General features: G+C 39.2%; 1 protein-coding gene across 4 annotated transcripts; it reads right to left on the bottom strand.

The window, feature by feature from the left end:
• Positions 1-72,848: 72,848 nt before the first annotated feature.
• On the bottom strand, positions 72,849-180,718 carry LOC149254282 (uncharacterized). 4 transcript variants are annotated; one of them, XM_089460118.1, is made up of 4 exons: positions 180,132-180,718; positions 177,573-179,987; positions 73,218-73,296; positions 72,849-73,058 (listed from the first exon to the last, which is right to left on the bottom strand). In XM_089460118.1, exons 1-4 carry the CDS (start codon positions 180,566-180,568, stop codon positions 72,975-72,977), a joined length of 3,015 nt encoding a protein of 1,004 aa, XP_089316244.1. In that variant the 5' UTR covers positions 180,569-180,718; the 3' UTR covers positions 72,849-72,974. The 4 variants fall into 4 exon arrangements, 2 of the variants coding, with proteins under 2 accessions (XP_089316244.1, XP_089316243.1); XR_016267134.1 differs by adding an exon at positions 177,157-177,338 and having other exon boundaries at positions 72,946-73,058; positions 177,573-180,718; XR_016267135.1 differs by adding an exon at positions 177,157-177,230 and having other exon boundaries at positions 72,946-73,058; positions 177,573-180,718.
• Positions 180,719-288,358: the final 107,640 nt, after the last annotated feature.

Below are 288,358 nucleotides of genomic sequence, written 5' to 3'. Positions count from 1 at the left end.
GGGGTTCAATAAATTAGATCCTATACCACGGGCCAAAACCATAGGATCGTAAAAGACGGGCTAAAAACCAAGGGCCAAACATAGGATACCCCATGTGAGCGCGCTTCTCTGCATTGGAGTGAGTGAACTGGGGGACCGCACCTTATGAACGGTGAACCTGCGGGTATGTCCGCACTCCCTGGACGGTGAACCTGCGGGTCCGCACCTTTTGAACGATGCACCTGCGAACCTCTTATTTTCCATTATTTTAAGAGCCTGAATAGAGTTTTGCCACTTGAGTGAGTTGCCATCAAGTACAACACCTGTACCATAGAGCCAAACCAGAATCATAATGCCAACAATCTCCCCCTTTGGACTTGATGGCAACCTCAAGATCCTCATCGTCATTCTCCCCCTTTGACATCAAGGGCAAAGGGTTATGCTCCCCCTGAGACCATGCTTAAATCTTTAATCATGCTCCCCCTGACGGTAAACCAGATCTACAAACCATAATCCACCATACACCATAAGAGAAAGAGATAGAGACATATTGCAGCAATATTTAGATCAGCATCCATGATCTCCTTCTGTGCTACCATAATGCCAACAATGCATTATATGTGCTCCCCCTGAACCTGTGCCATTCAATCTTCGACCAATCCATAAGCCAGCAAATGTACGCGTATACCCCATATGAACCTCGCGTACAACCAACAATCTCTGAAACAGATGATTAACAACAAGATGATACATCAACAACCCCCAGCTTTTTCCTGAGGTATTCAAAGGTTTCCCTGGGCAATGGTTTGGTGAGTATATCAGCAACTTGTTCCTTAGAAGGAACATACTCCAACTTGACCTTTTGTTCAAGCACTTGTTCCCTAAGAAAGTGATACTTGATCGGTATGTGCTTGGTATTTGAATGCATGACTGGGTTCTTTGAAATGCTGATTGCACTTGTATTATCACATAAGATGGAGATAGGTGGAGTACAAGTGATTTGAAAATCCTACAAGGTCTGCATCATCCAAAGGAGTTGAGTGCAACAAGATGCAGCAACCACATATTCCGCTTCAGCTGTAGATAAAGCAATCGAACTCTGTTTCTTGCTAAACCAAGATACTAATCTGAAACCCATAAAGAATGCACCACCACTTGTGCTCTTCCTGTCATCCACGCTTCCGGCCCAATCTGCATCAGTATAAGCATGAAGTGTGAGATCTGTATCTCTAGGATACCATAAGCCATAGTTTTGAGTTCCTTGAAGGTACTTAAAAATTCTCTTCACTGCCTGAAGATGAGTTTCTTTTGGATTTTCCTGAAATCTTCCAACTATTCCCACTGCATGCATGATGTCTGGTCGGGTACCTGTTAAATAAAGTAGACTTCCAATCATAGATCTGTAGGTTGGTTGGTGCATTACTGCTGATTCATCATTTGCACTGAGGCTACATCCTGTGACCATGGGGGTACATACTGGTTTTGCATCTTCCATGCCATATTTCTTCAAAATCTGCTTGAGATACTTGGTTTGAGACAAGAAAATCCCGCCTTCATTTTGTTGGATTTGCAATCCAAGAAAATATGTCAGTTCTCCAAGCAAAGACATTTCGAATTCTTTCTGCATCACCAAGGCAAAGCTTTGACTCATAGCTTCTTCATTGCTGCCAAAGATAATATCATCTACATACACAACAAGTATTAGTAATTTGTCATTTTCAATTTTTATGTAAAGATTGCTATCTGCTGATCCCTTTGAAAAACCTTGTTGATGAAGATATTTGTCCAAATGGTAGTACCAAGCCCTTGGAGCTTGTTTAAGACCATAGAGAGCCTTCTTTAGTCTGCATACGAGATTTGGATCATTCCCAAGGATGAACCCATCTGGTTGCTCAATGTACACTTCTTCTTCTAAGTCCCCATTCAGAAAGGTTGATTTCACGTCCATTTGAAAAACTTTGAACTTCTGAAAGCTTGAGAGAGCAAGGAACATTCGGATGGCCTCAAGTCTAGCAACGGGAGCAAAATTTTCTTCGAAGTCTATTCCTTCTTGTTGAGCATACCCTTTACACACAAGTCTGGCCTTGTTTCTAATTACTTCTCCATTTTCATTCAACTTATTTTTGAAGATCCATTTTGTCCCTATGACATTCTTATCTTTTGGTCTAGGAACCAATTCCCAAGTGTTGTTCTTTTCGATCTGCTCAAGTTCTTCATCCATCGCCTTGACCCAGCATTCATCTTTGCATGCCTCTCTTACATTTTGTGGTTCAGTGGAGGAGAGCAATGCCAAATAGCTTGAGGCTTCTGCAATTGTTCTTCTTGTTTGTACACCTGCTTCTTTCTGCCCCAAAATCTGAGATTCTGGATGATTCTTTTGAACGTACCTGGATGGAGTCTTCTCTTCTATCCTTATTTGCTCCTCAGGTGCCTCTTGAGGTTCTTCTTCATCATTTGTCTGATTTGGAGAGTAGTCTTCATCCTCTTCGATATTTTCATGATTTACTTGCCTAGGGATGTATCCTTTTTCATCAACCACTACATCAATGTTGTCAACAATTCTTCCAAGTCTTTTATTGTAACACTTATATGCTTTGCTGTGGGGAGAATAACCAAGGAGAATGCCTTCATCTGCTCTAGGTTCAAGTTTGCCAAGCTGTTCATCAGTGTTCTTGATATAGCATTTGCTCCCAAAAATTTTGAAATGCTTTACCGAAGGAGTCTCACCATACCAGAGCTCATGAGGAGTTTGAGTGTTGTTCACTCGGACATTTGTTTTGTTGAGGATAACAACCGCAACAAATGCCGCTTCACCCAGAAGGTTGCGAGAGTCCCAGACTCATCAAGCATAGCACGAGCCATTTGTTGGACCGTTCTGTTCATCCTTTCTACCACTCCATTTTGCTGAGGAGTCCTAGCTGTAGAGAATTCCCTTCTTATTCCATGTTCTTCACAGAAATCGAAAAATTCATTTGAGGTAAACTCCCCACCTCTATCAGACCTGAGGCACTTAATTTTGTGATCTGATTCGTTTTCAACCAATGCTTTGAAAGATTTGAATTTTTCGAATGCTTCGTCCTTGTGTTTCATAAGTCCCAACCAAACCATCCTGGAGAAGTCGTCAATGAATAATATAAAGTATTCTTCTCCTCGAGGTGACCTTGTCCTAAATGGACCACATACATCTGTATGGACTAGTTCAAGAGGCCTGCTGGCTGATCCTTCCTTCTCAGGGAAGTTAGTTCTGGTTTGCTTACCAAACTGACATGATTTACATATGGTGTTGTCTGGAATTTTGATATCTGGAAGACCACGAACAACCTGGTATTTGCATGCTTTCCTTATTTGTGAAAAGCTTAGATACCCCAACCTCCGGTGCCATAACCAATGTTCATCATCCTTACTCAAATAGCATTGTTGTTGTCCTTCTTCAAATATGTATAGATTATTTGGAGTTCTTCTGCCTTTGATCACTGTTTTTCCTGTATCAAGATCATGAACGCTACATCCATTTGATCGAAATATTACCTCGGTTCCTTGATCGCACATCTGACTGACACTCAGTAGATTATGCTTCAAGCCATCAACATACAAAACATTTCCAGCTTTGACCTTTTCTTTCAAATGAGCAGTGCCTTTTCCTTTTATGGCTGCAGGGGTATCATTTCCAAAAGAAACTTTCTTACCCTTTTTTAAAGCAGTATATGATTCAAGTTTTTCTTTATCACTTGTCATATGCTTCGAATATCCACTGTCGATGTACCATAGATTTTCTTTTCCTTTTGCATAAAAGGCTATCCCACATCTTTCTGATTGTGGTTCCTTTATTCTCCATGTTCGGGTGCTTGAGGCTTGTTCCTTTGTCTGCCAAAACCTGCTCCTGCATTCAGAATCTTCATGACCGAAGTTATTGCAAATAGAACATTCAATTTCATTTTCAAGGGCCGAAAAGTTGTTATAGGTCCTTTTCGTAATCCCGGTCATACTTCTTTGTTTTTGAGCTTCTCTAGTCATGATTGTCTTATAGGCAACACATTGAGCTGCTTTGTGACCAAAGTTATGGCAAAAGAAACATTGACCATTGAAGAAACTTCTGCGATTATCAAATCTATTAGCCAAATGATTGTAATTTCTATTGTCATCCATTCTTGAAGCAAATTGAGAAGTTTTTACCTGTGGCTGGTTGTAGCTTTTGTTCACCCTTAAGATGGATTGCCCCTGGTTTACCTGGTAGTCTTTGTTTGTTCTTGATGTAATTCGTCCCTGCTTTACCTGATGATCTCCATTGGGCTTTTGCTCATTCCTCCTTGCTGCATCAAGATAACTCTTTGAGGTGGATGCTTGAGATGTTTCTCCATTATAACCCAGACCTGTCTTAATTAGTGGAGAACGTTGTACATTGATAATCTCATCCAGAGTTTCAGATCCTTTAACAAACTTAAGATTAAGAACCTTTGTTTTCTCAATTTCTTTTCTAAGGCCAACAATTTCACATTCTAACTTCTCAAGAGATTTTTCTTTTTCATCAAGTTGAAATTGCAGAGTATCAATGATCACATTCTTTTCTTCTAAACATGTCTTGAGTCTAGAAATCTCTTCATAAAAGTCATCCACATCTATAGCATCCATGTAATCATCATCTTCAAAAGCCATTAAAAGTTTATAATCATTACCTCGTTCATCTTCGTCACTATTTGATAGGCCATCACTGTCTTCATGAGTGTAGTAACTTTTCTTAGTTGCATTCTGTTTCTTGTTCCATCTAACAGGTTCCTTCCCTTTGTCAATCTTATCCTTGTGAGGACGTTTGGCAGCATAGTGACCGACTCTTCCACAAGCAAAGCATTTGAAAGGTAACTTACCTCAGAACCGTCCAGTACCCCGTTGAAGATTTCTGACAAAATTTGATTCTTCTTCTTCTTCTGACACGTGTCCTGACTCGTAGTACTCGCCTTTCCTGAAGCCTTGAAGGCAGCTTCTCTCCTGTCTGATGGACCTCCTTTCCTCATTTCATAAGCAGTTAGAATTCTGTGCAGCTGTGACATTTTAAGGCTTTGTAGATTCTCCTTTTCTTCTATAGCAGAAACTTTAGATTCAAACCTAGGGGACAAAGATCTTAGAACTTTTTCAACCACAACAGCCTCTTTTATTTCTTCACCCAAATTTTTCATACAATTAACAATCTCATCTACACGAAGAAAATAGTTAGCTACACTTTCATCATTATACATCCTGAGATTTTCATACTGAATCCTGAGGGTTTGAAGTTTTGCTCGTTTTACCTGATCAACCCCTTCATAGCTCAGAACAATCTTGTCCCATATCTCTTTTGCAGATTTAAACTGCATTACCTTGACAAATTCTGATTGAGATAGACATCCTAATAGAGTATTGACTGCCTTTGCATTTGTTTCATATTTCTTCTTCTCAGCCGGATCTATAGGAGTTGCTGATGGAAACGTATACCCTGTATCTATGATATCCCAGACTTCTGTACCAAGAGATTGAAGATAGGCAATAACTCTTACCTTCCAATAAACGAAGTTTGTCCCATCAAAAATTGGTGGCTTGATTGATGCTTCCCTCGCGTAGTTGCTCATGATGCAAGATCTTTCTTCAAGCGATCAAGCTTCTTCTGAAGAACTTGGCTCTGATACCAATTGTTGAAAATAATACTGAGAGGGGGGGTGAATCAGTATTATCTAATTCTTTTCAATATGCCTTCTAGATTTATACTTTAATTTATTCTTCAGATATTGATCATTAATTTGTATGTCAGTGCCATATAATAATGAACAAGAGCAAGAAAAATAGATAAGCACACCAAAAAACACCAGATATAAGGTGGAAACCCAATGTGGGTGAAAACCACCTACTGCAATATGTCTCTATCTTCTTTCAATTAAAAACTTCTTTTACAAGGATTTTATACTGGTGCAGTCCTTTACTAGTACACATGCTACAACCTGTAGAGAGCTACAACTCTCTCTCGTTTTCCAGTCTCTCCTGGAAGGGAGCTACAACCCCCTTTTCTCTTCTACTTCTTTAAGGACCACGTTTCATTAATTTTCAGACTGGATCCAAGAAGATCAAATAATCATCAAGTACATGCAAATCACCCAATATCCTTATACAACCAATGAATCACCCAACTACTCAGAATGCTGTAAATAGAAAAGTAATACCAGAAATCTAAACCCAAAACTCTGCAACAATAGATAAAAGACAGCCAATAAATGTTTCAAGACAAGTCCGCAACTTCACCAATATAAACCTGCGGGTATCCGCGGCCTTTTTGTGCCTGAACTGCGCAGATCCGCACTGTATCCTTCTACTGCTCTGCGTACCACCGCAACTTCCCTTTCTGCTGAACTGCGTACCTCAACTCAGATATGCACTGCACTGTGTGTCAGACCGCGTACCTCCACACTGTTCCTTCTGTGCCTCTGCGTATCTCCGCACTTTGCTTTCTTCTGCACTGCGTACCTCGCACTGCGCCTTCCGATGCGCTGCGTACCCCCACACTGCTTCTTCTCCTGCACTGCGTACCCCCGCACCTACGCCGTGGATCGCTTGCGAACCTCTGATTAGGGCCAAATTAACAGTCCTCCAATGTGCCACTGTCAGTCAGATCCACAGATTTGATCATGCGCCCGAGAGTTCACGACTTATCAATAAATTCGCCATAAGCTTTCTCCTTGATTTAGATCTTAGCTTTGTAAAACCAAACACCCAAAATTTCAGATCTTAAGATATTCAATTTTTCACAAGTGACCAGCCAAGTGATCTCCTTCCCCTTTTTATAGTCAAACCCTTATCCACACCATGGGACAAAACCATCAAAAACCAATACAAGGGATCCAAACGGGGTTCAATAAATTAGATCCTATACCATGGGCCAAAACCATAGGATCGTAAAATACGGGCTAAAAACCAAGGGCCAAACATAGGATACCCCACGTGAGCGCGCTTCTTTGCATTGGAGTGAGTGAATTGGGGGACCGCACCTTATGAACAGTGAACCTGCGGGTATGTCCGCACTCCCTGGACGGCGAACCTGCGGGTCCGCACCTTTTGAACGATGCACCTGCGAACCTCTTATTTTCCATTATTTTAAGAGCCTGAATAGAGTTTTGCCACTTGAGTGAGTTGCCATCAAGTACAACACCTGTATCATAGAGCCAAACCAGAATCATAATGCCAACACTTACTTCTGGGTAACTGAGTTGCAGTGCAATAGTTAGCAGTGGCAGTGCTATGGGCAGCATGGGTAGCATTTTGAGAGGGAGCTGCAATACAGGTGTAGCAGTCGCAGTGGCAATGTCATGGGCAACAATATAGGAAGCAACAGTGCAGTGGATGTGGGGCATCAGGCTAAGCATCAGCACAGAGGACCGATGCAGAGGATCAATGTGATGCTTCTATGGTGAAGCATTGCTAGAGCACATTCCTCGCTAAGAGGGAGTGTTGATTTTGGGTAGCATCGGATGTGCTTCAGTCTTGAAAATTGGTGGAGAGGCTAAGGCTCATGAGATCTCCAAGGCCCAGAAATCATTTGGAGAAATTCCACCCGAATGAAGAGTTATTAAAATAATTAATATTTTTAATGGGTCCCTAAGTCTAAACTTAGGAAAATAAAAATATTAATGTGTATTAATAAAATATGGGTGAGAAAGTTCTAAGTGACAAGGATCAAGCTAGTTCTAATCTTAGTCATTGATTAGGGACTTAATCTCGGTCGTTGATTTGTCAACAAGAAAAGTATAAGAGGAGGCTTGAGGGTTAGTTGGAAACACACCAAGTGATCAAAGAATTCGATTTTATGGGGCGAGGTTTGCTGAGGAAATCGAGTTAGTGATCAGAGTTACAGTGAGGGGCAGTTCAGCAAGGGATTTTCATCTGAGGCTGAAGAATACATAGCAGAGAGGCAACGCAGTGCCGGGAGAGACAGCGCAGGCCCTAGAAGGGCTAACGCAAAGGCCGAAGAGATTACGCAGGTGACGCAGAAGCCGTAGAGGCTGACGCTGGGCCTCAGAGGCAGCGCTGGGGAGATTTTGTGGGGTAGACTGGGAGAAGATCAGCAGATTCTGAACTCGAAAAGGGTGACACAACTCCTGGAGGAGTGACGCAATTCCATAGCAGTGCTTGGAGCAGCTTTCACAGTCCAGCATAGGGAACAACCGGAGTCGTTGTGGGGTTTGATCATCTGTTTGCTGATTTGCCAGAATATCTGTCTCCGGATAGAGGTACTATTGCCGAGGATATTCTTTGTTGGGTGAGCCATTTCTGGCACCCTAGTTGTATTCACGAAATCCTCTTAATAATACAAACCCGTTATATGCTGCACTAGTTTTCCCGAATTGGGTTTTTCCGAGGACGATTGTCCAAAAATAACAGTGTCCCTTGTGTTATTGTCTCTGGTTATTTCAATGTATGATCTGTATATTTTTGAAGGTTGCAATAGTGTTTACTTTGATATTTATGCAATTAAATAACTTGTTAATGTAAATAACAAGTAAGAGATTGTAAACCAGTGATTTCAGTAGGGGTTTCTGATGTGTCAAATTCAGGAATTTTCACATTCCCAAGCACATGTTGCTCCATTATATCGAAAGCAGGAACCCTTGCATGTTCGAACCCCGATTACCGATGAACTGACTCATCATTAAGGGGTAATACAATTGCAATACCATTCAAAGCGAGCTCTAACCCTTGAGCTATGAGCAATAATACAAGAAAAAACAAGAAGTAAAAGGCGCACAAGAGGGGTGGAAAAAATAAGGTTGAGTTAGTAACTCATGCATCCATGAATGCTCCCTCCTCACATCTATACACAGAATGTGGACACCCCCATTAACTAGTTCCTTTGACCATGTCACTTGGCCATGAAGTCTTATCCCCTCTGATACCATCATAATATTCACTAACACCTATCAATTGAAGGGTGGACCAGGGAAATGATACTTCCCCTTAGGGTTTGGAAACACCTAATAGGGTTGACCTTTAGCCACCCCTACCTAGGGAGAAAACACCATTGCAATTTTAGGGTCCTATTGAGAAATGTAACTAGTTTCGGCCTTCATAATTTTTGTACTCATTTCAATATGTATCCTATGTAACAAACAAGAAAAGAAAAGAAAAAGTTATTATTATTCAAGCATGGGTTTCATGCTCATTATTGATGGTCTTCTAGGTAAAAGCATGCTTTTTGTGCTTCTAGGGTTTGTTAGGTCTTAGGATTTATTGTCTCGAGTCAAAGGAATCAACATCATGTTTATAACACCCTTTCAAGCAAAATGTAATTGTAAAAAGAATTATTTTTGAGTCTAGAAAGTTCGGGAAACTCCAAAAGTACAAGTCAGCCTTGGAGACATCAAGTCGGCCTAAAGGAGGTAATTCGACCCCTTGAGAAGGCTATATAAAGAGGCAATTCGACATCATTTGGGATGCACTCACTCCACAAGTTTAATCTATCAAAAAAGAGTTTGATCTATAGCTGGGAAGCTAGAAGAAGGAGAGTGAAGGTCTAAGAGAAGAAAGAAGGACGAAATATCTTGGTTTTGGGCTCTATCTCTCTCATACGTGTGAAGTTTTAGGTTTTCTGGTGCTCTAGAAGGAGGTTGAAGTTGCAGGTCCGAATTATAGGAGGACAAAGTGCAAAATCTTGTAGCTAGAAGGGAGGAAACCCTATATTAACCTCACTGACCTTGGAAGAGAATTCTTGATCTAGGTAGGTCTCAGAAGGAGGCTAGATTAGGGTTCCCAAAGAAGCTACAAGACCGAAATTGCATAATCGATTTGCAGTGTTGAAGATGGTAGGTCAAAGTTGTAGTATTGAAGTTGGTTGATGCAAAATCAAGGAAGGATTTGAGAAAGGCCCGACTTGGTAATAGGAGAAGGACTTGGTCTAGGGTTTGGGTCTTGGTATCTCATTTGAAGCAAATTCTAAGAAGAGAAGAGTTTTTGGGTTTTCCCCTTGGAGGGGTTTTGCCTTAGCTGAGAGCCTAATATCAGTGTCCTCTATTTTTGTTATTATTATTCTTGATATTGTTTGATGAAAAGATCTAACTAAAGAACAAAAAGACGATAAATAAGATTCACAAGCAAATATCAAGGTTAAGGAAAATAAGTATAATAACTGCCACTATTGATTATCCAACATGGTATCAAAGCTAAGATGAACTAGGAAAGGGTAGCTAGAAGGAAACTGGAAGGATTTTCTTATCAAGGGAGAGGGAAAAGGAAGCTCTCATGAAAAGACTAAAGAAATAATACATTAAGAAGGATTAAGGAATCATTGGTAGAAGACCTAGTAGGAGGGTTTCTACAAGGAGATCAAGTCTACATCAAGCTCGCATCTAAGGAAAATATGAAAGGAACACTTCAAGAAGATTGTCGATCTCTCTCTGTGGAAGAAGATCTATTTGGAAGGCATCTTTGAAGAAGGCATCAAGGATCTTGGAAGTTGTTGTTGGAAGAATCCTAGGAGACATCTTTTAAAAACATTGTTGAAGACTTTTCAAGAATCTTGAAGGCATCAAAGAAGGTTGAAGACATCACCAAGGAGAATATTGATTTCAAGTAAGTAACATATTATTACATCATGCCTAAATCTTCAATTCATATTGGTTCTTTCTGGAAGGAGAGAAATAAGCTCTTTGGGGCATCAAACTATTTAGCATGGAAGAAAAGAATTGACTTGATACTCACAAAACAAGAAGTAATGGAATATGTTGCTGGGGAAATTATTGAACCCAAGAAAGATAAGACATAATAACTAGAAAAGTACAAGAAAGGGAAAGTAAGGGATCAAAGGATCATAGTTGAATCAATTAAGGATTCTCTTGTTCCATTTGTTGCAAATTTGAAAACTTCCAAGGCCATGTATGACAAGCTAGTGAATTTGTACTCAGTAAGTAAAACATGACAAAAGATGTCTTTGAGGAACAAGTTGTATAGAATAAAGAAATCAAAGGATGAGGACATGGCATCCTTTCTCACAAGAGTCTCTCAACTAAGAGACCACCTGCAAGGACTTGGGGAACCAATTATTGATTTGCAAGTAACCATCTATGTACTGAATGCATTGCTACCAAAATGGAGCAACTTTACAACAAGCATATACTCCAAGAAGGATTCAACTCCCTTTGATGAGTTGTGCGTGCAGTGCATATTGGAAGAATCAAGGATCATGGTCAAGGATGACATTGGATCATATGAGCAATCTGAAGCCTTTCTAGCCCAAGTCAAGAAGTTGAAGAAGGGGAGATTTGGTAAGTCCAAGAAGAAAGACATGTCCAAGGTTCAGTGCTTCAAGTGCAAGGAGTTTGGACACTTTAAGAGGGATTGTCCAAGCCTACAGAACAACAAAAGAAAGAAAAGGAGTGAAGCTCATATAGCCGAAGTAGTGGGAGAACCTGAAAAGAAGGCAAAGAAGGAAGAAGTGAAGGATCTTCACTACTAAAGAAGTTTCACTAACTGTTAGGTTCTTTGTAAAGATTAATCTTTCTTTTAGTATAATATGTTTTTCATACAATCATAGAAAGAAGCATATGATAGTAGCATGTCTAAAATTTACAAGATTGAGTTTCTTTGTAGAGATCATCTAGATAGATGGATAGATAGACCATTTTGTATAATGTTCATCTATTGTCTAACATTATGTTAGAAGTTGTCATCCTTCTTAGTTGAATCATCATGATTCAGGAAAGATCATCATTTTGGAAGGTATTTGGGAAAAGCATCATGACAAGGTTAGTAGACATTCCATGTAATGTGGAATCAATATTGGTAAAGGGATGAAAAAATGCAATGGGTCAAGATACAGGGTCTTTCTAAGATATATGAATAGTTGGATGATCAGATGAAAGCGTAGGAATGCATGTTGGATATAAAACCATGGATAAGATTCATATGTATAGAAACTTGTGGAGAGAAAGTTGGTCATAAAATATGCTTAGGTATATGGATATATTATGCTTGAGAAGAATAAGATTTGACTTACTTAAGAATGTATAAATTAACATCCAGTATAGTCTTCGAAAGAAAAATTGTAACTTGGTAATCAAGTTCGATCCTTGGGCACTCTGATGCATGAAGGAAGATTCATATGGAGATGGACCATAAGGATGTTGATGAACAAGTCTATTTTTTTATCATTTGGTTATTTGGTTAACATATTATTTTGGTACGTAGAAGAATGTTGCAGGAATATATGATGGCAGTTAAGGCAAGTTCAATTGTATGAATGTAGGATATTGAGAGAAGCTCGATATCTGGTACCTGGCAACTATAAAGTCAAGATATGGACATATTGGGATTAAAAGGTAGCAGTGCAAGAAGATAACCCAAAGGTCAAAGGAAGATCACTTTCAAGAAGAAGTTATGATTAGCTTGAGGTTTTGGAAGGCCCCATGCAATGCCTTCATGTCGAAGAAGAAAGTGACAAGCATGAAGATTGGCCTTGAACCTGTCACAAGATTGAAAAGAGAATGTGGCTCCATGATACCTTGAAAGAAAAAAATCTCGATGATGTAGAGGAAAGAGGGAGTCGAGCAACTATGAAGAATTGGTAGTTGATACTCTTATGAAGACAAGTTGTAAGGCTTGTGATGATGACTTCCCAAATAGAAACGAAGTCTAGATCTCCTCTGTTTTGAGAGGAAGTAAAGGAGTCTCCTTGTACAGGAGCAAGGTTCTATTCTCAAAACTAAAGGAGAGTAGGAATGTCCTCTTTGGCTGAGAGGGAATGATGTTGGACATCACATGTGTGTTCTCCTCTTCAGGTGATGAAGAGAGAATGGCAGAGGATTGAATAAGCATCTGTAGTTTCCTTGAGGATATAGCATCCAAGAAAGGAAAGGTGCTGACACCCTTTGAGGATGGGACATGTATCCAAGAGAAGAGTAGTCGAAGAGGATTGATATTCTTTGAGGACTCAGGATTGGAGATCCAAGATAAGAATAGTCTTAAAAGGGCATACCTTGTAGACATTCAGATGGGGTATATACCTTGTAGAGGTGGTGCAGTATCACATGTAAAGCCTCCCAGCATAATGCTCTTGATTAAAGAAGAGCTTGTCTAGTTAGGCCTCAGGGACAATGTTGGCCATAATAATGATGCTTACAATATGGCTTATCAATCCGACTCTTCTTGTGAGAACTCTTTAGTTTGAGATATGATGTTGTACTGGTTGTACAATTACGAATACCTCCCTAGTTAAGAGGGAGTGTTGAGAAATGTAATTAGTTTCGGTCTTCATAATTATTGTACTCATTTCAATACGTAACAAACAAAAAAAGAAAATAAAAAGTTATTATTATTCAAGCATGGGTTTCATGCTCATTATTGATGGTCTTCTAGGTAAAAGCATGTTCTTCATGTTTCTATGGTTTGTTAGGTCTTGGGATTTATTGTCTCGAGTCAAAGGAGTCAACATCATGTTTATAAGAACCTTCTAAGCAAAATGTAATTGTAAAAAGAATTATGTTTGAGTCCAGAAAGTTGGGGAAACTCCAAAAGTACAAGTCATCCTGAAGACATTCGACCCAAAGGAGGAAATTCAACCCTTTGATAAGGCTATATAAAGAAGCAGTTCGACCTCATTTGGGACACACTCACTCCACAAGTTCGATCTATCAAGAAAGAGTTTGATATGTAGCTGGGAAGATGGAAGAAGAAGAGAAAAAGTATAAGAGAAGAAAGAAGGACAAAATATCTTGGTTTTGGGCTCTATCTCTCTTATCCGTGCAAAGTTCTAGGGCTTTTGGTGTTGTAGAAGGAGGTCGAAGTTGCAAGTCTAAATAACAGGAGAAAAAAGTGCAAAATCTTGTAGCTAGAAGGGAGGAAACCTTATATTGACCTTGTGGACCTTGCAATAGCAGTGTTGCTCTAGGTAGGTCTCAGAAGGAGGTTGGATTAGGGTTCCCAAAAAAGCTACAAGATCGAAATTGCAGAATCGAGTTGCAGTATTGAAACTGGAAGGTTGAAGTTGTATTTTTGAAGCTAGTTGATGTAGAATCAAGGAAGGACTTGAGGAAGGGCTGACTTGGTATTAGGAGGACTTGACCTAGGGTTTGGGTCTTTGTATCTCATTTGAAGCAAATACTAAGAAGAGAAGAGTTTCTGAGTTTTCCCCTTGGAGGGTTTGCCCTCGCTGAGAGCCTAATATGTATGTCCTCTATTATAGCTGTTACTATTCTTGATATTGTTTGATGAAACGATCTAACTAAATAACACAAAGAAGATAAATATGTGAAAATTACATCTATCACAACAACTGGAAATTATTTTCCTAATTGTTAATTTATTTAACAATTTAATTGTAGTTTGCTACGGCAAATACCAAATAATTCACATTGTGATTTTCACGAACAAATACAGCAGAAGAAAAATACCGCTGGAATTTGAGAAAATCTAGCACACACATAATTTACATAGTTATTTTTGGACAAGTGTCCCCGATAAAACCCAACTTGGGAAAAACAATGTAGTAGTTGAGGGTCTTTATTATTAAGCAACAATGAAATTCTGAGTACAATTTGGATGCTTGAAACTGGCAATCCACAACAAGAAAATCTAGCCGAAATTATCTAAGGGAATTTCCCTTCCTCCACAAGCAACCCCGACACTCGCGCTACCTGCACTCGCGCGACTGCTTGTACTCATGCTTCTGCATGTACTTGCGTTGCTGCCCATACTTGGGCTTCTGCCTGTACTTGCATCGTTGCCCGTCGTCGGGCTTCTACTTGTACTCGCGTTGCCCGCACTCGAGTTGCTTGCACTGGGAATAACTAGGCCTCTTCCTGTTGCCTCTCCGGATCTAGAAATCTTCCTCCGGATCACTATCCCTGCCTCTCTGACACCTGCGACCCTTCTGGCTTGAACTCTTCTTCCCTTCTCGAACTCTGTAGCTCGATAACTCGATCTGCCAATGAACTTTCACTACTGGTGTCTCTTGTGTATTCTCCAAGTTCCCATTGACTTCTTATAATCCTCTGTTGGAGCACCAACGACCAATATTAAAACTTAATCAAGGACTAGGATCATCTTGAAGTTGATCCGTGTGAGTTTCTAGATTATTCTCACCTTGACTTAATTAATTATGATTAATTAACCAATTTTCCTAATTTTAGACTTAGGAAACATTAAAAAATCGGTTAATAATCTAATTAAGTCATCTCTCGGTGGAATTTCCAGAAACGATTCTGGGTTTTTGAGACCTCATGCATTCTAGCCTCCCTGCCAAATTTTGTGGCTAGAACACATATGATGCTACAAAACCTAACACTCCCTCTTAGCTAGGATTGTGTTCTAGTGCTGCACACCTTGTCACAACAGTATCTCTGTGTCATCTCCTGTTACGCTGCTGATGTCTGGATACTGCTTCCCACCAACCATTGCGCAACTTTGATGGTGCATTTGTGTTGTAACTCCCTCTCATATGTTGCTACCACAATTGCAACTACTGTAACTGAGAAGCATCTGAAACACTAAACCAATTGTGTTCAGTGTGATGCATCTGTCTCCCAAGTCCTGGCTGCTACTAGCATCTGCACTGTCTCTGAAGAATCTGTGATGCTGCCAACTCTGCACTAAGCCACCTGCTCTACTGTCAACACTGCTTTGCGCTCCTCAACATCTAACTACTACTAGTCTGTAACTGTCACTCTGGATCTCACAGCATCTCTGACATAATCCATCCTGCTACTAAATACTGTGGGCCCCAGTAGCAAGGTGATGATCCATGAGGAGGACACCTCAAGGATCCTACCCAAACTTCTGCAGCTCTCGACTCTAATCTACTCATATTGTTGTTGCTACCTCTGCACTGCTGGTGCAACTATTGCAATAATGAGTATGATCTCTCAGATCCTAAAGCACTAGCTTCCATAGGGCTACTCCTTTTGAAGCTAGACTCTCTCTAAGTCTCGATCTCCCTTTGGGAAATCTCTCTGCTCCCTCTTGGCAACTTGCACTGTCCTCCTGTACTAGAAACTGGACTGCGTAGCTCTACACTGGGAATATTCTAGCCGGAACTGCACCTGCATATTGCAATTAGGCAATTCACACTTCTTGTGTCATTGCATCTAACTCTGCAACTATCTCATGTGTACTAACTGCAACTAGATTTGCAGTTGTCATCTGAATGACTGGTTACATCTGCTAACACTAAACCTGCTACTATGATATTGTGGGCAACTATAGCAAAGGTGATGGACCCGTTGCAACAATCTGGAACTAATCTGATTGATCTCCTTGTTTCCACTGCACTGGACCCTACCCATTCGGAACGCTAGAGTTTCACACTCCTCCTGGATCTGGTGCCTCACTATCTCCTTTAGAGCCTAGTCCCTGGCTGAGACCCTTCTTCATTCTGCAACTCACACTAGACAACTCATACTTCCTCTGGCACCTATATCTGATAACTGGAAGTCAATCTGCCACCTATATCTATAATCTAGTTAACTCGTACGACCATCTCAAATCTAGTTGAAAATTCCCTATTCCCTCTACTTGAATATTCGATCTTCTACTCGCACTCTCTTCTGGAGTGAGAGAATCTACCCACAACTACTGCCAATCTACAACTGGAAAAAAATAGATCTTTAAAACTCGAGGTCCCTTGAGAGAAATCTTACCTTTGTTGTGTGTGCCTTTTCTCTTCCTCTTATGCTCAAATCTGCTCAACGATTTTGCTGCGTTTCTTTCTGGAATTACTTCCCAGCTTTACCTCTACCTGCTGGAGACCTGCTCAGAGCAATTCAAGCTTTTTCACGCTTGCTGCAATTAGAAATCAAATTTTTGCTTTGCCACTCATACTGTCTGGCTAGGCTTTGCATAGACCCTGGAGAAATTGTGCCGCTACTCCCTCAAAACAACAAATTTCTCCCTCTTCATCTTTGAGTTACTGATCCGAAGCTCCCTCTGATACCATGTGAAAATTACATCTATCACAGCGACTGGAAATTATTTTCCTAATTGTTAATTTATTTAACAATTTACTTGCAGTTTTCTATGGCAAATACCCAATAATTCACACTGTCATTTTCACAAATAAATATTGCAGAAGAAAAATAGCGTTGGAATCTGAGAAAATCTAGCACACACACATAAAATTTACACAATTATTTTTTGGACAAATGTCCCTGGAAAAACCCAACTTGGGAAAACTGATGCAGCAACTTAGGGTTTTTATTATTAACCAGCAGTGAAGTTTTGAATACAAACTGGATGCCTGAAGCTGGCAATCCATAGCAAGAAAATCTGGCTGAAATTATCTAAGGGAATTTCCCTTCCTCCACAAGCAACCCCGACATTCACGTTGCCTGCACTCGTGCGACTGCCTGTACTCGCACTGCTGCCCTGATCCAGGTGTATATTGGTGGCCACCCTCCTATTCCACTTGGACCTCTGCCATTGTTTCTTTTAGTTTTCCAGTTTCCTTAATTGTAGCACAATTTACTATTTTTGGCAGTTTTCGAGTCTTGAACTTTCAGAGTCGTTTTGAGGCCCTAAACGATGTTTTTTGGAAAACAGGAAAACATAAATATTTAAATATCATTTGTAATCGAAAGTTATAGTCCTTGGATATATCTTTCCAACAAGGTATAGTGCGCGTCAAACGAAGATCGTATGCCAAAGTTACAACCCCGAGAAGTTGATATACCAATTTACCCCAGCGAGGCCCATAGTTTTGGCACTTCATCTCCTAGGGTTAGGTTTTTGGATGTTTACTGTTTTCCATTGTTTCTCAATGATAAATAAGCCTTTGAGCCTCATTGTAACACAGTTCAGAGGTATGTAGGCGCCACATCTCTTCTCAGAGATAAGCTACCATCGCCCGAGCTAGTTTATTTCAATTCTGTATGTAAGCATATTTCAGCTCTTTGATATTAATGAAATGAATTTTTATTTCTATTGCATCTTTGTGTTTATATTTATATTTGTATTCTGTTGCATTCTTGCATAAGTTTGGATCAATGGTATCAGAGCGGTTTGCTCTTTCTCTATTTTTATTTGCATGTCCCCAACGAGGTTAGGGTATAATGAGTTAGGGCTCAAACTGGTTGAAACATTTCAAGACCAACCTTGCAAACCCCAACAACCTCCTATGGCGAAAGAAAAGAAACATGAGGGATTAGGAGATCCCTTCAAAATATTGCTCGAAGAAGCCCTCGAGCGACAGAGGAATGCGATGATGGACAAATTTGCCCAGATCCTTTGGCAGATGCCCACGAGCCACGCATCTTCATCCGGTAGCCACTCTGGAGGCACCACTCCCTTCAAGGTACAAGTCAAATTTGATATTCTCATATTTGAAGGCCAGATAAATGTAGATGTCGTAGATAGATGGTTAAATCTGTTGGAAGGGTATTTTTCGATTCATGATTTTTCCAATAGGGAAAATATTACTTTTGCACTCCTTAAAGCCGCCCCCCACGTCAAGGACTGGTGGGAAACCTGTTGTGGGCAGAAGGACGAGAGGGAACCCTCACTGTTTTCAACCACACCCACTTGGAACTCTTTTTGAGATGCCATCAAGGAGCAATATTACCCTATCGAGAGATATGAAGATAAGTACATAAAGTGGACAACACAATGGCAGGGATGGGACCAAGACATGCCTAAGTTCAAAAATATTTTTCATACCGTTTCGCACAAAGTTGGGTATCAAGGATTCTGAGCAGCAACTAGTATTAAAGTACCATGGTTGTCTGCACAAATACATCTAGGATGAGATGAAGTTCCTAGACATATCCTTGCTTGGTGACGCCTACCGATACGCTGTCAAGGTTGAGCAGAAGTTTAAAAAGGAGAAGTGAGACTTCAGATCTGCGAATCTGAAGCAAGGGAAAGACGCTCCCAAACCACAGAACAAAGGACAAAGGCAAGGTGGGGTGATCCAGGACAACATATCGAAGCTGCAAGCAAAGAACAACACCACGAAGACAAAGAAGGACATAAGAAAGTGATGTGAGTTCCATAAGAGCCCCACCCACAACACAAGTGAGTGTCGAGCCAAGAAGTCATTGGTGGCTGAGCTTAAGGTTTCAAAATCAGATGCATTTTTTTACTCTGAGTCAAAACCCGACAAGGGGAATGAAAAAGGGAAGTAGATGATTGATAAGGAACTTAGCGCCACTGTTGCCACCACCAAGATCCAAAAGAATGAGCTCGAAGATCCAAAGGAGGGGGAACATCTTTTCCACCCACAGATGTGGGTGAAGGGTTTGTCGCTGCAAATAATTGTCAACAATGGGAGCCAAAAGAACCTCATTTCAGTAGAGGTCGTGAAGCGGTTGGGCCTACCGACCACACCACACCTGCAATCGTACACCGTTGGGTGGCTTCACCAAGGACAAGATCTCTGCGTTAGCCAACAATGTCGCCTTCTCTACAACATCAAGCCCTTCATGGATGAGGTATTGTGTGATGTTGCTCCTCTTGAAGTTTGTGATGTATTATTATGCCAACCATAGTTGTGGAAGTGTCATCATGTATATGATTCGAGGCCTCGAACAGTTATTATTTCTTTGGGTAATAAGTTATACAAGATACCAGAGATAGCCGCGCCTACCGCCATCTCCTTGATCTCTGCTAGGCAGTGCAGTAAGATCATCTCCCAGACTAGGAATTTTTTTTTCTTTTTGATTCGCTCTCAAAGTAAGGGGAAGGTCGTGACCACATCAATGGCCCCCAAGAAAGGTTCCTCCACGCAGAAGAAGTAGGTGGATAAGATCGTGGAATAATACAGGGACATCTTCTCCTCACCCACAGGGATACCCTTTCACTGTCAGGTCAAGCATTCGATTGATCCGTCTCCCGGAGCACCTCTACCCAACGGGTTGATATATCACTGCTCCATTCTGGAAAATGAAGAGATCAAGTGACAAATCTAGGAGTTGCTACAAAAAGGGCACATCTAACCAAGTTCCTCGCCTTGTGGGAGACTGATTGTACTTGTACAAAAGAAGGATGGGACCTCGAGGCTTTGCATTGATTATCGGACACTAAACAAAATCACTGTCTGGAATAGGTATCTAATCCCACAAATTGATGACCTTCTGGACCAACTCAAGGGGGCCAACTATTTCAGCGAGATCGATTTGAAGTCTAGCTATCACAAGGTTCCAATAGAGCCCACAAATGTATGGAAGACTGCCTTCAAATCCAAGGAAAGCCTTTTTGAATGGTTGGTTATGCCCTTTGGGTTGACAAATGCCCCTGCTACTTTTATGAGGGTAATGGATGACATCTTGCGACACTTCACCAACTCATTCGTGGTTTTTTATCTAGACGACATCCTCATCTTCAACAAGAGTTGGGAAGAACACTTGCAACACATTCGACAGGTCCTTCAAACCCTACGACAACACAAACTGTGTGCCAACTTGGAGAAATGCACCTTTGGCATGAGCCAGGTCCAATATCTGGGTTACATCATAGATGAGCGAGGCGTGCATGTGGATTCAACTAAGATCCAATTCATTTGGGATTGGTCAACCCTAACCACTTTAACAGAGCTTCGCAGCTTTTTGGGCCTTGCAAATTTTTATCGGAGGTTCGTGTTGGGATTCTCCCATGTCACTTGGCTTTTGAGTCAAATTACCAAGGGCGGAGCAAAAGCAAAGTTATCCTGGACCGAGTTCCAACAAAAGGCGTTCGTTGAGTTGAATCGTCGCCTCTACTCTGCACCAGTGCTCACATTGCCAGACCTGCAGCAGCCATTTGAAATTGAGACAGACGCCTCTAACTATGTTATTGGTGCAGTCCTTACCCAGCACGGGCATCCAATGGCCTATCATAGTGAGACACTTTCTGACACAATTCAGAAGTAGCCGATATAAAGATATGTATCCATCGTGCAGGCTTTTCGGCAATAGAAACATCACATTTTGGGGAAGGAAATGGTCATCCACACTGATCACCAACCTCTTAAGTTTATATAAACGTGGTCTACATATCTACAACAATTCCACTTGAACATTAAATACAAAAAGCGAAACACCAATCATGTTGTAGACTGCCTCAGCCAGCCCCCAGTTGCAACACTGAGTCTGTTCTCAACTATTGTAGCCACGAGACCTCTAGATGGCCGCAACTATACAAAATTGATTCAGAGTTCGCCTCCACATACCGGATGCTAGTGGATGGCAAGAAAGTTCATGATTTCCACCTCCAGGATGCATTATTATGCTACCTAGGCCACCTTTGTGTTCCTTCAAGCGAACGTGTCAAGTTGATTTGGGAGGCACACTACAGTAAGGTTGCAGGACACTTTAGTGTGGAGAAAACTGTGGTCGTACTACAAAATTACTTTTATTGGCCAAAACTCTAACATGATGTTGGGAAATATATTAGATCATGCACTGCCTGCACCATTGCCAAGCCAACCATCAAGAAACAAAGCATGTACACTCCTTTGCCTACTCCCATCCAACCTTGGGAATCCATCTCCATGGACTATATGTTTGGCCTCCCTTCTACCAAGCATGGTAATGACTGTGTATTTGTGGTCGTGGATAAATTTTCTAAGATGGCTATATTAGCGGCCTGCAAGAAGAGTATCACAACAGAGGACACTGCCAAACTCTTCTTTGAACGAGTGTGGGTACATTTTTGGATCCCGCAGACCATTATATTAGATCGGGATAGAAGGTTCCTGAGCACATTTTGGTCAAGCCTTTGGACACTATTGGACACCAAGCTCACCAAGTCAATTGCATTCCATCCCCAGACTGATGGCTAGACAGAGGTCATCAACAAGATGATAGTGCACATACTCTGCATGTACAACTCAAAGCATCCACGAACCTGGGATGAAAGCCTTCCCTATGTGCAACACAATTATAACAGAGCTCTCCATAGCTCGATTGGTCGCAGTCCCTTTCAAGTGGGTCTAGGATTTCAACCATTGTGTCTGATTGATGTTGTCATGCCTCATGCGACTACACAGACATAATCCACACATGTATTGTCTCATGCTGATATAGCAACCAGATTTATTGAATTCGTCTAGCACATCTGCTACTAGGTTCACGACATCTTGGAGAATTCCAATGCCAAGTACAAGAAGCGACATGATCAACATTGCGGGCCACACAAGTTTCAGGTGGGCGACAAAGTTTGGTTGCATTTGCAAAAAGTATGCTTTACTGGAGCCCATCGAAAGCTCATACCACTTCAATATGGGCCTTACACCATTACCAAGGTTGTGTGAGACAATGATTTTGAGTTGAGCATTCCCCCATTGTTGGGCAATTTATTGGACTTAAATTGCTGCATAAATTATCGACCAGGGAAACTCGTGAGCTTGTGATGGTGCCAGCAAAATATATGCAGGAGTAGGCAACTAACTCTATGTCTAACTAAATTATTTAAGATTCAATACAATATGCAAGGGAAGAGGCTCCTAACTAAGGAGGTCCTGGTTGTCCTTCCCTACAGTATCATAGAGAAATCATTGATTATATAAAACTAGAAACTTGAAATGAAAACAAAAGAATGAATTTCAATTACCATATAAATCATTGGAGAGAGAGCCTAACTTAGACTCTTGGTATCTCCTCATATGATACTTGAAACATAAAAAGCAAAAGAATGAATTTTAATTATCATGCAAATCAAATAGAGAGAGGGTCTAACTTAGACCCTTGGTTGTTCTCTCACATGCTGATAAGATTTTAATTCAAAACTCATTCACCAATCAAATCCTTGAACATCTAAACAATGAAATGAAACAAGATCTAATATGAAATAAAATGTTTCTCTCATCCTTTTAGAGTGAGCTCAATTCTCTTAAGAACAAGACAAATTATTCCATATACTACATTAAGAAAACTTATATCTAAAACTACATAAATTCATATCCTACATTCACACAATTTATATCTAAAACTACATAATGGAAATATATGAAAAATGAAGCTTTATTCTATGCCATCATAAGTTGGATACAATGCTCTAAGAGTCCTCCTCTTTGGAATGGAGGAGGTACTCCTATTTATACAAAAACTTATGATAACAACCTCATAAATGTAGACCCACTATTCTCTCCTTTGACCCACATATTTCTCAACCAATGATGACACATAACCCTATCCTCCATGATCTCCTCCATGAGGTCCATGATCTTCTCCATGAAGCTTATCTTATCAAATTCGAATTTGATCATTCAAGGCCACATAAAGATGCCCTGGAAGCTTCCTTTGTGCCTACACATGTCAACAAACTCATTCTAATTGTTAGGTATAAGTATAAGCATTTTATTTTCTAAAGTTTAGCCATAAATTCACTTAAAAATGTTAAGAATTAATAAACTTTGGAAAAGCATAGTTATAATCCAATAATGAGGTAAATGGAATGATGTGGAGGTGGAATGGAGGTGACATGAAGGTAAAATGTGAAAATATTGGTGAATAATGGAGTGAAAATAGGGACTATTTTGAGGCCCAACACCCATTCCTTGCCCTGCACCCAATATTCAATGTGGACTGCCTTCGACCATACTTTCCACCGTTATTGGACACATTAGATATTGCAGAACAACTCACACCAACATAGTTAAACCTAGACTGCATGGAACAGGCCACAACTGATCAGATAATGGACACACAGATCAAGAACACTTGCCAACAGAAGATCCAACTGTATGAGGTTGTCAAAGCAGCCAACTCCTGCACCAAGGCAAGTGGCTCACCAAGGACCAAGTTCATGAGAAGTTTCCCCATCTCATGGAGACACTCAATGCAATGGGAACCATTACTTCCTAAGGGGGGAGGACTAATCCAGGTGGATATTGGTGGCCACCCTCCTATTCCACTTGGACCCCCACCATTGTTTCTTTCAATTTTTCAGTTTCCTTAATTGTAGAACAATTTAATATTTCTAGCAGTTTTTTGGGTCATGAACTTTCAGAGCCCGTGTTAAGGCCCTAAACAATGATTTTTTGGAAAACAGGAAAATGTGAGTCTTTGACTACCATTTGCAGTCGAAAGTTAAGTCATCGGACAGATCTTTCTAATGAGGTATCGTGTACGTCAAACGAAGATCATATGCCAAAATTACGACCCCGGGAAGTTGATGTACCAATTTACCCCAACAGGGCCCATAGTTTTGGCGCTTCATCTCCTAGGGTTAGGTTTTTGGATGTTTAGTGTTTTCCATTGTTTCTCAATGATAAATAGGCGTTCAAGCCTCATTGTAACACAGTTCAGAGGCATGTAGCTGTCACATCTCTTCTTAGAGATATGCTACCATTGCTTGAGCTAGTTTATTTCCATTTTATATGTAAGCATATTTCAGCTCTTTGATATTAATGAAATGAAGTTTTATTTATGTTGCATCTATGTGTTTACGTTTATATCTGTATTTTTTTGCGTTCCTGCATAAGTCTGGATCATGCCCATACTCGGGCTTCTACTTGTACTCGCATGGCTTCTCGTACTCAGGCTTCTACCTGTACTCGCGTTGCCCTCACTAGAGTTACCTACACTGGGAATAACTCAGCCTCTTGCTGCTGCCTCTCCGGATCTGGAAATCTTCCTCAGGATCACTGTCCCTGCCCCTCTGACACCTGTGACCCTTTTGGCTCGAACTCTTTTTCCCTCCTCGACCTTTGCAACTAGATAACTCGATTTGCCAAGGAACTCGCATTACTGGTGTCTCTCGTGTATTCTCCGGGTGCCCATTGACTCTTCTTATAATCCTTTGTTGGAGCATCAACGACCAAGATTAAAACTTAATCAAAGGATAACATCATCTTGAAGTCGATCCTTGTGAGTTTCTAGCTTATTCTCACCTTGACTTAATTAATTAACTACTTTTCCTAAGTTTAGACTTAGGAAACATTAAAAAATAGGTTAATAATCTAATTAAGTCATCTCTAAGTGAAATTTCCAGAAACGGTTTCTGGGTTTTGGAGATTTCATGCATTCTCGCCTCTCCACCAAATTTAGTGGCTAGAACATATTTGATGATACAAAAACTAACAAAATAATATTCACAAGCAAATATCAAGGTTAAAGAAAATAAGTATAATAATTGCCACTATTGATTTTCCAATAGGTCCTTATTTCGGAAGGGGATCCTTATTTGGAGTATTAAATATCCCATGACGTTGAAGTTTTGTTCACTTAGATGCAATAATGATCTATGTTCCTAATGATTAGTTGCTTTCACTAGAATCTCTGTTATGATTGTCAGGTGGTCAAGTAGCCTAGGTGTTGGGCACCTTCTCCACAAGTACCCAGGCCCTTAGAGAAGTATATTGGCACAAACAGGTGAAGCACTAAGACTCTTGGACCTCCTAGCATCAACTTCATATCACACATGTTCCCAGGAACTTCCTGCACCTAGGACGTTGTATCACTTTGTACCATATTTGATGATTCTTTAAAATGACACACCTGGACCCAGCATGCCCCTAGGTTGGCCTTGACACCAATTGATGGATGGTGATTGATTCAGAGCCTAGATGAGGATGGTATCACCTTCAGGGACCAGGGAGGGCTAAACATTGGCGCAAAGGAAGGCTACTATAAGCAATTAGAGACCAATGGAGACCTCGTTGTCATTTCCCAGCTAGATCTTGGGTCCCTACAAGAGGCAATGAGGTGGATTTGAGGGCCAACCCTCAAATCTTGATTTTGACTTGCTTCTACACCATCTTACACACCTCATTTCATTTTGACATGTCATTTGGAGCACATTTATTGCATGACATCAACCCTAGAGAACTAGCGGCTCACATGTGTGTGCTAATTATGGCATATTATGTTAAAGCTAGTGGGTTATCTTGTAACCCAAGCATATTTTGTAATCAAACTTGTTTTAGGGGTGTCGTTAGGATAATTTTAGGTCATACTCATATAAATAGAGAGGCCCATTGTAAGAAATCATAATCACTTATGACTTGAATTCGACCTCTTAGAGATTTTGACCTGCTTGATTCTTGAGGAAATGTGATTCTATGGAGTATTTTTGCATATTGGAGCTATTTCTTGGCATTGGAGATGTTATCTTGAATCAATAAAGGATTGTTCATGCATTTTGTCTTTCAAGTAAGCCTTGTATTTAATAGATTCTTGATCTTATTTCTATTATATGGAATAAATTGATTATCTAGGGTTTTTCTATTATGCCATTCATTACTAAACATTAATTTTATAGAAACTAGATAACATCATTGTATGCATTACTCATGTATGAAATGTGAATGGCAATCTCCTTGGTGAACCTTTGTAACTCTCCCAAGTTCCCTTGATCCCTCACAAAGATAATAGCTAGGTTTTTGAGCTAGGGCATCAAAATTTCCTTACTCCTTAGAAAAATTTAGCAAAATTTTCACCTCCATAGACTTCATCATCCCAAGGACTAGGTATTGGCCTTGTCAATTGGTGATCACCTGTAAATTCATCCCCAAACTCATTTTCTCTCTCTTATTTTTGATTTCGACCCTCTCAATGTCAAACCACTAGCTAGGGCTAGGGTGCGGGTTGACCTAGAGGTTGAGTATTGGCTTGTGGAAGGATTCAACATCAAGGGGAGTCTTGATTGCCTCAAAATCAATTCCCTTTGGCTGCCAACCTATCCATTTTAAGGTTGATTTCTCTTGCCCTAGGTAGATTTTTCCCTAGGAAACCCTAGTTAGCCATATGTTTTAGCTTGAGGGCTTATTGAAGGTTTCTTATTCCATTTGATTGTTGATATTCACTATTGGAAACCTTTTCTTAGCCTCTTGACTCTAGGCCAGTCCATTTTGCTTGCTATATCTCAAGCCTTAGATCAATTGTGCCCTAATAAGGTCTTACTAAAGGATGTGAGTTGCCTTTTATTCGCTTGATTGAGCCTTGTACTTAAGAAGAGCCATCCTCTATAAGCCTCTCTTGTCAACTTAATCCTTTAACCTAACATATCTCTCATAGGTGACCTATCTAAAGGGAAGCCTCCCATTGGTGAAATTCCATTAAGAGCAGGTGGTAGTGGTTGTGGTGATAACGGGCCACACCTCATTGTTGTCCCTTAGTATAGTTTTTGTCTTGAAGGTTACCCCCTCACAAAGCCTACTAGATTTTGAGGCAACAAGGTTTTGGGGTCAAAAAGTGAACAAGGGCTCATACTACTTGGCATAATATTTATTTGACACACCACATGCGAATTTTGTCGAAAAATGGAAGCATCTAGCAAATAGTCCCAATCAAATGTGTTTGTTCCCTCTTTTGTGGTGTGTGTGATAAAATGGGAAAATCAAGGTCCATTCTTAGCATGAATGGGAAAATCTTATGCCAAATATCATGTAAAAAGTTCTCCAAACAAAACCCATATGTCTAATTCCTCAAATCATGCAAGGTGTTGAAGATCTAGCATTTGGCTTATCTAAAAACTGTCACCCCACATGTGTGAGCTTTATTAGGGTATTTGGGAGGTCAAATCTAGCCGTCGGGGCTAAGTGAATGTTGAAAAATGCCAATCACTCAAAGAAAATCAAGTCTCCAAGCAAAAAGTTGAAAGGGTGTTGAAATTCAAGTCTAATGGACCAAGTAGACTTTCTCAAGCTAGTTGTTTGATTTCTCCAAGTGAACATTGAGGGTTTAAAGGTCAAGCAAGTGAATGTTGGACCTCATTTCAAAAGATATCTAGCCGTTGGAAGGTTGATCGAGTCTCTCTTCAAGCAAATCAAGTCAAGTCAAGCCAAATCAAGCTTCCAAGCAAATTCAATCCTCATAGGCTAGTTGTTTTCTCCATGGAAGCAAGATGACCCCTTTTTATGGGCATTCTCTCATGTAAAAAAATATTTTCAATGTAATGCTTAGTTCCCAGGTTGTGGATGACAAGTCAAATTATTATTTTTGGGAGAGGGTTTTAAACTAGTTGTTAGAAAGAAAATTTGTAAGGATAGTCTTGTTGCACTCAAATTGTCAAAGTTCCATGGAAGTGGAAGTACCAATTTTTTCAACAAAGATTGGATCACATATCAGCATTCCATGTGTCATGGTTATCCCATTCTGCAAGTTATGCAATGTAAATGATCTTAGTAAAACCTTGAGTCTATGTAACATCCTAAGTAAGCCTATAATCTGATGATGAATTCCATTCTAGGAGGTTTTTTAACCTCGTTGATTACCTGTGTATCTAGACACGGTTAATCAAAAGAGTTTTTTTCTTCCAGTTTAAACCCCAAAGCTAGGGTGAAATTTATTGTCGAATTATCAGGCGAGTCCTAGCGTTTTTAGTTGAGTCTGATGTAAAAGTGGTTTGGAAATAATTTAAGCTAGTTGGCCTAACTATTTTATTACAAATCGCTTGGTTTACTATAATGTGTATCTTGAGGGTCTAAGCTAAATGTGTATTCCCTCTTTGAGTTTTATAAATGAAAAATCTTATGTATTGGAGGGTTGGAAAAATAATTAAATCCCCTAATGTGTAAATTAATTAATTTTTTTAGAAAAATAAAATTAGATCATAAGCCAAAAATTAATTAATTAGAGTCAAATTTAAATTGTCTTAAGAAAATAAATTCTCCAAATGGAAAAATTCGTGGGTCTTAAAAGAGTCAATTTTAAAAAGTCCTTTACCTATGAAATATTGTATATTTCAAGAAAATTTGGACCCTTAGACCTTGGTTGTTAAGTCAAAGTTAAAGTTTTGAAAAAATTAACTCAAAATAATTAATTTTGAGCTAATTAAAATAGAATTAAATGATAAAATCGAAAATTCCTCAAAAATAAAAAATCAAGGACGAAGATTAAAAGATCTTGAAGTGTTTATTAACGGCCAAGATTATTTTAACAAGGTTCAAAGAAACTAACCATTATTTTTCCATTTGGAGGATTTATCTATACATTAGAGAATCAATGGAGTCTCTAATCATCTTAACCTCTGGCTAGAAAATTTCTGCTGAAGCAACTTTGTAACTATTGTCCCACTTGGAACTATTTTTTCAATCATAATAAAGACTTTGAGGTGCAATTCAAGGTGTTCTTGCTTATTGATTTGTGATATGTGCTAACTACGAGCATCTCTATGTTGTGTTGAATATTGGTAAGATTTGTTTTTTCATTAGATGGAGATAGAATCATACTATTGATAGTTTTGGGTTAATCTTAGGTGGTTTGATTTGTCATGTGATCTAACAAATTATTTTGAGATAAATTCATAGTGCTTGCAGGTACTTTAGTCCTTGGCCTCCAAGTTCATAAACTTGGGCAGGAATCATTATTGCTTGGATTCCAAATATTAATATAGTGGATTAAATCTCGTTAAAGCTATAATAAACATTGGAGTTTCTAAAGTATTTTTAGTCATTCTTCAAAGGAAAAACTCCATAAATTATTTTTCTCAAAAATTTAAATTGTTTTAAAACTCTTGTATATTTGTAGATCTTGTGAATAATTTTGTAGATCTAATTTGTAAATTATTTTTTCTAGCTTGGGTTTTGGGGATTTTTAGTATTTTTGTATATATTCGGGGTTTTGAATTTTTTACAGTATTTGGGGTTTTGAGGTTTTGAAATTTAAATTTTTTATATTGGTTATTTTGGGTTTCTATTCTAAATTTGTTTCAAGATTGAAGAAGAAATTGACATGGTTGTTTATTTTCATATTGAGGAAAAAACCATTTTTTGAAGGCCCTAGCCCTTACGCAACCTAAAAGGCTAGTGTTTGGGATCTATTTTGCAAGCATTAAGAAGGCCATAAAGCCTACAAGGGCTAGATCTCATTGCAAACAAGAGTTTCTTCAAAGGATTGGCATTTTATCTCTAACAATTTGTTTTGCAGCAATTTTGGCTCAAATCTTGTGTTTTCAGGTGTCAAGTACATTGGATAAATTTTGGAAAATTTGAGCAAGTAATTATCAAGGCCTTGGGCTTGACCTCTAAACCCTAGTTTTGTCTCTAATTTATTACAACAGTGAAATCAATAACAATTAAGCTATAAAATCACATGCTTCATAGTCAAAATTGTTTAAATGGGTATCTCAGGTCTAGCCTATATCTAATTTTTATGCTTGCTGGAATTTACTGCATAACTGAAGTTTTCAGATCTGAAATTTCTTAAGAATACACTTAATAAGGGTCTAAAACTTGAAATTTTCAGTTTCTAGTAAATTTCTCTATTTCTAGGCAATTTTGACATTGATTGTAATTGCATTAGCTTGCCGATCTGTCAATTATTCACTCCTGTAGTAAATAGATCAAATCTGAAATTTTCTGAATCACACTCTAAAAACCCTAAATTTTGATTTTTTTTTTTCAAGTTGGGTGAATTTTACTATTTTTGGGTATATTTGGCATTGTTTCTGACATCTCTAGCTTGTTGATCTGTGGGTCAATTTACTGTTGTAATAACTTATCTCAAATATTACTAAATACATCATAAAATATGTTAGAGCCATAAATTTACTTTTGCTGGTCATTGGAAAGTTTTGTACTTCATATGTTGAGCAAATTTTGTAATTTGCAGTAATTTTTCTACTGTTGTCATAACATTAATAAGCGCTGAAATTTTCTGAAATACTACTGCTGATTTAATTGTTAAGATCTAACATTTGTGTGGTTTACTCTAAGTTTGTAAAATTTCTGGAATTTGGCACCTAAAGCACTCCTACATTTAAGCTCTAGATCTAATCTTGTGATAATTGGAATCTAATTGGCATCTTTGTCTTTCGTAATCACTCTAAATCTTGACATCTAAGTTTTCATTTGGCTATCTTGAATGGTAATTAGTTTATCTTAAAGTGGTATCGAACATTGTTGAAAAATTGACATTTTACATCTTGTGAGAATTTGTTGAAGTTTTTCACTTGTGTCTCTAAAGCAATTTATTTTGTTCAAGATTGTCATCTCATCATTGTTAAGTACTCTCGCTATAAGCTAATTCACACTTAGTACTTAAGTAACATAAACAATCTTAATTCAAGATAATCTCACTCATAATCTTTTGCATAAGCATCTTAGATCTAGCTTACATTAAAACTTACCTGCTAGCATAAGCTAGGTCGATAGAAATTTAGGGCAACCCTTTTCATCTAGCTTGAGGGGCTAGGCAACTCTTCGGTGGTTAACACGGTGACCTTGTAGTTGTCAAAGCCACAGTTTCTGCAGCGCCGGAGACATTGGGTGATAGGAAAACAACAGAAGGTGTCGTTAATCAAGGCCTAGCCTAGTCCCTGTTGGTCTCCTTGTCACAACCTACCTTGGAGCTCAGCTTCAAAATAGTTAAGGGAAAGTCATACTTAGACTACGCATATAATTAAAATAACCCAAGATCATTGCATCTTACATAGATCTTAGGACTTCCACATCATATAGGATAGTTAATCATTCAAGCAGCGGGTGTCCATCTCGTCACTTGGTTTCAAATTACCATAAGCAAGAATTGTGACTCCATGAAGGCACTGGTCTAATACTTAAAATCTAATCTAATAATTAATCTTGCTAAATTTAATCAAGTAACTAGGCCATTGATCCATGTCTCCCGTTTCCAACTTTCCTTCACCTCATCCATAGGGACTACCCCCTATACTCTGTCGTTGGGAGACAGCTAGAAAGGAGTGGGCGAGGATCAGAGTGACAACCCCTGCCCTGAGCAGTGGTCGCGGTGCCTATACAATCTGGGCGACAACAAGTCTCTCATCCCATTTGTGTTGTTGTGAATTGTGAGATCATCATACTATAACAAGAAAATTTTGGTGCAAACACTTGTTTTATGGAAAGATTCTTCTATTCTTCTTCTTCTAAGCCATAAATTTTGCGTGTATAAGATTTTTGTAAGTATACTCAATTACACAAATCTTTTGGATTGATCCACTGAGGGGCTACTTCCTCCATGTGAACCAATCCTAACTTTCTCTTTGTTGGATTGGGGTTGTTGCACTCAATTTGTCAAAGTTCCAAGGAAGTGGAAGTGCCAATTTTTTCCAACAGGATCGGGTCATTTATCAACAGTCTACATGTCATTGTAAACACATTCTGCAAGTTATGTAATGTAAATGATACTAGTAAGACCTTGAATATAAGTAATAGCCTATGTAATCCTATTATTTTGGCGAAAAGTTTCATCCTATAAGGTTTTTCGTCTCACCGACTCGTGTGTTTCTAAACATAGATGGTCAGTAGAGTTTTTCCCTCCAGCCTCACCCCAAAGCTAGGGTGTAATTCTTTGTCAAAGTATTAGGTAAATCTTAATGTTTTATTCGATTCTAATGTAAAAGTGATTTGAGAATAATTTAAGCTAGTTGGCTAAATTATTTTATTACAAATCACTTGGTCTACTATTGTGTCGCGGATAGGGTATGTGTCTTGAGGGTCTAAGCCAAATGTGCATTCCCCCTTTCAAGGTTGTAAATGTAAAAACCTTGTATTAGTGGGTGAAAAAAATATTAAATCCCCTCATGTGTAAATTAATTAATTTTTCTGGTAAAATAAAATAAAATCTTAAGCTAAAAAATTAATTAATTAGAGTCAAATTAAGTTGTCTTAGGAAAATTAATTCTCTAAGCGGAAAAATTCGTAGGTATTAAAAGAATCAAATTTTAAAGGTCCTCCACCAAGATAATATTATATTTTTCAAGAAAATTTGGAACCTTGGACCTTGGTGGTTAAGTCAAAGTAACATTTTTTAGCAAATCAATTCAAAATAATTAATTTTGAGCTAACAAAAATGGAATTAAATGATAAATTTGAAAATTCCTCAAAAATAAAAAATCACGGGCCAATATTAAAAAATAATCAAATATTTTTCAACATTCAAAATTATTTTAATAAAGATTAAATAAACTAGCCGTTATTTTTCTAGTTGGAGGATTAATCTATAACTTATAGAGTCATTTGAGTCTCTAAGACGATGATCCCTAGCTAGAAAATTGTTGTTGAAGCATCTTTGTAATGCTATTGTCCCGCTAAGAACTATTTATTCTATCATAATAAAGACTTTGGGGTGTAATTCAAGGTGTTTTTGCTTATTGATTTGTGGTATGTACTGACTACGGGCATCTCTATGTTGTGTTGAATATTAGTAAGATATGTTTTTTCGTTAGATGGAGATAAAATCATACTATTGATAGTTTTGGGTTAATCTTAGGTGGTTTGATTCCCCATGTGATTTAACAGATTATTTTTGAGATAAATACTAGTGTTTACAAGTACTTCAGCCATTGGCCTCCAAGTTCACAAACTTTGGCAGGAATTATTGTTGCTTGGATCCCAAATATTTATATGGTGGATTAAATCTTCACTAACACTTAGTATACATTCGGGTTTCTAAAGTATCTTTAGCCATTCATCAAAGAAAAACCCATAACAATATTTTTCTCAAAATTTAAAATTTTTCAGAGCACTTGTATATTTGTAAGTCTTCTAAATAATTTTGTAAATCTAATTTGTAAATTATTTTTTCTAACTTGGGTTTTGGGGTTTTAAGTATTTTGTATATATTTGGGGTTTAGGTGTTGTATTTTCAATTTTTGCAGGTTGGATCAAGGGATCAAGTTGAAGAAGAGCTAGATCTAAGCCCTTGTGGGTAAGATCTAGTCTCTAAAATTTTTTGAAAGGCTATTCACTGAAGATTTTGCAGCAAAATTCAGATTCGGAGAAGAAATAATTTTTCGAGACAAGGGTTTTTAATTTTCGGCCTCCTAGGCCCGGATCTAGCTTCCTCTAGTCCTACGTCGGCCTCTAAGGCCCTTGCATCAGCCTTTTGGCCCCTGTGTCATCCCTTTTCGGCCCTTTTAGGGCAAGCTGTGACCCATAAAGGCCTCAACCTCCTCTCCTAGCCGTTGCGCTGAGGGTTAAAGGCCTAATTTGGCCTAGTTGTCGCCAAAAAAAGGCCTGAGCCTCCCTCTAAAACCTTCGGCGGCTGCCTTAAGGCAGAACATGGGCTTTTTAGCCCCTAAACCTTAGCCTTTCAGCTTTCAGCCCCTTTTTGCCAACATCTAGCCTTTCAGCCCTCTCTCCCCTCAGTGTTGCCTCTTTTCGGCCTTTTCTCGCCTCTTTGACCCCCGATCACCCTCCTAAGCTCTTCTTCCCTCAACGCTGGCCTTCCTTGGCCTAGCGTTGGCTATTCTTGGCCTTTTTATGCCCTAAGTTGCCCTAAACCCTCCTCTAAATTTTTGGGACTAATTCCTTGGTGGTTTTGCAAGTGTTTGGTCTCCAAAATCTTGATTTCCAGGTGGCATCTCCATTCTAAAATTTTGGGCAAACACATCTACAAGGTATTGGGCCTAAGGTTTGACCTACAAACCCTTACTTTCTCTCTGTTTTATTACAGCAGTGGAAACAGTGATAATTAAGCCCTAAAATCACATGCAAATTGGTAAAATGTGGTCAAAATTGCAAAAAAATCATTTTCCTAAGATTTGGCCACTTGGGCACCTTGGATCTAGCCTAGATCTATTTTTGATTGCTGGAATTTACTGCATAACTGAAAATATCAGATCGGCAATTTTTGAATCATCCACTTAAAGAGTGTCAAAAAACTTAATTTTTTCAGTTTCAGTGAACTTTTCCTATTTTTTGGCATATTGGGCATTGTTTCTAACATCATTAGTTTGTTGATCTATGATTTGTTTACTATTGTGATAATAGATCAGATTTGAAATTTTTCTGAATATTATATCTTAAAGAGGCTAATACATCTAATTTTTGAGTTAGTGTTAGGCCCCTATACTACTAGTGTAACCCTTATTGTTATTAGTAAAACCCACTTATTATATTGATGTACCCATGTAGTGCCCATATTGTTACTATTGTGCCCCATAGAAGCCCACTATTGTTATTATTGTGCCCTTACATTATTATTGTTATGTCGGCTCTGATTATGTTATGACCCCTTGGACTCCTATATATAGAAAGGACGTCTTTTCATTTGTATCATCCAATAATTGTTCATTTATGTAATGTAAAGGAGGTTGCCCCCTCAAAGAGGCTGAATTCTAAGGTGTTGATCTATCTTTACCATCTTTTTCTTGAGTTGGTTTCATAACATTTGGTATCATAGCTTTGGATTCTAGGGTTTCGCTGCTCCAAACAGGTCATCGTGGAATTTTCACTATAACTTTTTTTCTGCGACGTTTCAGAAGTTGCAAAAAAAACCCATTTGAGAAGACATCACGCTGAAGCTCGGGTCCAAATTTCAGAGCTTTTCGCGCTATATTTGCGGAGATATGATCTAAGGAAGTTGGTCTCTTTGCAGACTCCTGAATTACATTCCAAACAGGTGACCTGGGAAAAATCATCATAACTTTCTCTCTGAGCATCAGATTGAAATTTTGTAAGAAGGTAGAGAAAGAGGACGGACTGTAGTTTCTTGTATATATTTTTCAGAGCCAAAGGTTGAAACAGTGACTCGTGGAACTTCATACAAGTTCGCTCTTCTGGAAAGGTCTATAATCAGGTCATCTTGGGAGATTGTGCATAACTCTTTCTTGGAGAATCCAATTTGGATGAGACTGGTGGCATTGGAAAGAGAACAAAGAGGGCTACCATAGGTCGCAATTTCAAAACTTAAAGATCCGAAAGTACAGAGTTACAGTCATTTCAAGATCGAGCTCCTAAAATCAAGAAAAATCAAGATGAGAAAGTTTGATGGCAAGGATCCGGTAAATTGGATACTTCAGATGGAGCAATATTTTGATCTACATGGTGTACCACTGTTACAAAAGGTATGTATTGCATCTTCATATTTAGAACCAGATCAATTTTTATGGTATGAAGGGCTTTGTTCTCGTAAACAACTTGTTACATGGTCAATTTTCACGGAGGAAATGATAGCACATTATGAAGATACAAAGAGCAACACCTTCTTTAGAGCAACACCACAACAATTGGAAAGAGTAAAAGGGATTTGTGACATATTGGAAAGAAAAATTATGGAAACCAGGAAGCATACCCCTCACAACTATAAAGATGGAAGTGTTGTTTCTCCAAGCCTTCCACAACCTACAAGGGTTACACCACAACAATTGGAAGAAAAAGGAGAAAAATGGCTTTGTTACAATTGTGATAGAAAATGCACTAAAAGTCATAAGTGTGCTGAGAAAAAATTATTTTACATAGAATATGAATAGGAGGAAGAAAAGGATCAAGAAACATCAAAAGAAGAAGATATACGCCAGGACCCCACCCCAGAGAAAGAAGAAATGAATCAGACCATATCTTGTAAAGCATTGGCAAGAATTACCACTCCTCAAACTCTCAAGATAGAAGGACATATCAAGAAGAAAAAGGTGAAAGAAGTGAAAGATCACATCGAGAAAGAAGAAATGAATCCAACCATATCTTGTAATTCATTGGTCGAAATTACCACTCCTCAAACTATCAATATAGAAGGACATATCAAGAAGAAAAATGTTCAAGAAGTGAAAGATCACATCGAGCATCAAGAAATGAATCCGACCATATCTTGTAAAGGATTGGAAGAAATTACCACTCCTCAAACTCCAGAGATAGAAGGACATATCAAGAAGAAAAAGGTTCAAGCAGTGAAAGATCACATTGAGCATCAACAACAAGTTCTCCAAATTTTAAAGGATAACGCCACTTTGGTGCAAAATCAAACGAAACAACAGGTAGATCAACATCGTAGTGAAAAATGTTTTGATGTAGGTTATTGGGTATTTTTACTGCTACATCTCAAGCAAGCTATTTATGAGAAGGAAATGTTGGCAATACTACATGCACTTAAAAAATGGCGACCTTACCGAATGGGAAGACTCTTCAAGGATGAGGATGTGGAAGCATTGTTTTGTGCTATTTCTATTATCCAACCAGATTGGATAAACGAATCAAGGGATGAATGGAAGAAGGACAAAGAAGTATGGCCACTTATTCAAAAGTTGCAAAAGATCCCAATTCAAACAATATTGCCAGAAATTGAAGAGGAAGGAAAAATCATATTGGAACCTGGAGCAGTCACAGAAACAAGAACCCGACAGCTACGAAATCGATCAATTTCAGAGTATCTCATCAAGTGGAAGAACTTACCCACTGAAGATTCCACATGGGAGGACAAGAATTTTATACAGAAGCATCAAGAACTACTCAAGCGTTGAGGACAACGCTTTTTGAAGGAGAGGGGCATGTTAGGCCCCTATACTACTAGTGTAACCCTTATTGTTATTAGTACAACCCACTTATTATATTGATGTACCCATGTAGTTCCCATATTGTTACTATTGTGCCCCATAGAAGCCCACTATTGTTATTATTGTGCCCTTACATTATTATTGTTATGTCGGCTCTGACTATGTTATGACCCCTTGGACTCCTATATATAGAAAGGACGGATTTTCATTTGTATCATCTAAGAATTGTTCATTTATGTAATGTAAAGGAGGTTGTCCTCTCGAAGAGGCTGAATTCTAAGGCGTTGATCTATCTTTACCATCTTTTTCTTGAGATGGTTTCATAACAGTGAGCTAAATTTACTTGGTATTTGGGTTATTCTTTGTGACATTGGGAAATGATATGCACTGTGGTATTGGCATTTACTTATTGCTGTCATAAATTTCTTACTGTTGTCATATGAGTCACTATTTGCTCATAAAAGGGTCATTGGAACATAAAGTGTATAAGTGTTTTCATAACTCTATATCTTGTTCTTAGTATTGACATTGTGGACATTGTTAACATTGTGTCTTTATTGTGAGTATATGTGCTATAAAGTTTGAAATTCACATCTAATAAGCTCACTTTCTAAGCACATTCAAATCTTTGGTTTAAGTTACATAAATTGTCCTTGAGTCTCCCTATTCCAATTGGTGGTAATCTAATTAAGTGTTCTTAACTTGAAAATTTGTAAATCGCATTGTGTTGAAGAGTATTGGCCAGGGATATTTTGTCTTTTGTGGATAATAGGCATTGGCTTATCATATTGAATCACTGGTGAACTATTTCTCTATCGTTTATCTATTGTGGATCTATATTTTTTGAGCATCACATCTTGTGGATATCTTTATCTTTTGTTGTTGAAATCTAACACTTATCTTTTTGTTGAGATTATCTTTTCTAAACATTGTGAAGTACTTAACATCATAACTGGGGTAAAATACAACTAAGTACTTAAAAGAACATTTAAGTAATCTCACCTAAAAGTATCACTCGTAATCTTTGCACAAGCATCCTAGTTCTAGCTTACATTAAAATTTACATCCTAGCATAAGCTAGGTCGATAATGATCTAGGGTAACCCTTTTCCGATTAGCTTGAGGAAATCAACTTTTCTTAGTGGTTAACACAATGACCTTGCAGTTGTTAGAGCCATAGTCTCTGTCGCGCCAGAGGCACTGGGTGGGTGGAACACAGGGGGAGGTATCGTTAATCAAGCCACTGCCTACTTCCCATTGGCTTCCATTTCACAACCTACTATGAGGACTGTTTCTCAAAACAATTAAGGGAGAGGTTCTATTTAGATCAAGCATATAATTAAAAATAACCAAGATCATTGCATCACACATAGATTCTAGGATTTGCATATCATATAGGTTAGTCGATCATTCAAGCAGCGGGTGTCCATCTGGTTACTTGGCATTAATTTACATTAAGCAAGAATTGTGACTCCATAAGGCATTGGTCTCATATTTGAAAATATAATCTAATCATTAGTCTTGCTAAAATTTTACCATGTAGCTAGGCCACTCATCCATGTCTCCCAAGCAAGTTGGTTCCCAACTTGTTTTCCTTCATCTCATTCCATAGGGACTACCCCCCATAGCCTGTTATTGGGAGACAGCTAGAATGGATTGGGTGGGGATCAGAGTGACATCCCCCACCCTGAGCGGTTGTTGCAGTGCCTGTACAATCCAAGCGAAAACATTTTTTGGCGTCGTTGCCAGGGATAGAATTTGTTTGTTCTTGGTCCTCACGACATCCTTTCTTATCATATCATTTTGTGATATTTCATCCTTTATTCATTGTCATGCTAACTCCATAACATTTTTTGGCGCCGTTATTGGGGACCATTTTGTTGGACCTTGGTTTTACGACAATTTTTCATAATCTTCTAATCACCTTCCATCTCTCATCATTCTTCATCTTCTCGTCACCTTATCCTTTTTCCTCTCACTAATCCTCTCATCTTGTTCATTTTCACATTTAGCACCTAGACATTTAGGTTGGTTCCCTGTTTGGGTGGCGACTCCAATTATTCATCCATTCAAAAGAACATACTCTAGAAGGAACCTTGGTAGCCTGGTTAACCCTGCTTCTGATCCTGAGAAGGTTCTAAGAGTCCGGTTAAACAAGTTACACTCCAGAGATCATTTAAATTTTCTCGGACAAGAAGCTCTCCTTGATATTCATTTCTTTTTCATTAACTATCCTATAAATCCAGATATTATGGGTGACTTTTATAGGCCTTGCAACTTCACAAACATTCAGGGGTATCTGCATGACTTGCCAAATGAATCTACCATGAGCAAGCTACCGCTCTTCCAGGGGAATAATGCCATCAACGTTGAAGCACATATTAATAAATTCAACTGCTTCATCTAGAGTTTTGCTCATACTACAACTTACAATCATGAGGATGTCAAAATGAAGCTTCTTATCCTTTCTTTAGAAGATGATGCTTTTGATTGGTTTCAGAATAACGCCGATAATGCCTTTGATTCTTTGAGGAGTCTCCTTGATGCTTTCAAAAATAAATATGGGGACAAGATAGAAGGGAAATATTTGGTTAAAGAATTCAACACTATCAAGAAAAGGGAAAATGAAATGGTGGAAGAATTCAACCAAATATTCAACAAACTTCTAAGAGATATAACTCAAGACTACAAGCCTCCTGACAAGACTATTCTAGAACAATATCTTGAGGCTTATCTCGTGGAGACCCAGTATGAGATCATACGTGCTCATCCCAATACTCTAACAATTTCCCAAAGCACAACTAAGGAATTGGAGAAAGATAAGAAAGCCTCGGGGAAGTCAGAAATCCCTAGTTTTGAAAGAGTCCAAGTTAGGTCTAAAGGGAAAGAAATCAAAGAAGAAGAGTCAGAAATTGTTAAGGAATTGACTAGATTAATGAAAGAAATGAAAGTTGAACATGACAGACAGATAAGTCAAATGCATAATCAATTGATACAAATGGAAAGGTTCCAGATGCAAAATGTGCCACCTACGAACAACAATGATAACAAGGGTAACAACAACAATCCATGGCCAAGAAGGAATCCCCTGAGTGATCAAAGACCTCCTACACCGCTTGAGTCTACCAACATGATTGATGAGCTTATTCCTTTCTGCAGACCCTGTGAAAGTTTCCATGAAGAAAGGACATGTGCATTTGCTAGAAGGATCTTGGAAGATAGTAGGAATCAACAGGATAACTAAACAAATCAAGATAACTCTAAGGAAAGTCGATGTGCACACATTATTTCTTCAGCCTTCGCCATTAATACCTTCAATGAATAAAAGGATCCCATTACTCAAGCATATGGCAAAAAACCATCGCAGGAACAAATTCTAGAACTCGCCAAAAGTAAAGGTTACACTTATCAGAGAGAAAGTAAAGGTCAAAGTCAAGGTAAGAAAGTTCCTTCTAAAGGTATAAATCTTCTTTAAAGGTGGATTGGGCAACATGGATAAATAACATCAAGATGTTTGTTCCAGTACTTGAATTGTTAAAAATTCCTTCTTAAAGGGCATCTTTCTTCAGGGCTATAGGTATGCTTCAAAAAAGTGATGACGGAAATAATCATAAGGACGAAGAAATTAAGTTAAACGATATTAACTACTATATGACTAATGAAGATCATCAACAATTTTTTATTACTTTGGACATAAATGATAGATTACTTCACAATTGCATGCTAGATTTTGGTGCATCCACGAATGTTATGACCAAGAAAGTCATGGAGCAGTTAAACTTTAGGATTTCTATACCATACCATAATATCTGCTCAATGGACTCTAGAAAGGTTGAAGTTCTTGGTGTGGTTTGTGAAAATTCGAGAATCCCACCCGAATCTACTATTGCAACAATTGATTAAACTTTTCCTATTTGTTAATTACTGAAACAAATTATTTACTACTTCCTACAACAAATATCGAAGCTAATACAACTGCAACCTACACTTAATTAATTAAATTGCCCAAAACAAGAACAAAACAATAAATAAAGATACACACAAGTGACATAGTATTTTTTGGACAAATGTCCCCAAGAAAACCCAATGCGGGAAAATCAGTGCAGTAGATTTGAGGGTTTTTATTATTAAGCAGAAGTATTCTGAATACAAATTTGGATGCCCTCTCGACAATCCAGTTACAGAGAAAATCACTTGGTAAGATGACTGGTAAGATTACCTCACTCAACATTGTTGAAACCAGCTGATCCGACATCTGAACTGCGAGTTCCCGACTACTTTTGTGCTGCCCTTGCGTTAGCCTCTAAGTCATTGTGTCAGCGCAACTAAGAATCGATCTACCTTCAAGATCCTTTTCCAGCCCTCCCAACTCAGAAACGTTAGCTCCTTTAGCAAATTTGGACCTCTGCACTGAAAGTTGTTGCGCTGCTCTACGTGGGCCCTGCCTGAGCCCTTCCTGGCTCTGCATCACTCTCTATGCCCTCTGTGGTGCCTCCTCTGTGTGTCTTTCGGCCTCTCTATTGAGTATTCTTGGTTGCAGAAAAGATACTCCAACCAAATTCTTGTTGCCCTTCTCTGCAATAGCTCACTATCGAAATTCTCTCGGTAGTTATTCTGCATCAGAAAATCGAACTTCTGAACTCTCAATGTCTTTCCAAATGACCCTCAAGCCTCTTTAAATAATCTCCTCGTTGAAATTCAACGGCCTAGATTAGAATCTAATCAATGGCTAAGATCATTTCTGCTTGATCCTCATCTTCTTCTAGAAGTTACACCCATAGTTAAATTAATACCCATTAATTATTTTATTTTCCCAAGTTTAGAGTTAGGGTCCATTAATAATAATTAATTATTTTAATAAAACTGTTTCTGGGTGGAATTTCCCAAAACACTTTCTAGGTTCTTTTGAATACATGTGCCCAAGCCTCCCTGCAAAATTTGAGACCAAGAGAACATCCAATTCTACCAGAAATCATCACTCCCTCTTAGTGAGGAATGTGCTCTAGCAATGCAACCTACTGAAGCATCACTCTGTTCTGTAACATCTCCCTCTGCAATGTTGATGTCTGGCATGCTTTCCACCAACCACTGCACAAATGTTGCATTTGTACTACTACTAACCCTACCACTGCCAACATTGCATCCGTACTGCAACTCCCTCTGAAATTATGCATCTGTGTTGCTGCTGGCACTGCCACTGCGCAAACTGCTACTACTACTGCATCAGCAACAGAAAAATGTCCCAAATGACTAAAGTAATTGTGTTTAGTATGATGCCATGTGAATGTTGGAGCCTGACTGCTGCTAGTCTTTGCGCTGACCCTTTGAATCTTTTGTGCTGCTATTGACCTCTGCTTTGTGCCATTTGCACTACTGCCAACTTTTCTCTACGTTATTCAGTCACCGACGCTCCTAGCCACTACAACTGTCTCTCCAACACTCCTCGGCACCATCCGACACTAGTCCATCCTGCTACCACAAAACTGGGCTCTAGTAGCAAGGTATTCATCCAAGAGATGGGCTCCTCAAGGATCCTGCCCATCTGTAGCCCTTTCTAACTACAGCTCCAAATCAGCCCACCTCCCTCCTTGAGGTATCTGTTAGTTTTTAGTAGCATCGAAAGTGCTCTAGCCTTGAAAATTGGTGGAAAGGCTAAGACACATGAGTTCTAAAGAACCCATAAACCGTTTGGTGAAATTCCACCCGGATTATATTTTATTAAAATAATTATTATTTTTAATGGGGTTCCTAAGCCTAAACTTAGGGAAATTAACATATTAATAGGTATTAATCAAAATATAGGTGAGAATGATCTAAAAGGCGGATCAAGTCATGTTTTAATCTTAGCCATTGATTAGAGTCTTAATCTCGACCGTTGAAGATTCAACAAGAAAGGTATAAAATGGAGGCTTGGGGTTTATTTGAAAACAGAGAGAGAGAGAGAGAGAATTGATCTGGAGTTCAATTTCTGGGGCTAGGAAGCTGAGAAATTTGAACTAAGTGATCATTCAACAGCAGAGGGGCAGTGAGAATCCAGGAGAAGGAATTTCCGGAGAACACTGATAGAGAGGCGGAGAGAGCTTGCAGAGAGGCAGCACAGTAGCTGGGAGAGCTAACGTTGGGCCAGTCTGGGCCCACACAGTCTTGACACAGAGCCAAAAAGCACTGTGCAGAGGGGAAAAGTTGCCTATCACGTAGAAGTCAAAACTATCAGGAACAACCACAACTGTCGGAACAGCCATGATAACTGACGCAAAGGGCATAAGAGCTGACGCAAAGCCTAAAATGCTGACATAGGGCCAACACAAAACTAGACGGGGTTAGCCAGTCTTGTGTCGGATCAGCGAGAATTTTTCCGAGTGAAGTGAGGTAAAACTCACTCAGATTTTCCGTCAATATTTTCTCTATAAAGGATTACTAGATGAACATCCTAGATTTGTATTCAGATATTTCTCTTGCATATAATAAACCCTCAAAACTACTACAGCGGTTTTCCTGCATTGGGTTTTCCCGAGGCCTATTGTGTCCAAAAATAAGTGTCCTATGTATCTTTTTCTTTGCTCTGTTTTTTGTTTTATGAGATCAAATATTAAATTAGTGTAAGCTGCAGAAGTAATTTGCTTCAGTATTCAAAAGAATAACTTAATGAATGTAATTTAAAAATCAAGTAGGTGAAGTAGATTCAGATTTGCTGCAGTAAGGGTTCCTTCCAGTCTAAGAATTTTCACATGGCATCAAAGCATTGATTTTGAAATAGGAAGAGCAGATCTAGTGCTGAGTAGTGAGGGCAAAAGCTACACTTGGCAGTAATTCGAATCCCCTTGAAGGGATTGCACAGTCCTTTCCAGGAAGCAGATCCGAAGAAATCTCTCTCTAAGTGAGATGACAAAGAGGTACGATTTCCAGTTCGTGAGTTTCTAGAGGCAGAGGGAGTGACGTAGAGCCTCAGCGCAGTGCTAGAAGGGCGCGGTTTCTGCCGAAGCAGAAATCGGCTGGAAAAGAACGAAGACATGTAGAAGGCGAATTTTCTCCTCATCGAACTTTCTGCCAGAAAGTTCGAATTTCTCACTTGCTAAGCAGCTGAACAATGCTAAGCAGTGACTAGAGGAGTCAATTCGACAGTTGGGTGAAATGGCATCGCATGGGCTCAGAGATCAGGACATGTTGGAAGGTGTTTCCAACTATCATATGGAAGAGCAGAATCTTACTTGTCCTGGAGGAATATGATCTCGAGGCCTACGTCGATAGTGTTGTAGTTGTTCCTGCTGACAACGATCAAAAGAAGTACAAGGCTCATTCTCGATGGATTTCGAGATCATGTGGTCTCACACTTGCAAGGCAAGGATACAACCCGAGTGATGTGGGAAGCCTTGTCTTCTCTGTATGAAGGCTCTTCCGAACATCGGAAGTTGTATTTGGAGTAGAAGTTGCAGCGAACTTTGATGCAAAAAGGATAAGGGGTGAACCTCTATCTTCAACGTCTTTAGGAAACTATAGACCAGCTTGCTGCAGTGGGGTCCACTCCTCGACCAACCGCGATGGTGAGGATAGCCCTGAATGGAGTCTTGGATGAATGACAAATTTTCGTCCAAAGCATATTGGGCAGAGAAAAGCTACCTTCATGGGAGGAGATGTGGACGGCTCTTCAACAGGAGGAGTTAAGGAGGGACCTAGTGAAGGTCAACCTTAGTGGCAACAGTGGAAGTGGCACAAAGACGAAGGAGGAGGAGAACGCAACTCTAGCATCGAAGGGACAGCAGAAGCCGAAACGAAAGGACATTTCGAAGGTGAAATGTTTCAGTTGTGGTGAGATGGGCCATTATGCATCCCAGTGTCCTTTGAAGAAAAAGGATAAGGATGAGAAACATGATCCTAAGGCTACTTCAGCAAAGATCGATGAGGATGAGTTTGCCATGAGTACCCACGCATCTCCAAGAGGGAGATGGGGTGATATTGAGCTATAGTCGGGAGGACTACATGTGGGCAGGATCTTTGAGGTGTCCACCTCTTGGATCAATTCCTTGCTACGGGAGCCCAAGATTCAACAGTAGCGAGACGGACTAAGTGTCATATGATGCAGTGGAGTGTTTGGAGGACAAATGTAGTAGCTTGGGACCAAAGACTGATCAACACAGAGCAAGGTTGGCAACAGTGCAGTTGGCAAAATGCAAGATTCAGCAGCAGCGCAGAAGATTCAGAGGGTCAGAATCAACAATAGTCAGATTCCAACATTCATTGTATTATGTTGAACACAGTTAAGTTCAACTAATTTTGGATGTTTTTTAGTTGCTTCTCTCAGAAACTGAGTTGCAGTATGAATGCAGTGTTAGTAATGGCAGTGCTAGTAGCATAGCAAATGCAGCGTTTGAGAGGGATTTGTAGTACAGATGCAGCAGTGACAGTGTCACGGGCAGGAGTACAGTAACAGTAGCAACACAGTGTTGGTGGCAGCAATAGTGCAGAAAGGAAGTGCTTCAGAAATAGAGCAGCATGCAGGTGGACATTGTTGCTAGAGCACTTTCCTTGCTAAGAGGGAGTGTTAGTTGTTGGTAGCATCTAAAGTGATATAGCCTTGAAAATTGGTGGAGAGGCTGAGGCACATGAGTTCTAAAGAACCCAAAAACCGTTTGGTGAAATTCCACCTGGATTGTATTTTATTAAAATAATTAATATTTTTAATGGGGTTCCTAAATCTAAACTTAAGGAAATTAAAATATTAATGGGTATTAATCAAATTATAGGTGAGAATGATCTAAAAGGCAGATCAAGTCATGTTTCAATCTTAGCCATTGATTAGAAACTTAATCTTGGTCATTGAAGACTCAACAGGAAAAGTATAAAATGGAGGCTTGGGGTTCATTTGAAAACAAAGAGAGAGAGAGTTGATCTGAAGTTCAATCTCTGGGGCTAGGAAGCTAAGAAATTCGAACTAAGTGATCATTCAACAGCAGAGGGGTAGTGAGAATCCGGGAGAAGCACTTTCTGGAGAAAACTGACAGAGAGGCGGAGAGAGCTTCCAGAGAGGTAGCGCAGTAGCTGGGAGAGCTAACGATGGGCCAGTCTGGGCCCACACAGTTTTGATGCAGAGCCAGAAAGGACTGCACAGAGGGGAAAAGTTGCCTGCCACGTAGAAGCCGGAACTGCCCGGAACAGCCAAAATTGTCAGGAACTGTCGAAACAGCCGGAACTGTTGAGAACTACCGGAATAGCTGACGCAAAGGGCAGAAGAGTTGATGCAAGGCTGACGCAGATCCTGAAAGGACCTACACAGGGCCAGTGCAAAAGTAGTCGGGGTTAGCCAGTTTTGTGCCGAATCAACCGGAATTTTGCTGGGTGAAGTGAGGTAAAACTCACTCAGATTTTCTGCTAGTATTTTCTCTGTAAAGGATTGCTAGATGAGCATCCTAGATTTGTATTCAGATATTTCTCTTGCATAATAATAAACCCTCAGAACTATTACATCGGTTTTCTCGCATTGGGTTTTTCCAGGGACTATTGTGTCGAAAAATAAGTGTCTCCTATGTATCTTGTTCTTTGCACTGTTCTCTGTTTCATGAGATCAAATATTAAATTAGTGTAGGCTACAGAAGTAATTTGCTTCAATATTCAGAAGAATAACATGATGAATGTAATTTAAAAATCAAGTAGGTGAAGTAGGTTCATATTTACTACAATACGAGTTCCTTCGAGTCTAGGAATTTTCATAGTATCACGGCTGGCATGGCGAACTCCTCGATCTTTGCAGGCGCAGCCTTCGGATTGTGCTTCCCATCTTTGTCCTTTATGAGAGGACACTGAGTTGTGTAGTGACCCATCTCACCACACCTGAAGCACTTTATCTTCGAGACATGCTCCTGCTGCCCTTAGATGCAAGGGTTGCATTTTCATCCTCCTCCTTGGGCTTCAACCCACTGTTGCTGCTTCCATCAAGCTTACACTTGAACAAGTCTCTCCTCAACTCCTCTTGCTTGAGAGCTGCCCACATCTCATCCCCATTCGGCAAAGCCGCCCTGCCCAGGATACTCTGGACAAAGACTTGCCACTCATCTAAGACAAAATTGAGGGCCACTCTAACCAACTTTGAGTCTTGAGGTGTAGAGCCCACAACTGATAACTCATCTTGGGTCTCCTGAAGCTTCGTGAGGAATGGATCCACACGCTCCCCCTTCTGCATCTGAGCAAATCTCAGTTTCTGCTCAAGGGACATCTTCCGCTGCTCGGAAGATTCTTGATACAGTGTAAAAAACGCATCCCACATCTCCTTAGCAGTCCCTCTACTAGAAATTTGACAGATAACATGATCCTTCACTCTGTCAAGGATCATTCACTTTGCCTTTGCCATTTCTGCCTTGTATTTCTTCAATGGATCTGCATCTGCAGGCACAACCACCACGATGTTGACATATGTCTTGAGAGCATGCTCATCTATAAGGAATGACATTCTAGCTGTCCAGATGACATAGTTGAATGCTCCGTCCAACCTATCATGATCTCTCAAGCCACTGGTCACCATTTCTGTCACAAGAACTATCGAATGACCTCCTCTCTCCTCTATGCAGCTCTAGACTGGCGTGCGCACTCCCTGCTAGAGCTTGTAGATCTGCCCCTCTCCGCTACTGCTCAGCAAGTGAGAATTCAGACTCCTTGATTGGAAGTCCTCTGAGGAAGAAATTCCCTCAACCATGCTTCTTCCTTCTCTTATGTCGTCTTTTTGCCCAGAAAAATGGTCTGCAAAAAAATTGTGTCCCACTAGCTCTTCCTCACGCTGAGGCTTCAACGCTGCTCCCTCTGCCACAACAAGTTTTTCGATCTGGTAGCCCTTCTTTCTATCAACTCACTTAGAGAGAGATTGCCTCAAAACTCAGCCCTTTGGGTAGGACTACGCAAACCCTCTGGGGTTTCTAACCGCTACGTCCTACAGTTATTTCGATCTCCCTCTTCTGCTCAGCACTAGGTTCTCTAGCACTGTTCTTCTTGCTTCACCTGCACTTGCTCTGATACCATGTGAAAATTCGAGAATCCCAACCGAATATACTACTGCAGCAACTGATTAAAATTCTCCTATTTGTTAATTACTTAAACAAATTATTTATTGCTTCCTACAGCAAATATTGAAGATAATACAACTTTAGCCTTCACTTAATTAATTAATTTGCCCAAAACAAGAAAAATACAATAGAGAAAGATACACACAAGTGACACAGTGTTTTTTGTACAAATGTCCCTGTAAAAACCTAATGCGGGAAAACCGGTACAACAGATCTGAGGGTTTTTATTATTATGCAGAAGTATTCTGAATACAACTCTAGATACCCTCCCAACAATCCAGTTACAGAGAAAATCACTTGGCAAGAAACACTAGTGAGATTACCTCACTCAACACTATTGATCCGACAGCTGAACTACGAGTTCCCCGACTATTGCGATGCCCTTGCGTCAACCCATCTAAGAATCGATCTGCCTTCAGGAGCCTTTTCCAACCCTCGGGGCTCAGAAACGTCAGCTCCTTCAGCAAATTTGGACCTTTGAGCTGCTCTGCGTGGGCCCTTCCTGCCTCTACGTCACCCTCTCTTCCCTCCGCACTGCCTTCTCTGTGTGTCTTTCTGCCTCTCTATTGAGTATTCTTAGCTCCGGAGAAGATCCTCTAGCCAAAACTCTCTATGCCCCTCTCTATAACAGCTCACAATCGAAATTCTCCTCGCAGTTGCTCTACTTCAAAAAATTGAACTTCTTAATTATTTGTATCTTTCCAAATGAACCTCAAGCCTCCTTAAATAATCTCCTTGTTGACATTCAACGGCTCAGATTAGAAGCTAATCAATGGCTAAGATCATTTATGCTTGATCCTCATCATCTTCTAGAAGTTACACCCACAATTAGATTAATACCCATTAATTATTTTATTTTCTTAAGTTTAGGCTTAGCGTTTTATTAAAAATAATTAATTATTTTAATAAAACTATTTCTGGGTGGAATTTCCCAAAATACTTTTTGGGTTTTTTGGAATACATGTGCCCAAGCCTTCCTACAAAATTTGAGACTTAGAGCACATTCGATGCTACCATAAATCAACATAGTTAAAGATTTACAAGTTTCCTTACCCGATTATTCGTACAAAATCATTACCATGGATATAGTAGTCATTGATGTTGATTTTTGGTAGCATCGGATGTGCTCCAAGTCTCAAATTTTGCAGGGAGGCTTAGGGACATGTATTCTAAAAAACCCAAAAATCGTTTTGGAAATTCCACCCAGAAATAGTTGTATTAAAATAATTAACTATTTTTAATGGGACCCTAAGTCTAAACTTAGGAAAATAAAATAATTAAAGGGTATTAATATAAATTGTGGGTGTAACTTCTAAAAGAAGACTAGGATCAAGAAAAAATGATCTTAACCATTGATTAAATTTTAATCTGGGACATTGGATGTCAACGAGGAGATTATTTAAGGAGGCTTAAGGGTCACTTGAAAGACACACAGAGAGAGTTCAGAGAATCAATTTTCTGAAGTAGAGCAACTGCTGGGAGATTTTTGATAGTGAGCTTTTCTAGTGAGGAGTGAGGATAGTTAGGTTGGAGTATCTTCTCTAGGACCCAGGATCGACAAGAGAGAGGCAGAGAGACACCAAGAGGAGGCAGCACAGACCCACGAGGGGTTGACACTGGGCTAGAAGGGCCCATGCAGCGCTGACGCAGAGCCAAAAGGGCTCACGCAAAGGCAACTCAGTCTTCCAGTGGAGAAATCCGAAATCTGTCGGGGAGCTAAGATTTTTGAGCCGGGAGGGCTAGAAACTGCTCTAGAGGGCAGAAGTTTCCCAATTGGGTTGACGTAGAGCCTGTTGAGGTTGATGCAGGGCCAACACAGAGATAGTCGGGGATAGTTGGTTCAGCTACCGGAACAGCCGGAATCGCCGGGTAGAGTGAGGTAATCTCACTAAGGTTTTTCTGCCAGTTTATTTTCTCTGTAACTGGAATGTCGGAAGGGCATCCAGAGTTGTATTCAGAGACCACTGCTTAATAATATAAAACCCTCAGAGTTGCTGCACTGTTTTCCCGCATTGCGTTTTTCAAGGGACATTTGTCCAAAAAATACTGTCACTTGTGCATCTTTCTATATTTGTTCTATTCTTGTTTTGGGCAAATTAATTAATTAAGTGAAGGCTACAGTGTGTTAGCTTCGATATTTGTTGTAGGAAACAATAAATAATTTGTTTCAGTACTTAATAGATAAGAGACATTTAATTAGTTGTTGCAGTAGGTGATTCAGGTGGGATTCTCGAATTTTCACATGGTATCAAAGCAGTGCAGGTGAAGCAAGAAGAACATTGCCAGAGAACCCAGCGTTGAGCATAAGAGTGAGTTTGAAAAAGTTGCAAGAGGCAGCAGTTTGAAACCCCAGAGGGTTTGTGCAATTCTAGCCAAAGGGCTAAAATTTTGAGGTAGTCTCTCTTCGAGTGAGTCGACGGAGAGAAGGGCTTCCAGATCGAGTTTTTGCCGGGGCAAAGGGAGCAACATAAAAGCCTCAGCGTGAGGAGAGTTGGTGGGACGTACTCTTTTCTGCAGGCCATTTTGTTGGGCAGAAAGACGTCAAAGGAGAAGGAAGGAACACGGTTGAGGGAATTTCTCCTCAGAGTACTTCCAGCCAAGGAGTCTGAATTCTCACTTGCTGAGCAACAGCGGATATAGGCACATCTACAAGCTCCAGTAGGGAGTGCGTAGCTAGTCTATTGCTGCGCAGAGGAGAGAGGAGGTCATTCAACACTTCCTGTGGCAGAAATGGCAACCAGTGGCTTAAGGGATTAGGACAGGTTGGATGGGGCATCCAACTACGTCATCTAGAAGGCAAGAATGTCGTTCCTTCTAGATGAGCATGCCTTCAAGATATACGTTGACAACGTTGTCGCTGTCCCTGCAGATGCAGATCCGTTGAAGAAATACAACGCTGAGATGGCGAAGGTGAAAAGAATGATCCTTAATGGAGTGAAGGATCATGTGGTCTGTCACATAGCTAGTAGAGGGACAACTAAGAAGATGTGGGACGCATTTTCTACGTTATATTAGGGATCTTCAGAGCAGCGAAAGACGTACCTTGAACATAAGCTGAGATTTGCTCAGATGCAGAAGGGGGAGCATGTGGATCCATTCCTCACGAAGCTTCAGGAGACTCGTGATGAATTGTCTGATGCAGGGCCTACACCTCAAGATTCAGAGTTGGTTAGACTGGCCCTCAATTCTTTCCCAGATGAGTGGCAAGTCTTTGTCGAGAGTATCCTGGGCAGAGCAACTTTGTCGAATTGGGATGAAATGTGGGCAGCTCTAAAACAAGAGGAGCTTAGGAGAGACTTAGTCAACATTAAACTCGACGGAATCAACAACAGTGGGTCAAAGCCCAAGGAGGAGGAGGAGAATGCAACCCTTGCATCGAAGGGACAACAGGAGTAGCGGAGACGTAAGAAGGACGTCTCGAAGATCAAGTGTTTCAGGTGTGGTGAGATGGGTCACTATGCTACACAATGTCATCTCAGGAAGAAGGACAAAGATGAGAAACATGATCCGAAGGTTGTGCCCACGAAGATCGAAGAGGAGTTCACCATGATAGTCGAGCTACCTCCAGGAGGGAGGTGGACTGATTTGGAGTTGTAGTTCGAAAGAGCTACAGATGGGCAAGATCTTTGAGGAGCCCACCTCTTGGATCAATTCCTTGCTACGGGAGCCCAAATCAGAGGTAGCAAGATGGACTAGTTTTGGATGATGCCGAGGAGTGTCAAAGAGACGGTTGCAATGGCTAGGAGCGCCAGAGTCTAAGCAGCGCAGCGCAGAGCAGAGTTGGCAGCAATGCAGATGGCACATAGCAGAGATCAGCAGCAGTGCAATAGATTTAGGGGTCAGTGCAGAGACTAGCAGTAGTCAGGCTCCAGCATTCACGTGGTATCATATTGAACACAATTAGCTCAATAATTTGGGATGTTTTTCCATTGCTGATGCAGTGGCAGTAGAAGTTTGCAGTGCAGTAGCAGTTGGCAGTGGCAGTGCCAGCAGCAGCACGGATGCAAAAATTCAGAGGGAGTTGCAGTACGGATGCAGTGTTGACAGTGGCAGGGTCAGCAGCAGTACAGATGCAGCATTTGCGCAGAGGTTGGTGGACAGCATGTCAGACATTAGTAGCGCAAAGGACAATGTTACGAAGTCAGGTTGATGCTTCAGTGGGAAGCATTGCTAGAGCACATTCTTCGTTAAAAGGGAGTGTTGATTTCTAGTAGCATCTGATGTGCTCTAAGTCTCAAAATTTGCAGGGAGGCTTAGATACATGCATTCTCCAATACCTAGAAATCGTTTTGGGAAATTCCACCGGGAGACATTTTTATTAAAATAATTAATTATTTTTAATGGGACCCTAAGTTTAAACTTAGGAAATAAAAATTAATTAAAGGGTATTAATATAAACTATGGGTGAAACTTCTAGAAGAAAGTGGAGATCAAGTCAATATGATCCTAGCCATTGATTAGAATCTAATCTGGGTCGTTGATTGATCAACGAGAGGATTATAAGAGAAGGCTTGATGGGCACTTGGAGAACACACCGAGAGAGTTTAGAAGATCAAATTTTTGAAGCAGAGAAGCTAACAAAGAGAGATTCGAAGTGAGCTTTTGCAATGAGGGGCAGGGATAATATTTGAAAGGAAATCTTTCTTAGTCGGAGGATACTCAGCAGAGAAGGCAAAGAGAGATCTAGTGATGGCAATGCTGGGCCAAAGGGGTTGACACAGCCATGTAGAAGCAGCGCAGAAGCCAAGAGGGAGTCCGAAATTTGCAGAGGAAACTCGAGTTTCAGAAGCCGGGAGCCGAGGTGTGAGACCGGGAGGCAAAAATTGAATCCCCTAGGCAGCAAATCGACGAACCAGAGGATTGACGCTAACCCTAGTGAGCTTGACACTGGGCTGACGCAAACACTGCGCAGAGACAGCCAAAAAAGCCAGGGAAAATCATTCTAGGGCTAGATCAGCTAGGATTTCCAGTGATAGTGTGAGGTAATCTCACAAATCTCTATGTCAAGTTTATTCTCTGTAACTAGAATGTTGGGAAGGCTTCCAAAGATGTATTCAGATTTTACTACTGCATAATAATAAAACCCTCGAATCTGCTACACCGGTTCTTCCACATTGGGTTTTTCCAGGGACATTTGTCCAAAAATAACGATGTTATTGTGTTGTATTTTCTTTCTTGCTCAATCTCTTGTTTTCGCATATAAATTAATTAAGTGAAGGTTGCAGTGTATGTATTTCAATATTTGTTGTATGAAACTGCAAATAACTTGTTCATGTTAATCTAACAAGTAGGAGAAATATCATCAGTTGTTGCAGTAGGGATTTCGGGTTTAGGAATTTTCACAATTTGTCCAAAAAATATTGTGTCACTTGTGCATCTTTCTCTATTTGTTATGTTCTTGTTCTTGTTAGCTTCAATATTTGTTGTAGGAAACAGTAAATAATTTGTTTCAATACTTAACAGATAGGAGAAGTTTAATCAGTTGCCGCAGTAGGTGATTCGGGTGGGATTCTCGATTTTTCATAATGATGCACCAGATGTATGGGGAATGCTTCTCTCCAAGAAGTTTGCAGCTGATTTAGGTGGGTACATTTAGATGGATTTATCTTATGCCACTATTCCCGTAACAATAGGTGGAATGGTCAGATTATACAGAGAGGTGGAAAGAAGGTACTAGGTGGAAGTTCCAAAGAAGTTGGAAAATGGTGAACAAGTTGTGCCACAGGAGCATCCGCCTCATTTTGAATCAGAGTTCGTCCAGCCAGTATGTCATTTTTTCCACCGCCCATCCCCTCCACCAAGCAAAAAAAGAGGAAGATTTTAGATGGACAAAAATATGCAGCACAGTGATGAGCAGTTGCACCGACCTAAGAGGGTCAAATTTCAGCATGGGACATCTGAGAAGCAACCCATTGATCTACCAGTCAGCGGACAGATGCCCAAGATTGTGCCTCGTTGATGACATCTGATGCCATAGGGCATCGTTTTGTATAGTATCTCTAACCCTACTCCTTTTTATTTCATGTCATTAGATAGTTTTATTTCACGCATTTTATTATGGCTTTTATATTTCAGTTTGTTAGAGTAGATATTTTTGTTCCAACGATATTTTATATATATGTATGATGATTTCGATGTTGAATGGATATATATTTGATGGACTTCTATTTTCTTGGACGCATGATTATGGGATTCTCACGTTAGTTCATGGAAGCAATGTGACCCCATATGGAGCCAGATGTTGCACTCAATTTGTCAAAGTTCAAAGGAAGCAAAAGTGTGAAATTTTTTCAACAAGATCAGGTCATCTATCAATAGTCTACATGGCATTGTAAACCCATTCTAGAAGTTATGTAATGTAAATGATGCTAGTAAGACTTTGAATATATGTAACGAACTAGGTAAGCCTATTATTTTGGCGAAAAGTTTCATCCTATGAAGGTTTTCATTTCACTGACTCGTGTGTTTCTAAACACAGATAGTTGCAGAGTTTTTCCCTCCAACCTCACCCCAAAGCTAGGGTGTAATTCTTCATAAAAGTCTTAGGTAAATCCTAGTGTTTTAGTCGAGTCTAATGTAAAAGTGATTTGGAAATAATTTAAGCTATTTGGCTAAATTATTTTATTACAAATCACTTGGTCTACTAGCTCATATTGTGTCGCAGATAGGGTATGTGTCTTGAGGGTCTAAGCCAAATGTGTATTCCCCCTTTGAGGGTTGTAAATGTAAAAATCTTATGTATTAGAGGGTGGAAAAAATATTAAATCCCCTCATGTAAATTAATAAATTTTTCTGGCAAAGTAAATTAAATCCTAAGCCAAAAAACTAATTAATTAGTCATTAAGTTGTCTTAGGAAGTCCGTTTCAGGGAGCTCAATTGGCAATGGTTGTGGAAATGAAGTCTCACCGAACTGGAATTTCTTGGGTTCAAATCCTGTGCTATCCCCCCGATTGGGGTGAGAAGTTGGACATGATGAAGATGTAGTCCTACCAAGCTTACAAAAAATAAAGTTGTCTTAGGAAAATTAATTCTCCAAGTGAAAAAATTCGTGGGTCTTAAAAGAATCAATTTTTAAATGTCCTCCACCAAGGGAATAATGTATATTTCAAGAAAATTTGGACCCTTGGACCTTGATGGTTAAGTCAAAGTCAATTTTTTGAGGAAATTAGCTCAAAATAATTAATTTTGAGCTAATAAAAATGGAATTAAATGATAAATTTGAAAATTCCTCAAAAATAAAAAAATCAAGGGACAAGATTAAAAGATAATCAAATATTTTCCAACGACCAATATTATTTTGACAAGAATCAAAGAAATTAGCCATTATTTTTCTACTTGGAAGATTAATCTATAAACTAGAGTCATTTGAGTCTCTAAGACGATGATCCCTCGCTTGAAAATTGTTGTTGAAGCATCTTTGTAACATTATTGTCCTGCTGGGAACTATTTCTTCTATCATAATAAAGACTTTGGAATGCAATTTAAGGTGTTCTTGCTTATTGATTTGTGGTATTCACTGACTATGGGCATCTCTAAGTTGTGTTGAATATTGATAAGATCTGCTTTTTCATTAGATGGAAATAAAATCATACTATTGATAGTTTTGGGCTAATCTTAGGTGGTTTTGTTCCCCATGTGATTTAACAGATCATTTTTTAGATAAATACAAAGTGTTTGCAAGTACTTTAGTCCTTGGCTTCCAAGTTCACAAATTTGGGTATGAATCATTATTGCTTGGATCTCAAATATTTGTATGGTGGATTAAATCTTCGCTAAGGCTATAGTATACATTGGGTTTCTAAAGTATTTTTAGCCATTCATCAAAAAAAAAAACATAAAGATATTTTTCTCAAAATTAAAAAAAATTCAAAACCCTTGTATATTTGTAGATCTTGTAAATAATTTTGTAAATCTAATTTGTAAATTATTTTTTCTAAGTCGGGTTTTGGGGTTTTAAGTATTTTATATATATTTGGGGTTTGGGTGTGTATTTTCATTTTTTGCGGGTTGGATCAAGAAATCAAGTTGAATAAGGCCTAGATCTAAGCCCTTGAGGGTAAGATCTCGTCTCTAGATAATTTTGTAGAGCTATTCATTGAAAATTTTGTAGCAAAATTCAGATCAGGTAGAGAAACAATTTTTCGAGACAAGGGTTTTTACTTTTCAGGCTTCCCGGGTCCAGAACCGACTTCCTCTAGCCCTGCGTCAGCCTCTAAGGCCCCTGCATCAGCCTTTTCGCCCCTGCGTCATCCCTTTTCGGCCCTTTACAGGTCGTGAGCCCTACGGGCCTCGGCCTCCTCTCCTAGCCCCTACGCTGAGGGTTAAAGCCCTAATTTGGCCTAATCGTGGCCCAAAAGACCTCAGTGTCCCTCTGGAATCTTAGACGACTGCCTTAGGGCAAGTCGTGGGATTTTAGCCCCTAAACCCCAGCCTTTCAACCCCTTTTGGCCAACGTCCAACCTTTGAGCCCTCTCTCTCCTCAATGTTGCCTCTTTCTAGCCTTCTCTCACCTCTTTGGCCCTCAATCTACCCTCCTAAGCTCCTCTTCCCTCAATGATGGCCTTCATTGGCCTAGCATTGGCTCTTCTTGGCCTTTTTCTGCCCTAAGTTGCCCTAAACCCTCCTCTAAATTTTCATGACTAATTCTTTGGAGGTTTTGCATGTGTTTGGTCTCCAAAATCTTGATTTTCAAGTGCCATCTTCATTCTAAAATTTTGGGCCAATTGGGCAAGTGCATTTGTAAGGCCTTGGGCCTAAGGTTTGACCTCTAAACCCTTACTTTCTCTCTGTTTTATTATAACAATCAAAACAATGATAATAAAGCCCTAAAATCACATGCAAATTGGTAAAATTTGGTCAAAATTGCAAAATTTTCATTTTCCTAAGTTTTGGCCACTTGGGCACCTTTGATCTAGCCTAGATCTAATTTTTTAATTGCTGGAATTTACTGCATAACTAAAAATATCAGATCTGCAATTTTTAAATCATCCACTTAAAGAGTGTCAAAAAACTTGATTTTTTTAGTTTCAATGAAATTTTCCTATTTTTGGGCATATTGGACATTGTTTCTAACATCATTAGCCTGCTAATCTGTGGTTTGTTTATTGCTGTAATAAATAGATCAGATCTAAATTTTTCTGAATATGCATATGGGGCTAATACATCTAATTTTTTAGTTAGCTAAGTTTACTTGGTAGTTGGGCTATTCTTTGTGACATTGGGAAATAATATGCATTGTGGTATTGCCATTTACTTACTGTTGTCATATATTTATTATTGTTGTCATATAAGTCACTATTTTCTCATAAAAGGGTCATTGTAACATAAAGTGTATAAGTGTTTTCATAATTCTATATCTTGTTCCTACTATTGACATTGTGGAAGTTGCTAACTTTGTGTCTTCATTTTGAGTTTATGTGCTATAAAGTTTGAAATTCACATCTAATAAGCTCACTCTCTAAGCACATTCCAAATCTTTGGTTTAAGTTAGATAAATTGTCCTTGAGTCTCTCTAATCCAATTGGTTGTAATCTAATGTGTTCTTAACTTGAAAATTGGTAAATCACATTGTGTTGAAGAGATAGGCTAAGGACACTCATTGTCTTTTGTGGATAATGGTCATTGGCTTATCATACTGAATCATTGGTTAATTGTTGCTCTATCGTTTATCTATTGTGGATCTATATTTTTTGGGCAATCGCATCTTGTGGATATATTTATCTTTTGTTGGCACTGTTGAAATCTAACACTTGTCTTTTGGTTGAGATTATCTTTTTTAAACATTGTGAAGTACTTAACATCATAACTGGGGTAAAAGACAACTAAGTACTTAAAAGAACATTTAAGTAATCTCATCTAAAAGTATCACTCATAATCTTTGCACAGGCATCCTAGTTCTAGCTTGCATTTGTTGATTTGGGGTAGCATCGGATGTGCTCTAACCACGCAATTTGGTGGAGAGGTTGGCGCACATGAGATCTCCAATACCCAGAAAGGATTTGGGCAGATTCTAAACAGATCAGGAGATATTAAAATAATTAATATTTTTAATGAAGTCCCTAAATCTAAACTTAGGGAAAATAAAATATTAATGTGTATTAATATGAATCTGTGTTAGAATGGTCCAAAAGACATGGATCAAGCCAGATCTAATCTTAGTTGTTGACTAGGGACTTAATCTCGGTCGTTGATATGTCAACAGGAAAAGTATAAGAGGAGGCTTGAGGGTCACTTGGAGAATACACCAGAGTGATCAGTCATTCTATTCTCTAGAGCGAGGTTCGCTAAGAGAGATAGAATTAGTGATCGGGAGAGAAGCTGAGAGTCATTGAATACAGAGAGACAGAGAGGCAGAGATAGTGTCGGGAGAGCAGCAGAGCAGCCAGAGAGAGTGACGCAAGAGCAGCCAGTGCTCACGCAGGACCATGCAGACGCAGCTAAGCGCTGCGCAGAGCACCAGAGAGGCCAGCATAGCTAACGCAAAGGCTCAGAGAGCTGACGCAGGGCCTCCTGGGGCTGACGCAGGGCCTCCTGGGGCTGACACAGGGCCTCCTAGGGTTGGGCTAGGAGAGGCTGACGCAATCCAGATTGGGCAGACGTTGGGGTTTCTGGGGCAGATTGGTGTTGAGTAGCTGCTGGAAGGATTATCCAGGGTTTCAGCCAGTGGATTTGTCAGAAACTGAGAGATATCACTGCCAAGGAAATTCTTTGTTGGGTAGGCCAGTGTCAGCACCCAGATTGTACTATGATATTGCTTAATAAGAAAACCCTCAGATAGCTGCACCAGTTTTCCCACATTGGGTTTTTCCAGGGACATTAGCCCAAAAATAATGGTGTCATATGGTGTGTTTGTTTATGTTTCTTTTTAGTTGTTGATCTGTAATATGTTGAGCATGCATTAGTGTTTATTTTCAGTATTTACATTGTAAATAACTTGTTAAGGATTATAACAAGTAGGAATAAATGAGATAAAATGCATGGAGGGTTTCTAACTAAGTAAACTTAGAAACTTCAACATGGTATTAGAACGTGATTGCAAATCACAGGAGGACTAAAAGACATCCGTTGAGCAGAGCAATAGTAGCAGAAAACAGCTGTCCCGAGGTGACAGAAGTTGTTTCTAGCAACACAGAAGCCAGGAGTGTGACGCAGAGCCAGCCAGGGCCACGCAGAGGAAGTCTGGCGCTGCGGAGAGCCTCAGAGAGGCCAGCGTTGCTGACGCAGAGGGTCAGAGGGCTGACGCAGGGCATCCCAGGGCTGACGCAGACCCATCTGGGGTGACGCAGGGCCAGCATGAGGTAGAGATGGGTTGACGCAGTTCACAGAGAGGTAGTTGTTGGGGTCTAGAAGGTTGCAGGAATATTGCAGGGTGGAGCTGGTGAGGTACTATAGTACCTAACAGCGCAGGGCCAGAGAAGTTGTTACCAAGGGTTTCCTAGCCGAGGAACCCGAATCAGAAGTGCAGTTGCACAAGATGATCAAAGTAGGGGGCATCTCGACAAGAGGTAGAAGGATTTCCAGGAGGGAAATCAGGACTCAGAGGGAGTCCAAAGGAGAACTTCCAAACAGGAAGTAGAGACTTAGAGGAGTCTAACAGAGAACTTCCAGGAGGGAAGTAGAGGAGCATCATAGCACTACACGGGGTAAGAGACCAAGATAGACTGGACGGAGCATCGAACTTCGCAGTCTAGAAGGCCAGAATCTTATCCGTGCTTGACAGAAATTGTGTCAAGAACTTCGCCTTGAAGGTAATAGCTGTCCCAGTCGACCCCAGTGATAATGACAGGTACAAGGAGGCGATGGCGAGGGCCAAGTGCATTATCCTTGACAGGGTCAAGGATCATGTGGTACCACATATAGCCGAGAAGGAAACGGCATTTGAGATGTGGGAGGCTCTCAAGAAGCTATACCAGCATACTTCTGTGCAGAGAAGAATGCTGCTTGAGAATCAGATGAGGTCGTATCAGATGAAGAAGGGACAATCGATTGACACCTTCCTCGGAGGACTGAATGAGATCCGAGACCAGTTGACTGCTATAGGAGCGACACCGGATCAGGAGCTAATGGTGAGGATAGCCCTAAATGTTGTCTCAAAAGACTGGGAAGTATTTGTCCAGAGTATACTGGGCAGAGGGACACTTCCACCTTGGGATGAGATGTGGGCAGCTCTTCGCCAGGAAGAGATCAGACGGCAGTCGAAGACAGGTAGTAGCAGCAAGGGGATCAAAGTCAAGCAGGAGGAGGAAGATGTGGCCCTAGCATCTGAGGGAAAGCAGGAAAAGTGGAAGAAGAAAGATCTCTCCAAGATCAAGTGCTTCCACTGTGGGGAGCTGGGTCATTATGCGACCCAGTGTCCAAGGAAGAAGAGTAAGGGAGAGTTTTCCGAGACTAAGGTAGCGCTAGCACAGGCAGAGAAGGAAGTTTTGACAGATGATGACTGTGCCATGAGTGCACACACGCCACTTGAGCGGAAGTGGGGAGACATCGAGCTGTAGTCAGATGGACTATAGGCGATGAGGGGCAAGATCCTCGAGGTACCCAGCCTCTTGGATTAGACCTTGCTACGGGAGCCCCGACAAGGAGCAACAGGACTGGCTGAGTGGGTAGACACAGATGCGGATGGAGCGGCAGAGAGAGCTACAGTGCAGGAGTCCCGAGACAGCATGAGGCTAGTAGGTTGCAGGAATGCGAGAGGCACAGGAGTGTTGCACCAATGCAGGATGGCACAGAGAGGTGTGCAACGGTGCGAGATGCAGGGAGTTGTTGCAGCAGCGCAGAGGTCAGAGAGGGAGCAACTGTCAGCAGCAGAGGGAGCTTCCGCATCAGTGGATGCCTCTAGCCCAACAGGGAGGTCAGATTGGGAGATCAGTTACTGACTTGTCAGTAACTGAGTTGCAATGCAGCAGTGGGCAGCACGATTCAACATGATGAGAGGAGGTGTAGTGCTGGGAGAAAGGACCAGCAGCAGCACAGATGCAGAGGGAGCTATCGTACAGATGCAGCAATGGCAGTGGCAGAACCATGGGCAGCAGTACAGGATGCAGCAGTGCAGAGGATGTTGGGCAGGAAGGCCTAGCATCAACACAGGTACCGATGCCAGATGATCAGAGTAATACACAGTGAGGAGTATTGTTAGAGTATAGTAAGGCCGGGAGGAATATTTTCTGTTGATTTGGGGTAGCATCGGATGTGCTCCAGCCACGAAATTTGGCGTAGGGTTGGGGCACATGAGATCTCCAATACCTAGAAAGGGTTTGGTGAGATTCTAAACAGATCAGGAGATATTAAAATAATTAATATTTTTAATGGAGCCCCTAAATCTAAACTTAGGAAAAATAAAATATTAATGTGTATTAATATGAATCTGTGTTAGAATGGTCCAAAAGACATGGATCAAGCCAGATCTAATCTTAGCCGTTGATTAGAGACTTAATCTCGACCGTTGATATGTCAACAGGAAAAGTATAAGAGGAGGCTTGAGGGTCACTTGGAGAATACACCAGAGTGATCAGTGATTATATTCTATAGAGCGTGGTTTGCTAAGAGAGAGAGAATTAGTGATCGGGAGAGAAGCTGAGGGGCATTGAGTACAGAGAGATAGAGAGGCAGAGATAGTGTCAGGAGAGCAGTAGAGTAGCTAGAGAGAGTGACGCAGGAGCAGCCAGTGCTCACGCAAGGCCACGTAGAGGCAACTAAGTGTTGCGTAGAGCACCAGAGAGGCCAGCGTAGCTGACACAGAGGCTCAGAGAGCTGACACAGGGCCTCCTGGGGCTGACGCAGGGCCAGCGCTAGGCTAGGAGAGGCTGACACAGTCCAGATTGGGCAAACGTTGGGGTTTCTAGGGAAGATTGGTGCTAAGTAGCTGCCGGATGGATTATCCGCAGTTTCAGCTAGTAGATTTGTCAGAAACTGGGAGGTATCACTGCCAAGGAAATTCTCTGTTGGGTAGGCCAGTTTCGGCACCCAGATTGTACTCTAATATTGCTTAATAAGAAAACCCTCAGCTAGTTGCACCGATTTTCCCACATTAGATTTTTCCGATGACATTAGTCCAAAAATAATGGTGTCATATGGTGTGTTTGTTTCTGTTTCTTTTAGTTGTTGATCTGTAATATGTTGAGCATGCACTAGTGTTTATTTTCAGTATTTACATTGTAAATAACTTGTTAAGGAAAATAACAAGTAGGTAGGAATAAATCGGATAAAGTGCATAGAGGGTTTCTAACTAAGTAAACTTAGAAACTTCAACAGCATTAAAATTTACCTCCTAGCATAATCTAAGTTGATAGAGATCTAGGGTGACCATTTTCCAATTAGCTTGAGGGATTCAACTCTTCCTAGTGGTTAACACACTGACCTTGTAGTCGTCAGAGCCACGGTCTCTGCAGCGCCGAAAGTACTGAGTGGGTGGAACACAGGGGGAGGTATTGTTAATCAGGCCGTTGTCTGCTTCCCGTTGGCTTCCATTTCACAACCTACTCCAAGGACTATTTCTCAAAACAGTTAAGGGAGAGGTTCTATTTAGATCAAGCATATAATTAAAAATAACCAAGATCATTGCATCACACGTAGATTCTAGGATTTGCATATCATATAGGTTAGTTGATCATTCAAGCAGTGGATGTCCATCTGGTTACTTGGCATTAATTTACATTAAGCAAGAATTGTGACTCCATAATGCACTGGTCTCATATTTGAAAATCTAATCTAATCATTAGTCTTGCTAAAATTTTACCAAGTAGCTAGGCCACTCATCCGTGTCTCCCAAGCAAGTTGGTTCCCAACTTGTTTTCCTTCATCTCATTCCATAGGGACTACCCCCCATAGCCTGTTGTTGGGTGACAGCTATAACGGAGTGGGTGGGGATCAGCATGACAGCCCCCACCCTGAGCGGTTGTTGCAGTGCCTATACAATCTGGGCAACAATAGGTGTTATCAAAATTTGATTGTTAGACTGGCCCTTATTCAGGGTTTCTTCATCAAGGCCAAGATCTATCCAAACACCATAGTTGCTCCACAGGTCGGAGGCATTCCAAGAGGAAATTGCTCCTAGTTGGATTTGGGCACCAATACATTATCTTACACTAGAGTGAGGGTGATTAGTCTTTCGACTCCAAACTCACGTCTTACTCCAAAAAACACAAGGCTGATCGAGAAGTGGTTGTGATTGCACTCTGGGATGAGGAAAGGTAATTTGTAAAGCCAAGGTAAGTCTCATTGCTTCTACCACTTATTTTAAACACCCATTCATTTTCAAATTTCTACTTTATAAAATACAAAAATACCAATGTCTACAGCAAGGTATTCAGATCCAATTGTCTACACTCAACTTTGTGCTATTTCAAGGCTTATTTTTCATAGTTGGAGTGTTATTTTTCTTGCTAGTCTCCTTTTTCTACAGTTAATTCTTTATTTCCAAATCTCCATCACCCAAGAGGTATTATTAAGCAGGATTACTAACCTATTTTTAAGAGTATTTAGCATAGGGAATCCTCCCTTGCCCTTATAGGATTTGGCTTTAAAAGTGGAAACTTGTGCCAAGGTGATAGTGGACACCTGTCTTGTGTGGTGCCACCTTAGCATTTTGTGAGTACCTTAATAAGACTTGCTAATTTGGGTGGTAACAGGGACTTTCAATTGGAGTCTAGAAGATCCAAAACCTTATCACTAATGGATGGTTGAGGAAGCCAAAACCCATATCCTAAATGACTATAGTGCTAAACAAAACCTAGAGTCAAACATGGTTCAAAACTTCAACTGCATAACAGAGATTCAAGGGCCTGGACCGATTACGTCTTAGGTATCCCTGGCCCCAAGAGATTGAGAATGGACCCCCGCCTTAGTAGTTCCTTCATGTTGGGGGGAAAAGTATCTAATGCAGAATGCCTCTATCCCACTCTGAAGGTGATAGTACTTCAGCAACAACTGAATGCAAAGCTATTCAAAGTTTCTTCTTTATGAGATGAGAGAGGGAAGAAAAGGATGATCTACTAACCGTTATCTTGCGCTAATAGTCGATCCAGTCTTCACTCCTTGCTGCTTGCTCCTAGCTCCTTGCCCTTTCACCGGCCCAGCTACACACAGATCCTGTAAAAGCACAAGAAGAGGAAACTACAAGAAGCATACATCCATAATCGATTATAGGATTAGCATAAATCAAATATACAAGCATCTATTCATCATAAAGACACATGCATATAGAAGAACTTCAAATACTTTATTGATAGTAGAAGTAAAGTTCTGAGAGAGTTACAACCACAATGGGCCCAATCCAGCAACACCTCCCAGCTGAAAGAAATCTCCTCTTCACCTCCTTCAAGCAAAACACCCAATAGCTCTATACACAAACCAACAGCACTTCCTTACTTGCACAAAATTCCAGCCTCCCTAGACCTCATGAGAGAGCTCTATATATAGGAGATTTGGAGAAAGGATGAGTCAGCTTGAGGCTGGCATAAAGCTGACAAGTGTCCTCTCCCACTTTAGTTAATCTTCAGTTCTTGAGTCCACTTGGAGAATCTTGCTTCCACTTGGAGATCAAGACCCTCTTACTCATCATAGGGCGAATTCCTTGAACCAAGTGTCAGTTTGGAAGCTTCCTAGGCAGTTGACACCTTGCAGAATGACTGTGCCAGTTGGCCAATCTCGCCCAGCGCAGGTAGCCTTCATTGATTTTGACCTTCAGCGCAGGTACAAGGAGGAGCAGTTGACATTCAGCGCAGATGCTTAGTGGAGCAGCTGACATGATCCAGAAATAGCCTGTTTTTGAGTGTTTTTCAGGTGGAGAACTGATTTTCAGTGCTGTGGTTTGCAGACCTTGTTCCTCTAAGGGTGAGAACAACATGTTTAGGGACTTTGGATCCCTCAGATTATCGACATTTCATGCTCCATGCTGTTAGGCACAAAAATGTCTATAACAGTTGCCCCCTAAAGTATGAGGTCGTTTACCGGGTGAAATGCTTTATTAGGAGGATCCGAAGTTCATTCAATCGCTGAGAGGTGCCCTGCAATAAAATACAATACAATACATTATTTTTCATTCTGCTTTCATGATCTAGCTGAGGCAGGCATTCCCATGCTCAGCTTTATAAATCCATTTTGGTACACATAACAGACGACCGTCTGATGATAGACTGATAATTCTCTGCTGAAATTATCATCCTTTGAGTAGGATGATCATCTGCTGCAATAGTGCACATATCCAATGTCTTTATATTTCCTGAATATATATCGCAGCCCGGATGGATGAAACTAGATCCGGGGTCTTCAATCTCGTTCGATCTTCACTCTAAGTACAAGTCGATCCATGTGAGAATTGCGCTGAAGTCGAACATGGAAAGACCTCGCTTGATTACCGGTCAATAATGTAAACCGTTAACAAGCGCGAGAGGAATCACCAATAATGACAATGACCCTCAAGGTACTACAGTACAATTCACGTGGTGTGAATAAAGGACTTGGCGTCGAACACCACGCAAAATCTTCTGGTCGAAGGTCATTGATGTATACCTGTCGCCGGAAGTGAGAAACTTGCCATTGAGGCATGCAAGCTTCAAAGTACTAGGGGGGTGTTCCTAGATCAACTTCTTGGATAATGAGCTGAAGTTGACAAGAAGTGATCCGTCAAAGGAGGGCCTTAATGAATCCCACATCAGTGACACGGAACGGAGCTAATGACTTTAGTGGAGGTGAAAACAATCTGTGAAATATGATTCAGGGTGGCGATCATGGGTGGATGAAGGATAATGTATGGCAGTGGATGGGACACGGTTGACTCTTTCTGAACACATCTCTTGAACATATAACGACACTGATGTGATGGATCGGTAGCATTACCCCAAATACGGATGGTTTGGCGAAGACCATGGTGATGAGACTGGTGAATGAAACAACCCAACCCGATGTGATACGGAGGACAAAGTGTCATGTTCAAGAGCGACTTGCTACCATCAAAGCTTTGAGGTTCTCCCAATTTTTCCCCAGTCATTTCTAACCAGTACCTCTTTATTTTTGTCAAGCTTGAGGAGGATAACATATGCTTGTTCTATAACCTGCCCTTCGGGCAAGCCCATCGCTATGTTTTAACGAGCCTAGCGATAGGGAAACTCGTTCTCGTCTAAAGACAAGTTTGTCGCTATTTAATCATTTTAACGAGTCTAGCGACAAAGACAACTCGGTCCTTTTCATTTTTAGAGAGTCTGAAAAGGTACAGAAAGTTAACTCCAAAATTCCTTTTTCGTCATCTAATCCCTTAAGTCCGAAAAAGAATAAAACAATACAAAAGGGATGAATTTTCGATAACTTTAACGAGTCGAATAAAACAAGCGCTCGACCTTTTTGTGCAATAATCCCTCAGGTCCAAAAAGATTAAAATCTAGAGGCGGGATAGCTCTTCCGGTCTTTTTAACGAGCTGGAAGGCCAAAACTCGGCAAACTTTTCATATTTTACGAGTCAATTGAAAAGAGCTCAAAGAAGACTCGTCTTTTGAGGAACGAGTGATAAACGGGTATAGCAGCAGATTCCAGGTACAGGTTGGAATTTTCCAATCACGACAGTGTCACAAGGATGGCTAAGTGAAATCACTCTTCGCAGATGTTCCTCAAAATGGGTAAACAATCATATGGGGGTGAATGATCGGCCAAACGGAATGGAGGTGGCAGGTGTAAACACGACCAAGGCTTTTATGGCTAATAAATTTACGATCACAATGGTTATTTACCGGGATAGGTTCATTTTTTAATGAGCTTGAACTCTGGTGGAACCCTTGCTCACGCTTTTCTATTTTTTAACGAGCATAAATTCCGCGGTAAAACTACTCGAACTTGCGTTTATTTTTTAACGAGCATGAACTTTATGCTAAAACTGCTCGATATACCAGTCATAAGATAAGAATGTCTCCTGAAAGATCCCATTTTTTATAGAGCTTGTGCCTTACCAAAGCTATGCTCCCTCTCATCCTTTCTTTATGTAAGTTAGGAAACGATCAACGACCGCTCTTTGCTTACACTCAAAAAGGTTTGCATGCCCCCGGGTATAAGGTACAATTTCAAGGCTGCCCCTACTTATCCTTCAAAACTTTCGTTTTGATGGGTGAGGCTTGCCTCTTTCAGGTTATCCAAAAAATGGTTTTATTTGCTGCCGCAAATGAAACTCTTTCTTCGGCGATGTCTATCATTAGGTTACTCAAAGATGGTTACTACTTGTTGCAGCAAAGGAATCCCTTTCTTTGGAGGCTGCCCCTACTTATCCTCTAAAACATTAGTTTTAATGGGTGAGGCTTGCCTTTTACCCAAAGATGGTTACCATTTGCTGCCGCAATAGAATCTCTTTCCTTGGTAGCCTACTTGTTTAGGCAAAGGTGAATGACTAGAAATCATCAAACACATAACTTTGACAAAAGAATCTTGTTCTAGAACAACCCCTTTTCCTTCCATGGACGGGGTACGGACTAGTCATATTCTTTCGCGGAAATTCTACTTTATACCCAAGGTTTCCTCTGCCCGAAGCAGACCAGGATGCATGCCCCCTGGGTTCCAGTTCTATCTTTCTGAATCACTCGCATTCATCGGGAAGGAGGACTGGGGGTGGAGACATTTCTTGGGTGAATAGACCATTGAGGATTGGTATTTGACTATTTGCGATGCGTGATCCCGGAAATGAAAGTTGGTCTACGAGCTTGACCACCCTTCCTTCGTGTGGAAAACACATTACTCTAAAGAGTGAGGAGACTATAGCTCCCATGCAATATATATAGTCTCATCCAAGGAGTAGGTTATAATCCAAGGGTCCTTGAACGACCATCACGTTCAAATTAACGGTCTTCCCTTTTAATGTAACAGGCACGTTGGGGAGGATCCCTAATGGTCGACTGGTTCCTTTATCAAAGCCCGAGAGATTTCTTATCTCAGGCAAAAGCGCCGGAGAACCCAGTGCTTTCCAAGCAACAGAGAAAAGGATACTCACAGATGCCCCTTCATCAATGATAGTTCCAGCCATCACCATTCTATAAATTTGGACTATGATTCTGAATGGTATACTGACTGGTAACCGAGGTCTGCCTAGTTGGTTCCAATCAAAGGACACAACCAGGTTGCTTGGTGGTGGGACCGAATATACGGCCGGATACGACCCTGACGATGTTCCTTCCTGCGATAAAGGAATGGGCGCATTGCCCTGATGCTCATCAGAATCTGTGTTGATGAAAAGAATCTGGATGGTGTCATCCTTATTCTCTTCCGTGAGGGTGTCATTTGAAGATGAATCTTCAGTGACGGTGTCATTTGAGGATGAAACCTCTGAAGGAGGAACCGGGTCAACTGCCGTATCGACCTTTAGACTTTCGCCTGGTCTGGATTCAGTAGGTTCATTTTCAATGACTGACGTTTCAGCTGACCACTTGAGCGGGCCAGCTGTATTCTCAACCAACGAAGGACTTGGCACGAGTTTTTTGTATCCAGGAGGAAGTACTACCGGAGAAACCGGACGATCTTCCAAAACTCTCTTCGCTTCGTCTAAGAAGGGACAACGGTGGATGGCGTGACCGCCTTCACACAGTCTGCAGGGGGATTTTGCTCCCCCTCTTTGTCTTGAACCTTCACTTTCGCTGGTTGACGGTAAACAATCAACATGGTTATCAGAGGTTGATGCTCCCGAATTGTGCAAACGAGGGGACCAGTCCCTTAGTATCCGGGGAATACAGGGACAATCTCTATGGAAGTGGTCTCCTCTACATATGACACATGGCGATTTAGGCCCGGTCTGTGCTGTGTGTGGGTTTTTGTCAGATGTCTTTTGCTTGCCCCCAGTCGCCTTAGGCTCCTTCTTCTTCTTCTCTTTCTTCTTCTTTTCCTTCTTTTCCATAGGAGCTTGGCTTTTGCCAGCTTTACCTTTTGAAGATGAAGGATTGGAGGAAGGGTTAGACGAAGTAGAAGGCTGGTGGGAGGCTCTAGACTCATCTAACTGTTGACTCGACTGCTCAGGAACCATGGTGTTCTGAACTACACTAGTTGAGAATAGCCAAACAGGCAAGCCAATTGTCAGTCCTAGAAGCGACAATGTGGCCATGTGGGGCGCACCAACTTCTCCCCAAGAGGAGAAAGGACCAGGATTTCCATCATGTGGAGTTCCTTGGTTGGGGCGTTCCATGTTCTCAACTCAAAGATCAACGCGGGAATAGGAGGTGATTATGTTCCGTTTAAAATAAATTTTATAACGACGCTTAGACACAACTTGCTTTTTCACTTTTTAAGAGTCGAGAAAAAGCTAAAGATGACTCTAGTCTCCTTCGATGTTTTAACGAGCCCGAAGTGACAAATGCTCGGATGGACTTTTTCAGTTATAGAGTTTGAAAAAGGCCAAAAGAAACTGCTCTGGAGTTCTAGGCAGAGGGTGTGCCAAACCTTTCGCAAAACCACAGAATACGTTTTACGGTACGAGTGGTCGATCTTCGTGAATGCTGTGTTCACTGCATTGCGATCAGTAGGGCGGCCGACACGGTTTCCTATGGATAAAGGCTTTGATCCTATAGGGGTCTCCCAATATATACGCGACGGTACGTGGGAGCACAAGTCCGTATTGATACTTATCGCTTCACCGTGGAGGAATCACCCAACCACTCAACGCTAAGATATCACGTTTAACGACGCCGGAACACGTCTCTAGCTTAGACCTCTAGATGTTTGCGTTATGTTTCAATGCGTTGTTATGTAAATTCAATTTATTTTAAGGTTGATCTTGTTTAGCAGTTTGCCTTTATGGATCACCACGAGATGTATAGAAACACTCCTGAATGCAATCTAAGATGATAAGCAAGCTTTTCAATCTTTCAACTTTGAAAACCTTAACTGCTGAGGGAGAAGGAAGATAACACCTTTTCACACAGATCATAGAGCACACACTAATGCACTTTTTCTAAATCAACATGCAAACTGTCATAATGCACATGCACAATGCAAGTATTTCTTTTCTCTTTCTTAATGTTGATGAAATGCAAAAAGAAAGCTGTTGTATAACTTTGAATTCAATTTCAAGCGGAAGCAAACAAGTTTGTCCAAAATCGAAAGACACCTTACGATTCACTTGTTTCGACACTTAGAAATATATAAATTCAAACCATATAACGAAAGCGACAAACTCAATCAGCTATGAACAGCAAATAAACTAACTCTTAAGATCAGAACGACACTTAATCACAGGTCTAGATCTAAGAGGTCAATGCAAGACTGGTTCACTTTCGTTATGGGAAACTGTAAATCACACAAGAAATACAAAAGAACAAATACAGTTTCTTTATACAACTGAGGCGGAATAATGACAAAGGAAGATGGTTTCAGATAGGCCCACTGACTGGCAACAAACAGCAAAAACAATAGTGAAAGCAAGGCAAGACACAGCAGGAAACCCCAGTAGCTCAAGCCAAGACTGGTCCAGCGCAGGTGTAACACTGCCTGTTTGACCTTCAGCGCAGGTAGCCCCTTCGGGAACTGCGCTGAAATGCAGACTGCCTTTGTACAGTCTGCAATGAAGAATGAGACTTTCGTCCGTCTTGGTTTCCGGGTCACAGATTGCTCAAAAATTCACAGTTTTTGCTCAAATCAGAAGCTATCAGTCAAGGACACACTAAGGGATGTAAAGGAGGATGAAAAGCTATCACTAAGAGCTTATTAGAGTCCTTGTGGATCAGCTCTTCAAATCATAAACTTGCCCAGAAACTGAGCTAGAGTAGCTGCCTTCTACTTTGTGTTTGATGGATTCAAACACAGTTCGATTCGGTACTCCCTTTGTTTATGAAATGAATAGCAAAAAACCACAAACAACCAACAAGATACGCTCCCCAGCGGAGTCGCCAATTTGTTGGGGGGAAAAGTATCTAATGCAGAATGCCTCTATCCCACTCTGAAGGTGATAGTACTTCAGCAACAACTGAATGCAAAGCTATTCAAAGTTTCTTCTTTATGAGATGAGAGAGGGAAGAAAAGGATGATCTACTAACCGTTATCTTGCGCTAATAGTCGATCCAGTGTTCACTCCTTGCTGCTTGCTCCTACCTGTAAAAGCACAAGAAGAGGAAACTACAAGAAGCATACATCCATAATCGATTATAGGATTAGCATAAATCAAATATACAAGCATCTATTCATCATAAAGACACATGCATATAGAAAAACTTCAAATACTTTATTGATAGTAGAAGTAAAGTTCTGAGAGAGTTACAACCACAATGGGCCCAATCCAGCAACACCTCCCAGTTGAAAGAAATCTCCTCTTCACCTCCTTCAAGCAAAACACCCAATAGCTCTATACACAAACCAACAACACTTCCTTACTTGCACAAAATTCCAGCCTCCCTAGACCTCATGAGAGAGCTCTATATATAGGAGATTTGGAGAAAGGATGAGTCAGCTTGAGGCTGGCATAAAGCTGACTAGTGTCCTCTCCCACTTTAGTTAATCTTCAGTTCTTGAGTCCACTTGGAGAATCTTGCTTCCACTTGGAGATCAAGACCCTCTTACTCATCATAGGGCGAATTCCTTGAACCAAATGTCAGTTTGGAAGCTTCCTGGGCAGTTGACACCTTGCAGAATGACTGTGCCACTTGGCCAATCTCGCCCAGCGCAGGTAGCCTTCATTGATTTTGACCTTCAGCGCAGGTACAAGGAGGAGCAGTTGACATTCAGCGCAGATGCTCAGTGGAGCAGCTGACATGATCCAGAAATAGCCTGTTTTTGAGTGTTTTCAGGTGGAGAACTGATTTTCAGTGTTGTGGTTTGCAGACCTTGTTCCTCTAAGGGTGAGAACAACATGTTTAGGGACTTTGGATCCCTCAGATTATCGACATTTCATGCTCCATGTTGTTAGGCACAAAAATGTCTATAACACTTCATACTTCAAGCATAATATCATTATTAATAGAAGGGTGTGCTTGCTTACCAATCTTTCGGGACAGACCATTCTATTCAAACTCTTGTTTGAAGCTTTCACTACTAAAATTTATTGCTTGAACATTCCCCACTTGAGAATTGATCCTATTTTTTATGGTAAATTAAAGATTAAAACAACTTTCAGTCATTCGTAGATCACTGATGTATTGATTTAATTTTTCTCTAATATTTCCCCCAGAGGGTGGGGAGAAAACTTATTTTTCTCTAATATTTCTCCCCAACCCTACCCTCATATGCAACAAACGACCAACTATTATAGGAAATGTAAGACTAGTAAACAAACATTATCGTGCTAAACAAAAATTAGTGTCAAATATGATTCAGCTGCATAACAGAGATTCAAGAGCCTGTAACAAACAGCCAACTATTACTATTGTAGATTTGGCTGATCTCCCCAACAATCCTGTTAGAATTTACAATGGTTGGATAACTATGGTACTAACAACAATTGTCCATCCAAAACTTATCATTTCTGATTCACAATACAGCATTGATAAACAAAAATTGTCTTGTTGAATACAAAATTCAGAAGCAAAAATGATTCAGGTGCATCAGAAAAATTAAAAGAGCTTGCAATAAGATCTTTAACATTTTGTAAGTTTTTCTGTGTATCATCTTCAGAGTTTGATCTTTGAACCACTATATTTTTCCAAACATATATTTACAGAACCCATGGATGGAGTGGCCTTCTAATTAACTCTGAAAAGGCTCTCTTCTGCGATTTTAGAAATTATTCCTTGTTGCTCACAACAGTTAGTCAAACTGGCCCAGTGTTTACATGTTTAAGGGCTGCTAATATCACTTGGAAACTGTTTTCTATGATTTCAGTCACAATAGATCAATCATCCACTGATTGATGTTTGCAGAATGAAGCTCGAAGGACGATAGAAAACTGTAGATGTTATAACAAAGAAAACTCTGTCACTATTCTAGACCAGCAACAGCTATAACTGGCACGTAAAGAATTCTGATGTCACTCAGCTCGGCCTTGTCATTGCATTGTGGACACTACACATTTTTACAGAAATGCAAAATTAAAATCTCCAAGACTTACTCACAACCAAAATAATACAAATTTAATTATCTTCTTCAAGAACTTTAACATTCTTACCAACATTAAACATCACTCTATGGAAACAAACAATTTGCAAACTTGAACATTCTTACCTTGCCAATATTGTTCTCATGTAGCTGAAGCCATTTTTTAATACAGGACATGCCAAACAGATGTCCGCAGGCAAGGGAGCTGCGTTTCCAAATTTCCAAAATTAGCCTTTGAATATTGATATCTCTCATAAATTAACAAAAAAAAAAAAAAAAATCTTTAAGGAGGAAAAGTCACTAAGTTTCTGATAGCATGATGTAGAGGACTTAGAAACTGCAAATTATGAGAACACTATGAACTGAAGTAGGGCTATGTAGCATGCACACTCTTCGAAAAAATCACCAAGGAAAAGGAAAACATTAATCTGGGCTATATGGATCTGTGCTAATGTCCATATTCAATGCACCCGATTAGCCCTCAAGATTCAATGTACTATTACAGATATGGATACACATGAAGAAGTAATGCATCCCCCCAACCTCACTTGGACCTGTATCTGTCCACCTGTCAGACAAATTTGTGTAACCGATTCTGTCTAAGATTTGCAAACAGACTTCCATAACTTAATCACATCATGAACAGACTCAGCGAACAAAATAGTCCTACTGAGTGAAAAAATGACAACGGCATCAATCATCACCTGCCAATAGGGGGTACTAGCAACATTGATGGGAATATCGAAATAATATTAAAATTTGGCTATGAATTTCCTGACTTGTTCATGGAGACTTTTCCTCCAATCCATGCTGCCCAATATAGGTTGGAACTAGGTCTAGTATGAGGAACAAAGAAAAACAAGCAGATTACTACCACCAGTGTTTGGTTGAGTGGGGATAAAAGGAGTCACTGAACTAGAAATGACAGTTTCAGTTGCACTTACATAAGATTCTTGAGATCCTTCTGTATTTGAAGAAGACCCGATTTTAAATATTAATCTTTGCTTCTTAGCTTTAGGCTCTTCAAAGGCCAATTGCACTCAATGTTAAACATTTATAGGGGCTGTTGGGAAAGGTCCCGCATTGTGACCAGAAATTTGTCCAATGTGATAAGTAAACCAGTTTATTTCCCCAGTCAACTCTTTGTCACAAAATTTACCTTTTACTTTTCTCGAACTGACCTTTTGGAGATTGGTCCATGCAAAGTTATTTTCCCTTTGCCATGGTGAGGTTTCATGATTTAAAGAAGAAAAAGAAGCAAGTTATTACTCAAAATAGGCAAATTCTACCATCAAAATCATTTACATGTGGCCAAACTGGAGTGGGAATTGTGGGTGGCCTGAGAACTTGACAAAGACACCGTGTGACAGTTAAAAATGGGAGAAATCAGCTTCTAGGACAGGCTAGATATGTTTGGACTCTCTTACAGTTGCTGCTACTGTGTTTGTTGGTTGTTAAAGATTTGACTGGATCATGAAAATGTCATTGAAATGACCCATTGGAATGTGTTGGAAACCACAATCTGTGATAGAAGTGTTCAGCTGTGTAAACTATCTCAAATGACCCTTTTTTTGTTTCTTGAAAAGGTGACACTCAACGAGTTTTTGCCTCATACTTGTAGACTCAAATTTATTGGGCACAGAAAACTCACAACTTGATCATAAATCAAAATTTTAACTTGAGTACTCATGAAACTCATCGTACTCAAGCTCAACTCACATGCAGTGTGTTTACTAGGTCATGTAGATTCAGCCCAGTTTAGGCACTGAGTCAGATACGACTTGCAAGTTTAAGTCTGACCCGAGAAGTCATGCTACTTTGCGTTGATGCAAAATTTTAGACTAACACGATGATTTTCCCAATTAAAGGTTCTTTTGTCCAAGATTATCACAAATACTAAAACTAGTTTCTTCCCTAACATGATGAATGCAAGGTATCAAAACATATTTTTCATATTTCAAATAGAAGGGTATTCCCATCCTCCCTCCAATCCAGAAAAATGCAAAAATATTATGTTATGCTTTCATAGCAGGTAATGAAATAAGCAAAATATTAACATGACCAATCCCAGTGATTTGCCAACATACTAACAAAAATGAACAGGGATGTTATTATGGAAGGAGGCATGCACATACAATATTTAGAATTCTAACCAAAATTACACAACCAATTAATTATCGATGGTTGGAATATTGTATAAAAGTGCTAGGAAGGATGGTCTAGGAAAACCCTTCTTGAGATTTGAATGAAAAAAATAAATTAGAGAATCTACACGCTGGTGAATTTTCCCCATATTTTGGTAACCCATGTTTTCCTCTATAGGTAGGTGTTCATACTCCAACCTTAGCATCATTTTCCAAAAATCCTTGAAAGCGAAGCATCTCAGAAGCATGCATCCATAGTTCATTAATGATTAATTATTCTAGCAACAACCATCTAGAATCTAGATTCTATCAATTACAAACAAACATGCAAATTTTTAAGTCACATTATAGGAAGTAGACCCGTAACTTATGGAATGAAATAGCTTATCTAGCAATTGTCAACAATAACGTGACCAAATAGTTATGTTTACGAAATAGGACATCTACACATCAAAATATGAAGACCCAAAGTTCCAAAAGAATAAACTGAGCTAGTTGCTAAACAACTTCATTACTAGTTTCTCTATTAATTTCAGGTGTTGGACATGATCCCTCATCATGCAAATACTAGAATTTCCTACACCATCGAAAATGCTCTTCATTGACCATATTAGGAGGATTTAGAGGAACAGGAAGTCTCTAATCTTGATGTGACCTATTCCTATCCCATCCTAAATTCCTTCTTTAATATTGATTCTAGGCACTTATTTCTAACCAAAGGAACCTATTGTTTGTTATTGTTTGCTACTAGTTAAAGGATGTGGTTAAGTTCCTTCAAGATTTCTGTCAAACTTGTCATGGCATTTTACCTAAATCTGTCAAATTCTCTTTTATCTGACCAACCATGTCTTGGGTTGATTCAAAGTGCTTGAAGCTGTATCTCTCAGACAGAAACCAAAAGGGCCTTCAAATCCATTGATATAATACAATAGGGCAACTTTATTCTTATCTTTGATATCTTATGGGATTTTATCCAATAACTTTTGAAGTCTATTTCAGTTCCCTTGAGATCTCATTCTCATCCTTCTTGATTTCTTTGAGTTTAAAATCCTTCCATGTTTCTTCACATTCCTTTGTTCTAAAAAGGCATCTATAAATGCATCCCAAGTTTTAAGGCTAGAATCAAGACTATTGAACCAGATTCTCGTGTCTTCTTCAAAAAGAAAGTCCAGAGAGCTTTACTACCACATCCTTGTGATCATCTTCCATTTCATGTTCTACCATTCCATATGAAACTTCTAGATATTTGTTCTTTAGCTGTTACAACATTGTTTCCTAAGAACTTAGGAAAGCCATTTACAATACTTTTCAGGCATGTCATGTGTGGCACCTTTGATAGATGAAATGTCAAATGCCTCTACAAATTTCTCTTCCATGAAGCATGATTACTTTGGGGGTTTGAAAAAAAGAGTCAAGGAATAAACCTCTTATGTTCATTAAGGGAATATTGAGGTCAAAAATGGGTCTCAAAACAAAACAAAACAAAAAGTACTAACAAAATCAATTTTAAAAGAACCAATAAGATTCAAGATGATGATGTCATCCCCAGGGATAAATATTTTTAGAGTAAAAAGAAGAAAATTACATTTTTTTATTGTATTTTTGGCTTATCTCCTTATCAGTTTACTCAAATGTCAAGTGTACGCACATGTTGGATGGAGTTATGCATCCAACAAGTACATGTTGCTGCACAAACTAGCAGGCCTAGTAAAGAAGCTAAAGCTAGAGGACACAACAACACCTTGGGACAAAGACCCACTATCACCACATCCTATGTCCCCTTCTCTTCTCATATTTTCACCGACGAGAGGACTCCCAATATCCCTCACTTGTGGTTAATGTATCTATGATGGGTCCAGAGTGAGGTAAGGATGGATCATTCATTGAAAAGGTTCAATTGAAGTGTGAACTTTGGGAGAAGCTAGTGAAACTTTCCATGGAAAACCCCTTGAGAGAAATACTATACAAGACCTAGGGTTAAGATATATGACAAGGTAAAAGTTCATCCAAGGTCAAGATAGTCAAGAGAAAAGGTTTTGAATGATATACTACTAAAGTACAAACCTTCAAGAAATCCCTAAGTTGAAGGGAAGCTTCAAGGGTTCCCACTTGGTGTGTGTTATCCACCAACTGTGGGTAGTGTATATAGGAGAATTTTTTCTCCTAGATGGTCCTCAACCGATAGCCAGTAGCCCCTTGCAACCATTAGATAGCTCGATGTGCCATTATCTCTGCCACCTGAGCTAACCATGTGGTCCCTTGCCCACTTGTTATGATTGTATGTTTGAAGGTGGGCCTCCCGACCCCGAAGGTATGGCTTTTCATTAGTATAGTTGACCTTACTTGTTATGGGCACTTTTGGGCATGGATTGGTGGGGGGATTCGGCAAAAAGAGTGGGCTAGGTTTGTACTCTTGTCTCCACTGCCCGATTTCGTGGTTAGCCTTGTATCCTAGTCCTGTGGGATCTCCTTTACTGGCCATTAGCTTTAGGGTTGGCACTACATGGGAAATCCCAATTTTGGTTGTGTGGTCCCGCTTCCCGACACCATATACATCACTCCCTTCCACTCATTTTAGCCCCATTCATCTCTTTTCCCATCCGGGTCCACGTGGGTCCACTGGGTCCACATAGGGTTAGCCTCCCCCTCCCCTTGTCCACACCTTGGGTCGGGCCTGGAATGACACCCTGGAGGTTGATGCAGCTAAAAAGAAAAGAAAAAGCATAATTTGGCCACTCTCAACAGGAAATGTACCACAAAATGCAAAAGATGGCTAAGACAAACAAATTTAGCACCAGGGCAAAAGTCAAACACCATGAGCTTACTCCTTATCCATGGTCATCACCCTGGTTCCTATGGGCCTTAGGTGAGCCCCCTCCATCATTAAGGAACCCATGATTGTCCCAACCCCTGGTGGGCGATAAAATCCCCCACCTTAAGGGGGTATCCACTGCTATATATTACACATCATGCTCTCATCCCCTGGGAACCTCGAGCAATTATGAAGAAAAATCAATCAAAAGCAAAAGGCATATGGAGAACGGTTTAAAAACAAAGGCCCGGGTAACTCATGTACCATGATTTTCTCCCTCCTACAGTCATATACCCAGGTGTGGGATTCCCTTATTATAGCTACCCTTGCACCACAACATGTGGTCTGGATGATTCCCCTTATCCCCACTTCGTTCCATTACTATATCATTTGCCACCTATCACTTGAGAGATGTACCATGGAGAGGGTCCTTGATTAACCCCCTATTGAGCTTGGAGACACTTGTACATGCCAAAGCCCACTATGGAAGGGCATGCCACCTTGAAGTGCCCCATTTATTCCATGACTTGTAAGCTCTTTTAATTGATTATTCTAATGATTTTTTGTACTGGAGGGCAAGGGAATGCATTGGATCTTATGCAAGATTGTAGCTAGGTGTCCACTTGGGGCTTGGTCTCCCTATACGGGGTCCTAGCCCTCTAGAGGGCCACAGTGGCACTTATAGGGTGAGCGTTGAGAGCCATGGGCCTCCACCATAGCAGAGAGTATTGCATGGATCCCTAGCACCACTCATTGATTGCTTTTGTTCCACCTTTTGAATGAGGACGATGCCCTTGGTTCACCATACCCATGAGGATGTCCTTGTGCCCCTCATAGCCACTTGGGGTCACAACAGGGATTTTGCTTGGAAACAAGAGGCCAACCCCCTTGTCCACTATGTTTGAGGTCCATTCTCACATCAGGACACATTCTGGACTTCATTAGGCCTCCTTAAAGGACCAACGATTCACTTCATTGATCATTCAACCCTCTTGAGAGGCCTACTATTATGTTATTGAGCTACCTTGGTGGGCTTGTCACCAAGGAATGTTGTTATTGCACATTATTTTATTATTTGGGGCTCAATTAGTCCAAATTAGGCCATTTGGATCCCTTAGAGGATTGAATAAATAGAAGAGAGGCATTCTCTCTCATTCATCATCACTTGGATTGGGTTATTTGCTCTTGTGATATTTTCGCTATCCCTTCTGGAAGACGAGTTTGGATGTTATGGATGAATTTTGATGTTTGGATATCTCTCTCATCTTGGAGTTTCATTATTGGCATAATTTGATGGTTGGATATACGCTTTTGTACATGTAAGTGCTCTTTTCATGCTTATTCTGTTATTTACTTTGTCACATGAATGTTGTTGCGATTTTCGCTATACAAGTCTGAAATTTACTGCTTTTCTCTACGAATTAGTGGAAATTGTGATCGTTTATAGTGCTGCATAATGTCATGGGCCATGTATGAATGGGTGAATGTTCCTAGAGATAATTTGTGATAAATACATCTCAATAAGTCATCAATTATTGCAAATTGAAGTATAAATACCTTAAAGCAGCTGCTCTCATGCCCTAATGCCATGTGACGTTGTTTGAAGGCCTCCTTGATTGGGTGAACTCTTTCTAAACCATAAATTCTCCTTGAATCCATCTCTCCCAAAGGACAAGGCACTAATCCTCCATAGGTGATCACTTTCAAAGCTTATTTTTCTCACCTTCTGCTCTTTCCTAGGCCTAACCTCCATAGGTCAACTAGGGCATCACTTTTCTCACGATTTAGCTATAAAAAGAATTTGCTCTCTTTCCCACAACTGCGTTGGTGAGTCCTCTAGAGGCCCTCCAAATTTCACAAAATTCCGACAGTGGGATCTTGAGATATTCCAAGCCCTAGCTCAAATATCAATTCGTCCTTGGTTTCCCATTGGCTAGTGACCTCATTAGGACCATAACATAAAATCATCAAACGAAAATTCTTTCTTTGATCCTCTTACCTTCCATAATTAGGTCAAGTACATCCTTGGTTGATCAACTCTGTATCCTTGACCTAATTTTGGGTCCACTTGGCCTTTTGTGGTCCCGCAACTAGTTGATTTCAATTTCACAAAGATCACATAAAAGCCAAGTCTCCATAAAGATCTCCAGGTCTAAAAAACAATCTTGACAAAGCATACTCTCAAAACCTAGACCTAAGGATCCTCTTGGCCCTTCTTAGAGAGCCCATCACCTTGCTTCTAAAGCAAGCAACCCATATAATTGAGTCTCTCTTGTGAATATGCCTAGGAATCACTCACCATCCTCTTATTGACATATTCATTTAGTGATTCCCTTTTATAGGGAGTCTCCTCCCATCGATGAAAGTCCGTAAAGAGCAGGGAGCTTTAGCTGAGGTGACAATGGGCTATCGCTCCATTGTTTCCCTTAACCTAGTAATTGCCCTTTAGGATCCCCCCCTAGGGCCCATGCTAGTTTGAGCATCAATTTTCTTGAGATTCCACCGTTGAAATTTGTTCAAAACTTGCAAATGCCTAGAGGAGACATTGTAGAAGAGGTCTATCAAATCAGAATCTAAAACACACCCCTTTAAAGAATTTCGCACTGAGCCCCTGACAAGCGCCCTTAACCTTAAAGGGACAAGGAAAAGAGAGAGAAAGCGGTGAAGAAAGAGTGATTTTTCAATTAGAGTGTGATTACCACGGATCCTAGAACCAGTGCCTGCCTATTGGGAGAAAATGGAGTCAATATAAACCATGAAATAGCAACTCGCTCTTCAAGGAGACCTAAAAGGGATTTTGCTACCTTAGATGGAGGCAACAACAAAAGGACTTCTAGAATTTTATACTTCAATGACGCTTGTTGTGGAATTTCAAGGATGCAACTTAAATTCATCCTCTAGGAACATTCATTCATTCTTTGTCTACTGAGTAACACATGCAAAAAATTCCAATAGTTTTCAATGCTTCAAACAAATTCGCATTAATTAGGGCACGTTTAATCACCATAAGAAAATTATTCCCTGCATTAGACATTCATCAAAATAGAAATATAACATCATATAGCACTTACAAGATTGAAGAGTATATCCATCCACAAGATTGCCAAAAAGAAGCTCCAAGAATGCTAGCGAAAATATCCAAACATCATAATTCATCAAAAACCATCCAATTTCGTCCTCTACTATAGGTCCAAATGCTTTTCTAGAGAAGTCGAAGATCCAAAAGTGTGATGGTCCAAGTGAGAGTTACTCAATTATTTATACATGTTCTAGAATGTCAAAATAGCCCCTCGTATGCCTAAATGCTAAGTAACCCACCCACGGTTACAAGCCAACCATGATAGCTCAATAAACAAGTTGAATTATCCTTTCTAGGGCCACATTAGGTTGACGTGGAGGCCTAGAAGGGTAGCGTTGAGGCCTCATGTGCCAAAAATGAGAGTGAGGGCCTAAAAAATAGTGGATAAGAGGGGGATGCCCTCCAAGTGTTGCAAAACATCTCTAAACCCCAATTTGAGCCCTGTGGGCTCCAAATTGGTCTCATGGGTCTCCAAATGGCTCAAGATCAAGTCGATGCTCCATTCGTGAGGTCTAGAAGATGACACATGGCCTCCCATATCTCCCAGGAAGAGACAAAACCTCCTCTAGGCCTTGGATCAATAGCCAAGTGTCGGGTGCAATGTGTGGCCGGTTGGGCAACATAGTCTAGGTGCATCATCATCTTTGTATAACTGGGGTACAAACAATAAATGTGGTGGTGATGAAGAATCCCATGGTGTGACAATTAATTTTCTGCAATGTTGAAGGCCCATAGCTCTCTACGCTCACCCTATAAGTGCCATTATGACCATCTGGAGGGATTGGATCCCATATAGGAAGGCCAAGTCCAAGATGAAGACCCACGTGTAATCCTATATAAGATCCAATGTGTCTCTTCACCTTCTAGTACAACAATTCATTAGTATAATTGAGTAGAGAAGCTTGCTAATCAAGGGCAGAGATGGACAATTCATAGTGGCATGCCCTTCCAAATGGGTTTTGGACATGTACTAATGTTACCTTTCTCAACAAGGGAGTTAATGAAGGACCCTATTAGGTGGTTTCAACCTCTAAGGGAGTGGCAGGTCCATGGTACATCCATCAAATGGCAGGGGTCATGCAAAATGATTGTAGAACGAAGTGGGGCAAAAGGTAAGGCTCCAAGCCACATGCCATGGTACAAGGGTAGCTATGATAAAGGAGACTCACACCTTGGGTGTATGAATGAAGGAGGGAGCAATCATGGTACATGAGTTCCCCGACCTTTGTTTTTTCACCCTTCTCCATATGCCTTTTGTTAATTTTTCTTTTTTTCACTGCTCAGGGTTCAAGGTGATGAGAGCATGATGTGTAAGATGTAGCAGTGGATACCCCCTTAAGGTGAGGCATTTCATTGCCCACCAGGGGTTGGGACAATCATGGGTTCCTTAATGATGTAGGGGGCACTCATAGGGGCCCTAGGAACCAGGGTGATGGCCATAAGGATAGGGGGTAGAGCTCATGTTTGGTTTTTTCCCACGTGCTAAATTCTTTTGTCCTTACCATCTTTTGCATTTTGTAGTACATTTCCTGTTGATTGTGGCCATATTATGCTTTTAACTTTCTTTTTAGCTACATCAACCTCGGGGGCATCATTCCAAGCTTGACCCAGGGCATGGACAAGGGGAAGGAGAGACTAACACCTTGTGGACAGCGAAAATTTTCAAGGGATCCATATAGCCTTTTCTAGTGGCTGCAAGGGTTTGGAGGTCTATTTCCCTCCAGATCGAATTTTTCTCCAAGGGTTTCCTCCATATAATATTTTTGCAAATTTTTTTGAATGGTTTTGCATGGAGTTCTAACCATTTTTGTTTTATAGATCTCATTCTTGGGTAGCCACTAGCCTTAAGGTTTATTTTGGTACCTTGTGAGGGTTTATTTGTGGCTCATATAATTTTTGGAGGCCTTTTCTTGAGGTCTGCAGACATTCTAGCCCTTTTTCTCGAGGCCGCAAGCCCTCTAGGGCTTTAATTTCTTGCCATTAATATATCTGCTAACCTTGTGATTTTACAAGAGATTCAACAAATTTTTTGGAGGGTTTCACCATACATTCTTGGCATAAATTTCAATTTTCAAAGGGTTGACATCACTTGCAATTTTTTTTGGAAGCCACATATTTTTAGGCCTTTTTCCTCAAGGTTGAGAGCTCCTAGAGGAGCCTCTTCTTTGACTGGTGCGAAGGGTTGATTGGTATAAGGAAGTCATAATTTTTTTTTGAAGTAAATTGAGCCTTGATCTTAAATAAAATCACCATAAAATTTTTGAAAAATTTTAATTAAAAATTAAATCTTTTTTTCTGAGTAGGCTATGGGTTTTGTTGACTGGTATAATCTCTTGTTGGAGGCTGAGGTAATTTGGAGGGTTGGATCAACTTGTTGGAATTGTTTGGACTCATAATTGACAGTTGATCTGGTTTTGTTTTGTATCTTAAGGAGGTTGTGTTGTGAAGTTCTATCATTGTAATTCTCCTTAAGAGGGTCCTTTTGTTGGAAAATGTAACTAGCTTCGGTCTTCATAATTGTCATTTGACTCATGGCATAATGTAATTCTTATGTATCTATCAAAAGAAGAAAGAAAATGATTTTTGTAAAGCATGGGTTTCATGGTTAAGTCATTTGTCATTAGGTCAAGCATCCATTGAATGTTCCTAGGGTTTGTCATGAATCAAGAGTCCTTGTCATATTGTAAAAGACCCTTTCGGGCACTTGTATCAAAAAAAAAATTATTTTTGAATTTAGAACTGTCTAGAAGGCTCCCAAGACCAAGTTGGCCAGCCAAGGAAAATGTAACTAGCTTCGGTCTTCATAATTGTCATTTGACTCATGGCATAATGTAATTCTTATGTATCTATCAAAAGAAGAAAGAAAATGATTTTTGTAAAGCATGGGTTTCATGGTTAAGTCATTTGTCATTAGGTCAAGCATCCATTGAATGTTCCTAGGGTTTGTCATGAGTCAAGAGTCCTTGTCATATTGTAAAAGACCCTTTCGAGCACTTGTATCAAAAAAAAAAATATTTTTGAATTTAGAACTGTCTAGAAGGCTCCCAAGACAGTTCTAAATTATTTTTGAATTTAGAACTGTCTAGAAGGCTCCCAAGACCAAGTTGGCGCCTCTTGAAAACCTATAAAAAGAGGCACCTCAATCTATTTTACATACACTCAAGCATACATCTCTCGGATTCAATTTGAAGTTGGAAGAAGGGTGTGAAGGCCTTGAAAAGCAAGGGGAAGGATAGCGAAGCAAGGAAGAAGCCCCAAAAATGTTCATAAGTTTGAAATCTGCCTTCTTCTGGTCACACGTGCAAGTACCCTAGGGGTTTCTAGGGTTCCCTCAGGTCCGAAATTGCAGGAGGTATTGCAAGTTGTTTTGGCAAGGCTAGAAGAGCCCTCTTCTTGAAGAGATCTTGTTTCGCTATCCTTGGAGATTGGCTAGTTGACTTGGTACTTGGTGGGAGGCCTCCTCTAGGTTTTTGGTCTTGAAAGTCTCCTTTGAAAGTGATTCTATAAGAAGAGAAGTTCTTTCTGGGTTTTCCTTTTGGAGGTGTTTTGTCGTGACTTGGAGCCTATATCTTGTGTTCATCTTTGTATGGTTTTAATCTTTATGGTTTTCGCATTTATATGATGATAAGAACATAAAATTAATAATGAAGAAGAACATAATATCACAAATAATTGTCAACAAAGGAAATCTTAAATTAAACTGCTGCCATAATTGATTTTCCAACATGGTATTAGACCTAAGGTCAAGAATATAGGCAATTGAAAGATCACTGGAAGGGTTTTGCATTGCTCCGAAAGGCCAAAAAGAATGGACTGTCTATAAGGCCGAATTATTCTAGTCAAGACCGAGGAAGAGTAGAAGGATGAACGTGGGATCAAAAGCAAGACTAGACACTTAAATTTCACTAATCAAAGGTTTCAGAACTAACTCATGACTCCAAGGGTTGTATGAAGAGCTAGTGTATACAACGCAGAAGGCTTGAAAAGTGTTTTTGGGTTGTCTTTGTAAGATCTAGTGGCAAGATCAGGTCACATTTATTATGAAGATTATAGAAGTATCGTGGGTCCTGTTACCTACCATTTTGTAGGTGATATCCCTAGGAGAAAAATTTTCTCCAAGATGATCCTCAGCCAACAGCGAGTAGCCCCTTGCAGCCACCAACTAGCTCGTTGTGCAATTTCTCTGCCACCTGAGCCATCCATGTGGTCCCTCACCCATCTATCATGATCGTATGTTTGAAAGTGGGCCTCCCATACCTAAAGGTATGCCTTGTCATTTGGTAATTGAATTGTAGTTTGCTTATCATGGACACTTTTGGGCATGGATTAATGGGGGGATTATGTGGAAAGAGTGGGCTAGGTTTGTGATCTTGTCTGCTAGACCTCTTTTGGATGTTAACCTTTGACCCTAGTCTCATGGAATCTCTTTTACTGACCCTTGGGCTTTAGGCATGGTACTACATGGAAACCTTGATTTTGGTCGCGTGGTCCTGCTCCCTCATCCATATATATTACTCCCCTTCTACTCATTATAACCCCATTCATCATTTATCCCACCTGTTCCCACATTCCTCCACTGGGTCCGCACAGGGTCGGGCCTAGAATGATGCCCTGGAGGTTGATGTAGTTGAAAAGAAAAGTAAAAGCATAACTGGCCACATTCAATAGGAAAATGCACCACAAAATGCAAAAGATGGTCGAGACAAACACATTTAGCACATGAGAAAAAGCCAATACATGAGCTCTACCCCATCATCATGGCCATCACCCTAGTTCCTTCAGGCCCTAGATGACCCTCCTTTATCATTCAGGAACCCATGATTGTCCCAACCCCTAGTGGGCAATGAACCGCCCTACCTTAAAGGGGGTACCCACTATTATATCTCACGCATCATGCTCTTATCCCTTGAGCCCTAAGCTGTCAATTAAAGAAAAATCATAAAAGGAAAAAAGCATATAAAGAAGGTGGAAAAATCAAGGTTGGGGCACCTCTTGTACCACGATTGCTCCCTCCTATACATTATATACCCAAGTGTGGGCTTCCCTTTTATTAGCTACATTAGTACCAAACCCTGTGGCCTAGAGTTGCCCCTTTTTATCCCCTACTCCTTTCATCTCTTTATCATGTGCCACCACCCTTCAAAGGATGTACCTTGGACATACTATCCCCTTTAGAAGTAGAAACCGCCTAATAGGATGCTTGGTTAACCCCATTTGGAGCTTGGAGGCATTAGCACATGCCAAAGCCCACTATGGAAGGGCATGCCCTTATGAAGTCCCCACCTGTTGTCCATGGTTTGTAACCTCTTTTAATTGATTTCCTTGATGACCTATTGTATCGGAAGGCTAGGGGACACATTGGATCTTATGCAGGATTGCAGGTGGTCTTCATTTTGGGTTTGGTCTCCCTATACGGGGTTCTAACCCTCCAGAGGGCTACATTGGCACATGTAGGGTGTGTGTTAAAAGCCATGGGCCTCCACAGTAGTAGAAAACACTCTATGGATCCCCATAGATGTTCAGAGATTGCTTGAGATTCACTTATTGGACAAGGAAGATGCACGTGATTCACCTTTTCCCAGCCAGTCCCACAGTTGTACCATACACTTGGTAGATAACCCAGGACTTGTATGCCTATGTGGCATCACTTACACCATTATTTGAGCCCTTACAGATGGTCTACATGCATCTTCGACTTACTTTTAAACCATGAGGTCACTTGTGTGCCATCACACCCATTGGGAGCACCACAGGTTTATTATGTGGAGAACAAGGGGCCAACCCCTTGTCCATTACTTTTAGGAGTCCTATTCATCATTATGGCACTTATGGACTTCATCAGGCTTCCTAGAGAGCCCAACAACATGTATTATTGATCATTCGACCTCTTGAGAGGCTTGTTATTTTGTTTATGAGCTAGTTTGGTGGGCTTGTCACCAAAAGTTAGTTATTTGCACATTATTTTTATTTTAGGGGCTAATGTAGGCTCACGTAGCTAAATCGAAGTATAAATACAAATGATGAGAGTTCATTTCTCATCATCACTTGGTAGGGACTTGTATCTCTCTTGAGATTTTCGCTATTCCTTCTTGGTGGACGAAATTTTGGAGCATGGATGAATTTTGATGTATGGATTGTCTTTTCTTATCTTGGAGCTTCATGATTGGCAAGTCTATTGGTGGTTGGATATATTCTCTTACATGTAAGTGCAAATTTAATGCTACTATTCTTTTACTTTGTCACATGCATTGATAATGAGATTTTCGATATACTAGGGCTAGTTGTTGCATGCATTTACTATGAAATTGTGGAATTATGTTTCTATATAGCATATCTCTATGTATGGGCCATGTATGTTGAACGAATTCTCCTAGGGATAATTATATGGTTGAATTTATCTTGATAAGCCACTTCACCTTGCAAAACGAAGTATAAAGTTTTTAAGGTCACCCTCTTTTGCCCTAGTGACAAGCGAAGTTGATCTTAAGGCCTCCTTGACCTAGAAACGAAGTCTATCTTCATATTCTTCTTGACTCCAATCTCTTCAAAGGATTACGCACTGGTTTACCATAAGGTGATCACTCAAAGAAACATTTTTCTTCACCTCTCCTCTTTATTCTAGGTCTAGCCACATTAGGGCTCCTAGGGTATCATTTTCCCGACAAACCACCCATAAGAAAAATTCGATCTCTTGGCCTCTACTGTGCTAGTGTGTCTCCTAGGCCTCCTCCAAATTTGAGGAAATTCCAATGGTGGGGTTGTGAGATATCCCAAGCCCTATCCTCGAGATTAATTTTGCCCTAAGTTTCCCTAGGCGCATAATGATCATTTTTCACCTTTGACTGAAAATCACTTCTTTGATCCCCTTCTCCTTGTTTAGGTCAAATCTATCATTGGTTGCTAAACTCTTTCCTCTTGACCTAACCTGGGTCCACTTGGTCCCATGTGGTCCCATACCTTGTCAAAGTCAACTCTTCAAAAACCACTTGGGAAACCAAGTTCAACAAGGATTTTAGGGTTTTGGAAGCTCCTTTACAATTCACACTCCTTAAACCTAGTCCTTAAATCCTCATCCCCTTCTCCTAGAAAGCCTTGTACCTTGCTTAAGAAGCAAGCAAGTCCCATTCTTGAGCCTCCCCTAGGAAAGGGTCCCCGAGATCACTTCACATCATCTTAGTTGATCTATCCTTCATAAGTGATTCTCTATATATCGGGTCTCCTCCCATTGGTGAAAGTCTGTAAAGAGTAGGAAGAGTAGGAAACTTTAGTTGTGGTGACAGTGGGCTTTAGCTTGATTGTCGCTCTTGACCTAGCAAGTGCCCATTTAGGCCCCCCTGCTAGTTTGAGCGGTAACATTTTGGCGTCATTGCGTGGGGCACAAAACGTGTGTTTTGTTCCCCACATGACATATTGACATATAATTATTGGTGACTCCATTGGAAGAACGAAGCCCTAGTTTTTCATTAAGCTTCAAAGTTAATGCTTGAAGGGTGAAGCAAGCATCTATCAAGGCACTTTAATTCACCCTGGCGACTCCATTTTAATCCTAATATGCAAAATTATAGAAAATGGATTATCGTAAAAGAGAGATTAATCTTGGTCCCACATTTACAAAACTCACTGACCAAGACATTCAAGAACTGCAAAGGAATGGGGATAAATATGCAGAATCTTATCAAAATGTATTGGAAGGTGTGGTATGGAACTCATGCTCAGGTTTTATAGATCACAACAAGTACAACTCGACATGATGAAGGACTTCTATGAGAGGGATCCTAGTCGCCTCTTTGACCTGGCTCACCTAACCTATGCTTTGAATATTCTAACTGACCTAATCAATAACAAATGTTATAGTCAACCAAAGGGTAATCAATTGGATGACATTGAAGAGAGCTCAAGTGCAGGTGAGGATGATGAGCAAGCATCGGTTATAGAATTGGAAGACAATGACAATGAGAAAGGGAATATCTCCTCTGATGATTGCGAAGAGTTGGATCCTGTAAGCCTTCAAATCACGCAAGAGAGAATGGATGAATATAGGTCATGCAGGGGGTTAGTAGGGGAATGTAATTCTAGTGAAGTATTCTTCCATTTCCATGAAGAAGAGTTAAAGCTTCATAAGATGAAATGTGAATATAAAGAGAACCCCACTAGCGCTCTCCTCCTAGAAACATATTACCAAAATCATGTAACAAATACCTTAGCCATTGTTCTTCAAGAGAAAAGGGAAGAAGAAAGGTCCTGCTTGTCAACCAACCAAGATGAAGATAACCTTGAGGATCTCAGTGATGAGCAGGAAGATGAGCCCTTGTTGGGTCCGGAAGATGAGCAGGATGATTTTGAGAGCACATGTGTTGAGGAGGATGAGGCTATGGAAAGTAAAGTTGAGACTGACCTTACCTTTCTCGAGGGTATCACTCATGATAACTCTCCTTTTGAAAACCTTGAGGAAGGTGATCCCATGAGCTCCTTGGAAGATGACATTGGAGATTATTTCCGCATTGAAAAGGAGAAATGGGAAATTGTTGGGCCTCAATTTGATTGTGCTCCCATTTATGATATCGACAAAGAGGATGAGGCTAAGATTGGTTTTCCCTTTATCCCAGGCATTACTTGCGATGACATATCCATCAATACCTTTGGGAAGGAGAATTATTATTTTCCCTTGCATGAAGAGGGACAGTTGGAAGTAATCGATTCTCCTTTTAAAGAAAACCCAATCTTTGATGCTTATAATGAAGAAAGCAATGAGGCTCCTACCTATCCTCCTTATGATTATATATTCAAATCACTTGAGCCTTTGGATTATGATTTTGGGGAAGGAAAACCCATTGAATATGACACTTCACCCTTCCCTTTGCCTTTCCCTCTTGTTCATCATCTTGAGTCTTCCTCAAGTGAGTCCTTCATCCCTTTTCATATGATCTCAAGTGACCATGAGCCTTTCCCTTCTGAATATGGTGTCAAGGAAAAACCCTTCATGGAATATACCTTATCTCCTTTGACTCATCCCCAGGATTATGATCTCTCTGCAAACTCCCCTCTCCAATGTGACCATCACCATGGGAATCCTATTTGTTGCATTTCTTTTGTCCCTCGCCTTTCGTTCCCCTCTCATCATGACCTTGTGGCATCTACAAAGCATAATATTATAAGCAATGATTGTGATAGGTTGTTCTTAAAAGTGATCTTTCATTCCATCATTTTGTTCTTAGAGTGAAAGCCCCGCACTTCTAGATTGACCTATTCCCCTTCTCTTAGGGCTTTCTTTTACATCAAATGGAGATCATGTTTTCCCACGTCCCACCCACTTCACCCTCCATGTGATTGTGTCCACATTCGCTTCGGGTTTTGTTTCATGAGTAATCATACTGGCAGGCATATGTATAGTGACGTGATGATATGTTGGTTGCAATGGATTTATGATTACACTTAGTATTGCTCTTACAATATGCATGTTATGGTAGGATGCATTGCATACTGATTTTCGCATTAGAACTAAATTCGTATGATATTTCTCATGATAGATTAGCTGCATTTAGATTTAAAAACTACATTTGAAAGATAATTTCTAAGTTGGTTTTATGCGTCTAATCCAAGCATGTGCGATCATGAGACGCCGCGAAAGCATGTTGCCCCTTGTTTTTTTGTTTTTTCCATCTATTATATGTACAGGTGACAGGTCCATGGTAATCGAGAGATTGCTGGAGTTCTCATGACCTCCCGAGTAACTTCATCCACTTCTTCAAGAGATCACATCCTAGTTGGAGCTAGATGTTACCCACCATTTTGTGGGTGATATCCCTATGAGAAAAAATTTCTTCAAAATGGTCCTCAATCGGTAGCCAACAGCCGCTTGTAGCCACCAACTAGCTCGTTGTGCTATTTCTTCACCACCTGAGCCAGCCATGTGGTCCCTCACCCATCTGTCATGATCGTATATTTGAAGGTGGGCCTCCCAAACCTAAAGGTATGCCTCATCATTTGGTAATTGAGTATTGTAGTTTGCTTATCATGGACACTTTTGGGTATGGATTAATGGGGGGATTCAGCAGCAAGAGTGGGCTAGGTATGTGCTCTTGTCCCCTAGACCTCTTTGTTGATTTCTAGTAGCATCGAATGTGCTCTAAGTCTGAAATTTTGCAGGGAGTCTTGGGCATATGTATTCCAAAGAACCCAGAAAGCGTTTTGGGAAATTCCACCCAGAAACAGTTTTATTAAAATAATTAATTATTTTTAATGGGAACCTAAGTCTAAACTTGGGAAATTAAAATAATTAATGGGTATTAATCTAAACTGTGGGTGAAACTTCTAGAAGAAGGCGAAGATCAAGTCAATATGATCCTAGCCATTGATTAAGATCTAATCTGGGTTGTTGATTGATCAACGAGAGGATTATAAGAGAAGGCTTGATGGGCACTTGGAGAATATACCAAAGGCAGATACTTAGTTACCTGAGTAAGATCGATTTTCTCACTGGTCAAAGTTCGGCAAGAGAAAATTGAATCAGAGGGAGAGTTGCAGGTGAGAAAGGAAGAGAGGGCATCAACATCTTTCGAGAGTGCAAGGCAAGAAGACGCAGAGCAAGGAGAGACAGCGCAGAAGCAGGTTGACGCAGAAAGAGGCAGCGCAGAGGCAGGTTGACGTTGGGACTGCGTGGGCAGCTTGATGCTGGGCCAGCATGGGAAAATTGATGCAGAGGGACGCAGAAGGATTCAGAGGGAAGAGGAGTACTTCACTTGGATCAAATATTTGTCAGGAAGCGTCTGTAAATTTTCTCACTTTTGTTTTGTTGGTTGTAACTTGTACATGAGATTTTGCTGAAGAATAATAAAGAAACCCTCATTTGCTGCACCAGTTTTCCCACATTGGGTTTTTCCGGGGACAATTGTCCAAAAATAACTGTCATTGTGATTGTATTTGTGCCAGTATTTTTCTTTGCATTTACTTTCTGCAATATTTTAATTGTGAAGGCTGCAGTAGAATATATTTCGATATTTGTCGTAAGAACACTGTGAATAACTTATTTCTGAGATAATAAGTAGAAGAAATAATATTAATCACTACAGTTGGATTTCTATTTAGAAATTTTCACATGGTATCAGAGCTGAGGTAAAGCAGAAGAAAAGAGCCGGAAGACCCAGCGTTGAAGGAAGAAAGGAATTTGAAATTCCTGCAGGGGCAATAATTCGAATCTCCAAGGGGTTTGCATAGTTCAAGCCAGGAGGATTAGTTTTTTGCAGCAAAACTCTCTCTGAGTGAGTCAACAAAGAAGTAAGTTTTCCTAATCGAAATCTATCAGCGGCAGAAGGACCAATGCAGCAGAAGATTCAGCGAGAGGGGTTTTCTCAGGTGGGATGCAGTTTTTCCTGCAACAATTGTTGGGGCAAGATAGCATCGAAAATCGGCACAAGATGGATACTCAAAGTGTCTCAGAGTTGTCTACCAGATTAGAAGAAGAATTTGCATGCCTAGCAAATTCAGCGTCAGCAGATGTTTAGTACATTGATAGCAGGGCTTCAGCTCATATGACTGGAGTATGAGAACATTTCTCGAGCTATCAAGAAGAACAAATGGACTACCAGATTACTATGGGAAACAGAATGAAATGTACTCCAATAGGGAGAGATACCATAGAATTTTAGACGGAAGCAGGGACCAGCATTCGAGCCACCAATGTTTTGCATGTGCCAGGATTAGTAATGAACTTGATTTCAGTGTCCAAGTTACAAGACAAGGGATACAATGTATACTTCATAGGAAAGAAAGTATATGTCAAGCATCCAAGCTAGAAGAAGAAAAGACAAAATTGGGATTCGAAGCAACAAATTGTATAGGTTGCAATTTGAGTCACCAATGGCACAAATAGGCAGCAACTATCGTGGTGAAAAGGAATGAAATGAATTATGGCACAAGTGAATGGGACACTTACACCATGGAGCAATGAGGATGCTCATAAAGACTGTTACAAGAGTACCAGCCCTTAGTAGTAAGCATGATGACTTATGCCGAGGATGCGTGCTAGGGAAGTAAGCTAAAGCAACTTTTTCTAGAAGTAACAATAGAGCAAAATGTGTATTGGGATTGATACACTCAGATATATGTGGTCCAATGTCCACAAGAGCTCTTAGTGGTGGTGAATACTTCGTCACTTTTATTGATGATCACTCTAGAAAAACTTGAATCTATTTCTTAAAGATCAGGGATGAGGTCTTTGGTTGATTTAGAGAGTTTAAGGCTCTCGTTGAAAATATGACAGGGAAAAAGATGAAGGTATTGCGTATAGATAATGGTGAATAATATACGGAAAGAGACTTCACAGATTTCTACACGAAGGAGGGCATCAAAAGAGAGTGGACAACTCCATATAATCTGGAGCAGAATGGAGTAGCAAAACGAAAAAATAGAACTATTGTTGGAGCAGCCAAAGCTATGTTGTATGATCAGAATCTACCTAAGTATTTATGGGCAGAAGTTTGCAGCACAACGGTGTATATCCAGAATAGAACTCCTCATAGAGCATTGGGGAAGAAAACACCCGAAGGGGTCTTCACAAGGAAGAAGTCAGAAGTCAGTCATCTCAAGATATTAGGAAGCATGGCATACTGTCACATTCCATACGAGAAGCGCAGTGAATTGGATCAGACTACAGAAAAGGGATATCTCGTAGGATACAACGAGACCTCAAAGGCATACAGAATTCACATTCCTGGCAACAGGAAAATTGTAGTAAGACGAGATACAAAGTTCATGGAAGATAGAGCTTTTAGGAAATCTCGTGAAATGCCTACAAAAGATCAGCCAGGAGATGTTCCACTAGTCCAGGAGCAACAGGGGTAGCAAGGAGGACAGGCAGGAGGACAGACACCTGGATCGAGTACAGTGACCAGTACCAGTATTTCCTCAGAAGGAGGAAATCCAGATAGTTCTCAGCAGATGGAACAACAGGATCAGGAGGAGGAGTTGATTGAGCCTCCCACCACCAGTGGTAGAACCAACAGAGAAGTACGACAGACACTGAGGGACGCAAAGGAGTTTGTTGGATCTCTTAGAACCAAGAAAAGGCAACGTAGACAACCTAACAGATACTAGGCATTGGTAGCTTAGGTTGAAGAACCCTCTAGCTTTCAAGAAGCTGTTCAACACCAAGTATGGGTGGATGTCATGGTAGAAGAGTACAACTCTATCATGACGAATGATGTCTGGGAAGTAGTACCTAGACCAGAGGATAGATCAGTGGTAGGATCACGATGGATCTACAAGATCAAGTATGTTGCAGATGGTAGTATAGAGAAGTACAAGGCTAGGTTCATGGCAAAGGGGTATCCCTGCAGAAGATCAGTCAGGGGATGTTCCACTAGTCCAGGAGCAACAGGGGCAGCACGAAGGACAGGCAGGAGGACATACACCTCGATCAAGTACAGTGACCAGCACCAGTATTTCCTCAGAAGGAGGAAATCCAGATAGTTCTCAGCAGATGGAACAACAGGATCAGAAGGAGGAGTTGATTGAGCCTCCCACCACCAGTGGTAGAACTAGTAGAGAAGTACGGCAGACACTGAGGGACACAGAGGAGTTTGTTGGAGCTCCTAGAACCGAGAAAAGGCAACGTAGACAACCTAACAGATACCAGGCATTGGTAGCTCAGGTTGAAGAACCCTCTAGCTTTTAGGAAGTTGTTCAACACCAAGTATGGGTGGATGCCATGGTAGAAGAGTACAACTCTATCATGACGAATGATGTCTAGGAAGTAGTACCTAGACCAAAGGATAGATCAGTTGTAGGATCACGATGGATCTACAAGATCAAGTATGTTGCAGATGGAAATATAGAGAAGTACAAGGCTAGGTTCGTGGCAACGGGGTATGCTCAGAAAGAAGAAATAGACAATGAAGAGACCTTCGCCCCAGTAGCTCGTTACACCTCTATCAGATCCGTTATATTCCTAGTAACTCAAATGGGATGGGAGATTCACCAAATGGATGTCAAGACAACATTCTTGAATGGGGTGATAGAAGAGGAGGTGTATATAGAACAGCCCGAAGGCTTCGAAACTCATGAACAAAGAACTCATGTTTGTAGACTAAAGAAAGCCCTGTATAGGCTCAAGCAAGCACCAAGAGAATGGTATGGTTGGATTGATAGTTACTTGCAGTAGTTGGGATTCGTCAAAAGTGATGTTGATCCCAATCTCTACTACTTAATATAGAGAATGAACTACTTATTCCGGTATTATATGTGGATGACTTGCTTTTAACAGGGTCATTCAGGCTCATACAGGATTGCAAGAAGAATCTTGAAGCTGAATTCAACATGAAGGTCATGGGGTTGATGCATTATTTTCTAGGGTTAGAAGTTTGGCAGAAGAATGGGGAGATCTTCCTTGGGCAAGGAAGATATGCTACAGAGATTCTGAAGAGATTTTGAATGCAGGATTTTCGACCCATGGCTACTCCCATGATCACCAATTGGAAGAAAATAGATGCATCAAGAGACAAGGAAGTGGACCCCACCTTGTACAAACAGCTCATTGGGTCGCTCATGTATCTGGTCAACACTAGGCCAGGCATTTGCTTTGTTGTCAACACTCTTAGTTAGTTCATGATGGAACCAAAAAGAGTGCATTGAGCGACAGCTAGACACATTCTCAAGTATGTGCGTGGAACGGTCGGATACGGGTTGAAATACTCTCGAGGGTGTTGATTTTTGGAGGGGATAGAATATCTCCAAGACCCAGAAATCGTTTGGTGAAATTCCACCTGGACTATATTTTATTAAAATAATTAATATTTTTAATGGGGTTCCTAAGTCTAAACTTGGGAAAATAAAAATATTAATGGGTATTAATGAAAATAGGTGTGAGAAGTTTCTAAGAGATGAGGATCAAGTCTAATTTAATCTTAGCCGTTGATTAGAGACTTAATCTCGGTCGTTGATTCATCAATAGGAAAAGTATAAATGGAGGCTTGGGGTCAGATGGAGAAGATACACAGAGAGATTGAAGAAATCAATTTTCTGAGGTGAGAAATTCTCAAGAAGGAAATCGATTGAGGAGATCTTGCAGCTGAGCGGCAGTGATAGTTTGGGAATATAGACAGAGAGGCGGAGAGAAACTTGTGGAGGCAGCGCAATAGCAGGGAGAGCTGACGCTGGGCCAGTCTGGGCCCATGCAGCCTTGACGCAGAGCCAGGAGGGCCAGCGTAGAGGAAGAACTCCCTTCCAAGCAGAAAGTCGGGGAGCTACTGGAACAACCAGGAAAGCTGACGCAGTGGGAAAAAGGGTTGACACAAAGCCTCAGAGAGCTCCATGCAGGCCCACGCAGTTACTGCGAAGGGGCAGCGAAGTTGTAGCCGGGCCAGCCAGTTTTGCTGCCAGATCAACCAAATTTTGTTGGGTAAAGTGAGGTAAAACTCACTCAGGTTCTCTGCCATTGTATTTCTCTGTCACTGGTTTGCCGGGAGGGCAACCAGCATTTGTATTTAGAACTTCTGCTTAATAATAAAAAACCCTCAGAGTTGTTGCACCAGTTTTCCCACATTGGGTTTTTCGAGGATGTTTAGTCAAAAATAAGTGTCCTTTGCATGGCTCTCTCATTTATTTTTCAGTACTTGATCTGTATAGTGATGTAGGTTGCAGTATATTTACATTTATATTTTCTGAATATTTCCGAAAATAACTTGTTAAATGAAAAAAACAAGTAGGTAATTAAATCAGTTTACTGCAGTAGGATTTCTGGTTGTTAGATTCAGAAATTTTCACATGTTATCGGAGCCAAGTTGCAGATCAAGGAGGACTGAAGCCATCAGTGAAAGGACATAGGAGAATCTGTGCTGAAGACAGTTGTCCTGAGAGACAACGCAGTTTTTTGCCCAGAGAGCAGAGGAGGGGTGACGCAGTCACCAAGGGAGGCTCACGCAGAGCCTACGTCAGCCTATTTGTGTGACGCTGTAGCTGCAGAGGACAGCGCAGTGATTGCTAGGGCAGCGCAGATACTGTTTAGTCTCATTTTTCCGGTTGTCGGGGCTAGAGGTGCAGCGCAGACTTCATCTAGAGTTGCTGGTGGGGTGTTGATTTTGTTGGTGCAGAACAGTGCCTAGTGGGGCAAAAGCAAAGTAGAGGGAATCAGTTCCTCAGAAGATTTCTTGCCAAGAAATCTAGATCCAGTGCTGAGCAGCAACAAAGAGAGATCAGAGAGGGGTGGTTCGACAATTGTTGGCAGAAGGATTTCCGTGAAGGAAATTGAATTTTAGAGGGAACTTGTTCCTTAGAGGATTTCTAGTGCCAAAGAAATCTAGATCCGAGTTTTGTTGAGGCAGCTGCGAAAGAGGGAAAACAGGACATGTTTGACACTCATTTGAGCAGAGATGGCAGTTAATGGAATGAGGGATCAGGACAGGTTGGATGGAGCATCCAACTTTGTCATCTGGAAGGCAAGGATCCTGTCAGTTTTGGACAAAAATCGCATCAAGGATTATGTCTTGAAGATGGTTGTTGTTCCGGTTGATGTTGATCCTCTCAAGAAGTACGAGGAGGCTCCGGCAAAAGCTAAGTGCGTGATCTTGGACGGGGTCAAGGATCATGTGATCCCACATATTGTTGAGAAGGACACAGCAAGGGAAATGTGGGAAGCCTTGACCACCTTGTACAAGGGAACATCCGTTCAATGGAAGATGTTGCTTGAGAGTCAGTTGAGACAGTATCAGATGCAGAAGGGGGAAGAAATCGATCCCTTCCTTCTCCGGTTGCAAGGGATCCGAGACCAGCAAGGGATCCGAGACCAGCTAACTTCTGTAGGGTCTACACCAGATCCTGAATTCATGGTCAGGATTGCCCTGAATGCAGTCACTAAAGACTGGGAAGCCTTTGTCCAAAGCATCTTGGGCAAGACTTCTCTCCCCAGTTGGGAGGAGATGTGGGCAGCTCTTCGACAGGAAGAGATCAGATGGTTGACTAAGGCGGGAAGCAGCGACAAAGAGATCAGAGCCAAGAAGGAGGAAGAGGAGGATGCATCTCTCGCATCAGCGGGACAACAAGAACAACAAAAGAGGAAAAAGAAAGATATATCCAAAGTCATATGCTTCAAATGTGGAGAAATGGGTCATTTCGCCACGCAGTGCCCTCAAAAGAAGGGCAAAGAAGAGAAGTCTGACTCAAAGGTTGCTCTAATGCAAGATGACAAAGAGGGCGATGATGATGATTGCGCCATGCACCTCTAGAGAAGAAGTGGGGCGATATTGAGTTGTAGTCGGGAGGACTACACCAAGGGCAGGATCCTTGAGGTGTCCAAACTCTTGGATCACATACGGCTATGGGAGCCCTTAATGACAGTAGCAAAATGACGGGAGTCAGTTGATGCAAGGGATGATGGAGCAACAGTGGCAGAGCTAGAGTGCCAAAGTCTGAAGCAGCGCAGTGGAGTGTTGCAGCAGTGCGGGAGGCACAGAGCAGATACAACAACAATGCAATAGCATCAGAGGGTCAGCACAGATTAGCAGCAGAGGTAGCTTCAGCATCACGGGGCATCCAGACTGACCAACATGTCAGCTTTTGGGTGACTTTTCAGTTGCTTACTTCTCAGCAACTGAGTTGCAGTGCAGTAGTTAGCAGTGGTAGTGCTATGGGTAGCATGATGCAGCATATTGAGAGAAAGTTGTGGTACAAATGTAGCAGTGACAGTGGCAACATCATGGGCAACAGTACAGGTTGCAGCAGCGCAGTGGATGAAGGGTAGCAAGCCAAGCAACAACAGCGCAAACGACAGATGTCGTGGATCAGTGTGATACTTCTAGGAAGTATTACTAGAGCACATTCCTCGCTAAGAGAGAGTGTTGATTTTTGGGTAGCATCAGATGTGCTCTAGCTACGAAATTTTGTGGAGGGGATAGAAAACATGAGATCTCCAAGACCCAGAAATCGTTTGGTGAAATTCCAAATGGATTATATTTTATTAAAATAATTAATATTTTTAATGGGGTTCCTAAGTCTAAACTTAGGAAAATAAAAATATTAATGGGTATTAATGAAAATATGGGTGAGAAGTTTCTAAGAGACGAGGATCAAGTCTATTTTAATCTTAGCCGTTGATTAGAGACTTAATCTCGCCACTTCATCAACAGGAAAAGTATAAATGGAGGCTTGGAGTTAATTGGAGAAGATACACAGAGAGATTGAAGAAATCGATTTTCTGAGGTGAAAAGTTCTCAGGAGGGAAATCGATTAGGGAGATCTTGCAGTTGAGGGGCAGTGATAGTTTGGGAATACAGACAGAGAGGTAGAGAGAAACTTGTGGAGGTAGCGCAGTAGCCGAGAGAGTTGATGTTGGGCCAGTCTGGGCCCCCACAGCCTTGACGCAGAGCCAGGAGGGCCAGCACAAAGGAAGAACCGTCTTCCACGCAAAAAGTCGAGGAGCTGTCGGAACAACCGAGAAAGCTAACGAAGTGGGCAAAAGGGCTGACACAGAGCCTCAAAGAGCTCCACACAGGCCACACAGTTACTACAAAGGGGTAGCGAACTTGTAGCCGGGGCCAGCCAGTTTTGTTGTCGGATCAACCGGATTTTGTCAGGTAAAGTGAGGCAAAACTCACTCAGGTTCTCTGCCATTGTATTTCTCTGTCACTGCTTTGCCGGGAGGGAAACCACCATTTGTATTCAAAGCTTCTGCTTAATAATAGAAAAACCTTAGAGCTGATGCACCGGTTTTCCCACATTGGGTTTTTCCGGGGATGTTTAGTCCAAAAATAAGTGTGTCCTTTGCATGGTTGTCTCATTTATTTTTCAGTACTTGATCTGTATAGTGGTGTAGGCTGCAGTGTATTTACATTTATATTTTCTGAATATTTCCAAAAATGACTTGTTAAATGAAGAAAACAAGTAGGTAATGTAAATCAGTTTACTGCAGTAGGATTCCTAGTTGTTAGATTCATAAAATTTCACAGAGGGGAGGATGCCAAATTGAATGGGTTCACAGATGCAGATTGGGCAGGTAGTTCAGTACACTGAAAAGGTACCTCGGGGTACTGCTTCAGTGTTGGATTAGGGATGATATCTTGGTGCAGCAGGAAGCAGAAGCCGGTAGCCCTGAGCTCAGCAAAAGCGGAATATATGGCAGCCAGCACAGCTACGTGTGAAGCTATATGGCTCAAAAAACTGCTTGTGAGCTTGTTCAGAAAAAGGATGGAAGCGACCAAGGATTATTGTGATAATTAGAGTTGTATCAAACTCTCCGAAAATCCAGTGTTTCATGATCGCTCAAAACACATTGATATCAAATGTCACTTTATCAGAGACTGTTCAGCGTGGGGCAGTACAACTACAGTATGTCCCCACAGGAGATCAGGTAGCAAACATACTCACAAAGGCTCTAGGAAGAGCTAAGTTTATTCAGTTCAGAGAGCAAATGGGTATGGTAGAGAATCCGCTTCAGTAGCAGAAACCAATGATTTCTCAATTACAGTGACAGAGGGAGTTTCAGTACGGATGCAGTGTTGACAGTGGTAGGGTCAGCAGCAGTACAGATGCAACATTTGCACAGTGCTTGGTGGACAACATGTCAGACATCAGCAGGGCAGAGAGAGATGTTACAGAACAGAGTGATGTTTCAGCAGGTTGCATTTCTAGAGGACATTCCTCACTAAGAGGGAGTGTTGATTTCCAGTAGCCTCAGATGTGCTCTAAGTCTCAAATTTTGCAAGGAGGCTTGGGAACATGTATTCCGAAGAACCCAGAAAGCGTTTTGGGAAATTCCACCCAAAAATAGTTTTATTAAAATAATTTATTATTTTTAATGGGACCCTAAGTCTAAACTTAGGAAATTAAAATAATTAATGGGTATTAATCTAAACTGTGGGTGAAACTTCTAAAAGAAGGCGGAGATCAAGTCAATATGATCCTAGCCATTGATTAGGATCTAATCTGGGTTGTTGATTGATCAACAAGAGGATTATAAGAGAAGGCTTGATGGGCACTTGGAGAATACACCAGAGGCAGATACTCAGTTACCTGAGTAAGATCGATTTTCTCAGTGGTTGAAGTTCGACAAAAGAAAATCGAATCAGAGGGAGAGTTGCAGGTGAGAAAAGAAGAGAGGGCATCGACATCTTTCAAGAGTGCAAGGCAAGAAGACACAAAGCAAGGAGAGACAACGCAGTAGCAGGTTGACGCATAAAGAGGCAATGCAGAGGCAAGTTGATGTTGGGACTGCGTGGGCAACTTGACGTTGGGCCAGTGTGGCGAAATTGATGCAGAGGGGCGCAGAAGGATTTAGAGGGAAGAGTACTTCACCTGGATCAGAGATTTGTCAGGAAGCATCTGTAAATTTTCTCACTTTTGTTTCGCTAGTTGTAACTTGTACATGAGATTTTGCTGAAGAATAGTAAAGTAAAGAAACCCTCATCTGCTACACCGGTTTTCCCACATTGGGTTTTTCCGGGGACGATTGTCCAAAAATAACTATCATTGTGATTGTATTTGTGCCAGTATTTTTCTTTGCATTTACTTTCTGCAATATTTTAATTGTGAAGGCTGCAGTAAAATATATTTTGATATTTGTCGTAAGAACACTGTGAATAACTTATTTCTGAGATAATAAGTAGAAGAAATAATATTAATCACTGCAGTTGGGATTTCTATTTAGAAATTTTCACACTCTTTTGGATGTTAACCTTTGACCCTAGTCCCGTGGGATCTCTTTTACTGACCCTTGGGCTTTAGGGATGGTACTACATGGGAAACCAAGATTTTGGTTGTGTGGTCTTGCTCCCTTGTCCATATATATTACTCCCCTTCCACTCATTATAACCCCATTCATCATTTCTCCCACCTAGGCCCACATTCCTCCACTAGGTCCACTTAGGGTTAGCCTTCCCCTTCCCCTTGCCCACACCTTAAGTCGGGTCTAGAATGATGCCTTGGAGGTTGATGCAGCTAAAAAGAAAAGTAAAAGCATAATTGTCCACATTCAACAAAAAAATGTACCATAAAATGCAAAAGATGGTTGAGACAAACACATTTAGCATGTGGGAAAAAGCCAATACATGAGCTCTACCCCATCATCATGGCCATCACCTTGATTCCTTCAGGCCCTAGATGAGCCTCCTTTATCACTCAAGAACCCATGATTGTCCCAACCCCTGATGGGCAATGAACCGCCCTACCTTAAAGGGGGTATCCACTGTTATGTCTCACGCATCATGCTCTTATCCCTTGAGCCCTAAGCAATCAATTAAAGAAAAGCAAAAGGCATATAAAGAAGGGTGGAAAAATCAAGGTCGGGGCACCTCATGTACCACGATTGCTCCCTCCTATACATTATATACCCAAGAGTGGGCTTCCCTTTAATTAGCTACCTTTGTACCCCAGCATGTAGCCCAGGGCTATCCCTTTTCATCCCCTACTCCATTCATCTCTTTTTCACGTGCCACCACCCTTCAAAGGATGTAACTTCGACATACTATCCCCTTTAAAAGTAGAAACCACCTAATAAGATACTTATTTAACCCCATTTGGAGCGTGGAGACATTAGCACATGAGCCCACTATGGAAGGGCATGCCATTATGAAGTCCCCACCTGTTGTCCACAGTTTGTAAGCTCTTTTACTCGTTTTCCTTAATGACTTATTGTACTCGAAGGCTAGGGGACGTATTGGATCTTATGTAGGTTTGCAGGTGATCTCCATTTTGGGTTTGGTCTCCCTATACGGGGTTCTAATCCTCAAGAGGGCTACATTGGCACATGTAGGGTGTGTGTTAAGAGCCATGGGTCTCCACAACAGTAGACAACACTCTATGGATCCCCATAAATGTTCAAAGATTGCTCGAGATTCACCTATTGAACGAGGAAGATGCACCTAGTACACCTTTGCCCATCCAACCCCACAATTGTACCATACACTTGGCAGATGACCCAGGACTTGTATGCTGATGGCATCACTTACACCATCATCTAAGCCCTTACAGATGGTCTACATTCATCTTCGACTTACTTCGAGACCCATGAGGTCACTTGTGTACCCTCACACCCATTGGGAGCACCACAGGTTTATTATGTGGAAAACAAGGGGCCAACCCTTTGTCCATAACCCCTTGTCCATTACTTTTGGCAGTCATATTCATCATTGTGGCACTTATGGACTTCATCAGGTTTCCTAGAGATCCCAACGACATTTATTATTGATCATTCAACCTCTTGAAAGGCTTGTTATTTGTTTATGAGCTAGTTTGGTGGGCTTGTCACCAAAAGTTAGTTATTTGCACATTTTTTTTTATTTTAGGGGCTAATGTAAGATCAAGTAGCTAATTCGAACTCCTTAGAGGTGTATAAATACAAATGATGAGAGTTCATTTCTCATCATCACTTAATAGGGAATTGTATCTCTCTTGAGATTTTCTCTATTCCTTCTTGGTGGACGAAATTTTGGTGCATGGATGAATTTTGATGTATGGATTGTCTTTTCTTATCTTGGAGCTTCATGATTGTCAAGTCTATTGGTGGTTGGATATATTCTCTTACACACAAATGAAAATTTAATGCTATTATTCTTTTACTTTGTCACATGCATTCATAATGAGATTTTCACTATACTAGGGCTAGTTCTTGCATGCGTTCACTGTGAAATTGTGGAATTATGTTTCTATATAGCATATCTCTATGTATGGGCCATGTATGTTGAACAAATTCTCCTAGAAATAATTCTATGGTTGAATTTATCATGATAAGCCACTTCACCTTGCAAAACGAAGTATAAAAGTTTTTTAAGGTCACTCTCTTTTGCCCTAATGATAAGTGAAGTTGATCGTAAGGCCTCCTTGACCTAGAAACAAAGTCTATATTCATACTCTTCTTCACTCCAATCTCCCCAAAGGATTAGGCATTGGTCTACCATAAGGTGATCACTCAAAGAAACATTTTTCTTTGCCTCTCCTCTTTATTTTAGGTCTAGCCACATTAGGGCTCCTAGGACATCATTTTCCCAACAAACGACCCATAAGAAAAATTTGATCTCTTGGCCTCTACTGCATTGGTGTGTCTCCTAGGCATCCTCCAAATTTGAGGAAATTCTAATGGTGGCATTGTGAGATATCCCAAGCCCTAGCCAAGAGATTGGTTTTTTCCCTAAGTTTCCCTAGGCTAGTTCTTCATAGGGATCATTTTGCACATTTGAGTGAAAATCACTTCTTTGATCCCCTTCTCCTCCTTGTTTAGGTCAAATCTATCATTGGTTTCTAAACTCTTTCCTCTTGACTTAACTTGGGTCCACTTGGTCCCATGTTGTCCCATACCTTGTCAAAGTCAACTCTTCAAAAACCACTTGGGAAACCAAGTTCAACAAGGATTTTAGGGTTTTGGAAGCTCCTTTACAATTCACACTCCTTAAACCTTGTTCTTAAATCCTCATCCCCTTCTCCTAGAAAGCCTTGTACCTTGCTTAAGAAGCAAGCAAGTCCTGTTCTTGAGCCTTCCATAGGAAAGGGTCCTCGAGATCATTTCACATCCATCTTAGTTGATTTATCCTTCATAAGTGATTCTCTATATATCGGGCCTCCTCCCATCGGTGAAAGTTCGTAAATAGTAGGCAGCTTTAGTTTTCATGACAGTGGCCTTCAACTTCATTGTTTCTCTTGACCTAGCAAGTGCCCCTCTAGGCCCCCCTACTAGTTTGGGCGGTAACAGGTCCTGTAGTGCACTGTCTAGAGGGGCCGAAAGGGCTTAGAGAAGTTCAGATCAGGACTATTTAGGCAGCATAGAAATTCCTTTAAAAAAAAAGTAAAGGACCACAGTTGTGGATGATATTTTTAGGCCTATGTGTAAGGTTTTCACAGTAGTTATCGAAGCCCTAACCATAGGACCGAAGTCACCATGTAAACTTCAGAATCACCGAAATTTTTTGTTGAGATAGGCCCAAACCTATATTATCATTTCTTTTAGCCCCATGGTCCAACAAAGTGAGGGAACTTGTAGAAGATATGAGACCGCAGATTGAAGATGCATTTCAAGCCTAACATCAAGGTTTTTATAGTGACTGTGATAAGCCCTAACTAGAAGGGCCGAAGTTGCAGAATGAAAACACAAGCTTCATTTCAAGTCTTTCATCAAGGATAGCAAAGTAAGGAATGGTTGATGTATACCATTCAAGGTTCGTTTGAAGCAAAGAGTTGCAGTAGGAGTCTAGCTTGAGTATCTAGTATCTACAACATACCCTAATGAGAATTCAAGAGGAGCAGCAATTAGCCATCTTGAAGAGCATCTTGTCTTGAAATCTTTGGAAGCTTCTCTTGAAGGCATTTTTTGAAGGAAGTACAACTTCAATTATGAGATCAAGACTATATCCTTAGGAAGTAGTCTCTTTACAAGAAAGGATAAGGTAAGGCAACAGAAAGGTGTTGTATGATCATTTGTAAGGCTTTGCTTAAGGGTCTAAAATTTAAATAAAATATGCATTAGGGTTTTGCTACATGTTTCAAATGATAAGAAGCTAGGGTTGATGGGGGTTGATGGGCTTCACTTTGTTGAATTTTTTTTGGTTTCTAGGGATTATAATCTCTAGATGGGACTTGATTAAGAAACCCTAGTCTATTTGAAAACCTTAACCCTAATATTTTCCCTCATAGAAATCTTAGCTCTTGACTTCTAGGGTTTATAAATAATCTAGGATATATGGTAAACTTTAGCAAGCAAGGAATTTGATGAAATCTAGGATATGACATCAAAACCATAGGGTTAATGTTTCCAAGAGAAATATCAAAGGAATTTAGGGTTTGTGTCTAAGAATCCTAAGAGAATACCCTCTATGAAAACCATGGAAACCCTATATCGTCATCATGCTCTTGTACTTGTATATGTTTTTCTTGGTTGTATTTTACAATGAATGTTGCAGGTACATAATGAGGGGAGCAAAATGACAAGGATGGATAAGCAAAGCAATCCTTGTGCTTGTTACTGATGAGCATGATGGAAGGAGGGAAAGTATGGCATCATCAATAGAAGCATGTGATAGTAGGATATTGAGAGTCTACTTGATCGAATTGCTTTATAAGAGTCATCTAATATTTCAAGAATGAGAAATTTGGGACCCTTTTGCATAATGTTCATCCATAAATTGTCTAACATTATGTTAGAGGTAGCCATTTTTCCAAGGTGGATCCTCAAAATATTGTAAGAACCATCACCTTGGAGGTTCTTGGAAAAGGCACTATGACAAAGATCAGTATATATTCCATATTATTTGGAAACAATACTCTTAAAAGGATGAAGGAATGCAGTTGGTCATGTTGCAGGCTCATTGAAGGATACATATAGCTAGATGATTGTGTGAAAGATTAAGAATGCATGTTTGAAGTAATTTTTGGGTAGGATTCATATAATCATGTAAGAGAAGTTGGTCATAAATCATGCATGATGAATCTTTAATTTGGTTATATGATGCCTAATAAGATGAATTTGACTTACTCTAGAATGAATGGAATATTAAGACTTTCTTGCTAGAATAATAATCAACATCTAGTATAATCTCCAGAAAAAAATGGTAACTTGGTAATCAAATTCAATCCTTGGGTACTCTGATGCATGAAGGAAGATTCATGTGGAGATAGACCTTGAGGATGTTGATGATAAGAGAGTTGTCACGATGAGGTAAGTTTGATCTTAATAATTATTATTGGTTATCTGGTTAACATATCGCTTTGCTACCTGGAAGGATGTTGCATGAATACATGATGACAGTTGAGGCAATGGAATGTATGAAGAATGTTGAGGGAAGCTCAATATCTAGTACCTAGTAATTGTGAAGTCAAGATCCGCTCATCTTGGGATTAAAAGGTAGCAGTGCGAGAAGATAAGCTGGAGGTCAAAGAAGATCACTTTCATGAGAAAGCTATGATCAGCTTGAAGTTTGGAAAGCCTCAATATAATGCCTTCATTAATGATGATAAAATGAAATTGTTGTGCAAGACTGATGACCTAGAACCTGTCACAAGATTAAGGGAAGAAGATGGCTCTATGATATACCAGGAATGAAGCATTCACCACTGGAGTGGCACCTGATGATTAGATGAAGACTCCATGCCCAAGGACGATCCAAATGACACTTGTACCATCAGATATCATCAGTGAACAGAGTTTTTAAACTCTACTTCTATTTCTCATCATTTTTCTTATACCCATATTCCACACCCTGCGGGGAATTGTAATAAGTGATACTAGTAATGATGAGTTTTGAGTCTATAACAGGCCTAGGATGTTGGGATTCGATTAGCAAACGAGTACACCTTAGAGTGTTTTTTTTATCTGGTTAATTATCTCTTCTTTTTTAGAGGCGGATAATTTTCTAGGTTTTTTCACTCACATTTTACACCAAAGTCGGGGTGACAGTTTGAAGGTTGAGCCCCTAACACATCTTAGTGTCTAGAGTTGATGTATATTACCTTACTAGATCAGACAAAAAATTTCGTGGAATTTGGCTAGGTCTAAGCAGGATTTTTTAATAATTAAAAATTTCTCGCAAAATGAGATTTTTAAATTAATTTCTATGTAATGATGTAAATAAGTAGCCTTAGGGAATGTCTGGGGCCTGTGACTACTCAAAATTCATCTTTAGAGGCCCAACATTATCCCAGGACCTACTTTGAGGGTCAAAAAACGGCTATTAGTCCCTCAAAATCCAATTTTTCTAATGTCAGCGGGAAAAATGAAGAAAAAATTCAATAATTGGAAAAATTTATCAAATTTTCCAAAGTCAAACTAAGTGAAACAAATGACAAGGCAAATTAAGGTAAGTCAAAGGTGATGTGGCAGTTACATGGGCCCCACCAAAAAGGGGCTAGCTCAATTACAACCCAAGTCAAAGACAAAGGGGCCCTCATTGAGCTCATGAGATGTACGTATGGCCAAAGTTTGAACTTTTCATTTAATCGAATGTGATGGAATAAAGGTGCAAAGGTAAAGTTAGTGAATGGGAGTGGACCCCACTCACTTTCCATGGTATATAAGAAAATTAAAGTGCACATGCCAAAATAAATAAATAAAAACTCTACGTACAGCTAGCAAAGGATAATACGCCCATGCAAAACTAAGTGATGTCCACGCTAGCCCAGTCAAAACTCCACACGGCAAAGAAAAATCAACATTTGGTTTTAAATTTATTTGATGAGATTTGACTTGAGGGAATCATGGAGTATGTCTCCACCAATCTATGCTTCAACCTCCACCTATACGATGTTATCTACTTCATCCATACACACAACAGCAATTCAGTTTGAAGATCCCACGTTGGCACTCATCCTCAGTCATACGCAGCCAATTAAGAGGCAGTCCACTACAGTCTAGATTTTATAGAATATGCAGAGGATAGTTTGTTGGCAGTTTGACAGGGAATTTACAAGAGTTCTAAAGGAGATTTGGCCCCCTTATCTTCACACATGTCACACTCAACGAAAACAAGATCTGTACGCCGCTCCTCTCACTCAATTATACGCATGCCAACAAGGAGATTTGACACCTAGCATAGGAATATTTTGGGCAGTTTGATCTCCACTTGGCCACTGAACTTGAGCATTGAGATCTTCACCATTGCTACACTTGTCATTTAATTTTTCATTGGGATTAGCTCCCACAGTTCTATTTAAACGAGCCTTTGGCTCTCATTTTAGATGATGTAATACGAGCTATTGGGCTTGAGGAGACGGTGCAGAATTGTATTCACTACTTGCAATATAATACAACAGTCTTTGGGGTAACTTGTGATGGTGTTCTTCTCCTTGCATATGTGGTAAATTCTTGACTTCTTGTTATGCTTCTATTTATTTCTTCATGTTATTGCTTCCTTCATGCTTGTTTCAAGTTATGTTAATATGCAGCTATCTCATATTAGCATAAGAATTACTTAATTGCTTTAGGAAAAGAAACCTTCTAGTTGATGTCAAATATATCTCTAGGAATTCCTTCCATTGCACTTATTTAATTTCATGTGGATCTAATGAGTTGTGGTGAAGTTTGTAGAGGAATCATTCTTTGGTCAAGCTTTCAAGCGTGAGGGGAAGTTCTCGGAGGAACCAACCCACTCTTGAAAATATTCAAGGAGAACCCGCATGCGTTAAATTCTAAAGTCTCATCTATTTCGATTTGTCTTGCAGGTGTTCTTATAAGTTTTAAGCTCTTATTTATTGCATCAAAATCACATTAAAAAATTTATTGTTCACATATTGCACTTCATTTATCAATATCTGGCTATTTCAAAGAGCCAAGTCATGGCTAGTCAAAGAGGAGAGCTTGCTCATACTCTTTGGTCTAACCTCTTGTAGATTATTTTGTAACATATTTTGTAGTTTTCCTGAGTTAATATTTGTTGTGTTGTTGTAGCCATTTCTACCTGTTCTCTTGCAGCTACTTGAGAGATTCTTCATCAAAAAACTACTTACAAGTTTGCACGCTGGACTTTGGGGCTCGAATGTAGTGACTATTTCCATCTTTAGGCCAAGTTCTTCTTGGACAAGGCCGGTTGAGGGAGGCCAAGTTCTTGTGGCCATCTCTTTCTCTCTCTTGGCCATGGCCATAAAGGAGACTTATCATTTCTTCTCCTTCTTCAAAATCTGAATTTTGTTGAACCTATTTGGGCCTCAAATTGCAGAAATTTTCAGCTTGATTTGAAGTCAAATTATTAAGACTTTCCTTGGATTTTAGAGAAGACTTCATTGTCTTTTCCTTCTTGTAACAACTAATAAAATTTCTGATTTTGGGAGCGTGGGTTTTACCCATTGGTATCCCTATCTCTCCACCTTTTGGAGAGGCTTGGTGGCTTGATCTTTGATCTATTTCATTTGCATGCATCTCATTTAATTGGGGAATTAACACAATCATGCATTACACTCATTCCGCATCCGTTTTAGTTTGATTTACTACATGTTTCAAGTCCATAACAAGTTCAGATTTTTTGCATGCAAACACTTTTTACTTGATCTTATTTGGCTTGAACATAGTTCCAAGTTTACTTATGCTTCACCATTAAACACATCTTACATGCATCAAGTATTTGGGCAAATTTTCTCCATAAAGTAACATTCTATTTCATGTCAAGCAAGTACATTTCAAGTTGAAGTTAATTTTCATTGTTTGGTTAATTTACTTACATGCCCCAAGCATCACTAAAACTTACCTCCAACTTAAGTTGGTTGAATAGACTTTTTAGAGACCCTCTACCTCTATTGACTCTTGACTGTGAGATCCAAATTTTGGGCGAGGGCGAGGGTGAGGTTGGAGGATTAGAGTTCAATTGAAATCTTGTTTTTAGAGCTAACTAATAAAATAAACCAAGAGCACTATTTCATCACATTTACTTTACTTGCAAAGTTCTCAAATTTCTTGCTATCTTGATGGTTTAAAGTTTCACATGCAAATCTTATTTCAAGAGGCACTTTGGATGCAAGCATTGTAATCTCTTAATTTTGCAACAAGTTTAATTTTCTTGTACTTGGAAATTGGCTTACCTTTGTAACTTAATTGCATATTGTCATGAATGGTTGATTTCACTTTCAAGTACTATTATTTTGGGTTGCAAACTTAATTGCATGTTGTCATCTTGGTCTAACATTTGAGTTTTTTTTTTCGCATAGGTAATAAGTGTTTCCTTTTGGGCAAGATAACTTCACATGCTTTGATTCATAAATTTGTTTATCTTAAAAGCATTCTTGTATCTTGCATTTATAATATCTTGTGCTAACAGTTTCTTGTTTCACTTTTCAGGATTACTTTTGTTTTCCATTTGAAAGCATTTCACCTCATTTAAGCAAATATAATTTCATTTTAGAGCAATTTACTTGAAGGCACTAGTTGTTCATATGCTTTGTATTGATGGTTGTTGATGGTTATTGCTCGTATCACATTTGCTTATAAATCTTAAGAAGTAATCTATTTAACTCTAACAACTCTCCTAGAACCTCATATCACTTTTAACTTAACATTTCATTAGGGACCACCCCCCTTATCTAACCTAGGAGATAGCTTAGACAGAGAGAGAGTTGGGAACAGTGTGACAACCTCTTCTCTAAATTCCCTACCACCAACCACACCTTGTGGGGTTGAAGGCTTTTCTCACTGACTTGTAGGTAGGTGTAGACTTAATGAGTTTGATTGATGAGCTATGAATATGATTTAGGGTTTGTAACAAAACTTGGGCAAAAAGTTGAAATATTGAAGTATAGTCTCTCGCTAATTATGTTTGTAAAGTCTAAATGCTTCCGTTGTTATAAGATTTGATATGGCTAACTTCATGCTTCTATAATTTTGGCTGTACTTGCTATCTAAGTTGTGCAAGTACATCATCTTCAAGTTGGTGAAGATGATCGTAAGTAAATTGATATGATAAGCATGATATATGAATGACTCTGATAAAAAGGATGGAAAACCTAAAAGATTCTCCGATGTAGTAAAGAAATAGAACTCCCTAAGTTAAGAGGGAGTCTGGATGAAATCTCCCTAGGTTAAGAGGGGGCTTGAAAAGAATCTCCCTAGGATAAGAGGATGGTAGAAAAATACTCCTTGTACAGGAATAATCAGATCCTCTCTGTTTAAGAGGGAGTGACGGATATAATTCTTTACCCCATGTGTCATGTACTACACAAGGACTAACAGCCATAAGTTTTAGTGAAGGCCATGAGTGAGAGAAGGAAATTGGAGAATGCATTTTGAGTTGTTGTTGAAAGAAGGAAAGCAGGATCCGATTGAAGAATATGTTGTTGCATATGAAGTAGGAAAGAAAAATGTATGATTGAGGAATCTTTTGTCAAAGATTCGGTTGATAGTCCTACTATGGAAAGTTGAGAAGCAACATCAAGTTGTTTGGAAGACCCCGGAGGTTTGTATTTGATTATGTACATATGAAAGTATATTATTGATTGGGGTTGTGTTTGTACAGGTGAATCTCTCGAAGGTTTTGATAGCATGTTGGTTACCAATCAATTTGATTGGGAGAGATTGGTTATCCTTGATCTGTTGGATCAAGGGGTGTTGAGGCTTTGTGTGTGAAGCATTGCCTAGGAGAACATATGGCTGAAACTTTGTGTTGATGTCTAAGTCTCGAAGTTGGAAGGGTGGCATTGGTCATTGAGCTTTGACATGCACCTAGATTTCCGGGTTGATAGTTAGCAAGTAAGCTTGACAGTACCTAGAGAGGCTAAAAGCTTAAGTCCATCTTATTCCCACCCAAATAGATTTCCTTGGTCAGGAATCTAGTCAGTGGCATTGCGATGCCTAAATTGTTGAGAGACCAATGGATAGATTTCCCTGGTCAGGAATCTAGTCCATGGCATTGCGGTGCCTAAACTTCTTTATAGATGATGTGTTGAGATCTTCCATGTACCTCTTTGGTTATATGAAAATATGAATACCTCCCTAGTTAAGAGGGAGTGTTGGAAAATGTAACTAGGTTCGGTCTTCATTATTGTATTTGAGTCAAATGTAATATATTTGTCAAAAGAAAGTGAAAAGAATTTTTATTATTAATTTGATTTCACTTATTAAAGCAGGGGTTTCATGCTTGGGTCAAATGTATAGGTCAAGCCTCCATTGTAGGCTTTAGGTTATTGTCAAAATAAATTTGTGAAGACTCCTCCATCCATCGAAGTCTCCTTGTTGTTGAAAGGATCTCCATCAAGTCAAATTCCATAAGGAGATCACATGTCGGCCTACACAAATGAATGAATATGCATGTCGACTCAATAATAATGACACAATTGTTCACAATGTCATGTCGGCTTATTACGAGGAGAAACAAATATATATACAAGCCTAAGTAACTCACATAAAACACAGATCTCAAGCTCGGATTTCAGAGAGTCTACTTTCGATGATCACATAGAAATTCGCATAAGAATTCAGAGAACAAGTTTCGGTACTACTACAGGACATCTCAAGTTCGGATCTCAGGAAGTCTACTTTCGATGATCACAGAAAGTTTGTATAGGGATTTTCAGAGACATATGTTCGGTGTCATTACAGCAAAAGGTTCGGATATCACATAGAGCTCGGTGCTATTTCAGAAGGAAGGGTTCGTTTAGTGTTATTACAGTGACCTTAACTCGGTGCTCTCATCACAGTGACATCATATCAGTGACTCTCATCCCGGTGATATTACAGTGACTTCAGTTTGGTACATGAAGGAGCTCGGATTGGTTGCAAAGGTGATCTCTTCAAGGACAAGTATGAAGAATACTGGCTACTACTGGAACAATGGAATTGAAGCAAGACAAGGTTGACTTGATAAATGGAGGTAGTCTCGAGTCTGAGTTGTAAGGGTCTTGGTCGTCTCATCTTTTGAATCTACTGAAGGAAGAATTTGTGACTGGGTTTTCCCCTCGAGTGGGGTTTTTCCCTAGCAACGTGCCTACATCTGGTGTCCTCTTCTATTTATTGTTTGGCATTAGTCTTGATGATAAGAAAAGATAAATCAAAAGATCTAATAATAATAACAAGAACATCACAAGTTAATGTCATAATAAGAGAAATCAATTAACTGCCAACTCTATGAATTTCCCAACAGTATGTATGTTACCATCAATGACAACGGGGGAGATTGTTGAATGGTGTTGTCATTGATGCCAACATCGGTCCTTGAACACTCTTAATATTCATATAGTTTGCATTGATTGGAAGCTCCAAATAACAAGAAGCCTCGGAAGAGAGGAAGGGAAGCCCTAGATGCCTTGCACTTGTTTGGGAAAATGGATGTAAAGGACAGTGATTTTGACCACAAGACCATCATCAATTGACTCTTCTCGTCCCACTGATTCCAATGGTATGTGGCACACCTAATAAATCCTCATGGTTGAGGAGATATGTCCGTCCAAAGTTTATGCCCCGAACATGTGGTCAATATCCCCAAAATGAGATGATGGGGCAGTTCAACAATTGGCTAAATATTTGTTCAAATCTTGAGGCCAAGAAGAATTCTTTGTTTAAGGACTTAATTAAAGGCCGCATCAACTAATTTTTAAAAAGTATGTCAGCCCTAATGTCCGTGGGGTTTATGGCTCCAAAATATTTTAATTTGAAATTCAAAATTTGAGTCTTGGAGGGTCGACTTTCCCCCTTTTTGAACAGGTTGGCCTCCCTCCTAGAAGCCTCCATGTAAAGTAAAAAAGGAACTCTCTTGTCCTTCAAATGACACATCCTCAACGCTCATTTCCTGAAATTATTCTAAGGCCCTTGTGTATTCATGTCAAGCAAAAGGAGGTCGAATTTGGAGTAGGATTTTGGATCTATTTTTTTTTTTGGTTTTGGTTCTTCATGGGTTTTTCTAAGACAACTTTTTGAGGCTATACTCCTGCAATAGATCCGCAATTTCAGAGGCAATGCTAGATCAGTCCTGTGGTATTTGTCAACTTAGTTCTATGGTAATTTCGGCTTTGTTGAATCACATCGAAGGCTCGCATTTGAGGAAGGATATATGAAACTCTTTGTGGGCATATCCGTGCTTACCTGAAGCTACACTCTTGCAATTGAGCCGCATGTCCTGAGGCCCCATTCTGGCTTGAAACAGTGGCAAATATGAGGTATCTTGCGCACTCTTCTAGCATGTTCAAGGACTGATAGCAGAAGGGTTAAATTTGTAATATTCTTGAGATCTACTCAGCCCTAGAACAAGAAAGATTCTTTGAAGCTACCTCATGTCCTAGTTCAGCCTTCATCACAGAGATGTCCTTGGTAAGTTGACGCATACATTCGCTCAAGTTTCTTTGGTGATAAGTCTAAGTTTTTCTTGCAAATTTCTGTGGTGGATCTAAGCAGATTGTGGATTGATCCAAGCCCTTCTAGGTTTGCATAAGAGGGTTTCATCTCTCTGAGTTAGGGCTTGGTTGTGGACACAAATTTGCACTAACCTGAGGACTACACAGTTTGTCAGTTAGTTTAGACATATCAGTCATTAATTGAAGTTTCCATGTTCACCATTGTTAATGACTTGTACTGTCCTCTAAAGGCAGAACTGTGGATCTCTAAGGCAATGTATATGGTGACTTTAAGGCCCTAATCCAAGTCTTTTTCTGAACCTAAGTCTAACTCAAGATATTTTTGGTTTTCTGAGGTGATTACTATTCATCATACCTGTGCAGACTTCTGTGACAGCTCCTCTCGAGGTTGATCCACGAGATCTTTGTGGCAGAGTATCACTGAAGATTTCTTGTAACTGCAAACCTAATAAAAGCCCTATTTTAAATGATTGAGGTGCTCTCTAGGGTATAGTCTTCACATCAATTGAGGTATCTTTCTAGAGGAGAAGTGGCCTTCAAGTGTATGATCAGTGGCATCAGGAAAGTGTATTCAGAGGCAATTTTTGAGAGCATGACTTTTTCAGCACGTGGCAGTGAGTGGCATTTGTCTACTTAAGGTTGCAGAGGACACTATTGTAAGTGGCTCAAATTGAAAGGGTTATTTGGGTGAAACCGACATTGTCTCATTCATTGCATTATTCACATCATGAATCTCTGATTAGAACAATCATCAAACGAATGTTGGTAAGCCTAAGAGAGTAGTGTAAAATTGCAATCAGTTAAATGTTCAGATATCTATTGGAGTGACACTGACTTGAGGGTTACATGGTAAAGGCAGGACGATCTATTATTGTTGCATCAGAGTTTGCTGCCATTGACCGAAAGAGAGTATGATGAGTTGTATTGCAGATAAGACTTATTATTGATTTCTCCTTACCATTAGAAGTGTTATGGTAATGTTATAAATTGACTGATCAAGTATATAGAGCAGATAGATTACGTTATTTTGATGGACAGGGTCTTGGTGTACTAATCCTACTAATTAGATATGTATAATAGAGACCTTGTAACTTTGAAGCTTGTTGTAAGATAACATTTGTTGCTAGTGTATGTGTGAATGAAAGGTCATATTGCATAAAGTTGTATCAGTTGTGAGTGATTCATGCATACAATTGAATAGAAAATGAAGGTAGCGCAGATGATGAGAGCACATGAGTAATTATGTCAGAAAGAGATGTATGTGTGGTTAATCCTGAGTTTGCATGCTTAATCGTTGGCTACTAGGGTTTCATTGTAATGAGCTTATAGCTGAGTAGAAAGCGAGGTTGATGAGTTATGGTTTCCAAGCAGAGAATCATTGTGGACTTTCGTTGTATGTTGCTTATTAATGCAACACATATATAGCTGAGTTGTTGTGATAGTGCTAGAGTTTGTATTGCATAAGTGAATTTGGCTTAGATAATATTGCTCTAGTGATGATGAGCAGAGATTCTATTGCAGTTTGTTGTTGTATTAATATTGAGCATATAGGTGGATCCAGTGTGAAAATTGTGAAACGTGGTCCACTATGTTGAATTGAAGGTTGAACCCTTTAGGCCAATTGGTAGCTCACAGAGCAAGGTGGTAGGGTGGTGCAAGGTGAAGAGTGGAGTTTCCTTCAAGTTGGAGCCTGAGATCACTTCAGGGTGGCAGGGTGGTGCTAGGGCAGGTTGGAGCATGTGCAGGATGTTGTAGCACCCTTTCAATCGAAGCTGATAAAACCAGGGTGTTGGAGTGTCCTAGTGCATTGGAGCGTCCTTTCAATCAGAGTTGGTAAACCAGGGCGTTGGAGCATCCTTTCAGTTGGAGCTAATAAATCACAGGGTTGGAGCATCCTTTCAGTTGGAGCTAATAAATCACGGGGTTGGAGCCTCCTTCCAATTGTAGCTAGAGAATCTTGGAAGTTGGAGTTTCATATTGATGTAAATTTTGAAGACCTATATTAAGAAACGTTTGTTGGTTTTTCTCCTGCAAGGGTTTCCACCTAAAAATCTCATGTCTATTGTTTTTTATATTATGCTTTTTTGAATGCTAAGTTGCACGAAACGGGTAAACGGGTACGAGTTTCCGAAACGGGCACGGGTACGAAACATGACCCCCCAAAATTTTGAAAACGGGGAAACACAATATATATATATATATATATATATATATATATATATATATATTAAGACATTTAAGAAATATGTGCAATCATAAAGCATATATGATACATTCTAATTTATTACATTATGATTAATATGTCAATTGTCAATGCATAAACTATAAGTCTCTAAATTTACATCACATTTACTCATGAATGATCACATAATGAAAATAGCAATATCCAAAATCAGCCACGAGAAATTTCTAATTTCTTGTCTCGTGCTTCATTGGGAGTCTCCTCCTACATAGTCGAACGACCTTAGTGCTCTTGATTAAATACAAGTTCCATACCCTAGTACCCTACGTGCTCTTGATTATTGGGAGTCTCCCTTGCATAGAGGGCTTGGTTCTCTTGATTAAATACAAGTTCCATACCCTTGTACATGACAAAATCCAATGGAAACATTGCAATCCCCCCAATCCTGAAATCCTAAAAAATAGATGAGTCTGTTGGATTTTGAGTGAGATCTAAAATTCTACTTTCTCCATATGAAATCCAATGAGGGCGAAACCACTCTCAAACATCCTAAGTCATTTCATGGTAATGTTAAAAATTTAAGTAAAATGATGAAAATGAAAATAAAGGAGAATGTTGCTTTTACTTAAAGAATTTAACATTACCATGAACTGCATATCAACACTATGGCCATAAGCTTGAACATTAGGCTGCCCCACTCAAAAAATCCTCTTTTTTATAACTTGAGAGGCATCCAGAAGATATTTTAGTCGCCCAATAAAAAATTAGAAGCTAAAAAATTAAAAACAAATACAAGAAAAAGTCAAGTTAGAAGAGGAAACTCCACTGTACAGCATGGAAACGAGTTTCCGGCCGTGCTGGCCACGTTTCCTCCTCGAGAAATGGGCCAATATGGCTGAAAACGAGTTTCCAAGCCGTACGGTACGAGTTTCCTTGTTTCCGTTTCGTTTCTGACCGGAAACAGACCCTTCTCCAATGTTTCCTGCAACTTAGGTTGAATGGTGTTGTTGATTCATGTTTTGATCTGATGTTAATGTTGATTAATGCTCTAAAAGATTAAAAATTAACTAATTGAAGTGAAATATTGATCCACCCCCCTCTCATTATTTTCAACAAACACATGTGAGAACAACGATTGAGAGTAAAACATAATCACCAAAGTAAATTAGTTTACTTTTCCCAATTTTCTTTAGCTCAATAGCCAACTTAATTAATTATGTGCTTTTCCTCCGCTAGACTTAGGCTAAGTTACAATAACAACTTGCTCACAGTTAAGCAAGTGTCCTAAGGAAACCTTTGGGCAACTTCTGCATGCCTGGACACTTAGGCCTATGCAGAAATACTCACCTAAGCAACAAACATAAACACTCCCCTCTTGGCGAGGGAGGTACTTTTGCCCCCTAGAACTGGCTCTGATCCTAAAACTGCATCCACTGCCATGGAAACTCCTTGTAAATTGGAAACCTTCCTTGCCACTTAGTTCGTAATTATCCTCGAATACTTGCTCCCTTTAGACTTGTTTGTAGAAGTCTCCTACTTCTGAACATCCTATAAGGTCATATCATACCAAGAGACTTTTTTGACAAACTTGGAGGAATTTGTTGATTGCTCCTCTCCACTTGAATCTTGAGGTTGATTCCCTCTGAACTGCTCAACCCTTAAAGCTACCTGCTCCTTGTTCTCTGTCACTGCTCTGCTTGTCATTGCTCAAATAGGCTAGCCCTTTAGCCTATACAGGTCTAATGACATGGCCCTCGTCAGAGTTAGATCCCATGGGTCTCATCAGTTCCTATACGTCTTGGAATGCTACATGAAAGCTTTTCTTCTCTATCATAGATTTTCTTCTTCTAATATAGCTTTGTCAAAGCCTCCCACATCTCCCTTGTTGTCCTATTCTCAGATAGGTGAGGAATCACATGATCCTTCACCGCATCCAAGATAATTCTTCTAGCTTTCACATTCTTTTGATTGTGTATGGCCAAATCTGCAACATCTATAGGTAAGGTGAGTTTGGTGTTAACAAACTCCCATATGTCATTCTCCATGATAATCAAAGAAATCCTCACCTTCCAGGGAATGAAGTTGTAGGCGCCCTCCAACCTGTCCTCAAACCTCAAACTGGTTGCGACCATCTTCCCAAATCAAAAACTTAACTAAAATGTTTTGTGGTCACCTCCTGATTAGTATGGCCTCCCTCTCTCTCTTTGATAGTTGACCTTCACCAAGCATGCTGGTATTGTTGTCTCTTATGTCGACATGCCAAATTCTTGTGGGCCCTAACCACAAATTTAATTTTCTTCCTGCACATCTATTTCCATAAACCAGTCCCCATAACTGTTGTGCAAGGTTGTTGACTGTGGTTGCTACAAAATCTTGTCCCTACGACTATCTCACATAACGCTGCCTCCACTAATAGCTCCCTCGGTCCTATCTCCTCGCTCTCAACCTTAGCTCACCTAAAAACTATGTTGATGACTATCCTTCATCTGCACAAGCTTGTTCCAGGCTGACCCCTGAATTGCATCCAACATTCGAGCATTGTTCTTATCAACGTTGACGGTACTACAGACTAGTCTGAAGCTCTTTAAACCATATGTAGTAGCCTTCTTCACCTTGTTGGTGACACTCTATGACCCTCTGCTGCAACACTCGAGCTTCCAACCTTACTCATTTTGTTGTGCCCGTTGCACCTGTTACTCGATGTCTATCGGACACTTCTATAGAACAACTCATGATGGCTATAACTTGGCTCTGTCTTGTCGCTAGTCATGTTGCTCCTCTTGCTGCACTCAAACCTCTACGCTCACACCCCTGATTTTTTGCAAATCGATTGTGGATGGTCCCTGTTGCGTTAAAATCTAGTAGGTCTTGTGAGGGAAACTCACAAGATAAGAGCTAGATCAAGGGACAACAATGTGAGGTGTGGCCCACTATCACCACAGCCACTACCTCCCACTCTTTAGTGGACTTTCACCACAAGGGAGGCTTCCCTATATTAGGTCACCGAAAGGATATTGTCTAGTCCAAGAGAAAAGGTGACAAATTTAGGCTAAGGAAGGATGCCCTTCTTAGGAACAAGGCTCAGCTAGCACAATTAGGGCAATGCACATCCTCCAAAAGGCCTAGTTAGGGCACAATGTGACCTAGGGTTAGAGAATAAGCAAGGTTAACAAGCTTATCTAAGATCACAAGGCCAAGAAAAGGCTTAGAAAAGATATACACTCCCAATTTATGGCACAAGAAGCCTTCAACATACCTCAAGTTGAAGCCTAGGGAAAACTAGGGCCTTTCTAGGACACAATTTACATAGGGCAAAGGACGTTAGCCCTAAAATGGAGAAATTAGCCACAAGAAAAGGATGATTTTCAGGCAAATACCTCACATCCAAGTGTTGAATCCCTCCACAAGGCACCACTCTCTTCCTTTGTTCAAATTTATGCTCTAACCCTAGATAACAACTTTCCTTTAGAGGCCAAAATCTAGGTCAGGGAAAGAAAAGTCAAATTTAATGATAATTTTCAAGGTGATCAATAATGTGACCAAGGCCAATGCCTTGACATTGAGTGATGGAGCCTATGTGATGATTAAATTAGGAGGAAACAACTAAACCCTAGCAAGGAGTAAGGGAAATATGAAACCATAAGTTTAAAACTCTAGCTATCATTTTTGTAAGGGAGCGGAGTCAATGGGGAGAGCTAGTTGAAAGATTTACCCATGGGATTGTCATTCAAATTCTATAGGTGGGTAATGCATGCAATACCATTACTAAGAATCCATAGAATGGTATTAAACAATAAATAACACATAGAAACCCTAGATAATTAACCATTACATACAATGGCCACAAAATACAAAAATTTATCGAATACAAGGTACACTTACAAGATAGAATGCATGAACCAATCCTTTATTGCTCCAAAATCACAACTCCAAAGCCAAAGAATAACTCTATAAGCAAAAATCCTCAATAGATCTTATCTCCGCAAGATACAAGATACAATTCAATTAGGTCGAATTCTCTAAGACGACCGAATTATATCACGAGTGATGATGAAAATGAAATGTGGCTAACCTCTACTTATATGAGGTTTAGCTCATTTTATCCTAATGAGGCCCCTAAAATCAAGTTTGACAATAAATGACATTGGGTTATAGGTCAACCCGTTAGCTAACAATAAAACAAGCCAAATTAGCCCACACATGTGAGTCGTAGCCTCTCAAAACGCTGACATCATGCCCAATTAGGGCTCAAAATGCCTTGCCTAAGTGTGTTGAGGTGTCAAAATGTGTGCAAATGCCTGGAGGATCCAAAATTTCAGGGATGTCCCTCAAATCTACCTTATATCTCGTATGGGGTCCCAAGTGCAATTGGGGTGCCATCGAGTGGTCTCCATGGGTCTCCAAGTATCAAATAAGCCCTCCTTCTCTCCAGCATTAAGGCTTTCTCTAGTGCAACAAGCCCTACCTAATGTCTCAATGGGAAACTATCCTCATATGGGCTCTGAATCAGTTCCTGCCTATCAGGTCGTGTCAAGGCCAACCTAGGGGCACACTGGGTCCAATGGTCAAAGTTGACCAATGTCCTACATCTTGGAGGTACTCTGGGACATGTGTCATCTGGTAATGTTGTCAAGAGGTGTCAGTGTCTCAACGTTGCATCTGCTTAGGCCATGTACTTTTCTGAAGGGCCTAGGTACCTGTGGAGTGGGTGCCCAAAGCTTGGGCTACAGTGACCCACATGACAAAAACAACATGGATTGTAGCGAAAGAAACCATCCATCAGAGACTAAGATCAATAATGCATCTAAGTGAACTAAACTTGAATGTTAAGGGCATGTTAAAATTTAATCCTTCATCCGAAGATCACCTTCCAAAATCAACACCAAGTCCTCGTAAAAGTGTTTTCTCCCTTGGTAAGGGTGAATAATGGTCAACCCTATTAGGTGATTCTAGCCCCTAAGGGGAGTAACATTTCCATGGGGCACCATTCAATTGATAGGTGTTAGTGTATAGTAATGTGGTAATGGAGGGGAGAAGACTTCATGGTCAAGTGCCATGGTCAAAGGGACCAACCAATGGTGGTGTCCACATCTTGAGTGTATAGATGTGAGGAGGGAGAATTCATGGACGCATGAGTTACCAACTCAGCCTAACTTTTTCACCCCTCTTGTGCCCCTTTTACTTCTTGATTATTCCTTGTATTACTGCTTATAGCTCAAGGGTTAGAGCTTGCTTTGTATGATGTAGCAGTTTTATTACCCCTTTAAGATCAGTCAGTTTATTGCTCATCGAGGTTGTGAGATGCAAGGGTTCCTTTGTGATATAACGGAGTATCATGTGCTCAAGAACTGGATGATGGCCATATGAGGGTGGTAGAGATCATGCTAAGCTTTTTCCCATGTGCTAATCTTGAGTCTTTATGTCCTGACCATCTTTTACAATTTGATTTTCTTTCTTTTGTTTCATTGTGGCCATGATATTCTCTTTCTTTTCTTTTAGCTGCATCAACCTCCCACGGCAAAGTTTATGGGACCTACTCAAGGTATGTGAACATATGAGTGCCAAATCCCCAGAAACCAATGAAAGAATGGAAGTGAGATATGGGGGTCGTATGTGGTATGGAAAGTGTTAAGTATGATATAGGGAAAATGGAACATGTTATCTCAATCATGTGTTTCAAGTAGTGTCAGTCCTATAACCCAACGGGCCTTAAGGGAGGTCCCATTGGACTAGGGTCAAAGATTAACCTCCTTGGTAAGGTGAGAGAACAAAATTATGATCAAGGTCTATCAATCTTTTAGATCACTGTGCTATACATACTAAATGCCCAAAAAAAACAAGTATAAGCAACAAATTGCAAAATGATCAAAGTACATTTTGAATAGCAGCCCACCTTCATCCAAGTGTCAATGTCGGATGGTGAGAGGCTAATGAAAATGGCAGAGGCATATGGCATATCATTGTGTAATGGTGTTTGGCAGAGGCTGTTGGCTATCTAGCTGACCAGTTGGTTGTCAAACGTAGGAGAAAATTCCCTCCGATGGGGTTGCCCATTTTGGTGGGTAATAGTTTCCCAACACCTCCGTCTTCATGGACAGTCATCTTGTGTTGTCCTCAAATTCACCCTCTGCCCGCCTTCTTCCTACCACGACTGCACCCATTTTTGTTTGTCCACAACCTCGACTACGATAACTGCCTCCCTCATCGCTGGTCAGTTTCAATTTGACAACCCTCTGCTTTTCTCACTACACGGGGGTTGGGTCTGACAGCCCTGAGGTTGTCAGCTTGGTGACTGTCGGCCACCTTCAGATTCTTTGATTTTTTATTTTTTAAACGTCATTTTTTTTAACTCAGTTGCTATGACGTACCATACAACCCCCGATTTTTATCAAACTTTCGACTCAACCTCAATGTCGTATGACCCTCTTCAATCTTAGACTCTCTTTTTTTACGCCTTGTTCAATCATAGCCAAACCTGGTTCAAGTGATCCCTACAGGAACGTGGATTCCTACATGATTTATGGATCAATTTTTAGATTTTCTAGCTTTGATAACATGCTAAATTTACTATTGAACCTAGCACTCGACACTTTGTTAACATATAAAATTACAAATCTATTGAATAAATGCACAACTAGGTTCTTAACACTATTAGTTGAAGCAAAAATTACACCAATCTAAATCATAAGTGACACAAACAATTTGTACCCAATCAACAATTCTTCTTTAATAACTCAAAACTTAGTTGGGCTCCCATCTTGCGATAATGGCCCAACTGAAGAAAATACAATTACAACATACCTTGGATCTGATGCAACAGATCAAGCCCTGGATTTGTCCTGGATCTCCTTAGCTGATCTGGATCTCCTATGATGCACCTTTGCACCTTCTTCAAACTCGACCAACTTGAGTATCACACTCCTCACTTGAGAAAATCATCTCTCGATGGCTAGTGTTGTTGTATGGTGTGTCTTTCTCCTCTCCTTAGCTTTGCTTTTATAACTTTACATTGAGTACAATCCCTAACCCTAATCTCTAAAGTGATTGATAGCCAAGATTAGATCTCGCCTCACTCGAGATCAATGGTTGAGATTAAAACATAATCATGAGTAAATTACTTTGCTTTTCATAAGTGTCTTTAGCTTAGTAGCCAACATAGTTAACTATAAGTTTTTCCTAAGTAAGAATTAGGCTAAGTTACAATAGCAACTTGCTCACACATGAGCAAGTGTCCTAAGGAGACCTTTGGGTGACTTTTGCATGTATGGACACTTAGGCCCGTGCAAAAATACCTACCCGAGCTACAAACATCAACAAATATTCTAGTTTTTAAATTATAACCAAAGTTGAATCTTTATGTCTTTCACTTTTGTATGTGTAATTTATTTTATATATCATGTCCTTTGTGTCCTGTTGTCCTATTTCCAAGGTCATTGTGTCTCATGTCATAAACTCATTTTTTTGTCTTTTGCGTCCCATTTCCCAATGTCAAGTGACTTAGGTTACATCATTATCATTTCCAGCCATGAGCACAAAGATAATTATAAGGAGGTAACCAACAAAAATATTATTTCCTTTATAACACATTTCATACAAGCAAATCCCAACATTGATATTCAAGAATATTTACTACAAAGCATGTGCCCCACAAAAGATAACCCGTAGCTTGCACATTTACCTTCAAGAGGATGTTCAACTAAGCTCCCAAAGGGAACTCCCCAAATCCAACCATTACAAATGATGGAAAGAACTACTCTTCTAATAGAGTCTAGCTCTATATTCTTTTATAATAAAATAATAATAGTTTTCCTATATCCACTAGTTCTCCAAAGAATAATAATAAAATATCAAAGGAAAACAAAACAATAATGTTGTCATTTAACCAACTCCATGAGACATGTTAATGATAAAAATTAATGAATTGGTTATGCCATGTGTCCTTATCCTCAAGCACCAAGCTCATGCAAATGCAAAGTGCCACTTGTCCTCTTCATGTGTAAAATGTTCCTTAAGAAACCTCAATCATAGCCATGTCTAAAAGAAAGTGTAAGTGTCGAGTCAAAAATGTGAGGGTACGCTCCAAGAGAAGTGAAATAATGCCAAGTGTAGCTGAAATAATGATGGAGTTTTCAAGGAAGAATCCTCTTTGACCATGTTATAATAAGGAAGGAATACCTAGGGAGGTGCACCCTACAAGAATGTGCAATAAAGCCACCTCAACCCACCAACAACATAAAATATTCTACTTGAGTAAATGGACCCTAGAAATTTGTGCATTGGAACACATCAAACCACCCACAAGCAATAAATATGGGCCACATGAAGTGTGGCCTTGGGAGAAGTGCATCTTGGACCTCTCTGAGATGGTAAATAACAACAAAATATAACATGAGATGGTGTGCCTTAGAGAATTGTGCCATCTAATTGATTTTATCAATAAATACAACACAATATTCTTCCTTGAGAAGTGTGCCATTGATAAACGTGCATTGGGGCCACCTTGACTATTTAGTAAGCAATAAAATAGTCCTTTTCACAAGTGCACCCTAGGAGAGAGTGCCACTATTGGTAGTTAACAAAGGAAAAATCTGCAACAAATCATAAGCAATGGAATACCATGGGTTGGAAAGCAAAATCAAGGGTAAAACCACCCTCATTTCCAATAAACCCCATAAATCCATGTGCCAAGACATAATGTAGCTCAACAAACTCCAAGAAGAGGGAACGACCCCATCACCTAATCATAAAATAATAATAAAAATGTGATGATGCCTCCACATGTGTGTGTTGGAAAATAATACTGAGGGGGGGGGGGGGGTGAATCAGTGTTAGCAACTTAACAATATTTCATTTCCATAAACAGATTTATATACGCTACTTTTGTTACTACAACTTGCGTATATATGCAACTGTGTTTAGAGCAACCAGCGTATACCTTGTAAACTTATTATTTAGTCAGTTGATCTTTAATCTGTGTATCAAAACCATATAAGCAGTAACAGGTACAGTAAAAACAAAGCAGACAATCACACACAAGAACACAAGATATAAGGTGGAAACCCAATGTGGGTGAAAACCACTTGTTGCAATTCGTCTCTATCTTCTTTTAATAAGAAACTTCTTTTTACAATATTTATGTACTAGTGCAGTCTTATACCAGCACGCAGGCTTCTACCTGCAAAAGGCTACAACCTTCTCTCATTCTCCAGCTTCTCCTGGAAGGGAGCTACAACCCCCTTAGCTCTTGTACTAGCTGATGTACTAATACGTAGGTGCTGACCTACAGAAGGCTACAACTTTCTCTTTTCTTCCAAGGACCACGTTTCATAAATTTTCAGACTAGATCCATCAATAGCATCAATCAAACATCAAAATATATCTGCATCAATCAATCTCCCTTGCACTAACCAAATCTAAATCAAACAATCACTTCTCTGAATGCTGTAACCAGAATACAGTAACAGTGCCAGAACCCAGAACACTGCAATCAGTAAACAAAAGTAGCTAAAACATATTTTATGAGACGTACGCTACTTCGATGTGTCAAACTTGTGTGCATATGCTGCTATATGAAGGAAAACCTGCGTATACGTTGTTTTGAATTGCCGAACCAGCGTGTATACGCGCCTTTGCTATACTGAACCTGTGTACAGATCTGTAAAAGATGCTTTACCCTTTTCAACTATTCATACATCAGTTATACCCAGATCATCAGATTTACAAATCAAGACATGCGCCAATTATAAAATATCAAAACCACACAAAGATACTTCTCTTCAAGCCTTAAGATCTTGACCCATCAATAGAACTTATCTTTCTTCAAGCGCTCAGGTTCCTCCTTGATTCAGATCCAACTATGCACCATAACCCAATGACCAGTATTCTAGATCTTGCTCTTCATAAGATATTCAATACTTGAGTGCCTTTGCCTAATGATCTCCTTCTCCTTTTATAGTCTTAGGCCTTACTCAATACCATGGTCCAAAACCACTTAGAAGCAATACCTAGGACCAAATAACTGGGGTCAACACTTTGGTCAAGATACCTTGGATCAATACAGCGGGTTAAAATACCAGTGACCAAATACCACGGACCAAAACCAGGTTTTCCAACATGTACGTGCTTTTCCTTGCGTGAAAGTGCGTGTATATGCATACGCGCCTTTTGGTCTGCAAACCTGCGTGTATACGCGGCTTGGTCAAGGGGAACCTGCATATACTTCTTTTTCTTTCATTCTGTGAGCCTAAACTGTGATCTGTCATCTGAGTGAGTTGCCATCAAGGACAACACCTGTGTCATAATGCCAACAATCTCCCCCTTTGGACATAATGGCAACCCCAAGTCACTCTCCCCCTTTGTCATCAAGGGCAAAGGGTTATGCTCCCCCTAAGTACATGCTGAATTCGCTGATATGCTGAAGTGAGCTGTTCATGCTCCCCCTGACTGTAAGCAAGGTCTAAAAAAAAATGTTCTACAAGAAGAACATGACTCTATACATCATAGATGACCTTCCTATCACCAAAGACTCATATATACATCCATCTCCCAACCAAGTGGGGATATACCAAGATTGACTCATCCACCCAACCAAGTGGGGATACACCGAAAGTTTATACATGGTAAAACAAGAACATTACATCATCCATCTCAGGCATAGTGGGGAAACAAAATAGGTCATTACATGAAAAAGATAGATATGACATAGAGACATAATATCTAAAACAAGACTCGAATAGTCATCAGCAACTATCATCAGCAGCATCTGTCAATCACCATCTAGACCAGCAACCATGATCTCCCTCTGCACCTGATCTACCTAAAACAAAAACAGCTGTGAAATGGTACCAAGATCTTCTAAGATAATGCCAACAATGCATTATTAGAAGTATATGCTCCCCCTGAACCTGTGCTAGATGATCATTGTCAGACCCATATCAGACTCTTTTCATCCTGAGTCTGTCCCACTGATATTCTTCAAATCAACATATACGCGATTGTATCCACAACAACCGGCGTATGTACGCGGATACGTTTCATGAAACTCGCATACAACCACTTTCCTCTGAAACAGATAAGTATCAATGGCAAGAAGATGCATCAACTACTCCCAGCTTCTGTCTGAGGTATTCAAATGTCTCTCTGGGCAGTGGTTTGGTGAATATATCAGCAACCTGTTCCTTGGAGGGAACATACTCCAATTTGACCTTTTGTTCAAGCACTTGTTCCCAGAGAAAATGATATTTGATAGGTATGTGCTTGGTCTTGGAATGCATGATAGGATTCTTTGAAATACTAATTGCACTTGTATTATCACATAGAATGGAGATGGGTGGAGTACATGTGATTTGAATGTCTTGCAATGTTTGCATCATCCAAAGAAGTTGTGTGCAGCAAGATGCAACAGCCACATATTCTGCTTCAGCTGTAGATAATGCAATTGAACTTTGTTTCTTGCTAAACCAAGACACTAATCTGGAACCCATGAAGAATGCACCACCACTAGTGCTTTTTCTATCATCCACGCTTCCTGCCCAATCTGCATCTGTATATGCATGAAGTGTAAGATCTGTATCTTTGGGATACCATAAACCAAAGTTTTGTGTCCCTTGAAGATATTTGAAAATCCTTTTGACTGCTTGAAGGTGTGCTTCCTTTGGATTTTCTTGGAATCTTCCAACTATTCCCACCGCATGCATGATGTCTGGTCGGGTACCTGTTAGATAGAGCAGACTACCAATCATGGATTTGTAGGTTGGTTGATGTACTGCTGCCGATTCACCATTTGTGCTGAGGCTACATCCTATTACCATAGGAGTACATACCGGTTTAGAATCTTCCATTCCATATTTCTTCAAGATCTGCTTGAGGTACTTGGTTTGTGATAGAAAAATACCATCTTTATTTTGTTGAACTTGTAAACCAAGAAAATATGTGAGCTCACCAAGAAGGGACATTTCAAATTCTTTTTGCATTACCAAAGCAAAGTTTTGACTCATGGCTTCTTCATTACTCCCAAAAATGATATCATCAACATACACAACAAGTATTAGCAATTTATCATTGTCAATTTTTATATATAGATTGCTATCAGTTGATCCTTTTGAAAAACCTTGTTGTTGAAGGTATTTGTCGAGACGATAATACCAGGCCCTTAGAGCTTGTTTTAGACCATAGAGAGCCTTTCTGAGTCTGCATACAAGTTTTGGATCATTTCCAAGGATGAATCCGTCTGGTTGTTCAATATATACTTCTTCTTCTAGATCTCCATTAAGAAAGGCAGATTTCACATACATTTGATATACTTTGAACTTCTGAAAGCTAGCAAGAGCAAGGAACATTCTTATGGCTTCAAGTCTAGCAACAGGTGCAAAAGTTTCTTCAAAGTCTATACCTTCTTGTTGAGCATATCCTTTACACACAAGTCTAGCCTTATTTCTAACAACTTCCCCATTTTCATTCAACTTGTTTTTGAATATCCATTTGGTTCCAATGATATTCTTATCATGAGTCTAGGAGCTGATTCCCAAGTATTATTCTTTTCAATTTGCTCAAGCTCTTCATTCATGGCCTTGACCCAACATTCATCTTTGCATGCTTCATGAACATTTTGCGGTTCGATGGAGGAAAGCAATGCTAGACAGCTTGAAGCTTCTGTAATAGTTCTTCGTGTCTATACACCTGCCTCTTTCTGTCCCAAAATTTGAGTCTCTAGATGATTTTTCTGAACATATCCGGATGGAGTCTTTTCTTCTGCCGTTATCTGCTCTTCTGGTGCTTCATTGGTTTCTTCTTCTTCAGCATTAGTCTAATTTGATGTGGAAGGATAATCCTCATCTTCTTCCCTCTCTAGTTTTTACCTGCTTTGGATTTTTGCCTGTTTCATCAATCACAACATCAATACTTTCCACAATTTTCCCTAGTCTTTTATTATAACACTTGTATCCTTTACTTCGGAAAGAGTAACCAAGGAGAATGCCTTCATCTACTCTAGGTTCAAATTTGCCAAGTTTTTCATCATTCCTTTTGATGTAACATTTACTTCCAAAAACTTTGAAGTATTTTACAGTAGGAGTCTTACCATACCAAAGTTCATGAGGAGTTTGAGGGCTGTTTACCCGGACATTTGTTTTGTTGAGAATAGTGACAACAGAAAATGCAGCTTCACCCCAGAAGGTTGCAGGAGTTCCAGACTCATCTAGCATAGCACGAGCCATTTGTTGAACAGTTCTGTTCATCCTTTCTACCACTCCATTTTGTTGAGGAGTCCTTGCGGTAGAGAATTCCCTTCTTATTCCATGTTCTTCACAAAAGTCGAAGAATTCATCTGAGGTAAATTCCCCTCCTCGATCAGATCTGAGGCATTTGATTTTGCAATCTGATTTATTTTCAACCAAAGCTTTGAAGGCTTTGAACTTTTCAAATGCTTCGTCTTTATGCTCTAGAAGTCCTATCCAGCACATTCTGGAAAAGTCGTCAATGAACAATATAAAGTATTCTTCTCCACGAGGTGACTTTTTCCTTGATGGACCACATAAATCAATATGGACAAGTTCAAGCAGCTTACTAGCTGATCATTCTTTCTCAGGGAAATGTGTTCTGGTTTGCTTACCAAATTGACATGATTTGCATATTGTATTTCTAGAATTTTGATGTTAGGAAGATCGCGAACAGCCTGGAATTTGCATGCTTTCCTTATCTGAGGGAAGCTTAGATGCCCCAATCTTCTATGCCATAGCCAGTGTTCATCATTTTTGCTTAGATAGCATTGTTGCTATCCTCCCTTGAGTATGTATAAATTATTTGGAGTTCTTATGCCTTTGATCACTGTTTCTCCTGTATCAAGCTCACGAACAACACATCCATTTGATCGAAATACTACTTCATTTCCTTGATCACACATTTGACTAACACTCAACAGATTATGCTTTAAACCATCAACATACATAACATTCCCAGCTTTGACCTTTTCTTTTAAGAGAACAGAGCCTTTACCTTTTATGACTTCATGGGTGTCATTTCCAAATGAGACCTTCCTTTCCTTTTCTAAAGCACTATATGACTGAAGTTTTTCTTTATCACCTGTCATGTGTTTCGAGCATCCACTGTCGATGTACCATTGATTTTCTTGTCCTTCTGCATATAAGGCTATACCACATCTTTCAGTTTGCGGTTCTTTCTTTTTCCATGTTTTGGGAACCAATGAGGCTTGCTCCTTCTGAGATGTTTGCCGAAATTTACTCCGGCATTTAGAGTCTTCATGATCGAAGTTGTTACAGATAGAGCATTCTATTTCATTTTCAAGAGCAGAAAAGTTATTGTAGCTCATTTTCATGATCCCAATCACATTCCTTTGATTTCGTGCTTCTCTAGTCATGATGGTCTTATAAGCAACACATTGAGCAGCTTTGTGTCCAAAGTTATGACATGAAAAACATTGGCCATTAAAGAAATTCCTACGATTACCGAATCTACTGACCAGATGATTGTAGTTTCCATTGACATTCATTCTTGAAGCAAATTGAGAATGATTTACCTGTGGTTGGTTATAGCTTCTGTTCATCCTTGAAGTAGATTGAACTCGATTTACCTAGTGATCTGCTTTAAGCCTCTGCTGACGATTGTTAACCTGTTCACTTCTCCTTGCTGCATCTAGATAGCTTTTGGAGGTTGATGGCTTCTGTGTTTGAGATGGTTCTTTAGTACATCCAAGACCTGTCTTTATCAGAGGAGAACGCTTCACTTTGATAATTTCATCTAAGTTTCTGATCCTTTAGCAAACCTAAGATTGAGAGCTTTTGTTTTCTCAATTTCTTTTCTTAGACCCACAATTTCACATTCTCACTTTTCATTGTGTTTTTCCCTTTCAGCAAGTTGGAATGTCAGAGTATCTATAATCATACTCTTTTCTTCTAAACAATTTTAAGTTCATAATTTTCTTCATAGAGACCATCTTCATCTAAAGCATCCAAAAAATCATCATCTTCAAAAGCCATCAGAAGTCTATAATCATTATTATTTTCATCTTCATCACTATTTGATAAACCATCACTATCTTCATGCGTATAGTAGCTCTTCTTATTTACACTTTGTTTTCTATTCCATTTTGCTGATTCCTTACCTTTATCAAGTTTATCTTTGTGAGGACATTTGGCAGCATAATGACCTACTCTTCCACAAGAAAAACATTTGAAAGGTAGTTTACCTCTGAATCTTCCAGAACCCCGTTGAAGGTTCTTGACAAAGTTTGATTCTTCCTCTCCTTCTGACGTATGTCCTAACTCATTGAGTTCTCCTTTTCCTGAAGCTTTGAATGCGGCTTCTCTCATATCTGATGGACCCCCTTTTCTCATTTCGAAAGCAGTTAGGATTTCGTGCAGCTGTGACATAGTAATACTCTGAAGATCCTGCTTTTCTTCTATGGCAGAAACTTTTGATTCAAACTTAGAAGACAAGGATCTTAGAACCTTTTCAACTAAAGTAACTTCTTTTATCTCTTCACCCAAGTTTTTCATGCGATTAACAATCTCATCTATACGTAAGAAATAATTAGCTACACTTTCATCATTATGCATTCTGAGAGTTTCATATTGAATTCTGAGAGATTGTAGTTTTGCATGTTTTACCTGATCGTCTCCTTCATAGCTTAGAATGATCTTGTCCCATATTTCTTTGGCGGTTTTGAGCTGCATAACCTTGACGAATTCTGATTGTGACAGACTCCCCAATAGAGTATTAACAACCTTTGCATTTGTTTCATACTGCTTTTTACCTACTGTATCTGTAGGAGTTGCTAATGGAAATGTGTATCCTCCTTCCACGATATCCCAAACTTCTGTTCCAAGAAATTGAAGATAGGCTGTGGTTCTTACCTTCCAATAGACGAAGTTGCTCCCATCAAAGATTGGTGGCCTGATGGATGCCTCTCTTTTGTAGTTGCTCATGATGATAGATCTTCCTTCAAGCAATCAAGCTTCTTCTGAAGGACTTGCTCTGATACCAATTGTTGAAAATAATACTGAGGGGGGGTGAATCAGTATTAGCAACTTAACAATATTTCATTTCCATAAACAGATTTATATACGCTACTTCTGTTAATGTAACTTGCGTATATACGCAACTGTGTTTAGAGCAACCAGCGTATACCTTGTAAACTTATTATTTAGTCAATTGATCTTTAATCTGTGTATCAGAACCATATAAGCAGTAACAGGTACAGTAAAAATAGAGCAGACAATCAGACATAAGAACACAAGATATAAGGTGGAAACCCAATGTGGGTGAAAACCACCTGCTGCAATTCGTCTCTATCTTCTTTTAATAAGAAACTTCTTTTTACAATATTTCTGTACTGGTGCAGTCTTATACCCAGCACGCACGCTTCTACCTGCAGAAGGATACAACCTTATCTCCTTCTCCAGCTTCTCCTGGAAGGGAGCTACAACCCCCTTAGCTCTTGTACTAACTGATGTACTAGTACGTAGGTGCTGACCTACAAAAGGCTACAACCTTCTCTTTTCTTCCAAGGACCACGTTTCATAAATTTTCATACTGGATCCATCAATAGCATCAATCAAACATCAAAATATATCTGCATCAATCAATCTCCCTTGCACTAACCAAATCTGAATCAAACAATCACTTCTCTGAATGTTGTAACCAGAATACAGTAACAGTACCAGAACCCAGAACACTGCAATCAGTAAACAGAAGTAGCTAAAACATATTTTATGAGACGTACGCTACTTCAATGTGTCAAACCTGCGTGCATACGCTGCTATATGAAGGCAAACCTGCGTATACGCTGTTTTGAATTGCCGAACCAGCATGTATACGCGCCTTTGCTATACTAAACCTGCGTACAGATCTGTAAAAGATGCTTTACCCTTTTCAACTATTCAGACATCAGTTATACCCAGATCATCAGATTTACAGATCAAGTCATGCGCCAATTATAAAATATCAAAACCACACAAAGATACTTCTCTTCAAGCCTTAAGATCTTAACCCATCAATAGAACTTATCCTTCTTCAAGCGCTCAGGTTCCTCCTTGATTCAGATCCAACTACACACCATAACCCAATGACCAGTATTCTAGATCTTGCTCTTCATAAGATATTCAATACTTGAGTACCTTTGCCTAATGATCTCCTTCTCCTTTTATAGTCATAGGCCTTACTCAATACCATGGTCCAAAACCACTTAGAAGCAATACCTAGGACCAAATACTTCGATCAAGATACCTTGGATCAATACCAATGTTGCATTAACTGTTATCAGGATAATATCGGCGCAAGGAAAAAATCGGAAAAAATCGTTTGGTACAAAAATATTCATTTTTTTTTCAATTTTTTTAATATCTAAACCATCTACAACATAAAATAAATACATTGACACATAAATATGATAAAAGAACTAATATATAAAATGTTTAATATCATTTCTAGTGCTAAAATCACACATAACATTGAATCATATCCTGAATAGTAAGTCTCGACTCCTGAGTCCCAACTCATCCTCAAAATATCAACAAAAAATATAATAATGTATCTCATCATGTCATAATGTCATATACAATAAAATGAAGAAAATAACTAAAGTCTAATCCTATTGATTTCCTCTGCCCCTCTTGCAAGAAAATGCCACAACTTTCCCTTTCCCTCTAGATGTAGATGCTGGTGTTGGTGGAGTTGGCAGTGGAATCTGCTTTGCTCTAGAAGCTGAAGAACTAGAAGTAGGAGTTATAGGAGGTAGACCACGTCCTCTACTGGTGGCAAGGGTAGCCTGGGCAGGTGGTGTCACCGGTAAACATTACAATCTCCCAATCCTGATATCCTGAAAAACTGATGAGTCTGCTGGATTTTGAATGAAATCTAAAATTCTACTTTCTCCATATGAAATCCAATGAGAGTCTGGAACCACTCTCAAACATCCTGAGTCATTTCATGGTAATGTTAAAAATTTAAGTAAAAGGATGAAAATGAAGATTAAGGAGAATGTCACTTTTACTTTAAGAATTTAACATTACCATGAATAGCATATCAATACTAGGGCCTAGACTTGATCATTAAGCTGCCCCACTCAAAAATTATTTGTTTCTTTCAAAAAAAATTGCATTTCGAACATTTAGCATCCCTTATAAAACCGCGTTGCCCCGACCCTCAGCGATAAATTGGGAAAAAATCGTGCGATTTTTTCAAATTATCGCGATTTTTTTTTAAATTATCAGGTATAAAAAAAATCCGCGATTATTACTCGCGATAATATTGGCTTCGGGAAAAAATAGCGATAAAACGATAATATCGTGATTTTCATAACACTGATCAATACCATGGGTCAAAATACTAGGGACCAAATACCACGGACCAAAACCAAGTTTTCCAACATGTACGCGCTTTTCCTTGCGTGAAAGTGCATGTATACGCATACGCGCCTTTTGGTCTGCGAACCCGCATGTATACGCAGCTTGGTCAAGGGGAACCTGCGTATACTTCTTTTTCTTTCATTCTGTGAGCCTGAACTGTGATCTGTCATCTGAGTGAGTTGCCATCAAGGACAACACCTGTGTCATAATGCCAACAGTGTGCACAAAGGTGAGCGCTCCACTAAGACATATAGTCAACCTCAAAATAACCACATCCATGTGTGAAACCAAGTCAAATGACCTAGGGAACTCATGCAAAAGCCCCCCAAGAGGTCAAAATTCCCCTTAAATAGTTAAATCAACATCCACATGTGAACCAAAGAGGAGTGCTCTAGGCTGAATATCCATGTCTAGTAAGGTGAAATATATGACCATAACCCTCAATTTGCTTAGGTGTGCTCACACTAGGAAGCTCCCATCACCTCAATTCATATCAAATAACTAAATAAATCATATAATCCACATATACAATGAACCCCTAAAGTCCTAGAGTAAGCATCCTATGCATCTTGTGTGAAAATTCCTCAACCAGAATTTCTACTGCAATAAATTGATGTTACTTCTCCAACTTGTTAATTCATACAAGTTATTTACTGTGTGCTACGGTAAATATCGAAGTAAATACTATTGTAGCCTTCACTTAATTAAATTATATGCGAAAACAAGAGACTGAGCAAGAAAGAAAAATACAACACAATTGACACCATTATTTTTTGACAATGTCCCGGAAAAACCCAACGCAGGAAAACTAGTGCAGCAGGGTTTATTATTATTCAGTAGTAGCAAATTTGAATACATCTTTGAATACCTCAAGGGTTATTCAGTTACAGAGAGAAATACTGGCAGAAAGATTTGTGAGATTACCTCACACGATCACTAAGAAAAATCTTGGTTGATCCGGTCACTGGAAGAGGTGCCTCTAGTAGGCCTTGCACTCCTCTGCTCAGTCCTCAGGCAATACTGCGTCAACCCCTCTAAACACTGCGTCACCCAGCCAGCTGATCAATTTGTTGAACAAGTCACTGCTCCCAGCCTCCCGGTCTCACACCCCGGCTCCCGGCTTCTGAAACTAACTCTGCCCAGCAAAATTTCAGACTCTCTCTCACCCTTTGCGTTGCCTTTGCATGGCCCTGCGTCAGCCTCTGCGTGAGAGCTACTAGATCACTCTCTACCTCTCTATCGATGATTCTTTGGCAGAAAAAATCTCTCTCTCTCTCCAGATGCGATCCCTGCCCCTCAACTACAAGAAATCTCCTCGATCAAAACTTCCTCCTAAGAAATTCTCACTTCAAAAATTCGATCTCTTGATCTCTCAGTGCATTTTCCAAATGACCCTCAAGCTCCCTTAAATAATCTTCTCGTTGACATTCAACAGTCCAGATTAAAAGCTAATCAATGGCTAAAATCATTTTAGCTTGATCCTCATCTTCTTCTAGATTCTAGAAGTTTCACCCACAATTAGATTAATACCCATTAATATTTTTAATTTCCTAAGTTTAGACTTAGGGACCTATTAAAAATATCAATTATTTTAATAAAATTGTCTCTGGGTGGAATTTCCCAAAACGCTTTCTAGGTTCTTTGGAATACATGTGCCTAAGCCTCCGTGCAAAATTTGAGGCCTAAAGCACATCTGATGCTACCCCAAATCAACACTCCCTCTTAGTGAGGAATGTGCTCTAGCAATATACGTTGTTGAATATTGCTCTGACTCTGAAGCATCGTCCTTTGTGTTGTTGATGTCTGACATGTTGTCCACCAACTATTGCGTTGTTGCTGTAACTGTACTGCTGCTGACACCGCCACTGTCAAAACTGCATCCATACTACAACTCCCTCTCAAGTGTTGCATCTGTGTTGCTGCTAGCACTGCCACTACACTGCAAACTGTTGTTGTTACTCTATCAGCAACAGAAAACATCCAAATTACTAAACTAATTGTGTTCAATATGATACTACGTGAATGATAAAGCCTGACTGATGCTAGTCTCTGCCCTGACCCTCTGAATCTCCTGTGTTGCTGCTAACCTCTGCACTGCTGCCAACTCGGCTCTGCGTTGTTCAGTCTTTGGCGCTGCTAGCCATTGCAACTGTCTCCCCAACACTCCTTGGCACCATCCGACACTAGTCCATCCTGCTACCACAAAACTGGGCTCCCGTAGCAAGGTATTGATCCAAGAGGTGGACTCCTCAAGGATCCTGCCCATTTGTAGCACTTTCGAACTACAGCTCAAAATCTTCCCACCTCCCTCCTAGAGGTATCTCAGTTGTCATGGCAAACTCTTCCTCTTCGATCTTCGCGGACGCAGCCTTTAGATCGTTTTTCTCATCCTTGTCCTTCTTCTTGAGAGGACACTGAGTAGCATAGTGACCCGTCTCACCACATCTGAAACAATTGATCTTCGAGATGTCCTTCTTCTGTCTCCGCTGCTCTTGTTGTCCCTTCGATGCAAGGGCTGCATTATCCTCCTCCTCCTTGGGCTTCGACTCACTGTTGTTGCTTCCGTCAAGTTTAACCTTAACTAAGTCTCTCCTCATCTCCTCTTGTTTTAAAGCTGCCCACATCTCATCCCAATTTGGCAATGATGTTCTGCCCAAGATACTCTGGACAAAGACTTGCCACCATCTGAGACAGAATTGAGGGCCAGTCTAACCAACTCTGAAGCTTGAGGTGTATGCCCCACAGTAAACAATTCATCATGGGTCTCCTGAAGCTTAATGAGGAATGGATCCACACGCTCCCCCTTCTGCATCTGAGCAAATCTCAGCTTTTTCTCCAAGTACATCTTCCGCTGCTCGAAAGATCCCTGATATAACGTAGCCAAGGCATCCCACATCTCCTTAGCAGTTCCTCTGCTAGCGACGTGACAAACCACATGATCTTTTACTCCATCCAGGATCATCCTCTTGGCTTTCGCCATTTCTGTTCGGTACTTATTCAACAATCTGGATTTGCAGGCACAACCACCACACTGTCGACATATGTCTTGAGGGCATGCTCATCTAGAAGGAATGACATTCTAGCCTTCGAGATGACCTTGTTGGATGCTCCGTCCAACCTGTCCTAATCCCTCAAGCCACTAGTTGCCATTTCTGCCAAAAAAATAGAAAAGTGAATGACCTCCTCTCTCCTCTGTGTCATTGATGGGCTGGCCTACGCACTCCTTGCTGGAGTTAGCAGATCTGCTCCTCTCTATTGCTGCTCAGCAATTAAGAAAAATGGACTTCTTGGCGAGAAGTCTACTGAGGAAAAATTCCCTCACTGTGCTTCTTCTCTCTCTTCTGGTGATTTTCTGCCCAGCAAACTGCTCGCAGAAAAACTGTGTCCCACCAGCTCTTTCCTCACGCTGAGGCTCTGCGCTACTCCCTCTGGCACGGCAAAATTTCGATTTGGAAGCCCTTCCTCTCTGTTGACTCACTCAGAGAGAGATTTTCCTCGAAAATTCAGCCCTCCTGGCTTGGACTGCGCAATCCCTCCGGGGATTCGAATGGCTACCTCCTGCAGCTATTCGACCTCCTTCTCTACACCGCGTTGGGTTCTCTAGCACTACTCTTCTTGCTTCACCTACACTGCTCTAATACCATGTGAAAATTCCTCAATATGAATTTCTAGTGCAATAAACTAATGTTACTTCTCCTACTTGTTAATTCATACAAGTTATTTACTGTGTGCTACGGTAAATATCGAAGTAAATACTACTGCAGCCTTCACTTAATTAAATTATATGCGGAAACAAGAGACTGAGCAAGAAAGAAAAATACAACACAATTGACACCGTTATTTTTGGACAAATGTCCTCGGAAAAACCCAATGCGGGAAAACCGGTGCAACAGCTTTAAGGGTTTATTATTATTAAGCAGTAGCAAATTCTGAATACATCTCTGAATACCTCAAGGGTTATTCAGTTACAGAGAGAGAAATACTGGCAGAAAGATTTGTGAGATTACCTCACACAATCACTGAGAAAAATCTCGGTTGATCTGGTCACTGGATGAGGTGCCTCTGGTAGGCCTTGCGTTGCCTCTGCTCAGTGCTCAAGCAATCCCTGCATCAACCCCTCTAAACATTGCATCACCCAGCCAGCTGATCGATTTGCTGAACGAAGTCATTGCTCCCAGCCTCCCAGTCTCACACCCCGGCTCCCTGCTTCTGAAACTGACTCTGCCCAACAAAATTTCGGACTCTCTCTCACCCTCTGCGTTTCCTCTGTGTGACCCTTCATGGCCCTACATCAGCCTCTGCGTGAGAGCTACTGATCACTCGTCGCCTCTCTCTATTGATGATTCTCCAGCTGAGAAAATCTCTCTCTCTCTTCGGATGCTATCCCTACCCCTCAACTACAAGAAATCTCCTCGATCATAACTTCCTCCTGAGAACTTATCACTTCAGAAATTCAATCTCTTGATCTCTCGGTGTGTTTTCCAAATGACCCTCAAGCTCCCTTAAATAATATTCTCATTGACAATCAACGGCCCAGATTAAAAGCTAATAAATGGCTAAGATCATTTCATCTTGATCATCGTCTTTTTCTAGAAGTTACACCCACAATTAGATTAATACCCATTAATTTCCTAAGTTTAGACTTTGAGTCCCATTAAAAAATATTAATTATTTTAATAAAATTGTCTCTGGGTGGAGTTTCCCAAAACGCTTTCTGGGTTATTTGGAATACATGTGCCCAAGCCTCCCTACAAAATTTGAGGCCTAGAGCACATCTGATGCTACCCCAAATCAACATCTTGTACCAACACACAACATATAAATCACGTCCCATCACCTCGACTAGTACAACATAAGAAGAAGGGGAACATTTGAAACAACCCCTCCTAGTGACATCAATAAAATAACCTCACCATGCAAATCACTAGGATGTTGAAAGGCAATATAATGCCATGTCAATACCTCATATCAACATCATCCAAACCCTTGGGGTGCTAGAACAGTCATACATTAGCCAAAGTGTAGCATTCTCTAGTCTAGATAAACAAGTATACTAATGCAACACCATGATAAGGTTACCTGCTCCATAACCATCAAAAGTATACTAAGAGGGTGACCCTGTTACTCACCCAAAGTGGGTGACCCCATCGAAAAAAATTCTCCCATGATCTCTTCCAGCCGGTAGCGAACAACCCCTGACAACCTCTAGTAGTCGATGACGATGTGCCATTCTCTGCCACTTGCATCAGTCATATGTTTCCTCGCCCATCTAGCAAGAGAGCATGTTGGAAGGTGGGCTTCTGATCAAAAGGTACTTTATTCATTTTGCAATCGGGTGCTTATGCTTGTTTGTATTTGTGTTGAATGGTGTTGTCATTGATGTCAACATTGATTATTGAACACTCTTAATATTTGTCTAGATTGCATCAATTGGAAGCTCCAAAGGAAGAAGCCTTGGAAAACCCAACAAGCCCCACACTTGTTTGAATTTTTGAGGACGAAAATCGGTTGGAATGGTTCTTAGATCACCATCATTGGATGCTCCTCGTCAAGCTGATTCCAGTGGTATATGGCAAGCCATGAGAGCCCTCACAGTTTGAGAGATATGGCCAGTCAAAGATGCTAACCCCATCAAGTGGGCAAAAACCAAGGGTTGTTGATGTGGCGCTTCAAATTGACTAAGACAACCAAGCAAAATGACGTGGTAACCTAGGCATAAAAGCATTGTTAAGGAATATTAAAATATTGGAAACCCTAACTCGACTAGGGCTTTGTGGCTAATATTGTAAAACTCAAAATTTGAATTAATTCTCTCCAAGATGGCGGCCTTGATTTGGGCCCAAAATTTAAATTTCAAATCAAATGGTTTCCCTCCAGAAGGCACAGGTCGGCTCTCTCATAATCGTGCCTCCAAATCTATATAAAGGCACCATGGCTGCCGCATGAGAACATCAATTCTTAACGCCTAATCTTCTCTAAAAACCTTGGCAGCTAGGACACAACATGTTATCCAACGAGATTGAAGTTTTGTTTGACGGTTCATGGGTTATTTTACTTGGGTATTATTTATTCGTTGATTTATTTTGGAGCCATTTATATATCATTTGAATGCCATTTCTGTCTGACATCTGCGTCCCATGGAGAATGTCTGCACCTTTTCTGAAGTCATTTTGTCCAGGACATTCCATCCTCGAGAACACAAAAATCCTTGATTATTTTTGGCTCTTTCTGAAAGGGATGGTTTGAAGAATATTGCACACCATTCAAAGGATCAATGCCTTTGCTGAAATTCATTGAAATTTGCTGACCTGGAGCCATAAACAATGCTTAAAAAAGCATGAACCCAAGTATACTTGAAACAACGCATTGTGAGCAAGCTCATTGAAGGAACTCTTATCTGGTTACGCTCCTTTGTGACTTTCAGCCTTTGTAGACAGTTCGATGTATCAAAATTGGAAGAAAGGGTTCAGCTCTGAAATCTGGGCTGACTCAGCCCTCTATACACATATGTAGGACTTGATTTTGGTCCCCCTTATACTGGTTCAGTTCAACCATTCCAGAAATCGTAATCCAGCTCCAGAAGTATATTGCGCATGACTGTGGCATATTTTTCAAAAAGGGTCCTCGCTATTCTGAGCATATATTTGTTAAGATTTTTGAGTTTGTATATATATATATATATATATATATCTGCAGGTGTAATATCAAACAGTTTGTGAAGATCGCTGAGTTTTAGCATATACAAATTGTGATTTAATGCTCTGTATATTTCATGATTGTTTCTTTGTGAAAAATACGATGATAATGTACATGACCTAAGCCAAATAGTGCAATGGTAAAATTGAAGGTTGGATGCAAGAAGTGCGATCTTCATGGAATAAAGTGCATATATATATATATATATATATATATATATATATAGATATATATATATAGATATACACCTGTGCAAAGAGCAACCTATGTTAGAACGTGTGATTGCTGAATGAGTCTGACCAAAAGAATTCAAAGGTTTGTAATGGCCCAAAAAGACAGAACACTGTATTATGGAACAACATAAATAGAACTGCCAGAAGCCTTGCAGGAGTTATTGGAGTGAGTTATATATCTGAGCATGACTGTATTCATTTGGTCTGCTAAAATGTTTACAGTGATATGATAGAGAGTCTTCAATGATATATATGTGCATATTGCTGATGATTGATCCATCATTACAAAGCTCATGAAAATGACTATTGGACGAGCTATTGAGACAGGTGCAACAATTGTATGACATTGGCAGTGAATTCTTGATATTAGGGTTTGCTGCTACTCATTGCATGCTGCTGCAGGATTTATTGTACGTGATGGAAGGTAGACAAAATGCTTGGGCAGTAAAGGTAAAACAGTGATAGAAATCTTGGCATTATCGAGTTGAGGCAAATCACTCAAAGGAAACTTGGAGCAGATCACTTGGCACTTTCAGATAGCAACTTTGAGGTACAACAGAGGCTTTCTCAGAGGATCACTGTTTTGTTGATGGCAGAGTCTATGGATATGTTGGTGATAGGGCTCTGGTGATAAAAAGGTTCAGGTTTGATATTGTGTTGATAATAGTTGAGCTGCAGGATTGTTGATATAAATGCATGTTCATTGCTAGTATAATTTGGTATGAACAAGCATATGGATGTATATTGCTATTGAGATGTATTAAGCAAAGCCAAAAGCTTTATCATGCTAGGAGTATTGTTAGAGTCTGCACAAGGCATATGGAATATTTTGCTAGTGTTTGAGCATTGCTAGGGTTTGTCATGTTGATAAGCAGAGATAATGCAGGTTGTTGTGACTATGACTTTGACCCACTACTGTTAGGATCATCAACAGATATATTTGTATAACATGCAGTTGCTGAAGCTAGGGTTTTGGCTGCAGATGGTTTTGTCAGATAACAGGTTGATGACTTGACAGCTTAACAGTGGAAAGATAGAGCAAAGATAAGACAAAGTTGTTGGGTATTGTTGTTCAGCTACGGTTTGGTGCAGATAGGGTTTGCAGTACAGGTTGAGCAGAATTATTTATGTCAGTTGAAATTGGCAGGCAGGTAGGGTTTGATGAGCAGATAGAGTAGAGGCAAATTTGATTGATACAGATGGCAATTTATTGTATTGCAGTTCCTTCATATTGATTTTGAGCACAAGTGGATCCAATTTGAAAATTATGAAACGTGGTCTGCCGGTTGATCAGGGTGGCAGGGTGGCGCGAGGTAGGAGAGTAAAGTCTCCTTCAGGTCGAAGCCTAAGAACACTTCAGGATGGCAGGGTGGTGCGAGGCAGGAGAGTGGAATATCCTTAAAGTCGGGAGCCTAAGAACACTTTAGGGCGCCAAGGTGTCGCTGGGGTAGGTTGGATCCTGCGCAGGGCATTGGAGCGTCCATCCAGTGGTAGCTGGTAAACGGGGTGTTGGAGCATCCTTCAGGTCAGAGCCTGTAAACCTGGGCATTGGAGCGTCCTTCCAATAGCAGCTAGTAAACAGGGTGTTGGAGCATCCATTAGGTTGTAGCTTGTAAACTAGAGGGTTGGAGCCTCCCTCAGTTGTAGCTAAAAATGATGGAAGTTGGAGCTTCCTATTGATGTACTTATTGAATACAAATATTAAGAAGTGTTCGATGGTTTTTCTCCTAGAAGGGTTTCCACCTAAAAATATCTAGTGTCTATTGTCTTGATTATGTGCATTGTTGAATGGTGTTAATGATTGTTTATGTTTAACTAATGCTAATAATGTTTAATGCTTTGAAAAACTAAAAATACTAATTGAAGTAAGAAATATTGGTTCACCCCCTGTTAGTATTTCCAACAATTTGGGCATTTGACATGGCTTATGGGGCAACTTGGAAGAAAGAATGATCTTGGCCATGATCTTGTTCCCTCACCTTAAATGGGAGTTTAATTTTCAATCCTCGTCCAATGGGACCACCCCTAATGGCCCAACGGGTATAGGAAGGGCACTACTTGGGAAGCCATGATTGAGATAGCGTAGCCCGATTGCTCACTATTCCATACTTACTACTTTCCATCTTACATTACAAGCCCCTATTCCACCTCCATTCTTTGGGTTCAACTGACCACTAGCTCATTGGGATTTGGCACCCACACATCCTCATGTCTAGGTGGGGCCTAGAAATTTGACTTGGGAGGTTGATGCAACTAAAACAAACGGAAAGAACATATGATGGCCACAAGCTAAACAAAGGAAAAATCAAAATGCAAAAGATGGTCGAGACATTCAAATTAGCGCATGGACAAAAGTCAAGCATGAGCTCTACCTCGCTCACTATGGCCATCACCTAGTTCTTGGGCCAATGTTGCCCTATCATTGTAAGAAAAGGAACCCTTGCATGTCCCAACCCCTAATGGGAAATGAACAACTCCATCATCAAGGGGGGAAATATTGTTATACATCATACAAAAAAAGTTCTCATTCCTTGAGCTTTTAGCAGTAATACAAAGAAAAAATCAAGAAAAAGTAAAAGGCATAAGAGAGGTGGAAAAACAATGGCCGAGTTGGTAACACATGCATCCACGATTGCTCCCTCCTCACACCTATACACACAGGATGAGGATCCCCATCAGGCTAGTCCCTTTGACTATGGCACTTGGCCATGAAGTCTTTTCCCCTTCATTCCATCATTATTCACATGGCACCTATCAATTGAAGGGTGGACCAAGGACATGTCACTTCCCCTTCGTTCCATCATTATTCACATTGCACCTATCAATTGAAGGGTGGACCAAGGACATGTCACTTCCCCTTGGGGGTTGAGAACACCTAATAGGGTTGTCTATTAACCACTCCTACCTATGGAGATAACACTATTACGTGACCAAAGCACCATTTTGAAAGGGAAGCCTTGTAGGAAGTATTAGTTTTTGTAGCATCAGTTGTGTTCTAGCCACAAAATTTGGTGGAGAGGCTAGAATACATGTATTCTCCAAAACCCAGATATCGTTTTTAGAAATTCCACTTAGAGATGACTTAATTAAAATAATTAATCTTTTCTTAATGGTGCCTAAGTCTAAACTTCGAAAAACTAATTAATTAAAGGGTATTAATTAAGTCATGGTAAGAATCTTCTAAAAGAAGACATGGATCGAGTTCTAGTTAATCTTAGCCATTGAGTATGTTTTAATCTTGATTGTTGATGTCTCAACAAGAGATTATAAGAAGAAATTCGATGGGGGTTGGGGAACAAATTTGAGACACCAAGGAATTCGATTTTGTTGGGAATCGATCTATAGAGTAGCAGTTGTGTGTTGCCAAAGGTGATTCAGTAAGACCGAAGCAGTGAGAGAGGGGCAGGGATAATAAGGCCGGGAGGAAGATTTTCTGTTGATTTGGGGTAGCATCGGATGTGCTTCAGCCACGAAATTCAGTGGAGGGGTTGGGGCACATGAGATCTCCAATACCCAAAAAAGGTTTGGGCAGATTCTAAACAGATCAAGAGATATTAAAATAATTAATATTTTTAATGGAATCCCTAAGTCTAAACTTAGGGAAAATAAAATATTATTGTGTATTAATATGAATCTGTGTTAGAATGGTCCAAAAGACATGTATCAAGCCAGATCTGATCTTAGCCGTTGATTAGGGACTTAATCTCGGTCGTTGAGATGTCAACAGGAAAAGTATAAGAGGAGGCTTGAGGGTCACTTGGAGAAGACACCAGATGACCAGTCATTCTACTCTCTAGAGCGAGGTTTGCTAAGATCGAATCTATGATCGGAGTCGCAGATGAGGGGCATTGAGTATAGAGAGACAGAGAGGCAGAGATAGTGTCGGGAGAGCAGTGCACGGGCCAGAGAGAGTGACGCAGTAGCAACCAAGGCTCACGCAGGGCCACGCAGAGGCAGCCAGGAGTTGCACAGTGCTTTAGAGAGGCCAGCGTTGCTGACGCAAAGGGCCAGAAGGCTGACGCAGGGCCTTCTGAGGCTAACGCGGACTCATTCAGGGTGACGCAGGGCCAGTGCTGGGCAGAGAGAGGCTGACGCAGTCTAGAAAGGCTAACTCTGGGGTTTCTGGGGCAGATTAGGGCTAAGGAGCTGCCGGAGGGTTTATCTGGTGTTTCAGCCGGGACATTTGTCTCACACTAAGAGGTACTACTGCCAAGGGCATTCTCTGTTGGGTAAGCCGGATTTGGCACCCAGATTGTACTCTGAAATTGCTTAATAAGAAAACTCTCAGATAGCTGCACCGGTTTTCCCGCATTGGGTTTTTCGAGGACATGGTCCAAAAATAACAGTGTCATTGTTTGTTCTTGTTTCTTTTAGTAGATGATCTGTAATATGTTGAGCATGCACTAGTGTTTATTTTCAGTATTTACATTGTAAATAACTTGTTAAATAACAGAACAAGTAGGTAGGAATAAATCAGTAAAGTGCATGGAGGGTTTCTAATTGGTAGACTTAAAAACTTCAACATGGTATCAGAGCGTGATTGCAGATCATAGGACTAAAAGACATCAACCAAGCGGAGCAATAGCAGCAGAAAACAGTTGTCCCGAGGTGACAGAAATTGTTTCTAGCAGCGCAGAAGCCAAGAAGTGTGACCCAGAGCCACGCATAAGAAGTCGGCAGTTGCGCAAAGCCTCAGAGAGGCTAGCGTTGCTGACGCAGAGGGCCAGAGGGCTGACGCGGGGCATCCTAGGGCTGACGCAGAGCCAGCGTGAGGCAGAGAGGGGCTGACGCAGTTCACAGAGAGGCAGTTGTTGGAGTCTAGAAGGCTACAGAAATATTGCAGAGTGGAGCTGGTGAGGTATTGTAGTTAGAACAGTACCTAACAGAGCAGGGCCAGAGGAGTTGTTACCGAGGGTTTCTAGCCGAGGAACTTGGATCAGCAGTGCAGTTGCACAAGACGATCAGAGTAGGGGGCATCTCGACAAGCGACAGAAGGATTTCCAGGAGGGAAATCAGGACTCAGAGGGAGTCCAAAAGAGAACTTCCAGACGAGAAGTAGAGACTCAGAGGAGTCGAACAGAGAACTTCCAGGAGGGAAGTAGAGGAGTGTCATGGCACTACGCGGGGTAAGAAACCAGGATAGACTGAACGGAGCATCGAACTTCGCAGTCTGGAAGGCCAGAATCTTATCAGTGCTTGACAAGAATCGTGTCAAGAACTTTGCCTTGAAGGTTATAGTTATCCTAGTCGACCCCAATGATAACGACAAGTACAAAGAGGCGATGGCAAGGGCCAAGTGCATTATCCTTTACGGGGTCAAGGATCATGTGGTACCACATATAGCCGAGAAGGAAACGGCATTTGAGATGTGGGAGGCTCTCAAGAACCTGTACCAGCATACTTCTGTGTAGAGAAGAACACTGCTCGAAAACCAGATGAGGTCGTATCAGATGAAGAAGGGTCAATTGATTGACACCTTCCTCGGAGGACTGAATGAGATCCGAGACCAGTTGACTGCTATAGGAGCGACACCGGATTAGGAGCTTATGGTGAGGACAACCCTGAATGTTGTCTCAAAAGATTGGGAAGTGTTTGTCCAGAGTATCCTCGCCAGAGGAACTCTCCCACCTTGGGACAAGATGTGGGCAGCTCTTTGCCAAGAAGAGATCAGACGGCAGTCGAAGACAGATAGCAGCAGCAAAGGGATCAAGGTCAAGCAGGAGGAGGATGTGACCCTAGCATCTAAGGAAAAGCAGGAGAAGCGGAAGAAGAAAGATCTCTCCAAGATCAAGTGCTTCCACTGTGGGGAGATGGGTCATTATGCGACCCAGTGCCCAAGGAAGAAGAGTAAGGGAGAGTCTTCTGAGACTAAGGCAGTGCCAGCACGGGCAGAGAAGGAAGTTTTGACAGACGATGACTGTGCCATGAGTGCACATGCGCCACTTGAGCGGAAGTGGGGAGACATCGAGCTGTAGTCAGGCGGACTACAAGCGATGAGGGGCAAGATCCTTGAGGTACCCAGCCTCTTGGATTAGACCTTGCTACGAGAGCCCCGACGAGGAGTAGCAGGACTGGCTGAGTGGGAAGAGACAGATGCAGATGGAGTGGCAGAGAGAGCTACAATGTAGAGTCCCGAGACATCAAAGCTAGCAGGCTGCAACAGTGCGAGAGGCACAGGAGTGTTGCACCAGTGCAAGTTGGCACAGAGAGATGTGCAACGGTGCAAGATGCAAGGAGTTGTTGCAGCAGCGCAGAGGTCAGAGAGGGAGCACTTGTCAGCGGCAGAGGGAGCTTCAGCATCAAAGGGTGTTTCTAGCCCAACAGGGAGGTCAGTTAGGAGATCAGTTACTTACTTCTCAATAACTGAGTTGCAGTGCAGCAATGGGCAGCACAATGCAGCATGATGAGAGGAGGTGCAGTGCGGATGCAGTGCTGGGAGAAAGGACCAGCAGCAGCACGGATGCAGAGGACGCTGTCATACAGATGCAGCAGTGGCAATGGCAGAACCATGGGCAACAGTACAGGAGGCAGCAATGCAGAGGATGTTGGGCAGGAAGGCCTAACATCAGCACAGCTACCGATGTCGGATGATTAGAGCAATACTCAGTGAGGAATATTGCTAAAGCACAGTCCTCGCTAAGAGGGAGTGTTGATTTGGGGTTTAATCGGATGTGCTCCAGCCACGAAATTTGGTGGAGAAGTTGGGGCACATGAGATCTCCAAAACCCAGAAAGGGTTTGGGAAGATTCTAAACAGATCAGGAGATATTAAAATAATTAATATTTTTAATGGAGTCGCCAAGTCTAAACTTGGGAAAAATAAAATATTAATGGGTATTAATATGAATCTGTGTTAGAATGGTCCAAAAGACATGGATCAAGCCAGATCTAATCTTAGTCATTGATTAGGGACTTAATCTCGGCCGTTGAGATGTCAACAGGAAAAGTATAAGAGGAGGCTTGAGGGTCACTTGGAGAAGACACCAGATGATCAGTCATTCTATTCTCTAGAGCGAGGTTCGCTAAGAGAGAGAATCAATGATCGGATTTGCAACTGAGGGGCATTGAGTACAGAGAGACAGAGAGGCAAAGATAGTGTCAGGAGAGCAGCGCAGGAGCCAGAGATAGTGACACAATAGCAGCAAAGGCTCACGCAAGGCCACGGAGAGGTAGCCAGGAGCTGCGCAGTGCTTCAGAGAGGCCAGCGTTGCTGACGCAGAGGGCCAGAAGGCTAACGCAGCGCCTTCTGAGGCTCATGCGGACTCATTTAGGGTGACACAGGGCCAGTGCTGGGGGGAGAGAGGCTGACGCAGTCCAGAAAGGCAGACGTTGGGGTTTCTGGGGCAGATTGGGACTAAGGAGCTGCCGGAGGGTTTATCCGGGATTTCAGCCGAGACATTTGTCTCAGACTGAGAGGTACAACTGCCAAGGGCATTCTCTATTGGGTAAGCCAGATTTGGCACCCAGATTGTACTCCGAAATTGCTTAATAAGAAAACCCTCAGATAGCTACACCAGTTTTCCTGCATTGGTTTTTTCCGAGGACATTGGTCCAAAAATAACGGTGTCATTGTGTGTGCTTGTTTTTGTTTCCTTCAGTTAATGATTTGTAATATGTTGAGCATGCACTAGTGTTTATTTTCAGTATTTACATTGTAAATAACTTGTTAAGTAACGGAACAAGTAAGTAGGAACAAATCAGTAAAGTGCATGGAGGGTTTCTAACTAGTAGACTTAGAAACTTCAAAATTTTCCAGTCCGATGAGGGCATAGCAGAGAGACAAAGAGTTCCACAGAGAGGCAGCGCAGTGCTTCAGAGGGGAAGTCGTATTTTGTTGTGGAGAAGTAGTGATTCAGTGCCAGAAGTCGAAGTGGGGCCTGGAGGCCAGGAGAGTCCATTTCCCAGACAGCAACTGGTTAGTTAGCAAGAGAGACACTGGTCCAAGTTGTGTGATGCAGAATTGCGTAGGTTGAAACAAGGACTGTGCAGAGAGTAGCTCATCCTGAGCCAAGGTCAGTGTCGGATCACCGGTGAGAGTGAGATTTTTCTCACTAGACTTTTGTCAGTCATTTCTCTGTATGGATTGCTAGATTTGAGCATCCATAGATTTGTACTCAGATTTACTACTGCATAATAATAAAACCCTTAGTTGTTGCAACGGTTTTCCCAAGTTGGGTTTTTCGAGGACATTGGTCCAAAAATAACAATGTTATTTATGTGTGTGTGATTCTATTCTTCTAGAATTATTTTTCTTCCGCAGTATTGTATTTGTGAAGGCTGCAGTGTATTAGTTTCGATATTTACCATATGATGCAATAAATAATTTGTTCAAGTTATTTAACAAATAGAAGAATTAATCAGTTGTTGTAGTGGGATTCAGGGTTTCCGGATTTTGACATACATCATACAAAGCAAGCTCTCATTCCTTAAGCTATGAGCAGTAATACAAAGAAAAAATCAAGAAAAAGTAAAAGGCATAAGAGGGGTGGAAAAACAATGGCCGAGTTGGTAACCCATGCATCCAAGATTTCTCCCTCCTCACACCTATACATGCAGGATAAGGATCCCCATCAGGGTATCCCCTTTAACCATGGCACTTGGCCATGAAGTCTTTTCCCCTTCGTTCCATCATTATTCACATGGCACCTATCAATTGAAGGGTGGACCAAGGACATGCCACTTCCCCTTGGGGGTTGAGAACACCTAATAGGGTTGTCTATTAACCACTCCTACCTAGGGAGGTAACACCATTACGTGACCAAAGCTCCATTTTGGAAGGGAAACCTTGTAGGAAGTGTTAATCTGCCCATTACTCTCAAGCTTGGTTCACATAGATGCAATAATGATTAAATGTACTTGATGGTGAAAGTTGCAGCACTAGATATTGTGTGTAATTGGTAGGTGGTTCCATTTATAGGTTTGGGCAACTTAACTAGGGTCCAGGTCCTCCAGAGGGACATATTGACACCCACAGGTGAGGCATTGAGAGCCATGGGACTCTAAACAGTTATAGAGCATCACTTGCATCCTTGGACACCTCCAACACCCACAACATTCCAACACTTTACCTCACATTGTTGACTTTTACGGAATGATGAACCTAGACTAGCATGCACCCAGTCGGCTTAGCACTGATCAGATGATATGGTAGCTAATCCAGGGCCCAAATGAGGATGGTCTCACACATTGATACATGGGAGGGTTAGCAACACCTTGAGAGCCCTCAACGTTGGAGCAAAGACAAGCATTTTGGCCACTTGGAGACCCATGAGACCACTATTGTACCCCAAAGCCAAAATTGGGCTCCACAAAGGGATTATGTTAGAGATATATAGGAGCCAACCCCTAGAAGATGATTTTAGAGGCCTTCTACACATTTCATAGCACTCTTGACCCTCAATGCCTGCCTACAAGAGCCTACACATGCATGGCGTCAACACTATCTCTCCTACGGCTCACACGTGTGGAGAGATATTATGTTTTTGCATTGGCTACTAGGTCGGCTTGTGACCTAGCTTGTATTGATACATTAGTTTATAATTTTTAGGGGCATAAGGATAAAATAAGCATTTGAATTCCTCATATAAATAGAGGGATGATATTTCTTGTCATTGATCATCATCACACTTGGAGATTTCGACCTCTCTCTCTCTAGAGAACTTTCGGCCCTCTTTTCTTGTGGTAGAGATTGGATCTATAAATGCACTTTGATATTTGGAGCTGATTTTGGTTATCTTTGGAGCTATTCTTTGGACAAATGGATGGAATCTTTGCATGTTATCTTGTAAGTGCACCTAATTGTTGAATATCTATTTTCTTCATGTCTAATGTACGCAATAATGTTGATTCTAGGTTATGTTAATTGTTCACTAATTTGTTGAAGATACACTTAATGCTACCTAGATGATCTACTACATGAATTATTCATATAACATGTGAATGAATTGTTCTACTAGTGAACTCTTGGTAGCTCTCCCATGAAAAATCCATTATCCATTGCATAGGTAATTGTTGAAATTTTGGTTGCTAGGGCATCAAAATCTCGGCCTCCTTGGAAACTTATTGGCTGACCTATCACATTATAGACTGCACTCACCCAAGAATAACGCACTAACCCTCTCTTCTTGGTGATCACTTCAACTTTTATCCATAAATTTTTGCTTTTCTCTTTTCCCTAATTTGGCCCCTTTAAGGCCAAGCGACAAAGCTAGGGCTTGGTGCGAATTTCTAGGGAAGAGGAATCTCTGGAGTTGGAGAGTCTAAATGAGGATAGTGGTTGCGACAAAATCCCTCCTTTTGGTAGGCATTCAATTCAATTTTGTCCATAAATTTATTTTCCCTAGTTACTAGCCCTAAGCTAACCCTAGTTTTGGATTTAGCTTCAACTTGGGGGCTTCTTGATTGTTTCATGTGTCTTTTTCTTGTTGAAAATTATTATTTGAAACCCTTTCTCCTCACCTGGACCTTTGGTCGTCCCATCTATCAACTCATTGATCAAGCCCTACATCTTGGTTTGAATATATTCGATCTCTCCAAGGAAAGTGTATTGCCTCCTCTTGGATCCTTGAGCCTAAAATTGTGTCTTTCCATTGTAGATCTCTGTCACCTCGCACCTCAAACATAGAATACCTATTAGGTGACCTTCCAAATACTGTGATGTGAAAATTCCAATATGGAATTTTATTGCAACAACTAGTATTATTTCTCCTAATTGTTAATTAATTTAACAATTTATTTGCTACAGCAAATATTGAAATAAACACACTGCAACCTTCACAAATAAAATACTGCAGAAAAATAATGCGTTGGAAACTGAGAAATGTTAGCATGCACACGTAAAATATAAGACAATTATTTTTAGACAAATATCCCCAGAAAAACCCAACTTGGGAAAATCGGTGTAATAGTGAGGGTTTTTATTATTATGCAGCAGTGAAAATCTGAGTACGACCTAGATGCCTGAAACTGGCAATCCACAACAGGAAAACTTGGGCAAAATTATTAAAAGGGAATTTACCCTTCCTCCACAAGCAATCTCGGCACAACTTGTCAACATAAAACTCAACCTCCTGAGGCTTTTGCGTCACCCTCTGTGCTGCACTGCGTAGGCACTATGACGTCTAGCCTCTGACGAGTCTCTGATGAAGTCATTCTGCCTTCTGCTGCTGAGAAATTTGTCTCTCTGACCCTCTAGAACTTCTACCTGGCTTCTAGATCTGAGAATGATTTGCTCTCTAGCAAATCAAACTGCTCTCTCTGAAGCAACTATGCAGAGCTTTGTGTTGCCTCACTAGGATAACTTGGCCCTCTTGCTGTTGCCTCTCTGATCTAGAAAACTTCCTCCCTACCCCTCACTCACTACTTCGATCTCTGGCTCTCTCCGACAACTGACTGCTGCTACTCTGGAAATTGATTTGCCAAGAAATCGAACTACTCAAGTGTCCTCTCTATCACCACATGACCTCCTCTTATAATCCACTGTTGGAGCACCAACGGCTAAGATTAAAACATAATCGATGACTAGGATAATCTCTAGATCGATCCGTGTGAGTTTTTAGACTATTCTCGCCTTATCTCAATTAATATTGATTAATTAACCATATTCCCTAAGTTTAGACTTAGGAAATATTTTTAAAAATGGTTAATAATCTAATTGAGACACTTCTAAGCAAAATTTCCATAAACGATTTCTGAGTTTTGGAGATCTCATGTATTCTAGCCTCTCCACCAAGTTTGTGGCTAGAACACATCCAATGCTACAAAAACTAACATGGGACTCCTCCCATCAGTGAAAATTCGTAAAGAGCTGGGGATTTTGGTTGTGGTGATAAGGGGCCATTACCCCATTGTTGTCTCTTGGTCTAGTGTAAGCCTAGTAGGCCATCCCTCTCCTAGGCCTGTTAGATTTTGCGGCAATAGACCCATCAATCAAAGGCATGTAAATATGAGACGAGTATCAAACCATAAACCATTAAGAATGATCATCCAACGAGAAGTGTTTCTCCTCCAACCAAAAAACTAACTCAACCTAGAAAAACATTTTCTCCAAGAAAAAAAAGTTATGTACCCTTATGCCATCAAAATCTCCATGAGTATCATGCTACAAAATATATCTTGTTATAAAAATCAAATTAGTAACACTCATGCAACATGAGGGGCAACACGTTCGATACCACTCAAGAAGACTAGGCATTATGTAGCATTGGTGTGACCTTGCTAGTTGGGCATGACCATTAGCTAATTGTAGCACTCAAGCTATGCCCAACCAACATGCCTTGACAAATCCAAACACCTTATACTTGTGGAATGCTAAAGTGCTTATTTCACCATAGGAAACACTGCATCATTGCTACCTAACCATAGGCAACATTGCATCATCATTACCTAACCATAGGCAACCTATTATCACATCCCTCAAGCAAATCATACTTAAACAATCGACTGCCCAACATGAGACCCTATTGTCATCCATGTAGGCCAACAAATGATAGTCCATGAAGATCATGTCACTACTTCATCAAAAGTTTAGATATCTTTAATAAACTTATCAACATTGTTGCCTTGCTACAACCAACACACATAATCCATCGCATTGCCAACTCACATTGTCTTTCACCAAATCCTGCTATGCAACAACTCATTGATCGTCCACCTTATTCAACAAGACATCCTTGGTCCTCCTAGCATATGTGTTAGTACTCCTAACTGTCTCATAATCGATACAATAAGTCGGTCACCAAGGCTACCATAATCATATAGAAACGTCATCCACCCTTAGTTATGTTTGCCCATTGTGCCATCCATCATGCCATTGCTAATGGTAGCTCAAGACAGGTCCTTACATTCTCCCTTACTTGAATTGTAGACGTTCTTGTTAACACGAATCCATCAACACAGCTAATGAACGGGGTGTTGATGGTGAAGGCTCAAGAGGCTCTTATGCAATTTTCACACTGGAACATGGCTCCGATACCATTTTTCATGGGTCAAGACTTTTCATTTCAATTGAGCATCACATACCACTTAAGAAGCGTAATCATCATGCAACACCAGCACAACCTTTTTAGTTGGGCATGACCACCAACTATGTGTATCACCTGGACTATACCTAACCAATATGTCATGTTGTCGCTTAGATTGTATAGGTACGGTGAACAACGAATCAAGCCGGAGATCGTCACTCTGATCCCCGACCTCTCTGTTCTAGCTGTCTCCCAACAACAAGCTATGGGGGGTAGTCCCTATGGAAGATGGAAATGCAAGACTTATTGGCAACCAACAAGTCTGGGAGACACGATTGAATGGCCTAGCCACTTGGTTGATTTTAGCAAGTTAAAGGATTAGATTGAATTATTTATGAGACCAGTGCCTTATGGAGTCAACTACTTGCTTTAGATCAATTAGATACCAAGTGACCAGATGAACAATCGTTGCTTAAGAAATGCTTATCTATCCTATATTCTATGCAAATCCTATGGCCTAGGTGAAATTCAAGATCTTGGTTTATTTTAATTGAATGCCTAGCTAAATGTATCCTTCCTCTTAAATATTTTGAAGCTAGTCTCTAGAGTAGGTTGTGAGAAAGAAGCCAAGGGGAAGCAAGCAAAGGCTTGGTTAACGATACCTCCCCTTAGGTTCTAGCCACCCGATGCCTTTGGCGCTGCAAAGACTGTGGCTCTGACGACTGCAAGGTCACCGTGTTAACCACTAAAGAGGTGCTAGGCTCCTCAAGCTAGATGAGAAAGGTGGTCTTATTCTCTATCAACCAAACTTAGCTTAGATGTAAGTTATTAATGCAAAACTAGTCTTAGGATGCCAATGCAAGATTATAGAGTGATTCTTTAGGTGAGAATGTTTAATGTTCCTTTAAGTATTTAGTTATGATTGATCTCAAGTTATGACAACAAGTACTTAATAATGGCAAATAAGAGACAATCTCAACCACAAGAATATGTGCCAATTTTACAAGTGCCAATAAGATACAAAGATGTAATTGCCCAAGATGTAAATAACAAGATAGATACTCTTCACAATGATTCACCAATATAGAATTATCATTCACAATAGATATCCACTTTAGGCATGAACCATAGATCTAATGACAATTAGAGCACTTATCCACTTAGAACAATTTAGCCAATGAGACAATACGAGATGCCAATGATGATTATTGAAAGAGACAATAAGATTATCAATGTTATTTAGACAATCAACAAGATAATGCCAATATTGTAATTAGATTCCTCAATGCCAATTATTCAAGAGATATTCAATTAAATTAGCAATGCCTCAAGTTAGGGATACTTAGATCTTTAATGCCAATGTGTAAGAGAACAAGAGACACCAATATCCAATAAATTCTTAGATTTATCAACTTAGGCAACTATTCAATAAGATTATTGGATTATCTCAAGTGCTTTACAGAGTGAGCTTATTTGTGTAAAGATTGAAACTTATGAAGATCCCACAACTTACAAGACAACAATATGTTAGTATTCTTCTCAAATCACTTTTAAGAAACTTAGCATAAACAATGTGTTCTTGTACAATAAGAAAAGCATATCAATAGAGTATCAATAATGAGATTCTTTGTGTCAAAACGGGAGGACAAGAGAGACTCGGCTCCTGCTCTGCAACCTGTGAGATCTGCAATTTGCGCGGCCTGAAGACTGCGAGCGCGCACGCTCTCTGTGAACTCCGATCCCTACGGGCGTGTCCGCCGAGGGCTTCGCTTCAAGCTGCGGCCAATCGGGTTGGACCTGCTGGCCCTTCATGGAGGAGCCGACTCCCCCCCCAGGGGTCTTCCTCCCCTCCTCCGCCCTTCGCTGCTGAGGCCTTCAGATCCTTACTAGCCTCTCTGCCCAAGAAGAAATGCGTGGAAGCTGCTAAGTTCATGAAAAAGCTAGAAGATATCCCCGATATCGCCCTTCCGCCTGAAGGCCCGATTCAGGTAGTAGCTTTATCCCTGGCAAATCGTGCTCTGGTCGATCAGTTTATAGGTCTCTGGCCTTCTCCAAAATCAATGGAAAACTGGGTCACTAGGAACTGGGCTCCTCTGATAAAAAACAAGGTAACCTATTACTTCCTCGGAAGAGGATATTTCTTATTTGAATTTTCTGAAAAAGAGGACAAAGATCTCATCTTCAGGAATGGCCCCTACTTCATGGGCCCTCAAGGCCCATATCTAAATAAATGGACGCCAGACTTCGATCCGGCGGTGGATGTGCCTTCAGCGGTCCCGGTGTGGGTAAGACTCCCCAACCTTCCTATCCACTGCTGGAACTGGGACTCTTTGAAACATATAGGAAACACTCTTGGGAAATTTATAGACAAGGCCAACAGCAAAGATTAGTACGATTGTGCCAGAATTTGTGTGGAGGTAGATCTAGAGGTCGGACTACCAGAAGCCATCAAAATAATTGTAGGCCCCTAGACGCATGTACAGAAACTGGACTATGAACAGCTGTCATTTAAATGCCGGAAGTGTCACATCTACGGGCACTTCGCCAGAGACTGCCCGTCCAAAGGGGTAGAAGAAAAAGGGAAGGAAGAAGGATGGAATCAGGCAAAGCGACCCAAAACTTCACACAGAAAGAATGCTAATGCAACTGCAAAAGCTCCCCAAGCGGGCCTTGCCCAGAAATCATCCATGGAAAGTCAAGGAAACAAATTTGAGATCCTTGGATCAGAAATCATGAACACGCAGGAGACAGAAGTCCCGAAGGAGATCTCTCCATCTAAATCCAAAAGTGTACCAGAAAGATCCAAAGGGAAGATGTCAGAAGAAGAAGAGGAAACCCAAGAATCTGAGGAATCGGAGGAAGAAGGGGAAATAGGTGAATCACAGTCTACCCCTAGAAGATCTACAAGAGGGCGCATGTCAGCAAAGGAAAAAAGAGATCAAGAAACTTACAAGGACAAGCTCCAAGGCAGCCAGCCAACGCTAGAGAAACTCCTAGCAAAAACCCCGAAGATGAAGAGGATCCAAACCTAGAGCTCCAAAGGAGCTCATCACAGCAAAAGTAAATGATGAAGATAGTCTCCTGGAATTGTAGGGGAATGGGCACTAAAGCTAAGGAAGAAGCAGTGAATAGTTTAATAAGACTGGAAGCCCCGGACATTCTTCTCATCCAGGAGACTAAATTGGACGATTCAGCCTTCCTCCAGGCAAGCAAAAAATTTTGGAAAAAAGACGGAGCGCAAGCAACCTCTGCCCGTGGAGCATCGGGAGGACTTGGGTCGCTCTGGAATCCAAATAAGTTCTCATTAATCTCTGAGTCCCTGAACACTCATTGGATTTTGTTAAAAATGCAGCACTTAGAATCTAAGGAAATTATATGTCTGTTCAATGTATATGCTCCTAACAATGCAGGTGAGAAAAAATTATGCTGGGACTCCATCAAAAACTTGGCAGATCTAGAGAATCTGGAGAATATAATCATAGTCAGAGACCTCAACCTCACCCTCCTCTCGTCAGAAAAAAGAGGAGGCAGTATCGTCAGGGATCCGGCAAGAGAATTAGCGGAAGATCTCATGCAAGATTGGGATCTAATAGACATTAAGCCGACTACTGGCAAGTTCACATGGTCAAATAAGAGAGTCGGCCCGGGTTACATAGTGGCAAGACTTGACAAATTTTTGGTGCAAAGCTCCTTTCTACTTCTTGGACTAGAAGCCAGAATGCGCATTCTTCACAGCAGCGTATCAGATCACAAGCCTATTAGCCTAGAGCTACTGCCCCCCAAGGATCTGGGGCCTATTCCTTTCAGATTCAGCTCTCTCTGGACCAAAGAGACAGATTTCATGGAAAAGGTCAGAGACTGCTGGAAAGATCCAGTCAAGGGATCAACCTTTTTTGTTTGGGAGGAAAAACTCAGAAGGGTTAAAGCCATGCTAAAAAATTGGGCTAAGACCCTGCCCAACCCTGCTGCGGAAAGGAAAAAAATACAAATCGCTCTAGAAAGTCAGCATCTACATCTTGAAGCAGCTGAAATCACTAAGGACGAGTTGGATAAGGAGGCCAAGCTTCAGCAAAGTTTCCATAAGGCCTGTCTGGCAGAAGAAGAGTATTGGAGGCTCAAGTCCAGAAGTCTTTGGCTCAAATCTGGCGATAGAAACTCCTCCTTTTTCCATAAACAAGCCCAAGCCAGGAAAGGCCGCAATTCCATCACTGAAATAAAAGAAGACAACTGCATACTGAAGGACTTTGCAAGCATAAAAAAGGCAGCCTCAAAGCACTTTGAGAAGCTGTATAGGGAAGATCTAGGAGTTGGGCAAAATGATATTCTGCTGGACGTTGTCCCTAGTCTTATCACCTCCAAGATGAACCAGGTACTTGAAAGCAAAATCACGCAAAAGGAAGTCAAGGAGGCCCTTTTCGCAATGGATCCCGACAAAGCTCCGGGACCGGACAGTTTTACGCCTAGATTTCTTCAGACCTGTTGGCAGATTGTTGAGAAGGAGTTCTTCAAAATGATTCAGAAGTCCCAAGACTGTCAGAAGATAGGAAGCTGCACAAATTCAGCCTTTCTCGCCCTCATTCCCAAAGAGAAAGGAGAAAACTCTTTCAGCAGATTTCGCCCAATCTCCTTATGCAATATTGGGTACAAAGTGATAACCAAAGTGATAGCTAACAGGTTGAAAAGAATTCTCCCCAAAATCATCCCGGATAATCAAGGTGGATTTATTCATGGCAGGCAACTGGTGGACAACTTCGTTCTGGTTCAAGAGGCGATTCATTCCAGCCTACACCGAAAGGAAAAAGGTATGGTTATTAAATTAGATCTAGCAAATGCTTTTGATCGTGTTAGACATAGGTTTTTGTTTGATGTGTTGCAAAAACTGGGGTTCGGTCAAAATTTCATCAAGTGGATCAGAGCATGTATTTCGGAGCCTTGGATTGCTCCCCTGGTGAACGGTAGGGCTGCCGATTTTTTCAAAGCCACTAGAGGGCTGAGGCAGGGGTGTCCCCTTTCACCCCTCCTTTTCGTCCTTCAAGCCTTTGTCCTCAGCTTTTACCTAGATAAAAAGCAGCAAGACATCATTAGTCTGAGCATTGCAAGAGGGGTAAAAAGCATCAACCATGCCCTCTTCGTTGATGATACATTACTGCTGGGGGCTGCTTCTCTTCATTCAGCTATTAAATTCAAAGAAGTTCTAGAAGACTACTGTAAGGTCTTAGGCAGCGTATTAAACAATGGCAAATGCCACATCTACTGTTGGAATATTCATGCTTCAACAGCTAGCTCCATTGCCAGATGCCTCAGATTTGCAGCTTCAACCTCTTGGTCCTCATTTAAATATCTTGGTCTGCCTATCTTTCACAAGAGGGCCTTGAGCAAAGATTGGTATCCTCAGCTAGACAAATTCAAAACAAAAATGCAAGCCTGGGGTTCCTCTTGGCTCAACATTGCCGGAAAATCAGTCCTCATTAAAGCAGTGCTCAGCAGTCTTCCATTATTCAAATTCTCTGTTCTCCTGGCGCCTGTGGGAATCATCAAAAAGATGGAAGAGCAAATCAGACAGTGCTTCTCGAAAGGAGGCAAACAAAACGAGAAAAGAATTTCACTAGTCAATTGGGATACAGTCACCAGACCAATACAGGAGGGAGGACTGAACTTTAAAGATCTCAGTGCTCAAAACCTTGCCATGGGAGCCAAATTGATTTGGAAAATAATAGCTCCTAATCCAAGTTGGGTACAAGTTGCACTGTGGAGGAAATACTTCAGAGGAACGAGACTGAGATGCCTGGATCAGCCCAAAAATCAACTCAGAACTCCTTTTAGCATGTTCATCAACAAAATTGGCCCGTTGATAAGAAATCATTCCTTCTAGATACCAGGAAATGGAAAACGTATCCACCTGTGGAACGACAACATCCTGAATAGACCTCCGCTGGCAGAATCGAGAGACATGACAAAGCTGAAACGTTGGATGTCAGATGCTAGCATCAACACACTGTGGGACCTCTCGAACTGGAAGGACGATGCTTGGACGGGCTGGAAACAGCTTTCAGTTCCTCGCGACTTGCAATCAGAGCTGGCAACGCTCACCACGAAGATGCACGGGCTGGCTCCTATTCATGCGCGCAGGCAGGATGTGAGAGGCTGGGGCTCAAATCGGGTTGGCTATACGATAGCTCAGGGATACATTAAGTGTCTAGAGCGACCCTATGTGCCTCCCAACCCTGCCCCCTGGATAGGCATATGGAAAATCCCTTTTATTCCTAATGTTGACCACTTCTGTTGGCTTCTCTGCCACCAAAAGATTCTCACTGAAGACAGGCTTCAGAAACAGGGCTTCCATGGGCCTTCTAGATGCACATTGTGCAAGGAAAACTCAGAATCTGCCTTCCATCTCATGATCGAATGCAAGTTCGCAGCTTCTATATGGCAGAAGCTTCTTGTTTCCTGGAACTACAAGTTCATCTTCCCCTCCATAGTTTCGGATCTGTTCGCGGGCTCGATGGCCAGATATCCAGGCTCAGTCCCAAAAAATAAAACAATCAGGACAGCGTGGAGTGCTCTGCCAAAATGCATTAGCTGGCAAGTCTGGCTGGAAAGGAACAGAAGGATATTCAGGAGTAAGGAACAGGACTACAGAATAGTTGCCAACTCAGTGAAAACTCAGCTAATTGAGTGGCTGGAAGACAAAGGAGATGATTCAAATCTAAGCCAACAGGACATAGATCTGGGTATTGCCCTCAATCTCAAGTTTCAAAAATCGAACAGCTCACCGCCAACCCTCAAAGAATGGCAAATCAAGAAAAACGAAGAAGAGTTTCATTCCTGGCTGTCCAATCAATCAATTCCCTCTCTCTTCTTTGATGGGGCAGCCAAAGGGAATCCAGGGATTGCTGGAGCTGGAGGGCTCATCATAAACCCAGATGACACATCTTCGCACAGATTTGCTTGGGGATTAGGCCATTCCTCAAGCATACAAGCTGAAGCGATGGCCCTTTTTCAAAGGAATCAAACTCCTCACAGTGTTGGGCCTAGAGGAGGCAAATGTCTTTGGAGACTCCCAGGTTATCATCAAAGCAGTGGCGACTAATTCTATTCCAGCTGACCTGCAGTTAGCAAGGATAATTACAAGGATCAAAGTCATGGCAAAGCCCCTAAATCTGAAATATTTTCATGTTTTGAGAACCAATAACAGAGAAGTAGACATTGAGGCAAACAAGGCAGTCCATTTAGGTGCCAGTACTATTCTCAGAGATAAGGAAATCCTTTGGGAACCAATCCCCTAAAGAGCCATGTTTTATTGCATTCTTTTGCAACAGTTTGTTTGTATCTTTCAGCTCGGGAAATTAGCAGCATAAGTGCACTATCTTAAATGTAAAAAGAGGAACTTGATTAGAGTAGACATTATATTCCTCTTGTTGGCAAGTAATGCAGAAATCTGCTTCTCCTTTTGTAACCGAATTTGTGGCTGTTAGTCAATCAGTTAATGAAATCCCATAACCGTTCTTGTAAAAAAAAAATGAGATTCTTTGTGTCACTTATGTTTCAATGACATTCAATGAGCAATAAATTGAACCTTTAGGACAGCAGTAAACAAACTATAAGAGCAGTGAGCTAATCAATGCTAAATGTGCCAAAACCATCCCAAAAATTATCTCTTTTCCTTGACTAAATAAGAGCACTTTATAAACAGTTAGGAAATGCTTATGTCACTGTTAGGATCAGACTTTGGAATGCTTATGACAGTCAGCAAATAAGTAATGAAATGAGCCAAACAACAAATGCCCACTAGACGCAATTAATTCCTTAGTATGTCAAGCAATTCATGAATGACTTTTAGGGCACTTAAATAAAAATTTTATCACTGTTACTGAATGATTAACTTGCTGTAAGTAAACAATGAGAAGGGTGAGAGTTTAAGAGTCAAACCCAAGGTTACTTGGGAGCAGGAGCGGGAGCGGGGAGTGGAAGCGGGAGGAGGGAGCAACATTTTCAAAAGCTCCCAATTTGGGAGCGAATCAGGAGCGAATTTTTATATAATATATAATTTTATATATTTTGATGCATATATGTCAACAAAAGCCTGTAGAATGATGAATTAGATATAAAAAGCATAAAAACATGGATTAAACAATATAACATCAATCATCTAGAAGTTATAATCTTCATCTACCACGTCCGCAAGTTACAAGTTCTCATTTATATAACATGGAAGGGTTCACATAATCAAAATAGCATCAAGTGCAATCCATCTCTGAATCGAAAATACATCAACAAATAGGCTCTACATGGCCTCTTGTGAAAAATTGGTGACCCGATTCCTACTGTAGCAAACTAATGATATTTCTCCTATTTGTTAAATTACTTGAACAAATTACTTGCAATTTTCTATGGCAAATATTGAAATACATACACTGCGGCTTACACAAAATAAAATACTGCGGAAACTAAACACTGCACTGGAGAGAAATAAACACACAAATATACACTGTTGTTTTTGGCCAAATGTCCCCATAAAAAACCAATGTGGAAAAACCGGTACAGCAACTGAGGATTTTATTTATTATGTAGTAGTAATCTGAGTACAAATCATTAGATGCCCAAAGTGGCAATCTGATATAGAGAAATACTGACAAGGAGATAGTGAGAAAAACCTCACACTGTCACTAGCGATCCGAATCTGATCCAGGCTCTGGATCACTGGCCCCACACAACCTCTGCGTCACAGTGTTTGGGCTCTGCGTCACCTCCTCCTTTGATCTCCTGTCGGCTGGAACTTCGATACTCTGGCCCTCCGATCTCACACCCCGGCTTCTGGCTCTGGAATTCGACTTTCCCAGTTGAATCTCGAACTCCCTTTGAAGCTCTACGTGGCACTGCGCTGCGTCTCTGAACCTCTCTCTATCTTCTCTACCTTGCACTCCCCAGATCTAGAAAACTCTCCTCCGGTCTACTATCCCTACCCCTCTCACTGCTTCGACTTTACTAAGTCACTCCCGGCAACTCACAGCAGCTACTCAGGAAATCGACTTCTCAGTAAAATCGAACTACACAAGTGTGTTCTCCAAGTGCCCATTGAACTCCTCCTTATAATCTCTCGTTGGAGCACCAACGGCCAAGATTAAAACATAATCAAGGGTTGAGATTAACTAGGAGTTGATCCTCGTCTTCTTCTAGAAGATTCACACCAGATTTAATTAATACCCTTTAATTAACCAGATTTTCTAAGTTTAGACTTAGGGAACCATTTTAAAAAGTTAATTATTTTAATTAAATCATATTTAGGTGGAATTTTCCTAAACGATTTATGGGTATTGGAGAATGCATGTGCCTTGGCCTCTCTGCAAAATCTCGAGGCTAGAGCACATCTGATGCTACAAAAATCAACACTCCCTCTTAGCGAGGAATGTGCTCTAGTGCTGCAAGTTACAACCCATTGAAGCATCACTCTATCTCTGCACCATCTCCTATTGTGTTGTTGATGTCTGGCTCTACTACCCACCAACTACTGCGCAACTCTGATTGTTGCATCCGTGTTGCTGCCAACACTACATCTGCACTACAATCTTCTCCATCTGTTGTTGCTGCAACTGCAACAACTGCAACGGAAAAGCATCCAAAATACTGAACCAACTATGGTCAATATGATGCATCTGTCGTCCGAGTTCTGACTACTGCTAGCCTTTGCGCTGTCACTAAAGCCTCTACGTTGCTGCTGACTCTGCACTGTGCCAACTGCATTGCTGCCAACTCTGCTCTGCGTTGCTCAATCTCTAACCACCACTAGCTACTGCATCTGTCACTCTAGCACCTGACTGCACCAACTGCGACTGATCCATCCTGCTACTGCTCTGATTATGGGCTTCCATAGCAACGTCTTGATCCAAGAGGTGGACTCAAGGATCGTGCCCATCTTGTAGCTCTCTGGGGCTATAATTCCAGATTGCCCCACCTCACCCCTGGAGGCATCTCGGTAATCATGACAAACTCTTCCTCCAATCTGGAGGACAGCTTGTTGATGTGAGCAGATGCAGCTTGCTGATCCTGCTTCTCCTCTTTGTCCTTCTTTCTGAGAGGACATTGAGTGTTGTAGTGGCCCATCTCACCACACCTGAAGCACTTGATCTTCGAAATGTCCTTCTTTCTTTTGTGTTGCTCCTGCTGCCCCTTTGATGCAAGGGCCACGTCCTCCTCTTCCTTCACTTGCTTCGTCCCACTGATGGTGGCCTTCACCAGATCACGCCTCATCTCCTCCTGCTGCAGATCAACCCACACACGTTCCCAATCTGGCAGTTTTTCTCTGCCCAAGATGCTCTGGACGAAAACTTGCCAATCTTCAAAAACGTTATTCAACGTTAATCGTACAAACTCTGAGGGCTGGGCGCTGACCCTACTGAAGCCAGTTGGTCTCAGACATCCTGAAGCCTCATAAGAGGCCTACACGCTCCCCTTTCTGCATCCTCGTGCATCTCAACTTCTCCTCTAAGTACATCTTTCACTGCTCGAAAGATCCTTCGTACAACATAGCTAATGCTTCCCACATCTGTCGGGTAGTATCCTTGCTAGCTATATGGGATACCACATGATCTCGAACTCCGTCAAGAATGATCCTCTTAGCTCTCGCCATCTCAGCCTTGTACTTCTTGAGCGGATCTGCATCGGCGAGTACAACTACCACACTATCGACATAAGTTTTGAGATCATGCTCATCTAGAAGGTAGGAAATCCTAGCCTTCCAGATCACATAGTTGGAAGCTCCGTCCAACCAATCTTGATCTCTCAACCTAGTTGATGCCATCTCTCCTGAAAAAGTCGAATTGCTTCCTCTTCCCCTCTGCGCAACTGCTGCCCAGTTATTTGCACTCCCTTCCAGAGTGAGAAATCCCGCACACAACTACTACTGTTCTGCTAAGAAAATTTGAACTTCTTGCCTAGAAGTCCTCTGAGGAAGAAATTCCCTCAATATGTGCTATCCTCTCCTTCTGACACTATTCTGCCAACAGCTACTGCAAAATAATTGCGTCCCAGCTGAAGATCTACTCTGCAAGGAAAAATACACTGCTCCCTTTTGCCTATGGAAAGCTTTGATCTAGAAATCAAATTTCTCTGTCGACTCACTCAGAGAAATCAATCTTTCCTCAAAACTTCAACCTCCTTGGCCCAAGGACTGCGCTGCCCCTTAGGGTTTCGAATTGTTGCCTTTGCAGTGATTTGAAAATCCTCCTTCCTTCTACTTCTAAGCTCTTCTGCTTACGATCTGTGCTCTGATACCATGTGAAAAATCGGTGACCCGATTCCTACTGCAATAAATTGATGATATTTCTCCTATTTGTTAAATTACTAGAACAAATTACTTGCAGTTTTCTACAGCAAATATTGAAATACATACTACAGCCTACACAAAATAAAATACTGCGAAAACTAAATACTACAATGGAGAGAAATAAACACACACATATACACTGTTGTTTTTGGACAAATGTCCCCAGAAAAAACCCAATGTGGAAAAATCAGTGTAGCAGTTGAGGGTTTTATTTATTATGCAGAAGTAATAGAGTACAAAAAGTTAGATGCCCAAACTGGCAATCTGATACAAAGAAATACTAACAAGGAGATAGTGAGAAAAATCTCACACTGTCACTGGCGATCTAAATCTGATCTAGGCTCTGGATGACTGGCCCCACGCTGCCTCTGCGTCAACCTACGCAGATCTGTGTCACAGTCTCTGGGCTCTGCGTCACCTCCTCCTCTGATCTCCTGCTGGTTAGAACTTCGATCCTTTGGCCCTCTGGTCTCACAACCTAGCTTCTGGCTCTGGAATTCAACTTTCCCAGCTGAATCTCGAACTCCCTCTGAAGCTTTGCACTGCCTCTCTGAACCTCTCTCTATCTTCTCTGCCTTGCACTCCCCGGATCTGGAAAACTCTCCTTCGGTCTACTATCCCTGCCCCTCTCTCACTTCTTTGACTTTACTAAGTCACTCCCGGCAACTCACAGCTGCTACTCAGGGAATCGCCTTCCCAACAAAATCGAACTACACAAGTGTGTTCTCCAAGTGCCCATCGAACTCTTCCTTATAATCTCTCTTCGGAAAACCAACGGCCAAGATTAAAACATAATCAAGGGCTAAGATTAACTGGGAATTGATCCCCGTCTTCTTCTAGGAGATTCACACCAGATTTAGTTAATGCCCTTTAATTAACCAGATTTCTTAAGTTTAGACTTAGGGAAGCATTTTAAAAAGTTAATTATTTTAATTAAATCATCTCTAGGTGGAATTTTCCCAAACGATTTCTGGGTATTGAAAAATGCATGTGTCTTAGCCTCTCTACAAAATCTCGAAGCTAGAGCACATCCTATGCTACAGAAATCAACACCTCTAACATCCAAAAAAATCATGCTACAATAGATAACTACATATCATCAAAATAATTGCCTATCTTGGGATCTTTGTCATTAATTTCACCCTCCAAGCAATTAACATAAGATAGAAAAAACATAGCATGTTAAGTCAAGATTTTGTTTGAGTGATGGGTACATCTTTAGTAGGGTCATGATAGAGGAGTTCGACAACCAATATCACTAACATCAAGGTACATAGAGAGCTTGGTGCACTTGATTAAATAAAAGTTCCATACCCTAGTACATGACAGAATCCAATGCAAACATTGCAATCCCCCCAATCCTGAAATCCTGAAAAACTGATAAGTCTGCTGAATTTTGAGTAAGATCTAAAATTCTACTTTCTCTGTATGAAATCCAACGAGGTCGGAACCACTCTCAAACATCTCGAGTCATTTCATGGTAATGTTAAAAATTTAAGTAAAATGATGAAAATGAAAGATAACGGAGAATGTCACTTTTAAGAATTTAACATTACCATGAAATGCATATCAATACTAGGGCCATAGGCTTGAATATTAGATTGCCCTACTAATAAACTCTTGTTTCTTTGAAGAACATTTGTGTATGGAACATCTTTGGGACAAAAAATTGCAAATAAACCAGGGAGCGGATTTTTTTTGCTGGAGAGCGCTCCCGAAATTCGCTCCTTGCGTGAGTGAATTTCGGGAGCGCGCTCCTAAGGTCGCTCCCAATCCGCTCCCGAGCAGAGCACGCTCCGGGAGCGGATTCAAAAGGGGGGTGCTCCCCCGCAACCCTAGTCAAACCAATTAGGCTTTAGGCCTCGAAGAAGACTAGCCCACTTTCCCAAATTTTCTCCAATAATTAGGCCACTTGTAAACACAAGAAATTAACCCAAAATCTTTGCAAAACACACCAAGTGTTAGATTAAAATCAAATCAGAGATGAGAAGAGGCAAAAGAGAACTAGGAAGAGAGCTAGGAGAGAGGGCAGCAAGGCCAATTAGGCATGCGGCTAGGTCAATGAGGCCACTAGGGCATGCCACAAGTCCTAAAAGGGTTGCGACTAAGAGAGGATAGTTCCTTAGGGACAGTGGCCTAGAAAAATAGCGCTGCCGAGGCAAAGGGAAATCCCTTTAGGCCTGCGGCAAAGGCTACGGAACGCTGTCATGAGGCAGCGAAGGGGAAAGCGGTAGCAAGGAGGGTTGATGGAGGACAGAGAGGAGAAAAGGGTGAGCAAAGGGGAAGAAACGTTGGTCGAGAGGGAAGAAGGGAGGTCGAGGAGGAAGGGAAGAGGACGGAGGGCTAGGAGAAGGCCTCAAGGCCTACAGCCAGGCCTAAAAGGCCTAGAAAAGGATGTCGCAAGGCCTAATAGGCTTGCGACTAAGGGATACAACCCCTAGAGGCTGACAATAGCGGTAAAAGCGACCACGCTAGGGCCATAGAGGCCGAAATAGGCCTGAAGCCTAGCGAATAAAGGCAATCCAAAGCAGCGACTAGGGCTTAAGGGGAATGTTGGGCCTAGATGCCCTATAAAAATATCCAACCCTTGCCAAAATTTGATTTGCTTCAAATCTTCAAATTTGCTCAATTTCACTACAAAATATTCGATGTTGGCCCTACAAATAGAATAGAGACTAGATCTTACCCTCAAGGGCCTAGATCTAGCTCAAAACCCCAGCAAATCCTTTGGAGTACCTTGAACCTCACCTGCACAAATAAAAATAAAAATACCCAAAACCCCAATATACACAAAATTTTAAAATAAAACCCCAAACCCCAATTTCTGCAAAACAAGGGTTAGAAAATTTAATTTACAAAATATTTACAAGATATATATAAATGTACAAATTTTATGAAAACAAAATATTTTTGAGAAAATAATTTTTTTTTTAAACGATGAACACTGACAACAGATCAAATGTGTTTCAAAAGTTATGGTATTTCCCACAGCCTTAGCGAAGTAAGAAAATTAAAGAAAAATTCTCAGAACCCAAATAAGGTCGACTCTTCTCCAATGTTTGTGAACTTGGAGCCCAAGGGTCGGTGTACCTGCAAGCTCTATATATTTCTTCAAGCAAACTTGTTAAACATATGGTGAATCAGATCACCTAAGATAAACTCGAAGTCTGCCAATAGAATGTTCTTATCATTGGCAAATGAATAAACAAGTTTATAAAAAAAATTAGCACAATATAGAAAAGCACATAACCAGCACATGCCACATACCATAGATCATTGGACAAAGAACAACATGAACTGAACCCCAAAGTGTTTTCATTATAAAATTCAAACGATCACAGCAGATCAGTGGATCAACACCAGTGTTACAAAATTACATAGACCTGAGTTAGAAATTTCATCCTGACTTGAAAAGCAAAATGGCTTCTAATTTATAGATAAATCCTCCAAGTGGAAAATAACAGCTAATTGGCTTGATCCCCGTCAAAATAATCTCGAGTGTTGATAGATATTTGATCATCTTTTAATCTCTGTCATTGAAAATACTTATTTTTGAGGAATTTTCGAATTTCTCATAAGAACCATTTTTTATTAATCCAAAAAAAAAATTGGATTAATTTCCTCAAAAATTTGACTTTGACTTAACCACTAAGGTCCAAGGACTCAATTTTTCTTAAAATATCAATTTTTGCTTTGGTGGGGGACCTCCAAAAATTAACTTCTTTTTGACCCACGAATTTTTTGGTCATTTTCCACTTGGACAAATTAATTTCTCTAAAATTAATTTTTTTTACTCTAAATTAATTAATTTTTTGGCTTGGGATTTAATTTTATTTTTGCCAGAGAAATTAATTAATTAACAAAAGAGGGGATTAATTATTTTTCCACCCTCAAATATTTTAGCGATGGTGTCTGATTGAGAGGGATTATGCACTAAAATATTTTTTACATTAGATATTACAAATTCAACCCTCAAAGGGTGAATACCCATTCGTTACAGACCCTCAAAATAGTTACCCAATTTTGTGACACAATATGATCTAGTAGACCAAGTGATGTGTAATAAAATAATTTAGCGAAATAACTTATATTATTCCCAAATCACTTTTACAATAGACTTGACTAAAAACACTAGAACTCACCTAAGGCCTTGTCAATGAATTCCACCCTAGCTTTGGGGTTTCAGCTGGAGGGAAAAACTACCGATTATCCATGCTTAGAAACAGACATAATGTGGTGAGACGAAAAACCTACTAGGATGAAATTCATCGCCAAAACCGAAGGCTTACCTAGATTGTTACATAATAAAACGGTCGTACTAGCATCATTTACATTACAACTTGCAGAAATTGGGTTTATAATGACATAAGAACTCGTTGGCTGATGATTTTGAACCTTGAAAATTTTGTACAACTACTTCCTTGGACTTGTGACAAAATCGCTACAACATGTCCTGATCAAACCTAACCCAAGAACCTTATACTTGTGAAATATCAAAGTGTTTACTTCATTGTAGGTGATGTTGCATCATCATCACCTAACCATAGACAACTTATTATCACTTCCCCAAAACCAAGCATACGTGAACAACCAACTACCTAACATGAGACCTTGTTCTCATCCATTTAGGGAAACACGTGATAGTCCATAAATATAATGCCACTGCTTCGTTAAACATACACATATCTTCAATGCACTTATCAACATTATTGTCTTGCCTAGGACAACACACACAATCCATCACATTCAAAAGTCACATCATCCTCCACGAAATCCTACCATGCAACACCTCATTAATTTTCTTCCCTAGTTAGAAGACATCCTTGGTCCTCGTAGCCTAAGCACTAGTACACTATCCTAACTATCTTGCACCTAGCACTTGGGAGTTGGCTAAGCAAGGCTACCAAAATCATATAGAAGCATTGTGCACCCTTTGTCTTGTTTGTCCAGTGTGCCATCCGTCATGCCATTGCCACTGGCACCTCGAATCAAGTCCTTACATGCTCGTTTTACTATGAGAAAGGAATGTCCTTTTGCTTCTCCTACCCAATAGTCTACTATAAGCAATCCCAGCCACCAAGCTTAGACCACACCAATGAGCTAATTGTGCAATCAAAGAGTGGAGGGAGGATCAACACAACCCACCACCTCTAAAGCACAACAAAATGACAAGTTTGAAGTTTCCTATGTTAGCTCTTACAAGCCTCCTAAGTTTGTCAATGATTGTTGGGTGTCGTGCGATATTTTGAAAGGCAAGATCTGAAGAATTTCCTCCTTGTTTCTTTTCGTAATTTCTGGAGCATTTGGTTGGCTTGCAATTAAGTCTTATTGTGGACAGATAATTTCAAGCCTTCCAAGTCTCCACACATATTTGCGCCATTGCTCAACATTATAAATTAAAAGGGAAAGTCCCAAATATTAGACATATTGGTGACTCTTACCACAAAAGCTAGCAAGCCTTAGGGGGAAAACCTATAGGACAAAGAGCTAGACCAAGTGATAATAATGGGACAATGACCCACTGTCAGACTCACCACAACCAGTGTCCCCTGCTCTTTATGGACTTTCACTGATAGGAGGAGTCCCAATAGGATGATAATCCCTTTGATGGATTTTTTATGGTTTGAGGTGCTAGGTAATAGAATAAGACCTCGCATGGGAAGCTCAAGGTGATGATAAGAGGCTTCCAAAGGCATGTCGCTCCCTCTAAGAAACCTATAATAAACTTGCGCAAGACCTAGGGCTTTAAGAATAATTGTGGGAAGAAATGCTTCCTATTAGTTTTTGTAGCATCGGAGGTGTTCTAGTATTGAAACTTTGTGGAGAGGCTAAAACACATGAGCTCTCTATAACCCAAAATAGTTTCTGGAAATTCCACCTAGAAGTGTCTCAATTAGATTAGTAACCTATTTTTTAATATTTCCTAAGTCTAAACTTAAGAAATTTGGTTAATTAATCAGTATTAATTGAGATAAGGTGTGAATCATCTAGAAACTCACACGGATCGACTCTGATATGATCCTGGCCCTTGATTAAGCTTTAATCTTGGTCGTTGGAGCTCCAACAGAAGACTATAAGAAGAAGTCGATGGGTAGATGGAGAACACACTTGGGGGTTTGATTTCCTTTGAGAATTTGATTTTCCAAAGAGTCAGCTATTGTCGGAAGAGTTCGAGCTTCAGAAGGAAGCAGAGACAGTGAGCCGGAGGAAGTTTTCCTGATCCGGTGAAGTGCATTGCCGAGAAAGGTCAAAGTTTCTCCAGGAGGCTACGCAAACCCTCAAAGGGCAGTTTTATTTTTGACGAGGGGAAGTTGTTTTCATTTCCAGAGGCGGGGAGGAGTCCCAGAGTGCCGGAGAAGCATTTTCCCAGTCAGCAGCAAGCAGGACAGCTTGATTAGCAGTTGATTCAGGCAGCACGTGTGGCAAACAGCTTCACGTTGACACAAAGTCTATGCAAGCCCAATTGGACAACTTGTTTTTGAATGGCTATTGAGTGTCGAGATTGCTCAAAGTGGGTAATTTCCCTCTAGATTTTTTTTCCAGTGTTTTCTCTGCAGGATAGCCAATATTCGGCTTCCAGATTATACTCATAATTTCTCACTGCTTTTCCCAAGTTGGGTTTTTCCGGGGACATTTGTCCAAAAATAATTGTGTTAATTTTATGTGTGTATTAGCATATTTCTCAGTTTCTGACACTATTATTTTCTGCAATTTTATTTGTGAATGTTGCAGTGTGAATTATTTGGTATTTTCCGTAGCAGAGAAATTGTTAAATTAATTAACAATTAGAAAAATAATTCCCAATTGCTGCAATAGGACTTCAATATTGAAATTTTCACACTTCCAAGGTCAAGGCAAGGAGGATAAAGGGCTTCTTGTGATTTACTTCAACGAGTACTAAGATCATACAACCCTCAAGGAAGTCCCCAAGTTGAGGAACTACAAGCTAGGTTTTCTGTCTTAGGGCACACCTAGGGCAAGAGATTTTATGGATGAAAACCTATGGGATGGCCACCAAACTTTGAGGACTAGGAGATAAGGTCCTCCTCTTGGTGTATGTGCTCCCAGAATCAACCAATTCTTCCTCTAATGCAATTCACTCTATGCCCTAGCCTAGTCATCCTATTCAAGGGGACCGAAATTTAGAAGAAGAGAAATATGGAGAAGATTTGAAATTGATCACCAAAGGCTTGGACCAATGCCTTGTCCTTTGGGCATATGGAGTCCTAGATGCTTTAGATTAGCCAAAATTGTCCTTAAGGAGGTCAAGAATTGATGCCCTAGGTACCAAACCTCAACAATTACCCACTCAAAAATTATGGAGTTTTATGGAGGAAAACAATATTTTATCCACTAGGAACATTCATCACATGTCATACAATGAATAACATATGCAAATTGTCAACTAAATAGCTTTCAAAATTATCTTCAACAAATTAGGCACAATATAGCATTAATCTAGTTGTAGCAATTCCATACATTAGACATATTTCAGGGGCAAAATTTCAACAAAAAACACTTACAAGATGACACATGATATATCCATCCCCAATTCATGAGATAGCTCCAAAGAAGATCAAAATTTCAGCTCCAAATATCGAAATGCATCCAAGATCATCCAATAGCCAATCCAAGAACAAGTGTGAATTTGCCAAGAAGGCTGAAATTCCCAAGTGTGATGATGATCCAATACAAATGAAGTTATGTTATATTTATATGAGTCCTACTATGTCGAATTATGCCTATGAGCCCCTTAACATTATAAAATTGGGCAAGATACATCCCTTTGTCACAAACCGACCAAGTAGCTTTTACAAAATATGAAATAGCCATCCAACTGCTAGCCGAAATGATGATGTCATGTTGATGTAGGGTCGTTGGAGGGCCATGTTGAGTCCTTTTTGTTCCAAAATGAGTGAGAGGGGTCCATAAATCTCAAACAAGGGGATGGCCCCTAACTCTCCATGCAAGTCATCATGTGGACCCCCAATTTGTGTTTGGGGCACAAAAACTGATCTCATGGGTCTCCTGATGATAGAATAGCCTATAATGCTCCAATATTGAAGGCTCTGACGATGGTACTTGCCCTCCCATGGTGCAAGGGGTGAGACAAACCTCCTTTGGGCCTTGGATTAGTTGCCCTATAATTCTAGGTCGGCTGGGGCACACTCATCCAAGTGCATCATCTCATGAATAATGTGGGGCAATGAACAAACTGTTGAAGGTGCCCATGGCATGAAATGATGCTCTACACATGATGAGAGTCCCATGGCTCTTGACACTTCATTCGAGGTGTCAATATGATCCTCTGGTGGACTTGGGCACTAATTAAATTGCCCAACCCATGATGTACCACCTGCCAATTGCATATAATGTCCAGTGTTGCACCCTCACCATCAAGTACAACAATTCATTAGTGCATCTAAGTGAACCAAGCTTGTTATCCAAGGGCACATTGAGACTTCACATTGGACTTCCCTTCCCAATTTGAGGCTTTAATCTCATAATAGTGTTACCTCGCTAGGTAGGAGTGGTTAATAAACAACCCCGTTAGGTGTTCCCAGCCCTTGAGGGGAAAAACAAATCCCTGGTACATCCTTCAAGTGATAGGTTTCATGTGAATGATGATGAATGGATGGGGAATAGGGGATCTCAAGACCAAATGCCATGGGATCATGCATGGCAATGATGAAGAGTGCCCACATATTGGGTGTATACATGTAGGAGGGAGCAATCATGGATACATGAGTTACCCGACCTTTGTTTTTCCACCCTTCTTTATTTTCCTTTTGCCCTTTCTTGATTTTTCTTTGTATTACTGCTCGGGGCTCCAAGAAATGAGAGCATGTTATGTATGATATAAAGCAGTTATTACCTCCTTAAGGTGGGATAGATCATCACCCACCAAGGGTTGGGATGTGCATGGGTTCATGTAATGATGTGTGGGGGCAGTCATGGGCCCTAGGAACCAAGGTGATGGTCATAATGATAAGGGTAAAGCTCATGCTTAGCTTTTGCCCACATGCTATATTAAGTATCCTAGCCACCTTTTGCATTTTATGATATTCTTTTTCTTTGTTTCTTGCTTGTGGCCATGATATGCTTTTAACTTTCTTTTCGCTGCATCAACCTTCGGGGCAACATTTCTAGGCTCGACCTAGATATGTAGAGAAGGGGAGGGGGTGTGCCATTGCCTTGTGGACCCAAAGAAAGAATATGATGAAATAAGGCTTGTAATGTGCGGAGGGAGCAAAAAATGTAGACCAGAAAAACGGGACCACGCTACCAAAATCAAGGTTCCCAAGTAGTGCCCTTCCTAAATCCCTAGGACAATAGGGGAGATCCCACTGGGCTAGGAATTGAGGATTAATCCCCCATTTAAGGTGAGGGAACAAAACCGTAGTCAAATCCCTTCCTCCTTCCAAGTTTTCTAATAATCCATGCCCCAAATGCCCAAGAAAAACAAGCATAAGCACCTGATTGCACAATGAAAAACATACCTTTTGGGTTGTGGATTTCCCACCTTCTAACATATGCTCTCGAAAGACAGGTGAGGGGACATATGACTGGTGTAGGGAGCGGATATCAAATGGCACAATGCATTGGCTACACTGGTGGTTGTCAGGGGCTGCTGGTCGCTGGCTGAAGACATCTAGTAGAAAAAAATTCCTATGGGGTCACCCGCTTTTGGGGGGAAACAGTGACTTAGTAATGGATAGGTCTCATTCTTCAAGGAATTTTTTGATGAACTTGCCAGGGCATTGAAGGTACATGTGGCATTCAGGGTGTTTTATATTTGCAGAAGCAGCACCTTATTCATTTTAGCACCTCTAAGGGATGTGGCACAAACAACCAAACTGAGCTGCTGGCTCCTAGAACTCTTTTAAAGCTGACCAAGTATAAGAAAAATTTTCATTTGTATGTCTTTGGAGACTATTTGTTGGTGGTTAACTAGGTGAGAGGGGAACAGTTCATACTAGATATAACTCTCCAAGCTTTAGTTTTGGAACTTAAGACAGTGTCACAACAGTTCATTCAAATCTCATTTTGATATGTTTATAGAGTTGAATATTATGGCAGATTCATTATCCAGGCAAAGTTTAAATCGAACTTCTGGTCTTCTATGTCTCAAAGAGTTTGACGAGGGGTCACACAGAGAATTTACTTTGGATATTTGATTTTCTTGGTACTACTTCACAGGTGATATGAAGAAAGACTGTTTAATTGCTGAACTGGAAAAAGAAACAAGGCATTTAAAAGTTTTTTGAACAAGCCACAGGTTTTTATTGTCATAAATAGAAGATAACTCTGTTTTGACAGTCTTTTATCTTCATATACTATTCTGGACAGTTCAAACTTCAGATAACAGTATTTGATATTATCGATATCATTAATTTTTTGTAGGACTGCTCCAAACACCTTAAGAATGTAGTTTACTTGTAAATGAAATATACTGTTTTTCCCTTCAGGAAAAAAAAAAATCCCATCGAGATTATGGTATCTCTGAATTTTTGTTCTTTTGAAAATGCTTCATATATTACCTCAAAGAACTAAGTACAACTGGAATGGTTGTCAAAGTAAACATGAAAATGCTGCATAACCTCCATTTTCATTTCTGTTTTGATAAGCATAAAAATATGAGTCCACAGATATAAGTCCCATACAAGTTGAAAGCTTCTACCTCCTGTAACTCTATCTACATCTGTAAAACAAGTTGACATTTCTGCACATAACATTAGAGCATAGACTTTCAGTAATCTTCTTTCCCAATAGCATTAGAAGCACTGATTCCATCCAATTATCAAGATTTTATGCCATGTACATTATTGTACGGATAGATAGTCATGTTGAAGAGTTTAGAGTGTAGAGAAAAACATTGCCAAACTTTGTACATGATTTTAGCTTTTAATACAACAACAAATAGATTGTCCTTTTTCAGCAACATTATTATACATACCATATACGGTGAACCCCTGCAGTTTTCCACTCCTCCATACAAATAGAACAATGGAGAGCCTCAGTATCACTTGTAAGAAGCAATTGACTTCTAGCAGCTGTGCTCTTATCTCCACTCATATGAGAACTTGTACCCTTGTTGGTGCTTTGTTGATAAGGCTCCTCTGTGGAATGTTGAACATCTGGACTGACTACCAACATAAACTGATCAGGTTTTAACTGATTTTTTATTTTGCATTGCTGCCTCAACTTTTTAATCAGCTTTTGTGCTCCAACCACAAGATCTTCTCCTGGTTTCAGTCCAAGAACATCTGTCAAAGTGGAATGAATTTGAGATGTTTGTTTCTCAACTTCAACTAATATTTGAAACTCCCTCTGCCCCTGCTCAAAGCTTTCAATCTTTTCTAGCAGAGCTTGCACAGTTTCCTGCAAAGAACAAATAGTGTTCTCTTTCTGTTTCATTCCCAAATTCTTCTCCAGCTTCACTTGTTTCAAAGCCCTGTCCCTTTCTACAAATGCCTTCGATAAGTCCACATTTTCCTCCTCTGTTATTCTCTTTTCTTCATTTAATTTTTCCAATGCATCTTCCAGTTCTTGTAGATGGTCATCCTTTCCTTGCAGCTTCTTTTCCAACTTGTCGTTCTCACAGGCCATGTTATGTAAATCACCTTTCACCCGATTCAGTTCCCTCGTATATTTCATATCATCATTACTCTGTTTAATCAGTTCCGTCATATCATTCATGCTGTCATCCTGTATATGATCATTAAAACATGAAGAGATTTTTGATGAGTTTCCATGATACATTTCAAAACTTCCTATGTTAGTAGCAGGTGGAACTGACTTTGAAAATGAGATGGTAGTTCCTGTGATGGGGAGTTTTAGCCCAGTATTACCAATCCCAGGGCATTGAGTATTAAACAGATCCAACTGAGAATTTGAACTTTCAGATACAATGCTTGGAATCATTTTCCAATTCTTTACAATTCCATGATGACGTGGTGGGCAACAGGTTGCAAACAAAGGACTAACCCCACCTTCTTCAAACTGACACCATTCCCAAGTGTATCCCTTCTCCAGACCAAATGGGAAATTCTGTACAAATTCAGGAATATTTTGCACCGATTCCAAACATTCAAGATAAGGCAAGAGATAGGTCTCCAATTGCCAATGAGAATCCTGCACATCATATTGGTAGGGAATGGGGCAAATCACATTTCCATCTTGGTTTCTTAGCATGGCCACATTTGAAATATCAACTAAAACGGTATTCGCACTACCATAGTCTCCTAGATCTTCCCACACTCTAGTCAAATCTTTGTAACATCCGTGGGATGCATTGCCTTCTCGGCTGATTCTCGTCATGGTACAGTCCTCAATCGAATAAGAAAGAATCTGACCAAAACTAGTAATGCCTCCCAAAATGTGTTGCATTACTAAATCATGCACCTTTCTAGGCTTCTCTGACCACAGAACCACCTGGAAAACAGACAAACAGGCGCACAGAAATCTGCAGGCCTGAGGGTGCACAAAGACGATATAGGGGTCCAAATACATGTCACCGCGGGCAAAAGGAACCTTACTTTTGTGAACGAAATGTGCCAATATATACTCTATACTTATTACCAGCAACTTGTCATATTTCCTTATTCTCCTATTCGTCATGCTCTCTCTCTGACCTGACTCTGCCAATCTAGAGAATTTCCTCGACATGCTCATCAGAAGACCATGCATCTGATTCTCCAAAACATGACCTTCTGAATGAAAGTGGAGATCACTGTAATATTGCTCCAAAAGTTCTGCATCTGAAACCTCTTGGACAGATGCTTTCTTCCATTTTTCATGATCAGTTTGATATAGGTCAACAGTTTCAGCACATTCCTCGGCTAATCCGACCTTGATCCTCTGCAAAACTGTCTCTGCATCTTGATTATCAAAACCATTCAAACCTTCCTCCTTCCTCTTCACTTCCCCTTGCATTTCTACTCCTATACTATCTTCACCCTTGCCCCCCTCCTCGATCTCCAAATCCACCAATGGCGGGGACAACTTCAACCTTTTCTCCCCATCATGATCTCCTTCTCTGTCTTCAATATTCCTCACCTCCAAATTCTCTAATCCAAAAACATTTCCATTTATTTCATTCATTTTTCTCTTATTCACCAGTTCAATATACTTCAACCTTTTGTTCATTCTTCTCTTCTTCGGCTCCATATCCTGCACCCCATTATTTTTATTTATTTTTCTCTTCTTCAACAACTCAATATCCTGCTCCCCATTTTCTACAACATGCTGCCACAAATCAGGTGCCTGTTCTCTCACAAGAGATGCAATGACAACACCATAGGGAAATTGGAATCCATATTGGGTTCCCATTGTGCGTGAAATGAGAGCCTTTCGCCAGGCCTTCTTATAACTGTTCATTTTTTTAGGAATATAGAGAGACCAGTTAGAGACATTTCCATTCATGCCTTCTTCAATAGCATCAAGAAATCCATGGTTGCAATGAGAAACAGTAGGAATTCCCGAGAGATGCTCCATAACCAGAGAGGCCACATACCTTACAGTGTCATCCTTGATCCCATCCAAAGGGAGCTCGTGCATGAACTTCGTCTCAACTCCACACAATTCTTTCAATCTCTTTGCATGCATTGAATTCCAGGCATCCTTTCCAATTTGCTTGAGGAGAGAATTCTTGCTTTCAACCCAGTAACCCAACATACGGCCTTTGTCGGGCAGGCCCGTTGCCCTGGAAAAGTCTTGTTGCTCCACTGATATCTTGTAACCAAACACTATAGAACGCCTGTTTTCAAAATTCTCCCAGAACTTCTCAACGAGGAGCCAAACTTTTCCCAGGAGAGGCCTGATGGAATCAACCTTGTCAATGTAAGCCTTCAACCCAGACTTCTCCAATGCTAGGATCTTGTCTGGGGTATCAGTTTCCAGCCACCTTGTGGGTGGTGGTTGATGCAGTATGCATGGCTGGAACTCTTCCATAGCTCGGATTAATAATAAATACTCAACTGTACAAGCCTCCTGCACCTTCGGACAAACAAAATTCAAAGGAGAATGGTGTATGTCGGCTTCTCATCCCTCAAACGCTGTGGTGTTAGAACGGGGCTTTTGAAATTTACAGGGTTACGACTTTAGTTATGGTGTCACCTTCGTTTACGGGGACGACCCTTTACTTCTTGGTTGGCAGGTGACCACCGCTTGGAAAAAGTTTCAGTCATCGGAAAAATGGATATTATTGGACGACCCTTTACTTCTTCGTTGGCAGGTGACCACCGCTTGGAAAAAGTTTCAAACAGTCATCGGAAAATGGATATTATGGAACAATATTTTTAGATACCAGACCATTGGCCAGCATTTTTAAATTGTAAGCAACACTGACAAATCTCGTCCGAGTGTTAAATTTTGAAAAAATGTAGATGAAAGAGTGATGGTACTACGGAGGATTGCACTCTTTCGAGCCTTTTTCCAAATTTACTGCTTAGCATTATTACATTAAGTTTTACGTGTTGGCACGTCACGTTGTGCCCTGTTTTGTGCAAAAGGTCGGTGGGATTATGATTTGTTACCTATCCCAAAACATTCTTGCTTTGGTAAAGATTATGCTTGAATTGAAAAGGAGGATTCTTGCCCAATACTCTTTGGAAATTTCTTTCCAAAAAGGGTATTATGGTAACGATTTTTTTTTAATACAAAATTTTTATTTAATATAATTTATGCCATCAATGTTCACTTAAAGTTTCATTATCAATAATTTGAATACAAGAATTTTAATGACGTTAATAAGACCAAAACGATTTAAGGGGCCTAGATACCCAATCAACAAAATATCATATAATCAAGTTTATATCGATAACAGCTTTTTTGGCATGAATCATGGTCAAAAAGTTTGTCGTCTTGTGAAGGTTTCCTTCCACAAATAGCTCACATAGACTATCTACTTTCAGGGCATCTTCGAACTGACTAGGAATGCCCTTATAGGGAGGACAATCCATGATAAAGTGCCATTCAGTTTCAACCTCTCCTTCCTCACAAAAGACATAAGTTCTTTCTTCCCACTCTTCCTTGGGAACTACCCATCTATCGGTTTCGCATCAAAGATGATGGGATCCCGTGCTTAGTTGTGCTATTAAGATCTTAGCCTTTCCCTTGATTACGGCACTCAAATAGGTCTTTTCATTATTCAACCATGTTGGGTTGAAATTATTGACATATATCATTTTTTACAACCAACCTGTTTTTCCCACATGACAATCCTGAATTTTTCAAGTACGCAATTTTTATTTCCACTTTAGGATTAGGACAGTCCCGTCAATCGATTCCCCATTTTCCCATCCACTTGTCATCCTACTTCCTCCAAGGTTTCTTCCTACACTTTAACTCTTATGCCAGAATCAACTTGGACCACCGGTGTTCATCCATGCCATCCACCTTTTTTAAATACGTTAACAAATGAATGATTGCTAAAGCTTCCATCGAAAACAAATCAGCCTCCTCTAGCAAGATCTCATATGGGACAGTTGATTTGACTTTAAGGTTACTAGTGATTAAGCATTATTTAATTATTTCAATGTTCCTCAAAGTTTCATCATGGGTTTTTTTTTAGTAGGAGGGTGCCTCTTCATGAAATTATTCAAAAATGTATTAAAAAAGTGTTGGAGTGGCAAAACCAGCATTGCATCCACATCTTTTTTCTTCTTTTTTTCCAATTCGCTACCCTAACCCATGAGATGGAGATCTTGAGTAGAGTTCCATACATATTCAAAAATACTCTAAAATGCCATTATGTTTTCTAATTTTTCTTATAACTTCTCAACTAGTAAGGCCACATAATTATCTTGCAATGTGGGTTGAGCTCTTCTGTCTTCCAACACATTTCTAATGGTGTTAGAATACCACCTTAGGAAGTGTTATCTATCATGAACCATAGTTGTTCTTCAACAATGGGCTTAAACATCACATTTGTGTCAAGCTTACCTTATAGAAAGACGTTAAGAAATCATTGCTCATCTGAGTTAGGGGATAGGGTTCTCAAGGAGTTGTTCTAGAAATTAGTGTACCTCGCACATGTTTGTGGTGCCAAAGCATGGATTGTTGTGTATGATATTCTTCATTATTGTCTTATGTCCACCCTCTAATGACCAAACTCCCACACACCCACCAAATTGTTAATACCTTTTGAACATATGATAAAGGTTGGAAATAAGTGGTTCAAGAGAATAAGAGTTATGGGGAGGGGAAGAAAAAGTTCAAAAAGCCTAAACCCTAACCCCTAAGGCCCCATCCATAATTATTCCTAGTAGGTGGCATGATTTAATGCCCAACAAACCCTCTATTAATTCTTTGCAATGAGGGCACAATTGTTTTAAAGCTTGGTCTCCTCCACTATGTCCACATTCTCAAGGTAAATATTCTATGTTCAATGTCTATGGTAAGCCTAAATAGTCAAAGCAATTTACTTTTGGGGTTTAGCTAATTTCAAGATAGCTTGCTACAAAGGAAAACTCTTTTAGTGCTCTCAATGACCTTGAGGATAACAAGGATGTGATTTGTGATGCTTTGAGTTTTTAATGAAAGTGATCTCATGGGTTGTTTGTGGCTTAAGTAACCTCAAAAGAAGACACATAATCCACAAGAGCTTGATGTCAATTTGTGAGGTAGATATTATGATTTTGCAAGAAGTCAAAATTTAGGGGTAGCTTTGTTTGTAATATCATTTGGTGCCCAAATTTGTTGCTTCTAATTGTTATAAAGAAAAAAGTGGTGTTGTGATGTTGATTTATGCTCAACTTGCAAACTCTATAGTTGAGTGGGGAAAAATCCAACACAAGTAGACTTCTAAGGATTTTGCTTGACTTGGATGTTTGACTCATGGACCTAGCAGTCAGTTACGCCTCTAATGATGTTGGGGAAAATGCAGCGTTTTGGCCTTGGCTAGTTGATGAGCTACATGATTTGTGGAAATTTCAATATGGTAGAGTGCCAAGAAGATAAGGTGTGGGATTTCCCTATGCAATTATTGAGGAATAAAAAAAAATTGGCCCATTTGTAGGTCTTGGCATGGGCTTTACAACCCTAATAAAAATCGACATCAAGATTCTACTAATTTATGGTTTACTTGGATGAACTTCTTAAGATGACCAAAAAGAGTTTATTGGCGACTTCTAAAATCCTTTTACTTCAATTTGATGGGCTATAGGTTGATCTCATGAACACTCTCCCAAACCACTAGAGATTCTAGTTCTTGATTCGTGGAGAGTCCAAAAACTGCACATGCCACAAGCCAAATGCTTTTTAAATGTTTTTCACCCTAAAAGTCAAGATTGCCTACCCTATATCAAAGTTATGTGGAATATAATCTCATGTCCTCATGATAACACTTTGATGAACCAAAGTGGTTCATAAAACTAATGTAATAAATGATAACTAATATATGGAATATCCAACATGAGAAGGGCAAGGAGTTGAAGTTCATATAGGATGAATACTATAAATAATTGATAAATGAATGAATAACAATATAGTGAACCTTGTAGTGATATATTTATATGCATTAACTAGTCATAAAAGTGAAGGGTTATGATCCTTGTTTATTTAACTATTATATAATGTTTATTTATGCATTTTATGTTCATTAAATTGACTATTTCTTCAAGGATGCTTTGTCCTCACAATATTTCATATAAAAAGCTACATCTTCGTTCTAGGATGCAAAACCATCTCATTTTTCTTTGTTCTTAAATTTGTGATGGTTGAAGACATGAGAATATATGAGTTATGAAGTGTTGAGCATAAATGTTGTATTTTGAAAGGGTTGTACCACTCTAATTTATTTCTTTGTGGCATTGTGTGGTGATGACTTGTGTTTTTGTGAATTATAAGGTCCCATAGATGAGCTTCTTTTCGATATCCCGAGGTCTTCAATTAGATTTTCATATTGATTTCATTCTCAATAAGTTCATTGAATAATACAATGAGCATTATAGTTAGCATGACAATAAGTCAATGTAGGTTGTTGCAAGGTCAAGCTAGAGATGTTGAGGGTTTGATTGAGGAAACCCTAGACAATAAAAGAAGAACTCAGTGACTACTGAGATGATCTAACCAAGGGATTGGACATCTTTGAGTACATGATCCCTTCACATGCCAAAGAATCTTTAGGGATGTTGAATCATAGTAAACAATTTTTTTAGGGATGAAAATCGATCAACGGTCCAAACCACAAAGGAGTGCCTAACCCTGGTGTTAGAGTGGAAAATCCAAACCCTATCAGAACTCTTAAGGTGGATAGTACTATTGTTATTACTTCAAGCAAATTTTCAAAGGAACATTCAAATGGATCAAGACTCAATGGTTGGAGAATTAAAAGAGTTTAATGGTAATATTGCTTCTATATCATCTTCACTTTTGCCTGCAAACAACTCACTATATTTATAAGTATTAAGATATGATGGTGTGGGGAATCCTAAGACAAACAACTCGTTTCAAGTGCCCTCCCCACTAAAAGTGATAAACCTCTTTGATCTAATTACTTTTTGGGGGAAGAAGGGTCATCAAAAGCCTTTTGGGTATTCGTTGTTTGAATGGTGGAATCCAGGTTCCTCTTGTTTGAAGGGGAAGAATGAGGAGAAGCATCACAAGAGAAGTAGAAAGGTGACAAATAGATAAGATAATTGCATTAATGTTCAACAAATGACCATAAAAGTAGGTAATGTGATTGTTTTTCCTACAATGATGTCTATACGAAGTAGGAGTGTTATAGAAACTCCTATATAAAAGCAAGAAGCAAGAAGAAAAATAGAATAGAATTCTAAAATAAAAACCTAGAGACTTGACTCCCAAATGAAGAGGCGGTCCAAGAGAGAGATGTATGAGCTGAGTAAATATAGAATCTATGGCACTAGTGGTATGAGGCTACTCTAGCCCATTGAATCCATCTCCTCCCCCATATGAGGGTGGCGATTAGTGGGAGGGGGTGTGATATTATGCGAAACATAAGAAATCCTAGCATTCAAGGCTCAGTGAAGAAAACTCAAAATAGATGTATATTCAAAGAAGAATCGGAAGAGGAGTTGGAATGAGTGTTGTGATACGATTTAGAATGAGGATCTTGTTGTTATGGTCTAGAAGATCTCATCTGGTGACTGGTATAACTACTAAAATGAGGTATAGCTCGACAACATTGTTGGGGTTTCATAGAGGTAGAAATAATTTCATATGCCCTCACTGATCTCGGATCAACTCTATCCATCTATTGCTTGGTGCCTCTAATTGGAAGCAACATAAAAGGGGAAGTGATACATTGGGTAGGAGCTAGTCTAAGATGTTGATATGGCTAGAGGACATAAAAGTGGAGAAGGAGGGCTTCCTAAATGTAAAAGTCGGGCATCTTTGGTTAGGGTACCTAAAGAATTTTCCAAGTGCCTATAACTCTATGAAAATATAGTCAAATTGTACTAAGATCTCGTAGTAAACCAATCAATAGAAGATGATGTGCTCCTTAGTCTCAATCTCTTAGAGATGTCACAGCTAGCAGATCCTATTTAGTCAATGAATTTGACTATCAATCTCAATTTGCAGTCTAGGAGAGTCAATTATGAACTTTCCCTAAGGGATTTGAAGAGTGTTCATCTAATGGCGAAGTGTGTAATGAAGTCAAACAATGAGTCCATCTCTCATAACCATGAAGTGCATGGCATAAAAGGCCATCTTTGGATGTAGCCCGTCCTGAGGGTTTATCCAAGTGACTTATAGATCTCTGGAATGATTATATTCATCTCATGTTTGGTTGATAAGAGGTGGTCGGTTGAACATTAGGAATATTTAAATGGAGGGAGTTGGTCCATCATAATAATAACAAATGCTAGGATACTTGGGATCATGGTGTGGCAACACTAAGATTTAGTTGAAGAATAAGCTACTGCAATGGACTCTAATGAATAGTAGGCCAAGTCAATGTTATTAAAACTGGACCAGTCGTTGAACCTATTGACCCCAAAAATGTGAACTAGACCTGTATTAGAAAAACCAAAACCAAACAACCCGTCAACCAAATTCACATAAAATATTCAAATTATGTAAAAAAACATATATATTCATTTGCATCTGTTGGGTCCCTATAATACTAGTGATTACCCAATTACTATTGTAGTTATACCCCTTATTAATATTGTTGTGCCCCTATTGCCCCCATATTGTTATTACTGTGCCCCATAGAATCCCTCTATTGTTATTTTTGTGGCTTTATATTATTATTGTTAGGTCGGCTGGATTATATTGTGACTCCTTAGACTCCTATATATAGAAAGGAGGTTTTGTCATTTGAATCATCTAAGAATTGTTCATTTATGTAATGTAAAGGAGGTTGCCCCCTCGAAGAGGCTGAATTCTAAGGCTTTGATCTATCTTTTCTAGCTTATCTTGAGCTGGTTTCATAACATTTGGTATCAGAGCTTTGGATTCTAGGGTTTCGCTGCTCCAAACAGGTCATCGTGGCATTTTTGCTATAACTTTTTTTCTGCAACGTTTCAGAATTTGCAAAAAAAAACCATTTTTGAAGAAATCGTGCTGAACCTCGGATCCGAATTTCAGAGCTTTTCGCGCTATATTTGCGGAGATATGATCTGAGGAAGTTGGTCTTTTTGCAGACTCCTGAATTACATTCCAAACAGGTGACCTGGGGAAAATCGTCATAACTTTCTTTCTGAGCATCGGATTGAAATTTCATAAGAAGGTACAGAAAGAGGACAGACTTTAGTTTTCTTGTATATATTTTTCAGAGTCAAAGGTCGAAACAGTGACACGTGGCACTTCATACAAGTTCGCTCTACTGAACTAGTCTATAATCAGGTCACTGCGGGAGATTGTGCATAACTCTTTCTTGGAGAATCCAATTTGGATCAGACTAGTGGCATTGGAAAGAGGACACAGAAGGCTACTACAGGTCACAATTTCAGAACTGGATGATTCGAAATTACAGAGATACATCAGATTCAATATCAGGCTTCTACAAAGTGAAAAAAGGTGTGTAGTTTTTTTTTAAATTTTTGCGTAAGCTTGGTTTGAAGGAATTCAAAGGGCATAGTAAAGCATTATAATAGGTAATTGATGCCCTTAGGAAAGAAAATTCAAACACCTGGTAAGCAACCTGAAAGATCTAGCATGACTTATGAAGAAGAGGAAGAAATGCAACATGATATAGCAAAATTACGAGACCAAGTGCAACAAGTGTCACTTGCACAAAAAGGAATAGAATCTAAGATGGATGGTTTAAAGAAAGATGTAGAAGCTAAGATGGATGGTTTAAAGAAAGGCGTAGAAGCTAAGATGGACGATTTGAAGATAGATTTGAAGACAGACATGGAAGAATTGAAGAAGTTGCTACAAGAAAGGGTCACTAATGGTGAAAGGGTAGTAAAGGAAACTCATGATGAGAACAAAAGAAATGTTAATCATGATTCCATAGACTCTAATGTTGGATAGAAGAGCCACCATATTCCAAAAATCGATATGAGGAAGTTTGATGGCAAGGATCCCGCAACATGGATATTACAGATGGAGCAATTCTTTGATCTCAATAATGTGCAAAACACACAAAAGGTACGTATGGCAACCTTATATTTGGAACCAAATCAGTTTGTATGGTATCAATGGCTTTGCTCTCGTAAACAATTTATCATTTGGGCAATTTTTACGGAAGAATTGATAGCACATTATGAGGATACAAAAAGCAACACTTTTTTTAGCCAATTGATAAGTCTCAAACAAAAGGGTTCAATAATGGAGCACATTGAGGAGTTCCAAAAATTGAACATAAGGGTAAAAGATATTCCAGAGGAGCATAGGATTGATGTGTTCATAGGGTCTTTAAAGGATAATATCCAACATGATGTTCGCCTTTGGGAACCTGATTCATTAGAGAAGGCATTCAGATTAGCAAGAAAAATGGAAAGCAAAATTATGGCAACCAGGAAGCATACCACTCACAACTATAAAGATGGAAGTGTTGTTGCCCCTAGTCTTCCACAACCTATAAGGTTGACACCACAACAATTGGAAGAAAAAAGAGCAAAAGGGCTTTGTTACAGTTGTGATAGCAAATACACTAAAGGTCATAAGTGTGCTGAGAAGAAATTATTCTACATAGATTGTGAAGAGGAAGAAGAAAAGGAGCAAGAAAGGTCAAAAGAAGAGGATATACTCCAGGAACAAAGCCTAGATGAAGAACAAATAAATCCGACCATATCTTGTAATGCATTGGCGGGAATTACCACTCCTCAAACCATCAAGATAGAAGGACAAATCAAGAAGAAAAAGGTAATAGTGTTGATTGATTCAGGAAGCACCCACAATTTTGTTCATTCTAAGGTAGCAAAAGAATTGAATTGCTTCTTATATCCAGCACCAGAGTGTCAAGTGATGATTGCAAATGGAGGAACAATAAATTGCTCTGGAAAGTGCCATAATATCAAGCTATCCATGGGAGAATATGTATTGACTAGCCCAATGCTTTCCATTCCAATGGGAGGTGCTGATGTTGTACTAGGAGTCCAATGGCTACAATCCTTGGGTACAATAGCTTTTAATTTTCAAGAACTTTTCATCAAATTTTCTACGGAAGGAAAGCAAGTTGAATTAAGGGGTATTGCAGGGAAACCAGGAAAGATAATCAGCTCTAATGGTATGACAAAGCTTCTAAAAAAGGAGCAAAGAGGTGTAATTGCACAATTATGTTCGCTAGATGTTTCCACATCGGAATCATCTATTTCTCCAGATCTCCAAAAAGTCCTGGACAATCATTCCAAGGTATTTGAGACTCCCAAAGGTCTCCCACCTATGCGTGATCATGATCATGCTATTCATTTGATTCCAGGAAGTGTTCCTCCAAACATCAAGCTGTACAGATATCCCTATGTCCAAAAGAGTGAAATTGAACGTATGGTTGCAGAAATGCTAGAGGCTGGTATAATTCAACCGAGTCAAAGTTCTTTCTCTGCTCCAGTAGTATTGGTGCACAAGAAGGATGGATCATGGCGCATGTGTCCGGATTATAGGGAGCTCAACAAGCTCACTATTAAAGATAAGTTCCCCATTCCTGTCATTGATGAATTACTGGATGAATTGCATGGATCAATTTACTTCACCAAGTTGGATCTTCGTTCAGGATATCATCAAATCAGAATGAAGACTGAAGACATTCCGAAAACAACATTTAGAACTCATGAGGGTCATTATGAAATTTTGGTCATGCCTGTTGGCCTTACCAATGCACCTTCAACATTTCAAGGTTTGATGAATTCAATTTTCAAACCATTCCTTAGAAAATTTGTGTTAGTATTTTTTGATGATATACTAATCTACAGCAAGTCTTGGAAGGATCATGTTGAACATATTGACAAGGTACTCAAACTATTGGAGGAGAAACAATTATATGCAAAAAGACCCAAATGTTTCTTTAGTCCAGGAGGTGGAATATCTGGGTCATATTGTATCTCATGAAGGAGTTAACGTAGACCCTAGCAAAATTAAAGCCATTAAGGAATGAAAAATCCCCACATCCATAAAGCATCTGCGAGGATTTCTCGGGTTGACAGGGTATTATTGCAAGTTTGTTAAGAATTATGGGAGAATAGCAGCACCTCTAACAACATTATTGAAGAAAGATGCATTTTCATGGACTCCGGAAGCAACAAAGGCCTTTGAACATCTTAAAGAGGCAATGTGCCAAGCACCGGTCTTAGCTACATCGGACTTCACAAAAACCTTTATTGTGGAATGTGATGCTTCAGGAAATGGAATTGGTGCTGTTCTAATGCAAGATGAAAGACCCATTGCTTTTGAAAGTCGTCCAATCAAGGGAAAGTTTTTAAGCAAAGCTATTTATGAGAAGGAAATGTTGGCAATACTCCATGCACTTAAGAAATGGCGACCCTACCTAATGGGAAGACACTTCAAGGTAAAAACGGATCATGATAGCCTTAAATACTTTTTAGAACAAAGATTATCCTCTGAAGAGCAACAAAAGTGGGTCACAAAGATGTTGGGTTATGACTTTGAAATCATCTACAAAAAAGGGAAGCAAAATGTGGTGGCAGATGCACTCTCAAGAAAGGATGAGGATGTGGAAGCATTGTTGTGCGCCATTTCTATTATCCAACCAGATTGGATAAATGAAGCAAGGGAGGAATGGAAGAATGACGAAGAAGTGTGGGCACTTATTCGAAAGTTACAACAAGATTCCAGTACGTCTGATACATTTAGCTGGCAAAATGATTCGTTATGGTACAAAGATCGCTTATACCTCTGTAAGAATTCCCAGCTAAAACAAAAGATTCTTATGGAATTGCACACTTCTCCCTTAGGAGGGCACTCAGGATTTCTAAAAACTTACCACAGGGTTAAGAAGGAATTTTTTTGGGATGGCCTTAAATCAGATATTCAAAAGTTTGTGGCGGAATGTTTGGTTTACCAACAAAATAAAGTTGAAACAATTAAGACACCGGTTCTATTACAACCTTTATCCATTCCAAGCCAACGTTGGGAGGAGGTTTCAATGGATTTTATCACAGGTTTACCCAAGTCTGAGGGAAAGAGTGTCATCATGGTGGTAGTTGACAGACTTACCAAGTATGCACACTTTTGTGCATTATCACATCCATTTAAAGCCAGTACAGTTTCTACTGCATTTATGGAAACAATTCAAAAGCTACATGGAAACCCAAAGATTATTGTAAGTGACAGAGATCCCATTTTCACTGGAAATTTTTGGACAGGATTATTTTCTTGTCTTGGTACTCAGTTAGCTCATAGCTTATCTTATCATCCTCAATCTGATGGGCAAACTGAGATAGTAAACAAATGTTTGGAAGGATATCTTCGTTGCTTTGTATCTGATAAACAGACACAATGGGTCAAATGGTTGCCTCTGGCTGAATGGTGGTATAACACTTCCTTCCATACAGCAACAAAAATGACCCCATTTATGGCACTTTATGGGTATCAACCACCATCCATCACATCATATTTAAGAGAAAATTCTAAGGTTCAGGCAGTGGAACATCACATTGAACATAAAAAACAAGTCCTCCAACTCTTAAAGGATAACCTCGTGTTGGCATAGAATAGAATGAAACAACAGGCAAATCAACATCGCAGTGAAAGAAGTTTTGATGTAGGTGATTGGGTATTCCTACGGCTACAACCATATAAGCAAATGTCCCTCAAGCAAGCTAAGAAGGATAATAAATTATCACCAAAGTATTATGGTCCGTACAAGGTGTTGCAAAAGATTGGTACTATGGCATACAAATTGGAGCTTCCTGCAGCTTCTCGATTGCACCCAGTTTTCCATGTTTCATGTTTAAAGAAGGTTATAAGCGACAAGCTCCCAGTTCAAACAATATTGCCAGAACTTGACGAGGAAGGAAAAATTATATTGGAACCGGAAGCAGTCACAGAAACAAGAATTCGACAGCTACGAAATCGATCAATTTCAGAGTATCTTATCAAGTGGAAGAACTTATCCGTTGAAGATTCCACATGGGAGGATGAAAATTTTATGCAGAAGTATCCAGAACTACTCAAGCATTGAGGACAACACTTTTTTGGAGGATAGGGGCATGTTGGGTCCCTATAATACTAGTGATTACCCCATTACTATTGTAGTTATACCCCTTATTAATATTGTTGTGCCCCTATTGCCCCCATATTGTTATTATTGTGCCCCACAGAATCCCTCTATTTTTATTTTTGTGGCTTTATATTATTATTGTTAGGTTGGCTGGATTATATTGTGACTCCTTAGACTCCTATATATAGAAAGGAGGTTTTGTCATTTGAATCATCCAAGAATTGTTCATTTATGTAATGTAAAGGAGGTTGCCCCCTCGAAGAGGCTGAATTCTAAGGCGTTGATCTATCTTTTCTATCTTTTCTTGAGCTGGTTTCATAACAGCATCCATATGAATCCAGACCATTATACACAAATATCCAAAGTTTCTAGTGTATATAGCAAGGGTGCATATAACCAAAATTATAGTGAGTGTACTTCATCTCTGAACAAAAAATACAACAATAAAGAGGCTCTAAATGACCTTTAGAGTCTAAAAAAATCATGTTACAACAAATCAATACATATCATCAAAATCCTACCTATATTGGGATCCTCGTCATGAATATCACCCTCTAAGCATTAAAACACGACAGAAAAAGCTTAACATGCCAAATCAATGATTTTGCTTGAGTGAGGGTGAATTTTTACTAGGGTCATGACAAAGGATTTCAATAATCAATGCCACCAACATTGAGGTACATAGAGGGCTTTGTGTTGTTGATAAAATGCCAGTTTCGCACCCTCATACATGAGAGAATCCAATGGAAACATTGCAATCTTACTAATATTGAAATCCTAAAAATTATAAGTTTGTCGAATTCTGAATGGGATCTAAAATTCTACTTTCTCCATATGAAATCCAATGAGGTTGAAATCACTCTCAAACATCCTAAAACAACTAAGGGTAATGTTAAAATTTAAGTAAAAGGATGAAAATGCAAGGTAAAGAAGAATGTGAATGCCACTTTTACTTTAAGAATTTAAAATTATAATTAATTACTAGGGTGAGTGCCATGGAGTGTGGAGGGTCTCTTTTATTAGTATTAATAGGGTCCTAGGGTTAGATATTATGCTTGCAAATACCATAATTTATTTATTTTCTTCTAATTTTAGGTTTTCACAGTCCCTAGACACATGATACAACATTATACATGAATGTTTGGATTAGTGAAAATAGGTCGATTCAATTTTGAACCAACCAATTACATACAAAAACCGGTTAGTCTCATACTAGATCAGCCTAAAATAGTGGAGAGCATCGATTCATACTAGTTTTGCCTCTAATCCAATCAAATCTGTTAGTTCCACCAATTTTGGTTCAATTTTGATAATACTAGAACTGGTGGACAAGTTAGTTTCACCAAGTCTGGTTTGGTTATGATATCAATGGGCCAAGTATGGATGAGATGAGGCTAAACATTGTGTTAAGTAAAAAAGGGCGAGCACCAAACTCTACAAGGATGATGGGTTGAGGAATTGTCTGTAATTGTGGGCCTTGGCCAAGAGTGTCCATAAGCGACATCTTATGCACTATGTCTTGAAAATGGTTCCAAAACTTCTACTTCCCAAGAAGGGCCAAGGACTCATAGTCCTTGTTGACTTGGGAATGAGGTGCATGCCACAAACAAAAGTTAGTTCCTATGAATAATACCCCCATAGAAGTATATGTTCTAGTGATCTCAATTTCCTCTCCTTTGAAAAATAAATGATTGTTAAAGAGAATCTTCTTCGATCCATTGAAGATCATGACCTCGGTTTTACCCAACTTGACCATGAACTAATGGAGATCACAAAAAAAGGGTCAGGGAATCTAATTGTCTTTGCAACCCATTAGGGGGTAAGGCTAGAAGGATCACTTCACCTATAAACATCAAGATAGAAATTAAGACCTAGTGTAGAAGGCAACCATATTTATCCTTAATGTGTTCATGCAAGGAGGACTCTAGCTTGTCAATGTAGATTACAAACATTTCTTGGGGCAAGGTGCAACCTTAGTTGACCCCAATAGCACTCTTAATAAAATTTGATATCTTATGTGTTGTGTGTAGACGACCAAGCACCAACTCATATAAATGTATGATGGCTAATATTAAGGTCTTCAAGATGTCTATGAGTCTTTGGAATAAAACATCCTTAGTGACAAAATCAAAAGATTTTCAAAAATTTATAATACACCAATAAAAATTCAAGGAACAATGTTGTGCTTCCTCAATGATGGTCTTGAGTGTGAGGTTGTGATAAATAGTTTGGTTCTTGGGTTAGAATCTACCATGTCCTTTGGCTCTAAGTTTCCTCCTCTCAAGCTTCCCATAGAGCTTCAAAAGGAGGATTAAAACATAGAGTTTGGAAAATGTGTGCCCAACCATGATCATCCTATAGTTATTTAAACTCATACTAGATCCTCATTTGTGAATTAGGTAAGTAATTTGATGTGACCAAGACCGTGGGAACCCCATACAAACCACCTGGTTGAACAAGTTGACTAGGTGGTTGTCCATAGCCTGAAGACCATACTTGAAGAGTTTTCCCCAATCCCTTCCTCATTCGCTAATTTTTTGTGGTTCATTATCCAAATGGCCTCCTAAATATTTTAGTTTGAGAATAGGTGGAAAGAGGGGGGGATGGGGTGGTGGGAGAGGTAACTTGTAATATACAATAAACGAGATATTTCCTAGCTTGATGGGAAGACACTTGTATTGACAACAAACACAATAAAAGGGCATTAGAGAAATTCAACAAGGCACACATAAGACAATAATATGGATCCTTCATTATGAACCTTGTACTTTAAAAATGATAAGAAACTAATAATCACATTTCACTTCAAGGGGGAAACCTCCTTATACAAGGAATACAATGTATAATACAAAATTTGATGATCTTAAGACTAGGTCTCCTTGGTGTGTGTGTGTGTAGGAGACAAAGGGTACAATGAAAGGTTCTAGCCAACCTAACAATATAAAAATAGAAATGTAATAACTCAATATCTAGGGCTTAATGAGGGATTTTAGAGTAAACATGGAGTTTATATAGAACATAACATGCCCCTCCCCTTCAAACAAGTGTTGTTCTCAACACTTGACTAATTGTGGGTGTTTTTTCATGAACAACTCATCTTCACATGTTGCCTCTTCCACTAGTAGGTTCTTCCAATTAATGAGATACTCAATGATTCTTCGATTTCTTAATTGTTTAATCCTTGTTTCCATGATTGTTTCTAGTTCTAGTATGATTTTCCATTCTTCATTAATATTTGGTTAAAAAAAATTGGGTTGGGATCTTGTCATCAATTATTTTCTTTACGCAAGAAACACGAAAGACTCGATGTATGCATGAAGATGGAGGCAACTCCAATTTGTAATCCATAATTTTGATCCTTTGCAACACCTTATAGGGGCCATAATACCTTGGTGCTAATTTATTGTCCTTTTGTTTCTTGAGGGACGTTTTTTTATATGGTTGTAGCCTCACAAATACCCAATCCCCCACTTCAAATTCCTTTACACTACAATATTGATCTACTTGTTTTTTAGTCCTATTTTGTGCTACAACCAAGTTGTCCTTCAATAGTGTAGTGCCCCACTCTAGTTGATTGATCCCAATATGACATTAGCATTAATATAGTCTTAAGTCTCACACATTATTCTTTGAGGACCTCAAGTCAAGGATCTAGATGCTTGACTCTTACTATTAGTGGATGTGATGGATGTGTTTGTGTTCTAGTCGATGTTATGATGATAATAGTTGCGATGGATGTGTTTGTTTCCTAGCCAGTGTTATGAGGATGATAGTTGTAATGGATGTGTATGTTTTCTAGTTGATATTATGATGATAATAGTTGTGATTGATGTGTTTTATGAGTATGTCTAATCATGTGATGGATTCATTATGTTGGCTATTTACATTAGTTTTGGATCACGGTGAACATTGATGTTGATGACTATGTCATGTTGATGATTTAGCATATGCTATTATATCAATGACTAATATTGTGAAACATTATTACTGATGATTATCAAGTATGGCAGGAGACCAATAGATGCACTTGCATGTGATGAGTCAACAACCTCTAGTTTGATGGAATTGAATACTTTGTCTCTGAATTTTTAAAGTTCAGTTTGAATTTTTGTTGTAAATTCTAATGAAATGTTAGTGGATGCAGGCACAAATTTGTGCTTGGCCGAATGAATCATACATGGGTGACGGGGATATATAGATAGATGGAACCTCATGGGAGGGGTGGGACAACGTCCCTGATTCCACCCGCTACCACTCCCGCCATGACTAGGGTTGGAAGGGTTGGAATACCTTCGCCTTGAAGATCATGATGTTATGGGGGCAAGCCCTAGATTGGGTCGATCATGAGGATTTTACTGGGGGTGCATATTGAGGTAGATTTCTCGATCCTCAGTACCATTAGTCTCACTATAGAGGGCGACATAAGAGAGGATAGTGGTCTCCATCATTGCACCTAGTTCTTCTCCTTGTAGTCATTGGATGCTTGAAGGGCAAGTTGTGTGGCACCCTTGGAACTTTAAAGGGAAGTTCTTGAAGGGCATGACTGACTTGGCATCATTGGCATCAAGAAGAAACTAATAGGTTTGGCACCCTTGGAACTTCAAAGGGAAGTTATTGAATGGCACGACCGACTTGACACCCTTGCTATCAAGAAGAAACTATTGAAATATAATTAAGATATGATAATCATACTAATTCACATAATGTGGTAAATGAGGTTTTAGAACCAAGTTATCTAAATCAAGAATAAAACTTGGGATAAAAAGAGAATATGAAGAAATAAAAAGATAGGAATACTTGAGAACTCTACTTTTCCCACATTTTGAAAATATTAGGTAGACAATGTGCATAAGTGGCAAAGGGTGGGGAGAGAGGGACATAGAGTTAATTAGAAATATTAATACTAAAATAGTTTAACCTCATTAAGAATAGAGGGTGGTGAATAAAAAGAGAACCTCCATGTGGTAGAGCCAACACAAGAATATCCATCTAAGAGGCAATTTGAGTTAAATTAGGAGGTAGTTGGGGGACCAAATCCGAGACTTGTCAATTGACTTCAATAATGAACAAAATTAAGGGGTAGAAAAGGGGGATCAAGAGACAACTAGGAGAAGAAATAGGGAGTCATGTTGGGGTGGAGAAAAATATTATATTTGAATTAAAATTTAAGTAAATAATTTTGGAGAGTCTTGGTGAGAGGGTGACACATGGGAGGGTGAATAATCAAACTTGTGGATTAATAAAAAAAATTAATTGTGGATGAATTTCCAATTGTCACCTATGAAGCCTCCTATAAAAGAAGGGGCAAGCTATGGGAGAAGGACTTTTTTGCCCTATTGTTGAATGAACTAGATAATTCTAGTTGATAGTGAATACGACTATAGTGAGTTGATATAGTGGAGGTTTTGTTTTTCGAGGGGACTCTTGAGCAAAGAGTTCTCTCATCCACTAACTAGCATTTCTCCATCATCTTACATCAATTGCAGCTCGGGGGTATGTGGGAAGAAGAGTACCCAAGGAGTAGGTTGGGAGGTCAATTGGTGAATCGGCGATGTTTGGCCAGGGACGCTACGTCCTTCACGCCCAAATGTGGATGGCCACAAGGGAGCGCAAGAATCAACAAATTCAAGTTGAGTTTACATCTCTTCAATGAACAATATTTTAGGTTACATAAATTTCCCCTACATGTTTATTATATTGCATTAAATTGTATAATTGAATTATGGATGAATTGACCTTAAAATGTTAAGTATATTGCATATTGATGTGTGGTTTATTATGTGATTCACTTATAGTTATTGTTCATGGATAAATGAATGTCAAATGAAAATTCTTAATTTGTCTCATTCTTGGTAATATAATATTTTAAGACTGTCTCTCTATTTCATTGAAAAATTATATAGTCTCTTGTATTCTTAAATTTTTATTTACCCGTGTTGCATGTAGTTAATATAATTAAACAAAAAAAATGTGGGCAAATAGCTTTATAGGTTTCAGTTCTTACAAATAGTTTGAGAACGTCTTGTTGGCGTCCTATATGGTCGGCCATTGCTTGAGACTTTACCGTCTCTTTCAAGAATGATGTGATGGATGAAGGATAATATTCATAAAGTGTCATAAATTGGGACATTTTTGATAAAGTATGGAAGGATTTGTTGTACTGTTAAAATTAACGAGAGAAATTAACTAGGAGAAATAATTTACCAATAACAAAAAACACATATAAACTATCCATGTTATAGGAACATTACCATCAAAGTTCCTCATATAGGTATTTGGAATGTAGTAGTTCTTTGGTGTTGAATTGAAGACTTGATGATGTGGAACTTTAAGTGAAAAGTCAAGATTATGGTTCTGTAATTCAATATTTGTGCTCACTAATTGTGATAAAATACTTCCAATAGGTGATTGAATTCCAACAAAATTGTTCTACTTATTTTATGATTCCCTTGGATCTCAATATGCCTCTTAGGAACTCTCTCCAAGAGAAGATTTTCCATGGTATTCATAGACTTTTGTGTTTCTTCCTTGTTTTCATTTATTTTCTTTTCCATTTCATCCATTGTTTCTCTTTTAAGTTTTTTTTTTAAACTTAATAAATCCATCTTTTTCAACAAACTATCATTCATTTCAATAACTTTCTTTTTAATTGGGAGGACCTAAATTCTAAGTCTTCACTTTCTTCATGAGTCATGGATGGGCCTTTGGTTTTCTTGGTGTAGTATATTTTTTTCAAGTCATAATAATAATACTTCTCTTTATCACAACTTTCAGTCACCAAATTCTTTTTGGATCTTTTGATCAAAAGTTATGTCACTTGTATGTTATGTAACTTTAAAACCTTCATTTAGAAAATATCTGAATGGCTAACCTTTGTCTTGATATGTCTCTGAGATTTACGCACTTTTGAATATGAAATTTTTGCTTGTGATGTTATGATATGTCTTCTCTGTGATTCCATAGCCCCAACAAGAATTTGGTGTGTGAAAGTTATGGTATCTTTCCTAAAACTTGCTACTTTTTTATGTCTATGCAAGAGCAAACTTGTATGGAAACCACTTGTCCAATTCTTCAAATATGATTATAAATTTTTTATTTGAGGTATTTCATTATGTCTCCTTAAATCTCTTAAAATTCCATTGTATGTACGTATTGGTCTAATTTATTTGCATAAATTAGGACAAAAGTTTTATCAATCCGAGAGTTTGTAAACTTAGAAGCACATCACTATATGTGAAGAGATAGTCTTAGATTTAATCTATTGCTTCTATTGAATTATGACTATTATGATTTTAACTAAAGATGCATCTTTAAATATGAGATTTAGACTATTATGAAATAAAAATATAAGTACTATCCAATTCACTACAGTGGAAAGATTCAAACTCTAGATTGCAAACTTAAAGAAAAACATTGATTAATCAATTCAATAAGAAGGTAACTTATCTCTTTTTTCCAGAGTACAAAAGCTTATACTTGCTAAAAAAAAGGCGTGGAAATATAAGCCTTGAGAAAGGCCCACACAACAATGTTCTTTTTACTTATGTAGGCTATTGATCAAAGAATAAATTCTAGGCACGCATGCTTGAAATGGAAACTAGATTAAAACATTGAAAACATAATTGGTTCAAGTTTAAATTGGTTGATTAAGCACACATTAAGGTCACCACTTGTAGAAATTCTGGTTGTAGAGCCTTTGGCTCACTCCCTTAGGTAAAACAAGGAATTGCATCAATACCTCGTTAGACTCCTCAATCTTTTACTTAATCAAGCAATACTAAACTTGACTTTCAAAAGAAATAACAATTCTATGTAAAATAAACTAAAATTGTTCATGAACACTACAACAATTAAACTATGATGAAAGAGTAACAATGCTACAAATAAACAATGAGATTTTAAATAAAGAAAAGTGTAGAAATTATTGTGTAAACAAAGAAACTAATAATAACTGAAAACAATGATTAAGTGGAGCTTTTAAATATGAAAATGAAAGAGAAACATAGAGATATATACCAACATTTTGGCTACAACGATCCACAATTAGGCACAATTAAAAAAATAGGGCATAGGGTTTGGACAATGGGGGCCCTCCAATGCCTCAACTTGCACACTTGGAAACTATCAACTGAAGGAACTCAAAATGATTGCATATATTGATAAAAAGGAATCTTGAAATAGAGACTCATTTCCAAACTTGTCTAAGTATGAATATAACAGTAAAAATTAAAAACTAAATGTAATGGTAACCTTTCAGGCTTCATTTGCTTACATATTTATACATAACAAAAGTAAACTAAATGGCGGTAACTGTTAGCTCAGTCGACAAACTAATATTTTAATCGTTATTCTAGATGAATTTTGACCTCCACAGTTGCCAAAATTGTGGAAAAATTTGAGCACACAAATTTGGATGGATTTCCTTGCCAAAATTGCATACTTCTCTCTTAACCAGTTGAGTCGACTGCACATTGATCGGGCTTGTGTGAGGGTTTTTTCACTAAGCCAATACGAAACAAACCATCTAGGGAACATATGGAACACAATCCATGCTCTCATTTTTTTCCATCTTGCCTATATATACCTCAACGAAGGGGAAATTACCAAAATGCCAGTTTCTTGTAAAATTTGGTTAACCAAATTAATAATGCATAAAATTTGCTAAAATTGAAAAAGTTAAAAGGAAATGATAAAAATTAATTTTGTATGGTTTTATTAGTCAAAATAGAGACAAAATATGGTAAAACTAGCGGGTTATGAGTTTATTTGGGTTGAAACTAGGTTTATAAACATGGCTATTTTTCACCAAAATTGAGGACCGAGAGTAAGTGTCCCACAAAAAATTATAATGAAAATGCCATTATTATCTTGGTGTATTCCCACAATTGATCCAAATTGATAGTCTCATATGTTGATAAAAAGTGTTCCATGTCAAAGATCTTGTTGAGATCTTTCCAATGCAGTTTGAACGAACTCAAACAAATATCGTACGCAAAAGTTATGGCCTTCGAAAGTTGAAGGAAAAACATGGGTGGCACACCAAAGGAGGACACATGGCACACCCAAAGGATGACATGTGGAACACTAGAGAATGACATGGCACCCTCACAAGCTAACATGGAATGGTTGACATGGCTTATTGGATGGTTACCACATGGCACCACTTGGACCAGCCAAAGGGTGCCATGTGGACCAACTACCACGTAGACACTCTAAAAGGTTTATATGGACTAGATTTGTGGCAGGTCAAAGTTGTATTTCAAAATTGTAGCAATGTCGAGATTTGAACCCTGTTACCACAAAATTTAGCAGGCCTTAAAGAGGGAAACCTTGCAAGGCAAGAGCTAGACTAAGTGTTGACAATGGGACAATGGCCCACTATCACCAGTCCCCTGCCCTTTACAGACTTTCATTGGTGGGAGGAGTCATGGTAAGATAATGATCACCTACAATAATTTTTTTATGGTTTAAGGTGCAAGGTGATGCACTAAGACCTCTCAAGGAATGCTCAAAGTTATGATATAAGGCTTCGAAATGCACTTTGCTTCCTATGAGAGACCTAGAAATGGATTGCACAAGACCTAGGGTTTTGTGGATTTTCTTGGTTTGAGACAATCCCAAGATCAAGGCAATGATGAGAAAAGGATTATTATGATATACTTCAATAAGTACTAATCTCATACAACCTTCAAAGAAGTCCCCATGTTGAGAAACCAGCTAGGGTTTTCCTCTTAGGGAAACACCTAGGGCACAATATTTTATGGAATAAACTCAAGTGGACACCCTCCAAACTTGGAGAATAGGTATCCTAGACCCTATCCTTGATTTTTAGGCCCTTGAATTCCCGCAAAAACTCTCCCAAGGAAATTCACTCTAAACTCTAGTTAGATGTCTTACCTTAAGAGGATCAAAATTTTTAAGAGAAGATTTATGGAGAATAAATGAGGTTGACAACCAAGGACTTGTATTAGTGCCTTGTCTTTTTGGCATATGGAGTCTTAGGAAGCTCAAGATAAGATAGATATTTTCTAAAGAGGCTAAAAATTGATGCCCTAGGTATCAACTTCAAACATTTATAAATTTCTAAACAGAATAGACTTTGATGGGGAGATTTAAGATTTCCTCCACTGGGAACATTCATTACATGTTGTACAATGAATAACAGATGCAATACTCAACTAGATAGCCTTTCAAAATTAGTTTCAACAATTAGGGCATAAATTAGCATGATCTAGAAGCAACAATTCCATACATTAGATAATTTCAAGAAATAAAATCTTCAAACAATAAGCACTTACAAGGAAACATGTAGTATATCCATCCATTACCCAAGAAATAGCTCCAAAGACAATAAAAAATAGCTTCCAAACATTGAAATGCATCCAATATATCTCCAATTGCCAAGAAGAAACAAGAGTGAAATTCATGCAAGGTGTTGAATTTTCCAATAGATGATGATGAGATACTAAATGAGGTCTCTCATATTTATACATGTCAAATCAAGTTTAATTTAGCCTAAAAGCCCCTCTTAGTTGTTAAATGATGCACAAAAACTAGTTGAGGTTATAAGCCAAACTCATAGCCAATGTTAAAACATAAGAAAACACCCAAAAGATGGTTTAAATGATGATTCCATCCACGTGTGAGTCTCTTGGAGGCATGCATTGAGCTATCTTGGTGCCAAGCTGAGTGAAGAGGGCTCCAAAAATCATCCTTTAAGGGTTGGACCCTAGATTTCCTTGCAAATAATTATGTGGACACTAGTTTTGTGTTTGGGAATGGGCCTCCTAGTGATAGTATAGGTTGGTTCTTCTCCAACATTGAGGAATCAGAAAATGGTTCTAGCCCTCCCATGTCCCAAAGGGTGAGACAAACCTCATATGGGCCTTGGATCATATGTCAAACCATGTGTACACTACTAAGTCGATTGGGGCATGTAGGTGCAAGTGCATCATCTCGTGCATAATATGTGGGGCGAAGCACAAACTATTGTGGTGGTGTAGGTGCCCATGGAGTGGAATGATGCTCTGCAAGTCATAGGATTATGATGGCTCTCAACGCTTCACTTGCAAGGTGTCATATGCTCCTCTAGTGGACTTACGCCCCAGTTAAGTTGCTTAGCCCATGATGAAAACCACTTGCCAATCACACATAATGTCCAATGTTGCATCTTCACCATTAGGTACAATTAAGCATTAGTGCATCTAAGTGAACCATGCTTGTTAGTCAAGGGAAAATTGAGAATTCATATGGGGCTTCTCTTCCAAATTTGGGGTTTTGATCTCGAAGCAGTGTTACCTCCCTAGGTAGGAGAGGTTAATAATCGATCCTATTAGGTGTTCCCGACCCTTAAAGTGAAATACATGTTCTTGGTATACCCTTCAATTAATATGTGACATGTGAATATATATGAAATGGATGGGGGTAAAGGGGTCTCAAGGCCAAATTCCATGGGTACAAGGATATAAATAATGAGGGAAGTCCACATATTAGGCATATAGATGTGAGGAGGGAGCAATCGTGGTTACATGATTTACCCCAAACTTTGTTTTTACACCCTTCTTTATTCTCCTTTTGCTTTTTATTGAGTTTTTCTTTGTATTACTACTTGAATCTCCAAGAGATGAGAGAATGATGTGAATTATGTAAAGCAGTTATTACCCCCTTTTGGTGGGGCATTTCATCGTTCGCCATGGGTTGGGACATGCATGGGTTTATTTAATGATGTTAGGGGCACTCATGGGCCCTAGGAACCAAGGTGATGGCTATAATGATAAGGGGTAGAGCTCATGTTTGGTTTTTTCCCATGTGCTATATTAAATGTCCTAGCCATATTTTGTATTTTATAATTTTCTTTTTCTTTTGTTTCTTCCTTGTGGCCATAATATGCTTTTAACTTTCTCTTAGCTCCATCAACCTCCAGGGCAATGTTTCCAGACCCAACCTAGATGTGTGGATAAAAGGGGGGGGTGGTGCTAGTGCCTTGTGGACCCAATGGTCATGTGGACCTAAATAAATAAACTGATGAAATAGGGCTTGTAATGTGCGGAGGGGAGTGAAAAATATGATATAGGAAAATGGGACCACACTACCAAAATCGGGGTTTCCCAAGTAGTGCCCTTCCTAAAGCCATAGGTCAATAGGGGAGATCCCATCGGACTAGGATCAAAGATTAACCTCCCATTTAAGGTGAGGGAAGAAATCCATGGTCAAAGCCCTTCCTTCTTCCAAGTCAGCCAAGAATCCATGCCCAAAATTCCCAAACGAAAAACAAGCATAAGTACCTGATTACACAATGAAAAACATGCCTTTTGGGTCAGATTGCCCACCTTTTAATATATGCTCTTGACAAATGGGCGAGGAAACATACAACTAATGCAGGGAGTGGAGATAAAGTGGCACATCACATCGAATACAAGGTGGTTGTTGGTTGTCAACTCGAAGACAATGAACAAAAGAAAATCTCTCATAAGGGTAACCACTTTTGGTGGGAAACAAACCCCAAACATAGTCAACACAAATGTTACACCTTATGGATAGGCTAATATGTGTGTCATGTTAAATTGGACAAAGGTTCTATTATTTTTGTCGTTTGTTACAAATTAAATCCCAAAAAATATGCTCCTGCAAGATTTGAACTATTGGCCTCCTTTATGTCAGTTGTGAGTCTTACCACTACACCACAAGCTACACGTGTTAAGTTATTTTCTAATTTATTTAGATAAAGATTATTTTTGGAGGTATTATACCAAAACATCTTATAATATCCCATCATATCATGCAATAGATGGTTGAACTCACAACCTCACCTATATTAGCCATAGGCTTTACCATTGCACCATGACTTGAAGTTATATTAGGTGTTGTGCAAAAATTAATTTAAAGTGTATTTTCCAACAAAGTTTTGGGAAATAAAGGCCATAATGTCTTTTTGTTTGTGGGAATTGGATGGGAAGATTATTCCAACAACCTTACAGACTTCCTAGAGGCATTTTTATTGCAGGTTGGAGATCAATGTTAATGTAAGAAAGCATTTGAAGTGTTTGCATCATTTTAATGGATCGATTGCTCATTTGAAGCCGACACAAAGACATATCCTAAGAAGGGTGAACTATGTTATCAACTTAATCTTATGGTCTTTGTATCACTACTTTTTTGTTTTTTCCTACAAATACATTGCTTTAATTGGTTATGAAACTTTATTAATAAAGTTAAAAGAAGCTACAATAAGCATACAAAAGTATTTAAAGCTTTAATTTCAAATCACATGATCACTCATTTGAAACTGATTTCAGGACTTTTAACAAACCCTAACTTCTACATGCTATATCTAAGAAATTATGACGAACAAGAATATAACATTTTTACTAGACATACCTAGCAATTCTTTCTCAATCTGCTCAAAATTTCAGAATATGAAATATGTCAGAAAAACAATTGCAACAAAAATTCAAGATGATTAGTTTGAAATAGATTTTAGGAAAAATCACCAACCCTAACTTACATAATGTATATCACGGGAAGTGTAGCGAACCAAAATATTAAATTATAACCAGATAGTCTATGAGATCTATCCTCAGTATGCTCAAAATTTCACCATATGAAATGTCCCAAGAAACATTATAGCGAAAATTCCAAGATGACTCGTTTAAAGTAGAAAAACCCTAGGTTTATATGCTCTGATACCAAATATTATGAATCTTGAGCCTTAAAAATGATAAGAAGCCAATAAGTACAATCCCCCTCTTTTGTAAGGAATACAATGTATAAACAAGGTTTGATGATCCTAACATTAGATCTCCTTAGCGTATATATATATATATATATATATATATATATATATATGAGACAAAAGGTACAATAAAAGGTTCTAGCCGACCTAACAATATAACATTAGAAATATAAATACTCAGTTTCTAGGACTTAATAAGGGGTTTTAGGGTTAACATGGGGCTTATATAGGGCTTAACATCCTTAGAGAAAGACAACACCAAAATATTGGCAACTGTTAAATATTAGTAGACATTAGTAGAGATAGAAAATTGTTATGCTTCTTCAAGAGACTATGGGTCATGATGTTAAATTAGGTGATGATTTGAAAAGTTGTTTAAAGAGTTCAGATTTATTTGATGTTTATACTTTTGGGAATTCTAGGGGATTGATCATTGATTGAAGAACTTGTTTGGAATTAATAAATGTTTTCTATGTTGTTTCAAGTCTATGTACAAAATTACTATACAAAAGTTATGGATAGACAATCACAGTGATGAACATGTATGGACCATATATTAATAGGCAATGGTTTTGGGAAATATTTTTTGTTGGGTGTGGAGCTTGATTATCTTCCCGATTCAAAGGTATTTGTTTTAGTGGGATGTATACCCCAGGAAGATTGTACACCCCTCCATGTGGGGGGTGCGTGGGGAGCGCCCCCGAAGCTAAAAATAGATGTAAAATTACTTGTAAAATATTGTAATTTCGTACTCAATCTGAGTTTTTCATTAGGCAGATGATCTAATGGTAGAAGTTATGTTTAATTTAGGTTTTTTTTTTCCCTAGAAGGCAACCCCTCATTATATATGAGGGAATTGTATTACGACTGTGTATATGTGCATTCTGAACGAGAAAGAGAGAGGAGACTGTGTGAGAGCGAAGACGAAATTACTACAGATATTGTAGGTTGTATCTCTTCATTTTACAAGATAATATAAAGGAAGGACTGGCTGTTTCTCCATGGACGTAGCCCAAATTATGTGAACGACGTATATCTGTGTCTCTCTCTTGTTTTATGTGTTTGTGTTTCCGCAATATTTTATGTGTACCATTACTCTGTAATATATAATTTTCTAACCTTTTTCTCTTTGGATGTGTTTAAGGAGGTGTTGTCGCTGTGATAACGACCCTCCATTTTTTTTCTTAACTCAATTTTGGAGCCTACATGAACTGTTGTTCCAAGCTATCTAGTGTCATCACGTTGTTTGATTGATTATCCAGTGGTTCCCTCCAAGTGTCATTTCGTCCTAAGTCAATGTTTTCTAAGTGTTGTCACTTTATCTTTAAAATCACTTGTGTTATCTTATCCAAATATAGGAGAAGGAATAATTTTTCTTGACTTAGTAATTAACTTTGTTCAACATGCAACACACAAACAAAAGCAAGAAAAGGAACATCTTTTTCACAACTGCAGTTGAAAGAGGCACTGTTGATGAGAATTGCACCCTCCTTGGGCAAAATCTCACTCCAAGATGACGAAGCATTGTGCCCTTATTGAATGCACTCCTTCGAGATGAGCAACTGCACCCTTGGTTAGCGCACTCCATTAGGATCAGTGAGTGTCCCCTCCAATTGAGCGCACTCCATCAGGATCAGTGAGTTCCCCCTCCAATTGAGCACACACCTTCGGCACGAATAACTGCACCCTTTTCAACCTCATGCATGTGTTTTTTGTTTCATGTGGGCACACTCCTAGAAAATAGGAGCCCACTTCACTTCACTTAACTAACTCATTCATCCGTCAACAAGTGGAAAGCATGCATGGAATCGATTTGCATGTAATCTCCTTATAATTAACTGAGTTAATATTTCTTTCACATAATCTTTCTTATTTCGGTTGAGCGCACATCTTTGGATCAAAGAGCACTTCATCAATCCTCTTTCCAAGTAAGTTTTACATGACGATTCTATTGTTTGTCTTTGATGTTTTTGTTGTCGATCTTACATTCTTTAATGGCGCTTCACTTCTTTTCAGTTTCTTTGTTGGAATTTAATTCTATCCTATCTAGTACAAGTGTTAAATTGTTGTCGTATGTAGTGCTTCTTCACATTCTGATAATGATTGCGATAAAATATATAAGAATATGTGGATCCTTCCTCTTAGCATTTCAAACATTTTATCTTGTTGCTAGAATTGTTCTTGAGCCATTTCAAGCTAGAGCACACTTCTGGAAGCGAAGGCCTGGTTGTCTGAAAAAATTGCGCCCATAAAATCAAGTTTCCCTCTTGAGCGCACTCCTTTGACACGAAGAACTGCACCCTCCTTGAGCACATGAGCGCACCTTGTTGAGCCTCACAATTGCTTCTTTTTGACACCCTTTTTCATGCTCGTTATTTCTTTTTGACCTCCATAATCACACAGTGGGCATCAAAGTGCAGGATTATGATATGGAAGGTATATAGTTGTCTTGTATTTCATAAATTTATAATGTTCTTTATTATTTAGTCTAATGTTTGCTTCAACTACCGAATTGCAATGATTATGCAGCTAACACATGATTCTGCAGCCAAGTCCATGGTTTGACAGGTTCCAAGGTGCCAGCTGGGAAGCGAAATATATGGATAGGTGGCAATTGATGCACTCAACGATTTCCTCCTATTCGCATGAACCAGATTGATGGAAGCAGGTCCCGATCATCTCTTTTGTTTATAAATGCACATGAATTAAGCTTAACACCAGTGATAGCAACGAGATGTTTTATACTTAGATAAAACTTTATTTGCCTTATAGAACAGAGGATTTATTTGCAGAATTAGATGTTTCATTTCAAACATAAGTGATTTATAATTCAAGAAAGTGTGGATGTAGTTAAACAAAGATTTATTTCATTTTTGTTTCAGCAATTATGGATGATATTCTTACAGATGTGTGATGAGATTAATAGTAGTCTTTTTCTTTGAATTTGATTGTGTATATAAATAGTGTGAAGAGTGTAATTTATTTTCATTTACAATAAGTATGGGATTGATTTACTTATATGCATAGTTGTGATATTTTCTTTTGAAGCAAAGTGTGAGATTTTCCATAAGTAGTCTTCGGTAAAAGAGTGTGATCATTTTATTTTCTAGGAATAATTGCTTTGCTCATGTGCATTTAAATAACTTAATTTAGAATTTATATTTTGATAAATCAGTTTAATATAGAAATGGTGTGAATAACCAAAAACTTCTAGTACATACAATACACTTACACTTCATCAGCTTACTAACCATGGACGATAATTTATGCAAGTAATTTAAGGTTAATTAAATTACCAAACACACCCTAAACCCACAAATGATTTCCCCTTTGTGCTTCGATTGTGCACCCTGCGCCATCCTAGTTCCTCTAGAGCACATGATCTCACTGGGAAGGCTTGAAGCCTATCCCCTTCATCCCTTCAGAGTGTGTCCTAGCACCCTCTTAGCCTCCTTGAGCACATGAGCGCACCTTGAACCCACAAATGACTTTCCATCTTGCTTTGACAATGCGATCTGCACCCTTGATTCTCTCTCTTTCTCTTGCTTGAGCACACCTTGAAGCCTCAAGTGAACCTTGAACTTCCCTTCATGCTCCGATAATGCACCCTCCTTATTTTGATGCAGATTTCTTACCTGCACAAGTGATCATGTCCCGTCTTTGATAGGATTACACTCTTAGCTAATCCCGATGACTGCTAAAAATGATCTAGAAAGTTATTTCTTGTAATAGGTAGAGGATTTATTGAAGCTAATCTTTGTTGCCATGAGTGTGTTTCCATGTGCAGGTATTCCAGCTACTAGTATTATTACACTATCATAATCTGTTGGAGTGGTGCCTCCCACTACTTGTTGAGTGGCCTCCAAAGAATCCTGAGAATCAAGCATTGAAGAAGTAGTGGAAGTTACAAATCCTACCATTCCTATTCTCATAGACACACAGTATTTTATAGACAAATCTACCAAGGTCACACGGAAGGATATTATAGACACTTCCATGCACAAACAGTTCCCTGAGAATTTGGAAGACAAGAAAGCCCATATCAACATTAAGCGATCCATAATAAATAGGATTACATGCAGGTTTCCAGTCATACCTTATGCAGAGGCAATTGAATGGATTATGTCACATATGGATGATTCAGATCTGGTGTTGCGTAGTGAAAGTGGTGGTCAACTTGCCACCTACCTTGGAGAGGACATGCGGACTTATTACAAGATGTTGAAGCCCAAAGTGTATGCCAATAACAGATTCTACAATAGATGGGCCATCTCGACACAAGTGATATCATTAAGTCCTGGTGTCAAGAGCTTGCCAAATTCTGACATTGCTCGAGTGTAGTTTACCCAACTAGGATTTTGAGAGAAGTGTACCAGTATCTCATTGCTATGTGTTGTAGGTTGCATGGGTGAAATAATGTAGAATTATTTGAAGAGAATTGGATATTCATGCTCAACTTGGTTGCTACTCGTGGAAAAATCTTCAATTGGGCAGATATACTTTCTTTTAAGTTACAATGACATGTTGGACAGGCTAAAGTAGTTGTAAGGGAAAACCAAGCACCAAAGTTCTACAAGTCATCATATATATTAGATGGGATCTATTCCCGATATGCATTCCCAGGTATGTGTTGGAACTGGACCCCACAAGGAAAATTCCTAGTTTACTTTCATTACAGGGTGTTGTTAGAGTTGAGTTTTAGGGGAGCATATGACAAATCAACGAAGCAGTTCTTTGCAGTCATATTTCAAATGATTTATGAAATTGACCCTCCTTGCATGACTGACCAGGTGAAAGAGGCATTACATGATATCACAGATTGGTTTGCTGCACCAGAAGGTACATATATAAGATACTTTAGATGCCAAATTTCGCCCCATCTTATGCCAAGGTATGTGACTAGCAAGGTGGTCTTGCAAGAAATTGTTTATTAATTAAATAAAGTGTTGTCAAGAGTTCTTCATAGAAGGAAGAAGGACCCTTGGCCTACTTTCCCTTTGAGGATTTGAATGTATAAGTTAAAGAGCCTCAAGATGAAAAATGCTAAAATACAAGAGCTATACCGCTTACACTTTGTAGTCAAGTACTTTCATGGGTATGATCCCAGGTTAGTGTGCAAGAAACCATTAGAGAAGTTTTGAGGTATAAAATGGGCCTCCTAGGAATATTATAAAATACTAGTGGAAATAATAAAATAAGATTAGATTACATCATCAAATTTTAGAGGGGGAAAAAACTACTTTTTTCAACTCGTATTTTCAACTTATCTCCCTACGGTTTTACCCAAATTTCAAGAAAGAGCACTCGTTGGATGCAGAATATAATTCCTCATCCAAAGAGTACCCATGTTGTATACTTCTGATGGACCCTGCTACTTGAAAAATGAGAAATACATGAAAATAACATTATTGCAATCACACTTTCATGTATTTATCATTTTTCGTGTAGTAGGGTCCATCAAAAGTATGCAACATGGGTACTTCTTGGATGAGGAATTAAATTATGCATCCAACGAGAGCTCTGTTCAAAATTTGAATAAAACGGTAGAGAGATAAGTTGAAAATACAAGTTGAAAATGTAGTTTTTATTTTTATTTTTTTCAATCTTTTTACTTTTTAACTCCAAAAATGGTGAATCATCCCCCATGGTTGACATCATCATATTGAATCATATTGGTTCTTATAAAGTTGATTTTGGTTGTACATTTTTGTTTTGAGGTCAATTTTGGACCTCAAAAATTCTCTAATGATTGTAACAGGATTGGCTTTGCTTGGGGATATACATCAATGATTACTGTAGAGGATGAAAAGGTGAAGAACTAGTACAATGCACTAAAAAAGACACATCTAGGAATTGAAACCAGTTCCCCCCAAGTTCCACCAACTCAAGATGTACAACATGGGAGGCACCACAAGCAGCTACAATTCAAGCAAGTACCACAAATCCTAGGAAAAGGACCAAGCATGATCTGACAACAGAAAGTAGCAAAAAACATAAAGTTGACCAATTGAATAAGGGAGTTATTGAGGCTGAACATGAGGAGAGAGAATTAGAGGTAAATATGCAACAAGATGAAGAGGATAAGAGGAAGTAAGATGAATTTCTTATAAAGAAACAAGAAGAATAAGAGGAAAGAAGGAGGGTGGAGGAAGAACAACAAAGGCATTCATAGGAGGAGGATGCGACATAAAGACTAGAAAAGGAACAAATGACTCATGAAATAGAAGAAGAGTTGGAGGAGGATGATGTTGTCCAACCCATAAATGATGAACTTGGTTCTTTAGTAGAACCTCCTCTTAGAGGTGGACATCTCCCATTTGATGAGATGGGAATCACACCTCCATTGGAAGACAGAGTCATGGACGTGTGTAATGTTACATTTGATCGACATAAGAAGAGGATCATGCAACATAGGCGAAGACTCTCCCCAAATTATCCCTAAAACCCAGTGTCTGTATCCACGAAAAAGGTGATAACCGCAAATACTAGGAGGAATCCCCAGGCAATCATGGTAGCTAATGTTGCTTTTGCTACAACAACACAGGATAACTCAAAGTATTTGTTGAATAAGAATGCACGATTAAGGAAAGAGTTGGTTGCAGTAAAGCAACAAGCAGAACATCTCATTGCTAAAAAACAACGACTATATTCCCACAACATTAAAACAACAGAATGGAAGTCAACCATAGAGGAGGAATTGGAAACAATGGATGACACCATGGTGCAGTTGTATGATGAAATAATACTTATGCATGAAGTAGTGGTTCCCCTAGTCGGTATACAAAAGAAAGTTCAAGAACTCCTAAAGCTCCTAAAGGTGGCAAATAGAGTTGTTCATCAAATCCAGGAATGGGCTGCCAAATATCCATATGTTTCACAACAATTGGTCAGAAAGGATAAGATTGCTGCCAAAGTAGATAGAGTACAGTTGATACTCCACATTCAGAATTACATCCGTCTCAGCCAACAATTGACTAACACTATAGCTGCTTATAGTCAACTACATAATGGTTTGGAGTCCCTAGCACAGAAGCATGAGATGCCTTTAGTGGGATCACTTGGAGAGATAAGAGTCAAGGATCATCCTATGAGAGGTGAAGTAGTACATCGAGAAAATCAAATAAACATATGAACAAGAAGGCTTGGAGATCACTAAGGACATTATTCTATAATATGCCATTGCACCAGCTAAAGCTCACATGAAACTGTCATGTTTGTGGAATAGTGTACAATCTAGCTCCAAATCCATATTCACAGAAGCCTTGGAGGTGAAGATGCAATTTGCAACAAATTTTCTAATACGGTTAAAAATGATTGCTATAGAATTCAAAGCATGGCATACATACATTACTAATGAGCTCCATTAAGAAGCAAATGACTTATCTATTTGATAACAATTTTGTCCTATTAGAAGTTTTTACTTATATAGCCACCATCTTGTATGTATTTAATCTTTGTATTAAGTTTAATGTAATGAATTCCAAGAGACACATGTGGGATGTGAAAAGACACATGTGGAATGTAAAAGGTCATGTATAGAATGTGAAAGGTTGTATGGAATCCCATAGGTCATAGAAGTTGAATAGTCATGAGGAAACTCAAAAGTCATTGTCATTTGTTATAAATAGTTCCTCATAACTCAAGTAAGGGGCTTGGATTCTTAGAGTTTTTCCTTGGCTTCTCTTGTATTGCATAGGAGGTAAATCATTCTTTAGAGAAACAAGTTGTAGCTTCATGTTCCACTACTGGATCTAGTGTTTAATCTATGTAACAGTGTACTTGGAACCTTTCATTAATAATTAGAAGATCTTCGAGCCAACACTTCTTCATGCATGTATCGTAAATATAGTAAGACTATGCTTGATGTGTTTGTTGTATATGTTGGTGTATTACATACTAAGACTAATGAACTATTTCGTTGCTTAGATATGGATATTGTTGAATAAGTGTTGTTATGCTCCTATGATTGTTGTTTATGTTATGAACTAATTTGCAGGTAAATCAACAAGTCTTTCTTGTCTTCTCGCGGGTCTCTCTTAGGATAGTACTATTACTTCCCTAACCAAAGGGTCATTTCCCTTTACCATCCGTGAAAGATTCCAGTACATTTTACATCCGATGTCACACAAAGCTTACGTACTTGCTGCCCCAAAGAGATGTTTGTGATCTCTTATGTATGTGATGTAACCAAGGCGTACCTCTAAAACCTTTCCAATGGCGGCCGAACCATATAGCTGGATGGGACTCCTACACCAAATGTTGTGAGGTCTAATTGGGACTTCACATCAGGGAGATCCCCTGTATGTTGACAGTATCCAACACCGTCAACATTTTGGTGCTAGAAGGAGGGCCAGATGATAAGTTGAGCCCGTGAAGTCTATTTAAATCTCTTACCTTAAAATGACTTCATCCTAGATCATAATACCTAGGTGTTTCTATTAAGCTCTAGATCTTTCAATACCCGTGGAATTTTTACGTAACATGTCTCATCTAAAATTCAATGGCAAGGGTACACCAATCGTCCTTGATTACGTGATTGAATTTGTTCAATTTTGTTTTTCAAGTGGTGTATATTCTGAAGATATTCTTACAAGTTTGTTTACCCTTACATTAGATTTTCGTGCTAAGCAGTGGTGCTATTCTTTACTAGTTGCTTCTATCTCATCTTTTAAGCATTTGGTTAATGAGATTTGTCGTATTTTCGACAAGTATGAGTATCAATATGTTCTTAATGAAATCAACCAACTTACAATGGAATCAAATGAATCTCTTGAGCACTTTGCTGATAGGTTTCTTTGTCTTTGTTATGAATTTTGGAATGAGGATGTGGATTGGCAATTTTTGGGTGAAAATTTCGTTTCTTAGTGAGGATTTCAAGAAAATATTTTGAATCAGATTCATTATGTACTTCCATTCAAAAGGAATTTCAGAGTCCCAAAGAAGAATTTGATATTACTTTTACTCCTTGTCCCCCTCCTTTTGATGTTTCGTGTTTTGAGCTTATGCTAATCAATAAGCCATAAGATCAATTTGCTGATGAGGAATTAACTTTTCTTTCACATATTTCTTCAGATAATGATTTCCCTGATCCTATTAATCAATCATCTTCAAATTTTTATAATCCCCCTGTCAACCTTGAACCCATTAATCAAGTCGAATCCTTGAACAACCATTATCCATATCATTTCCTTGTTTTTGAATTGTATGGTGATGATTGTTGAAGTTTCATGTTTGAATCTTTGTTCCCGTAGGAATATTCAAATTTGTAGAAGTTTCAAATGGAGTCTGATGCAATTATTGAATATTTTCTATAAAGTATATCTCTTTTTGTTCAAGAAGATGATATGCTTATTATTGAAGATTTTTTATGTAATCTTAAAAACCTATCTAATGAATCTCAATTTCTCCATGAATCTCATGATTTGAATAACTTTGGTTTGGTTGATGAATGTTATTTGGACAAGCAATTGACTTTGTTTCCTCATTCTAACTCTCAATATTTTAAGAATACAAAGCCGAGTCGGGTAGATAGAACACTTCAACCCACGCTGATGGTTATGTCAGGTTCCTGTCACCCCAACGATGCTTGTGATTTTCATTAATTTAAGATTTTCTTACAGAATCTTGTCATTAACATCATTTCATGGGATGTTGATTCTCTCTTGATGCATTCTCGCGTTTTACATGTCCAATTTTTAAACCCTCAAGGTAGAAATTTTAATCAAACTTTTAAATATCAATTGTTGCATCCCTCTTCCTGCAAATCTCTGATCTTTGATGTGGAAACAAAGAATGATCTTAATGATTGCCAAATCCTTTGATCTGACATTTCTTCTGCATCATCCATTGAAAAATTCAACTCACATGACATCACAGATTGTGGTCAATCTATCGATCTTGCTTATAATATGGATTTATCTTTGGTAAATATTTGTTGCCAAAGTGTTCCAAAAGGTTGTTTCCATTATTTTATTACCAATTGGCTTGAAGAATCCTATCGATTAGGAACCATGTATCACGACTTGTTCTTTCATGCATTCAATCGAGTGTTGTATGGTTGTGAACCTGGGAAATCTTGTTGTTGTAGAGTTCTTCGTTCGATAGAGCAGTTGAGTATGTCACACCATTGTGCTTGCATTTTTTGCTTTTACTTATCAGTTTGGATGTTCTGGTTGTTTTCTTTTTTTATTGTACTATACCTCACTTTGATTCTGAACGCACACATATTTCGACACAAAATTTGTGAGAAGCTTCTATGGCTGCATTAGAAGTTCCATTTCACTTAAACCAACTTTGTAATTGTTAGTGTAGGTTAGGATAGGTTGCATTTAGTTAAATGCACTGCATTTTCTTTCCTTCCATTTTCATTTTTCATGCTTTGTCTTTTTAGGTTCTAATGGTTCTTGCATAAAGCTAGTTTTGAGCTTTGTTGACACCTAATCATCAGGATTGGGTGAATATAATGTAAATAAATAATAAGTAATATGAACAGTAATCGGGAGGTGAAGTGAACAACCTCTCCCTCATGTATATAATAAAGACCACCTGAAGGAATATGATATACGAATCAATTTTGCTTTGAGGAGTTACTGCCTGGCCTGACATGGTATCAGAGCCAGCTCCCAAAATTAGTTGTAACTCCCTTCTACCTACTGTGCTCTCTGCCCTCTGCCCTTGTGGAGTTTGCCTACTGTCCATTGTCTACTGCGCTCTCTGTCCCCTCTACAGTCACTGCCACTATAGTCACTGCCACTTTCTAACGCATAACCATTATGCCATTTCACTTCATAGCTACTCCGTTGAAGAACCGTTTGTTGAAACCAGAACAAAACCAGAACTATTCCACCGAATGATCTCTTGTTGCGTGACCCCAAGAGCCATCATGAGGCTGTCAAATTGAGCTGTGAGAGTATGGTGCGACTGCTGGGTACGTGAGCTCTGCGTGAAGCATTACCTTAGTTAAAGCACACCTGCGTTGATGATCAAAGCACACTTGCGTGCGTGAATCAGGTTCCATTGCTGGGATGCGGAAGCGCTGGTATTTACGTTGAGATTTAGTCTAAAGTAACAAGTGGTGGAAGCGCTAAATGACACTGCACTTGGTACGCTGCCTTCCGATGTTGATTTCTTCAATTCCTTTGAAGATGACTTCGATGATTCCAATATAGCGTGATGGATTCCAGTTGATTCTCTGATGGTACTTACATGTTTTTTTACATTTTTTGCGAATACACGGTGTTAAAAACCCCGTAAGGCTTCAATAATCTTGAATGGCAACTCGTCTTTATTGTTAATTCAAGGCTCCGAGTTTGAACCATGTGAAAATTGGTTTGTGGTAGCTGTCCTATGATGTGTATGAGCCATGCATTGAATGTACATGGTATCCTATGATGTATATGTGAGTTAAATGCCATGCGTTGAATGTACATGGTATCCTATGATGTGTATGTGAGTTAAATGCCATGCGTTGAATGTACATGGTATCTTGAATTGTTTTGGTACGCTACCTATGAAGCATTGTCCTATGATGTGAGTTGAGCCCTAATTTTGTGCATGTTTTAAAATCACCGCTGTGTGTTAAATTTTTTTGAAGGGCTGCATTGGGTGATCAAGTTGAGTTGGGTGAAAAAGTTTGCTATCCAGTCATATCAGAACTATATTTTTTTTCCCATTAAGAGTAAAAGTTTTGCAGTAGAAGTTTTTTTTTGTTACAGTATGCATTCAATCATATCCATCGTGGGAATAGTTCTCACTGGCAAAGAGAACTATCCTGAGTGGTTGCGGATGATAAAACACACGCTCATTTTCAATGAGTTGTGGAAAGGAGTATGTGTTGGAGATGAAGACAAAGAGCCAGAACAACCTACCTCAGACAAAGAGCTCGTCATTTGGGAAAACAAGAACAACAGAGCTTATGCATTAATCGCAGCATCTGTAAATGAAGAGGTGAGTCACAATATTTCGCCATTTTCAACTCCTTTTGAAACCTTACAAAAGCTTAAAGAACTCTATGACTCACATTCTGCACTTGAAGTCGTTCAACTCATGATTAAACTCTTCACTCTTGAACTGCAAAATAATGATCCTCTTGCTCTTGCATTTGAATTAAAGTCTATAATGCATGATATCAAATCCACTAAGGTTGATTTGGATATTCCTCTTATCGCTTTTCTCAAGGCACTTTATCCTACTTACTCAAACTATCTTGAGTCATTGCAAGCAAATGGAAATCTCAAGGATATCACCTTTGACTCTCTTGTGAAAAAGTTTGCTGAAAGAGAGAAAGCTTTTGGAAAGAAGACAACCCCTGAATCTTCTAAAGAGGCTGTGTGCCTTGCTCATAAAGAAAATCATCCTGCTCAAGATTCTTCAAGAGGAAGAGGTGGTCGAAGAGGAAGAGGAAGATATTTAAGAGGTGGGGGGGCAGACACTCTCAAGGAGAAAAGGCAGATTTGCACTGCATATGCTGCAAAAGAAATGGATCACATGATGCCTCTACATGCAAGTTACCATGGGACAAAATTGAGCAGCAAAGAAACCAACGGAAAGGTAAAACTGATGATACAGACAAAGGTAAAGCACCTGAATCCGCTCACTATGTTGTGGCACAATGTAATATTGGAGTAAATGAATATTTATTTAATGCTTCACTTGCTTATTGGAAAAATGATTGGTTGCTTGATTCGGGAGCAACCTGCCACATGACTCATAGAAAATATTTTTTTGAAGAATTCACTGACAATGTTGATGGAGCAGTATACTTTGGAGACCAATAAAAAATCAAGCCATCAGGGCTTGGCACAATCAGGCTTAAACTACCTGGTCTTCCAGACTTTCTTCTGCATCATGTTCTATATCTCCCATAGCTCAAGAGAAACTTGTTGTCCTTGGCCCACATCCGCCAGCAAGGTCACTCCATTCATATGTTTGATGGCAAGCTTGAGGTAAGAAAAGCGTCCTACCACTCACTTGTCATGAAGGGAATAGAAGAAGAAAGGCTTCTCAAGCTGCAAGGTACCTCTGCTCGTGCACAAAATTTCTCATACAATTCTCATCATGAAGAAGGTACACTTCCATCAAGTTTATTATGGCATGCTAGACTTGGACATTTGAACTATGACAACCTCCGCTTGTTGAAGAAAAATGGTGTTGCTGGTTTTCCTACAATTCCTAGGAAATTTAAGCAATGTGATGCTTGCATTCTAAGAAAGCATATCAAATAGTATTTTCATGATTCACATTCAAGAGCACATAGAAAACTTGAACTCATTCATTCAAATTTATGTGGTCCAATGCCTGTTCCTTCTACAAATGGAAACAAATATATGATGACATTTATTAATGACTACACCAAAATGTGTTGGGTTTATTTATTGAAGAACAAATCTGATGCTTTTCAAACATTCAAGAACTTTCATAAATGGATTGAAAATGATGCACAATCTCATATTGGGTCTATTCGCACTGACAATGGAAAATAATACACATCAAATGAATTTGAAAACTATCTTCGCCAACATGGGATCAAACATCAAACAATTGTCCCTTATAATCCCCAATAGAATGGTGTAGCTGAAAGAAAGAATAGGAAAATCTTAAATATGGTACGATCCATGCTCTTCTTAAAAAATGTAAAGATAATGTTTTGGGCTGATGTTGTTCTATGTGTTGCATATATAAAGAATAGATGTCCATCTAATGCTATTAGAAACAAGACTCCATATGAAATGTGGTATGGACATGTTCCTTCGGTAAAGCATCTCAGGGTCTTTGGTTCCACTTGTTATGCCTTGATACCAAAGGTACATAGAAACAAACTTGGTGCTAGAAGTTGTAAATGTATCTTTTTGGGGTATTCAGACACCTCCAAAGCATATCGTCTCTATGATGAAGTAAATAAAAAGTTTGTTGTATCTAGAGATGTAATTTTTCTTGAATCATCCAAAACTGACAATGTTGTTGAGCGGCAACTTGATCGCTTGGATAGACTCGCAAAAGAAAAATCATTTCAAGAATTTGATAATCAGATTCCACATCTTGAAGGGGGGATTCCTATACTAGATCAACATGTGGAATCTTCTTCTGAAGAACACTCTCCCCTACATGAAACTCCAACAGTGGATGATGCTTTAAGTGATGTGATTGACAGAATTGGGAGACTCAACCTTGATTCAGTCCCAACTCAATCAGCGGAGCAGCCTGGACCATCTTTGAAAGGTCCTCCAAAGTGGCTGACAAAGACACTTGAAAGTGTTCATCCTGATGAGGTTGGAAAGGCAAGAGCTACAAACTCAAACCGGCAAAATGGAGGTGATGTAGATGACTCTAATTCACCTATTGATATGGATGTTTCTTATGATTTTGAATTGAACTTGTCTACAGATTTTGAACCAACTTCCTTCAAAGAAGCTGCTTCTCATGATGAATGGAAAGAAGTGATGCAAAAGGAGTATGATGCCCTCATAAAGAATGCCACTTGGAAGCTGGTTGATCCTCCATTAGGAACCAAACTAATTGGCTGCAAGTGGGTCTACAAGAACAATTATAAAGCTGATGGCCCACTTGACAAGCACAAAGATAGGCTTGTGGCAAAAATTTTTGCACAGAAGGAAGGGGTCGATTATGAGGAGACTTTTACCCCCACAGCAAAATGGGCTACCATCCGGACACTCTTTGCCCTTGCAGCTCAGAACGGTTGGAAGGTCCATCAAATGGATGTAAAAACTGCTTTCTTGAATGGAGATCTAAAAGAGAATGTTTTTATGTCCCAGCCTGAAGGATTTGCTGTGAAAGGTCATGAACATAAAGTATGAAAACTTGTGAAGTCCTTGTATGGCCTCAAACAAGCACCGCGAGCCTGGTATGAAAAGCTAACTGAGCATCTTCTGAAACTCAATTTCAAACATTATGATCTTGATGATGCAACTTTATTTGTCAATAAAGTTGGCAAAACAGTTGTATATTTTGTGGTATATGTAGATGATCTTTTGATGACAGGGAACAATGAAAGCTACATTGCATCCATAAAGAAGGAATTGGGGAAAAGTTTTGAAATGACTGATTTGGGCTATGTTCATTACTATCTTGGTATTGAAGTAACCCAACATCCGAAGTCCATATTTCTTTCTCAAAAGAAATACATTGGAGATCTGTTGAATAGGTTTGGCATGACAGAATGCAATCCTCTTACTACTCAAATGGAACAAAACTTAAAGCTCACATCTATTGAAGGAAAAGAATTTGAGGATGCAACAAAGTATAGATAGCTTGTAGGAAGTCTCAACTACCTAACTACTACCAGACCAGACATTTCGTTTGCTGTTGGAATCCTCTCCAGGTTTATGCAAAAGCCTTGTGAGGGACATTGGTCTGTTGCAAAAAGAGTTCTAAGGTACTTGAAGGGAACTCAAGACTTTGGAATCAAGTATACACATGTGGACGGCTTCAGCTTGATTGGATACTCTGATTCAGACTTCGATGGAGACAAAGAAACTGGGGTATCTACTTCAGGATATGCTATGAGTCTTGGATCCGGAGCGGTCTCCTGAAGATCACGCAAACAATCAGTTCCAACAGATTCCACAACAGAAGCAGAATACATGGCAGCAGCTGAAGCAACAAAAGAAATTGTGTGGCTCAGGAAAATTCTTGAAGATTTGTAGGTGAAACAAGTACAATCAACTCCACTCATGATTGAAAGTACCTCTGCAATAAAGTTGGCCAAGAACCCAAAGTTCCATGATCGAACGAAGCACATCAATACCAACTATCATCTGATTCGACATCATGTTGAGGCCAAAACAATCCATCTCCATCATTGTTCCACTAATGAGAAAATTGCCGACATCTTCATCAAAGCACTTGGAAGAGAAAAGCTTAAACGATTCAGAATGATGCTTGGACTCACCAACATCCCTTCAGATTAAGGGGGGGAATGTTGGCACCTAATCATCAGGATTGGGTGAATATAATGTAAATAAATAATAAGTAATATGAACAATCATCGGGAGATGAAGTGAACAGTCTCTCCCTCATGTATATAATAAAGACCACCTGAAGGAATATGATATACGAATCAATTTTTCTTTGAGGAGTTACTGCCTGGCCTGACAAGCTTCAAGGTGATGTGGATAATCTTTTTTAAATGGAAAGTTGTGGTAACGTGCAACCCTTGGCTAATATGTTACCCTCTTATGTGATTTTTGTTTATATCTTTAAAGTCAATGATTTTTGGTTGGAAAATACGATCCTTTCAACCGGGAAACCATAAGCAGAACCATGATGCCCATATCTATTTAGGATTATCTTTCGTACGCTCGGTTTTGTTTATTAATGATGATCTTCTTTCCTATCTATTTGAGAAGAGAAAGATAAGGGAGGAATATTTAGCGGGATAACTATCAGAGGTTTATAAACTTGTCTCTGAAAGAGAAACCTATTTTTCTCTCGATAAGTCAGGATCCCTATTCCACCCCATTTATAAATAATAAGTTCCTAAGCACATTCCAATGAATAAATAAATAAATAAATAAAGGGTGAAAGAAGAGAAAGGCTTCCTGCATAGGGAGGTGAAGCAAGTGGCTTCGCCAACGTACTGTCTAGGCTCGCTGGAAGCGAAGCAACGCTTGTGTTCATGAAGTGACTCCATCGAGTTACTGTCTAGGCTTGCTGGCATCAGAGCAACGCCAGAGATGAAAACTCATGCTCCGACTAGTTTTGATTCGTGACTCTATATTACCCTTATTCTCATCGAAATGATTTGGTTAACTTCATGTTGTGTTATGTTGAGTAATGGACCAGGGAATACTATATCTTTAACTAGGTAAAATGGGGAGCTGAGGTGACTCACTGGTTGAATCAATACATCCTGGAGAATTGAGACTTCGCACATAAAGTGAAACCAAAACAGAGAAGTTGAGGTTCTCCCATTGTGTCACCAAGTGTTGTAGTTGTGACAATGACCCTCCAAAATTTGTGCCTAACTCAATTTCAGAGCCTATGTGAATTGTCGTTCCAATCTATCTACTGTCGTCACATTGTTTGATTGATTATCTAGTTGTTTCCTCCTAGTGTAGTTTCCTCCTATGTTAATGTTTTATAAGTGTCGTCACCTTATCTTTAAAAGAACTTGTCTTATCTTATCTAAATATAGGCAAACGCTGATCTGGGTGGATATTGGTGGCCACCTGCCTATTCCAATTGGACCCCCAACACCGTCTCTTTCAATTTTTTGGTTTCCTTAGTTGTAGCACAATTTACTATTTTTGGCAGTTTTTCGGGTCCTGAACTTCCGGAACCGTTTTGAGGCCCTAAACGACGTTTTTTAGGAAAACGAAGAGACCGAAAACGTCCCAAAGTAAGTTTATTATTGTTTTTTGGCCTTCTCTTCAAGATCTTCGAAACAAGGTATTATGATAGTCAAACGAAGATCGTATGCCAAAGTTACGGCCCCGGGAAGTTGATGTACCAATTTACCTAAACGACGCCCACAGTTTTGGCGCTTCATCTCCTAGGGTTAGGTTTTTGGATGTTTAGGGATTTCCATTGTTTCTCAATAATAAATAGGCCTTTGAGCCTCATTGTAACACAATTCAAAGGCATGTAGCCACCACATCTCTCCTCAGAGATAAGCTACCATCGCTCGAGCTATCTTATTTCCATTCTGTTTGTAAGCATAGTTCAATATTTTTCCATTAATGGAATGAAGTGTTTTTCTACTGCATCTTTGTGTTTATGATTATATATGTAAGTTGTTGCGTTCCTATTTAAGTTCGGATCAATGGTATCAGAGCGCTCTGCTCTTTCTCTGTTTTTCTTTGCATGTCCCCAACGAGGTTAGGTATAAGGAATTAGGGATTGATCTGGTGGAACCATTGCAGGATCAACCTCGCAAAACCCAAAGAACTCCCATGGCAAAAGAAAAGAAAGATGAGGGGGTAGGAGATCCTTTCAAAATGTTGCTCGAAGAATCTCTCGAGCGACAGAGGGACGCGATCATGGATAACTTTGCCCAAATCCTTCAATGGCTACCCACAAGCAATGCATATTCATCCGACAGCCACTCTGGAGGTGCCACTCCTTTTAAGGTACAAGTTAACTTCGATATTCCCATATTCAAAGGCCTGATAGATGCATACGTCATAGATAAATGGTTAAATCTATTGGAAGGATATTTTCAGTTCAAGACTTTTCCAATCGAGAAAAGATTCCATTTGCACTTCTCAAAGCTGCCCCACATGTCAAGGACTGGTGGGAAACCTACTGTGAACAAAAGGACGAGAGTGAATCCTCATTGTTTTCAGCTGCACCCACTTGGAATTATTTTTGAGACGCCATCAAGGAACAGTATTACCCTGTCGGGAGCTATGAAGATAAATACATAAAGTGGACCATGCTACGGCAGGGAAGGGACCAAGATGTGTCAGAGTTCACAAATACTTTCCATACCCTTCGCACGAAGTTGGGTATCAAGGATATTGAGCGAAATTTGGTGCTCAAGTACTGCAGTTGTCTACACAAGTACATCCAAGACAAGATGGAGTTCCTGGACATTTCCTCGCTCGGCATGGCGTATCGGTATGCTGTAAAGATTGAGCATAAGTTTAAACAGAAGAAGCGGGACTTTGGAGTTGTGAATCCAAAGCAAGGAAAAGGTGCCCCCAAACCACAAAACAAGGGACCAAGCCAAGGTGGGGCTACCCAGGACAACCTACCGAAGCTGCAAGAAAAGAACAACACCACAAAGACGAAGAAGGACACGAGAAAATGGTGTGAGTTCCATAAGAGCTCCACTCATAATACACGTGAGTTTTGGGCCAAGTAGTCACTGATGGTCGAGCTGAAGGCTTCCGAATCAGGCGCAGGTTCCGACTCTGAATTAGAACCCGATAAGGGGACTGACAAAGGGAAGCAGATCATTGATGCAGAGCCTAGTGCCACCGTGCCCACCACAAAGATCCAGAAAATTGAGCCTGAAGATCCAGGGAGGGGGAACGCCTCTTCCACTCACAGATGTGGGTGAAGGGTTCTCTGCTGTAGTTCATTGTCGACAACGGGAGCCAAAAGAACCTCATTTCAGTAGAAGTCGTGAAGCGGTTGGGCCTAAAGACTACAACACATCCACATCCGTACACCATTGGGTGGCTTCACCAAGGACGAGATCTTCACGTCAGCCAGCAATGTCGCCTTCCCTATAGCATCAAGCCCTTCACGGATGAGGTATTGTGTGACGTTGCTCTTCTTGAAGTTTCTGATGTATTGTTAGGACAACCATACTTGTGGAAGCGACATGTTGTATATGAGTCTAGACCTCGCTCTGTGATTATTACTTTGGCTAATAAGTTGTACAGGATACCGAAGGTAGCCCTGCCTACTGCCATCTCTTTGATCACTGCAAAGAAATGTAGTAAGATCATTTCCCAGACCAGGAAATTCATTTTCCTTATGATTTGCCCCCAAGGCAAGAAGAAGGTTGTGGCCACGGCTTCCAGGCAGGGATCCTCTGCACAGAACAACAGATGGACAAGATTGTGGAGGAGTACATGGACATTTTCACCTCACTCACAGGGGTACATCTGTACTGTTAGGTCAAGCACTCCATCGATCTGACCCCGAGTGCGCTGCTGCCGAGGACCGATCTATCGACGTTTTGTTCTACAGAACGATGAGATCAAGAGGAAGATTCAAGAACTACTATAGAAAGGGCACATCATGCCAAGCTCATCACCCTGTGGGAGCCCAATTGTATTGGTACAGAAGAAGGATGGGACTTGGAGACTCTGTATTGACTATCGGGCGCTGAACAAGATCACTGTCCAGAATAGGTATCCAATCTCGCGGATTGATGACCTTCTGGACTAGCTCAAGGGGGCCAAATATTTCAGCAAGATTGACTTGAAGTCAGGTTATCACTATGTGCCTATCGAACCCTCCGATGTGTGGAAGACTGCCTTCAAATCCAAGGAGGGCCTTTTTGAATGGTTGGTTATGCCGTTCAGATTGACGAATGCCCCTACAACCTTCATGAGATTGATGGACGACATCTTGCGGACCTTCACCAATGCATTCAAGGTGGTGTGTCTAGATGACATCTTGATCTTCAACCAGAGTTGGGAAGAGCACCTCCAACATATTCGACAAGTCCTTCAAACCCTTCGACAACACAAGTTGTGTGCTAACTTGGAGAAATGCACCTTTGGCCTGACCCAGGTTCAATATCTGGGGTACATCATTGATGAGGAGGGTGTACATGTGGACCCATCCAAGATACAAGTCATTCAATATTGGTTGGCCCCAACCACTCTAACAGAGCTCCGCAGATTTTTGGGTCTTGCCAATTTCTACCGCAGGTTCGTGTTGGGGTTCTCTCATATTGCTTGGCCTTTAAGTCAAGTCACCAAGGGCGGAGTGAAAGAAAAGTTCTTTTGGTCAAAAACCCAGCAGCGAGCGTTCTCCGAGTTGAAGAATCGCCTCTGTTTTGCACCAATGATCACATTACCAGACCTGCAACAACCATTTAAGATCGAGATAGATGCCTCTGACTATGCTATTGGGGCAGTTCTTACTCAACATGGGCATCCAGTGGCTTACCACAGTGAGACACTTTCTGACAAAATCTAAAAGTACCCCACATACAACAAAGAAATGTATTCCATTATTGAGGCTTGCCGTCAATGGAAGCATTAGATTTTGGGGAAGGAAACAATCATCCACACAGACCACTGACCTCTATAGTTCATACAGACACAAGGGAAGTTGCAGAACGATCACCATAAAAAATGGTCCACCTATCTACAACAGTTCCATTTGAACATTAATTATAAGAAGGGCAACACCAATAATGTCACTGATTGCCTCAACAGACCACCGGTCATGGCGCCGATCACTGTGCTCGACTCATGTGGGAACGAGACATCGGGGTGGCCGCATGTTTACAAGAGTGATCCAGAATTCGATAGCATATACCAGACACTCCTGGAAGGGAAGAAAGTTCCAAATTTTCACCTTCAGGATGCACTGTTATGCCACTTGGGACACATATGTGTTCCTTCAAGTGAGCGTGCCAAGATGATTTGGGAGGCGCACTACAGTCGGGTCACTGGACATTTCAGAGTAGATAAAACAGTGGCGGTATTGTAGAAGTATTTTTATTGGCCGAAACTTCGTCAAGATGTTGGGAAGTACATTAGATCTTGCACTGCTTGCGCCATTGCCAAACCAACCATCAAGAAGCAAGGCCTGTATACTCCTCTACCTACTCCTAACCGACCTTGGGAATTTGTCTCCATGGATTATATGTCGGACCTTCCTTCCTTCTACTAAGCATGACAACGATTTCATTCTCGTGGTTGTCAATAGATTCTTTGAGATGGCCATCATGGCGGCCTTCAAGAAGAGTATCTCAGCAGAGATCACTACTAAGCTCTTCTTTGAGAGAGTGTGGGTACACTTTGGGATCCCACAGTCCATTATCTCAGATCGGGACAACAGATTCCTAAGTGCATTTTGGTCAAGTCTCTGGTCGATGCTGGATAAAAAACTCACTGAGTCCACGACTTTCCATCCCCAAAATAATGGCCAAACAGAGGTTGTCAACAAAATGATCGTACACATTCTGTGCATTTAAAACTCGAAGCATCCACTCACATGGGATGAAAGTCTCCCCTATGTCCAACACAGCTACAACAGAGCTCTCCACATCTCAACAGGCCACAGCCCCTTTCAGGTAGGGCTGGGATTTCATCCATTATGCCCCATTGATGTGGCCATACCATTTACAACCACTCAGGTAGATTTGACTCACGTGTAGTCCGAAGCTGAAAGGGCTAACAACTTCATTGAGCGCATTCAACACATCTGCCAACAGGTCCATGATATATTGGATAGATCCAATGCTAAGTATAAGCAGCGCCATGATCAACATCGAGTGTTGCACAAGTTCCAGGTGGGCGACAAAGTTTGGCTTCATTTGCAGAAAGAGCGCCTTGTTGGGCCCCACCGCAAGCTTCGCCCGCTCTGATATGGGCCATACACCATCACCAAGGTTGTCGGTGACAATGCCTTCGAGCTCAGCATCCCACCATTCCTTGGTCTGCACCCAGTGTTCAATGTAGATTGCCTTTGGCCATACTTCCCACCATTGTTGGACACATCTGACATTGCAGAACAACTCACACCAACAGAGCTAAACCCAGACTGCATGGAACAGGCCACCACTGATCGGATCATGGACACACAGATCAAGAGCACTCGCTAGCAGAAGATCCAACTATATCGGGTTGTCAAAGCTGGCCAACTCCTTCACCAAGGCAAGTGGCTCACCAGGGACCAAGTTCAACAGAAGTTTCCCCATCTCATGGAGGCACTCAACACAATGGGGACCATTGCTTCCTAAGGGGGGAGGAATGATCCAGGTGGATATTGGTGGCCACCTGCCTATTCCACTTGGACCCCCAACACTGTCTCTTTCAGTTTTTTGGTTTCCTTAATTGTAGCACAGTTTACTATTTTTGGCAGTTTTTCGGGTCCTGAACTTCCAGAGCCGTTTTGAGGCCCTAAAACAACTTTTTTTAGGGAAAACGGAGAGACCAAAAATGTCCCAAACTAGCGTTCCTATTTGTTTACGGCCTTCTCTTCGAGATCTTCGAAACGAGGTATTATGATAGCCAAACGGAGATCGTATGCCAAAGTTACGACCTCGAGAAGTTGATGTACCAATTTACCCAAACGGGGCCCACAGTTTTGGCGTTTCATCTCCTAGGGTTAGGTTTTTGGATGTTTAGGGCTTTCCATTGTTTCTCAACAATAAATAGGCCTTTGAGCCTCATTGTAACACAGTTCAGAGGCATGTAGCCGCCACATCTCTCCTCAGAGATAAGCTACCATCGCCTAAGCTATCTTATTTCCATTCTGTTTGCAAGCATAGTTCAATATTTTTCCAATAATGAAATGAAGTGTTATTCTACTGCATCTCTATGTTTATGATTATATATGTAAGTTGTTGCATTCCTATTTAAGTTCGGATCAAAGGCATAGATTTTCTTGACTTATTAAATAAACTTTGTTATGCATGCAACACACACACAAAAACAGGAAAAGGCATATATTTTTCACAATTGTCGTTGAAAGAGGCATTGTCGATGGGAACTATGCTCTCCTTGAGAAAAAGCAGACTCCAATATGACGAAGAATTGCGCCCTTATTGAGCGCACACCTTCGGGCTGAGTAACTGTGCCCTTGTTGAGTGCACTCCATCAGGCTCAATGAATGTGCCTTCTAGTTGAGCTCACTCCTTTGGCATGAAGATCTGCGCCCTCGTAAACCTTATGCATGCAATTTTTGTTGCATGTGGGCACACTCCTATAAAATAGGAGCCCACTTCACTTCACTTAACTAACTCATCCATCCGTCGACAACTGACGAGCATGAATGGAATGGATTTACATGTCTCTTTATAATCAAACCAATTAATATTTCTTTCACATAATCATTCTTATCTAGGCTTAGCACACTTATTTGTATCAAGGAGCTCTTCATCAATCCTCTTTCCAAGTAAGTTTTGCATGTCGATTCTATTATTTGTCTTTGATTTTTTTGTTCTCGATTTTGAATTCTTTGCTCACACTTCACTTATTTTTAGTTTCTTTATTGATGTTTCAATCTATTCTCTATAGTACAAGTGTCAAATTGCTATCACAAGTTATGACTCTTCACATTTTGATCATGGTTGTGAAAAAATATATAATAATATGTGGATCCTTCCTCTCAACATTTCAAACATTTTATCTTGTTGTTGGACTTGTTCTTGAGCCATTTCAAGTCATAGTGCACTTCTGGAAGCAAAGGCTTGGCTGTCTCAGAAAAATGTGCCTAGAAAATTAGATTTCCCTCTTAAGCGTACTCCTTCAACACAAATAACTATGCCCTCCTTGAGAATATGAGCACACCCTAAACCCGTGAATCATTTCCCCTTCATGCTTCGACTATTCGCCCTGCGCCCTCCTAGTTCATCTTGAGTGCATAAGCACATTGGGAAGGCTTGAATCTTGTCCCCTTTGTCCCTTTGTAGTGGGCCCTTGCACCCTCTTAGCCTCCTTGAGTGCATGAGTGCACCTTGAACCCACGAATTACTTTCATTTATGCTTCAATAATGTGCCCTATGCCCTTGATGCTCTCTCTCTCTCTAACTTGAGCGTATGAGTGCACCTTGAAGCCTCGAGTGAGCCCTAAACTTCCCTTCGTGCTCCGAAAATGCACCCTCCTTATTTTTATGTGAATTTCTTACCTACAAAAGTGACAATGTCCCGTGTTTGATAGGATTACACTCTTATCTAATCCTTATGGCTGCAAAGTTATTGCTTGTAATAGATAGAGGATTTCTTGAAACTAATCTTTGTTTCCATGAGTGTGCTTCCACGTGTAGGTGTTCCAACTACTAGTATTAGTACTCTATGATAATCTATTGGAGCGATGAGTTGCACTACCCATCGAGTGGCCTCAAAAGAAGCCTCAGAAGCAAGTACTGAAGAAGTAGTGGATGTGACAAAGCCTACCATTCCTATTCTCACAGTCACATAATGTTTTATAAACAAAATCTACCGAGGGCACATGGAAGGATATTAAAGATAATTTCATGCAAAAAAACTCCCTAAGAATTTGGAAGAAAATAAAGTATATATCAACATCAAGCAATCCATAATACATAGGATTGCATACAAGTTTCTAGTCATACCTTGTGTAGAGGCAATTCAATGTATTCTATCACATGTGGATGATTTAGATCTGGTGCTGCATAGTGAAAGTGGTGGTAAGCTTGCCACCTACCATGGAGAGGACATGCATACTTATTACAAGACATTGAAGCCCACAAAGTATGTCAATAACATATTCTACACTAGATGGGCCAATCTCGACATAAGTGATATCATCAAGTCCTGGTGTTAAGAGCCTGCCAAATCCTGACACTGTCTGAGTGCAGTTTACCCAACTATAATTTTGATAGAAGTGTACCAGTATCTCATTTCTATGTGTTTTATGCTACATGGGTGAAAAAATGCAGAAGTATTTGAAGAGAATTGGATATTCATGCTCAACCTAGTTGTTACTCGTGGAAAAATATTCAATTGGGCAGATATAATTTCTTTTGAGTTGCAGCGACATGTTGGGCAGGCTAAAGCAACTCTAAGGGAAAACCAAGCACTAGAGTTCTATATGTTATCATATCTATTAGATGGGATCTATGCCTGGTTTGTATTCCCAAGGATGTATTGGAACTGAACCCCACAAGACAAATTCCTAGTCTACTTTCATTGCAGGGTGTTGTCAAAGTTGAGTTGCAGGGGAACATATGACAAATTAGAAGAGCATTCATTTGTAGTCATATTTCAAATGATTTATGAAATCGACCCTCCTTAGATGACGAACCAAGTGAAAGAGGCATTACATGATATCACAGATTGGTTTGTTGCACCAGAATGTACATATATCATATGCTTTAGATGCCAAATTTTGCCTCATCTTATGCCACAATATGTGACAAACAAGGTGGTCCTGCAAGAAGTTGCTTATCAGATAAATGAAGGGTTGTTAGGAGTTCTTCATAGAAGGAAGAAGGCCCGTTGGCATACTTTCCCTTTGAGGATTGGAATGTATGAGCTGAAGAGCCTCAAGGTGGTAGATGTTGAAATACAAGAGCTATAACACTTTCACTTTGAAGTCAAGGACTTTCATGGGTGTGATCCCAAGAAAGTGTGCAAGCAACATTGTGACGAGATTGGCTTTGCTTGGGGATATACCTCAATGACTATTGCAGAGGATGAAAAGGTGAAGAACTGGTACAATGCACTAAGAAAGACACATATAGGAATCGAAACAAGTTTCCCCAAAGTTCCACCAGCTCAAGATGTGAAAACATAGGAGGCACCACACTCAGAAACAACTCAAGCAAGTGCCACAACTCCCATTAAAAGGATCAAGCATGACCCAACAACAGAAAGTAGCAGAAAATGGAAAGTTGAACCATTGAATAAGGGAGCTATTGAGGATGAACATGAGGAGAGAGAATTAAAGGTAAAGAAAAACCAAGATGAAGAGGAGAAGAGGATGCAAGATGAATTTATTAGAAAGAAATAAGAAGAAGAAGAGGAAAGGAGAGTGGAGGCAGAACAACAAAGGCATTCAAAAGAGCAGGAAGCAACATAGAGGCTAGAAGAGTAAAAGATGACTCATGAAATAGAAGAAGAGTTAGAGGAGGATGATGTCATCCAACCCATAGATGATGAACTTAGTTCTCTAGTAGAACCTCCTCCTACAGGTGGACATCTCTCATTTGATGAGATGGGAATCACACCTCCATCGGAAGACAGAGTCATGGACATGTATAATGTTACATTTGATCGAATGAAGAAGAGGATCATGCGACAGAGGTGAAAACTCTTCCCTAATGATCCCCATAACTTTGTCTTTGTATCCACGAAAAAGGTGATAACTGCAAATACTAGGAGGAATCCTTGGGCAATCATGGAAGTTAAAGTTGCATTTGCTACAACAACACAGGATAAGTTAGAGTATCTGTTGAATGAGAATGTGCGATTAAGGAAAGAGTTGGTTGCAGTAAAGCAATAAGAGGAACACCTCGCTATTGAAAACCAACAACTATCTTCCCATGAATTTAACACAGTAGAATGGCAGTCAACCATACAGGAGGAATTGGGGTCAATGGAGGATCCCATGGTGCAGTTGTATGATGAAATGATAATTCTGCATGAAGTAGCGACACCCTTAGTTGGTATACAAAAGAAAGCACAAGAAGTTCTAAAGGCCTAAAAGGTGGTAAACAAAGTTGTTGATCAAATCCAAAAATGGGTTGCCAAATATCCAGGTGTTCTGCAACAGTTGGTCAGAAAGGATATGACTACTGCTAAAGTAGATAGAGTACATTTGAGGCTCCACAATCAGAATTGCATCCATCTCAGCGAACAATCGGCTAAAACTATAGTTGCTTTTAGTCAACTACATAATGGTTTGGAGTCCCTATCACAGAAGCACATGATTCCTTGAATGGGATCACTTGGAGAGACAAGAGGCATACATACCATCCTACGAGAGGTGAAGAAGTACGTTGACCAAATCAAACAAACATCGGAACAGGAAGGCTTGAAGATCACTAAGGACATTATCCTACAATATTCCATTGCACTAGCAAAATCTCACATGAAACTATCATGGTTGTGGAATAGTGTACAATCTAGATCCAAATCAATATTGACAGGAGCCTTGGAGGTGAAGATGCGGTTTGTAGCAAATTTTCCAGTACGAGTCAAAGTAATTTCTACATAATTCAGAGCATGGCATACATACATTACTAATGAGCTCCATGAAGAAGCAAATGACTTATCTATTTGATAGATTTTTTTTCCTATTAGAACTTTTGTCTCATATAGACATTGTCTTGTATGTATTTTGTCTTTGTAATAAGTTTAATGTAATGAAGTCCAAGAGACACACGTGGGATGTGAAAAGCCACATGTGGAATGTAAAAGGTCATGAATAGAATGTGAAAGGTTGTATGGAAGCCTATAGGTTATAGAAGTTGAATAGTCACGAGGAAATTCAAAAGTCATTGTCATTTGTTATAAATAGTTCCTCATAACTCAAGTAAGGGGCTTGTATTCTTAGATTTTTGCCTTGGCTTCTCTTGTATTTCATAGGAGGTAAATCATTCCTTAGAGAAGCAAGTTGTGGCTTCATGTTCCACTACTAGATCTAGTGTTTCATCTACGTCACAATGTACTTGGAACATTTCATTAATAATTAGAAGATCTTTGAGCCAACACTTCTTCATGCATGTATCATAAATATAGTAAGACTATGCTTGATGTGTTTGTAATATATGTTGTCATATTACATACTAAGACTAATGAACTATTTTGTTGCTTTGATATGGATATTGTTGAATAAGTGTTGTTATGCTTTTACTATTGTTGTTTATTTTATGAACTAATTTGCAGGTAAATCAATAAGTCTTTCTTGTCCGCTCGTGGGTCTCTCTTAGGATAGTACTATTACTTTCCTAACCGAAGGCTTGTTTTCCTTTATTAGCCATGAAATATTCTGGTACATTCCACATCCGATGTCACACAACTTAAGTACTTGCTGCCCCAAAGAGGTGTTTTTGATCTCTTGTGTATGTGTTGTAACCAAGGCATACCTCTAAAACCTTTGTAATGGTGGCCAAACCATATAGATGAATGGGACTCATACACCAAACTATGTGAGGTCGAATTGGGACTTCACATCGAGATTATCCCCTATATGTTGGCGGTATCTAATATCGTCAATAGGAGGAAAGGCTCTGTTAGTGTCAGTCTTTCCAGCCTTCCTCCAGTGATCAAACGTGCTCTTACAAAGTGATTTTGAAGTGTCAAGGTCAAATTTTGTCATTTCAGTGAGTCTTCAAGCAAAATTTGGTCACTAGGCATTAGGTCTAGGGTTTGCTCTCACTCTTTTCAAAGTTGCCCAAATGCCAATCTATGTCACTATTCAGCTGAGTCTATCATCATTCATAGGGTTGTCATTATCATCTCAGTGTCTAATGAGTCATTTTACACCTTGTTCATGCTTCAGTTGCGCCTAGGTAAGGTCATTTCCCTCTCCTAGGGTTTTGAAGGCAATTTCTCTTGGACGGTCAAATCATCGGCAAAACTTGTTTCCTGATGTTCATACACCTTCCCCTATCCTTAAAGTACCTTACCAAATGCTTCCCATCACTGAGATTCCCCAAATTCCTCATTTTCGCACAAACCCTAGTTTCTTGCTACAACCTGGCAATTTTCTAGGTTGGGCCTGTGTTTTGCCCTTTTGGATCCCTTCCCCTCACTCGATCTCCGCGATTCCACTTTCCCCTACTTCCTAACATCCCTCCCTACTTCCAAAAATTTCCCCAACAATTTAGAAGCCTCTTATCCCCTTCATTTCGCTTCATTTCGACAAAATTCCTTGTTTCACACATCGGGATAAGTTTCACTCAAAAGATGTTTCAGAGCAATCAAAGATGAATTTTGGAAAAATGAGAGAGGTTTTTGTCCACAACATGCCAAAGAAGAAAAACCTCCTTCACTTTTTACACAGGTGTCATGGTTTTAGAGAAATGTCAAAAATACAATCGCCAGATCCAAGGAGGTTGGCCAAGGCACTAAAACGACGGAAAAGGCCCGATCCACTCCAAATTTTGGCCAAAGCCTCTTTGACTGAGCATGGTACTTGATTAAGGACTCCCAGCCCAAATTTCAAGAAATTTGGAGAAAATTTTGTCAATTGTGAATTTTTTGTGCCACACACAGGTTTTTGCTCTGAACGCGTAGCGCGCCGCACGCTACCCTGAAGATGGGCAAGTCCATTTCTCAAAAACTCAACATTTTTGGATTTTTCATGACAAATTACACTTGCTCAGCAATGGACAAGACATTTCATCAGGTTTTGAGCCCTCAGAAGGTCAAAAAACATGCAAAAAATGACTTTCTGCCACTTTTTGGACACACAGGAAGCAGTCTTGGGAGATTGCAATTTTGGAGGGGAAAATGACCACCAAATTGAGAAATTCCACTTGGGTTAGAAATTAGACATCCCGACCTTTCCAACAAGCCTACTTTTGCCTCATTTGGATGCCGGGAAGTGCCTCAAAAGTTGTCTCAAAGGCGCGCTACGCGTTCAGGATTGGGGCGCTACGCATCAGCACATTTTCTCAATTTTTCATCTACAGCTCAGGAATTCGCCCAACTTTGACCAGTTTTGACTTGTGATGGGATTTTTCACCCTCTTTGATGTAATTAATGTATTTTCATGTTGACATGACACTTATTTACCTATTCTAGAAGATTCATTCATGAAATAGCAAAAATTTAATGAATGAATTGGTTTCCTAGCTTATAGAGGCAAGTTGTTTTGACTGCCTAGATTTTAGTGCTCAGTTTAGAATTGGTTGAAACAGCTCCTAGAAGGATGAGCTCGACCCCTAGAGGCTAGGGAATGGGTTGGCATGGTCTATATTATGTATTTTCTAAATCATTTTCATGGTTGGAGAGGTTGGACTCTTGAGGGATAAGCTTCTATTGTATTACACTTTGTATCTCTGCAATTTTGGCAAAGGAAAGACCAGGGTTTTGCAGCACTATTTGGGATTCCTGTGGTTATTTGTGTTGATGGTGTGCTTCTCTCATGTACTTGTAAGATTTGTTATGTGTATCAATTTCCTATTTCTCTTTTCTGCACATTAAGTAAATGAAGTGTTAAGGTAGAATTCATAATTTATATGCTCTGCCTTTAAGTTTGCTTAATATCTATGTTTTCCTCTGTCTAAAGAGAACTCTCGATGGTTTCTTGCTCTCTTTAGCTCCTCACCGGTCATTCCTATCCATTCACTTAAATCAAAGGCATCAAGACAATCTCCTACCTTGCCCCAAAAAGACCTCTGCAAAAGCTGTGTCCCATCCCCGCACCCAAAATTGCTTTCCCCCTGTTTTCCACCAAAACCCTAAAAATCTGAAAACAAACCTTCTCAATCAGTTTACTAGCCTAAAATCAGTGTTCTTTATTGGTCATCTCCGCCCTTTGAAGACCTTTTGCCGAGATAGACCCGGAGAGAGCCCTCTCCTGCCCCGTAGGGCTAGCTACGAGGCTAAGTGGTTTGATGTTGCCTTGGATTTTGTCTTTTTCAGCCTGAGGCCAAATTCAAGCGCTAACAGGCTCATTATAGTAAGTGATTTAAATTTCACGATTAATATAAGATGAAGTTTGGGGTAGATTTGCAAGGATATATAGACTTGCAGATTATTTCAAGCAGTAGGTAGATCCAATAGGACTGGTGGATGTAGAACTAATCATACTCAAACCTACTTGGAGGCATAATAAGTGGGTGGAGGGGCATGTGATTGCAAAAGGATTGGACCAATTCTTAGTGTCTATACATGTTTTATCAATGTTTTACACAAGGAGATCATTGATCAATGCAAAGTTGTCATGTGACCAAAATACAATATTATTGTAGCTAGATTTTCAAGATGAAAAACCACCAAAGTTCTTCTAAATTCAATTTAAATTAGCCTGAGGATGAAGAGTTTAATCATATGGTGAAGATAGAATACAATTGTTTTGATTATGACTCAATGCACTCTACTAGATTTCAATTAACTAAGCCGCATAAGCCTATAAAATGAAAAGTGGTAGTATCGACAACTAAAACTCATAAGAAGAAGGATAGAATTCTAAAAGAGGTTGAATCTAGAATCAAGGAGAAATATGAGAACAATAATACTGGTGTTTTTAATGTTGAATAGGCCTAGAGACTTAAATATTTGGAGGGAAAAAAAGTAAGCTTTTTGGAAAATAGGGGAGTTGAAGGGAGAATGAAGAGTAGAGCTATCTAGTTGGAGAAGGGAGATGAGAACATCAATATTATTTCACCAATTTGAAAATAATTAGATTATATATATACTATTTTCGATTTATAAGATATAGATGGAAATAAAGTAAATGATTTCAAAGACTTAGATGATATGGGCATAATCATTGCTAGTTTATTTATTTAAAGCCAACAAGGAAAAAACTGATGAAATTGTAAAACTAGCTTCATTTTTCTCCTCCCTTTGTGGCTAAGGAGGTCAATCAAAAGTTATATGGAGAGGTATCTAAGGAAGAGATTCAATTAGTTCTCCACTCATTTTAGAAAGATAAATAGTATGGGACCAAATGGGTGGACCATTGAGTTTTTATAAGTTTTTATGCTATGATAGATAAAGATATTCTAAGGGTTATTGAAGAGACTAATATATCTAGATATGTTTTGGGGTCACTTAAATCCACATTTGTTGCTCTACTCCCAAATGTGACAAGCTAGTTTCCTTTAATGATTATAGGAAAATATCACTTTGTAACTATGATTATAAAATTATTTCCAAGGTAAAGAGGTATTTTTAGAGGTTATATCCCTAGAACAAATTGGTTTCCTAGTCGACACAAAAACTAGTGAAGCCATTCGGGTTATACAGGAGGGACCCCACCCAATTAGAGTTGCCTATCATGGTTGTCAAACTAGACCCCTCAAAACTTATGATAGGAAAAACTGGTTAAATGAAGGATACTATAGAATTGTGTGGGTTTCACTTATCTTTTGGCAAAGTGGATTATCAAATGTGTCACATTTTGATATTATGTTGTACTTTTAATGGAGTAATCTTAACAAATTTTAAACCCATAAGGGATTTAAGGTAAGTTTGTCCACTTTCACCCATTCTTTCCTTATTGGTTGTAAAAGGACTCGATTGAGCAATTATGGAGGATAAAATAATTAGTTGATTAAAGGAATCAAGATAGGTAGTTATATGCTATTAACTTATTTGTTTATCATAGATGATAGATATTATGTTGTTTTTAGATGGTTCAAAAACCGAAGCAAGGAAAATTCAAGATATATTTAGCATCTAGTGTAAGGCCATGAGGTAAGTGTCCATAAATTTGACATTAGCTTCAATGGATTAAGGAGTCTATAGCATGTTTGAAAGATTTTTTCCCCTTTTATACATTTTGATATCCAAGAGGACTTCAAATACTTAGGTTTTATTCTCAAATCTAACATCTTCATAAAGGGGGATTAGGGATGGTTGTTGGGAAAAGTAGAGAAATGGATTCACTTATGGTATAATAAGTGCCTCCCAGGAGAGGGTAGATTAACACTTGTTAAGGTAGTGTTGGAGGCCATTCCAATGCACTAACATTCTCTAGCTTGGATTCTAAAAGGTGTGTTAGATACGATAAAAAAATCTTTGCTTAAAATTCTTATGAGGTGGAAAAGGAGAAGGTAGTGGTATCCCTTGGGTCAAATGGTAGTCAATAGCCATTTTGGTGCACTAGCATTCTCTAGTTGTAAAGAGTCTTTTGAACCTAATTACAAAAGGAATTCGGTGGAAATCCGTGATACTTCAAAAATATATTGCACCTACTATGTTGTTGAGTTGGATAAGGAATCCTTATAATTTTATTAAGAGCATTTCAAATCACCAAAAATATCTAGTACTAGCATTTCCTATTATTGCAAATTTTCTAATTTTGAAGGTTGTTAATGGGAAAAATGTAAGGATAAGATTGAATTTTATTATGAGTTGTGGAGATCAAATATTCTTATATCCAAATTTGATAAATCATCTATATGAAAAGGGGTTTACACTCTTCATCATATGAGGATCTATTTACAACAAATGTGTGGCAATAGGGATGGAAATCAACTTCATCTATTGATTTATATGAGGCTTAGACAGGTAGTTTCCAGTTGTATTTGAATAAGCTAAACATAATACATGTTATAGTTAGAGATGAAGTGGGCTCGTTGATGTTGACAAAAAATAAAGTTACATGAATTTACTACAAAGATGGGATATGAAGTTCTAACCGCTACTATTGGCCAATATGTAGTGTGGTAGTGGTTTAAAATCTGGAAGATAAAGGCGCCTAAGAAAACGAGAATATTCTTTAGCTAGCACTTAGGAATAAGGTCTTAACATGGGATGGTCCACACTTGTGGAATGATATTGAAATATGATTATAATAGAAAATGTATAGAGGGCTCCCTACATGGAGGAATGCCTCTAAGCATGGTTTCAAAAGAAGGACCTAAGAGTATTTATAGCGGTCCACAGAAACAAGATATAGGACTGATGCCATTCATCAGTTCATCATATCAGATCAAAAATAACTTTCTTTTCTGTATACTCTCCCTGGTATCGGTTGCTATTATTATCATTAATCTTATGCGGTATGCATAGGATTTTGAAGGAAAACCAATCCCCACTTTTTAGATATATAATCAAATCTATGGTGTTTTTCTTGGATGAAAAATTACTTCAAAAGTAAAGCAACAAAGATAGGTAGGTGATTTATACATTAACAAATTATTTCCCTGGGGTTTATTTGATGGTGTAAGGCAAAGTCCAAATGAAAAAAATAGTGAAAGAGGTGTTCTATACATTTTAGAACACTTCATTAAATTCAAGGTTGGACTAGGTGTTGGAATAATTAATTTCACATAATTGAAGCTTTTTTAGCTCTTATTAAAACTTGCAAAGGATAAAAATGGGTTTTGAGGGTACAAATATTTGGGGACTCCACCTTAGTTATAAATTGGATAATTTAGGAGATGAAAATTCATTGTATTATGCTAAAGCATTTGGCAAGGCAACTAAATAAGGCAACATAATATACTAGCAAATTCCCTTTGAAAATAAGCCCAATAAGTGGAAGCTAGAATTTGTTTGTTGGAAGAAATTATCAATGGATCCTTGACACAATATAGATCCTTTGTTTTTTCATTGTGATACTTAGTCTTTAGACATTACTCTTTGTTTTTTAGTTGTAATTCCATAATTTTGGTTTGTCATGTGAAATTATTTTTGTAGAGGACAATACATTTATAATATGTTATTGGGGAGACAAAGGTAGGATGAGAATCCATATGTTTTTATAATGGTTTCCTTTTGTTTCAAATATATGTAGAGTAAATTATGAGAGACTTTGAGACACTTTACCTTTCATCCCCTTATTTATTTGTGCTAATAACATATAAAGAATGTGATTTCCATTCTTTCTTTTGAATAAAAATTACAATATTTTCCATGCAACAAAATTAAGATGACAAAAAAACATCCTTGTATCTTGTGTTTTGTTTCTGGAGCATTCATCTTTGGATACTTTAGTGATTTGTTGACAGATAACATTTCAATATAAGTGTCCTTTTAATTTTTTATATCCATTGGATCTATATAAGTTCATTTCTTCATGGGATTTTTACATCTAACGACTTCTTTAATTCAACCAAATTAGCCATTGTTTCTTTATCAAACATTGCTTCTTTAATGATAGGTTGTTCTAAATTTTCTTTTGTGACTTCTCATTCTTCAACATCTTAATTTATGCATACATGCTTTGATTATGGTTCTTTCAATGAGAATTTTCTTAATCATTCTTTGATAATTCCTATTAATTTCTTCTTAATATCTTTAATTTTTTTGTTGCGATATTTTTTATTATAATCCTCTACATACATTCAAAATAGACCTACACAAGTAGCAATGTAAACTATCACAAAAACTAGACAAACCTAAAGATCCATGTTCCACCACACCATATGAGAAATAATGCATAATGTCCCAAGGGAAAACCCCATTTAACATCGAAAAAGATATGTGCACCACAATGAATTATCCCACAATGCAGTATGTATGTACTCTTGTAATATGCAAAATTATGAAATACCTTTGGGCTCCCATCTCTTTTTAGAGATCCCTAAAGTTGTACTTTTCAATCTCTATATTTTTTCTTTATCTACAATAAGCTTCCTCTTCATTTTTTCCAACAACTTCAAGATTTCTTTTAAGGACTCATTGAGACCTTCTTTATTTTCTCTAGCATAAGAGCAATTTGAAGTTATATAGAAACCAAATCATTTTCATCCTTGACTCCTTTTTTATGAGTCCAAAGAGACACCACCTTCTTGACAAAATTGATGTTTTGAGCAAATTGAATTGATTTGTAAACTTTCGTGGATATTCCAATGGACAATTCGTCACAATAGATTTGATGACATTATACTTAAAAATTCCAAAATATACATTATCACAATTTTATATCTCTTTAGATTTATAGATATGTAGATTATTGTTAATAGCCTATACACGCGAATTACAATTATGTAGAAAAGAGAATGGAAAAATAAAAGCTCACAAACACATTTGACACGTGATATGACCTAGGAAATCCTTTAGTGGAAAAACTCAGCTAGAAGGTGAGGCCGCTCCTCTCTCTTTCTTTCAATGGAAATATGGATCTGAGTACAAACAAGTATGGACTATGGCCTATGGAATATTATTGTGCACAAATCCTCTTTGTGTGCTCTATATCATATCCCTCTTGGCTATTTTTTCTTAGATATGGAAGAAATGCACTCGAAAGAATCAAACCCCTTTTCCTCCTACTGGCCTAGTTATAACACAACCTGATAACCTACTAGTGGTTAGGTTTGACTACGTCAACTCTTAACTAGAGTTACACCATTGAATCTTATAGAGTCTTCTACATCATATTCACATGTCTAGCCCATTTTTCATGAATAATGGGGGCCGATGTGACATCCTCTCGAATTATGGTGGTGAAAACATGAAGGTCAACTTCTGAGTGGCATAACTTTCACACAGAAACTCTGATTAACACTATTCTTGCATCATTTGAAAGGTATTTATGTGTAGAATAATAAAAATTGGTCTAGCCCCAAGAGTTAGCTCAATCAATCAAATCAAGTGCCTTGCCAATGGGAGGTCACAGGGTCGAATCCAGAAAGCTCTTGGGGTCAGGTCAGTAAATAGGCTGAGGGGTGTTGATGCCCTTCGGGTGGCGTCCACTCAGTGTTAAACAACCCTGGACGTAGCGGCTACCCATTGACCCGGGTATCCATGAACCAGTAAGTGAAGAAAATAAAAATTGGTGCAATGTTAAAGCGAAAAAAATTTTACCCTCCAAAAAATGTCGTTTGATGCCGAAATATGCTCCTGGAAGGTTTCAAACCCCAATTTGCCAAACTGGGTCCTGCAAGTAAAAATGGTTCTGAGAGTTGATTACTCCACTTTTTCCACTGTGAAAGCATCGAGATAGATGACAGATAATATAATTATGAAATATAGATCATGAATACACGTTTATTCTCCCTTAGACGCATCTTAATTCTTCCATTCTTTTTTTATTAGATGTACAAAACCATCATCCTCCAACCAATATTGATTAAATTTAAGAGGGTTTGTGGGATCCACTTTTGCCATTTGAAAAAGCATAAGGATATGGTCTAAGTCCTCTCAACTTATAATTCATGACATAACTTTGTATTGGTCATGGACCAAATCTCATGAAATAAGAAAGTAATCAATCCTTTTAAGAACTCATGCTTCCCCAAGCCTTAGATTCTTCCATGTTGGAGGCATATTATTAGGTTTAACATCCACCCACTCTATCAAGCTGAAAAAAATTCTATCAAAGGATTTCCCCTTATAACACATCCCAAATTTCAACTCTACTAAAGGTAAAATTTAAATAACTTCCTAAAATAAGATTTATCATCTTAAAGCATCACTAGCAAGTATACTCTCGTGGAAATCATCCTATTTCTGTAAGGCCCATAAATTCTCACCACCAAAAAAAGGAAAAAAAACTTCCTTAAGCTGCAAGGAGGTGAGTTCCACTCCAATTCCTAAATCAAGAAATATAGAACTAGTTATACTCACAACCTCATAGTGTGTTTCCTTTACCTTGCAATCAACACTCCTGATCTACCTATAGAGTTGATTGAAAGAAAATATTGATCCTTTAAGAATTTTGAAAGCTCCCTAACAATCTTGTCCCATCCTCCAACATCTCCTCCTATAATATCACATCAATCTTATGTAACTTGACAAACCTTACGAAATAAACTTTTTATTGTAAGGTTTCCCACCCCTACTACATTGAAAGTCATAATAATCACGATAAGCCATCCTATACGGCAAGGGTTTTAAGAGACTCCTCAATAATTTATGCTTGCATAGTGTAATTTATTCTTTGCCTTGATCTAAGCTAAGTACATATGAGATTTCCATCCCATCCCCATATTTGCTTTCCCTCATGATTCATCTAAACTAATTCCCCCTTAAATATCAACTTTTCCAACTCTCAATATTCTAGGTCTTAGAGAATATCCCCATGTTATAGAACAATTGAAGGAATCTTCACGAAACACAAGCATAGAAACATTACAAACTTCCCAATTTCCTTTAAAAATATTAATAAGATGAGGATTTTCATTCCATTTACCTAATACATCCTCACTGTGAGGTTTTGGGAAAGGACCTTCCATAATAAAGAAATCCCAAATTTCAAAGTTAGAGGGGGAAGATATATTAGATTGGATATTTCTAAGCTTTTTTCACCCCCAAATCCTTTATGGAACCTATGGGAAAGACAAAATTAGGATGAATCAGAATAGACATACTTGAAGAACTTGGATCCATGAATGAAGAGAATGCATCCATGTCCTCTAGTAGTTCTTTAGGGCTCAGTTCCTTAAACTTTAGAGCCTTAGGCATAGTCTTAGCACAATATTACTCATGAAAAATCTCCTTTTTCCCTTCATTTACCAAAATCCTCTATTGTATAGGAAAATGAGATGTTTCCTTTGAGCTTCCTTCACCTGCTTTTCCCATCTCCAAAATAAATAACCTAGCTCTAGTGCCCCTACCCTTTGATTCTATGACTTTTGTACCTCCTCCTTCCTCCTTACTTTCTTAGTCAATTTTAGAGCATAGTTCAAAAATAAGTGGACATATGCATGATACCTTACACACTGAAAGGAAACCCTTGCATAATATAACACCTAGTAGTGTTGTCTTCTCTTGAGCTATATCGTCATTCAATGTGCCACTTCTTCCAAGTGTTGATTCAAGATGAGTCTTTGCACTTTCCTGATTGTTGTCCTTCTATAATCTACTATAGGAAGGATGGAGTGGTCATTTGTTGTCACCCTAATCCACTACTACTCTTTCTTCTGACAAGTAGGTAAATTCCACCAATTTTTTTCCTTCACAAATGTGATATTGGTGTTCATGACCTTTTCCTCTTTACTATTGAAACCTAGGGTTTCATGCTTAACCCTCCGTTCAAGTATAATGGGGCTTAGGATACCTTGCCTTCTTTTCCATAGACCTTGTTCATCATAGCTCATTTTCCATAATAGTTTTGAACTAATCTCATTGGTATGCTTTTCAAATTAACCAAAATATTGTCAAGAAATGTCTAAAAAAGGTGATCTTACTAAACTTGTCTCAATCATGGTGCCTGTTATCACATGCTAATTTTTTAATTTTTTTTAGCAAAAAAAATGATTTTTTCTAAAATAAAATTGATTAGAAGGGTCATTTTGCTTTCAAAATTATGGAAGGCTGATCATCAAGATCTAAGTCTTAGGTTTCTTTGGTGAAAATAAATAAATAAGAAAATTTGTTTTTTTGTAGCCAAATTTGGCTTTCGGGCTTATGTAGGTTGGTTTTATTAATTTTTATAAAAAAATATTGGGCCCCAAGTGCCAATATCCAAGTATTCAAACCAAGCCCCAAGCTATTAGCAAATGCAACACATGAGTCATTCAACCACAAGTCACAACCTATGTCAACAACTAAGTGCCAAGCGCCAAGTCACAAAGGACAAAGGACGATCTCATTACATAACATGTCGAAAGGCAATGTAAACCTCCATAAATATAGAGACTAAGTCTTTCTTTATCCTTTTGCATGTGGGATATATCTGTCCCATGGACAAATAAGAAACATTGCACTTCTCAGTGCCGAGACCCAAATTGACACTTCAAAGCAATGGCACAGAACACCACATATCCCAATTTGAATGCCAAATGTCCAAATGGATGCTCACCATGGGGTTCACAATCGTCAACAGAAGATCACTCATCTAATAGGATTAAACTAAGTGCTATTTCTGCTAACAAGTGTCAATTATAAATTTCAGCTGCTAGGGTTTCTTTGTGCACAGGTGTTGGAGGTGAAAGATTACAAAGATATCGATAGTAAAGGTTTGACTACTGACAGGAAGTGCTACTTCTTCCCAAAAGCTTAGCTCCTCCATCAGTGCCAATAAAACGAGCACGAAGAGCTGTACTAGTTTAAATGGAAATGTGAATGGCGGAAACAATAGTGGCACAAATAATGAAGACCCAGTTGGGGTTGACATAAGGAAAATGAGTGAAAAATTAAATGGTGGTACCATTGTTGATGTTGTCTTATCTTTGTCTATAGCTATGGTAATCTGTCTTGGAGCAGTTTATTTCATGCTTTTAAAATGTAGGAACCAAAGCAAGGCAACTCCAACTGTTGTGCCCACATTTGCCTCATCATTAACAAAAATATCAAGTGGTGGTTCTATCCTCTCAAGTAGCATGGCAAGCTCAATATCACTTTCATTTGTTTCAAGTATGGCTACCTAAAAAGGATCAGTAAAAGTATTCACACTAGTTGAGCTTGAAAAGGCCACAAATAATTTTAGTTCTTGAAACATACTTGGAGAGGGAGGCTCTGGACGTGTTTTTCATGGAGTACTGGAAGATGGAACAAAGTTAGCCATGAAAGTTCTTAGAAGGATAACTAGCAAGGAGGGCTTGGAGAAGTTAGTAGAACCTGCTTTAAATGGATCTTTTTCATTTCACAACATGGCAATAGTTGCAGCTATTGCTTCAATGTGTGTCCAACATGAGGTCTCTCACAGGCCATTTATGGGTGAAGTTGTGCAAACCTTGAAACTTGTTTATAATGATTTTGACACAAGTAATGGAGGAGTTATGGAAATTTTGGCATATGCACATTTCCTCTTTTCTTTTGGTTTTGAGAAGTGCAACATGGTGCTCTTCCATACGAAATCTGGAACTGTGGTGCAACAAAACCAAGGGATCTTCCTATTATGCTCGGTTATGAATTAATGGAGATATTTTTTGCTATGGATTTCCTTGATACAAATACCAAGAGTTTATTGCATGTAAATGTGTTGATTTTTTTCGCCAACAAAAAGGTGTCCTGGTTGTGTTGGACACGGGGTCTAATTGCACATTGTATGGAGGGAGTATGGCACATCATGAATATGTTTCCAAGTGACCATTATGGTTTGTTTCTTAAAATATTTAAACAAAAAAATTGATTGTTACTCAAAGAAATTTGTGCTGAAACTGTAACTCTGCTGCTAAGGATTTGCCTTTCAACATTTTATGTGCCCAATTACTTGTGAATTTTAAAGTCGCCTTGAATCATTCGCGGTTGGGATATAATTTCGAAAACAATGTTTAATGAGGGATAAACTTGTTCCAGAGATCAACAACATCGTTTTGAAGGAAAAGATGGTAGTAAGTAACCTTCTGACACTTTTATCATACAATAGAGTAAAATATAAATAGGGAACTCGTTGCGCAAGTTCTGAAACTTTCAGTTGCACAATGAAATTCTATCTTCACGCTGTGCAACTATGACAAAGCACCTAGAATGCCTCCAGATCAACGAGAACAGGTCAACAGTGTGCCAAATCATCTACATCGAATTAAGGAGTCAAGAATCATCATGATAGGGATTCAAAGATTTTCTTGATCAAGTTGTCATGTTGCATTTAATGAGTCAAATCTGACTCCTATTTTCTAGCAGATAATTCATAATTTATTGCTATATTAAACTAAAATCTACTGTGAGGAAGTTGGATGAATTCAAATCCCTAAGCCTAGGGACGAGTCTTTACTATATATCTTGCAAAATTTATAAACAAAGGGGTTGGTTGGTCAGGGTTTAGAAGAAGAGACATTGTGTATTGCATATTCCTGATATATTTTCTAGTGAATGAAAAGATAGAGATATGATTTTACAAGGATTCCTGTGTCAGTTTTTATAGAGATGTGCTTCCTTGTATTGTAAGTTATCTTTTGTTATCAATCATGCTTTGAATGCGTGTCTCCTTGTTTAGCTAAGAAAAGGTTTATCTCAGAATTCACTATTAAAAGTGCTCTGTTATAGTTTGCTAAACAATTAATGTTTTTCCTTTTTAATGACATTTAGAATTCATACATACAGTTAGATGCTTTCTATGTCATTGTTCACCTTTCCTCTGCTCACCCTTCTACAAAGGATTTAACTGAAAACTCCAGAAGGATTACCTACCTTGCCCTTGTAGAATATTCCTCATCTCTTCATCTTGTCACTGGAAAATCATCAACTTAACAAGACTCCATGCCCAATGGACCTGTCTTCTCCCCAGCTATCAAACTTTTAAAACCTATATCCCTCTGAGCACCATACCTAGCCTAAGATCTAAGTGACTAAAGATTTGGATAGAGAGAGCCCTCTCTGAAGCTGGAAGAGCTAGATTCCAACTTCCAAGTGGTTTTTAGTTACCTTTGGGTTCCTCTCCTCAACCTGGAGGAATTACGAAGTGTTAACATAGTGGCGTTGTTGACGGGGAACGAAGGTTCCATCTTCCTCGGGAAAGATCATCAAAGTTTCAGATTTGATTGCTGATGGTGGTCAACAATCATACACAAGGAGGCTACGTCATTCACCTGGTGACTCCAATCAAGTTTCAACCTGATCCAAAGACTCCACTGGAAGCAGGATCTATAAGTCATGGCTTTACTAGTGGCTCTATTGGCTCAATATGGATCACATATCCGCAAGGTATGCTCCTATGCATCACATTCATATTCCAGTATTTCCAAATCACATGCCTTGTGTAGATTGACATACTTATTTGCCAAGATTCAAAGATCAGGTAGGATATGACGCTGCTCTTCACTTGGTTAAATTTCACATGCATGTGCATATACTTAAGTTTAAATCCCATGAAGACTACCTAATGAATATGTTTATGGTTACTTTGGAGGGAAAAGCGAGATCCTAGTATGAAGGTTTGTCACCTGGTAGCTTGTATTCCCTTAACGATTTTCATTTAGTATTTTTTGAGAAATACAAAGAATCTTGTCCTTGTTTATCATTGGTTGAGAATTGTTGTGACCATTTTGAGGATTTCATTCAAAATCTGGAAAATTATTATGGCGATGAAGAATTCATGGATGGAGAAATCCTAGATGCTTTGTACGAGAACCCTTTTCATCATCAATAAGGAATGGTAGCTTCTCTCTTGGATGAAAATGAAACCGAGAAGGATTTTAATGATGATAGTCATGTTCGATCCTTGAAGTTGATGAAAATTTGCAGCAGTCTTGCTAGCCCTTTTGTGATCAAAAGTATGAGGATAGTCATTTATATGTTTCTTTAGATTGTTCATTTCCAAAATCATTGATTCAAGAACAATCTAAATAAGAAAAAGAGTGAAAAATTGGATGGTGGTACCATTGTTGTTGTTGCCTTATATTCGTCTGTGGCCATGGTAATATGTCTTGGAGCAGTTTATTTCATGCTTTTAAAATGTAGGAACCAAAGCATGTCAACTCTAGCTAAATAAGGAAAAAGAGTGAAAAATTGGATGGTGGTACCATTGTTGTTGTTGCCTTATATTCGTCTGTGGCCATGGTAATATGTCTTGGAGCAGTTTATTTCATGCTTTTAAAATGTAGGAACCAAAGCATGTCAACTCTAGCTGTTGTGCCCACATTTACCTCATCATTAACAAAAAGATCAAGTGGTGGTTCCATCCTCTCAAGTAGCATGGAAAGCTTAATGTCACTTTCATTTATTTCAAGTATGGTTACCTATACAGGATCTGTAAAAGTATTCACACTAGCTGAGCTTGAAAAGGCCACATATAATTTCATTTCTCGAAACATACTTGGAGAGGGATGCTCTGGACATGTTTTTCATGGAGTACTGGAAGATGGAACGAAGTTAGTCGTGAAAGTTCTTAGAAGGGATAACCAATAAAGAGGGCTTGGAAATGTTAGTAGACCCTGCTTTAAATGGATCTTTTTCATTTCACAACATGGAAAGAGTTACAATTATTGCTTCAATGTGTGTCCAACATGAGGTCTCTCACATGCCATTTACGAGTGAAGTTGTGAAAGCCTTAAAACTCGTTTATAATGATTCTGACACAAGTAATAGAGGCATTATGGAAATTTTAGCATCTGTACATTTCCTCTTTTCTTTTGGGTTTGAGAAGTGCAACATGGTGCTCTTCCACGCGAAATCTGGAACTGTGGTGCAACAGAACCAAGGGATATTTCTACTGTGTTTGGTTGTGAATTAATGGAGATATATTTTTCTATGGATTTCCTTCATACAAATACCAAGAGTTTATTGCATGTAAATGTGTTTATTGTTATCGCCAGCAGAAAGGTTTCTTGACTATGCTGGACGTGGGGTCTAATTGCACATTGCATGGAGGGAGTAGGACACATCATTAATATGTTGCCAAGCAACCATTATGGTTTATTTCTTAAAAGGCTTAAACCAAAAAAATTGTTTTTACTCAAAGAAATTTGTGCTGAAACTGTAACTCTGTTGCTGAGGATTTGCCTTTCAACATTTTATGTGCCCAATTACTCGTGAATTTTAAAGTAGCCTTGAATCATTTGGGGTTGGGATATAATTTTGCAAATAATGTTTAAAGAGGGATAAACTTGTTCCAGAGCTCAACAACATCATTTTGAAGGAAAATATGGCAGTAAGTAACCTTCAGACACTTTGATCATACAACAGAGTAAAATCTAAATAGGGCACTCACTGCGCAAGTATGTTGCGCAAGTTCTGAAACTTTCAGTTGCGCAACGAAATTCCATCTCCACGTCGCGCAATTGTGACAAAGCACCTAGAATGAGTCCAGATCATTGAGAACAGGTCAAAAAGTGTGAAAGATCATCTACATCGAATTCAGGAGTCAAGAATCATCATGATAGGGATTCAAAGATTTTCTTTATCAAGTTGTCATGTTGCATTTAATGAGTCAAACTTGACTCCTATTTTCTAGCAGATAATCCATATTTTGTTGCTATATTATTGTAACTAAAAATTGTTGTGAGGAAGTTGGATGAATTCAAATCCTTGACCCTAGGGACGAGTATTTACTATATTTCTAGTAAAATTTATAGACAAAGGGGTTGGTTGGTCAGCGTAACAGCCCCGGTGAAAATTCCATGTAATAAAAGTTAATAAAGGACAAATAATAATCACAGATTATGGGACACTTATTCCAAGCTGAATGTTGGGAAAAACATCCTAGTGTGGGTGTTCATTTGGTTTATTATGGCTAAGGAAATTGGAAAAGGCAATGGCTAAGGCATTTGGAAAGGCAAAGTGGCATTAATTGGCATTTTATTTATGAAAATAATGGAAATTAGGAGAAAAGGAAGGTGAAATTTCACAGGTTTCATATGAGGAGGAAAATGAAGGAAAATAATGGAAAATGAAGAAAATATAGGCCTAATTGATAAAAAGGCTTCTAAGGATCAGTTGGTACCTTTTTGTCAGTGTTACCTTTTGTCAGTTCAATTTTGGAGCTCTCTCGTTATTCTCCCTCTCTCGCACTCTTGGAAACTTAGAGTTTTCTTAGAGAATTTAAGCATTGTATCAAGAAATGTAAAGGAGGCAAAGAGGAAGCAGAGATCAAGCAAGGAAGAGCAGGATCAAGAAGCTACATCTAGATTTTTTGCATGTATCGATTTGCATGTGTTGTTTCCTTGCTATATTTGGCATGCATGTTGTTGCATGTGTGTTCTTGGTTCTCTTTCTGTCATTGGTATGGGTTTTTCCAAGTGTGACAATGTTTTTCAGCCTCACCTTGCCATTTATGGATACCCATGGTGTGATGGGGTTCTCATATTTTGGTTGAGCTAGATTGCTGGATGGATTCAAAGCTAAGTGAGGTGGATCTTTGAATAAAATAACACATGGCCTAGTGACCTCTGAACAAGACTATGGGTTGCGGTAAAGCCATATTTTGTGTTGCCTCGGTGGACCTAGTAATCCTCAACCGGTGGATGGCGGGATATATGGTAAAGCCTAGAGGTGGGTGCTCTCCATCAGGCCTAGTAATATTGGGATGGGATATACTGTAAATCTTGGAGAGTGGAGTCTTAGTTGGGGCCTAGTGATCCAGTGTGGATTGCGATAAAGCCTAGAGACTAGGAGACAGGAAAATTCCTCATGGTGTAGGTGGAGAAATCCAGTGGCATCCATGCTTGTTTTGGCCTAGTGATCTGGTGTGGATTGCGGTAAAGCTTGGTTTCGATTGATGAGGGTGAGATGGTTTAGCATCAGGATGCCCTGGTTGGTTCTTTTGGTTTGAGTCCCACATTCATGCTTGGAATATGGCATAAGGGTGATTGGCTAAAGAGAGATTTGGCTCAGCCAATCTATGGTCAGGTGGAACGTGGTAGTCCCATATCGGGTTGGCTTTTGCATTCATTAATAAGAGGTTCTTTCCTTGGTATCTTATGTGTAAATGTACTAGTTTATATGTGGATTCTATGGCTGATGTATCCTTGATATTTCTGTTGTTATTATGCTAGTTATAAGCATGTATTATGACAATGATGATGTATGGCTCTCCTCATGTTTTATTTGTAAATGAATGAACAATGTATCTATGACCTAATAGATGATAATGCAACTAATGATATAAGGGAACAATGCTTCTTAGCGATTCTCAGATAAGTATGAGACCCCTATGCTCAGATCTATTGTTTAAACTTGTAGATTACATATTTGTGACATGTTTGACGAAATGCCTGTCATGGCTAGTAGGGGTCCAGTCTAGTCCTTGTTAATGTTTTTACAAATGTATCTTTGTTCCACTGTGAAATTTCATTTATGAACCTGTCATTGAGTTCTGGGTAGTGACCTAGGCTCTGGACCTGAAAAAGTGGCAAAAATCTCAGGGTCGAGGCACAAGACTGAGGAGAAAATTCCCCAGACGCACCCGACCTTGTTGTGGGAGCGACTGGAGCCTCCTAGACATACTCTTGTCCATATCAAGGGAGCGTCCAAGGGTTTAATGGTCTAAAAACTTAGTGGGACCCAGGGACTGGTCATGGGGATGACTGGGAAGTCTTCTGGGAGTCCTGTAACATGTATAGAAGGTCTGTGTTGTGGGTTTCCATTGATTCCACTTCCTTAAGGTCACCTACGAGTTTGAATCCCATTATAGTGCCCTCTCGTCGCATATTTACCTTTGTTGGCTGGTTACTTGGGTAGATGTGGGATGAGGGTGTTACGATAAGGGTTTAGAAGAAGAGACACTATGTATTGCATAATTATGATATATTTTTCCAGTGAATGAAAAGACAAAGATATGATTTTACAGGGATTCTTGTGTCAGTTTTTATAGAGATGTGCTTCCTTGTATTGTAAGTTATCTTTTGTTATTAATCGTGATTTGAATATGTGTCTTCTTGTTTAGCTAAGCAAAGGTTTATCTCAAAATTCACTGTTAAAAGTGCTCTGTTATAGTTTGCTAAACAATCAATGTTTTTCCTCTTCAATGACATTTAAATTTCATCCATACAATTAGATGCTTTATATGTCATTGTTCACCTTTCCTCTGCTCACCCTTCTACAACAAATTTAATTGAAAATTCTAGAAGGATTGCCTACCTTGCCCCTGTAGAAGATTCCTCATCTCTTCATCTTCTCACTGGAAAATCATCAACTTAACATGACTCCATGCCCAATGGATCTGTCTTTTACCCTTCCAACAAACTTTTAAAACCTATATCCCTCTGAGCACCATACCTAGCCTAATATCTAAGTGACTGAATATTTGGACAGAGAGAGCCCTCTTTGAAGATGGAAGGGTTAGATTCCAACTTCCAAGTGGTTTGTGGTTACCTTTAGGTTCCTTTCCTCGGCCTGGAGGAATTACGAAGTGCTAACAACGCCAACTTCAATATTGAGAATGGAAGGATGTATTGCTTCCTTGTGTTCTTGGACAACCACTTGTAGTTTTGGCAATGCCTCCTCCTTGGACTTTCTCTAAGAACTCCTAGTGCAACCAGGTCATCATTTAAGCGAGTATGTCTTACTATCAACTACTCATCTGGATGACCTTCTTTACCAATTGCAGAAGTTGCACTGCCATGATATGCAACACTGAAGACTAGCATTGACATTGGTCTTAGATGTAAGCTCTTGATCACTCATAACGCTAAGGGGAATGGATTTAAAGGAAGAAAACACTAAAATACAAGATGATATGTACTTCCAAAACATGTCACAACCATCAAAATTATATAAAATATGTAGATATTGAGTTCCTCCATGCCAAATCGTCTTCAAAAAATGAAGACTCCGTAACATATTGTTTTTGAGAAAAAGAAATATAGCAACTTATCTGATAGTAAATGATAGATGCTTTTTCTTTCATAAAAGAAAAGAGAGAGGAAAATCATGAAAAAGGAAAATAATATTAATAATTTGATCCTAGGTTTCCAATAAGTCTAGTAGAATTGTAATCTCACATTTATGTAGATATCTCCTACTATGATAGTTGTGAGGGATTCATGTCATTTATCAAATCAGTTCTTGAGCAATGGTCATAATCTTACTAAGCTCTCCACATTCTTCTCCATTTTTTCCATTCTTTGATCATACATTCAGACCTTCTCCTTCAAGTGCTTGTTCTCTATTTAAAACTAAACAATAATGGTTTGTAAGTCTTCCAACCTTTCTCTATTTGCTTTACACATGGCAGGTTTGCTTAGTCTTCAAAGTTTTGACGAATGTGTAATGGTTAATGATTTAACTACTCTAATACGTTATGATTAGTAAACAAGGGACTTATAGCCCACTCAGTTCACTGACACAAATATCTTCTGCAAATAAATTTTTGTGTTATATTGAGAACTCTATCTTCATAATGGCTATTAGGTCTTTATTCTTGATGTAGGTCTAAGTGGAAAACTAGTGTGCAATGCTATTTTGGATTAGTGAGATGGCCTATTCTTTGGTATAACCTACACATAAGCAACCAACTAACAATCCCAATATACCCAAACTTCACAATTGCTTTATTGTTAATACTGTGTCTTTAGTGCACCTCCTTTGCACATGATTTCCAACTAAAGTAAATCAATTAAGGTAATCAAGACTAAGATATTTCTGTGGAATTGTGTGCGGATTTAGTGTTAAATGTAGTGGTTTGATTGATGAATGGTAAACCTGTCCCAAATGTCAAATGCCTTGGGAAATACCACCCAACCAATGGTGCCAACTGTTGGTGCAACTTGTAAGGGTTATCACCCTACCAAAATTAAGTTAATTCCATTTATTATCAATAGCCGAACGCCAAAATAATAAATTACTTTAACCTTAAGACAAATCAATAATAAGCACAATGTATTGTTGTAGAAAGGAAGAAGAATAGGCTTCAACTTAAGTATTGGTGCAATTTGTAAGGGTTATTACCCCACCAAAATTGAGTATGCACAAGTTAACTCCATGTATTATCAATAGCCAAACAACAAATGGTCAATTACTTCAACCTTAAAGACAAATCAATAATAATCATAGTGTATTGCTAAACAACAAAATAATACTTTAAAGACAAATCAATAATAAGCACAATGTGTTGTGTTGTAGCAAGGAAGAACAACAAAATAATACTTTAAAGACAAATCAATAATAAGCACAATGTGTTGTGTTGTAGCAAGGAAGAACAACAAAATAGCCAATTATTTCAACTTTAAAGACAAACCAATAATAAGCACAATGTATTGTTGTAGCAAGGAAGAACAATAAAATAGCGATTTACTTCAACTTTAAAGACAAATCAATAATAAATATAATGTATTGTTGTAGCAAGGAAGAAGAATAAGCTTCAATTCATGTATTGGTGCAACTTGTAAGAGTTATCATCCCATCAAAATTGAGTAGGCTCAAAATTAACTCCATTTATCATCAATAATCGAACAACAAAATAATCAATTACTTCAACCTTAAAGACAAATAAATAATAAACACAATATATTATTATAACAAAGAAAAAAATACAAAATTCAACTGCAACTTGTAAAAGCTATCACCTCACAAAAATTGAGTATGCACAATGTTAACTTCATTTATTATCAATAGTTAAACAACTAAATATTTTATCAATAACTTAAAACTAAATATTCAATTACTTTAACTTTAAAACAAATCAATAATAAACGCAATGTATTATAATAGCCGAGAAAAAGAACATGATTAAACTTAAGTATTAGTGAAGCCTATAAGAGTTATCAGTCCACCAAAATTAAGTATATATGAAGTTAATTCTATCTGTTATCAATAGCCAAGCAACAAAAGAGTTAATGGCTTCAATTCTAGAGACAAATTAATAATAACCACAATATATTGTTGTAAGAAGGAAGAAGAAGAAGTTTCAAACTTTTTTTTTTTTTGACAAATATATATTCTAGTATAAAGGAAATGAAGAAATTAAATTTTAAAAAATAAATACTATATATAACTATTTTATATTTTCGTTTTTTTCCAAGTGAAACTGTGATCTTTGATTATTTAATATATATTTTTAATTATATAAATAAATTCAAATATCTAAAAAAATATTTAAATGATGTAAAATACGATACTGGAATTTATAATTGTAATAAATTTCTGCTTAATTTTATTTATAATTTTTTAAATGATAAAAAAGGGTTGTTTTTAATGCTATTTTTTGGACTTTTCAATGTCGAATCGAGCTAAAAATTTTGAGGTGAAATATTGATTTGTGTTATTTAAACTAGTTTTTTCATTGTTTATATGGTGGGGTTCATAATATATCTAAAAAGAATTAGCAAATGGGAGTAGGTAGATGACCTAATGTTATCTTCAATAAATGCATGAGTGAAAGAAAGAAAACATGGAGGAATTTTTTGTTGGACGCGGGAGAGCCGAAGCGACTAGGGTTTCCAAAGCTATCAGAGTTCGACTCTAATGGAGAGTGGCAGGGGAGGGAGCTCGACTCCCTCCTACAGAGACGCTGTGGCCAGCAGAAGCAAATCACCAATTGGAAACAGTAGAGTCTGTATGAATGACAGGAACAGGGATAAGGAAAAGGAAACAGATGGGACCAGAACAAAAGAAAACAACAACACAAAGGACAAAGAGGAAGAAGACAAAAGTCTGGGTTCAAGAGACAAAAAACAAAAAGGACCTTGCAAACCAAAAGCAGAAATCACTCCTCAAGTAATTTTAAATGATCCTGCTCTGCAGGAGTACAGAGAACACATGGGGACCTACGCCATTATCTGTAAATTCATGGGACTATGGCCCACTGAAAAGGCTTTGCAGACGTGGATCAAGTTTCACTAGAAACCCAAAGGAAGCATTGACCTACATCTTGGGTCAAAAGGATTCTTCACAGTGGTGTTCTCAAACATCGAAGATAAAGATAGAATATTCGAAGGAGGACCCTATTTTTTTGCTGCAGTGGGTCTCTATATGAGACCTTGGAGAATGAACTTTGTCCCAGAGAGGGAGACTTTCTCTTCGGTTCCTGTGTGGGTTAGGCTCTACTCTCTACCTCTGGATTATTGGCAAACTGAATCGTTGGCTGCCATAGGCAATAAACTAGGACGCTTTGTTAAAGTTTCTGAAGCCACAAGAAGGGGAAAATACACCTCCTTTGCTAGGATATGTGTGGAAATGGATCTATCAGGAGCGCTTCCAGATGAAGTTATCCTGGAAGTTTTTGATGAGGAGTGGGTGCAGACAGTAGACTATGAGCATATCCCTTTCAGATGCCGAAGATGCCATGAACATGGGCATCTGTTAAGAAACTGCCCTCTCAGTAAAGAAGATAACAAAGAAAAACTCAATACAACGAAGAACACAGAAAACTTTCAAAAAGTGGTTAGTAGAGGAAGGGGAGGAAAAAAGGGATCAAAGCAACAACATACCGAGGAGCAGAAGGGTAGTCAGAATAAGTTTCAAGTGCTAGAAGAGACTGAAGAAATCACAAAAGAGAACCAATATCAGGAGGAAGAAGCTAAAGAAAAAGAAAAAAACGAGGACAAAAATCAATCTCTAGATATGGATTCTCAAAAAGAGACCATGAAAAGTGATACAGAAATGGAAATGGACCAGGAAATGACCCAAAGTGAAACAGATCTGGAAGAGCATGAACTACAAGAAATTCTAGACAAGGAAAACTTGGATCTGGAAGGATTCCTGATGCAGGGAACCAAAGGAGGAATATATTCTCTGCCTCAAGAAGAATGCAACAGAATACAACAGTTGTTTTTATGGAAAACTCAGGAACGAGGGCCGGAAAAAAGTAAAAACAGCCACAAACAGGAGCACAGAGGGGTGAAAATAATGAAATTAGCTCCAGGATTAGCCACTAGAAATCCAGGAAAGAAAAGAGGCAGAAAAAAGCAAAATGAGCTCTTGATGGAGTGTGGGAAGCTAATGATAGATTCGGGTAAGATGAAAGATCTAACCAGTTACTCCTTTACAAATCTTTAATTATGAAGTTCATATCTTGGAATATTAGAGGTCTCGGTAGTAAAAGAAAACAAAGAATGCTAAGTAACAGAATGAAACTAGAAATGCCGGACATAATCTTCATTCAAGAAACAAAATGCTCCATTCAGAAAATAAAACAAATCCATAGAAAATGGCTTAGTAAAATTGAGTTTCTAAAAGTCAAAGCAGAGAACACAGCTGGAGGGATTCTCACTCTTTGGAACCCCCAAAAAGTCAGCATAGTAGATGCGGAGGCATCGAGAAATTATTTATCAGCTATCATTCAACCGGTGGGGATGGCTGATACCTTCCTAGTTATGAATGTTTATGGTCCTCAAAGAATAGATGAGAAACTTATATTTATTGAATCCTTGGTAAATCTCAGAAGCAGACATGAAGAAATCCCTTGGGTCATTGGAGGAGACTTTAACATGATTAAATCTCTTTTGGAAAAAAAAGGGAGGTACCAAAATCCTAAGTAAAGATTCAGAAGCGTTCCATTCTTTCACATAAGAAATGAAAATGGTTGACTCTGAAATTCAAAACGACCTTTTTACTTGGAATAACAAAAGAGGAGGTAATGCCCAAGTTGCCTCCAAGCTAGACAGATTTTTGATCTCCGAGAAGCTGATGCTCACAAATAAAGAAATATCAGCAAGTATTCTCCCATTTGGAGGCTTAGATCACTGGCCGATTCAATTAGAAATCAAGGGGATCGATTCTCCAAAGAATAGACCCTTCAGATTTGAGAATATCTGGCTCTCCCACCTAGATTTCATCAGCAACATTAAAAAATTGTGGTCCGAAGATCTCCAATTTCAGGGCACCAAAATGTTCCTCCTTCATAAAAGACTAAAGCACATAAAACTGAAACTCAAAGAATGGAACAAGAAGGATTTTGGCAACATTTTTGTAAACAAAAAATCAGTGGAAATCAAAATGCAGGAACTAAACCAAACAATGATCATAGATGGTTTTGATAAAATCAAAAGTGAGCAAGCTGAAAAACACAACCAAGAATGGGAGAATTTATGCAAACAAGAGGAAATCTTTTGGAAACAAAAGTCCAGAGTTCAATGGCTCAAAGAAGGTGAAAGAAATACTAGATTTTTCCACAGATCCACCATAGCCAATAGAACGCACAATAGAATCTCTTCGATATTGAATGAAGATGGGGAGCTTCAGACCTCTCACAGGAATATTGAAGCTGTGTTGGTTCAGCATTTCAGAGGCATCACAAAAGAAAATAATCTAGACAGAGATCAACACATCAAGGAAATTATAAAGAATATCCCCAGGTTGGTGTCCAGAGAAGATAATTTCAACCTAAATAAACTAGTAACCGAAGCAGAAGTCAGTGCGGTTATCAAAGATATGCAGAATGGCAAAGCTCCAGGTCCTGATGGTTTTAATGTAGATTTTTTCAAAGCCTACTGGAATGTGGTCAAACAGGATATTTTGGATGTTGTAGAGGACTCTAGAAGAAGCAGATCCATTCTGAAAGCCCTCAACACCTCCTTCATCTCCCTGATCCCCAAACAGGACTCTGCCATGTCTCCTGATAAGTTCAGACCCATTGCTTTATGCAATGTGGTTTACAAAATCATTTCCAAGATTCTGGCCAGCAGACTCAAACCTCTTCTTCCTTCTTTGATTTCAGGGGAACAGTCTGGTTATGTTGAAGGAAGGCAAATCCTGGACAACATTATTCAGGCTCACGAGGTTGTTCATTCACTCACTAGTAAAAGGCAGGCCAATATGATTATGCAATTAGACATTGCAAAAGCATATGACAAGGTGAACTGGATTTACATCAAAAAGGTCCTTTCTGCTTTTGGGTTTGATCATGACTGGATCAGATGGGTTATGGCTATGGTCACTTCACCCAGCTTTTCAATTCTGGTGAATGGCTCACCCTCAGAGATCTTTACTCCCTCCAGAGGCCTTAGGCAGGGAGACCCACTCTCTCCCTTTCTCTTTATCCTCATGATGGAAGGATTGGGCCGAACCATTAGAAATGCTAAAGTCTTAGGAAAGATCAAGGGCCTCCAATTAACGGAGAACGGTCAAGCATTGACTCATCAACAATTTGTGGATGACACTATGCTGCAGGGTATCCCCACAGTCAAAGAAGCTTCAGCGTACAAGCAAATCCTGAATGACTTTGCTTTGGCGTTAGGTATGGAAGTTAATCTCTCCAAATCATTTTTTTTTTCTTAAACACTAACATTGCTATTCAAAGGAACATCTCCAGAATTCTGGGATTCCAAAGGGATGTCCTCCCTTCAAAGTATCTGGGAATTCCCCTCACAGCTAAACCATTGCACAAGAGTATCTGGGAACCGGTGCTCAACAAGATGCAAGACAAGATCAAAAAATGGACTTTCAGATCGCTGAACCTGGCTGGCAGGTTGATTCTGACAAAGGCAGTTCTGCAGGCTATCCCTGTTTTCTTTTTATCAGCCCTGCCAGCTCCCAAAGGGGTCTTACAGCAATTCAGGAATATTCAGAGAGACTTTCTTTGGGGAAAGGAGGAAACTAGGAAGAAATGGGCACTAGTTTCTTGGGATAAAATCTGCAAACCCAAAAGTCATGGAGGACTAGGCTTAGATGATCAGGAGATTCTGAGTAATGTTTTAGGTGCCAAGCTCTGGTGGAGATGGGTTAAAGAACCAGAGGCGCAATGGGCCATAACCTGGAAAGAAAAATATGCGAGCTCCTGGCAAACAAATGATCTTATAAGAATGTCAGGAAATATTAAAGGCTCTCACATTTGGAACAAAGCCTGGAATAACAGAAGCCTAGTTCAAAACAATAGCTTCTGGGAAATCAGAGCAGGAGACCAAGCTCTCTTCTAGGAAGATAAATGGCAACAAGAACCAATGTTGTTAAGAGAGGACTTTATGAGTCTCAAGCAGGAAACTGATCCCCAAGGATTAATAAAAGTTAGAGATTTCTGGAATCTTCCTCATGACAATGACAAGTGGAGAAGCTGGAAAAAATTAGACTGCAGAGGGGACAGCCACATAAAAGCAAAAACAGAAGAACTCATGAGTATATTAAATCAAAGGAAGATCTTGGTAACAGATGGGCCGGATCAGTTAAGATGGGGCCAAAACAAAGAAGGTATCTTTAATATCAAGGAAGCAAAAAGAATAATCCTAAACCTAGATCCATGCATTTTGGCAAAATCCTGGCAAAAACTTTGGAGCCACCAAGGGTGGATGAAGATCAAGCTGTTCATGTGGTTAGTTCATCACAAGAAAATTTTAACTTGGGAAAACATTCAGAAGAGGGGGGTTATGGGGCCTTCTAGATGTCAGTTATGTGAAGCTCAAGAGGAGACAATGGAGCATATTCTCAACAGCTGCACCTATACCACCTGGTTGTGGGATTCTTTTAACACCATTTTTCAATAGACAGATAGAGACAAAGGTAGTATCATTAACACCCTGAACAGGTGGAGAAAAACTTTTCAGAGCATGAGATCCTTAATTTGGCCTGGACCTTTACGCCAAGCTTCATTATCTAGAATGTGTGGAAGGAAAGGAATAAAAGAATTTTCAAGGATGAAAAAACTACTCCTCTTCGCATAATGGATCTGATCTTAAAGCAGATTAAGGAGACAGTTTCCACCACTGTGCACAGTTGTCCCAAGAATCCTCCCACAGCACTTGAATTGAGAACTCTCAAGCATCTGGGTTTGCAAGAGATCATCCACCATGGTCCTAGCAGAAACGAAAGAGTGTTGGAAATGGAAAAGGAGTTCTGGCATCCGCCACCGAAAGGTTTTCTGAAATGCAATATTGATGGGGCTTCAAAAAGCAACCCGGGGACAACAGGTTATGGAGGGGTGTTAAGAGATGAAGAAGGAAAAATAATCTTCACTTTCCACTGTCATCTAGGCAAAGCCACCAACAACATGGCTGAATTAATGGCTTTGGAACAATGTCTAGAGCTTCTTAAACTTAATCACAGCTCGAATGTCATTATTGAAGCAGACTCAGAGATTTCTATAAATGCAGTTAAGAAAATCAGTTATGGAACAACGCCAGAAAGAGTCTCAAAACATTGGAGACTAATACAAGTGTACCAGAGAATCCAAAAACATCTCCTTAGTCTTCGAACTGTTAGCTTCAATCATGTTCGGAGGAAAGCCAATAAACTTGCAGATTTACTAGCCAACCAAGGAGTGATAAATTTCGAATGTAGGATTGAAATGAAGTGGCAGGAGATGCCTCCAAGCAAGTTAAGAGCTCTCTGCAATGAACAAGCTGTAGAGGATACAGAAATTTTCAAATATTGGGCACGAGGGTCAGGCACAGAATAAAGCTTTCTATGCAAGTTCTTACACAGAACCATGGTCGGCTCTTTGAAAAAGGGCAAACTCTGAACGGTGACAGCTTCCTTTGGTTTACTGAATGCTTCGGCGGCGAGCTCCATGGTCAGTTTAAGCGGATTGAAAGGTTGGATTGCTCCCACGAGGGAAATTCCACTCTACCCCTCTTTCGGCGCGGTAAACCAGGCTTTGAGTGGTTTTCCAATGATCGCGAGGCTTTCAAATGGTAAGTGGTTTTGGTGTGTTGAGAGCGATTCCACTAGGCTCTCAACACGTGGCTTGGGTGGGGTTCGTGAAACCACCCTTCATCGCGCCTTAAAGTTCTTGCTTCTTGGCTTTCCGATTTCTCTCTGAGCCGTCCTTTCTGGCAGTGGCATTCGACGGTCAGATTTGGTCGGGCATTTCAGTGGGGCCACTTCTATTTTCAATCTTTGCGAGTTAATGAGGGATGGGTTCGCGACGCTCGACTTTGGGTCAATGCTTAACCGTGGGGACCATTGGTTAAGTTAGCTTGTCCTTTAGTTTGTTGGTAGGTCACATCTATGGTTGTACGACCTTGAGGTTTCTGTAGGCCTTGAGAAATTCAGGCCTTTTGTATTTATTGTAACTTTACTTTTGGGTTTTTGAAATAGAAGGAAAGTCTCTTGCTTCAGCAAAAAAAGAAAGAAAGAAAACATGGATGAAACAAAACTACATATGAATGCAAAAATGAAATATCTACCTCAATCCCTGTCCCACAAATAACAAGGAGCTAAAGGATTTTGTTATGGAGAAGTTTCTTAAACATGTATGGGGAAAAGAGTTGGGTAGAAAGAAGAAGTACTACATTGAAGAATTCAACCCTACATGTGATCTACAACAAAAAGAGTTCATTGGAGCTAGCATTCAGTGGAGGGCAAAGGTTCTTATTGTTCAATTAAGAACCAAGTCGCATCAATTTCAGTGTGAAACAAGACGGTGGAAAAGGCCTAAAGAAGCTTATGAAGAAGGGGTGTGTACATTTTGCACCTCTCCAGCAATGGAATGTGATGCAGTCAAAGACATCAGATAAAGTTATGGGAATATGCTAGTATCCGTTTTTTGGCATTGTTCAGTGAGGGGATTGTTGGAAAGTTGGGCCAGCTCATCATCAATTTGTATGTTAAAATATCATTTCATTTCACTTTATTATGGATTTATCACCTGGAAAATTTCCTAGGGCACTTCGATTGAATAGGAGTTACCCATCAAACTTGTGATTTTTATAAATTCTTGACTAATTTTACAGAAATAAAACCAACCAAAAATACTTTCAAAAAATTTCATAAAAACAACCGTGATTAAAATACCACCAGTTTGCTCACTATCCAATATAATGCAATACCCATCCATGCTACACGCCCAAGAGACACCCACCAGCCTGTCGTGTACGGTCAACAAGAAATGCAAGTCAGCCTCTTGACTACAACCATTTAATACTCTGTGTGCCGGAGTCTGCACCGTCGGATCTAATATTTAGTAGAAACATTTCAAATCCTGATTATCTCACCTTTAAGGCGCCTGGAAATTGATCGATGCGCCATCTCCCAGCCACGCTCCTACAATGGGGACGCCCGCCATGTTGAAACACGTTCAAGTATTGTCAGGCACCTTCTTTTTCTTGGGAACAATCATGCATCGAATGATGCGACACCTTCGTGCAGGGCGCATTACGATTACGATTTTGAATTCTTCGGCAACCAATATTTGTGTAGCAATCGATTCATTAATTTTATATAAGATTCCGTAAGTATATTTGTTCCACCTACGGTGGCCATCGACCCATACCCTCGCCATCTCTCATGGACCCCATCTCATGCCCTCGCCATCTCTCATGGAACCCCACCTATCTCTCATGCCCTCGCCATCTGTCATGGAACCCCATCTCATGCAGCACGGCATCATGCGATAATCCATGAACCACCACTATATCTGAAGGTAGTTTAACCAGATTTGTTTTTTGAAAATTATAGAAATTTTGGTAAGATTTTGATAAAATTTGGTAATGTTTTTTTAAATAGATTACAGATTTTAGGCGTTCTAGATTTTTTGATGGTGTTGAATTTATTTCACTATGATTACTAAATTCGCTCGACTTAAAACAAACAATTGAGAAATTTGTCCATTTCATTGGATCAGTGAATAGTTCGTAGGAATTCGATTCGGTTCTTTAAAAGTTTTCTTTGTTTGAATAAGTTAGAAGGCCAGGGAAGTTAGAGATAGGGCTTGAATTTCTCGGCGGAAATGAAATTCAGATATACTTTCACATTAGAAGGATCGCTTTGCTCAGGATCACTGGGTAGTTCTCAATATATTGAAAATTTTGTGTATTTAAAAAGGAAAATATGGAAAATAGAAACAATTGGGAAATTAGGAAAAAAATATTTTTTCAATTTTATTTTTATTTTTGAGGGTTGGAAAGTCAAGAATCGAGGATTTTCGAAAGCCAAAAAAAAGCAGGAAAAAGGAAAAAGGTTAAAGTAGATTATTACTCATTTTCTAAATATATTTTTATTTTGATATAATTTACATAAGTTTATAATAGTGATTTTTTAAATATGTATTTATTTATTAAATAAGAATTTTGGACATACTAAAAAGCCATGTTATATTTTTTAGAATTTTTAGATTTAAGTGTTTGGAAGGAATAGTAAGTTTAGATTTGTAATTTTTTTCAGGATGAATTGTATTTCTAAGACAATTATATAATATAGAGTTATTAGAAAAAAAACAAGACTACAACAAAAACAGTCAATACAATTTTTTTTATTTTTTTTAATCCAATTTCCAAACACTTTTAACCATTCCGACAATTCCTCCACTTCACTCCACACTTCCAAAGCAAGGGCTAACCAGCCTGCCATAGGGCATTAAATGCCCAGTTACCTGCATACTCTATAACAAAATAATACACCGCGAGTTTTTTTTATTTATCTAGCCACAGCTTTTTTATTTATCTAACCACAGCCCGCGTGTTATTTTGTTATAAAGTATGCAGTAACTAAGCATTTAATGCCCTATGACAAACTGGTTAGCCCTTGCCCACTTCCAAACATTTCTTTCTTACATCTGTACTGACGACATTAATATTATTCAAATCATAAGCCTATTTGACTTCCAAGTCAAGTTTGAATTTAAGCGCCCAACTTTTTAGCACTAAATTATGAATGAATTCGAGGGATTCACGCCGTTTCATTGACAAACCCCACCACGTACCTGTCGTTGCTAGTATGGGGAGGCCATATGTAGCCGCAGTTCGATTTTGATTGCCGCTTTCTTATCGATCTGCTGTTGCTCTTTGATTCAGCGATGTGAGTCGGACTTCTGCCCGCCAATGTGGACAGCTACACACTGGATACCTACCTCCCACGGAAACTTCGAACCGTACCTGAGCTCATCCTGCAGGTTCACCATCGATTCATGCGAACTCTTCTATGAAAAGAAAATCACAGGCAAGATCAGCACCGGTATCCTCAAAGATCTCGATGGCGTCAGTGTCAAGATGTGGATCCTCTATTTCAGCATCTCTAATTTTAGGAGTCTTTAATGACGCTGAAGAATTGCCGGGACGGTCAAAAGTGGCTGAATTTCAGGTATTTTTTTTCAAAAACTCTTGTAAAGGCAGTGTTTGAATCGTGTTTTTGATGATGGAAATGGATTCAATACCATCAAAAATGTCAAACACACCTAAAATTTTGAAGTTTGACAACTATAACTCGGATTTACAAAAATCTTTGCCTAATTTTCTCTAAATATGACCGGAATTTCCATAACTTTTGGGGCAACTCCTTCGCTTAGTTAGACTATGAGCTGAAATTATACGACGGAAGCTGGAGTTCTTTGTGGCATCCATTAGCAAATCTTTTCCTGTAAGTAATTTCGATGAATGCCAAGAATGGGAGTCGTTTACCGGGATAGTGAAAAGTGGCCAGAATCCGGGCAAAAAAATTTCGAAAACTCTTGTAGAGGCAGTGTTTGAATCTTATTTTTGATGGTGGAAATGGATTTAGCACTATCAAAAAGTTTTGGACAGCAAAATTTTTGAAGTTTAACAATTATAACTTGGATTTATAAAAATCTTTGCCCAATTTTTTCTAAATATGACCGGAATTTCCATAACTTTCTGGACAATTCTTCGGACTAATTAGACTACGGCCCGAGAATGTGCCTCTGCTGGTAATTTCTCTGGGGCCCTTCAATCTGCCTAAGATTTTGGGCCTTCTGTTCTTCCATGAATTGAAGTTCGTGTAGGTCTGCAATAATTTCTTGAGATTTAGCAGAAATCCAAGGGAATGGGATGTATAGACGTGTATTTTGCTCTGTATTTGTGTTTAGTTGGAATTAAATGAAATATGATATGATATTTTAAAGTTTATGATATTAAAAATAGTTTATAAAATTATTAGTTTTTTGTTTTTAGCTTTTTGCAATTCAATCATTTTTTGATTTAAATTGATGATCAACTGGCTCAATCTTCTAATAATCTTTCCCTAAAAAGACAATGCCAGAACGCTGATGTTAATATGTTCTCATAACTCTCTCATGTTTTCCGATTCCATTTCACAATCCCATTCCAAAATGAAATGTTTTTCCGATTCCAAACCCCAAACATGCAAAAATATACACACTAATTTTTCCCAACATCTTTAAACTTTTTCTAAAATAAGAGATTCTCTCTTACCGCCAAAATATAAAAATTTGCAATTTTGAAAGCATTGTAAGAACAGCAATGAATGATAACAAAAATTACTGTACCCTCGGATTTTGTATTTTTTGGAATTTCTTCCAACTTTTTATAAATGACAATATTGTTATAAATAAAAATGAATATATTTAAACTTTACCCTTGTCAAAATGAGAGATGATGAATAAATGAGGGAACAACGTGGGTGCAAGGACAGATAATTTGGTTCTGTATGTTTTAATGTGAAGTAAAATAGTGTAAGAATTTGATTATTTTATTATTATTATTATATAATAAAGGTGAAAGGGAAAAAACATTATTTTTGATTATTTTATTATTATTATTACATAATAAAGGTGAAAGGGAAAAAACATTATTATTAGTATTGAAAGAATATGGCAAAGAGATTTTAATTTACACATTTTTCGTGTAAGTGTAAAATGAAAAAATTTTAAAATTTTTGCAAAATAATAATAATAATTTTTTATTTTTTAATGAGAAAATTGTAGTTATTTTTTAATTAGAAATTTTTTTTTTTTAATAAAACAAAAATAAATGTTTAATCATGATGATAAATATTATTTAATTAGAAATATTATTTTTCCTAAAATAAAATTAATATATATTTTTAATGATAATGATGGTGATTAATTTTAAAATGGTTTATGAAACTTAAAAGTATGAGATTATTTGGAATTTTATGAAGTTTTATTATATAAAAAAAATGTTCTAATATCATCATAGTTTTGTTGAGGTTAAAGGTTAAGAAGATTATTAATGTGACAAATATTTTAAAATTTAAATTTAATATGCATGTAAACTCTATTATAGCAATCTTTTCACCCCCATCAATTCTAACTTCTATAAGAAAAATAATCTAGATAAAAATAGTCCTTGCAATGGTTTAGAGAATGATATTTCTAAAATAAAAAATGAAGGCAATATCCTTTTAATGGGTGACTTTAATGCTCGAACTTCAAGCAACCAAGCTATTCTTCTAAGCAATCATTCCAACCCTAATCTTCTTTGATTAGACGAAGACCTTCCTCTGGCTAGCCGTACAAAAGGAGCTTTGAAGACCTCGGGGAGAATTTGTTTGGGTCGAAGCTAGTCAAGCTTTGTAGTGCTCAGGATCTCATAATTTGCAACAGTTTAAAGAAGTGGCCCAATTCTAGCCAGATGACCTGGATCCATGGGCTTGGTAGCAGCATGGTAGACTATGTTATCTTCGATCTCCCTCTATACAACGAAATAACAAATTTTGACATCTTAAACGACCATGAGCCTGACTCTGATCATAGGCCTTTACTTATAACTCTCAATTTTGTCATGTATAGAAATCCCATAGAAGATAATCCTTATAGCCAAAAGAAGTTAATATTTGATAGAAATAAAAAAGATCTCTTTCTAAATGAATTAAAAACTAATTTGCTTCCTTTATCTAGTATAGACAACATAGAAGATCTCTATCATAATTTTACTACAACCCTCTCATATTCTATTAACAAGTTCTCAATTGAAGTTTCAAGTAATAAAAAGAAATAACAAAACCAACCCATGGTATGACAAAGATTGTAAAAGTGTGAGGAGAGAAATTAAGGAAGTTGTTGATGAATCTCTTAAAATTGGCAAGATAAAAATATACAAAGCCCTAACTAAAAGGAAAAAAAGGCAGTATATTCGTAAAAGACAAGAGAATTTCTTACACCTCTCTAAGGTAGCTCCTAAGAAATTCTGGAGGCATATTCTACCTAGGAAAACTAAAGATAATAATAAAATTGCTTTACACTACTGGAATTCCTATCTTAAAAAGCTTTATGAATCTCCAAATGTCATGGATAACTTTGAAACCCTGCCCACAACGAAAGAAGTTTTCTCATTAGAAGACATTGATTTTGGGGTTAATCGTTTGGCTAATGGGAAAGCTAAGGACATTGAAGGTTACCAGGCGGAAATCTTAAAAATTGGAGGTCCTGTCCTCATCCCCACATTCACAAGCTTTTCAATCAAGCGGTCAAGCAAGGGTTCCCTAAACCATGGACTCAAAGCCTCATTATTCCTATTTTTAAAAGTGGGGATACAAATAACCCCTCTAATTATCAAACAATTATGATCAACCCTCTCCTAGCCAAGTTATATGGTATTATTTTGGAAAGGAAGTTGAGCATATGGCTTGAAAGTGAAGGTAAGTGGGCTAAAGGCCAAGCGGGTTTTAGAAAGCAACACTCAACAACAGACCACCTCGTTATGCTTAGGATCATTGTGGAGGAATGTCGCAATGATAAATCCAATCTCTTTTGTTGCTTTGTGGACTTTAGAAAGGCTTTCGATACGGTTCCTAGAAACAACCTTTGGAACAGATTAGAAGAGCTAAAGGTTCCTTTTGAGTTGAGAGCTGCCGCTATAAGGTTATACGAGAATGTAATTGCCAAGTTAAAGAGCAACGAGGGGTGGTCGAAAGATATTAAGTGTAATATCGGAGTTAAACAAGGTTGCCCCCTCTCCCCTACCCTATTTGGCATTTACATCAACAAGCTAGAAGGTTGTTTAGAGGAAGCAGGATGTGCTGGCATGATCTTAGCTGGGATAATCATCATCATTCTTCTCTACGCTGATGATATTGTTCTTCTCACAAGGTGCCCATCTGATCTTGATAAACGACTTATACTTCTTAAGAATTTTTGCTCTACCATGGCTATGATTGTTAACGTTGACAAAACAAAAGTTATGATTATCAAATCCAAGAAGGACACTTACGCTAATTTTATGTATGACAATAGTAACTTGGAGGAAGTGTCTTCCTACAAGTACCTAGGAATTGATATTCATCACAAGCTCAACTGGAACTATAGCATTGAGAAAAGGATTAATGGGGGATGGAAAGCTTATTTTGGTCTTGAAAATAATTGTAAAACGACAAACCTCGTAATGTGGGATAGAAAGAAGTTCCTCTTTGAAACTTTAGTCACTCCGGTTATCTTATATGGATGTGAGGTTTGGGGTTGTAGCATCTCTAGAGAATCCTGGAGAAAGATTGAGCAAATCCATAAGTGTTTTATAACGTATAACCTCAAAATTAAAAGCAAGACACCCTATCCTATTATCCTTATAGAAGTGGGTCTTTCCCCTAGCGAGAGCCTAGCTATGACTAGGCTTCTATTGTACAAGCACAAACTCAATAACATAAGAGACCATAGACTTCCTAAGCTAGCTTTAAAATCCAGCCAAAACCACCTAAGGCTCAAACGAGGTTGGTATAAAGACACCAAGGCCTGGTTAAACCATTGGGAGATCAAAGAGAATGTTGCATTGCAAAACATTAATAACATTAAAAATATTGTTACTTTTAAGTTCAAAGAAAAAATGTGGTGTGAGAAAGATTTAGCAGCTAAAAGAAAATTAAGATATTATAAGGAGGTCATCAACCCCACCCTAGAAGATCAAAAGTATCTCTCTATTTTAACTAGCTTAAAGAAGAAAATTAATATAGCCAAGATTAGAACGAACTCTCATGAGTTCCATAGTGAAACGGGTCATTGGGCAGTTCCTAAAACACCATGGATGGAAAGGTTCTGCCATCTCTGTGAGAATACAAACATCAAGGATGAAAATCATTTCCTCTTAGAGTGCCCCTCATACAACCACATTAGATCTCAGTTTCAAAATCTTTGTTGCAACACTCACTTTCCTAGCCTTTTACGTTGTCAAAATTATAGTGAGCTCGGGAGGTTTCTCTCCAAGCTTTTTGAGCATACTAATAAAATATTAAATCATACTAAATAATTCGTTCCTTTAGGTCCGATAGACCAAAGTTTGGTCTCAGTTGACGTAAACCATCATCATCATCATCATAATTTTTTCCATATAAAGTAGATGAAAAACTTTTCTATATAAAAAGTAAAATGAAAAATAAAATGGGAATGTACATGGATCTCTATTATGGAAGAAAAAAATGTTTATCAATTAATCATATATATTTTAACATAATTTGTATTTATTAAAAAGTATTTGTACATAATTTTTCTAATTAAATAAATAGAAATTATTAGTTTGCGCATAACAATATAAAATAATTATTAATATTTTTCTAGTAAACCTTTTACTCTAGTTTTATATCATTTATCGTGACTATCCTTCTATTTAAGGGATATAAGCTATCCTCTAACAAATAATATAAAATTAATATTATTAATAAATAATCTTAATATAGAAATTGATAATATTAATAAATAACTATTAAAACATATTGAAATAAAATATTTCCTTCTATTTAAGGGATATAAGCTATCCTCTAACAAATAATATAAAATTAATATTATTAATAAATAATCTTAATATAGAAATTGATAATATTAATAAATAACTATTAAAACATATTGAAATAAAATATTTTAAATTGAATTATTCTTAACCGCTAGTTTTCAACCAAATATATTTTATTTAATATGAATAAGTCAACCTCTAACAAATAAGATTATATAAATTGTTATTATTAAATAATCACTTTATATATTTAACTAAATATAGAATATTTTAATAAAATAACTCCTTACCACTAATTCTTAAATAATTATTTACTTTACCTATTAACTAATTTACCAACAATGAATTTTTAATGGCTAACTCTGGGCAATGACGCATCCATACTATTTATTCCTTCTGATTGATGGATTTCTTAGTTGGTTCGAAACATGGACCAAATCCTAACAATGTGATTAATTTGAAAGACATATATCTAAATAGAAATTGCTTATGATTTTTTTTTTCCTTAAGGAAAAAAATGTAATTTTATTGATATAATAAAATATATAGTCTCATGTTTGGCATTTATAAGTGTGTTGGGGTACATCCACACTTAGGACCTCATTTAGGACTTCATTGGACCCTTTTTCATATATGTCACCACCTTTCTTTCACTACTAGAGATTCCCTATTGTTGAGATCATATTCTATTTTTGACGTTTTTTTTGTTTTTAATTAGTCTATTTTTAACGAGGAATGACACTTAAGATGATATGTGGCAATGATTGGGTGTTGACTAGGTAGTGATATTGCTATTTCCTATCCATTAGTAAGAATTTCCTATTCTCTAACCTTCCCATTCATAAATGCACGTTTCCTTTCTTATCTTGGGAGATTACCTTATCTAAAACCTTATTCACTTACGACCAACTTTATCCTTTGATTTGTAGTCTTATTTTTGCTATTTCTAAGCTAGGAGTTGCATGAGAGAGTCTACATTTTAGTTCTAACTTATTTTTGACTCCACTTATATTTAGTTGCCTTTATTTTAGATTTTCACTCTATTTTAGTGTCTCCTCCTCTAATTCCAAGCTACTAGCTAATGAGGGGAAATCGATTTTTATTTTCTAGTGTACATGCGCTATGGAACCCCAACCTAGTGCACATTCGCTCCCTCTCAAGGAGTATTATAAATATGTATTCATGTCAAGCAATAATGCACACAATTGTTAAGAAGTAATTGAAATTGATTTGTTGAGCTACTTGGTGTTTTTCAATGCAATTTAATTCTCCCTTGTTTCTTGTTATGCAATTGCTAGTGTAATATTTTTTACTCAACTAGATCTTGTGTATGTGCTTAAAATCCAACAAAGTGTTGTTGAACCCTTTACATAAAATTCTTATGTCTTATCCATTATCACTTTAAAAAAAGTGATTCACGGTAGCAGATGAACCATTCATCTAGTTAATTATAAAGGTCCATCATTGTACAAAATATGACATAAAACGCTAAAAATATTGAAGTTTAGGTCCATGGTTCATGATTATGTTATGCAATATGTCCATTCTAGATTACTCAAATGATCTAGGCTTTTTTATTGGCCTTGCCCAACTCTATACTTTGAGAGCTAGTTTGTAGTATAAGAAAGATGTGAATATATAGTAAACATCATCATACAAGGGTCATAATGTAAATTTTTTGAGATCAATTGCTTTCTGCATCAATTTGATAATCAACATCGAGTCTCCAAAGATTCATGATTAGGTTACACCAAACTGTAGTACTACTAGTTTCAAGATAACTGTAAAGCCATCCTTTCAAATAAATTATTAGTTTCTTGACCAATTCATCTTCAAAAGAAATATTATGATTTGAAGATAGATATGATATACCTTTTTAATGTCCCTTAACGAGATTCCTCTATGAAGCACCATAAAAAATCTAAATAAATGTTTTTATTTATTTTCATTTCATCCTGCTTATAAGAGATTTTTTTCCTAGGTTAACCACAATTGTTGCCAAATAGTGGTACTTTCCTATCTTGCAACCTATTTGAGATTAAATAATTTTTGTTTCTTAATTCATGAATCATCTCAGGTGGGTGTTTCTACTTACCTTTTCTTCTTAGCCAAGGTCAATATCAATTTGATTTATCATTTTCTCAATTTGATAAATTAACCAGTTCCCAACAAGACAGAAATCATAGATAATTTAGTGTTTTATATTATTGAGAATTTATTTTGTTGTTTGAAAGGACTTATGATCCAGTCCTCCTATTAATTAGGAGATATATACTTAGGTCTTGTTACTTGGGGACACAAACCTATTCTTTGAATTAGCCTCTACACATATTTTGCACCAAAGGCCTTTAAAAATAGAAACAAATTTTGAACCCCCATCCTCCAAGGATTTTGATTATACTAAAGTTTTCCATGAGGTCAACACCAAAGATTTCTTTATTTAGTGTCTAAACCATATAAACTTGTAGCAAAGTTTCCTAATGCCTATTTCGAGAACAAGTTTTGGGACCCAAGCAAGCAATATCTAATATGGTGGAGTTGCTTCTGAAGGCACTTTTACCAAAACTAGAGGACCTCCCCTAGACAAGCATTTATTGCACTAGGTGTTTATTTTCTTCTCCACTTTCTCTATCGTCCATTGCTAATCACATTTTCTATATTTGTTTGGCCTCAAATAGAATCCCATATATTTCTAACCCTATTTTAAATCAATTACATTAAAGGGAAATAACTAAGTAATAAATTATCTTTCCTATTGAGATGTGCCCCGTAAGGTCATTCAATATTTTCCCATATTAATGACTATTCTATTTTCCTTACATAATAAATCCATAATACCCTTAAATTTCTTATTGACCCTTCTAATACCTTGACAAAAAAATAGTATATCACTTGCAAACAATAGATGTGTGACATTGCATGAAACTTCTTTAAAAATCCCATTTTGAACCCTAGGATTATTGTAACTAATATGTTATTATCACTTGTAGGGACATTTAAATGTCATCGCTACAACAAACCAAATTGAAAAATAAAATATGATAAGTATGTAAATATTCATTTGATAATTAAAAACGTCGAGTAGTTGATTGAGAATGCAGGTATTGATATAAAATATGATATCCTGAGTGTGAACTGGGGAGGGGATTATGAGAAATTATCCATGCCTAGTATTGCCCAAAAATATCACCCAAAATATCTATGTCAAAATTTGAATTCAAATTTGTAGTTTTGCTCTTCCCACCAACCCATAACTCAATGAGCGAAGCATTAGATATTTGAAGCAACCACCTATCACTTTTATGGGGCCTAAATGGTTGTTGTGGAGTACATTCATATTTTTAAGGGCCACATAAATAAGTTCCGATCTTAGATTTAGAGAGTTGACCCATGAATGGTGTGAGAAAATGGGAGAAAACATGTGGAGAATAAATTCAAAGAGACATTCAATACAAAGAGAGTAGAGATATGAGAACCTAAAGCAACATAATTGTGAGTAGAATGCTACCATTTTCAACTATAAATATTGTTGGGGCAATTTGAGTTATTACACTAGTTTTTGGGTGCCTAAATATGTGCAAAATAGGTGCTAATCATGGATTTAAACAATGATGGTGTGTTTTGGACTATTTAAAACTAAAATTTGCATGCCAAATACTCATTGAGGAGCTCTAAAGCCTAGCTGAGCAATGGGTCTCATGAATTGATATATGCTGGGAAAACATGAGAAATAATGGGCAAGGAAGTCACCAACAAACTATAGAGCAATAAAGGGATTTCCTTATTTCTATGACAGATAGTTGAGAGAAATCTAAAATTTGTGGAGACCTCAAGCTCACTAAGAAGACAAATTCTCTAATATGCTCGTAGTTGTGAAGGCGAGTTTCCTTCACCCATCCAAATTTTTTGAGTATTGGTTGTTTCCCGTTGTGGCAGCATGGTCCAGTTAGGGGTGGATACCTATAGAGGGTGTTGGTTTAGTTGAGCCTATGATTGGGTGGAAAAATATCTTTCCCAGATTGGTTGCTAGCTCAAAACTCTAGATGACTTTTGCTTGTGGTCCAAATGACTATTGTTCATTTTCTCCTTGAATGATGTTGGTAAATTAGAAATGAAAATTGTGCCTTTCGTTATATGGGATTTGGAATGTCATACTTACATTAAACTATCATGTACCTCTAGTTATCAAAATGTTGTTAATGCTCAAAGGGATTATTATGTTGAATATTGTTGTCTCTATATATAGGGGCCAATTTATGTATGCTTACTAAAAGGATTTACTTATGGGCATGAGGTTGTATAGATGGTAGTTGATGTAATGACTATGTGTCATATAATCTTAAGATGTCGTAATTGTTACTTCCTTGGTTGTATGCAATTCTCTCATGTGAAGCTGAGCTTAAAGCTCCTTTATTTCAAACAATAATTATTTCCTTAATTGAATCCTTGGATTTATGAGGAAGATGAATGGTTATGAACCTTCACAGAACATCTGAAGACAAGAGAGTACAAGTTTCACTATGAATGTTAATTCCTACAAAGTTAATAATATTGCCCACGTTGGGTTCTTAGTTATTCTAGATGGTAGGCAAGTTTTGGGACCCCCATTGTAGTAAATATAGAACTATTGCATACTTAGGAAGAAAAACCAAATGGTATTAAAATATAAGTGTATATTGAAGGTCTTGTAAGACTAACTCTTAAAAAAGAATTAAGCCAACACTTTGGCCTTGATGTCTGATTATTTATGGGCTTTTAGGAAGAATTAAAATATCTCATCTGAGCTAGAGTAACAATTCCCATTTAGAATTTGTCAAGTATGGATAAAACTAATATTTTTCGTCAACTAAATTCACTTGTTTAAATCTAGGAAAGATCTTAAATAATACATGCTTTTTGCTTTATGTTTTCCTATGTCTCCTAATTTATATGGGTAAGTCCTTAGTCTAGTGTGGCCAAATAAATTAATGATACATTGGGAAGAAAATCACTTCACATAAATATATGGTTGTAACACCAAGTTCCTTGGTAAACCTCACCTCGTCTAATCAAGGGAGTCAACAAATTTTTATTTTGAATGTTGACTAAAATATGAATGGTTCGTGTTCGAATTTGGATTTTTATATCCACCTTTCATGAATAATTACAACTATGGCCCTATGGTTGTTTGGTTTGGTCCATATCCAAACCTATTTATAGATGGTCCTTGGATCGGTCTATTAAACTATCGATTCATGAAGATAATTTGTGGTTTGGTGCAACAATGTCTCTAAACACCACCATTGTTCTTAGATCATTGTTCTCCTTTTAAGTAACTTACATGTCCAACATGGTATTAAATATGATGGGATTCTGACCTCGGGTCTACAGATAATGGAAAAAGGAATGAGATAGTGGTGAAATTTTTTGTGATCTGGCTTTGCCGAATGAAGAGAATATGGGTTTGATTTCGTAAAAAAATTTCCCTGTCATGGATTACTGAGTCACAGTGAAACTTTTTCTTTCATTTTTTTGTGTTTTGGGTATCATCTAAAAAATTATTCTATGGGTTACATGATTTTATTCTCTTAGCCTCTGGCGTATATATCACATTGTAGATCCATCGAAGCTTGCTTACTCAAGATTGATTTGACTAGACATCTTTTCCATCGACCCAATCCTCTTCCACTAGATGCCATTTATTTCTGTTCCTTGAGTGGTGAGGACAGACCTATTGGGACATGGAATTGGCATTCTTTTGCAATCATTTTCCTATTGTTTCTTTACACTTTTTGACTCTCAAGACAAATGGGTTTTTTTAGGGTATGTGGTCTGTTGAGATGTTGTTACAGGATTACACATTCCGGTTTTTCCTTTCCAAGGACGAGACAAGGACTTGTTGAATGTTGTTGATACACACGAGACTTATTTTGGACGTGTTGATCTCCTTTTGTAGCCACCCCTCCCAACCTTTACCCACTTTTACAAGCTCCCAGGGAAAATGTGAGACTAAGTGCTATTATGACATGACACGAGCTCCAAGTTCTATATATGGAAGTGGGGCCTGCAATCCGACCACAAACTAATGTCCCCCATAGACCACATACCACTCAGTGTATAAATTCCTTATAGATTCAAAACCGCTCATGTAATTTACTAAAACATAAAACTTGAATCTATTCTACTCATCTACAGAAAACAATTAACAATCGAGAAATCACAACATAAACATGAGACAAGATTCAACACACATACACATAGATTTATCTAGGGGAAAAAATGTTCAAAACCTCTTCCATCTGTACTGAATTAACCAGAAAATAGAGAAGAAATACAATGCTTTCTCAAGCCTGAGAAAACTCGGCACTAGTATAGTCTATCTCACTGCCTCACAAGTTGACTCTGATCAATACTTAACCAATTTTCCTGCCTTCCAAGCTCCTATTTCCTTGTGTTGTTCCTTGAGGAATTAGCCCCTAAATTTTAGGGAAATTGCTCATTGAGAATTGCGCAATTCCTGTAGGCCCTTCTCTGACTGCATGCACCACCTGTACAACTTGGAAAATTCTATAACTTATAGTACACTGCCCTTGAACTCCAATCTCAATTGAGTAACTCGAGTTTCCTGCATGCATTAATTATTCTGGGCTGATTGATGAGTTAACTGGTGAACACACCCCACTACCAGACCCTCCATTAGTTCTCAAACAGTTAGAACTAGTTTAACTCACAATAACTCATATTAACTGAAATAGATGGCTAGAAATTAGCAATCAATCATATTAAACTGAACTCAAGTGTCTCAAACTCGAATTAACTGAGTTATCTGAGTGACAAGTGCCATGTCACCTCATTTAACTACCTTCAAGTAATTGACCAAGGAAAAGTCAAATCTAGATTTTCTTGCTGCATTTTCAACACTTCCTCTGAGCAAGAAAGTGATTATCTGATACCCCGATCTTGCCTCTATGGAACTCAAATTTTCCTCTTGACAAAACCTTTTTCAAAATATCTGCATCATCTTCCTCTGTAGGAATGTATGGAAGATGTGCGCATATATGGAAGTTGCACATATATAAAAGATATGCGCATATACAAAAGATATGTGCACCTTCTGTATATGCGCAACTTCTGCATATGCGCAAATTCCATATATGCACATATACAAAAGCTGTGCACAACTTCAACCTTCGTATATGCGCAACTTATATCTTTTGGTATGCGCAACTTTCGTATATGCACATAAATGAAAATTGCACATATACGAAAGTTGTGCATATACAAAAAAAAATGCACATATATGGAAGTTGTACATATATGAAAGTTGTGCATATAGAGAAGTTGAAGTTGTGCACAACTTTTGTATATGCGCATATATGGAAATTGCATATATGCAGAAGCTCCACATATATAGAAGGTGCGCATATATGAAAGGTGAACATATATTTCGTATATGCACAACTTTCGTATATGCGCATATCTTCTATAGATGTGAAACTTTCGTATATGCACATATATAAAAGCTGTGCACAACTTTTGTAATATGCGTATGCGACAGTCTCTAGATATGCATAATTTTTGTATATGTGCAACTTCCGTATATGTGTAACTTTTGTATATGCACATCTACTGTATATGAACAACTTCTAAATATGCGCATATACGAAAGATATGCACATATACGAAAGAAGTGCATATACAAAAGTTGTGCATATACGGAAGATATGTAGATATACGAAATATGTGCATATACGAAAGTCATATAGCTTTTATATATCTACATCTTTTGTATCACATTTCTTCGGTATATGCGCAACTTCCATATATGCGCATATCTTTCGTATATGCACAACTTTCGTATATGTGCATATACAAAAGTTGCACATATGCGAAAGTTGCACATATATGAAGGCTACATATATATGAAGGTTGAAGTTGTGCACAACTTCTGTATATGCGTAGCTTCCGTATATGGACATATATGGAAGTTACACATATCTGGGTAAACGCACATATACAGAAGCTGCGCATATATAGAAGATGTGAATATACATAATTTATGCGCAAATTCACACACTGTATATGCACAATTTATTTATATGCGCAACTTCCGTATTTGCATATATCTGTTTGCGCATATACGGAAAATATGCACATATACAAAACATGCACATATATGAAAGTTGCGCCTATACAAGGCCGGAGTTTTGCACATCTTTTGTATATACACATATCTTCTGTATATGCACATATATTCTGTATATGCGTATATCTTTTGCATATGTGCAACTTTTGTATATGCACATATCTCTTGTCTATTTGTATCTTTTATATATGCACATATCTTCCATATATAATTTGTGCATATACGAAGGTTGTGTATATACGAAGGTTGAAGTTTTGCGCGACTTCTGTATATACGCATATATGGAATTTGTGGATATGCGGAAGCTGTGCATATATGGAAGGTGCAAATATATTTCGTATATGCGCAACTTCTGTATATGCGCATATCTTTTATCTTTTGTGCAACTTCTGTATATGCACATATCTTCCGTATATGCACATATACAAAAGCTGTGAGCAACTGTCGTAATATGCACATACGACAATCTATAGATATGCATAGTTTTCGTATATGCACAACTTCTATATATGTGCAACTTCTGTATATGCGTTACTTTCATATATGCACATATCTTCTGTATATACGCATCTACTATATATAGACAACTTCTATATATGCACATATACGGAAGAAGTGCATATATGGAAGACATGCACATATAAGAGAGATGTGCATATACGAAAGTTGTATAGCTTTTATATATCTACATATTTTGTATCACATTTCGTCGATATATGCACAACTTCCATATATGTGCATGTCTTTCATATATGCACAACTTTCGTATATGTGCATATACATAAGTTTCACATATGCGGAAGTTACACATATATGGAGGCTACGTATATATGAAGGTTGAAGTTGTGCACAATTTTTGTAGATGCGCAGCTTTTGTATATGCACATATATAGATGTTGCACATATACGGTAGATGCACATATAAAAAAGCTGCGTATATATGGAATATGTGCATATACATAATTTATGTGAAATTCACCCACTGTGTATGTACAATTTCTGCATATGCGCATATCTGTTTGCATATATACGAAAGATATGTACATATACATAAGATGCACATATACAAAAGTTGTGCCGATACAATGGCTGAAGTTCTGCACAACTTCTATATATACACATATCTTTTGTATATGTGCATATCTTCCATATATGCATATATCTTCTTTATATGTGCAACTTTTGTATATGCACATATCTCTTGTATATGTGCAACTTTTGTATATGAGCATATCTTCAGCTTTATATTTTCTCGCGTACTTATTTATGTGTAAAAACAAAGGAAACCATATGTAATTTCCTATTAAAGGTTCTACTCTGGCTGGCTTGTTTCACTTCTATTGACACTTATTTATGAATATGAAGGAATGCCATTTGTTATGCTTGATCACCCATTCATTTTCGACAGCGAAACACTCCAAACTGTCCTTGCGCTTGCATTATTACTGTTATGTTATAACCTCTCTTCAAGGAATATGTGTTTGAGAAGTGGTCCCAAGACCAGAGGTAAAATCAGTGGTAGGTTCCAAATGGATCTACAAGGTGAAGAAAGCATAAGATGGAAGCATCTAGAAACACAAGGCCAAATTTGTGGCCAAGGGGTTCTCTCAGGTGAAGGGAATTGACTATGAGGAGACCTTTTCTCCAGTAGCAAGGTACTCTTAAATGAGATCAATTCTAGCACTTGTAGCACAGATGGGATGGAAGATCCATTAAATGGATGTGAAAAATAGACAAAAGTTTGCACCTCCTGAGCACTATAGACAAATCAAAGAAATGTTATGACTAACATCCATGGCTGTCTATGCCTCATGAGCACTATAAATCTGAGTCCTACCACCTTGGTACAATAGACAGTCCTTCTTGCAATGATCTTTGCCACATATCCAACACTACAACGATCCCCTACCATCACCTTGTTACGATACTCTCCAGGCTGCAACCCATGTCCCTTCTCAACTGCATTGAACTTGTTGTAAGGAACCACATTTTCTTTCTCACCTGCATCCTAAGGTCTTCCCCGCTTCGGTGGCCATTTCCCTTTAATTTTCTCATTTCATTTCAAGTCACGCTTAGGCTCATCTTTTCAATTTGAATGCTCATAACAATGCTTTAGCTTCCTGATGGCTTCCTCCAATGATCTAGGCTTATCAAGCTCAATCCGGTCTCTATATGCTATTGGCAACCCACTGATGAATCTCTAGATATTAGCCTTCTCATCCTTTAGATAAGGCACATATCTCAACAACTCCAGGAACATGCTAGTGTACTCATAATCTGTCATAGAACCCATATGCAACTCATAAAAATCCTCAACTCTATCATCATAGTACCTCTCCGACAAGTACTTCTTCTTGAAAAGTCTCTCGAACTTATTCCAAATCAACTTCTTCACGAATTCCCTTGACCTTCCAAAGAGTTGGAATAGCTGCCAGGACTCTGTGAATGGAAGGGAGAAACTGCTAGATTGGGAACGACTGTGGTCGGATATGATGTAGGAGGAGATCAGGAGGAGCACACGAGATGGTTCTTCATTCGAATTCTTCTCGTGGAGGGAAGAAGGGTGACAAGTCTAAAGTGAGATGCTTTAATTGTCACAAGATGGGACATTATGCGACTAATTGCCCATCGAAGAAGTCCAAGAAGGGATCCTCAGAAGGATCAGAAGGTGAGGCATTAGCCTCTCAGTTCGAAATGGACTTTACCCTCATCGCATGCATGGTGTCATCGATGATGGGTTGTGTTTGGTATATTGACAGTGGGGCCTCATTCCACATGACTGGTGATCAAATTTTATTTAGTGCCTTAGAGGAGAAAGACCTCAAGATGCACATAGAGATGGGTGACGACGGAAGGTATAATGTTTCAGGAGTGGGCACGATTGCTTTTTAGAGGGAGCATGAAGCTCCTCTCACCTTGACAGATGTGATGTATGTGCCTGGACTGAAGAAGAACTTGGTATCGATCGTGATGTTGGAGGACAAAGGCTACGATGTTGTCTTTAGTAAAGGAAAGGTGTTCCTAAGACACATAGCCACGGGTCAGACTAAGAGGATAGGGATTCGGGTGAAGAATCTTTATAAACTAGAGGTAGATGATTGTGCAACATTGAGTACGAAAGCAGAATTGGTGCAAAGCCAAGACATTGATGAGTTGTGGCACAAGCGGTTGGGTCATTTGCATCATGGGGCTTTGAAGATAATGCAACAGATATCTACTGGACTTCCCAAAGGTAAACTTGAGCAAGTTGACACATGCAAAGATTGTACCTTGGGAAAGTACACCAAGTCTTCCTTTCATGATCGAGACAGTCGAGCAAAGGCTACCTTAGAGCGCGTTCATACTAATGTGTGTGGACCATTCTTGACGGCATCCACAACGAAGCAAAGGTATTATGTGATTTTCGTTGATGATTATTCTCGTAAATGATGGATTTATTTCATGCAGAAGAAGGACCAAACCTTCTCAAAGTTTTTTGAGTTCAAAGCTTTGGTCGAGAAAGAGTTAGGGAAGAAGATCAAGGCCTTGAGAAGTGACAACGATGGAGAATATGTCTCTCAAGAGTTTAAGGACTTCTGTGCAGCGAAAGGAATTAAACGAGAGTTGACGATACCTCATAACCCACAACAAAATGGGGTGGCCGAGAGGAAGAACAGAACTATTGTAGGGGCAACACGGGCAATGCTGCATGACCAAGGTCTACCACTTCACTTGTGGGTTGAGGCATGCAACACAGCGGTCTATTTGCATAATAGAAGCCCGCACCGCATACTTGGGATGGAGACACCAGAGGAAGCTTTCTCCGGTAAGAGACCAAATGTGGGTCACTTTAGGATCTTTGGCTCATCGGTATATTGCCATGTGACAAAGGATGCATAGAAGAAGCTTGAGCCAACATCAGAGTTGGGATACTTGTCGGGTACACTGATACACCTCACAACTATTGGGTGTACTTGCCTACTAGTTGGAGGACAGTGGTTCACAGAGATCTAAAGTTTGACGAGCAGAAGGCCATGCGAGTTTCCCTTGAGAGGGAGCTCCAACTACAGGCTGTGGAGGAATTGTTGGTTCCTAAGGAGGAGGAGCCTCAGACTGATGTGGAGCAGTCGCATGCAGAGGTTCCAGGAGTGGAGACATCCACTCAAGCAGAGTCTTCCAGAGATGGACGAAAGTGCACAAGAAAAGCTGATAGATTGTTGGAGGATGCGAGAGAGAATGCAGGAGCACCATTTTCTCAGCGCAGACAGAGGAGGTCACCTGAGAGGTACACTGGATACATGGCCCTTGCTGGGGAATGTGTTGAGACCGAGCCATCTTCCTTTGAGGAAGCACTGCAGCAGCTGATTTGGGTTGATGCTATGGTGGAGGAGTATGACTCCATAGTTCGTAACAGTGTTTGGGATGTGGTTCCGAAACCGGAGAACAAGTCAGTTGTGAGTTCCTGTTGACTTTACAAGGTAAAGCAAGCTGTTGATGGTAGTGTGGAGAAGCATAAGGCAAGATTTGTTTCCCGTGGATTTTCACAGGTCGAGGGGATTGACCATGATGAGACTTTTACTCCTGTCGCAAGGTACTCATCTATCAGATCTATGTTGGCACTATCAGCACAGATGGGTTGAAAGATCCATTAGATGGATGTGAAGATTGCATTCCTCAATGGCGAGATTGAGGAAGAGGTGTACATAGAGCAGCCAGAAGGTTTTGAGACCTTTGATCGTGAGTCGCATGTGTGTCGACTCAAGAGAGCGTTATACGGGTTGAAGCAAGCACATCGTGCTTGGTACACCATGATAGACAACTACTTCACCATGTTGGGCTTCATAAAGAGTGAAGCGGATGTGAACTTGTACCACATCGTGGTAGAAGGTAAGCTGTTGATCATCGTACTTTATGTTGATGATCTCATATTGATTGGTGATGATCAGTTGATCGTGTCTTGCAAGGAGGACCTTGCAAGAGAATTCGAGGTGAAAGATATGGGTCTCATGCATTATTTCCTTGGCATGGAAGTGTGGCAGAAGGATGGGGAGTTGTTTGTGTCTCAGGGCAAGTATGCCAATGAGATACTTAGGAGATTCCACATGGAGAAGTGAAAGCCCATGCAAACTCATCTAGCAGGTAACTGGAGGACAGAGGATGCTACTTCAAGAGAAGTGATAGAGGCTACTGTGTACAGGCAGCTTGTGGGTTCATTGATGTACTTAGTGAACACACGACCAGATTTGTGCTATGCGGTGAACCAACTGAGTCAAGCGATGGTTCAACCTACCAAGATGTTTTGGAAGGCAGCAAAGCATGTATTGAGATACCTCAAAGGCACATCTCAGTATGGATTATGGTACATACAGATAGAGGGAGTGAAGCTACAGGGCTTCACTGATGCAGATTTTGCAGGGAGTCCATCAGATCGGAAGAGCACATCAGGAGGGATTTTCAACCTTGGGTCAGCGACAGTTTCTTGGTACAACAGGAAATAGAGGTCGGTTGCACTCAGCTCGGCAGAGGTAAAATACATGGCTGCAAGTCAGGCATCATGTGAGGCCATCTGGATGCGGAAAATCCTAGTTGATTTGTTTGATTAGAGGATGGATCCAACTGTGATCTATTGCGATAATCAGAGTTGTATCAAACTCTCTGAGAATCCAGTATTTCATGATAGGTCCAAGAACATCGACATCCGGTATCATCATCTCAGAGACTGTATAGCGAGGAGGACCATGTTGCTGCAGTATATTTCAATAGAGGAGCAAGATGCTGACATTTTGACAAAGGCATTGTCAAAGTGTAAATTCGAGTTCCATAGAGACAGGATCGGGGTGGCAGATAATCCCTTTCTTGTTGAGAGGGAGTGTTGAAATGTGGCAACAAGAATATTCCAATTTAATTCGTCCTTGAGTTAAATTGTGAATTAAAATCGAATTTAGTCTTAACAACTACTTGGAAATAATTAATTAAGTTATTTTGACTTAATTAGTTGGAGAAATTCAAGTTAGAAGTCTTTCTGAAGTCATGCAAGAGTTATCCCTTAAATTAAGGAGATAGCCTTAAATTGAGGAGATAAGATTGAGTTATATTTGAGTTGTAATTAGTTAACTCAGTTTACTGATAAGATTGAGTTATATTTGAGTTGTAATTAGTTAACTCAGTTTACCGAGTTAAGTCCAGTTAAATTAGTTCCAAACGGTTTGAGGAAGTAATAGAGAGTTAACAGTCAGTTGATGCATGCATGCACTCAACTAGTGTACTCCAGGTAACTAAAGATTCCCTCATCAGAAACTCATGCATGTCTATTCTGAGAAAGAATCAGTTGAGCTAAATGTCAAGGATAGTGTACTATCAGTTGCATGTGTTTTCCTATAAAGAAAACTCATGCACGGAGAAGGAAAAAATTCCTTGAGCATTGCGCAGTTCAGACATGGTGTGAGATCAGTTTTCCACTTGGTAAGAGGAAATCATCCCAGAGAAACTACGCAAGGAAATAGGAGCTTGGAGGGCACAGAGGAAGGCTTGTGAGAAGCCAGGATTTCCTGTGAGCATCTATGAGGATTGTATTGAGAGCGGGCTAGCTGTGAGAGCTAAGGCTTTGTATAATCTCTATGTATTTCCACCTTGTATGATAACACAGATAGTGGGGTTTTTAGCTGAGGCCTTCCCCAAAGTATTTTCATGTGTATTATGCATTGATTCTTCTTCTTCTGGTTATATTGTTCAGCTCAATCTTTAAGCTTCCGCAAAGAAAACTTTGATAGTAGAAGTAGGTTATAGTATTCTGCTTTGGTTATATTGAATTATCGGGTTAATCTACAGGCAGATTTTTTACATAGGTCTCAGAGCGAGATTTGTAGAGAATTTGCATAATTTCTACAATTCCTCATCTCTTCATCTTCTCACTGGAAAATCATCAACTCAACATGACTCCATGCCTAATGGATCTGTCTTTTACCCTGCCAACAAACTTTTAAAACCTATATCCCTATGAGCACCATACCTAGCCTAATATATAAGTGACTGAAGATTTGGATAAAGAGAGCCCTCTTTGATGATGGAAGGGTTAGATTCCAACTTCAAAGTGGTTTGTGGCTACCTTGGGTTCCTCTCCTCAGCCTGGAGGAATTACGAAGTGCTAACAACGCCAACTTCAATATTGAGAATGGAAGGATGTCTTGCTTCCTTGTGTTCTTGGACAACCACTTGTAGTTTTGGCAATGCCTCCTCCTTGGACTTTCTCTAAGAACTCCTAGTGCAACCAGGTCATCATCTAAGTGAGTATGTCTTACTATCAACTACTCATCTGGATGACCTTCTTTACCAATTGCAGAAGTTGTACTGCCATGATATGCAACACTGAAGACTAACATTGACATTGGTCTTAGATGTAAGCTCTTGATCACTCATAACGCTGAGGGCAATGGATTTAAAGGAATAAAACACTAAAATACAAGATGATATGTTGTTCCAAAACATGTCACAACCATCAAAATTATATAAAATATGTAGATATTGAGTTCCTCCATGCCAAATTGTCTTAAAAAAATGAAGACTCCGTAACATATTATTTTTGAGAAAAAGAAATATAGCAACTTATCTGATAGTAAATGATAGATGTTTTTTCTTTCATAAAAGAAAAGAGAGAGGAAAATCATGAAAAGGGAAAATAATATTAATAATTTGATCTCAGGTTTCCAATAAGTCTAGTAGAATTGTAATTGACCTTTCATAATCATCTCACATTTATGTAGATATCTCCTACTATGATAGTTGTGAAGGATTCATGTCATTTGTCAAATCAATTCTTGAGCAATGGTGATAATCTTACTGAGGTCTCCACATTCTTCTCCATTTTTTCCATTCTTTGATCATACATTCAGACCTTCTCCTTCAAGTGTTTGTTCTCTATTTAAAACTAAACATTAATGGTTTGTAAGTCTTCCAACCTTTCTCTATTTGCTTTACACATGGCAGGTTTGCCTAGTCTTCAAAGTTTTGGCGAATGTGTCATGGTTAATGATTTAACTACTCTAATACGTTATGATTAGTAAACAAGGGACTTATAGCCCACTCAGTTCACCGACACAAATATCTTCTGCAAATAAATTTTTGTGTTATATTGAGAACTCTATCTTCGTAATGGCTATTAGGTCTTTATTCTTGATGTAGGTCTAAGTGGAAAACTAGTGTGCAATGCTATTTTGGATTAGTGAGATGGCCTATTCTTTGGTATAACCTACACATAAGCAACCAACTGACAATCCCAATATAATCCAACTTTCACAATTGCTTTATTGTTAATACTGTGTCTTCAGTGCACCTCCTTTGCACATGATTTCCAACTAAAGTAAATCAATTAAGGTAATCAAGACTAAGATATTTTTGTGGCATTGTGTGCGGATTTAGTGTTAAGTGTAGTGGCTTGATTGATGAATGGTAAACCTATCCCAAATATCAAATGCCTTGGGAAATACCACCCAACCAATGGTGCCAACTATTGGTGCAACTTGTAAGGGTTATCGCCCTACCAAAATTAAGTTAACTCCATTTATTATCAATAGTCGAACACCAAAATAATAAATTACTTTAACCTTAAGACAAATCAATAATAAGCACAATGTATTGTTGTAGAAAGGAAGAAGAATAGGTTTCAACTTAAGTATTGGTGCAATTTGTAAGGGTTATTACCCCACCAAAATTGAGTATGCACAAGTTAACTCTATTTAATATCAATAGCCAAACAACAAATGGTCAATTACTTCAACCTTAAAGACAAATCAATAATAATCACGGTGTATTGCTAAACAACAAAATAGCCAATTACTTTAAAAACAAATCAATAATAAGCACAATGTGTTGTGTTGTAGAAAGGAAGAACAACAAAATAGCCAATTATTTCAACGTTGAAGGCAAACCAATAATAAGCACAATGTATTGTTGTAGCAAGGAAGAACAATAAAATAACGATTTACTTCAACTTTAAAGACAAATCA

This window comes from Pinus tabuliformis, chromosome 7 (assembly GCF_031772625.1).
Source record: "Pinus tabuliformis cultivar Carrire ecotype Pingquan chromosome 7, CPIR1, whole genome shotgun sequence".
Classification (NCBI taxonomy): Eukaryota; Viridiplantae; Streptophyta; class Pinopsida; order Pinales; family Pinaceae; genus Pinus; species Pinus tabuliformis.
The sequence above is the reverse complement of the archived record's forward strand: the minus strand, read 5'-3'. Positions and strand labels throughout refer to the sequence as shown.

Bases quoted from the DNA above. Each gene is read 5' to 3' on its own strand.
- LOC149254282 (XM_089460117.1), bottom strand. From the start codon at position 180,568: ATGGAAGAGTTCCAGCCATGCATACTGCATCAACCACCACCCACAAGG. The intron at 73,297-177,572 runs GTATGTATAATA...TTGGAAACGCAG, and splicing joins GCAGGGGTTCACCGTATATG to CTCCCTTGCCTGCGGACATC. The intron at 73,059-73,217 runs GTAAGAATGTTC...AAAAATGTGTAG, and splicing joins ATGAGAACAATATTGGCAAG to TGTCCACAATGCAATGACAA.